Genomic DNA, 286,216 nt, shown 5'->3' with positions numbered 1-286,216 from the left:
AATAGTAAATCTTACATAACAAATTTTAAAGAATCTCATTGCATTTAAAGGGTGCAGTCGAATTTATGTTACAAATGCTTTGAACATTCTTTGATCAAGTCGTAAAATTTTTGGTTCTGATCAATCAAATGCTTCAAAGCATTTATAGCGTCAAATTGACTGTATCCATAATTGCATTAAATTAGAAAAAAAAGCGTATTTAAAATAAAACAATCGCCTTTCGTAAGACGTACGGCAAGACGCTCGCACTTACTATTTTGGCTATTTTCGTCGCTCTTGGAGTCGGATTTTCTACGACTATATCTATACATAAGTGCCGTAGGTCCTTCGACGTCCATAGCACTGTCATCTAGATCACCGAAATTATCGGTAAGATCTGACATACCTATCCAAAGGAATATTTAGTATTGTGTGTATTACTGTTTTCATAAATTAATGATGTAAAACTTGTTTTAGGATAAAATAAAAAAAAATTTACCATGTCGTTTCTTTGCTTTAGTTGGCAGATCCGCGTTATGTTCCGCGAGTTGCCTTCTTTTCTGATTTCTTACACGTTCACTGTGCGTAATTTCATCCAAAGATTTTGTCTTATCGGCTTTTTGTGTCTCCGACGTTGCGACCGGTCTTACAGGCAACAGCGTTTTAATGCCACCTTGCATCTTTTCCTCCTTCGCTTTCATATCAAATAATGTACCAGGAGACAGTGCACAGACGTTTTCCCTTTTCTTTTCAATATCATCGTCAATTTCCATACTGTGACTAGACATCGGTGACATTGTTTCAATTTTTATATCCTCCTTCTGCGAGTCATTACACTTTTCCAACTGATGCATTTCCTCCTCTTCTGGCATCGTCGGACCAGGTATTGACGGAGATGTCGGTTGCACAGTGTTCAACGTTGATTGTAATAAAGTAGACGGCGATTTTTCAGGAAGGGACTTCTTTTTTGCAGATTTATTTAGTTTCTCTAAGAATGTCGTCGACTTTTTAGGGATTATATCCTCTATGGATTCACCGATCGTTCTTGCATAAGCTAAGTCTTCAACTTTTGGAGTAGAGCCCAGAAACTTGGAATATTCTGGATGATAATGCTTGATATGCATCTGTAGCAAGTTTTCTTTTCGAAAATTTTTGTTACATCCTTCCTTAGGACATTTATAAGCACTGTCCTCCATTTCCACACGAAGGCTACCTCGAAGTCCGATAAAGACAGCTAGAAAGAATTAATTAATTATTATACGTGTAATCTGTATTGTATAATATGTATGTACATGTATTATATAATTATATCAATATATGTATTATAATAATTTAAAAAATTATTACATATAATCTTAATTTCAAAAATAAATATCAAGAATAAAAATCAATTTATTTTTAGGGAAACAATTCCTTTGCTTAAAATCTATTTAATTTTGTCAAAATACAATATCTACGAATACTTACAATAGATCATCTCTGGTGAATTAGTGGAATGTAAAAGACACATTGCAAAGATTAAAATGAGATGCGGATTAAAAAACATTGCGCATTATAAAAATCTTACCTCCATCCGTAGTAGATGTAGTAGGCGTCGAGGCGACAGGTGTTGTATCGATACCGTTTGTTACCGTGGTAAGTAATGTACTGTCAGGTGTGCAAGTTTTCGTTTTAGGTAATAAAGTCTTAATTTTCTTTGTAACTTCTGGCGTAACTTCCTGTTTCGCGCGATGCATGGAGTTTCGCTTTCTGTTTCGATGTATACAGAAGTCGAATCTTTCCGGGTCAAAGTCGTATTGTCCTTGATTCTCCATAAACACCCTGATGTCATTTCTGGATCTAAACTTCTTCCCAGTTTGCGTGCTTTTAAGAAAAATATATATGACAAAGAGTCTCCTGTTTAACAATCATTGCAAATAAAAATGTATTCTTTGTCTTACTGTATGAACAAGACGTCCCATTTTCCAGCAGACGTGCCAGCTTTTCTTTGCGTAAAGTGTTTTTGCCAATCAGGAGGTAATCTTTTGTCTTGTACTATTATAGATCGACGTGGTCCTAAAATATAAATTTCCATGTTACATTAAAATATCAAAATTGATCTACAATGCGTTCTTCCCTGTTTCTTAATTTTTGCTTCTTTCTGCAATATTTTATCAATACTATCTCTCCTAGAGTTAATTAATTTATATCTCGTCAATTTTGATAAAACAGTGCACAAAAAGGCAAAAAGACAATAAGCAAGAAACAAAGCAGAAAGTACATTATAGGTAAACTTTGTGACATGTTTATAAAACACAAAAATATTTTTATTGGAATAGCACAGTAACTCACCATCATTACCATCTACAATAAAAACTTCCTCTCCTTGTGGTTGTCCATTGATCCATTCGGGACCATAATTTTCTTCAGAATCTACAGAATCTACATTCTTGGGCACTTCCTTCTTGCTTTTCTTCGAATAAGATTTGATCTTTGCAGGAGATTCAAAACCTTTCAACAAATCTGTTCCTGGATCATAACAGGGATCGTATTGTGTACCGTCCATCTCAATCTTGTTCTCTGTAAAGCCTTCTCCACTCTCTTTGATGACAGTTTCCTCCTCCTTCTTTGGTGTTTTGTCAGCGTCTTGTTTCGTGCGTCTTCTCGAGTTAAACAGGTCTGTAACTCTGTGCTTCCGTTTCTTGTCTCTTCTTTCTTGTTTGCTACCAATATACCCGTCTACTTCATTTAATTGCTGTTCATGTAAAATAAAGAATTAATTTACAAATACTGTCAGTACAACGTTACGTAACGTAAATTTTCTACACAGTGCATACAAGAATTTCAATTAAAAAATTTCATATGTAACACTTTCCAAGTTTCTGTCACAGAATTAGTTTTTGCATTTTCATGGCTTATTGAAGGAATAATTAAAATATAATACAAGATGACACTAAATCTAATACAAAAGCACCATTTGACTCTACCATTTGGTTCAATTGAAATTTCTTTGAGTGACTTGGAAACAACAACATAACCTCAACCTGAGGATTCGTACCTTGGTTAGATTTGGGGTGATTTTGGTCATTTTTGACGATTTGACGATCTTTGCGTATCCATCATCAAACAGCACGTTATACCTGTCTGCGAAAAAAAATTTCACTTAGGACCTCTTCTGTGCTAGCAACGGGGCAGAAAAAACGTTATGTCCAACGGTCTCGTCTCAGAGAGAAACCAAACGTCAAATCTATGGGAACGCATTCTAGCCTTTTCCGTTCGTAGTTAAGAGGGTTAGGTTAGGTTAGATAGCTTACCATTTGTCAGGACAGCGCTCACTTTGGCTGGATATTTTTTGCCATCCGCCCACGTAGCGAGTATCCGCTCACCCACAGTAAATTCCCGAATCTTCGCTTCCCTGCGGGTGCGAAATCCTGGCATTATACACGCGGAACGGAGAGAATGCGAGCGAGCAAAAAATTCAATGTTCAACGAAACGAGGCAAAACTAAAGTGAAGGTTGGAGAGGGGGACAGGAAGGAAAAAATACGAATCTCGAGTCGTTGGGGTTTTTCATTTTTTTCCTCCCTCTCTTCGAGGAAAACTTCGGGATTCTATAATTTCCTAGATCTATGATGGTCAGCTCAATTGTGTGAGTATTGGTTAGATTTTCGTATGGATCCGAAAACAAACAGGCCCAAAAATTTTTTAATAAATAATTATATATATATATAAATTATAATATAAAATAATATTATAATTTATTATTATGATAGCACAATATATAAATGAATAAAAGTAACAAAATGCAACAGCAATTATACATGCTCATTCGTGTCAAGCAACAGTGTCAAGCAACAAGTGAGACACGAATGCAATGTGTAATTAATATCACATGTATTCAATAATGTAAAAAAAATTAGAAAGCTTTTTATATTAACCCATATTATCCACAATATAATTATATTATTTTTGCTTGTATAAAGTAAGGGAATCAAAGTTTATGTACATAATGAAAAGTAAACATTTTTATTTGTGTATTTTGTTGTTCAAAATGTTTGAACAATGAATTGATGTTTGCTATCATCCTTGCAAAATCTATGTAAAGTTTGCCAAGTTGGAATATTTTCTCCCAAATTAAGGTACAAAGTGTTTACTCAAATTTTATAAAAGAATTCCCTGATAATTATTCCCATAATTTCTAGAAATTTTTATTCCAAATTCCAGGTAAAATTGAGAGAATTTTTAAATGCAGTTTTGGGAGAAAGTTCTCCAACTTGACAACTCTTGAATCTATGTAATCAGGACAGGAGTTTTTGTGTTTAACTTTTGTTAATCGCAGCACATAAATGGACATGTAGAAACAATAAACTACTATCGCTAATATAAAGTTCTAAAACTACATTCGTCGAGTTTTCACTTACGGAGATAGCGGAATCCAAGCTTGTTCGCTTTAAGGAAAAAGAAAAAACAATATGGCTTAAGATCTTTAAGTCTTTAGAAAAATGTAGAATTTAAATATGAGTCCACATGAGTTATCGACACGTTATGACACTTTCAATGATTAAATTAGAGCACCAACTTACTTCTGTGGAGTTTGCAATACACGAAGCCTAGAGCTGTCCATTGGTATCCATTCGTCAAATCGCGAATTCCACTTGTCAAAGTGTATCAAAACTTCCCTCTCATCCCAATCTGCTTCTACCACTTTTGCAGAATACCTGTATTAATATTATTATAATATTAATCAATATGTATTTATTTTGTCCAAATTTTTGATAATGCAACACTTTAGAGATGTGCGATTTATTCGATTTGGTTTTGAATCTGTAGAGGTGATTGTTCCAGTTTATTGGGAAGTTTTATCTGACAAGTATCTATTATCCACCTTTATTTATTTAGAAATATAGAGATAAACACTTTTTATCTGATAGGGTAAGTTTATCAGAAGTTAGAATAACTGGATCATAATTAATATTATTTTTCTTAAAATTATTAAAATTACCTATATGTATAAATTCAATCTAACGATAATGATGTTAATTAAAAGTTGCTTCAACAATTCGATTCAATTGGATTTGAATAAAATTTTATTGGTTCTGTTCGGATTCAAACAAAGAAATAAAATGTGAAAATTTGGTGTCAGAAAACCTTGATTCACACATCTCTACTTTTTAAATCCCCATCTTGTAAGACTGGAAGCACTTTTTGTATCGCACAATAACTTGTTTTTCTCTGACATATTTTTCTTATTGAAACTAGATTCGACGATATACTTGCCACTTCTCACTAAAGTCTTTCGCTTCCAACTTGGCACCAGGATAGAATTTCAAACCGCCACGATTCAGAACCTTTGGTTTTAACTCTTCCGATTTGTCGAATTCTTTGTTCTCGGTCAATTTTAATTCTTCCTTCACTATTAAATCTTTGACGTCACACTTCATCGCATCAGCTTCAGCTGGTTCGACGATACCAAGTTGCATCGCTACTGTGTTCACTTTATTATCCGAGTTTTCGATTAATTTGTCCTTCATAGATATCTTGCCCTCTTCTTTCGGATTTATCACACTTTTGTATTCATTATCCGCTACCTCCGAGTTATCAGGGAGGTTTAAGGAGTCTGCCGAGGATTCGGGTCTGGAGTGGCATATTTCACCACAACTGTCAGACTTGGGTGTTCTCGCTTCAGATAACAATGGCGAGGTGGAGTGTTCTAAATTCAGTATTTCTGAATTGATCAGGTCCAAATCTTCTTGAGCATAAGATGTAGAAGACTTCACTGACATAATAACAGGATCTGAAAAGGCAGAAGAATAAAATGGCAATTATGTTTACCCATTCTGAATGCTATAAAACCATATAGATACAATATTCAAGTAGAATTTTTATCTACACTCTATGCATGAGTAGAAAGAAATATAAACTAAGATAGAATGAAATGTAATAAATTTATCTTGGCTTAAAATAAAGTAAAAATTAATAAATTTATTTTAAGAAGTTGTATTCTTTCTAGAAAAAGTTTATATTTTCATAAGAATAACTGAATTTGAACATAAATTGATAAGAATGCATATCTTGAAAAATCAAGTATTTCTTTTTAATATTAATTTCTTTGATAAATTAAAAAATTTTTTTTAAGTATCGAAATCAATGTTTAATTTAACCTATAAATACTCGTACAACTTTTAAAACATGTTTTTTATTTCACTTTATAAGTAATTATAAATTGACGTTTAAAAAATTAAATAATAATTTTCAAATATTATCAATAAAATTCATACTTTTAAAAATATGAATAAGTCTGTTATGTGATATATTTAATTAATAAATTTATAATTTGCACCTAGATCAATTTTTTAATGCCTAGTGAATGCTTATAGATTAAGAAATTTGCTTTTTGAGAATTAAATTTCAGATAAATCAGAAAATTGTATTCTTTAGAAAATTTCAAATTTTTAAAAAATTCTTTTTTTTTTTTAATACACACGTTTGCTTAGGAAAGATTAATTCCAAGTTTGTCAAAGAATCTATTATAAATGTGTCATGCAGTTCTTTTTTATATACTTGTACACAATCAAATTTATATGTTAACAGTAAAAGCATAAAATTCAATATTTATATATTTACTTAAAAAACACATATAAGATTTTAAGAAACAAAAAAATAAAAATAAACACATTTATCATCAGCAAGCGTGCATACTTCATAAAGCACTTTAGTAAAGGCATTTTAATTGAATTGAGTCAATATATAGTTTACTTAATTGAAATAAAAGGACACAAAAGTAAAAGTATAGGTTATATAATCTTTAACATAACACATGGCATACAAAATTAAGCAATTTTTCAATTGTAGAAAATAAACGAATATTTAACAAACGAGTATTTGTTCGTATTTAACAAAATATGCTTTTAATTTATTGTAACACAACCAGCATCTCGAAGTGACTGTCATTCATTTGAACACTTGTCGATCTACATTAAAATAGCAACTAAATACAACTTGTCTCGATAAAAATACATTCTCTTTGACATTTCTATTTTGACTTTCAATGGTAAAATTAGCACATACGTAAGCCTCCTAAAGTGGATGTATACACGTTTACTGATTTCATGTTTTTTTTTTCCCCGGTAACACAGAGATCAAAGCAAAGTGCCTCGCCACGCAGCCAAGTGCCGGCTTGACGAGTCACCGCCGGCGAACTTTCGAACGTCGCGAAACACTCAATCTCGTTCTCTCTCGCGAGCGTCCGTCAGCGTTGGCGGTCGGTGTCGAGCAACAATGACACCGTCGAAAAACTCCCGGCATGTAGTCGCGAGAAAAAACGGGAGCTCGTGGAGCTCCACACCGGCATAACGCCGGCGCGACGTAACACGTTCCTCGGCGAGCTCGAAGCCTGGCGCTCCTATACGCATCGAACACGACGCATCGACACGCGATGAGGAGGGGAGGGGAGGAGAGAAGAGGAGGAAAAGAGAGGAGAAGGGAGGAGGACACGCTGGTGTGGAAGGCGAGGCAAGGCGAGGCGAAGGAAGAGAAGAGAAGAGAAGAGAAGAGAAGAGAAGGGAAGGGAAGGGAGGGAGGGAGGAGAGTGTGTGCGCGCGCGAGAGAGACACGAAACGGATGCGCGAGACGCAACTACGTTGCGTTTTACGCCCGACGTGCATTTCGCTCTCGCGGCACCAGGCGGACGGACGTCCGCCTCTCAATGCTCGGGGCCCGGTAATCTCGTTTCCCGCGACCACGTACCAGGATGATCGTCATAGTTCGCGAAGACGGTGGGCACGCTGCCCCGCTTGAGCAGGAGCTTGTGCGAGCCGCCCCGCGTGGGCTCGTAGTCGGCGCGTTTGAAATGCCTATGGCAGACGACCTGGCCTGGCGTCGGCTTGAAACACTCGTCGAAGCCGCCGCTGGCCAACCACCTGTCCCTCAGCGCGGCGTCCTTGGGGAACTTGTGCAGCGGTAGTCCTTTAGCGCGAGCCTCCCGCACGTCCGCCTTGCAGCTACGCACGCAACATTTGCGCGCCATTCCTATCACCCCCGCTGCCTCCGTCGCCTCCTCCGTAGTCGTCGTTACCGCCGCCGCCGCCGCCGCCGCAGCCGCGGCTGCCGCGGTTACGGCGGACGGTACCCTCCCCTCGGCACGCGAGCGCGGTATACGCCGCCGCTTCATTTACAGACCGCCCGGCGCTACATAGCGGCAGCGCTGCCACTAGCGGAGACCGGGAACGCGCGGTTTCCGCGTGCGGGACACTCGTCGTCGTTCGACACACACACACACGCACACTCTGCCTGCTTCGCACCGCGTGGATCGACCTCACCGCTTCGCGCGGGATACGCGTATCCCTCTCTTTCTCTCCCTCTCGCGCTTTCTCGCTTGTACGCGAATCGCGCGCTCCACTCGGACCGCCTGCCCCGCCGATGACACGACCGCGAGACGACCGGTACAACCAAACGTTTCGGCTACACGCGCGACACTGATCAACCGATCGATACGGCAGCATCGAGCAGTGTTGGAATCCTCGCCGACGTCGTCGTAGTCGCCGCGACTCGATCCAGTGGCGCTGCCGTCGCCGACAAGCGCGCGCGAATCATCACCGCACGTCTTTCTACTGTAAAAAAAAAAATATAAAACATCTCAAGCAGCATAATCATTGATTTTTTAAGTTGAAACAAGTCCAAGTTACAAAGTCAAGAAGAAAAAGAAATAATATATACTCGTTAAAAAAACTTAATTTAAATTCCCATCACAAAAGGCTGAAAAGGTCGTTTAAATATGGTAAAGTTTATTTAATAACATCACAGATACAATTAATTATGTACATAAGAAAGCGTCAGCATTCTCGGGCTGTACGCTTCCGTCTCTATCTCACTTGTCAACACTGTAAGCACTGAAGTACTAAGTTTTGGGGAGGAAAAAAAAAGGTGCTGCATAAGGGCGGATATTTGACGATTTCGGCAGGGATTATGTCGCTCCGAGTTACGAAATCGTATAGTCTAAAAATCATCCGGTTTCGTCTTCCGGGAACGCGCTTCTTCATCTCATGCAATCGAGAAATTTAGCTAATCACCAGACGCGCGCAACATCTTTGACGGCCATTCGTTTCCCGTCTTTCTCTCTCTCCGTAGTATTATAGATTGTCCTCCGACGAGGACAATTTGTCGAATACGTAAAGTTTCAGTTGAGCATCGTGCCTCTGCGGTGGCGCGGCAGCGTCGGGCTTCGCCATTTGCGAGGCACATGGAGGATCTATGGTGCGGGGTAACAGGGTGCGGTTGAGCTCGGCCATCGAGGCAGTTGGGTCCTTCAGGGGTAGGGTAACTTCTCTTAGAGAGTCCGTAGGTGAGGGAGGAAGCACCACTTTCTCGGGAGCATTTTGAATAAATATCACCCTGAAAGGCAGATAGGATTAGTTCAAGGGAAGAGTATATTCTCCCAATAAGCGTAACATCGTTATTATGTTTAATGACATGTGAATGTCATTAAACAAACCTAAGATGTGACATTCAACACTTTCGAATGTCACATCTTAGGTTTGTTCTTGGTAGCTGTACTGCTGTACTGGTGCAATAAGTTAGAATGAGAAAAAATATATTTGTCTCATTCTAACTTATTGCACCAGTGCAGCAGTGCAGCGACGAAGAACAGGCCTCTTATGTTGTATACAACATCAAAACAAACTTTGACTACGATTTCAAGGTAAAATGTTCGTAAAACATTTAGTTTGAAAAAAAGTATTAAATAATCTTTTTTAAATATTTATAGAATATTATTTTAAAACGTTCGAGAAACAAACACGAAATCAATATTTCAGATATTACTTTAAACATTTTATGCTTAAGCATATTATTTACACGAAGCGATTTTTATTCGTTTTTGAATAAGCGTCTTAATTCATCAGCGACTTCGCTGATGAAACATTTATTTTTTATTCGCTAGTGTCTACAATTTTAAAATAGCAGTGTCTAATAATCATTGCGACAAAGTTGAATACGTCCAACTTCACTGCTCTTGTCAAACAAATAGTACCAGCATAAAAAAAAAAACAAAAAAAAAATGCAATCATTTCAAATATTTAAACAAGTTTTCAGGGTACGGTTCCAGGGTATTTTCCGTGCAACGCATACCGCGTAACCAATTATAGGCGTTACGCAACATTTAGATCCTATCGTTCACGTGGAATATAAAACGGTAGCAGCGTATTACGTTTAACCAATGATATTACCCTTCTGTTGGAACATTTTATTCTATTCTATTAAGAGAATAGAAATATCATTAGTTAAACGCGATATGCTGCTGCTATTTTATGTTGCATGTGAATGATTTAAATGACGTAAAAATATCACGTAATAATTAGATCATACCACACTTATACCACACACACACACACACGCACGCACGCACGCACGCACGCACACATATATAAATTTAAAGTTTAACCTGAAATGGATTTAGACTTGTAGATATCTATTATTACTTTACAAAAGCTTTCATGACTTCAATATTGTCTATATCGTTAAGTGCCATACTCACACGCATAAAATTCCCGTAATAGAAAAAAAGCGCAGTTTTTTAAACAGGCGCAATCGAAAAATATCTTTGATTGATTACACGGAAAATACAAAGGAAAATACCGTATTCTTTTGCTTACAAAAGTGACGTAAGAAGAATGAAAAAATTTAAGCGGACGCGCCTACCTATTAAATGCTCGCCACTTTCTGCACAATGTAATGTACGCTTTGCATTGAATATACATAAAAACTAATCCGCCGGTAGAACCGATCACGACGACTATCAGCTTGGTCCAGAAAGACCAGTCGACGAATCCGCGTCGGGCCTCCTCCACGGAACGTTCCACGAGCACGTATAAAGACCATGCCACGCAGAGCGCGGCCACGGCGTGAAAAGCGACTGCGCACCATAATTTCCGCACCTCCAGCGCGGACATCTCGAGCTTCTCCCACTGCGAAAATATTATGTCTCATACTATACTTTGATATAACTATAGTACAGGATTCTCGGAAATAGAAATTTTTATTCGTGGAAGAAATTTCCCTGTGGAAATTCGCAATTTGCGCCTACCTCGCAAAACGGTTTTGTCTTGGCGTGCATGATGAATGTAAACTTGCATAATTCGCAGGCGCGCGTGTCCGAGGCTTTTATCCATTGCTGAAGGCAAGCTTGATGCACGTAACGCAAACTGCCGCTGCAGTAGCAAGGCGCTAATAAAGGGGCGCCTTCCTCACCCTCGCAGTGGCAGATCCTGTTAAAAAAATTATGTAAAACTTTAATTTAAAAAATAACGATTGTACAGGGTATTTATAATTATGTATTACAAATATACAATGTACATTATATATGATGACGATACATACGTGACATTACTAAGTTCATTTTACCTGCAAATATCATGGTTGGTCGAGGATAACGTACTCACAGATGAGTGGCAATCATCTGGTATAATAGTAACTACTGTCCCGTAAGCAAAATTCTGAAATAAGCATGTTTCCATGAGTCATAACAGGAAGAGATCATTATCAGAGTATATTTATCTTTCTATATAATTTGTCTATGTTCAAGTATTTTTCAGATAACATGTTATCGTGGATACATTATACATTAATAATTACCAAGGTGACATAAAATTACAATGTTTAAGAGTAAGATGTTCCATTTTAATAAACTACATTTTATTATCTTTACTATTTTTAGTATTGCTTCTGTAATTTGTTAATTGATTCGTTTTATTTTTTCAGTATAATGTTTGTACAGTATTTTTCATTAACTCCTTTAAATTTAAACTGCAAATTTTTCAGTCTATCTTGAATTTTCTTGACAAAAATATTGATCGTTATTTGTTATAATTTTTTCAACATTACACATTTCTTATTTAAATCCCAAATTAGAATTTTTATCTTACAGCCACAGAAATTAACTGAAAAAATATTATTTTTATGTTTTATTTTCTTTTCAAAAAATTCTTTTATTTCCAGTCGCATAAAAAAATTGTTCCAAATTAGGATTAAGTAAAATCAATATTTCTGGAAAACTCGACACAAAGTCTCTGCAGTTGTGAAAAGAAAAGATATAATCAAAGAAGCATTCTCGTTCCATCAAAAATCTAAGATAATAAAATAAAATATTAATTCTTAATATAAGAATGCTCACCTGCGGTATCCATTCCGATAGAGCTTCTCCACCGGCGGGACTTGTATTACTGGAAGGACCAATTGATAGGGGTGGTTGCCAATCAGGCGGATTAACATTGATCTGATGCACCGGCATTACTTTCCACCCTCGCCAAATATATTAATCACACAATTAAAATTCAATTAAATGTATCTTGGATACATGGCTATTCTGATATTTGGTAGGGTCTTGAGACACTGGTCACAGTATTATATGTTCATTTATATCTTTCAGCTTTTAACATCAAAATGTATATATCCTGAAATTAGATATACAAGTGTTATATTTATAAACAGATATATTAATAGTATATATAAAGTTATTTTATATGCTATATAAAACAGCATTTTATATTTAAATTTATACATATATATAAATATATATACATATATATATAAAACACTATATATATAAGTGCTATAACAAAATATCCAAGTGTAGAATTCTTTACATAATTATGTAATATCTATAATTCACTTGCAGTGGCAACTTTTACACACATACACACACATATGTACGCATACATACACACATGTATGTTTATATATTCAATTGCCAGTATGCTGCCAACCATATTTAAGCTATTAACACGTATTTAAGAATGAATAATTAACTTTTGGATTAAAACGAAACTTCTCGGCAAACATTCGGGCGGCAGTTTAGTAAATTAAAGGATAAAATTCGATTACAATCACGACCGTGTTGACGATATATACCCAGTGACATTTCGCGCAAGGTTAAATGCGGCAGATAATGAGGTTTTTTTTTTTCTTCACGAGGAAAACTTGGGTGGAAATCGGGTGTTGTTAAAAACGAGTCGCAAGATTGAAGGAGAGGAGAAATAACAAAGGTGACACACTGACGTGCGTCGCGCTGCGTCGCAAATCGCGAGTCCTCCTTGCGTTTTGCGCGAGCGGGCGCGCACAAAACACTCGTCGATATCGCGCTCGCTGAGCGCGCGACGGATTTTTCGGAGGCACCGTGGGTGGAAGGTGGAAGAGAGGAGACGAAAGAAAACAAAGCGCACACCGATACGTCACGCACATACATACATATATACATACATGCACGCTCCTGTCCGCTCCGTGGTCGCCTGTGTGTGTTGTGTGTATGCGTCCTCAGTGGAGTCTTCCGCGAGCGACGATTGAGTGAGACCGCCGGGCGGCGAAAATTATTCGCGGACCGTTTTAATATCGCTCGGCGGCGGCACGGGGAGGAGGTAGGAGTGGCAGAAAATGGGCACGGGCTGATTTTGACGCTTCGCCCTGAGTCAATGACACCACGACGAGACGACTCCGGTGTGTGTCTCTGTCTCCCCTGCGATTCCGCGTGTGCGCCCGCGCGCGCGCGCGCGCGCGCGAGATGTGTGTGTGATGTATGCCTGAACGGCAGGCGAGCGAGCGAGCGAAACAGAGCGAAGCGAAGCGGAGTCTAATCGCGGTGACACCGTCGCGGGCGCGGAGACGCACTGACAACACTCGCCGCAGCAGCTCGCAGAAGAGCAACAGAATCGAGCCGCGCCGTCCTCATCGCAGCAGGGCGCGCGAGAGAACACCCTTCCACCCGCACTCAGGCAGGCAGGCTGTGCGCGTATTCCGTCCTGTCCGTCTGCTATGCCGCCATGACGTGACGTAGGCGCGGCCTTGGACGCGCCCGGCCAATGCCGGCTGTCGTGAGCGCTGCCGGATAACGTCATGCCAATAGTAGCGCGGAATTTCGAATCCTCCTCTTTAGCTCTTTTAATTATCATTGCTAATTTTTTAGAAGGATTAGAAGTTGAAAATCTTCGGAGGAAAAAATACAAAGATCTATGATCTAAGATTTTTATCTTTCCCCCAAAATTCCTTGTGATAATAACGATCGATAAAACCTAACTTTGCGGGGGGGAAATCTCTTCAAATCCCTGATAATTCTGCGCGGGCCACTCGTCTTTTATCACCGATAAATGAAAAGTACGCCGAAATTTCCGATTACTCCGTCCATCCGGTCGCGATAATGTCTTGCTCTGGATACAGTTTATTTCGAATTAAGGAGCCTATTCAGCAAATTTCTTTACGTTTGCTATTTAGCGTAGATTTTCGAGCGAGTCCACGCACTTCTTAGCGCGCCCGGAGATTAGGAAAGACATCGAAAACATTATCGTAATAAGTACTTACCGCAAAAGATTTTATTTACAGAGTTTATTGTATTCGTTTCACTTGTTTCGTACATAATGTTCAAAGATTTTACAGATAATTAATGTAATCTAATCTAATCTGATACTACATATAAAGATGCAAAATGTGGAGATTTAAAATCAAGCTTATGTGTAAAAATTATGTTCTTCCTTATCCAATTATTACTGTTATTAAGTAAAGATATAGATATAAAAATATACACACCGCACATATATTTTTCAGAGTACAAATTAAGTTACAAACATGAATATTTTGTGGTTGATCAATTTTTGTTTATGATATGAAATTTCACAATTAAGAAAAATTAATTGGTATAATCAATTGAGAGAAATTGATTGGACACGAAAGTGTTGTGTACATGTTTATATGGATAATACCATTTTTTGCATTGCACTATAAAAGATATATATTTTTTTTTCTCATTTAAAGCAATTTAAAAAAATTTCTGAAAATACTGAAAAGTTTTCATGAACATATTTTTCAGCAATAATAGAACTTTTAAGTAAAATTAAAACAAATATCTATTTTAGTTTGGAGAAAAATAAAATATAGCACAACTTAATTGTGAAATTTCATAAACAAAAATTGATCAACCACAAAATATCTATGTTCGTAATTTAATTTATATATATATATATATATATATATATATATATATATATATATATATATATCTGTATGTGGTGTATGTATAATTTTTGAAACATTTATATTACATATTATATTATATATTATTACACGGAAAATCTGCAGTCTTCTTGATATCTAATAATTCTGATTTTAATCAAGTCAAATCTTAAATTATTTTTATATATGTATAATGTGGCATCTTGTATCATTTTTTCTTCTATATTGGTTACAGAAAACTATTTTAGCAGATCTGTACCCTATGACAGATTTTGTCAAATTCCTTGCCTTGTTTACCTCTTGGTAGAACGCGTGAAAATTGGTATCTTATTCCTTTGTTATTGTACTCTTAATTTTTACTTCAAAATTACTTCATACTGTCGATTCAATGTTTAAAATCATGAATTTTTCCTGTTTCTAAACTGAAATTGAAATAGCAAAAATTTATATGAATTATAAATGACAATTTAATGTTGTTTTGTTGCAGAGATTTTACTCAACATTTTCATAGTGATCGAGGATTCTTACGTGCTGAACAGAATTATATAACTTAGGAAATACCTAATAAATGTATCAATAACCAAATAATTAAAATAACTTACTTGGAATATTTATATTTGAAGATAATTGCACATGTGTCTGAACAGGTAAGTGGTTAACACGAGATAAGAATTTTTTAACACACAGTAATCCTACTGTAAACGGATTTTGCATGTAATACAGAACTTGTTACGATACAATAGAAATTGAAACTGAGGCAAATCTTGTAACTTTACTTACATAAAAATCCTATAATCAATCCACTAAAAAATGATATTACTATCTTGTACACCATATGTTTATACATTTTTGTTTCTTCTTTTTCGAAATGTCGAAGAAATTCACATTCGATGGGTTTCAAAAAAAATTTTATTTTAAACAGGATTATCTTGTTGCCTACATCCATGCAGAGAATGACAAGTTATTCTTCTATAGAGCTAATGGATACCTCAAGGTTACATGTTAGTATAAACAGTTAAATACATAAATATAATCACTCCTGTGTAAATAAGATATCTAAACATACATTAGAGTTTCATTCAAATTAATCAGGATAATTAAGATATGTCAATTCTAATTTTGTTTAAATTTATTATTTTATGATATAGGTGACTTGAAGTAGATAACATATCTATTATTTATTTTTAAAATGTATAGTTATAACTGTTCAAATTTCAATATTTGAAAATTCTTTGATTGAAGATTATTTGTATTTATCTCTCTCTCTCTCTCTCTCTCCCACACTCTGTATCTCTCTGCATGTGTATATGGATATGAAAATATTTTTGATTAATAAAAATTTTATTAGAATTTATTGTATATCTATATTTCAATTTAACCTGCCATATATCTAGTCAAATAATTTTTTTTTTCAACAAAAAATTAGAAGTTTAGTAATTTTTTACCTGTGTATGTATGTGCGTGTGTGTGTGTGTGTGTGTGTGTAATATAAATGTATTATAACGTTATTATAATTATTGTTGAATTGTCATTTTGAAAATGGAAATTTGCTTAAAATTTCAATGATCAAATAAGAGGAAGCTGTTTTTTCTAAACATTACAAATTTTATATCCAGAAATAAGTTTCAAAATAAGGTATAAATATAATTAATAGAACGTATATAAGATTCATTTGTTCTTAAATGACAAACATTATAAGAATACATTTCTCTGTGGCAAAATATAATTAATAATTTCAAATTCACAATTATTTTCAATTTATATACATAAATCATAAGTTAAAATATTGTAAAAAAATATAGAACAGCGCTCTTTTATGTTTGTTAATAACTATTAAAAATATAAACGAGTACAAGATTTTAACGTTATAGTTGATTTACAAGTCGGGCATTTTTTAGATGTATGAAAATTTGTTTGGAGACATTCTGTGCAAAACACATGTCCACAACGAGTAGTAAGCGGCTTTCTATCAGAAGACAGCGACTCAAAGCATATTGGGCATGTTAAAGGTACTGGTCCTTTATCATTAAATTCAACTGTATAAGTGGTTTTATTAGCTTCTTCGCCAGTATCATCAAGAGTAAAAACTTCATTCGAACTTGTAGCATAAGGCACTCTTTTCTCCTTTCTGGGGTTTTTCCTAAAAAGATATTTTTAACAGTAGAATAAATCCACTTTCCGTTAAAAAGTAAGTAAGTAAGATGTATACAAACATGTGAGTATCTTGTCTATGTGCGCTCCCAAAAACTATAGGAGATAAGGGTCTTCTATGGCGACGATCTGAACTACTGGTTACATTATGACTAGAAGATACATCCTCAGCATTTCTTGGATGTAATCTTGAAGATTGGGTTAAAGATCTTGGTGTTTCCTTAGTTAAATCAATAACGTCTATTACGGTAGGAGGTGAAATATGCACAACTGAATCATCCAATAATGATTCATGATCGACATCCAACAAGGAATCATCTGTGTCATCCATATCCATATATTCATATATTCTTAGGTGTATCATCTAAAATTTTGATAATATATAAAATTAAGTGTTTTCAGAAATCTATCTTCTTTAGAATAATTATCATAAAAAACAACATAAATTTTATTATATTTATAATTAAATATTTGATTATAATAAATTCTTTGCAATTGATATAAGCAGTGCAGCAAAAACAATTGTAATAAAAACTTTTGAAAAGTATTTCATTGACCTTGGCTTTTGACATCTTTACAGTCAACTAATTTGTCTCCTATTTCGCCTAAGTAGAGTTATAGTCCTTATTTATTAAACGAAAATAAAGTACGAAAAAATTAGTTAAGCTGTTTTAGAAAAATCTTGCAAATCGACGCATAGACAAACGAATGAATGGATGAACACGATAAAACTACGAAATAGTTCACAATATGCTACATCTACTTAATAATTATTACTATTATGAAGACACGTCGATTAAAGCTGTCTATGCTTTATAAAAAATGTAAAATATATTTTTCACATGTAAGTGTGAAAACGTGTGCAGGTTAGGTTGCAGAGATATGACGATACAAATTGTTTTATGCGCCCGTAATTCTCCGAAATCGCGACGATTTGACAAAAAAAAAACACACGCACGTCGTCAGCGGATAGATTGCGTATCAGGCACAAGACACATACCAGTTTATGTCAAAATTTTTGAGTTTCGTCTCCTCACGTTCTTCGATCAATATTTTTCAAACACTCGCAATCAGTTGTCTCCTTGCAATCGATAACAACCGGTGGTGCTTAATCAACGGTAGTCGTCGCGATGGTCGAGCGGGAATGAGCGGGAACAAAACTCAAAAATCCTCCATCATGTCTCAAATCATCGTCAGGACCAATCGAGCTCTTGCTTTTCTGGAAGTGCGAAGCAAACGCGCTCTATGCGCAGTCGGCAAAAAACCCGTCAAATATCTGGGGATATTTCTGAAGGCAAGAAGAAGGGGGGCAAGAAAAGTCTAGGATTTTGTTTTGGTTGCGTGTGTGCGGCGTGCGCGTTTGTGTTGACGAAGTTAATAAAAAAATTTGACTGAAAGAAAAAAGAGGATACAGTAGCCCAACAGTTGACTCACACCTTTAAAAAGCAGGTACTTTGTCCCTGGAGGGACGGCAATCCATAGGGCAAAAAAAAAGAATTTGAATCGACAGAATTTCGGACGAAAATATCGTCCAATTTATTTGGATTTTTTACGAAGCAAAAGGATGTCGGATGATACGGAGAAGGACGAAGAAGAGAAGCCTATAGTGCCGAAGACACCCGTAGATCTGCAGAGGCTAAAACTAATGAAGCTAATGAAGAACGCGGTAAGTACTTAAGTGTCAAGAAACTTAGACTTATTGATCTGTATTTTCATCAATGTAGATTAACTTTAATCTCAGTTTAATTACAGGTTTTTTAAATTTTTAAACTAGGAAGAGATGACAAATAAGTTAAACTGAGATTCGAGTTAGTCTGCATCCATAGAATGCAGACACAAGTATAGATTGTTAATAAATTGTATTGATTTGTGTTTTAATTGTTTCAGGATAAACCAGTTATATTGCCAGAACGTCCAAAAGCCAAGAATACGCCCTCTGTACCAGAATTCGTTCGTAATGTTATGGGAAGTAGTGCTGGAGCAGGCAGCGGAGAGTTTCATGTGTATAGACATTTGAGACGTAAAGAATATGCGCGGCAAAAATTTATTCAGGAGAAGGCACATAAGGTGATGTTATTATATAACACACTATGTTATATCTAAGAATCAAATTTTTGTTCTGAAAATGACTTTCTAAAATTGTAGGAGCTTTTGGATGAGGAATACCACAAAAAATTGGAAGAAAATAAAAAATTAGCAGACGAGGCAACAGCAAAGAAGCGTGCTAAGAGATTGAAAAAGAAGCAACAGCGTAAGCAGAAGAAACGTGCAAAGACAAAGGAGAATAACACTATTGTTACAGATGAAAATGACAGTGAAAACGACAGTTCAGAGGATGAGGATGAGGAGAGTAAGACTGTGAAAAGTAGTGAAGTGAAAGTGAAGTCCAAAGAAAATGATAGTTGTAAGAATGTGTCTGCTGATGAGAGTGAAGTGAAGATAGTGACAAAAAAGGAATCGGCATTATCTGTGGAAGAAAATCAAGAAGATACATTAAAAACGTCATCCAAAGAATTGAGCAAAAACATTCAAAGTGAAAACGACACGTAATGCACATTAACATTCTCTTATCAAATTTGAGATTATGTATATTTAATCAATGTATAATAATTATGTATTATAATTAAACGTTTAGTTATAAGTATAACTAAATTTAGATTTGTCACTATTGAAAGAAACATTCATAAAAATATAATTTATGTATTATCAAAATCTTATATGATATATGCAATGGATGAACAATTTTCAATTTCAAAAACTTATTCATGATTATAGAATTATATATTGCCAAATTATATATCATAGTATAAGTCTTACATATTATAGGCATTTTACTATGGCCAACATTAAAATAATTATTATACATATACATGTTTAAAATTATGTTGGCAAGATTTTCCTTTTTCTGTTATCAAAAATAATTACAGTAAATAGCTTGCAGGAATATACGTGTTGGAAAATGTTATACTTTATTTTTAATAATTTTAGCTGTACAAAAATCTATATCATAGGGTTAATGGCATCTAGATTGTCGTAACGATTAGTTCTCTCAAATATATTTGCCAAAGATTGGGCGATGTGTCGCTCCTCGACAGAACATGCATTCCTCACATGTTGTTCCAATTGAGCTTTCGCCTTAATTAAATCTCCTAGTTTTTCAGGCAAAACAGTCTCCTATGACAAAGTTTTACATAAGTTATAAAGTACAATTTATATATTTAATCTAGTAATTTAAATATGTATTTTATGAAACATTGCTATACTTGAAATTGCTTCACGAAATTAGATATTTCTTCTACATGGTCGCCAATCTCGAGCCAAAGGTTTTGCAGTTCAGATTTTTCAGTACAGGCAGCGACGCGACCAAGAGTAAGGCACAACTGAAAGATTTTATATTTTAATTCTTTATTTATTAAATAATAACAATTAAAAAGTATATATATTGTGTTAATATATATGATCAACAATTCCAAGAATATTGTGCTCGAAAACATGCTTACTTGCTGAATCAGTGCATCTCGATGCGGATATTCAACGTAGCTTGGAACATGTTGAGCATTTTCAAATGCTAATACGATACTTTTCCACAACATTACGGTATACTTGCCGTAATGATTGGATGAGGACAATGCCCATGCAGCATTGGTGCGCACTTTAAAATTAGGACTATCACATATCAAAGTGGAAAGCGCTGGAAATACTTGATCCTTGAATAAAAAAATGTAGTTTTACACGTTTACGCAAGATAAACTTATTAACTTTTTTGTTGGGGGAAGGGGGATACGTACTTTCCAAGAAGGTGGCAATATCGCATCTGGATCATGGCTCAAAACCAATCCTAGAGCTCGGCAAGCGTTCCATCGTACCTGATGTAAAATACAAATTTATTACGGTAAATAAATAAATAAATAAATACTTGCTTATTGCAGTAAGATACTTTGCCATGTAGATGTCGATTAAAACATTTGAGGCACAAACAATTGAGATGATCTAAACTTATCAGATTTATCTTTCCTCTTACTTTCATATCGTTTCCTAAAATGGCACATTTGATAAGCGCGTCTAATCCTAATGTTGTATCGGAAAGTATTTGTTTCTGTGAACATAGGTATAAAATAGTTCCAATTGCTCTAACGGCGTTGCACTTCACTTTATCATTATCTTTTGCAGCCTTGACGCTTATAAGATACAATTTAGGTAATAAATCTTCTAAAGGAAGTGGTTCTACATCTTCATGCTGCCTGGAAACAATATATAGATGGAGAAAACATACTTAAACACAGTAAAAAAGACAGTGAAGGAAGGAGAAGTCTAAAAGACAAACTTTTGCCTGGAAAGACAGTCGCACAGATTCGCCAATGTCCAAGCGCTCTTCACACGAACACCGAGATTTTTATCCTCAAAAGCTGAACAAATTGTATCAGCCAAATCCATAAGAAAACCGGTATCGTATTCCAACGCTGGTAAAGTTACCAACATCCCTAACGCACGTAAACCAGCTGCTCTCACAGCACTTTCTTCATCGCGAACTGCTCCAAACAGTATTGTAATTATTAATATAACTTTTTGCCTCTGTAAATACAAAAGTAAGCAAAATATCAGAGATACATAAAAAATATTTAGCTCATTTTTTTTAACAAGTACGCTTCAAATGTGTGAATGTCTTAGGAAAAAAGTAAAATAATTCTATTATATTCTCTTTATTTTAATTACTCCTACCGATAATTGCGTGAATACGTTGCCGCTGATGCTACCTAGACAATCGCAAGCAGCTTCTCGTAGTATCGTCTGCGACGTTTGTGCGAGCGATATCATAGAATTAAATATAATGTTCCAAAATAATATACCACTGCTATGATAAGTCTCGATGTTTGCGAGACAACCGGACATAATCTCTAGAACTCGACACGTGTGTAACACCACTTGGCTCTCCGACTCCTCCATAACCGAAATTAAAGTCGTGGTCACTTTCTCCAAATAAGGAAATACGAGACTTCCCGTATTAAATGCCAACCTCCCCATAAGTTTCAAAGACTGAAGTCGTACGGGTGTATTAACCGACTAAAAATGTAGCAAACATTAATTTTTCAATGAATCGGTAGCTACTTTAATAACAAAAAACGCTTTAAATGTAAATCGTATGATACCTTATTGGATATATTCTCTAAGCAAATGTGAACAAGCAAACAAATGCTTTCATCTTTTGATATTGATGTGATGTCATTGTTACTATTTGCCGAATTTTCCATATCTTCGATATCTATCTCTTCTTCTTCCGTTTGAACATCACTGATGGAGCTAATATCAAGCTGTGACCTTTCTGACTCTGTTCCATCCACAGTTTGCTTAGCTAATATGTTTAATATTTCCTGAGTAATAGGCTCGCTTGAGGCAAATGCTTCGAAAGTGGACAACGCCGCAACTCGCACAGTCGGATCTGAAAAAGTAACTTAGCTTTAATGATGATCATAAATTAAAAATTAATAGAAATTAAAACGAGATGTACCTTTGTGAAATATGTGTGGCTTACAATTCCTAACTAACTTGGTTGCCAAACCTGGTTTCAGTCGTTCGTATGGGGTGCCCTGTACAAGAGCCGTCGTGCATTTTAACGCATGCGTTAATACAGCCACATTCTTTTCAGCGAGCAAAATTAACGATAATGTAAAATGCAGTTCCTTGATCATTAAGCATACTGTGCCAAAGAATGTGATGAAAGAGGTATGATTTGTATCTTCGGCATGTATCAGAAATGGTTTCGCACCTGTCAGCAGTTCAGTTAACGTACTCAATACATTCTGTCGTATTTTCGATACAGGCTCGACCAATATGCTTCTTGTCAACACTCGTGCGTCATTTCGCGTGCCGGTGGCTACGATTTGCGGCCAGTACCCAAAAATCTCTCTACTTTGAGTAATTTCTATAAGAGTCTGGAGTAAACGTATGGCTCCCAATCTCACTTTGGAGTCAATATGGACAGAATTGTTGATCTCTGTATCCGAAGTATCCGAATCGCTAGAATACTTGGCGATTCCAGTGTAATCTGGAAGAGTATTATTTCCTATGTCGGACGAAGCTTTCTTGATCGGTGTTTTCTTGGGTTTTACTTTGTGATTCTTGAGATTCTTGCACTTGGGAACCACATGAACACGTTCTGGGAGATTCATTGCAGCCGGACGAAGTAATTGTGGTCTTGTGACAGAATAACCTTTGATGCCATAAAATAAGAACGTTTGCACCACTCCTAATGTCTCCCCGACAAACTCAGGAGAACTAGGAATTAATTTTTCAAAAATCATGCAATGCAAAATGTGCAGACATGAATTTACGACCTGAAAATATGTAACTAAATGAAATATATATATATATATATTTAAAAAATTGTACAGAAAATAAATTTGGAAAAGAGAAGGAAACAAACCTTACTGTAATAAATCTTATCGTCATTGTGGTATGGTAAAAGTGATAGAATCTTAAAAATTATATCTTTTATTAAATATATAAATTCTTCCAATAAACAATAACTGTTACTTTTGTTCATCACAATTTCTTCTAAACATCCAAGGGCATGAAAATTGATTTCAGACCATGGATTACATAGTGGATTTAAATGCTTTATTAGCAAACCCTTATCTCTGAGTAATATACGTACATGCTGAAATATAAAACTGTTTTAATGACATAACTATTTAACTTAACAATCAATATTGAAAATTTGTGAGAAAAAATCATATACTAACATGATTGATATCATCATAGTAGCCAAAGTGTAAAAAGCTTTTGATAGCGATTAACACATCGACTTGTGCTAATGGTTCAGAAAATTCCAGTGCTTCTAAAATCCAACGTCTGCAGGTGACAAATGTCCGACCGTGGAGTTTGATATTGTTTTGAGTTAAATTATATAAAAATTTACAAACATTTTGAACTAAAGATGTTTCTGTAGGTAGAACAGCCGCGCAGAGTTGATTCACTAATAATAAAATTGCCTAGAAATAGATGTATATAATTTCAATAAATTAACACTATAATATAATTTAAGAGACGTAGCTATAACAAGTTTTGTATCAGTAATCAAAGTATTACTTACGTTATTATTTACAATATCGAGACATCGGTAATCCAGATCATTGAGATCGTTCAAATATGCATTGATCTGTTTCTTGTCGCTGAGTTTCGCATTAGTCAATGAAATCAATCTCTCGATTAACGAAAAAAACTGTGTAGTAGTGTCACTAACTATACGATTTGTATGTAACGAGGCCATCGCATTTACATGCGCATTACATAATTTTGTTAACCAGAGGACGGCACAAATAACTTAATTAATTTGTAATTCGCGTATGTATACTACATGACATTGCACGATTTTAACAAGTTATAAACCAATATACATACTTTACGGTTGTGGTAGTACTGTACAGTATTATTATTGTACAGTTACACACACACGTGGTCAATGATGGTCAATAAGCTTTATCACTTGAATTAGCCGAGTTCCATGATCATCATCGAGAGGCTATGAAAGTTCGTCAACCATCAAGTCGATCGATTGTAATGTTAATAACATTACCGACTATTGATATAATGTGATTAATAAATATTTCAATAATGCATTATTAAATTCGTATTTTTTTATCATATAAATGCTGTATACATAAGAATGTATATTTTATGTTATACATACTATTGCCAAATTACAACTTTTTTTCTATATCATCTCTATGGATAATCAAACTTAAATGATAACATTAAATCTTTTTAAATAAAAAAATTGAGTATTGACATATGTAAAACCGGTCATCGCGTTTTAAGGTGTTTTCATCTATCAGCCTCTATGTGCACAATATGTGCACATTGAACTATGTAATCAAATATCTATGAATCCCGTAGGTAATGTGCATGACTTTTTGGGTCTCTTCTATGCTATGTCCACGTTTATTTGGTTCTGTTTCATGCTATACCCGTAAATTTTACAATTATATGCATTCATATTTTAAATCTGTTTTATGCAAATGTGCATAATCATGTTCTATAAATGTGCAATACCACATATACATGATATAAATTTAAATAATTGATTTGATAAAAATTCACTCACCGATTGCTATCGCTCCTGCTGCTGATGCTGCTAGCTGCTGCTACTGCTACATTCCTTTTCCGGAATACCGAGTCGCTCCATGGATGCTGCTTTCTGCTGACATCATCCTGCTATTTCGAATCGAACCGCACATTAATAACGATCGGCCGATACTTTATTCGGCACTCCCGAGATTACGGATAATATATCACACACGAGTAAAACGTAAACCGCGCACGAAAATTTTACTTGGCGCGACCGTTACATTTGAAAAAATACGTGAAAAGGACGGCTCGTCTGATTGGCGGCGAAAATCAACGTGGCACGAAAGTGGCGTGACGTCACGTAACTTCGCCGGAAACGCAGGCCGAGGAAAATCGTTCGAATGAAAACTACGCGCCGAGACACAATGAACGGAGATAAATTCGTTTCGAAAATTTCGTATGCTCGCACGACGATTAGTAGCACTTCACAATTAGCACTCGCGATATTCTACAGAACGTACCCAGTGAGAAATAGTACATCGAATCGACATTGATTCGACATCGAAATCATTTCGATGTCGATTTGACGTCGAATTGATGTCGAATTCATTATCGTTTCTCGCTGGGTATCCTCTTTGAGCAAACACTTGGCTCGAACACACACGCGAACACTTACTCGAGATCGAAGGCAAACGCACGACGCCGCGCTTTCGATCTCACGGCTCGCGTATCGTTTGCTAGCAGCACGACGGCACTCTCACCACAACACCGTACCTGCATAATACCGCACAATTCAATTCTGAACGCGAAATACGCACGGAGTCGACAGAGCGTCCGACCGGCGCTGGAGTAGCGTACATGACTGGACTGGAGCGCGGAGCAACGGAGCAACATGGCGGCAGCGGCGCAGGCGCGGCGAGTCAACCGCCTAGCAACGCCGAGTGGCGCCGACTAGCGCCGAGTACCGCCGAGTCTGCCTGCCAGCAGTCACGTACGCCACTCCAGCGCCGGTCGGACGTTCTGTTGACTTCGTGCGTGCTCGCGTATTCATTGTGCGTAGGTACGGTGTTGAGTGGTTTGAGAATGCCGTCGCGCTAACAGACGAGCCGTCCTTTTCACGTATTTTTTCAAATGTAACGGTCGCGCCAAGTGAAATTTTCGCGCGCGGTTTACGTTTTACTCGTGTGTGATATATTATCCGTAATCTCGGGAGTGCCGAATAAAGTATCGAGCGATCGTTATTAATGTGCGGTTCAAGAATAGCAGGATGATGTCAGCAGAAAGCGGCATCCATAGAGCGACTCGGTATTCCGGAAAAAGAATGTAGCAGTAGCAGCAGCAGCAGGAACAGCATCAGCAGCAGGAGCAGCGACAGCAATCGGTGAGTGAATTTTTATCAAATCAATTATTTAAATTTATATCATGTATACGTAGTATTGCACATTTATAGAACACGATTATGCACATTTGCATAAAACAGATTTAAAATATGAATGCGCATATAATTGTAAAATTTACGGGTATCGGCATAAAATAGAAACAAATAAACGTGGACATAGCATAGAAGAGACCCAAAAAGTCATGCACATTACCTACGGGATTCATAGATTTGATTACATAGTTCAATGTGCATATTTTGTGCACATAGAGGCGCTGATAGATAAAAACACCTAGGCCGGAATTCATAGTCTAATCTTATTCAAGTTCCAGCTTAAGCACGATCTTGAGACGTCAATGCTGTTATTTCATTTCGAAGCTAGACTTAAGACAATGCTTGAGCTTAAGATCGGTCTATGAATCCCGTCCCTAAAACGACGCGATGACCGCTCTCAGGTTCCTCTCTGGTAAAACAATTTTTATATATTGGATACATATGTGCAATTATATACATATTTATAATATTCTATGCGTCAATGCCTAATTCTAACAGAAAAATCCGTTTCGACAATTAATCAAAAGAATTTCTAGTATAAATAAAGAAAATCATTGTTTACAATATTATAATATATTAATATTCTAAAGCTCAAATAAATTTAGCATTACTAATGTTGTAAATATCTTTAAAAAAATATAAGCTAAAATATAAAATTATTAAATTTGTTAAAATGTCTCCAAATATCAGCAATGGTATATTCTTAAAAATCATTATATTTATTTAGATATATATTCTCACGAATATTATTTTAAGTACATATTAAAGGATGCTGTTCATTTAACGCTACGCTATGCTAATCTTAAATATTTTCAGTTTCTTTGTTTTAATATGTATGACAGATAAAAAGAAAGATTACATCTATACAATGTATTCGAGACACTCAAATTTTGTAAACAAGACTATTAGTTTTCATAATTTTATTATAGGTGCGTTCCACCTAACACCCGCGATGCTCTGAAAATTATTTTATCCTTATTGTTAAACATTAAATAAGGACAAGTAATGAGCATTAAATGGAACGTGTCCTATATTACATTGCTCATTCAAATTTTATTTATAAATATTAATGTATATTTAGAAATTATACAGTATTTTCAGATACATATTAATATCGCTTATTCTTAGATTGCACGAAGGTTATAAATAAAACAATTTTTTAATAACAAAATTTAGATTTTTAACTTAAAAAGGTTACAGTTTAAACTTTATTTAAATACGTGTAAAAGTACATTTGTAAAAATTTGATTTAATTTAGTTGCCAAAGTTATTATTTATTCATTAATAATTTAAACTTCATTGTTTAATAACAGCTCCAAAGGAAGATATTTATTTAAAATACAAAAATACTGTACAATAATTTTAAATCACAATTCTAATTATTTTTAGAAATATATGGCAACTAATGCTGAAGTTATTCAAAGACAATAATAATATGAAATCGTCTTTTAGTAATTTTCATTGGTCAATACAGTGTCCGTGCTGACGCGGAACATCTAGAAACTATATTACATTAACAAAGAAAAAGATAATTTATTGTAAAATTATCCATTTGAATGTATATTTGTAACGTACGTAATTACTTTCATCGGCATTAATAACTGCATACGAAATGCTGTTTCTTGTCATTATCAATTGCAAGCTTTAGGTATGCGCGATATGCACGGAATGCGCGAATGAACGCTGCAATATACGTTGACAAACATATCAAAATGCTTTTTGAGATGATATTTTGATAATTATAAAAACAATAGAAAATGTTTCCTGCATGTATAAAAAAAATGAGTTATTTGATGCGCATCTCTATGCATGCATATATATGTATCACATTTGATAGCACGTTTAACAATTTGGCAGTTAAAAGGAATGGTAACATATACAAATGGATCAGACGCGAGAGTATCTTCAGCAAATTTTACGTGTATGTAAATGTTACGACATTCTGAAAACACGTTGTACTATCAAGCCTAACACATCTCAACTTTCAACGAACTTCTTAATTCTCTCTGCACTAATTGTCATCAAACTGTGCCAATTAATTAATGTACAACTGCAACAATTACAACTGTATTCTCGAACTCTAGTCTCTCTAAAAGTTTTTACCATCGTTTCGTTTAAGCTATATCACAATAATATAAAGTTATTCGTGATTATTTTCAATTGCTAAACGATATTCACATTCAATGATACAGTTGTTTGCGCCTTGCATTTACGGAAATTTACGATTGGTTTGGTTGACAAGCTGCGTATATCGGTCTCGCTTTCTCCTTTGCCAAGTCCGTGGCTTTCTTAGCGGCGTCTTTCATCTTCTCTGCTTTACCCTGCAAAGAATGCTGTAAATCCTCCGCAAGGCTCGGCGACTTTGTCGTAACGTTGTCGTCCCCAGCGCTGTGGCCAGTCTGCATGGAAAAGCTTGTCTGAGGCAGCGTTGGATTTAGAAACTGCGACGTATGGGGAAACATATTTGCGAGGACATAATTAAAGCCCTCCGACATTTTGACGCAATTCTTTTTAAATCGATCTAAGCCAAAGGCTTGAATTGCCCTGCTGAAACCAAACACTTGACTGTCAATCCACGCAGATCTTTTTGCAACCGTCCAGTCTGGATTTTCATCGGAAATCTGGTAAACCACTTTTTCGACAATAGTCTGCAGAAAATAATAATTCTATTAAAAATATGGATTATCCAACACAACTAATTATAATCACTTGTTATTTCAAGAGTATCAATCTACATATTTTTAAGCAATCAATATTAAATAAATCAAATATATAAACAAAAGTTAGGTTTCTAAGTTAAATTCTATACACATGCAAAAAAAATAGGAAACAAAACATCTCTGCTATCCTTCCATCTCTGTATTCTATTAACACCAAACCTACCATGACTTTGGTATATCCCAAATTCCTTGTGTAGGTGGTCAAAGTCTTTGCCTCAGGATCGACAATGCTCTCCTCCACGATTTTGACAATGTTTTTACTGATGAATCTTTCACCCCATTTCGGCACTCGGTTGGTCTTCGTCAGTAGTCGCTTGGAGTAGAGCATCCCATTCTTGACTTCCCTCGAGAACGTGTCCTCGCTGAGAACATGCGTACTGAAAATAATGTCGCGCATGAGACTGTTGAACGGTGTACACATGTTATGTAATATTTGTTTCAATGACAACGCGCGTGATGTAACACGCTTCCATAAAGCGTCCGGTTACCTGTGCGGATTGGGATATCTCTGAAAGAATCCCCGAACGACCTGGGTCCAATCAAACTTGAAGATCGTGGTGTTCTCATAGTACTTCACCATCGTGATCGAGGAACAATGAGTCGGTTTTTACCTTTTTATTCGGTCTTTGTATGGGAAAGAGAAGCACGCGACGTAAATAATGTGGCGCGTATCTTTGCCACAAATTATCGGTGAGATTACCGCGTGGACGTGATCGACGAAGGATCAGAGTCCGCGGCGAGTACGCCGCATGTCGAGGCGTAGCTCGCGTATTCGACGCGTGATTACGTGCAGTCGTGCACCACCACTACGGCGGAGTACAGCGATGCGTAGTGAGCGGCGCGGTAATAAAAGTGCTTACGGCCTGGAGTCATGGGAACAGAAAGAGTCGCCGCACACAACACATATTGTGCCACTAAAAATCATTGACGTGATCGACCGTACGTAAATGTTTGTGATCGAGGAATCGAAAAGTATTTGATAATTAATTATCATGATTTTTCATGTATTATTAAATTATTATTATTATTGCCAATTGGTAATAACAAAATTGCATGCGTGCCTCTTAGTTATCGTCAACGGCAATAAGCAATTGTGTCTAATATTGACGATACGCAAATTACTGACAGAGTTCTTGATCATAACTCCTGAATATATCTTTTCCAAATTTGAATATTACGAAAATATTTGTAAAAATTATTTTATTTATTTCAAAATAGTTTTTAAAAACTTAAGTAATATCAAAAAAAATATTTTCAAATATTAATTTAAGTATATTTTTTTATTAATTGTTATATAATGTGTATTAAAAATGTAAAATATATACGATGTAATGTATGTATATAATTTTTTTTATTAATATAAAGTCCTCTTCATTTTTGTGTGACTTTCGTTGTGTGTAAAAGAATTTTGTAAGGTAATTATAGATATAATTTAATTTCTATTAATTTAAAAATGTCGGTAATAGGGTTTTCTTGAATGACCAATGGCTGTCGGTATCGCCGATTAGACTGCGTCTGCGCGACGACGGCGGATGTGCCGCAGCGGATCTGTCATCTCGCGGCCCGGTGGCGCGGCAGCGTGGTCAACTTCCTTTTCGTACGGTGTGGAAAAACCGTGAGGTGCGTGATGCATATCGCTACGTAGAATAATCCACGAACATCGGGTGTTTTGCGATTCTTTACGCCGTGTTTCGCGCCACGTTTACAACCGGTGTGCAACATGGTCCCTTTTTGCGTGCGGATGTTCGATTCCGCGCGATCGCGAGGAATACTTGCTGACAGACAATCGCGGGGGTTAACTTCCCCCGACCGGTTTCTCCACGTCGCTTCCCACGATGACCGATCGTCCGGTTGTCGTCGATTTCTCACGATTTCGTTATCTCCCGTGTCCTTGCGTGGCGCGACAACCTTGATTCTCTATACTTTTTTTAGATTACAAATTTGTCCCCTCGTGCGACACCGAGAGGTTATGTGATGCTTGATGTTTTAAGATGTTTACACTGCCAGCAAGGATTTATCTCGACACGATTTGCCTCAGATGGGAAATAATAGTGTTAACGTTTCCGGTTCCGTAGAAGCTCGCTAGAATGTAGTTCACGCGTTCGAAGGTATCTTTCCGCAGTCATTTATATGTGTCTTGTATCTTTTTTTCAGTATATATCACCAAGATGGTGAAGATTATGAAAATAGGAAAAGTCGTGCTGGTCCTCAGCGGCCGGTACGCAGGTAGAAAAGCCATCGTTATGCGCAATTATGACGAGGGAACAGCGGAGAAACAGTATGGACATGCCATGGTGGCAGGCATTGACCGGTATCCCCGCAAAGTCCACAAAAGAATGGGGAAGGGCAAACTGCATAAACGTTCTAAAATCAAGCCTTTCGTCAAGGTAAATCCTTTTTTATTCTTGTAAATTTCTTTTGGAAATCGTAGATATACTTTACTCAAAGTTTTCCATTGTGCAATCTTCATCCTTAATATTTTTATTATGTTGACTTGTTTTTTTTTAAACCTTGATATTGAACTTCTTACAGTTTCTTTTTTTTTATGAGAGAAAATGGGCAAGAAGTTCAATTCTATAGTTCTGTAACTTGATAAAATAGTATTGGTATCATTGTATTGTTACATTGATATTATAAGCTGTGCAATATGTACAGTGTAACCAACACTTATTGAGTTGCAGAGTTGTGTTACTGAGGTATAAAAAAAGAATTTTTTAATACATCTCTCCAGTTATAATTATAAAATATTTTAGATCTTAAATTACAACCATTTAATGCCAACAAGATACACAGTAGATCTACAGTTGGAAAAAGTGGCCCCTAAAGATCTTAAGGATCCAATGAAGCGCAAGAAGGTTCGCTTTCAGACGCGTGTCAAATTTGAAGAGAGGTAATCCAATTTGATTATTTCTGCTGTCACTGCAAATTGCATTGCCATTGTTAATTAATGTGATTTAATTTCGCGAACGTCTTTTTTTTTCAGGTATAAAAATGGTAAAAACAAGTGGTTTTTCCAGAAATTAAGATTCTAATTGTTTCTAAATAAAAAGTCTGATATACAGATATAAAAAAAGGTGAATACAATTTTTTCCATCATATTTATCCTATGTAAAAGATATACTGAACCTTTATATATATTTTTATTATGTTTTATTTGACTTTTAGTTTAATCAACTTATACTTAAGTTATACTTAACAATTCGCGCTAAACTTTCCTGCCATTCATATCATATATAAAGTGTTCAATAAAACTTGTAAGTCTTTTTATTGAAATTCCAGTTTTCATTTTAATTTGCATGTTTTTATTATGGATTTATATTTCGCGTTTGTGCATTGTGTTTCTAAGCTGACTTTGGTAGGCTCTTGTTATTTCAACAATTATATGTAGAAATCAAATATAATTAGCAGAATGCTTAAGAATAGACATAGTATAAAGCAAAATATATAGAATTTATACATCACATTAAATAAACAATAATTTAATATGATAGAAATATAACTGTTTCAAGTAAAGTGATTTCCATATCCAGTCGAATCTAGCTGTGCTCCAGACTAGATTTAGTACCTCTACTTTAACGATTTGTTGAGTTTTTTTATACGCTCGTCGAGCAGTGCTATGTTGCCTTTTATAACTTCCATATTGGAGGCAAAACTCTCTTGCACTCCCTTCAGCAGAGATTTATTGCCTTCCAATCCCGACGAGATTTCCACTTGCAGTTCTTCTAATTTTATTAAAGATTTACTGAAGGCAGCAGCTGAAATTCAATGCATTCTTTTGGAATGTTTCTTAAAGTGAACATATACTCGTTATCGTTGAATAATCATACCTTGTTGATGAATGTCGCTCAATGCCAATAATCTTTCTACTGTCTGTGGTAATATTTGTGCTATAGTATCAGTCTTCTTCATTATTTCATACATCTCCGAAATCTGTAAGAAAGAAAGAAATTCTTTATATGAGATGTAATGCAACGCTGACTTTAACACTCGGTCGACGTTTTTACCTTTTGGTCCTGTTCCGATTCTTGTTCTGTTGTCGTTTTTTTCTGTGCAATGCTATCCATTCGGTAGATCAAAGTGCCTAATCTTGTTTCGATAGTATCTAATTGATTAACGTCTAATAACGAAGCTTTTGCTTCTAGTTGTTGCACAGCTTCCAATATGCCTTGACATTTGAGATTCTGTAGGGAAGAAAAAAGGGAAAGTTATAAATCCACTCACATCCATTGAGAAATTATACAGAGTTCTACCTGCGAGAACTTTGAAAGCTTGTCGTTGCTCGTTCCCACAATATTTTCTAGGCAGCAAAGTCTTTGTTCGAGCTGTGCGGTTCTAGCGGCTTCCTGCATTCTTGCCTTTTCTGGCAAGTACATCATCTGATACTTGAGAACACCAGGTTCAATCGACTCATCTGTCTTTTTACTCTCTGGTAACTTTGACGGAGGCACACTGGTTTGCTTAAACAATTCTATCTGTGATACCAATTGCCTGTAACATTATTATATTTCTATAATGTAATGCTATAGAGAAAAAGAGAATATATGAAATTTTCAATTCCACATACTTAAGTATGGTGCCTTGAGGATCTGACAGACTTGCAACCACATCAGGCCCTAGACATTCTTCTAATTTCAGAGAAACCAATTGTTTTTCTATCTGCCGTGCCTGAGAAATGATCTCGCTTGCAGATTTGACCTCTTCCTCGTTCTTAGATTTTTCCTACAAATATATACATATCAATATACATATTATTGTTATTATAAAGTTAAAATAAAATTTCAGCATACTTTGTTAACAATAGCTTACCTTCAATTCATTCACCTCTTCGTACAACTCTTTAACTTCACATTGTAGTCGTTGAAACTTTTGAAGAGGAGTCTCCTTCTCACCTTCACCAACAAGTTCCCAATCACCAAATCTGGAATTACTCGTGTTATACATGTCCTTCTAGGTGTTAAATACTTGTAAATAGTAGAATAGCTTACTTGTAACCTGTTCTTGGTTTGTTAGACAGACAATCTGAGAAATCGGGTGGCTTTCCAACAATCTGCTTGCCCTTGAACTTGTTGAACGCCTCTTTGGCACTGATGTGCAGCTGTTCCACACATGAGCTATCAGGTTCATCCTGAACAAAAGCAACTGATTAATAGAATGAATGTTGTACTAATCAATACATATCACGCAGACTTGCATTCCTCTTACCTCACAGTACATTCGCATTTGCTCCGATTCCGGCAAATCGCTCGTCTCATAAACATCGAGTTGGTCGTACGCCTGTTACATTACAAACACAAATAGTATACAATTTACTATATTTTACGAAAGGTGACTCACAAAAGTATGTCAAACAAGTAGTTGGTAAAGAGTACAAAAAGATTCTTACAATTCCGGGTAAATCGGCGTATTTGGGATCTGCCATTTTTCGCAATTCCGCAAATCGTTTAGAAATGATGCAGAGTGTGTTGTCAAAAGTCTCGAATTTTTATAAGATACTGTTTTTGATGGTTTTTGACGTACACTGACAGAGAGAAGGTTGGGAAGTGGGAATGGTCACGATTTAGCTGTAATTTTATTTCGGAGCGTCTCTACGTCCATAAAATGTGGACATTGAACTACGTAGCCAATGTCCAAGATCCTGTAGGTAATATACACGATTTTGTGATTCTCTTCCGTGCTAAGTTAGCCATGATATTTTTATAACTATAATAACTTTTATCACTTTATTTTTATTATGTAACTTATGTTTATCAAATATATATTGCATACTAAATAATGTAAATAAGTTTAATAAAGTTGGTAGTTAACAGTAGATGATAACATAAAGTCAAATCTTGAGACGGTGTTTTATTATTAACCACATGGTAAGACAGAAAGAAAGTGATATCGTAGTTTAATTGATAAGTTTAGTTTATCTACTTTCAATATTTAGCAGCATGAAAAAAGTGAGAATTTATAAAATCAATTTTTAGTTTTCTTTGAACTTTGTTTCAAAGTATCAAAAATATTTTATAATTGCAAGAACAATTAAAATAAGATTTTTGAAATATTATATATTATTGAACATTAATAAAATGTTTTAAAATAATCTAATATTTTGAAATATTGTGTTACTAACAAAATTATTGAAATCAGGCTAAACAGATTTTTAAATATAACTTTTATAATTTTAATTAAATAAATTTTTACATTATATCTCTTTTCTTTTAAGAATTTAAATTAAAAGGATACAATAATTTTCTTTATTACCTTCATAATATAAGATTAATTGAAGTATATATAGAGAGAAAAAGTGATATATTTGAGGACAAAATTTGAGAAAGAATAAAATCAATATCGCGTATGATCGACTTTTGCGCGCTAAGCAAAGCAAATACACATATAATGACACACAAGTTTAAAATAGAAGGAATGTAAATAAGTTTTACATTCCTTTACAACTTTATATTTCCTTTCCCTCTCTCTCCTTTTTTCTCATCGATTTTATGCATTATGCATAAAATGCCTTAAATACATTATAGTAGATATAAGTATGCAAAGTTTTGTTGTTACAATTTGATAAGTGTATATGTAATGTTAAAGTTCAAATTATACTTCACATTTTTATAAAATTGTTCTACATCATAAATCGTTATGAAGTAATAGTTCATCAATGGGGTCTGATATCTTTTTAGTGAAAATACAGTTACGAAATAAGAATCGTTTTTTACGTGTACATGCTGACATTCATTTAGATCGCACCATAAAATTAATGTACAAACGCAGAGAACATTTTAAAAGACTCTGGTTTTCGATAAGCTTCAAACAATAGTACGTTTAATCAGTTCGGAAAGATAAATACCACGTGAAAAAAAGTTCCACGTATTGTTTCTCTTGATGTTCAACTTGCACACTCTCCTTTCTTCAACCTCGTTTCCACGTAAAAGTCGCATTATTATTCTACGCTGTAGATAGAGGAGAGTAAGTCGCGAGATTTCAATTGATTCTGTGCGTATCGTTGTAATACATTTTGTCTTGTCATGGTTGGCTTTTCGATAAATTACTTTCATCAGCAAATCAAGAAAGATAATCCAATTTTATTGTTTTATTAATTTCATAGAAATTATTACTATCATAAGAGAGAAGTCACATTTATGTTTTATTAGCGAAAAAAAGATCAATCTAATGACAAACATTTTGATTATTTGTTTGAGAGTGTTATTGAAAAATGATATAATTAATATAAAGCAAAATATAAATATAAAGCAAATAAAGCTAAATTTTAAGATAATTATTTAAATGAGACGATAAATTCGATGCTTTGTTAATCTCCTATATATATATATATAAATATTAATATGGATATTGATTGCGACATTAGAAATAATATTGGAGCAACATTGAACTATTACAATTTGAGGAGAGAAACCGATTATTGATATCCGTCTTCAAATGTTCGGGAACAAACTTCTTTCCGGATAATCCACCGAAAAATCTACCGCCGAAATATCCGTTCAATTAATCTGTTTTACATTTGAATTCATTCGAGAGTTCGAGCTCCTAGAATTTTCGTTTACCGCGTAATACGGTTTTCTTATCTGTCTATCTCTCGATTACACTGGCATGCGGTTACGCGTTTTGCATGGAAATGTACTGCAAGTGAGCGTGCAAGGACGGCGTCTTTTGTAGGTGCGGACCCGTTTTCCGAGCCGCACGATGTGCTATAGGTATAAAACGAAAATAAAACGCGCGTTCGTTCGATTTTTGCTTACCGCCGCACCAGAACTAGTCCTGTGCCTTGTCATGCGTGCGTTTCTTCAGTTCTCTTTCCTTCGTCGAAGCGTCGTAAGAAAAAAAATATCTATTCCCTTTCGCTTTCGATCGGCCACTTTGGACGGTTACGTTAATAGGAGGCAATCTCTACTCTACCCAATTTGATAGTGATTTTCGATACGAACGATTTCAACTTGTTCGATTTATACTTGTTATTGTACACACGCTCGTGCTCTCAAATTGGTATCACAATTGAACGCTTTGGAATACTTTCTTCATACTTTTTGTGGAGGAGTCGACATTAACTTCTTTCCAAGAAAAATTACAAGGCGTTTATAGTTTTTGAATAATTGCTATATTGAATATAATGAATAATAGTAATTATATTAAATATATATTGATTTTAGGGGATTTTTAATCACAAATTAAGTTTCGCCACTCAAGTTTTAAGAAAGAGGAGATGGGAAGGAAAATCTCATGCCTCAGTCAACATTGGGTAGACATCACTTTGCTAGAATTCGGTAAAATTACATGGTATTTATAATTTTTGAATAATTAACTATATTGAATATAATAAATAATATTAATTATATTAAGTACATATTGATTGTAGGGAATTTTAATCACAAATTATGTTTTTCAATTCAAGTTTTAAGAAAGAAGAGATGTGAAGGAAAATCCCCTGTTTCAGTCAACGTTGAGTATAAGACACACACATCGCTTCAATAGAATAAGATAAAAACCATTATAAAAGCGGTAGCTGTATGTGAATCCGCTAGGAAACCAACAGGTGTAAGTACACAAGTGTTAAGGTATGACAGGCCAAACAAGTGACGGCGAGACAATCGGAAATCGAGAGAGGAGCCAGCGGTGGAGAAGAGCGAGCGATCGAGCGCGCGAGAGAGAACCCGGAAGGAACAGGTCCTCTCATCTGCCGCCGGCAGGATCTACGCCAGCCAGGTGAGCACAGGTGAGTATACCTGGGCCAGTGTACGGTTGGCCGTCGGCACGGCAAGAAGCGCTTGGTAGAAGCGATAGGCCGACGAGCCGGAGAGGAGAGTGCATTCAACTCTCCGGGGGGGAATCGCGTATCGTGAATCGCGAATCGCGTGCGACGAGACGAGACGAGACGACGCGAACGGCGAACGTGCTCGCAATACTTCGCTCGTACAGCGAGGGAAGGCTCGAGGAACATGCCTGGGATATATCGCACTGGTGGATACGCATTACTGGTAAGTGAAGTCGCGATTCGTCATGACTTTTGTCGTCAGGCGCGGCTATTTCGACATTAGTCCCGCTCGTGGTGAGCACGGATCCATGAAATACGAACGCGTGCCGCGTGACTTTCGCAATTCGATTTCTTAACTAAGCGTGGTCTTATACGATTATAACTTTTTGCATATGCGGAAGCACGATTGTTTATGCCTGCATAAACGTAGCTCGATGTATCCATATCCTTCTAATAAGATCTGCTTCTATAAAACGTTTTGTAATTCGCGGTAAATATCTGGATAAAATTTTATTCGTAATTTTACGTACTACTTCTTTTAATACGTGTGTGCGTAATTTATATGTGTAGTTTTATATCTTGATGTTTTAAATATTTCTTATGTTACTTTGAGTAAAATTATAAACAGAATTTTGCCCTGAATTCTAAAGTGGGTTGAGAAAAATAGCCGATCAATTTTTATTACACTTTAAATGCAAATAATTCAGAGCTTTATTGATAACTAATTTTGAAGCAAAAAGAATAATTTATTTTAAACAAAAGACCTTTGTCCAATGTCGACTAGCGCAAAGCCTAATTCTCACACTCCTCACAGATATTTTGTATATGCATGTAACCTGATTCTTTAAACGCTTTTTATATCAATCCTTTTTTAGACAACAAAATAATTTGTGTCAAATTTTAAGATAAAATTTTACTTACAACTTCATATATCGCACATTTTTGCCGTGTGTGTTTCATCTAAAACTTTTAGGCTTTAATTAAACTTTGACACAAATTATGTATTTAAAATAGACTTGATATGAAAAATCCTAATGGATGTTTTAAGTCCCATTATTTTTTTAAATTTTAACACGCGCGTAAAATTGGAGCACGTATTGCACGTTCAGATGCGCTTCATTGCATAATGCATTCATCTAAACTACAAGTAATGTTTTAATTAACGGTTACATTAAAATGCATGTAAAGCATATAATCCATAAATGTATCGAACGATATTCTGAATTTTCGCACGCGCGCGCGGTCTGCTCGAAAGCAGGTTACGGGGCTAGTGCGGTTAGAAAAGTTAAAAAAAAAAAGCGAAAAAAGATACAGGGAGGGGCGGCAGAGAGGAGAATAAGATAGGATCCTTATTCCGCGGCGATCGAGCGTAGAAGCGCCGCTTGAATTTCAACTCGACGCCGCTCTGGCATCACCGTTTACAAACAGCCGCAAGGTGGAGTGGACCGAAAGCGCGGGTCAGCGAGCGCTCCCGTTTTGCGGGAAACTTCTCGAGAAGGTGACGAGGTCAAGGTTCGCCGTCGTCAAAGAGATCTGCATCCGTGGAAGAGAGCGGCATAGAATACTTGTAAAAAGTACCGGATTAACGATGCATTTATGTCAATGGGTTTTATAGATTATTTAATAATAACCGACGTACACACAGTGGAACGGGAAAATGGGGCGAGCTAATTTTTCTTGTTGGAAGGTAAAATCCACTTGAGTTGATTTATAATTCACGTTAGATTTCTAGGTACATTTCTGGATAAAATACTATTGATTTTATTTGATTGTAATGTACGTTTCTCATACTACAGCGTATAAAGTTATATATAAAGTTTTATCCTGAATCTCAACGTAAATTACAAATTGCTTAAAGTGGATTAAAGGAAAAACAGCAAAATGTACATTTTACTTTTAATTTGAAAGCATTTTTCAAATTTAATTAAAGTGAGATTAGTAAGAGACGATTAATCGTTTTCTTGAAATTACAAATATGAGTGCCATTTTACTTTTCACAATATGCGAATGTTGAATTTAATTATAAAAACAATTGCATAAAAAATATTATGATATGCATACTGCGTTAAATTTAATAACATCGTACTGTTTAACAAAGGCACAAAATAATTTTATTTGTGCAGCACCATAGCTGTATTATAATTTCATATAAATACAGTAACTGGAAAGTATACCTTTTATCTGTGGAAAGTTAATTTTTCGATAAATATTTATCAATTTTCAAGCGTCAGTTTTAAGAATAGAGATAGACGGAAATATGTCCCAAGGAAGCTATAAAGCATAATATTACGTTTCAGTTTATCTTAAAGTAGGAAATCTGTAGCGATACGATTTGAAGTTGCAAGAAACAAAGCGATAAATTGTTATCGCCCGGTACTGTACGACTTCCTTCTGTCACACTCGTTTCTACATACAAACTTTGAATCGAGACAACGATACCACTACAACAGGTCATTTTCAAATGGCAATATGGATAGTTTATCAATCACGAAACAGAAATAGAGAATTTTATATTTTTTCTTTTTTGGCCGCGTTATTTTTCAAGTGATGTGGCCAAAAATAATTCAATTTTGTGACACTCACACGTGCAATTATCCGAAAGTAACGCAGAAACGCGACAAGTTTTTACGGTAATAAATTTTCTATAATTTTATATAAAATATCGAGAAAATAATATAACTCCGAAATGATTCTTTATGAGAGAAACAAAAATACGGAACTTTCTTCTTTGATTGCTCGACGGCGTTTCTTAAAGGAATAATTTTGTGCACGTAGCGTACCGCCGATTGATTATATGCATCGGCACCGTCTGTTTAAGACATTTAAAATAATTACGTAATATCGCCCACCGACCACAGACCGTTAACAAAACCGACGTTACATTTGGATTTGTTCGGAGTGTAACAGTCGTTGTAAGTGCTTGTTGGACTCGCGTGTTTGCCTGCGAGATTCTAACATCTTGTTAGAGAAACTTGGATGGCATATATGTTTATCTAAAGTTCTGCGGGCACACCGTAATATTATGTCTCCTCGCGAAAGGACTTATTACGTGCGCGGGTTAAACGGTACTACCGGCGCAACTAGCGGCAATTACCGAGCCACTCGGTTAACCTTCGCCGTCGAGACGTCGCAACATATACAGGCCAGCGCGATTACTTGATATCCGCATGAAAGACCGGAATTCAACATGGTTATCAGGACGCGCATCGCTAACGCGTGTTAGGAATATCGTAAGCAAGTTGTCGCAAGCGCCGAGCCGCACGGAGAGAAGCCGCAGATATTAACTTTGGACTAATCCCGGAGTGCTAATTACAATTTACGCTGACGAAACAAACTGGTGTGTGTGTATGAGGAGGGAGGAGAGACCAATATAAATTGTAATATATTACGTATGTACGTCCGAGTGCAGCGATATCGATTTGATGGTAATTGATGCCTCCGAGAATTCTTGCGGGAGTTGCGGTTAACGTTAACAATTCTGGAATGGCCGTCGACACTCTGGACCGTCGACGTAAGTACCGGCTCGAGGGCTCGCTATCGCCGACTATCGCGTGGCGTGCGCGGTTGCATTTCGATCGGAATTTTTCGTCGCTCGCACTAATTGCGTAATTCCATTGCGACCGGCCGGATCCGGGCTGCACCAGCCGCCGATGGAAATTGCGGTAGCGGTCGATCTGGGTCCCGGCCTAACTCTCCAATGCGCGTGCAGGAGCGAGCGAGTATTTCACCTCCCGTGCAGGCATTTCTCTGCGAAAGGGCACGTGGAAATTCACACGCTCGTTCGCTTCCTCACCTGTCTTTTCGTGCGAAGCCGGCGTGCTGCGGTGCCCGAAAATCATTTCAGACCCGCAGCGTTCTTAAGGATGTTCCAATTTTGCAATACTTTTCTTCTAAATTAATTTTTATATCTTCTTTTTCTCTCTTATTCTTGTAGGTATTTATAATTTTCTATTTGATAAAAATCGATACAAAATTTATTTAATAATTGTCCTTATGAGAGTATTTGATTTGATTTATTTACAAATCTTGTAGAAAAACTCGATTTAAATCTTGAATAATTGGTGTCAAGTGAAATTATGCAGGATCTTCTAGTACACTGTCGTGCAGTGTACTTTACTGCTCGCTGGAACTCGGTCATCCTAGTGCCAGTTGACCCTAGAACTCCACGCATGATGGGTTTGTGAAACTCGGCGAAAATTGCAAGTCGCTGGCAAGTCCTTGAAAATTTCGGCTTATCGAAAGGAAATTTCACATTTCATATTTTTTACAGTGAAGTTGTTGAATCTAAGAAACTAGGAGAGACGGGAAGAGACCGGGAGAGACGGAGAGAAACGGGGAGAGACCGGGAGAGACCGGGAGAGACGGGGAGAGACGGGGAGAGACCGGGAGAGACGGGGAGAGACGGGTAGAGATAGGGAGAGACGGGGAGAGACGGGGAGAGACCAGGAGAGACGGGAAGAGACGGGTAGAGTTGGGGAGAGACGGGGAGAGACCGGGAGAGACCGGGAGAGGCGAAGAATGTTTCTATTGTGTTTAAATTAAGGTAATAAGAAAAATAAAGATGGCTTTTCTTTTATTGAAAAAAAAGGAACTTATTTAAAACAATCTTTTGAATGAATTTCTAAGTCCATGGCAGCTTTTAGAAAAAAAAGTTAGAAGTACGTGAATAAATGAATATTAGATTTATTAAAGATAGATAAATGCTTATTCAAAAATAAAATAAAAAGAGCAACAGTAAAGCAAGGCTCTTGAAAGTTAACCAACGAAAGCAAAGAAAATTTGAAAAAAACGCAGCATAAGAATAGAGAGCCACAGCAACGCGTGGCAGGGCATAGCTAGTATCTTAATAGAATATAATACTTTCTACAATATTTTATTACTGCATACAATACTAATAATAATTATAATATTCACATAGTGATAACTAGAGAATTAATATATCAACAGTAATAATTAAAATGTGTACATTCTATACACATAGGTGCGTTTTTGTTAGTCGAATCTCTACTTTTTTCATGAATAATTTTCAGAATGCGCGGATTGCGTATCGTTAATTAATTAATCGTTCAGCAAACTCATCAGTCGCGTATTCAATTGATTAATAATAACGCGCGGTTTCGAGGATACGGTATCCGCGTTGTTCGCTCGTGAGATACCTACCGAATCGAGTGCATCGCTGAAGTGCGCTTCGTCCCGCTAAACCCGGCGAAATCCTTCATTAGTCCGTGCGACGATCCGCTCGAGCGTGTTCATTCGAGCGTGACGCGCGACGCTCCAGCATCCAGCGCGGTCCACTACCATGGTCCAATGGTCTTTGGTAGTTTCTTATCCCGCAGCGCGCTCATGTCTTCCTGAATAATTTCCTAAACCAGTATACGCGGAAACCAGATCGAGATCGAGATCCAAATACTAAAATCTGGCGTAGACGAATCTCGAATGACGTTTGATCGCCGCTGCAAAATTTCAAAGTTAAATGGACTAGAACATCGTATAACTCTACCAAGTAACGAAAAGATAGGGCACGTTTATATCCGCTGAAATTATTATTTAAGAACTTTAGTGATTGAAGTTTGCGTTTCCCCGTTTTATTTCTCTTCCTTGCGGCGATCGAGTTTGCATAACTCGCATCAGCGTGTCCGGCAATCGAAATGCCAGATAATAGAAAGCCAATGTAATATGGATTGTATCCGTGTATCTGCATTGTACTGTACGCACAATGACATGAAATATTATTATGATACGCGCATTATTACAGAAAATCGTCTGTCTGCCTTTCGTCTGTCTTTCTTAGTTAGAAACGTAAAACTTGAAAACTTTAATTCTATCTCGATGCAAACGTTTTCTTTACTTCTTTACGAAGGAATTTTCGCACAAATTAAAAAGAAAAAAAAAAAGGTAATTTTGGACAAAATAAGTAGCAGCAGGTGCTTTTCCCGCGTGGAAAAAAAACAAATGTCTACTTATGTCTGGCAATCTCTCGTGCGTTTATCTCACTCTCAATGAAACAGGTAACTCGCTATTTCTAGATCTAATAATTTCGCTCTCCATCGAACAGTTATGTAATTGGTGCAGGTAGCATTGCCGATCGTGCTGTGCGTGTATGCTCCTCTTAGGTAATAACAATCAATCAGGTTCCTCGAGTGTAAGGCAGAGCGGGATGGAAAGTAGTCTCTCTCTCTCTCTCTCTCTCTCTCTCTCTCTCTCTCTTTCTCTCGGTACGTTTATTTCGTCTTCCAGCGGCATGACTCGAGTTATCGTCCTTGGATACGACCGTCATTTCGGAGTAAAGTGTAATCAACCGCGACGGATAATACCTCCTTGATCCGACGCCGCCGCTACGAATGGAGAGAGCGTCCCCTTGAACTCTGAGGCGAGAGAGGAAAGTTCGCCGTCGTCGTCGTTGTCGTCGGATAAAGTGAAAAATCGACGCGGATCAGCGCGGGGGCACACTTTCCTCGGTGTGCTTTCGATTGATTTTAAAGTGCGCGAGACGTCGCCGTCCGAGAAAAAGGCGCGCCGACATTGTCCGCGGCGCGGCAGGCACCTCACGACTTATCGTAAATCGCGAGAAAGAAAAATAGCATTCCCGCTTTGCGCGCGCGGCGCGGCACGATGGCCCGCTTTTCACACACATTCCGGAGTTGCTCCGTGAGGAGTATGATATCATGAATAACGATTTCGGGCATGCAACACTGGCAAGCGTGTCCGCGCGAATAACTGCGCTGTTGTCCATAAAAAAAAATTTTAATTTGTCTCTTTCAGCGAATAAAGGTTAGTTAGAAATTAATGAAGATGAACGTGATTTTCGGATAATGATTACGGAGATACACGTAGAAAGATATTTATTCTATTACCAATAAAAACAATTACTCAATTTACTTTTTTCCTTTAAATAAATAACGGTTATCTTTAACTGTTATCAAGCATATTTTCTTGATAATAGTCTTAAAATATACTTATCACAAATTTTAGAAAAACTCATTATCATATACTTGAAAAAAGAATTTATACTTTTTCGAAGAATATTGTAAAATTGAATTGAAGGAAAGTTAAGGTAATAAATAAATCCAATTTTTATTTCAACTTAATATTCTTAATAACAGTAAGTTAATTCTCCGACCGATAAATGTTTTAAACATATGAGATAAAGTTAAGATTGCTTATTCGATCTGCAGCGGATTTTGGTGCTGAATACAATTTTTCTGTTAATTTAATGTTCTTAGCTCTCCTATAAACTGCTTATATAAGCTTAGTAATTGTGTTTCAAGACTGACGAAAATTGTCGGCGCCTAGTTTACAGCTAAGAATATTAAATTAATAGACAAATTATATTCAGTATCAAAATCCGTTGCAGACTGAATAGGCGATCTTAACTTTACTCATACGTTCAATATTCTTTATAAAAGTATTAAATTACTAGAATTTAGAATACATTTTGTTACTTGTGACGAACTTATAGATTTCCGGATATGTAAACTTATAAATTATTTAAAATAAATGATACTTTTAATCCAACTACACATTCTTCTGTGTGTACACAGAAGTTTATTTTAAGTATATCTCACTTGTTTATAAATTATGAATATATTTTAAGACTATTTATCAAGAAGATATTCTTTGTAAAGATAACCGTTACTTAAAACAAGAAAACTAAAATAACATACTGCTTTTCTTAGCATGAGAATAAATTTTTCTGCATGTATAATCGCTTCTCTTATCTAGAATTTGTCTCGCAATTTTCCTATTTCGAACATGTCAGATAATTCTGTAGCCAGCAAGTGTCATTATTCTCAGATATCGCAAATCTGTCGAAGTCAGGTCCATTTGAAATTCAATGAAGGGCAATCTTTCGCCGCGTGTGCGCTCGCACGTAATTTAACTTTCGAAGAGCGCTCTTTATTTACGGTCGATCATAACTTAGGGAACATTGGCTCCTCTCGATATTTTTGCTTTATTAAGGAAAGACTCCCAAATTGGTCTCGAAGTATTTCGCATATAGGTATATATCGATGCGAACATTGGAAACACTGGCTTGCGACCCTGCTGGCACACGAAACGAAATTCTCTTAAATACTGGCCTGTCCGCTGCAGTTTTCAGCCCGAGGCCTCCTAAGGTCGGTCGGCGCAAACCAATGCGACATCCGCGCGATCGATTATTTCGACAGCTGTAGTAAAACAATCGGCTTTCACGGCTTTCGGCCGGAGTCATTAGGAATCGCTTTATCGTGATATAAACGGGGCCAAGGCTGAGACGCAAAACGCGCGAGAATGGTATGGCGCTTTCAGGATTCGGTGAATTTGCGAATCACTCGCGGGGAAAGAGAAATGGAACATTCGACGGTATACCACAATACGCGAAATAACAGGCGTGCAATACATCACGCGGAAGGTTGCGCAAGAAAGCGGACCCGATGACAGGCTAGCCATTTATATAAATCGACGTGGAACAGTCTACGTCAATGACACAATTCATACGCGATACCTACGTAATTTTGTTACTTGACGATTGCCTTTGACGTTGGATACTTCCTTTCACTTTTACATTCTGTCAAGTTTGGACTACAGCAATATTCTCCCCCTCCACCACGCTCTTCTATCTTTCGTGTGCATATAATCGAAAGTACCAATAATCTTTCCCAAACCCAAATCGTTTGCTCCCGCCGACATCGCTCACGAAAGTCGTAAAGACGAAGGCAAGGGTCTAGAGTGCGAAGATACGGAAAAAAACAAAGTAGGAAAAGAGTCGCCTTTAGACGAGACGGCGCCGACGGTTATTATCTTTTCCCTATACGACAAACAAGTTGTGCAGCGTAACGGTCCAGAAACGCAATAAGAGGAGCGAAAACATTCGGCGAAATTCGCATTTAAGTAAGCGCAAGTGTTAATGAAGACTACCATATGATTCGCAAGCTGACCGGATTCCTGCTTGATGTGTATGTCCCCTTGGTATCGATTGTCATTAAAGTAAAATTAATCTTGTAATATGACAGACGCAAATTAGCGGCCAGAGGTGAACCGACGAACGAAAGTAGACGCCGAAGACTTTCTTGTCTCTTGGCACGCTTAATAATGTTATGCAAATGTCAATGTGATGAAACTGTACTGCCATCACTTGCGAAAAAGCTCATTATGCGAACGGATAAATTCTATGGCCCGTCACGGTGAAATCTGTGTGGTGTTATTATCTGGATTCGCGATTGCGCTATCGCGCTTGTTGTACCGGCTGATTGATCTTCTTATACTTCACTAGATATATCGTTTCGCGCTATATCCAATTGAAAGTAAAGCGACCAATTAGATTTTAAAAGCCACGATATAAAACATGTAATATCAGAATGAATAAAAAATATGATGTGAAAAAGTCACTTTCTGAATTGCTGCGTTATAATTCGATGGAATAGAAGTTGCGTGTCTGCACTCCGCTTAAAAAGATTCTATCTAGAACAACAGATTTTTAATTATTTTTGAAAGGCAATGGCAAAGCACTAAGATTATCAAGACAGCCAGATACATGGAGCTTGCATGAGCTTGCATTAAATGGAGATCACGATTGTCAATCGTGCGAACTTTGAGAAAGAATTATAGTTAAGTCATCGTTACGATTGAAAAATTAAGTTTTACAATTATTAATTGCTCTTTCCTATTCTTTAAAAATCATGAAAGATGCTTTATTTTGCTTTTAGTGTGTCTTCGTACAATTCAAAAATTTTAATCCACACTTTTGATTGATTTTCGTAGAAAACTACCTTACTGTGTTAACAAATTTTTATGCAATTATAACAAATATAATCGCTAATTTTATTCAGCTGCAAAACTCTGCTTTAACATAGAAAACTGGCTGTCCGGATAGATCTGCCGAACCAGAGAAGTTTCTTTTAGTACATTGTTTTAACAAATCTTTTTTTTTCCGCACAGTTGTAAAATGCGCACAGGTAAAATTTTTACACTGAGAAATTCGTCGTGAATTTTGAAAGGCAACGCGCCAAGATGAAATAATCTCACTGTCGGCTTTCAACGAACTCCACGAAAGGTCCATGAACTTATCGCGAATGTCATAATAGTACAGGTGCATCTTCGGCCCCTTCGAACGCCCGAGGATCTAAAGCTCAGGCCGCCGGAGCCCATTACGATGCGGTCCATCGAGGAGCAAGCGGTGCACCGAAGGGGGTCCAGAGGTGAAGGAAGTAAGGTTTCCTCGCGCTGCTACACGGCAAGCGGGGTGACGGTGGTCAGTGGCCGTGCTGAAAGCGAAAGGACGTCCGTCCGCTCCGGTCGAGAAAGGGGGGTATAAACCCAAGAGAGTAGGTACACGGCTATGTGCAGCGGACACTTAGCCATTCCTTCCTCGCGCGTTCGAGGCGCGTTCATCAGCGTAGCAGCAGCGGGGCAGGTCGGCCTGAAATCGATTCAGCCGCGAGGGGGGACGCGGACGTGTTTCAGGCCTCTCCGCAGGAGAGTCTCCCTCCTCCCTTCGCGGGGAGGGAAAACGCAGGTGCGTGTACCGAAAGTGGCGAACGCGAGCGATCAACATCCAGCGGCCAATGCCAGTCACTCGTGAAACGTGAAACGCGAAACTGGGCGAAAGTTTCGTGCCGTGCCCACCGTGGTGGACAGCGAAGGAGAAAGAGAAAGAGAGGGAGAGAGAGAGAGAGAGAGAGAGAAAGAGGGTAATACACTCGGAGGAATCCCAGAGGAGATTTCATTCGACAGACGGCCGCGTCGAGTACGTGCGCTCGCTTCCATTATCCATCGGAACGGGAGTTACGATCGAGAGTGTCGCGCGGAGTGTCCTCGGAGAGTGCACGCGAGACCTTGGGTTTCCGGTGCGACCGAAGGAACGGGCTCCTCGGAGCCGCCCCAGAGCTTCCGCCGGCGAAGGTTGACCGAGGTCAGTGAAGAATCGAGCTACCGCGATTAATCGAATTTTCGCGATTTTTGACGCGATCGAAGGGGCGAAGTGACGGACGGCGATGGATGCTGATTCGCAGGAGTCGATTCTCTTTCGTCGACGTCCGCGCGACAATCGCTCGTCGCCGTCGACCGTTCGTGCATCGACGGTGTGTACGTACCCTCGCCAGTCGACCGCGACAAATCTCTCGTTCACTCGTGAAGCGCGAACTGGAGCGAGAGTTTTTTTTTGCCATTTTGTCGTCGGCGAACGAAAAATGATATCGGGAAAAATGATATTTGGAAATCGGGGTTGCAGAAGCAAATCGTATTCTTCTATGCATGATCCGTTTTTTTTCCTCCGGTATTGCGTTAGGAGATTGTCAGGTAAACGTGTTTTTTTGTTGATTGTTTCCAAATGAAAGTTACAGATATTTTTGCCAATTTTGTTCAGATTTTTTTCGAAGTCTTAAAAAAAAAATCGGGTTACATCACTTATCGCCGCGTCGTGAGATTTTAGATTTAATTTAAAAACTTGGGACAAGAACTCGAGCAATTAGAATTCAAACTTGGATTATCTTAGCCTTTAGTGTGATTCGGGAAAGTGAAGTTAACGTTAGTATTACTCCTGCAACGTAAACGTTCCTCAAACATTTCCTTTACGACATCTGCGTGCAAAATGCATAGAAATTATCCCGTCTCACGCACGACTCCCATTCTGGTCAATGCCGTTTGTCTCCCGGTAATACGTTGTCATCTCGATAATCGCCCATTTCCTTTCTTTCCCCGTCAATAAAGATTTCCTCGTACGTAGTACGATCAAGCACGAAGTAGGTGAAACCGGCCGCCGCCGTGCGATGAACGGGGCAGGTATTGTCTATCTTTCCATCGGTCCGATGACGCCTGAAAACTTCATCCGAGCGTGACAGCCACCGTTCGCTCGCGGAACGCGAAAACACGTAATAGCGAAAGTTTTCCTGCGCGCATTCCTGCCATTACACATATGCAGGAAGTGTATTCGGTGTGTATCACACAGTGTATATCAGTATATATTGTATATACATATATATATATATCTCGCATAGAGGCCGTAAAAGAGCTCGGAGGAACCTGTTCGGGAGAAGTAAGGTGCTTTAGTATACATTCAGCGCTTTTCGCGCTGATCATTCGAACGGCCCGAGAGTGCACTTGAACCGTCATTCGCATTCAGACACTCACGCAGCGCAGCTGCCAGCCTCCTATATCAACCATCTTCACGCCTCGAACAGCTGATTTTTATTATTCGGATATACCCGGCGCGACCGCGGGTCGATAGAAGCGGCTTATAACTCTCCTCTTTTTTCCCCCGTAGTAAAGGTCGTTTATAAATGGACGGCATTACGTTTCATCGCCAATCCGAATTGTCTTCGCGCGCGAGTCGGGATCATTTTCAATTCGCGGCAAATATAGCTCGTTCGTGAAATGCGAAATCTCCGTGCTGGTAATCGCGAGCGAAAGTTCTACCCGGCTGAATCTCCCTAAAAGATGTCGCACGGCGAAGTCGTACTTTCCTTGTAAAAAGAATAACGGATGATGTCCTGAATATCCCACCGTACTCTCACTTGCTTATTTTATCTTCTTACACAGATGTAAGAAACATATTCTCGAGAATGAAATAAGTATATAAAAAGATGTGGATACACTTTCCTTTATCCGACTAATGACTAAATGTTAGTTTGATTTATGAGAAACTGTATTTATTGCGAAAATTTGTCTCACAGTATGTTCCATACAGTATGATGATGTTTATATTTCATGTCAGTAATTTTATTTATTCTATCAAGTAAAAAAAAAATGAAAATTGCGATTTATATAAACAAAAATTTAACATTTTTTTCTTGAATTTATGCAAGTGCGTCTGTCGTTAAAAACAAAAATAAAGACACATAAAATTTTTATTTAGTCCCTACTTATTTCATTACTGCGAATAGTAACAAATTTTCAAAATAAAAACTTTAAAAAATTTTTATTCCTATTAGTATATTTGCGGTATTTAGTCAAACAAAATTTTGGAACACATTCTTGTTTTCATTCTCATTTATTACTTGCTCTTTCAAATTCTTAATAAACAGATGTATCAGTTTATCTTTGTCAAGTTTTGTTTCAAAGTTTTGGTGTCGTATAATCGATAATGCGTGACACGCACATGCGACTTGTAACTGGCCAAGAGAAATGAGATCTGTTCGCGAAACACGGTGTACGAAACTGAGCGAAAGTTTCACCTTTTACCTTAACAAAGACAGATAGAATAAATGGGATGTAAGCGCGATGAAGAGAAACGTTTAAAATCGCTAATCGCAGGTTTCTCCATCCTGAATTCCGCGCGGAGGTTTCAAGAGCGATCTCGATTCAACGTTGGACAGTGTCGCTTTTTGTTTCGTCAAAAATACGGGCGGAACGATCTATCGGAGAGTATCTTCAGTAAATATTAAATTGATTGACAGGCACGAATCGTGTAACGCCAATTTGTTCGAGTTACGGTCGCTTGTTCCGTTGAAAGTGAAATCGTAGTATGCAAGAAACCTCGGCATAGATCTTCACGTCGATTTGTCGCTGTGTTTTTCGCATTTTGTGTGTGTATATACGCAAGCTCTTTTACGGCAATTCGACAGTGTCGAATTGAGTGCTATGAAATCGATATAGTATTTCAGAGGCATTATTTCTGACATATTTTATGAAATTAAATAGATCGATAATAACGCTGCATCTCAGACACTAGGAACTAATTTGCAATCATTGTAAAATTTACGTTACGAAGAAATTAACGATTATTGGATAATTGCGGTACTGACACAGCTCTCATAAAATACAAATTAAACTCTTAAAATGAGCAAGAGCTAATTTATTAAATCCGTGAGTCTATCTAAAATATTATTATTAGAACGCGTCATGGTAAATCTAAACACGTAAAACTATAATATACGGTGAAATAAACTTCGATAAATGATCGATATTAATTTTTTTGCTTCCTTTAAAATAAAATGTTTTGATCGGAGGAAATAAATTCTAAACTGATTAAAGAATATCTATTCTCAGAAAATGTAATACAGTAAAAGTGAGGCAATATGATGTGAATGACGATTGTATTTTACTAAATGACGGTAAAAAGCCTCTATCTCAGTATATATATCTTTTATCTATGCGCAGGAGAAAATCTTCCGTAGGATCATATAATCATGAGAGAATCATAACTGAATATAATGAATTTCTTCCGATATAATGAAACGGTGTGCGCAATGCAATTTCGAAACTTGCAGTGCACCGGCGGCGCGGCGCGGCGCGGCGAGACTGAATCTCGCGTGGGTCTCGATTGCAACACCGGCGCGCGTTTGCTTTCCGTACCTCACGGCTAATCTTTCGGCACAGAGAGGGAAGAGAGGTAAATAAACCTTTCCCTTCCCCGTATGCCGTATCGGAACGCAATTGTTTCCTCCCTTGATCGCGGCGGAGCGCGCGTGCAAGCGCGCGCGTCTTTTACGTAAGACGCGCGTGGCTACCTACGTAGGATGCACTTTACAATTAGTGCAACCTGCGCGAGGATGCATCGTCACGGTTCTGCGTCTGCCAGCAGGCAGGCAGGCAGGCAGGTAGGCAGGCAGGCTCGCCAGTCGTCGACTCACCGTGAATAATTTCAGGGATGTGCGAGGCTACAACGTGACTGACGCGCAGAGACCGGAAGCAGAGGAAGCCCAAAAATGTCACCGCGAAGGAGGACGTCTACCTTTCCACCGCCTCATTTCTGGCTGATCACGGTGGTTCTGCTGATCTTCCCCGGCCACGTTCAGCGTGTAACAGGTATGCGTGCGCGTGTGAATTTTTCATCTCTTAAGCGATAAAGAGATAACTTTTCTCTCAGGAGAGAAAAGTAAAATCGTGTTGATTTAAGGATGCGAAAAAAAAAAAATAAAACGTTTACAGCCTTTTTAGTCAAAAGTAAAATAAAAATGGACTTTAAAGCCATGATGATTGCAAGATCGAAAGATTTGTAAAGGAGCTTATTTCGAATTAATATATAATATTAGCTTTTTTGGAATAGCACCGACAAATGCCAATTTTTGTCATCAATTCCTTTAGTCTTTTAGATGAATATTTAAATATTTAAATTCTTATACTTTTCCAACAAAATATATAGATAAAAAGTCTATCAATAGATAAAAATAAAACCTCTGATTATTTAATGCGAAAGAAGTCAACATTTTATCTTAGACACGCGACTGTAGAAGGCAACTTGAGAGGCATTCCGGGACGATGGAAGATTTGCTCTAAAGTCTAATTAGTCCCCTATATAGAGCAGCCCGCGGCCGAGTAGCAGCGTACCCTTGTACGGGCGCTGCATTGTCGGGCGGTAACAATGCGAAGGTACATACGTGTACGTGCGCCAATTTGCACGTACACGGTGCGAGAGCGAAGCTGGCGAAGGCGGCGCCTTGCCGGAGATGGACTGTTAATTCCCATCGTTACCATTTTAGATCGTGAGATCGCGGTCGGGGTCTACATCAATTTGTAGGCGGTCCGTTAATGAATCTTCGCCGGTTCGCGACCGGCTGCGTCCCGAAACGCCAACCAGGAAAACCTAACGCAATATTTCGCCACCTCGTGCGTATAAATGTTCGATCGCCGATTTACCGTTGCGCATGGTAGATTGATTCGCGCGCGAGAATTAACGTCGACGCGCAACATTCGCGCGCGGTATTCGCCCCCCGGCGAAAATCCGAGATATGATCATCCATTAGAGCTCCTCTGTAGCTCCGATGCGCCGCGGAAGTTGATTCCGTGGAACGAAGCCCCGTAAAGAACAAATCCCGTAAAATCCCGCTTCGACATAGATTTAAAGAATTTATCAAATCGAGTGATACAAATGTCAATCACGTCGCATATTTAATAACAATAACTCTGTTGTATCACAAATAAGTGTTATATGCAAGAAAGAGGAAAATTTACAAAAAAAAAACATTAAAATAATATTTAATTATAATAATGATAGCTCTAATTAATTCAGTTAGTTAATTAATGAATATGATATGTGGATTCTCCTTGGAGCAAAATGAAAGTAGAAAACATTTTGAATTATTACTGAAATACTTGTTATCGCTCGTGTTGGTTAATTAGGGATATATGAAGCTTATAAGACATTCATATACATACATGAATAGCGTCTAAGCCGCTTTAGAGTATGGGAACGCTTGTGCTCGAGCTTCCCACATCCGTTAGTGTCCATCCTAAACTGAAGAAGCTACAAAAGCGTAGAAAAAGTGGGCTGACCTTGGCCGACTTTTTCGTCAAAGCTCTGGAGAGCAGCGGGCTTATTCCTCTAAATGCAACGACACGCGTGCGCATACATGTATATGTGGGTACGCTGTGTGTGACAGGCAAGCATATCTATTGTCGCATACGACGTATAACGCGCGTTTGCCGTTGAAGATGTGTCCGTATATATGTGTGTGTGTGTGTATGAATGTGTGTGTACATGTCGACCGCTCGCTCGCGAATTTCTTGGCCCGCTCGCCTTTCAGAAGTTCCCCTCTCGCATCGACTGAAGACCGAGGAAGTGAGAGATAGTTAGATAGATTGGGAGAAAGGAGGAAGAGAAAGAAAGAGAGAGACAGAGAGAAAGAGACGCGATTCCAGCGAAGTGATTCCTTTAAAACGTTTGCAATCCTTTTGGAAAGTGAAGCTTCGAGAGATTCAGTGCTGACCGCAAAACACGTACTAACTGACATAGTTCGAGACAAATACTTTCACGTCAATTACGCTATCGAGCATGTAGTTAAAAGGTAATTAAAAATTCAAAGTCGTTGATTACGCGAGTTAGTGAAATATTTGTTATCAATGCAACTCTAAGCATTATATATATATATAAAGTATATAATACTATATAATATTACAAACTACGTAACGCTAACAGCACTGTGGAGAAAGAGCAGATTTTAACTGACGTGTAAAAAATATTTTTTTAAATAAAAATTACATTAATATTGTTACAACGGGAGGACCTTATAGAATTATAGATTTCACGGTTGAAATCTTCGGTAGCATAATCGCTTAAGCAGCGCTCGCATTAAGTTTCTTGCCATTGCATTATTCACGCATATTACGCACGTAATCTATCAGAGCGCTTGAATCAGAAAGTGGCGAGTAGAAGCCGGGGCACGTTCGCACCTCGCAAGAAAACGCCTCGATTGACGTCGCCTGAGACGGGTTAGAAAGTGTAAAGTTATTTTTAACCGCGTCTACAATCACGTCGATGATAATTAGATGTAAGTCTCGCAATTAGTTCCGCCGCGTAAGTAAATTCCTAATTAAGGCATAATCGACCGACGCGACAACGCACTATCGTCAGCATACACGGCCGCAAAACTGTCGAGGGTGTTAGGGGCCGGAAGTAACCGCGTATAATCGAATCGTAGATCGACGTGATTAAAGTAAAGTGGATGCCTCGGCTTTTTTAATTTTTTCTTCTCTACGAAACACAAGTGAAGGTATCGGAGGTTTACTCGCCCGTGCCCGAAAAATTAAAGCTTCTACAAGGTACTTATAAAAAAAAAGAACCCGTTACGAAAGTGGACGGCCGAGGGAAAACTCAGTCAGTCGCGCGCGTTGACGAGAAAAAAAAAAACAAGGGGTACGCATGAGCGCGCGTCCACCTCGTAATAATCGCGGTACGTTACGTTCACCGTGCGATAAGGTGAAAGTCCAACGTTGATAAGTAACAAACGGTCACCTGCAGCACCGATCTGCCCGAGACGGCCGCAAAACGTCAAGGATCGGCACTTGTTCGTCCTCGTTGCCGTGAAAGACCGAGCTTTGAAGCGGGATAACTAATGACGCCGGGTTAACTCGCGTCGCGACATAAATGGGGCATAATAACAATGCATCAAGCCACCCTTCTCCCTCCCCTCCCGAACTCACCTTTCGAGTGGATTGAGATTTATGAGATCGGGATGCGATAATATTGCGCAAGAAACACCAACGCGGCTTTTCTCCCGCATCCAACGTGTCACAAGATGAGAGTAACCGCGAGGAGATGGGGAAGGGGGGGGGGGGATTGCCATAGCCATTACAAATTTTCCTCCCATCTCTTTTTCGTAGAATAAATTGCATAAATGTTCGTCGATTTTGACTTGGCACGGAACGCTCGAAAAATTCCGCAGTCTAACTAAACTCCCTCGTTCTTTCTCTCGTTCAGAATTTTTGCAATAAAAGAAACTAATGTTCGAAAATACGCACGCTGATGTCTTATTAATTATTTGCCGCGTGTAATTGGCGTTACGTAACAAAAGGAAGTTCTCGTTGCAACATAACACACGACGACGACTTTATCTCTTGATACATTCTGTATGCCTCTACGAGTTCTTTTCTGTGAGATTGCACATACAGCATACACCCAGGGAAGTGTTTACATCGCGCAATTGCCCAGCTCCGGAGTAGCCGGAGTGCCGCGGAAAAAGCTCAGGCTCGGCGAGGAGAGGAGAGGATAAAGTGGCGGTGGGATCCGCGCGTGCGGTTACGTTGGGTAGAAGCGCGATTATAGAAGATATCGTACTCTCTCGAAACGAATCGCCGGCCTGTGACGCCTTTACGAGCGACGGGGGTGGAGATAAAACGCGAATCCCGCGCCGCGTTTTCGCGAGCCAGGGTAGATGTATCTTAACGCGCGTGGGCGCGATACGAGGCACGAATCTCCGCCGAGTTGATCGGGCGGCCGACAATCCTTCCTCCGGCTTGTTGATCCGATCTATCGGCCGGACGATCGCGCGCTCAGAATAAATTGAGATAGGATCGAGACGGCGCGGGCTTCCTCCGTTGCCGGATAATGCGCGCGGGCCGCCTACCCCTTCCACCCCGGCTATCGTCTCTCGATCCGTTCCCTTTCGCAGTCGGAAGCGATGTTTCACTCTCGCGTCCAGATTATGCTGGATAATTAGTCGGTCGTTCCTGTTCTCCTCCCGTGGATTTCAGCGCGTACGCAACAGTGGCGTAAGCTAAGCTGGCGGAGCCGTTTTTATTTAACGTACGCACGCTTCGAGTTTCGAATGACGAAACGCGATCTGGTAGATCTGGAGGCGCGTCCTTATCTGAAATACAAAAATATGAAGTAACAACGCTCGAATAACGGTTCATCCCGACTCGCTTTCGTATAATGTGAGGCGCGTATACCGCGCGAGAATAACGAGGAGCCTGCACTGAAATAAAAGAACTGAAATAAAATAAATGTAGAAACTCCGTTTTTATAGTTATTGTTGTAATATTGTTGTAATATTACTAATAATATTATGTTTATAATTCTATAAAAAAAGTTCACTTCAAATTATGACAGTTTTAAATATTAATACAGTAATTAAATTAAAGTATTAAGTCTCACAAATGGTGAAAATAAACATTTTTATTTAACAAGCGCAATTACAATAGTGAACATAATTATTTTTTTAACATACATATTTTTTTTGCTTACTATTTATGTAGTAGTAACGTAGTAAAATCTGATCGGCGATTTGATAGTTTCATTATTTTCCTAACAAGAAGCTTGCATGATGTTCGCGTTACCGATCTCCCTGACATTTTACGTGCAAGAAGTACTTATCTACCTGATATACTATGCAAGCTAGAGGAGGTCCATTATTTAAGTATCACGGTGAAATTTAATCGAAAAGAAAGTTTGCACCTTTAAAGTATTTGTTTAAATATATTGCACGTAAATAATGCACAAATATGATTAGTAAAGTATTTACTCGCTAGTAAAAACTTTCACTTTTTATTCTACGATTAAAAGAGATAATGAAAAAGTGCTTTTTACTATAAATATTTATGTACGTATATGCACGTATATATTACGTATGTATCTTTCCAGACAAAAGTATTCAGTGGAGAACTTGTACGTACGTTTGCGACAGCAAGACGCAGCTCCACGGTAGAAATTTCAAAATATTTTATTTTTGACCGCATATATCGATCTTCCCTTGACGTGAACTTTGAAAGTAAATTGAGAGGCAACTTGTCTATCGGCAAGTAGGCGGAAATTGACGCAAAACTGTCGGAGGCAAACAACGCTGTTTATGTCGTCGTATTCGATATTGTATTCGACACGACGATGCCTTTCCACTTCTTATCTGATGAGAGAGAGAGAGGGAGAGAGAGAGAGAAATAAAAAGTGGAAATAAAATTAAACTCGATAACTTCCATCCTGTCCCGAGAGCGCACTCTTATTCCCGCGATGCGTAACCGCGTGTATTAGACGAAATCCCGCTCGCTGCATTTCTAGTCCGGCATCCTGCCTTTAACATCAATTTATGGCGCAAGCTTAATGTTGCGTTTTCCCTTCTCTCGTTAGGATGTCAGTTCTATCCTGTCGGGGAGTACCTGAAATTCGTGAGGGTACCGGAGAATCTCGGAACGGGGACTGAAATTCTTTCACTGGAGGCACATCCGAGAAATCGGCTCGCCATTAAGCCGGTCGACAAGGTACTTATCTAATAATCTTCGCGTCATTATCTGTATTTATATCTGAAGTGGACGCGTACAAAAAAGGAGAGGTAAATCTCGCAGGAGGAGGACGCCGGCTTCTTCGCCTACAAGGAAACGAACGAGACGCACGTTTCCCTAATTCTGGCGCAATCTCTGGAGGACCTGGTGGACGCGGAGTCGCCGAGGAACCTATTAAAATTTCGAGTCTCCTGCGACTCGGGCTCTGGTGACACGCTGGTAAGGACGCGAAATCTATACCTGTAATATCATATTCGTCGGTCGCCGATATCGCGGCATAGCTCGAGCAGTCAAATTTGAGATATACCGGTCCCCCCGGTCGGCAATTCAATCGCGCGTTCCGCGCTCATTTCGCCGCTCGTGGGTGCCGCTCGTTGCCATTTAATAAAAAGAATTGTCGCGAGCTTGTGTGAATTTTTTTTAATTCACGGTTTCAATCCGGGCGCGTGCAATTAGAGCGCGCACCAAACCGGTTCAATGCGAAAGAAAAGAATGAACGAACGAACGAACGGGGCGAATTTACCGGTTTCAGGCTCTTTTGCGCGTGGTAATAAGCGTTTATGTAACGACTCCCGCGCGCGGCGGAATACGCGAAGCGGATATAAGCGGGGCCGTTAGCGCGGCGCAGATTTCGTTTGTTTCACGATGACGAATTTTTCTGTCTTTTCTCCTTTCTTTTCGGACACACCGATAACGTTCGTTCCGGTGCGCGCGCGATTTGACGCGCGGGAGATGCAGATCCCGCGACGTTTCACTCCCGCGCGCGCGGTCCACTTTTTAATAATTCAGCGCCCGACTTACTTGCTTTCGAAGATACTCGGCCGCGACGCGACGTGCGCGACGGAACGAGCGGAAAGTGCGCACACCACGGTGATCGATGGCCGCGCGATTTTCTGCATGCCGTGCACACTATTTGCCCGACTCGATTACCGGCGATTATCGTTCGCGGCTTTCGCGCGCTAGATCCCTGCTTAACTCGAGTCCACGAAAGATCCGCGTCCACGGTATATGCACGCGCCTGGTAAACGGGTAGCTCCGTGGACCGTTTCCATCAATCTTTCCTCATCTCCCAAACGCGATAGCATCACGGATTTTATGGCCCGTGCCCGTAAAACGAGCCCTGAGACGCTGAATTGTGCCGTCGCATAATTCAGCATGGATTAGAGACGGCGACCGACCGGCAAGCGGGGAAGGGTAAAGGAAGGGAGGGAGGGGGTGAGAGAAGGCAACCGATCGGGCGCAGCCACCGAGTGTGACTTATGCTCTGCCGTTTATGCTCCCAGGTATCGTCGCATTTGTCGGTGACGATCTACGTGGAGGATATAAACGACCACGCGCCACAATTTGTCGATGCGCCTTATCACGTGACGGTGGACGAGCTCACGCCAGTCGGTGAGATATTAGACCTAGCAGCGATATCATAAATCGCGCCCGCCGCATAATTAATAGTCCCCAGCCTGTGCACACATATGTCGCGCAATGCGCGGGAATAAAATGTTACTTGATAAAATGGGTACGCCCGTGCACGGTCCGCTGAACGTGGCTTTTAAGAATTTGACATTTTAGATGTTTCCTGTAAAACTCGGTCATTTAGAATTAATATATCTGTTACTTTTAATGATACGGAAAACCGGCAAAGGTAAAAGTTGTTCGTCCCGAGATAGAATCGCGGCGTTTCTTCGTGGTTATATTATTTTACAAGATCTCGAGAGATCAAATTTTTTTTACGGGACGACGTATTTTCACTGTAACAATTTTCATAAAATACATTCAACCATATGGGATATGTCGATCTTAAGATGACCTTAAATTTATAATTCGTCGATTGAATTCGTTTTCCTAAGAGATAAACGATCGAGTTATATGAAACACTCCGTTTTCTATGTTCTCCTAATATTTTTCCGAGACCGGAACAATTATTTGTGTGCACTTTTGTTATATCAAATTTCGTTTTTCGAAATTTTGCCGAGGATCGCAGAACGATTTTTCTGTCGGGGTTCTTCTCCCTTTTGCCGTTCTTCGGAAAAGTTGACGCGCGGCATAATAAAAGAAATTTCGGAATGGAATCGCAGGTGTGACGATATTTCGCGGAATCCACGCGGTGGATGGCGACAAGCCAAACACGCCGAACAGCGACGTCTATTACGCTATCGTGAAGGGGAACGAGCAAGGGAAATTTTCCCTCGAGTCCGGGCACAGGACCGCCCTGATACTCCGAAAGCCGGTCGACTACGACAGCGGAGATCGCGAATTCACCTTGGTCATTACTGCGACCGTGAGTAGTCATGGCATACCTGAAAAATGCGCTACACAATGCAGTTTTCCTCTTTCTGTAGCATTATATTAGAATTCTCCGTTCCGTTGAATATGGAAAGTTAAATGACCGTTGCGTTTCTGCGACGCAGTCGATGTACTGCGAGAAATTGCAACTCAGCAATGAATGACAAACCGGATTGGTTTGCAATAGTAATTCCTGACGTAATACACATGATGCAATTTCTTAGGATCGCGGCGTCCCCGCCAGGAGCACGAATAGCACCGTGAAGATTACCGTGGTGGACAATGATGATCTTGATCCGAAATTCACGCGGGACATCTACAAGGCGAAAATTTACGAATTTTATCCTATGCCGGTACGATTATAAATTCGAATATTATTCTAATTCAAAAAAGAGTCTCTTATCTTTTCATATAATATAAGATTAAATTTTGAAAATAAACTTATGATTAACATAAATCCTAAATTTTTCAAATTTTTGATGGCATAGGTTTTTTAAATTTAAAACATAACTTTTTAAAATAGCATTAAGTTTTATAGAAAGAAAAATTTTTTAGTAATTTATAGCAAACACAATAAGAATTTTGAAAAATTATTTATAAGAAAGACTGGTTTAAAGAATATTTTGAAATTAAAAATTAAATTTTACAATATCATATAAAAGTTATAAGATGTTCATAATACAATTCTATTTATTATAAATATTACGTCACATTATTCAACATGTGGCTTTATGCATTTGAATTATCATCATTATGAATAATTTTTTCAATTATTTCTCCATTAATATTTTATGAATATTAAAAAGAACTTTTTAATAATAAATTATAGTTTTCATTAACTTAATTGTTAACAAGTTGAAAGTGAAATTGCTAAAACTAAAATCGATGAATGTTTGAAATATTCAAGAAAGATAGAAAAATGAGAAAGAAAAATTATAATATTTTTATATACGTAAGGACCTCATAAAATGTATCTAATAATAATATTTTTCATGCGATTTTTTTAAATTCCGGAGTGTGAATTTTCCTTCGCAGGACTATCCAATCTTCTCAGAGATCAACTTTACCAATCCGATTCACGCGGCCGATCGCGATCGCGACATAAATGTGCCAGTACGATACGACATAATATCCGGGAACGAGAGAGGTTTCTTCCAACTCGACCCGAAGAACGGTTCGCTCTTCCTGAAACGCGCGATCGATCTGGACGCAGAGCGGAGCTTGCCGGGCAATACGTTCAATCTACAGATTCACGCATCGCAGGTGGACAACCCGTTGAAGATGACCGTAACGCGGGTAGAGGTGGAAGTGCTGGACCTGAACGACAATCTGCCACAGTTTGAGGTCGATCTTTACAACATCAGCATCGTGGAAAATCTGCCGAACGGCTTCAGCGTGCTGCAGGTGATCGCGCGCGACAAGGACCAGGGCGAGAACGGGGAGTTCGATTATCGGCTGGAGGATCCGTCGGGCGCCTTCTCCGTGGACCCGGCGTCCGGCTGGCTTACTGTAAAGGATCAGACGGTTCTGGACCGCGAGAAGCGCGATCATTTGAAGATGAAGGTCTACGCTGTGGAGCACAGGCCGAGCGTCATCGTGACGAGCAACGGATCGAAGGGATCTTCCGTGGATGTTGAGATCAGTCTCCTCGACGCCAACGACAACAATCCCATCTTCGTGCCGGGCAATCTCTACGAGTTGGTGACGAGGAGTGACGTGAAGGTTGGAACGGTGTTGGGCCAGGTGCACGCGGTGGACGACGATCTAGGTCCCAACGGATTGGTCCGCTATCGATTGCAGAAGCCTGGGAACTCTACGATTCGAAAACCGCCGTTCACAGTGGACGAGGGCACGGGCCTGATCACGGTGTCGGAGAGCCCGATACTCGAGGGTAGACACGCGATTTTCGTGGAGGCGGCTGATCAGCCGGCGAATCCCAGTGAGAGAAGATTCTCCTTAGCGGTTGTCACAGTGGACGTTTTTCGAGCGGACGGTGAGTCCGAAATAAGTCGTTGATCAAGTGGTTCACAAATAGCTTATAAAAAAAAAGAAAATTTTTAGGTATCAATTACTTATTTTTCCACTGTTTAAAGACGTTACTATTTTCGTTTAAGAATAAATAGCTGATTTAAATGATCTCTGAGGGTGTTTTTGTCAATAAATCCGCCCATAGATTTTTTCGCCGAGACTTATCCAACGTATTCGTGGCTTTAGGTCCAAATTCGTGGGAGCCAGATTTCGTCGGCGCGCCCTACGAGTTCTGGGTCGGTGCGAACGTGCCCGTGGGTACCAGCGTCGGGCAGATTCGCCTAAACGACGCCGTCAAAACCAACGACCTTATCTACGATCTTCTGCACGGTTACGAGGAGGGAGGTACGTGTAATACGTAATATATACGCGACGACGCGGGGCGCGGTCCCGCGTTCGCTAATTAATCCACGTCGCTCATGGGAATTAAAAGCCGCACACGTATAACATAAGTCGCGACTTCTTAACGGTCTAATAAACCTCGGTTCGCACGCGCGCATGGGATATATATCGCCCAGGTGCGCCCTAATTTCAATACGCCGCCGCCTGCCGCCGCGGCCGGAAACACGCGATGCGCAAAATGCCTATATTACTCATGCAAATGCGTAGCACATGCTGCATACATACGCGATGGGATTTCAGTTCCATTTGCCGTGGAGGAGCGCTCGGGCACGATAACGGTCGTGGAGGAGATCGAGCGCTTCGACCGTTCCATATACGACTTCGAGGCGATCGTCACCGACGAGAGGGAGCTGACGCTGATCACGAACGTTTCGATCCACGTGGTGGATCCGAGCGACGACCGGGGTATCTTTACAAAGTGAGTGAAATCGTAGCGTCTAATTTGTACTTAATGACTATCGTGACATTTTCGACGTGCAGATGCCAATGAGGACGTAAAAATCCTCTTTTCGCGTTTCCTTTAACTATCGATTACGTTTAGGGAGTCTCTCTGATTTTTTCGATTGATTTATCGGTTATTAGACATCCGTCAAATAAATTACATTGTCAAATTACATCGACGCGTCTTTGTCGGCGAATCGTACTTCCTATCGTTCTGCGTTCGCGAATATCGTACTGTTAGGTAATATCTCTCATGGACTTGTGCGTCCCCTAACGTGTATCCCTCCCGTGAGATAGAGAGAGAGATCGATACGCCAGATTTGCCGAGTGCCTTCGCCAGACGCGTCGAAAGGTCAAAGGTCCTGCGACTTGGGTGGATATCCATTTACTTATTCAAAAGTCGATGACCGTTGATTGCAGGGGAACGACCACGGCTCCTCTGATTTTCCATGTGAGGGAGAACGTTCCTGGCGCATTGATCGGCCAAGTGCTTCCGCACAATGGTACAACGGCGTCTATGTCCGGCACTCAGTTTCTTATCGTCAATCAGCAGGATGTGCCTGACATCGCCATCATGGACGACGGTTCTCTTTACGCTCCTCAGGGTTTGGATCGCGAGACGCGGGAGAACTACAGCATCACCGTGATTGCCGAGAGTTTGCGCGGCGTGGGCGTGTTTCAGGTGAGTTTGTCATTCGCGAATCGAGCGATCGGCCCGTGCGTCGCCCGGTGTTATTTGCTCGGCCTCGCCGTTCTAATCGTTGGATTTACGATCCTGACGCTCAGGTGCGAATAATCGTGGACGACGAAAATGATCACGCACCGGAATTCACGTCGGCCGCCTACGAAGGCCGGATTATGGAGAACAGTCCTGCGGGAACGGAAGTTACTTTAACAAATCCGATTGCGGCGAGCGATAAAGACGAGGGCGAAAATCGGGACTTTACGTTTACATTGCGGGGCGACGAGAGCGATCTGTTCAGGATAGATCCGATAACGGGCCGGGTGTACTTCGTGGGTATCGACGGCAGGACCTTGGATCGCGAGACAAGGGCGAGCTATGAATTCCAAGTTATCGCCACTGACAGCGGTAAGTCCTCTGTTAATCCTCGCTGGTCCTCGTTCTATTTAACATTCACACACATCACAGTATCTAATGTGGACATTTAACGCAGATAGCGAATGTCATGGTGTCTTCATGTATGCTTTAGAATATGCCGCACCTATCGAAAACCTAATTTATCAAGTATTACTTAATACGTTTAAGATAAATGAATTATAAAAATTTATAAAATCTATTATTATACACAAAAATTAAAGATACGAAATATAAATTTTCTTATATAAAAATTTTATTGTTATAATTTAAAATTACTTACATAACCATTAAAATAGTTATGTAAAACAAGCTGGTTACTACAATGCACATTCTTTGAACATTCTTTATAATTATCATACGGCAAAAATGCAAGGGTTTTTAAAAGTTTTTTCTGTTGTTCTTTTTTTACTTTTATGATATAAATTTACACGCAGTGCGAAATACTAAAATTATTCTATAAAGGCTCATAAAGTTTAGAAATTCGAGACAGTTAAAAATAAGTTATTTGTTTGTTTCTCGCGTAGGTGGTCTACAGTCGGAAAGCACTCTGAGAATAATGGTGCTCGACGTGAATGATAACCCTCCGAAGTTCATACGGATGGTAGTCCTGCCGGATCAGGGAGTGCGGGTATCGTATAATCCGAGTGACGATACGAATTCTGCCGAGAAGGACGAGGTAGGGGATGGAGGATCCGAAAATTCGGTGGACGCTGGGCGGCGCTCGCCGTTACTGTTGGTGCCGGAAAACACGACGATTGGCGTGCCGATAATACGTCTGCTGGCGGACGACAAGGACGAAGGCGCGAACGCGGCGATAACGTACAGTCTGGGCAACGAGACCGCTTCCATCGGGGTTCGATCGCGTCGTTACGACGCGACTAGTCGCCGTTACTTCCATCTCGATTCGCGTACGGCCGAGATATCCGTCGCCCGGGGTCTCCCGCCGGAGAAGGACATCCGGCTGTTCGTCCTGGCGAGGGACTCCGACGGTCTCGCGGATAACATCACCGTCAGGATTCACGTGACAGACGTGAACGACCACGCACCCGTCTTTGACAAGTCTTGGTACACCTTCGACGTGGCCGAGGGCGTTTACTCGAATCACGTTGTCGGTACGGTGCAAGCGCTCGATGCCGACTTCGGCGAGAACTCCAATCTCAGTTACGAGCTGGTTACCAGCCACGAGGACTCGAAGCGAATTGGCAACGCGTCGCGTTTGTTCGAGGTGGATCCACACGAGGGAGCGATACGAGTGAGCGGGGCTCTCGATCGAGAAAGAGCCACGACTCATCGTCTCCTCGTGATCGCTCGCGATCAGGGTCTACCGAGTCTAAGCTCCTCCGTGGAAGTGGAGATAAACGTGTTGGACGTGAATGACAACGCGCCGATGTTCCACGGCTACGACGAGTTAGACGAGGACGGTCGATATCCGGTCTACCGGGTCTCCGTCCTGGAGAGTAGTCCAGTTGGCACGCAAATCGCCAAGGTGTACGCAAACGACAGCGATTTCGCTGGCAATGGGAACGGACTGATTCTGTTCGATCTGAACTATCAGGATCACGCAGACAAACAGTATTTCGCGGTGGACAGCAAGGAGGGTGTCATCACGACTATCGCCAAGCTCGACTACGAGACCAAGAACAATCATCGTTTGATCGTCACGGCGAGTGATCTCGGCTCACCGATCAGTTTGACCTCTTCGGCCATGGTCCTTGTTACGGTGTTGAACGTTGACGACGATGACGAGGAGACGGACAATGAGGTACTCAAGATGCCAACTTTCCGACATCGATATTACGAAGTGGAGATCGACGAGAACGCTTCCGTGCCGTTGCTGATCGCACAGCTCGAGCTCACCGATGATCGTCACAGCGAATACATAAGATATAGCGTCGTGGCTGACGGTTCTGACAGCCGGCAGCATTTCTCGGTCGATCCTAAGAACGGCTCCCTGTACCTGATGACGGAGATCGATCGGGAGGCCAGAGATCGGTACGAAGTAAAGGTCAGGGTCGACCGACTGAAGCTCGGCCGTGACATGCCGGTTATGATCTACCCGGTCGTTGGCGAGAGGCTGAATGGACTGGCGCCTAACGAAGCCAGAGTGGTCGTCAGAGTGAAGGACGTGAACGACAACGCGCCCAGATTCAAGACAAAGGACAGGCCCATCCTCGCCGCTATACCCGCCACTGCTCATTACGGTTACGAGGTCGTCAAAGTGGAGGTACGTACGGGCGCGTACGCGGGCGCGAGTCAAAGGAGCTCGTTTTAATTCATTTTAATTGGTTTTTCACGCCACTCCGGTCTTTCGCGCACCTTTCTTCTGCCTTCTCATACTCGTCCTTGATATTTTTTATCATTTCGGATTTTGTTTAATCTTTTTGAGTGGCTACTCGCATGACAAATTCCTTTTTCGTCGCCTATACATGGACCATTCCGTTAATTGCATCCTAAGCAGATCATTTAAGAAACGTTTAGCCACTACCTTCTTGTGATAAAAATGTTTAACAGTAGAAACCTCCTACGTAAAAATAGTGTTTTAAAATAGTAAAAAATAAACCGTTAAAAACGAAAGCTATCAGCTTTAAAATATCGGAATTTATTTGGACGCTCTTCCGGCGGATCGCAGGCCGAGGATCCGGACCTGGGAATAAATGGTGAGATACGCTACCAAATTCTTGGCCGGGAAGACGCTCCGCGTTTCGCCATTGACCCACTCAGCGGTCAAGTGCGATCCGTGGCGAGTTTTGGCCGCGACGCTGGCCGCGTCTTCGGTTTCGACGTCAAGGCCACTGACAGACAGGGCGCCGAGAGCGGGCGCAGCAGCATCGCCAACGTTTTCGTAAGTCTCGCACTCTCTCCTCCCATACTTCTCGCGCGGTGTATCTTAATTACTCGCCGTTAGAGATAGCGGGGCTAATTTCCCCACGGGGAAATGGAATGTTGCAAAGGGCGGAAACTCCCCCGTTCCCTCGCATTTCACTCGCCGCCGACCTTGGCAGTTTATCTCGCTATCTCCGGTGTGTATCTCGCTTTTGAACTTGTAGGTATACGTGTTAGACGATCAGAAGCAAGTTGTCATGGTCATGGGCCGGAAGCCTATCGAGATCGAGCCGGAGCTCGAGAACATCACCATGTAAGTTCTGGCCTTGGCGATATCGCGCAGCGAGCACGAAGTCACATTTACGAATTTTCGTCTTTCAGCGCGTTGCAGAATCTCACCGGGTTGGACGTGCGGGTGAGGAAGCTGGAACCTCACATCGAGAAGAACTTGATCGACGGAGCCTCGTAAGTGATCTGTTGATAGATGATGACAGGGTGATTCGAGCTGACGATCGCTCGTTATACGTTGAATTATTTTTCAGTACTGACGTTTACTTGTACGCGATTGACCCTCATCTGAACGTTATGGTAGACATGGAAACTTTGCACAGGTGATCACTCGCATTACATTGTTTTTCTTAAAATATATTTTAGATTTATTGTCTTTATTTGCACAACTTTTTTATTAATTTTCGAATTTACCAACAATTTAATCATCAAAAATTCAATTAATATTTTATATAAAATTGCAAGTCAGTCGATTTTCGATCATATTTTGTGTCGAAATGTTATATAACAAATCTGATCCTTTACACAATAATATTTATACATAACTTGACATAACGTAACTTTTCAGCGTTTTTAATAACAAGAAAACGGACATAAAACGTGAACTGGATGAATATCGTGTACTGGAAATCGCTGGTAACGCTCCACGTAGAAGCAGCCAGCGTTACTTGCTGTCCACCCTTGAAGTCGGCGTTGTGGTGCTCGGCTGCGTCGTCTTCGTAGGCGCCCTCGTGACCGCCCTATGTGTTACCTGCGTTCGTCGCAACAAACGGTACGCGGTACATGGTATTGCTCGCTCGTCATCTCGCCTAAGGTCAACGCAACATGCATCTACGTTGCCACACTAACTTCTGGATATGTTGGCTAGAGGGGTCTTATATTTCTTTCTTCTTCTCTTACTCTCTCGCACACCTCGAAAAATCGAACTATTTATCTATATTAACATATCTTTAATATACTCTCTATTATTCTACCTGAAACTATATTAATTGTACGCTGCTTAATTGTACGTAAAACATATTTCGGAAACAAAATAACGAAATAGGGAATCGAATCGCTTCGGTGTCTTGTTTTGGTACTCAATTGTCGTCGGTCAATTTGACTGCCGATTTCTTATCGTCGCCACAAAGTGCGCGCTCTGAATGGGAGTCTCGAATTCCATTCGTTAGTCGTAGACGACGTGACAAGGCCATGTTTTCGACGGTCGGCCCAGTCGGATTTGCTCTGACGGACCCCGCCGGCACTCTGCAAAAGCCGCCGCTCTTTCCCACCTTCGTCGACGGTCTCCATTACGACCCCGAACCCTTCTGCTCCGAGATGCCCAGGCGACAGAGCATATGCGAGCACGGCAACTGTGTCCGCTTTCACACGTAAGTCTGACCTGATTAAAGATTATTAGTAGCGAAGAAACTTCGTGTAGCTTTAGCAGATATTTATTGCAATCCTTTTGCGACGTAGAATTGTCGTACATAGAAATTTATATTAAATTTAATTAATAAGTGCTTTAATTTTATAAAATTATATTCTCAATTTTATATATAGTGTTTTATATTTTATTTTAAAAGTTATATAAATCTTCTTCGTTATATTTAATGAATTAGCTAATAATAGTATTTGACACATTGACGTTTTTAAATAAATTTGCAAGAATAATTTGCAAGAAACAATTTATATGCAAATAAATTCACCGACATGTGATCAATAATTATGACAGTGTCGATGTAAACTGGGTCGATCCATACTTTTATAATAAAAATTTGATTTTTCGAATATGCCGATATGCCAGTGTTAGGAACATGAAATTGGAATATATTATATAATCGGTATATCCAAAAGCTCGCATAGATTATGTAATATCGGGAAAAGCACCTTACGACATGTACGCCACTGCCACGGACTATTTTAGAATGGGCGGAGGCGGAAAACACGTAGTGAGGTCGACGGGTACCTTGAAAGGCCTCGAGGCATCTGCGACATCCTTGCATTCCAGTGGTCAGGATTCGGGTATCGTAGCGCGCGCTTCTTGTCATTGCAGTCACTCCTCCAGCCCTTCTAGTGGTGAGAGCAGCAAGTAAGTTGGGTTTCTAAATACAGGTTCTCGTCACTCGAAAATACAGTTTCCCCGATAGAAGGCTCCAGTCTGTGCTTGAATCATATCGATTTTGGCAAATGCGTTGCACTGGGATAAATTATGGAAATATATGAAATAATTACATAATTCATTATATAATAAATTATATTAATAATGTGGAAAATATGTACAATAATTATATTTCAACTGAATAGCAAATAATTAGCAAATAATTCCAATGTAGAAATCGATGTGTTCTAATGATATGACTCAGCCAGCTTAATATACCTGCAGTTTTGTCAAAGTTCCCAATGTAACGTACATTCACATAATTGCTTTATCAATTTATTTAACCTGGGCTTCATACCTCTTACTCTCCTCTCCCCGTGGCAAAATTTTCCTCTATTTTCTTTTAGCGGGTACGAAGACTCGCTCAAATCCCTTCAACGTCGGGAGAGATGCAATGACGTCTCGCGTGGCAGCCACGATATCTCCAGCGTGGTCGGTAGACGCGCAGCAGCGAAACGACGGCAACGCTTCCATTCCTTCTCGAACGCCGAATCCGTCTATACCCACGAGATGACCCTGCAGCGTGAACAACAGCAGCAACAGCACTGCTGCATCGGCACCGAGAAGAGACGGAAAGCGGAGCATCGCCGCGCTCATTCCGAAGCGGAGAACAATATCACCGAGACGGTGATACACGAGCACCCGGGCACGGAGATATCGTTAGCGGGCTCCCTACCGAACACATCGACCGTTCACGGTGAGTCAATATTGATGAATTAAAGAAGTTGTTATTGGCAAACGTGGAGAACAGATACAATTTGCATTGTCGCGCGGAAAGAAGTCGCACAGTTTCGCTCAAGTGTCTAAAATTTTAATTAGACACTTTAGATCCAAAAACAATTGTGTCGGACTATCGAAATAATTATGGACATTCAAGCTGTACGATAGAAAAATATTAATCCTTCTGGGATTATTCAATTTTTTTATTTTAATGATTGTAATAAAGAATTTTTTTTTGATAATTGTCTTAAAATATATATATAATTGTAGAAAAACATTATCATATATTAAAAAGAAGAATTTATACTCTTTCGAAGAATATTATAAAATTATATCAAAGAGAAGTCAGAATAATAAACAAACTTTTTGCAGTTTATTACGCTTGAGTGTATTACATAAGTATTTTGATTTGGTCTAACAAAATTATTTTCAACTTTAAAGTACTCATATTGTCTAACTAAATTTTTTAATTTTCAGTAAAATCGTTCGTTCTGTGTGTAAAACAAAAAAAAAGTCAAAAATCTCATTGCCACGTACTGAGTCTAACGAGTTTTAAAATTGACTCACATTGACAAAAGTGAACAGATAATAAATTTGCAGGTACATCAAGAACCAGCCACATGCTCTACTAGCGGCGTTGAATTGTAAAGAAAAGGAGGGAGTTCCAAAGAGCACATTGGGATACAACAAATATTGCGAATATTCGCCAATTTAATCCTCCTCTTTGTAAATTCGCATATAAATTGTATGTGGCGTGCTCACGACCTGTCATCTCGTTGCCAAAGTGTTCGTACGTCGTCCACAAATTCTACAAATCAGAGGATCATTCATTTTCTGTAAATACACGGCACCGTCTTTGGTATTCGATCTTCCATGTTCTTTTCGATTAAGATAGATTAGGCGATGTCGCGGCGGCAATTAATACTAAGATTATTTATCGCGCTAATGAACGTGAGATGCAAACATGTATAATATATTAATATATTGTATATTAATGTAATTGTTGTAGATCATGTACAGATATATTTTGCAAATAAGTCCTTTTTTTTTTAATAGATTGATCACCCTGATCAGCTATAGAGATCTATTTAATATATATGCAATGTTGTACGTTTGTAATATATAAAATGTAACAAAGTGTAACATACGTGTAACTTATATCCTAATCTCGCTGTTGTTTCTTATTAGGTAAATATGTCGTAAAAAGTATTTAATGTAAGTAACAAAATTTTCTTAATTTCTATTCTAACACGAATGTTAGCCATTAATTCATTAATGGTCAACATTCATGAGTCCTACCTTTTTAGGCTAAAAGTTTTATTATAAATGAAATAATTTTAAGGTAATAAATTACTTTCCTTTGACACTTCAGAGACGGAATGTGACTAAGATTTGTAAAAACCAGTTTATTTGATTTTAACATTACAAATAATTTGAGAAATTATCGTAATTTAATTAACATTTTTTTGTACTATAATTACAGCTTTTCAGTGAATTGAAATAGCTGCAGCGCATTCATGGGCGTAATCACGGTCGTCGTCAAACCTGACCTTCGAAGACTCGTCAACGCCGATATCCCGAAATTCCTCTCAAAGTCCTTTCCGACGTCTGAGGAATCTCTCTACTTAATTAAATCAGCGTGGGTGTTTTAATTACGATAAATCAAATCAGCGCGCGCAGGCGCGTTATTAATTTCTCTTCAAAGAGAAATGTCGGAAGAACATTGGTGTAAATTATTGATAATGCTGGGAGCGCGAGCAAAGTAGTTTCTGATCGCCTTTTTGTTTGCGATGATGGACGATTGTCTATCTGTATTCGTTTTTAAAACGGCGCGACAAAAACATCTTCTTTCTTTGCCTTCGACGGCAAGAACAACAACCAATACCATTTACGAAAGCGAATGTTTCCGTTGCAAGAACGTTCTTTCTTGGCAATCGCTATATCGCTAACTTTTTAATGTAATTACAATAAGTAAAATTTGATTATTTTCATGAATAATCATTAATTACCAATTTAATTTTATCGACATTAATTTTTTTTTCAATTATTCTATTGGATCCTCATACGTCATCTCGATAATAATTAATTTATTTACACGTATATCTTTATTTTAATCATAACATCGTTAGAGAACAACGGTTCGGTGACTAAACACGATTACGGGGTCTGGACGTTCTCGGGACGCCTAATACGTTCGGTAAATAAGTTTTAAGCGCCCGATCGAGCGCTCAACTGAATCAAATTACGCCGTCGATTATGGGATCAGGGTGGCGCACGGCTTTCACCGATTAACGCTAACGACGACCTCGACCTCCGGGCTAGGGAGGTGATCCAGGGACAATATTGGCGATACATACGGAAGATGTCGCGCAGATGAAAATCACGGCGGATCCCAATCCGGAAAACATCCAGGAAGGATTCCGCGACGCGCTCGGCACGGGATTGGGTATCTAATATTTCACCCAAGTATTCGAATAACGCTCCCCCGGTTGATGAAACGGCGCGGTTTCGAAGTCACTCGTCGGGCAAGGCCGTGACCTTCGATTCCGCTTCGGAGCACCTCCTCTCTTTCCTCCTCAAACTCATCTCAACCTCTTTGCTTTTCTTTCATTTAATCGCGACTTTGGAGGGAGACCTGTCACTCCACCTCCGTCGCCGCGTCTTATAGGCGTCGATTTGCTCGAACCATCTGTGTAAAGACGTTCTTTCTTTCTTAGCGATCAGAATGTCGTTAATTTTTCAACGTAGTTGCAATAAATAAAGTTTAATTACTTCTTTTCTACAAACACTCAATAAACCTTTGTTTTAACTTTATATCAATGTTTTCTTTCTAATATTTATTATGTATTATTTCGGTAATTAATTCTTATTCAGGCGTGTCGATGTAAGCAGTTACATTTAACAAAATACCAAGTAAATGAAATAATATACATGAACAAAAATCGGACATCTTAAAAAAAAAAAAAATCAAGTTGTATCTGATTTCCTTAAGTATTATCAAAGCAATCTCTCGTTAAAAATCGAGAGCTTATTAATGCGACGTTCGATTAAATTCTGACCGAAACAGAGATACAAAAAGAAGTCTCTTTGCCAGTTAATAAACGAGGAGAGCCACGTTAAGGACAGTTTGCGCGTGCAAGTTTTGCACGGCCACCGCGATGAAAATTTATCATTTCGCCCCGCTGCGGGAGGAGGAAAGCTCGACTTCTTTGTACGAGCACGTCCGCCGCATTAGTATCACCCTTTCGCGCGCAACCCGCGTCGCGTCATGAATACGGTACACTTAGGTGGGAAATGTATCTCGAGTGGCCGGCTGGCTCGCATCCGATGGACTCTCTCTCGCTCTTTAAAGTATCGACCCGCGGCGGGAAAATGAATGACTTGTTTCGTGCTCTGGGCGTCAAGGCGAGCTAATTCGCATATTCAATCGTATGCATTAGGGCCGGACGCGGCGGCTATTAGGTGCACGTGAAGCCAGCAACCATCCGGCGGCCTGCGCCGAAACTCGATCGCTCGATTATAACGCAGCGGTTCGGTTCCTCCAATATCGCGCGCGCGAAGGTTACAGGTCGCGCGTTTTCGTACGACTGGCTGACGACGGCCTTGTCCTTAAACCCTCCTTATGTACATACCGCCGCGCGGCCGTCAAGATTAAAGGACCATCGAGTTTCGCACGAGAAAAACGACGTCCGGGGGCCACCGCTTCGATCAGCCGCGGTCGACTCCCGCGGCGATTCCGACGGGGAATGCGGGGTTGAAAATTGCCCGAAATTCTTTCGCGATAGTTCGGACCACGGGCGATTAATTCGCGAATTCCCGCGGCTTCGGAAGTCGCAGGCGGAAGAATATTAAGTCGCGAGAGCGAGGCCAGAGGAGGGACGAACATTCGGGGGATGAAGTCGAGAGTAGAGAGAAACGAGGAGAGAAGGACAACGCAGAGCGAGGCACAAACGAATTTTCAAAGTGCAATTTTTCACTGATGGCTGAGAAGACGCGCTGTGCGCTTCTCGACGACGGCGACGGCGAAAAAAAGAGCTCGCCCTCTCCTCTCGTCAACGGCGCGGGTCACCTATATGCAGTTTGCACTAATGAAGGGATCGTCCTTGTCTCATTGTGTGCCGAGGGGAAAGAGAGATCGTCGCCGAGATCGCCGGCGAGATCTGAACAGTCTCTTTTGAGATTCTCGCCGGGATAATAGCGACGGAGATGAAAGTGGATTGCAGCGGGGGGGGAGGGGGAGGGAGAGGGAGGAAGAGAGGAAACGGGTGGGAGGTGCGGCAGGCGGGGAGGACAGGCGCGGGGGATATACCGATAATTCTCTCTCGCCCTCTCCGCACTGCGTCTAAGTATCCCGAAAAATACCGCAGAATTTCGGGCGCGCGTCGAATCCCCCGTATACGTACATACAATATATTCGCCCGCTCGCGCATCTAATGCACTTCGATCGAGAGGATCGCATGCACGCGAACGACGTCGTTTTAAAAGGATGCAAATCCGGGTTACCAGTCAGCCGGAGATAACCGGCGCGACGTAGCCAATAATAATTGCGACCCGGTAATCCCCGAACTCTGTGAATTTTCTCGGCTTCTACTCTCTCCCTCCCTCTCTCTCTCTCTCTTTCTCATTCTCGCTGTGAGACAATCCGGCGATAAATCGAACGACACAGCCGGATCTCCGGTTTTCCGGTTTAGCGTGACGGAGACTTATCGCCCGTCGTGGAAAAGCTCGAGGAGATTCACTCGTGGTTCGCTAGCCCGAATCCGGGGGTCTCAGCCGAGCCCGCCAATAATGCAGTTTTCCATTGCGCCACTTTAGGCAAAATCCATCTCGTGCGATTACGTTTGTACGTAATCGTCCGGACTCTCTGTCGCGCCGCCGACGAAGCGATTCCCTTCGGAAGCTCATTTAAACGAATGGGAAAAAAGTCGATACTCGGGCCTGCATCGTCATACACGGCGTGCTGCAGTCCGGACGACGACAGTTCGAGGATTTATGATCCGCTCCTCTGGCTGGCTCTTTTCCGTCATTGTCACAATCATCCTTCCGCTATCTCGCGATACGGCTCGCAATCTCAGCGTAGCGTGGTAAAGAAAGCTGATCTTGTGTGTCGTGGAACCGCAAGCACACGACAGAGCTACACGGCAAAATGTAAGGCAGCTACTTTGACAAGGGTTATGGGGCCCGATACGCGGGGGAGAATGACAGTCAGCTATGTCGACGTCGCATTGTGACTTTAGACATTGATATTCCTCTTCCTCTCGCAAAGCTTCAGTCTGCAAAGCTATTTTCTTTTACGGGATGGTTATATTAAGAATACGATAGGACAAAGTAGGTGTCTACTTTGGCGATAAGCGTGAAGCATAGAAAGGAAGGAAATTACCCGTCGCGATTTTTCACGAGTTTGCGATATGAGTTTGCGATTGAAAAGATTCTTATACTGTTAAAAAGATTTTGGGGGTTTGCAAGATATTCTTGCGCTGTTTTAGTATTTAATTATATTAAATTTTTGTAATTAAAGAAAGTATTTTAATATAAAATATTTTACTAAATTAAAATGTAAACTTTAATACAAATCAAATTAAAACTGTTACACAGAAGTATTATATTAAGAATAACAAAGAGACTAAACGGTGTCGATTAAATTCTCGCTAGAGAAAAATTTACTTCACAATATCAGAAAAAAAATTTTATAAGATCTATAAAATAGATGCAAATAAATTAATTTTTTACAGAATTACTGTTGCAAAATTATAAGCACTATTAAACATTTAACTTTTTAATATGAAATATGTGAGTAAATGATGAGAATGAGATCAGTTGTGATGAGACTTGGTAAATTATGATAGGGAAGGGAAGGGACTAATCGAGATTCTAATTGAATTGTCAGTATAACCATGTTATCATCGATAATTTTATACGATGTCGAGACGAAAGGACGAGAGAGAGAGAGAGACAGATCTTTTTAGTAAATTTTGGGTAACGAATTATTTGGTAACCACTGGTTGCATAAGAGTAATGACTAGTCGTAGGATTAGAAAGAAAATTTTATCTGGGCGATTTGTTTCGTCCTTGGAAGTACAATTCAATTAAACGCCCTAGCTGTCGCTCGTAGTAATGTCGTTGTTCTAGAAGCCGGAAATTTGGGCAATTTCGCTGGAGTCATACGATCCTACGTAATCAGCGAAAGACGACCGCGGTGGGCGTCGCGCTCGGCAAAAAAACGTAAACGAAATCAAGCTGACGAACGAAGAGACACAAGACGAATGACGCAGTATGGAAAGGAAGAGGGAAAGTAAAAGAGAATGGGGAGAATTACGATCAAGTAGAAGAGAGAAGGAGATTAATCGAGGCTGCACACACGTGCTACGTGCGACTGTATTTGTCTCGATGCGCGTCGCAACGACGCAATTGATTCGTCGCGCTGACAAGTGAACCGATATAGAGTGGATACGCTTTCGTCCTTCCGAAATTTATGTCGTAATAGTAACATTTACCCATGCATCTCAGCATGATGTCAGCTTTAGTCGCGAATGCGTTTCCACGCCGGTAAACATATGGCTATTTTTGACCTGGCGTACAATGCAGATACATACGTCCATACGTGATTAAAAATAAAATTTGAATTTAGGTAAATGTATAGCGGGCATGTAGACTCACAAGAAAGTAAAATTATTAATTATAGAAAAAATTAAGAAGAATAATTTATTAAAGATAGTCACTCGCAACACCATAAATTTTTTTTACAATCCGTAAAAGTTTGTAATATAAGTTTTTAATATAGAAAATTTTAAAAAATTAAGCAAGCAAAGTTGACATAATTTGTACATTATATCAGACAAATTTATTTCTATAATAGTAAACATTTAAACGATTTTGTAATATATTTTTAAAACACTCAATCAGATTTATACTTCACTATATCTCCAGCATTTTGCATGTGACAACTAGACACTTTCTATCAAAATCTCTATATAGTCAGTCAAGTGTCCCGCGACGTGTTTGTGAATTTATTTACAGATTACGTCTGATACTGGAGAGAAAAAAAGATGCCCTCTCCTGCACTATTCCCAGAAAGACGAACTTTGCTCGCGACGAGTTAAGCAGAATTAACAATTGAGACTCATCACGCGGTCATCTTGTTCAATGGCCCAGAAAAGCTCGTTAAAACTGGCAAGTCCCATTATTTCGGGGATAGTCATTAAGAATTAAGTATTATCGGGTCATTATTAACCAATTACATCGCTAAATCAGGAACAAGTTAGTAATGAGCAGTGATCTCTTGTTGTTCATGCAATATAGTTTAAGACCCGAGATTATAAACAGATCATTCAAATTAGAATCGAGAGTAGTTATCATTAGTATTTATGGAATAATAATATTCATAAAATCAAATAATCGTTTAAAAAATTCTTTAAGAGTATTGACAATTTTGTCACTGTAATATTATACGGGCACAGTTACTCTTAAAACTATTATGACTAAAATGTTGGCCTCATTCCAATCTCACAGAAATTTTTTTCCAATACAACACGTGTGTTATTTTTTCAATAAAAGATAAACTTTTTTTACATATAAAAAATTTCTGTGAACTTTTATGGGTTAACTTAATAATTGCAAATTAACGCACAATTTTTCCTCAATAGAATTTTTATCTAAAATACTTTAAGATAATATTAATAAAATATTTAAGATTATCTAGAAGTGTGGTAAATAATTTAACACGTCATGATGACAATAAAAATGAATTAAAGATTGCGTTATAACTTTGGTAGAACTTAGAGATGTTCATCTTGGTACAAATGTTTTGTTTAGGAAAAGAAAGCGAAACTTACCGTCATTTGAAGACAGATATCCAACACGAGAAATTCAGTCGACGAAATTCCGTCGCGAGATAAGAAACACCTGCTACAGAAATATTTCAACGCCAATGGAGCGAGCTGCGAGATTCCTTTGAAATTACGTATCTCATATTTTCTGTATGCTTTATTTGTAACAGTACCGTAAAATTAATCAAGAGACGTATATGTCTCTTGATGATCTATGATCTTTATAATCACTTTGATCAACATTATTTTTACCTTGAAAAAGACATCCAATAATCTTAAGGAAAATAACATTGTGTATATGAAAAGATAATATTAATTTGATCAAAAAATTTCTTTGTTTCTTTTAATTTAGTTTTTAGGGACAGTTATTATAAAACTAAAAAATAAATATTTCATCCAGGCACACTTATACACAACACCAATAAATAATTAAAATGAAGTATACAATATATTTACATTGAAATATAAGGTAATATTGACAATGATAGAAAATATAAAGAGATAAATAAAATTTGTATAAAGCAGAAAGATCTAGAAAGAAAGAAGTAAATCGAATATCAGAGAACAGTCAGTTATAAATATATACTTAAAAAAAAATTAAAAAATAAAAAACATTTTAGTTAAAAATATATAGATTAATCAAAATATTAAAAGATATTAAAAAAAAAAATATATATATATACACATAAAGTGTATGTATACGTGGGAGGAGAGAGTGTCGTTTTTAAAGCGCGCATTGTGCTCATCAGACTGACGTGAAACATTCATAAAACGCATCCCTTCCGAGTTGCAGCCACTTTTGGCACTGACTTCACGTCAGTACAGCAACAGAACGTGTTTGTTGACAGCGTCAAAACTACGCCCTGAAAATGTAATGCGTCCCTTTCCGGTTGCAGTTTTAGTTTTGGTTCTGACATATCACAGGAAATTTTGAGCATGTGCGTTTTTATATATGGAACATCTAGCTCTACGACGCACTGGACCCATGAAGGTCTTGAACATCTCTTATTTAAAAAAAAGGGGGGGGGGAAATATCCATCAACTTTTTAGTGTCCTTGTTCGTTTGTCGTATTTGAATAATTTGATTCATTGTAGAATTCATTATAAATTCAACATGCCTGGCATATTTTCTTTATCGCACATATACAATTTTACAAAATATTGTTTCACTGATTCTTTTGCATAAGTAATATAAAAATTGGATTACAATTTAGTTGATTATGACATTACTCTCTTTTTAAATTTTATTCATAATTTTGAGAAAAAAAGTTTTTGCCCTCCCTACATTCTAATTTTATTGCATCGTTATGCATTCAGGGTTTACAATGCCATTTAATCAGTTTACGATTAAAGCGTAGATCTCTCGGTCTCTTTACGCATTATCGTTTCATCGTCTCGCGAATCTCTTCTCTCTTCGAAGTCTAATATATTTGAACGTTGCACTTGTACAGCGCGCGAAATCGGAATCGGCGACATTTGACCGAAAGGCGAAGGGGATGGAGGAGTCCCGCCGGGGCGTCTGGCCGGCGAACGACGATGCCAAGGGGATTTATAAATTCATCGCGCGTAGAATTCGGATCGCAGAAGGGGGATGGTACACACGCGCTGCTGTCATCGTCGCCAGGCGCTCTTCCGATATTTTTCCTACAGTTTTATCCGGCGTGGCTGTGGGTAGTGCGCGAGCAGCAGCACATTCTCATGCGGGTGCACATTCGCATGTGCCGCTGGCGACGTAACGCTTGCGCAGTCGCCGAGCATCGCCAGACAGCTCGCCGCGACGGGTGCATCTCGCGGCAGTTCGCGGTCGTCCTCTAAGGCAGGCTCATTAGTCGCTCTGAACATCCCCGGCCGCGGCGGACACACGTTTTTCACACATACTTTCACCTCGCTTGCCGATCCATTTTCCCTCGATCCCCCGCCTCTTCCGCGCCCCGACTGCTTAGACGGATCGCTTAGCCCGATCGCTTAGATCCTCTCGCTATTTCAATTTTTCACCCTCGATCGAGTCAAACCCCTCTGACGATCCGGAGGGTGAGATCACTCTCGGTCGGATGGACTCTGGCACACGTGCGAGTGGCCGCGCTCGGCTGAACCGCGCGTGTTTCTCAGCGTTCGATCTACGCGCGTAGATCTCCCCCTCTCGCGATCCCCCAGAGAGAGAGAGAGAGAGAGAGAGAGAGAGAGATTGATGCCGGTTTCGACAGCACCTTGTCACCATTGTCATCTGCCGTCCCGTTGATATCCGATCGCGCCGGAAGTTAGCTGTCCCCAATATCGCGTTATTTCCGGGATCGTTCGCGCGAGTCCAAGTGCGGGGAGGCCCGTAGAAGAAGCTGAACCGAGTGAAACGAGGCGACGTCGTCCGCGACGCGCGACCCGGACGGGAAGGTCGTGTAGGCGTCGAGGTTGGCCGGGGTTGTCGACACGACGACGGCGGCGGCGACGGCGGTGGCGGCGGCGGCGGCGGCGGCGGCAGCAGCGGCGGCACGTTGCGTTCGCGTTTCGGCTGCTAATGGTCGAAACGTCAATCCGTCACCTCACGCTCAAGTTCCCGATGCTGCAGCCGCCGTCTCCCCTCCTGGAGATGGCGTCCCTGCGACTACCAGACTCGGAGGAGTTCGACGTTGATACGCGCCGCAGGAGTAACAACGTGCCGGCGAGCACGACAGTCGTCGCGCCGCCGGGTACCGGCACCCTCCTGCAGATGCGGAACGATCTCGGCGATTATCTCAGCAACCTGATCACGGAGGCGATCGCGACGACGACGAGCCCGCGTGCCACGATGGAGGATCACCATCACCAGCACCAGGTCCACGCCGGCCTGTTCAACGCCAGCAAGAACCTATCGGCGCTCGAGTACGCCCCCGATCGGCTCTACAGACACAGCATGGCCATGTCGGCGGTCTACTGCGTGGCCTACGTGGTGGTCTTCGTGGTCGGCCTGATCGGCAACAGTTGCGTGATCGCCGTGGTGTACCGGTCGCCCCGCATGCGGACCGTCACCAATTTCTTCATCGTCAACCTCGCGGTGGCCGACGTCCTCGTCATCGTCTTCTGCCTGCCGGCCACGTTAGTCAGCAACATCTTTGTCCGTGAGTACATCGAGATACTTCGACTCCCGGCGCTTTGATTGACTTTGGTTGCTTCTACTACTCGAGGTTTATAGAAATTTGTAGCGAGACAGAGGTTTCTAATCATTTTTCTCAATTTAATCCTTAAAAATTAACACAATAACAAATTATTATTTCTTTATATTCCATTATTATTTGGTAAATTAATTCTAGTAGAATTAATTTCTATAAAATTTGTTTCTCTCTTTCCAAAAGAATTATTAGAAACCTCTAAAAAAAAAAGTAACTAAAAGCTGCAACAATGTTTTTCAGATATCGTTTTTCAATCATCGATATTCCGTATCGAATTTTTGGTTAAATTGCATGCTACCTAATTATCACATTACTCTTTTCCGCGTTCGTCGGTAGATTTAATCACCGTCTCTCGCGGGTTTATCGTAACTTGTAAATCACTTCTCCTATCTCTACGTAAAGCGGGAGGAATGCTTCTTCGAGCATAACGAAAATATTTATGAACGTCGGATGCGCTTCGTTTGGTAGAAAAGAGGAGGAGTCTCAAGGGCAATTAAATAGCCACCACAATTTGTACATCCCCCATTCAATGTTGCGGAATCTTCGTTTTCAATCCCCTTTTCGGATTCGAGCGAGGGGGGGTGCTGGTCCAGAGGGGGAGAGTGGTGCATTCCCTTCGTATTATCGAATCGATCGCGCCTCTCTTTCCCTCCGCCGTAGTTCGCACTCGAGGCGAATCCCACGAATCTCGCTCGCCGTCCAATTCTAAACGATTCGACATGCCGGATCGCGAGTAATCGCCTCGCTTTTGGATAATAGCGCCCGGAGAGAGAGAGAGAGAGAGAGAGAATTAACGACGGCGATGAGTTATGAGACGGCGCGGCGAAAAGCGATGGACCGTGTGCAAAATTTAGACGTTACGCAAAGTGTAGCTGTCCAATTCGAGATAAAGCAAACAGTATCGCGGACTTGCCAGCACCGATCGCAATTTTAGCAAACATACGGCGTATTTGCATTTCCACGAAGAGCATCACGCGGCTGGCGCGGCTCGAGAAGGGGGAGAGAAACGGTAGAAAAAGGAAAACACGTGCCTCTTTAGAAAATCAGCGGATCGTAACCGGCGGGCGGCGTGACTCTGTTGTAATTGTCGGTTAATACGCGCGTGCGAGTCACTCGTCGCCGTGTCCGTCCGTTTGCGAATCGAATACGACGAGTTTCCAATTAACGCGCGTTTTTCGCGCGCTTTGACCGCGCGGTAAACTAAAGGTTCGGGACACCAATTCTGTAATATCCGAATAAATATTAAGTCCAATTACTTAAATTATTAGCAACGTAATTCCAATAACTTTTAATAATACATACGATGGGTTCCTCATATAAGGGGTTACTTCAGATAATCTTTTTTAGAATTGAAATAAATCCGAAAATAATGGGAAATATAATATAAAGATATTTGGAGAAATTAAGAGGGCGGACCGTAAATGATAAATTTTACATTAATTTGCAGTTAACTAGCTGATTTTCGTTGCCATTTCTTTGACGCTTCAAATTTTTCCGGAGCTTCCTTATTGTCGATTGTATCGAGATATCGCTGCGTAACGCCGTTTTATCTTCAGTTTATATAAGTGCGTATTTAAAACTGGAGGCATTTGCAATTTTAATTTATACACAATGCGTGTCGCGTAAAGTGAATGCGGCATATGTATGGCCAACCATGCGGAGAACGTCCTTGCCAGGCTCATCTGTACAGCGCGCGTTTCGCCAGTTGCGTGAAAATATTATACACACGCGTATTTATATAATAATGTATATATAATATTTATAATTACATACGTATATATATACTATATATTTTTATATTATTGTTTAAATGCAGATGCATATCTTATATCGCCCATTAGAAATTTGCAATGTACTCCCGGAAACGCGAAACGGCGTTATAGGTTTCGTGCTCGTTCTAGGTAAAAACGTAAAAGCAGCCGCGTGTCTGGGTTGCGCGGGCACGCGTAGTACATTTGCATAATTACGGTAGCGAGACGCACGATCTTAAGCGCAATCGTAAACGGGAACGTAAAGCGCATTTTTACGATACTATTTCGTTTCCTATCGACGACATGTCGTTTTATCGGCAGTTACCGGGAATGCGCTATTAGGCCTGTCAGATTCTCTCTCTCTCTCTCTCTCTCTCTCTCTGTCGTTTATCCCGAGTTAGGCACCACAATGTATACTCGCTATCGCGTCCATTCGATTAATCCGCGATCAAACCTGACCATCTTGTGCATCACGAGGCAACGATTCTCTGTCTCTGATAGAGGATCGACTTGACAAAGACCGTTGCTCTTGCGCACCAAATATTTTTGCTTGCTTTGGTTGCTCCCGACGAAAGAAGAAAACCTCTGCGATCTTCAATTTTCCACCGAACCGTCTTCTGGCGGTCCACATCAGCTACGACTCGATTCTATTTTTCCCAATATACTGAAAGCCTACTGAAATAAAGTTGTATGACCGCACAATGGAAAATTTAATCAGCCAAATGTAAGAAAGATACCATATTGTCGATTCGCGTTTGATTGCATAATGTGGCTTATGCAGGAGTCTACCTAGATAAATCTCGAAAGCTTGAGCATAACGTTTCAAAATAAATATAAAGCGCTCGGTGGAATTTTTAAAAGCTATGCACGCCGAAAGGTAAAATAATCTTCTTGCCGAGCGCCTTGTCTATCATGCAATCGTACGTATGTCCGACGGTATCGCTGAGAGTGACCTGCTGTTTCTCATCAGAGTATTCATGTCGGTCGTCGAATTAGGAAAAGGATCGTCACGAGAAGACTCGTTAAGCGTTATTACGCGCGCATTTTGCACCGAACGGTTTCGTTTTCGTTCGCAAAATACGCAACGCGAATTTCGCGCTATTGATCCCCCGGCATAGTCGCCGCTATTACCGCACAGCCCGGTCGATCATTTACAAAACGAAAAGTAGAATGTAATTGTGCGCGCCGGAGGTGTGAGCGACCGTGCTCCTCGATAATGGGTCGTTATCGATAAACCCGATGGGTCACTTCGGCGAGAGTCGTTCCGTTCGTTCTCTTCCGGACGAGAGGGACTCCTGGCTGGCTGCGGGAGCTTTCTCTCGAGGAACAATCTCGTTTCTATGAGAGCCACGTTTAATTTTCGCTCCTCCCCCGCTCCCCCGGCGCGGCGCTATATCGAGCCGTGCGATTTACAGGGCGCGGACGCGAAAGATCCGTACAGACGTTCGCCCGCAAAGATATCTTTGCGGAAATTACATTTCTCAGGGGGCCACTTGAGCGAACAATTAATAATAAGAGGCGTGGCTTTCTCTTGTAAAGAGAGAGTGCATTGAAACTTCGTAAATGTCTTGACTCACCTGACTAATAATTGCTAAACCAACGCGTTTATTTACACGCTATATATATTATCGTATTATAAAAAAATGTACAAGCCTAATCGTTAACACTTGACAGACGATATGAAAATATGATAAATCAGAGTTGTCTGTAACACCTTGAATAGTAGTTAATGCTCGTTCGTAGTTTACGCGAATATTTAAGTGTTTTCTTGTCGGGAATGTCTATGGGACATCTTATAACGCGAAATATTAACGCGTTTATGGCCTGTTTACGATGCTCTCGTAAAACCATACGTTAATGTGCGCACGCGCGCGTTCTCACGCGACGAGAAGAGCCGCTTCCCGCTGCGCTTTGACATGGAAATTGGCAGCGATCTCGGGGATTCTCGACTAACGACACGGTAAATCGAATTACCTGCTTTCGGAGCCGATTACCAGACCGCGAGCTCAACGTAAATAAAATCACATTTGCCAAATGCCGCGAATTGAACGAATTATTAAGTTTGCTCTCTCTCGGAAAAGCTACAGTTTTGTTATTTAACGCGGTCCCGTTTAACACCATCTCGATTAAAAAGTGGTTACTAAACCTCAGAGATCTAACTGATATTTACAGTATAATTACATAAACATACATGTTAAATGTATAGAAAATATGTACATTTTGTACAATAATTTTATTAATAATCATTATTTTTCCATATTTTTTATTGAAAACTTAACGCTTACATTCGTCAATGTGCTGTTTAAAATTAATTAATTAATTCCACAGGCAATCTATTAATTGTATTATTATCCGTGTAATTATATATTAAATATACGTGTATTTAAAACCATTTTCTTAAAAAGACCTGTTTACTTGATGCATTTCCAATTTCTTATGCACACAATATTATTGGATAATACGATCTTAAATAATTCGCTTAAGTAGCGTCCCACTTTCGCGAAACGTTTGTTAACGTTAAAGCTTGGGATATTTTTGTCCGCGTGTTCTCACGGTTATAGGTATATTATTACCTATAGGTACAGAAAAGAAAGACCGATCGACTGCTCTTGTTGATTGGTCATCGCGAGGGAGGTTTTCATCTCTCTTCCCCCTCCCTTCGCCGCGAATCGCGCTTCCACGGCCTTGGATGGCCACATAAGTAAATCGGTTGCCTCAACATTAATTCTATAACGGGAGTATCATTAATTATGCTACGGGTCATGGTGAGGAGGCGAAACGGAGCCGCGAAAGTCTTAGTCCGGGCTACTCGAACCGGGCCGTTTTTCCGAAGTGACCGCAAAGTGGCAAGTGCCTCTCCTCCCACAAAGTCCCGAGTTACAAATAGTTCTAATAAAGCGGGCGATACACAAAACCGCGCTATCGTTAATCAATGCCCGCGTCTTCTGCTTGCGGCTATCTTGTTGCGGACGAAACGTTGTTTTTCGGGCCAAACGAGCCAGCCACTGGATCGCGCGACTAGATTCAACGTCTCTCTCACACTCTCTCTCTCTCTCTCTCTCTCTCTCGCCGGTGTGCCCCGGTAAATTACGGCCGCAGAAATCCGTCTGGCATAAATTTCGCCCCGAGTTGTTTTTTGTTTGTATTGGAGTGGAGATGCGTCAATACCGCGACACGGTGATGTAGCCGAGGATCAATGGCCGCCTTTTTGCGCTCCCTGCTCGCTACTCCTTTTAATTTGCCCGCTGTATCGATTCTCAACCATCGGTACGGAATACCGGTGCGAATACGCCGTTCGAGATATTTGAAATTTTCATAAAATTTAAATAGCTCGGATAGCTCGTATCGTAAACACTCGCTCGGTTCGGACGCGCGCGCTTTATGCGCGGCCACTAAACTCTTTATCCCCCTGTACAAGACTATCATAAAGCACGTCGAGTCCGGCTTGATGTGGCGGCCACAAAGGATGGAGGCATTTCGCGAATGTTGTCGAAGCATGACGTTCCAGATAGTTGTGTTGTGCTCTACATCTACACATACACACACATACACCTACGTAGTCCACACAGAGGCGCGAAACGGCTGTATCGAGTGCGCTAGCTGCGAGCGTGTGCGTGTGTACGGCGCAGGGTGAACGCCCCGAAGTGACCGCCTCCCGCACCCTTCGTTGTACGGGGCTTCTCTCTCTCTCTCTCTCTCTCTCTCTCTCTCTCTCTCTCTCTCTCTCTCTCTCTTTCTTTCTGTTTTACCCTGTCGGAAACTAGAGCTTGCCGACTTGCCGCGGCTGTTCCGGTTCGATTCTTTCCTTCATTCCGTGCCCGAATCCTTTCCCAGACACCCCTTTTCGCGCCCTCCGTGCGTAGCGTCTATTAGCAACTTTTAATGTTCATCGACATCATTTACTGAAAATCCGTGATATGGTTCCCCTCTGCGCCTTTCGCTTTTAACTTGTTAGAATCCTTGTTCGCGAAATGTTAAATGCTCGACAGGTCGTTCAGCATTAAAAATAGAATTACTTCAATTATAAGGGGATGGATTTATAAGGGGAAATGAGGTTACTTTAATTATGGATTTGCAGAAAAAGAGAGAAAACGGATAGACTAGTTATTACCTAACTGTTAAAAAAGTGCGGAAAAATAGGTTATTCAATTATACATTAGCAAGCAAAAGAAAAGAGATAGCTAGGTTCCTTGAACTCGTCATGACCTAACGTCTCGTTTCTTCTATCTATTTTTACTTCAACCTTTAATAAAAATGTTTTATTTTATTATCTAAATATACAGTCAGTATATGATACAAAACAGCATCTCAAGCATATTGTAAGTGAGATTTATAGAGAGTCATTATCAATCAAGTCAAGTATCAGTTAATGTGAATAAATAAAAACAATTTAATATAATTACAGTTTTAAATAAAAAATAAATATAATTTTAATCAAATCTATAAGAAAATTAGACATTAGATTAGATATCAATACAAAATATCAATTCGCAATTTATTATTTTAAAGTCTTATTATTTTAATTTCTTTTTTGGACAGTCATTTATTGGTGATTGTTCAATAATTTTAAGTAAGAAAATTGTACAATACATTTTTATTTCAATTCAGCGTTATTTTGAACGCAATAAGTTATTTCAATTATTTGTCTGTCGACAATTCTGTAGTCGGAAATCACAATATTTATCGTAAAAATAAAAAATTCACTTCAAAGTATCCGTAACAGAAAAATTCGATATAGAAACATTTCAGACAGAAGTCGAGCGTTATCTTAGATGTTCCGTCACCAATACTATTTGTCCTATTGACAATTCAATCGACGCAGAGTGCTGCAATAACGTCATCGATTTACAATTGAGTGTAGTGCATCGAAGGTTCCTTGATCAACTTTGTTTGCTTATTTACCGGCTGTTTTCCCTGTTGTTTGTTAGTTTTGTTGTCTACCGCGATTGTCTACCTCCTCAGCCTATGATGTAATCGGTATACTTGTGTAGCTACGTATTTGTCGATAACACAGAAACTTTTCTATATACGATATATAGAAGTGTATCAAACTGCATAAATACTTGCACTTTTGTGGCGCGCGGAATAAAATAAAATTAGCTTCTCGTAAACTGTACTAATAATAAATCGAGGTTTCGCTCGAAACGTAAGGCTGAATGAAAAAGGAAACTGTAAAAAACTGTGTCGCCGCGTTCAATTATCGACTCGTCTGCTTTTATGCAAAACTAAAATTAATTTTCGCTAATTAATGTTGTTAATAAATCCAGCTTCGTCTAAAGTTAGCTCGAGGTATTTATTGTATAAACATTTTATCGGCATTTTTCATTGTGCTCTTTCTAAACAAGTTAAAATTATATACAGCTTATATCGTACAAAGTAACACTGTGAATTAATCGTAGTTTGTAAAACTCATATGTCAGAGTGACGTAAAAGGAAAAAAGCTTTTAGTGATCTATAAAAATGTCGTCATTCTCATTCGATGTCTCTGTTTGCCTATTGTCGATTAACAGCGAGAATGTGACGAGGTTACGAGAAGCAATGTTGTTCTGAACGATGTTTATCGGCAACGGGAACAGCTGCACTGCATCACGAATGGAAATGCACGTGGAAAACAAAAGTTGATTTATATACTGCTTCTTGTCTATTTTCTCCTTTTGCGCGAAGCGCAGAATTGGTCGCGGCCTCGGCGGGATTTCTGGCCGAACGAACGCGACAAATGTAAGAAAATGAGAAACAACGTCACGATGTTTCCTCAACTGGAACCGCGCAGCACGGTGTACACAATTGCTACCATCTTGTGATCGAACGTGAGCGCGAACGTCGCCATCAGGGCGCCGTATAATTACAGGCGCGCTTATTAAGCGGACAATGCGCGATCGTCGTGAAACATCTGAAGTTAATGCGGTGTATCCGTATGAGTCAACGTGCGTTCTTTCTCGAAAGAACGAGGAAAACGTTACAGATGTGAGACGAAAAGTTCTTTAGTCAACTTTATTCGATAGCAAGGTAAATTAACGTTCGATATTATTGTAACAATGGATTTTTCGTGAACACGAACAAAATCTGTTCACGTATTCGATACATCAAGGATTTTCGTTTATAAAACTCGATTAAGAATTTAAGCACGTGCCTAAACTTTGTTCTTCCTTCCACAAAAAGTATAAACTCGCCATAGAATACAGTTTAATAAAATATTCTTTTGAATATTGAATTCTGGAAGTAACCTCGATTTTCCCTTAATTGAAATGTCCAAAATATAATCTGTAAGCGATTACATAAACGAGAGACTATCCGCGAAATGAGATTTAGGCCAGGTGAATTTCAATGAATATCAAGTAAGTTTTACCTCAGCAGAGCTTTAATTCGAAGCTTTGTTACTAATAGCGAATAATTGCACATAGATGGATTAATTAAACTTTATTTTTAAAAGCTTATCACCAAAAAAAAGATTACGTTTATTTTGTTTGTACATTGAGAAAAAATGTTAATTTGATTAAATTTTTTAACTTCATTCAATTTCTTCTTTATTCAACTAAAATACATAAAATACTTGAACTTTAATTCATGAATCCCTGGAATACTTGAATACTTGAATTAAAGAAATTTAAACAAGTTGAAAAATTTAGTCAAATTAACAACTTTTTTCCTAGTGTATATAAAATGTTAGCAAATAAAATTCCACGAATTTTTCTGCAAGGAAAAAGATTGAAATCGCGGGATTCAGTGGCGAATTTGACTTTGAAATTAAGATTAGAATTTCTTCGAGATATGTACTTTCCGCATATATCATATGTATTGCTTTGTGCACATCGAGTTATATAAATTGAGTCGATAATCTCATGTGTACATAATAGTGTGAAATGAGCTGCGATCACCTTGACTGTACGTAAGGGAGCCTGTCTGTATAACTTATGGATCTATATGCATCATTCTGTGCGCGTGCACGCAAGTTCGCAAGTTTTGCGCATCGACGTTTAGAAATTGTAGGAGGAGAGTCGTACCTCGCCGATCTCCGCGCAGTCGGCGTGAACCAAAGTTGTGCCAAAAGCATGAGACGCGGAATCGAAGATTATAGAAGTGAATATAAAAGCTTCGCTCGTGGAGTTCTAGAGAACAGTTGCTTGTTAATCTTCTACTGCTAATTCCACGGCGCGGTATAAATTTGCAGCTTTCCAATAATCTTCCCTAATCCTCCGTCGTCGGGAATCCGTAGATCCGAGGAAATTAATTCGAGAAACCGGGATATAAGACGGGGACTCGGAGGCAAGATCTTCGGGGGTGGATTGAAAACCGCAGCAGGAGAGGATTCCTCCGCTCGGATTCGGCGGTTATATGAATAACTGTCGCGCGCGTTAAGGATTCTCGTCTCTCTCTCTCTCTCTCTCTATCTCTATCTCTCTGAAGAAAGGATCGTAACGATTTTCTCCATGCATATACTACGAATTATGACTGGCTCGATTGTCTCCGCCTTTTGAATTCTTGCACATACACACGTAACACCCCCGTCCGCTTCGTAGAATTTGAAAAGTGCAGCACACCGATAAGCTGACCCAAACCGAGATCCATACAACCTGTATTCGTGTCAAGGCAAGAGGGGCCAACACTCTCGCCTGGCCTACATCGGCCGATCGCACTCCAACCCCCCGACTTCGACCCCGTTCGCGACCCATCGTCTCCCTCGACCCGCGCGCATCTATTCTTCGTCTTGCGTACCGTACGTCGCGGTGCATCCAATGAATATGATTTTAGATTTTTGCAGAGAAGGAGAGAAAGAGAGAGAGATCCCTTGGAGACGCGACTTCGCATCAGAGGTGGCGGTTAGTTCGTTGGATTAATATCGGTTCATTCGCGTTCGATTAACTCGGCACGATTAATCTTGGATTACTTCTATCATTCTTCGGTAATGACGTAATGAGACCTCACGTGTGACAAGGAAAAGAGAGAGAGAGAGAGAGAAAGAGAGAGTGAACCCCATTTGTCCGATTTCCATCGAGCGTTACTGCAAAGCGTGACCCCAAAGAAGAAACGTAATCGACCTTCGTGTATACACGAGAATGTATATCAACGGCGCTGGCTATGCTGGCCGCGATAAGGAAGAGTTTGCGACGTTTTATTACCGGAGGATTCGCGTGTTGCGTGTCTCAGAATTGCACGAAATGAAATTGCGTGTAGATCTATACGGCGCGGCGTGGTATGCTGCTACACCGCGCCGGCAGACCTGCATCTGGCGATACGGCACCGTGTGTCGGCACCGTGTCTACAGGTGAACTAACTAGGTCGGCGTCCCACTTGATGGGGGTTGGTGAGCGGTGGCGAGGGTTGGAACCGGCGCTCGCTGGCGGGGGAGTTTACCTGAGGGCGATTAGCCGAGGCGGCGCGTGCCTTCTTTTCGTTCTCGGTGAAATGCAAGCTGCAGACTGATAATTCGTAGTACTTTTTTTTTCTCTTCTCTCTCCCAATGCGCGTTCTCCACTGGAGGAATAAATTCTCTATGTTTCTCTTCCGGACGTTTCTGTCTTCAGCTCGATTACTCTGCATCTTCGTGTTAAAGACTCACTTTCATTTTTGCGGGGGTTTTTTGATCGATTTGGATCGGAAACTCCAAGTCCCACTTGCATCCCGATGTTCTCTAAGTTTCTTGAACCGTCGATGCAAAAAGTCGCGCGGATGACCGAGCAGATGACTCGCTGGAAGCGAATCTGGTAGACAGAGACATGGCCCAGTTTAGATTTGGCCCGTTCAAGGTCGTGCCACGCGAAAAGATAATTACGTATTTAGGTCAGACGAGCGGATATCTGCACAGTTTGGTCTTGATGCAGACAGACAGGTCTGTCTGTGTGTTCGTATACACTTATACGGCGGCACATTAATTTTTATTGTCTTTAACGTATCCATGCATTGTGTCAAACATCTTCGCCTTCATTTCGACTTCCCAGGGCCGTCTGGCTGCGCTTTCACGTATTGAACGCGTTATATGCTACCACCGGCGTGTTTGATGGGGAGCTCGGCATTGTAGCTGTGGTATTTCATGCAAACGCGCGGTAATCATCATCACGGTGAAAAATTTATTCAACTCGTGTCATAGCCGGTGGAATCCGCGGTAGATTCTTCAAGGAGTAACGCGTTCAGAGGGAACACGAGAAAAATATGCGCAATTTGCATGATGCCCCTTTGTAATTCTCCCGGAGACGGACAGCCGGCGTACATCACGCGCGGCGTGCCGTAACACGGGCTCGCAGCGCAGGCTGAAAGGAGCGCCTCGGACGACCGAGCATTTAAGAAACTGCGCGACTTTAACGACTTCCTACATTCATTTAAAAGCTATTCCACTGAGGACGGAGAACTTTTACGGAGTTGTTACAACGATACATCTCCCCGGGCTCGGATTATCGCGTAGTCGATGTAGCCGGTGTCTTCTGCTTTGATACTCTCTCTTTCTATCGGCGCTTTGGAGTTGAAGATCTCGATAAGCGATTTTGCCACTGCAAAGCCCGCAAAAGCGGCTTCGTGTCTCGTCGGGGTTTCACTCGGCCGTGCTCCGTTTCACTCGTATCTCGGTTGCGGATTGCACTAATTCACCGTTTCCGTGGACGTTTACAAGAACACGAAGATGTACGTGGTTATATCCGACTGTAGGGCGGACAGTTCTACGCTCTCAGACAAGCGCCGGGACAACAAGCGCCCGACAATTCGCCCAACTTGCGACATTGACTTTGCGGCAGCTATTGTCCGGAAATTCCGGTAAGGAGACGCGAGCGAGCTGCTTGCCAAGGACGAATATAAATCTAGCCAATGTAACTGGGATGTGGTGGCGCCGATAGACTGCGTTAGTAGAGATATACGGATGCAACACGTCACGTTGCGTATCGTGAAGCTCATGGTGATCTACGTGGACATTATATCCCGAAATCTCGCGGAACGCCATTACTCTCAATTGAAAACGGAAAAATACCTGTTGGAAAATTTCAAGATGATCTTTTTCTTCGTTTCCGTCTCCGAAAGGAGCAGATCGTAATTCTCCGACATTAACGTGACACACACACACACACACACACACACATACACACGGGGCGTTTAGTAACAGTAACAAAGAGATCGAGTGACTCTTGTACATTCTAAGTATATCGATGTCACGATCAGATCTACACGTCCACGTACTATTACTTTCAGATTATAACCAGCTCTTACAATCTTGAATTACTTTAGTTATGTAATAGGCTGTACATACATACACCCTCGGTATAGAGGTCGGTGTCAGCTCTGATCATCGAGGGGGTTGACCTTATCAATGGACATATCTATACCCAATTCCCGCAGTAGAATCTTAAATGTCACGCGCAAGAGAGTGAAAAAAGGGGAGGGAAAGGCAAGGGGAGGCTCGATGGACGTTTTCCTCTTCGCGCATCCCTCGGGACTTCGTGCCTCTTTCCGCGACCTCGCGACGACGGTGTGTTTGAAACCACTTTGTACGCTCCCGAGGAGGGTAGAGGCCAGTGGGACACACCGCCGGCGCACACCTGTACCGCGCCGGTATTCGGGTCATGCATCTCGGCCACTTGTATTAGGTCACTACCTTCCTCGTTCGTTCCGTTGCGTACTTCCCTCGCGCGCAAACTTTTCACTCGACTCGTGCACATACGAGCAGAGCGACTCGATGGGATTCATCGCGGCATCAATTCGCAATCAATTCTCATTCGTTCCATTCTGGATCGGGAAAGAAGACCACGATGTCGTGCATCGATAAGGGTCGTACGAGCATGCAAGGTCTGATTGTACAGACATTTCTTCATCGGCTTTCTCGATCGGCTCCGGGCTCGACCCGCGTCTATTCGCATCGCGAATAATGAACGTGTAGGAATTGGTGACCCGGCGATAAACCGAGGCTGCGGGCGGTGGAGTGGATAGGGGGTGGAGTGATGCGGCGTTGTAATCGGGGATGCTCGCGTTTTAGGCGAAGGCCAAATCGCGACTGGCTCGCGGCGTATACGAGATGTCGATACGAGGGAGCCGTACAACGATGCGCATCGTTTATTTTCTTTTTTAACAGGAACTTTCTCAGATAAGAAAAACTTTCGAGAATTATTCAGAATTTTACCCTCCTCGAGTTCAATTACTTAGGGATGCTCAGGACAGACCGTTCAGAGGATACGAACGGGTGAAGGGTTCGATCAAATTTACACTGATTAAATTCCAAGTTGTTCGGAGAATATGTAAATGAAAAGAGGAGAACGGAGGAACGTGACATCGCTTGAACGTCAAGCGATGTTCAGAGAAACGGAGAAAGAGAGAGAGAGAGAGAGAGAGAGAGAGAGAGAGAGGATGCGCCCACGTCTATATAATAATGCCATCGTTATAGTTACAATTAAATTCGATATAGTCGCAATTAAATTACATTGTTGACTGTTCAGTTGGCCCAGTTCACGTTCTCGCGACGCGGAGGGCTGGCGGCGCGCGGCGCGGCGGTTTCGCCATCAATCATGCGTAAATGTTTTTTTCATTCGACGTCGGGCCGTGCGACGTCCGCGCGCGGACGTGTGTTCGACGCTTCGTCGCTCGTGTCACGTCGGAAAAATACATCGTCGAGAAACGGCGGCACGAGGACTCGATTAACCCAAAGTACGGGGTAGGAGAGCGATGCTACCGCTTTCAGTGCGTCCGAGCACCTGGCTCCCCCGCGACAGGCCGCGCGCGGGAGGGATGGTGTCGCGTTGCCGCGCCAGCGGGACCTTGAAGGTATTCGAAACCGGGGCAGTGTCCCGAAGAGAGGTCTCACGCAGTCGCAGTCGGCGCGGACGGTTCTCCAACACACCGAGCTGCCCTACATAGAGAGGAGCCTAGGCTGCTCTCCACCAACACCGAAACGCTCGCGCCCCGGCGAATCTAGATCAGAACACCCTACCGTTCGAATCCCCCGAGAGAGCGTGCCTTTATCCGTTATTCATGCATTTTTCTACAAATATATATCGTCCCATCAGGTTAACGCGCAGTTATTAATGCGATAACCGGTGCTCTTATCGCTTTAAAAAGCCGCATCGCCGATCGATATCTCAAATTTCTGAGGGATAGAAAAATCGAGGGCAGCAGTGGCCAAAACACAAGGAGCCTACGAATACGAATGGAAAAAGAAAAGAGGATATTCTTTTATAATTGAAAAAAAGAACAGGTTTCAAAAGAATTGGTTTTATCTAAATTTCTTCTTATAAGTCATTAATAGTCGGTTGTCAATGCAATGGTTTCAGTAATGTAGCGCGAATCAGCGTTTTTGAATGATTATATAATAATTTATAACTTGTGAATTTAAGAAATTTAATTATTATTTGTTTCTGCCGTTTAATCTTCTATTTAATTACCGATCATTATCATTAGCTCATTTATGATTAATGTGTTCTCGTCGACATCAATAGTTTCTCTAGCAATTTGCAGAAATTGCTGATGAAGGAGCTTTGTACGATATCATAATGGAATTCGCCAGCTGCATATAATGGCGGCGAATGTCTGAATCGGACAATCTTACAGTCCGATGATATTTATTCGTTTCTTTCGCTTCCTTCTTTCTGCCGTCCTTCGTTTTCTGTTTGCAATTTTATCTCTCTCGCTGTGATCTTCCGTTTAAAGCGTCAAATTGTCAAACGCTGCAACATTTCAATATAAATCGCTATAAATGAAGACCCTTTGTGTCACGTCAAGCTGCATTTGCAACTTTCTGATTCCGGTTTAAAGATAATTTTCAGAGAAATACAAAGAAAATATTCAGACATTAGCAATATCTGAATAAAATTAATTAAGAGTATGTTTTACTTGTTATTTATTGATATTTATGCTTTGTATGATTAATCATACTTATAATTCATTGAGTACCTATAAGCGCCGCAACCCGATCATCACCTTGTACTGTCGGATAACAGTTTTGCGGCGCAAGTTTCTTGCGAGAAAAACTTTCCAATGTAATGCTTAAATGCTTTAGAACGCTTCGATTTTTTTCTTAGTGAGAATATAAAGATATAAATAATTTTCTATTTTATAAGCGATCAAAAAAAAACTTTACAAAATTTTGAAAAGCCGAATAGATGATTAAATAATATTTTTGATTTATTTTAAGATACAGTTAATAAGACGTACAATTTTCCTTCGTAAAATAAAATTAAAATATGGTAAAGATACTAGTAATAAAATATTCTTAACTAAACTGGAAATGGATATAATTTTGCAATAGAATATTAACTAGCTACGAATGTAATGTTAAAGAAAATTTTGTTAAATAAAATTTCTCTCGCCATTTCCATAGAGGAAAAAGTAGAAGAAAATGTTACTTAAATTTGTCAAAGAATCTACTATTAAGTATTACGTGTGACAGGGATTACATCATGAGTGTGGACGGAGAAAAAAACTAAAAAAAAAGAGACGTAAATCCGTGTTTCATTAAGAGGAGCCTTCATTAGAAGAAAGCTCACGGTGCTTTTAGGAATGAAATATATTAGACCTTGGATTTATTTGTGTTTTATTTGCCTGTTAGTCATGATTTTCGACTCTTTCCCTTTTTCTCTCCTAACATTCTACTTAATAAAATTTGGAAGACATGGACAAACGCTACTTCCTTGCTCCACTCATTACGTATTTATTTCCGCATCTGATCTTTATATTTTTCTTTCTAGTAAAACTTTGTTACGTGAAAAAAGCTGATAAGTAAGTTGCAGTGAAATAAATGGTTGTTTAATCCTTTCGCGTCTGATTTCTCTTGAGAAAAGGAACATCCAGCTTAACTGTATTTAAAGACTTTCGGATGGCTAAAAATATCAAGATAAAAAAAATTTTTAATAACAAATTCAATGCAGCGAGTGTACAGAATAAAATATCTTCAAATTCCAGCAAAATTTCTGTAAGTTTGCGGGATTTTTCTAAGATTGCTGAATGCAAAAATGATGTTAGAACATAAAGTTTATGGTGGCTTCAATCTAGCAATTGTGAAGTAATATAATAAATATAGCTTCTCGTTAAAAGTAAAATTTTATTATCTTTTATTTTTGCAATTTCGATAATAGCCATCGTTCTATGTCCACACGTGATTCAAACCAATAATATAACGGCACGGTCCCCGCGTCTTGGAGCACGGCGATATTATCACGATACATGAAAACAAAGTCGCGTGTGCGCGCGCATGTTCAGTTAAGCTTCCCATCGACCTGAAAATTCGCAATTGTCACGCGACGCGCTAATTTACCCTTGTTTCCTTACAGCCCCTCCCTCCTTCCTTATGTCCGGTTGTCCAAGCAGAGCGCTTTAGTGATAGATCTGCTTTAAAATTAAAAAAAAAAAAAAGTATATGTACGTGTGTATGTGTATGTAAGCAAATCACATCGATGGCCGAAAGTCCATACTGCGCGATCAATCTCGATGAATTTCCTGGTTCGAAAAAGGCAATCCTCGAAGAGTTGGGGGTGATATCCCGATATCGTTTGGTTACGGGGTCACGGCTTTTCGATTGAAATTCCTTCTACTTCGCTGACGTTACGAAGATCGACTACCATCGTAACCAGCATGGTAGCCCGGATGCACAAGATACATCAGAAATTTCTCTCGGAAGTACATACTTACGTAATTTAGAACGAGAAGAATATAGATGTAATTACAGGAAATGTTCGTTCAAATATTATAATAATTTTTTATGTAACGTATGTACAACAACGTTTTGCTTTAAATTATTAAAATAAATTTCACGTAAAATTCTAAGTAAAAGTATGATTCAATTATTTATCTATTTGACTTCTCGTAGTTTTGTGAAAAGTTCTTTTTTCTGAACGTTTATAAAGCACACGAAATTCTGGAATACAATAAAGTCTTGGATTAATTGTCTTTTTCGTAACCTCGTGTAAAAAAATAATACCTGGTTTTCAAGCTTGTGATATAACGTGCCCTCAAACTAGTTTCAGAGTTTCCGAGTTTCACAATTTTAGAGTTTCAGACACACTACATCTGTTACTTATTATTTTTCTCTTAGTCTATATGAATAATCATGAGGCTCAGCAATATGATAAAACCTCTATGATTATTCATGAGGAAAAGAAAAGAAACGGAAACAGCTGTAACGTCCCGTCGCTTGACAACATTTTCTTAAAAATTCCAGAAAAATTCCTTTATTGCTCATACAGCGTAAAAGAAAAGTTCAATAACATACTCCATTATTGTTATATAAAAGTCACCAATTCAGTATTCTTTCTCTTTGTCTCTCTCTCTCTTTTTTCCTTAAATTAAAAAATTCTGATACTTTAACTGAAGGAATATGCAACGTTCATGTCATATCACTCCACCGCTGCAGCCCCAAATTTCTGCGATCGTAATTCGAATAGCGCGACCCTTTGCGCCGCAAGATGCATCGAATCTCACTTGGGTCTCGCCGGAACAGAAACGCGCGGAATTAATAGCACGGTCGGGACATTATACCTTTAACAATAACAATCTCTTTATAGCCGCGTGCGTAGCCTTTACAGAGCCCCGAGAATAATCGCCGGGGGCGCGCTCGCGGATGATGGGGATGTTGCATGTAGGTGCGCGTCTACGAATCTCCGCGACGGCGGAACTTTTTACAAGCGACTGAAATGTCCCTCGCGAGGGACGGTAAAATCCAAAATGTTATCCGCACCCGGTCTCGTTCTCGGGTCTTATTGCGATGCACTTCCGCCGTAGAGATCCCGACTTATGTATATTTGACGACGACGACGGACGCGAAAGGGGGTATCTGCCGCCGCCGAGCTACGAAGGATTTCAATCCTTCCATCGCGCTCTGTCTTTCCTCCCCCGCCGGCGCAACCGATGCCTCCCATCACGTACCCCACGCCGTCACGAGGCGCGCGATAAGTTTTCCCCACGCTCCTTCATCCGGGGCGTTCCCTTCCGTCGGGGGTCCGGATATTAAAAAGAATCGAAGCGCCGCGTTTCCATAACTCCGTCGACTCTCGGCTCGACACTCTACGAATTATAGGCGCCGTATATCGACGGGCCGAGGTTGAATTTAACAGCATGCAAAACATCATAAATTTGAAATTCATGGTACACATTTCGCGTTACAAGACAGATGAGTTTCGAAGGGGAGCGCGTGTGTGCTCGGTGCATTGACATTGTCTCGAGTATCATGGAGAATTTTAAGAGTACGAGAGACACAGACAAATAAAACAAGAGTAGCTTATGACAGCAAAATCCCTATATCGATATTATTAAATCCTTTGACAATCTACATTTTTATTTATTACTTTCAATTATTATCACCAATTAAAAATGGGAAATGGAGATAAATCCGGATTTGTTATAAACGAGGATCGCAACTAATGAGTTACTTTCTCTCTCGCATGGCCAATAATTGTATTACTCCAAAATGGCAATCAGGTATGTTTTGTATCTTAAAGTATCTCAAAATAATGAGCGATTCTCTTTAAATTCTTGGTAGCACGTTTCTGCCCGATTTCACCACGAATGATCTCATCGTTGAATTATTAAAATCGTCTGGCGACGCCGTGATATCGCGCGTGTCGGAGAAGTCGTTATGTGTTTCGAGTAACGTTCTCGGGCCGTTTCGACATTGGAAACGGAATGCGAAAGACAAATAGCCGACATTTGAGGGCGACGTCGCGGAAGCGAAACTGCGAAATTCGCACAATGGGGCCGACCGGAGTGCGGACGTCAACGTTGACTCACCGCACGCGACGTCGCGCCCACTGTACTCTTCTCTCACTCTCCTCCCCTCCTACCCCTCGACAGGAAGGGTCCCGATCTGTCCGAGAACATGCTGCGGTCCACGGCACTGTCAGCGCGTGTCCGAGCCGGTGCGACGCGCTCTCGTCTTCGGCGCTCTTTGGCAGCATCACGGGCTTCACGATTACTTCTTCGTGCAGTCCCGCGACCAACGAGGTACCATAACAGCCTCTTGTAACATGGATGTGTAGTCGGCATCAACATTGGAGTGACATGTTAAAATGCTGTAGCATCCCTGCCAGAGCAATCTGTGATATAGCAAATTTTTCCTAGCTGTATATTTATTATTATCATTCTTTTTACTAAAACATTAAATTTGTAGATTGCTCAAATAACGCACCAATTATTTTGACGTATCTTAGAAGTCCTTTGCCATAAGTAAATTAATTAAAATCTAATTAAAATATTTGACTGAATGTTTTCATAAATGAGATACAGCTCTTTGTATTGTAACCAACTTGTGCGATTTAAAAGAAGATATTTTTGCGAGATGTTTCATTTATATATTTTTAAAAAGGAACGTTGTTAACGGGTTTTTTAAAAAGAGAATCGTAGAAGATTTTTAAGAATTCCAAGGCTGATTCAGGTTTAGATATCAATGATGTAAAAACTACTTAAAAAGACAATCTTATTATATTGGTTATAAGAAATAGCATTACATACACCGAAATACTGCTGAACTTTTGTAAACCAATTTTTAGGAAGCCACTTTCAATAAATCCGAAATTTAACAACTTCTTCCCGACAATGAAGAAAGATTTCGAAAGACTTTCAGACGACCGTGGTCTTAACTTAATCTACGATCTGGCCCTTAACCTAAGTTGGCCCGGCTCCAATCTAAAAACCGTGAAGTAAAATCCACCGGCAAGTTGGTAAAAAGTATTAACTTGACATTTTCATTCACAGTCGTGATTTATATCTTCAATATGGTTCCCTCAGACATTTTAGAGCGCGCTCTAAAAAAAAAAAAAATCAAGGTAGGAAAATTTATAAGTATATCTTAATAAAGATGTTTTCTTCCGTTTCTGCCCCGGAAATGCTCTCACGACACATGTCCGTCGTGAGATCAAAAAATTGAATCAACGAGACATGAAAGACACGTATGTTCGGGAAGCGTCTGAAAGAACTGTAATTAATTTTTCGTTGATCGATACTCAGCGCGGCTGCCTGCCATTTAATCCGTCCCGTCCCTGTAACTAGATATTGCGTTTACGGTAACGCTACACTTCTGGGTCCGCTAAAAAGCTGCAAAAACCTAATAGGCTACTCTTCCCGCTCCCGCTAAGTCACCAGCACACCGGTGTAGTGTGTGCGGTGTGAGTCGTGCGACTCACAACCACGTCGTGTCGGTGCGTAGATTATACCTCGCCAGTGGCTTATCCAATCGAGCGTAGACAGTGAAAGTAATATGCAGAGACGGCATTGGGCCCGTATACATGCCGTGTCTACATACGTTCGCGCCTCGTAAGCGAGGTGATTGTAAAAATTTGACATTTAAAATCGCGAACGTGACTTTGCGATAATTCGCCGTCGTCGATCGATCAATTGGACCTTGTTTCCACGGCGGACAATTAAAAACGGTGATTTTCTCTCTCTTTCTCCTTGTAAACCGACGGCGAAGGCCACCGGTGGAAAAAAAAACGCGTCGTTAATGCACGACATTGCGCGTTTCGAGATTAACTCGACTTCCATCACTTCAGAATGCGATCGTTTTTCGTACCGAGCAATAGACTTCAATTGAAACGACAGCCATAAAAAGGGCTCACTTGCAAGGGATCGTGTGTACTAAAAAAGGACTGATAGAAGACATTCCGTTAAGTTATGAATTTGATGGGCAAACTTGATAGAAGTTGTTCGGAATTATGAGTTCGATAAAGTTACGAATGTAATTGCCCTTATTTTATGAGAATAGTTATGCTGCCTTAGTGCCAAATGCGTTTACATTCACCTTCAGAACGTTTCCGCTTGCTATTTCAAGCGGTGTTACTGATATTGTAAAGGTATGAATTTTGTATTAAAAAAAAAAGAAAACTTTGACGAGTAATTTCAAAACAATGCGAATGAAACGTTTTGGCGCAACGAACAGGCAAAAATCCGGTGAAAATGGGCCAAGGCCATTTTCCAGATTCTGCATCAATTTTCACTCTGATATAATGTCCATGACTATTAACCACTAACTACTGTAAAATAGAAATGACAGCTTTGATTAGAAAATTACATATTATTATTGATGGTTAGACGAACACAAAAAAAGTAAACGAGCGGCTCTAACGAGGCTCGTGATTGACCGATAATTAAGTCGCGCGTATTTTCAAGTTCGCACGAGTATTAATTTAAATCACGAAAAGCGGCAAACAAGCGATTACCGGTAAGTCTTATCAGCGCCCGTGTCTCTCCGTCGAGAAATACATATCGTCGGTGGAAGAATATAAATAAAAAGTGATACACGTGCTCGGACCGACGTGCGCTTTCCACGAAGTTGGCCGAACGTTTATCATCATTATCAATCGTTATTGCACGTTGCATTAGAGTTATGAAACTGGTTCTACGTGCGTTAGCCTTTGTAAAGTGGCGCAATCGACATTTCTTTCGCCGCGGAGCACAGAAGGGAAAAGCGCTAAGCCGCGGGACGATTATGTAATTATATACCTACGGACGAGCAATAAATGGCTGTATGTAGTACGAGGCTACTATTTTTTCTCTCCCTCTCGTCATGAGTTATTCACGCCGACCTATCGGCCACCCTACAAGTGAACTGTTCCGACGTCCCCGAAATATACGTTATCAACTGCCATACTAACTTCACGCCCGGGCGCGCGATTTTTCCCGACGCACGGTCGGAAAGACTGAAAAGCGATAAGTTCCAAAGCGAAGAAACAAAGACATTGATTTCATCTGGGAGTCGGCAGCGTAGCGCGGTCTGCACGTTTATCCCGAAACGGTCCGGAAACTTACGTGTCCCCGGCGCAAGTCACGTATACGATCTCGCGCTTTATTCAGCGAAAAACTTTCTGAATGCCCCTCCATCGGAAGTCCCGCCGGTCGGAGTGTCCAAGGGTGCAAAGGGGCTCCTACTGGCAAAAGTTTTCCCCGCGACCCGAAAATGCAACTTCCGTCATTCGTGCCGCGCGTACGTATTAGCACGACAATGACCGTGATATTTTCGTCGGTGAGTTCCGGTGAAGGTCCTCGCGGAAATTATATAACCGGAAGTTACAACTCGAGTTGAGAATAGACAGAATCAAACGGAACTGGCATTTCGAAAAGCGAATTTCTGAGCTTTGGAGGCCGTGGATCGAATTGGATCTGAACTTTTCGAGGTCTCTTTAATTTCATTCCGTATTTCGCCAACCTTCCCGTCGTCTTTTTCGACGCAGATATAGACTCGTGATAATTTTATTTAAGCTCTCATATGTATCCTTCGCGAGTCTTCACCGCGATATCACATTTGATTCAACGTTATTAAAAAAAAAAAAAAGAATCGCTTTATGTGTTCGAGAGTTTAATTACTTCTGTGGAATAGAGAATGTAGAACCTTTATCAAATGGTACGTATGGAGAGGAAAATTCACTTTAATATACATGGATAATATACATGCTCTTTTGTAATTTTATAAAAGTTTACGTTTAGCATCTTAGGCATCGAATGAAAATCTTACGAATAAATCTAAGTTTACTCAATATTAATTGAATGATAATTATCTCTACACGTTTATATTCTTGAGGTTTTACAGAATTTATCCGTCAATCCCGTACGCAGAAGAGTATTACTTCTACTGCTAAGAAAAGCAATTACTTAATATATTTTTTTCTTTTAGCAAGTGTGAGAGAGAGAGAGAGAATTTTAATAAAGAATATTTTTTTCTGTCTCTCATAATAATTGTCTTAAAATATACTTTTCACAAATTTTAGAAAAACTATATATTCAAGGAAGGGAATTATAATCTTTCGAAGAATATTATAATTATTAAAAAAAATCGATTACTTAGTTTTTTTAAGTAATATTTACAGTATGTATTTTTTGTGCACACATAAAATCTAATTTATAAGCAAATATTACCAGTTTGAAATAAATAATGAGTGCACTTGAGGATTATCAAGAAAATACTCTTTGTAAAGATATCTGATTACTTAAAAGAGGAGAACTGAAATGTTGAGTAATCGTTTTTCTTAGCACGAGAATGACATTTTTCTGCGTGCGTTTCCCGCCGCGCGAGCATTGACGTTATATCCCCCTCCGACCCCTCTCCAGTGTGATTTCTCATTGTTCATTATCTCTCGCGAGTAGGTGCATTAATGCAAATGGCGATAGTCGGACTCGCTTTATCGAGAAATTATGTATTCGACGGAATAAATAATTATCGGCTTAACGGCCGCGATCTGCGGCGCGGCACGGGAGGTTCCCTTCTACGCGACCTCGTGCGTGCACCATTCACTTCGCGCATACAATACTCCACGGCACGAGAACCGTATATCCGTCGCTCCGCCTGACTCGTGTCGTCGTCGCGCGATTAAGGCAAGCGGAACATCGATCGAATTCGATAAACAGGCGTTCCGACGCGTCCCCAACACCTCGGCTCTCCAAACACTGCACCGCTGCTGCAACTTGCCCCCGACGATCGCACGTAGCTATTCATTATCGGCGTCGTGCGCTATCAGCTGAAAGCGCGAACTATCGTTCTATTCCGCTCTATTCCATAATTGTTAGAATTGCCGCTCTTCGAAACCGCAGAGGATTCTTTTGCTCGTGGAAAAGACGACTTATTTATTTTTTTTTTTTTTACTAAAGTATCTAAAAGTTTAGCTGAATACAGATCTAACAATAATTTTGCTAAGCTGGTGGTTAGAAAGTCACAATTTTTTGCATCATCGCTCGCCATACTTGAGCACAATTATTTTGATGGCTCAACAAAATTATTGCTAGATTTATATTTAGCTAACTTTTTAAACACTTTAGCAAAAGGCTGTTCTTCCCGGGGAAACTCCGCACCGCTCCGATCGGCGACAATCACAGAACGAGAGAGACCGGATGGGAGTCGCGGAAATCGAGAGATTAACTTAATCCTCGTTTGTGTCTCGACGTGATGTTGCACGGTGGAGTAGGCGCTCGATATTTATGAGCGACCTTCCTTTGATGGACCTATCTAAGCCTCCCCTCCGCCACGCGCTCTCATGTAGTCCTATTATTTTGAGAATCCGATAAACTTTTCCATCGATCATATTATACTATCAAATGCTTTCAATATTGTATTATATGAGATAATTATTTACCGTGCCATCAATCGCGGACAATGATGGATGGCTCTAGTTGAAAATCCCCTTGTTTTAAAGCCCCCCTCCCTCCCCCGCCTTTCCCACATCATTTTCGGGCGCGGGATTAATTACTTTCTTCTTGAAAACGAATATAATAGTTGTTGCGCGCGTATAGGAAAGTGACGGGCAATAAAATTGATACGTTACGCTTACGCTGCCTGCTTTTTTTTTCTCGAAAATAGGTCACTCGGACTCATAATGTTGTAACTACCTACGCGATGCCACCGCTCAGATGTTATTCCGCACGAAAATAACGAGAGAAATAATTTTATTTTGCGTTACAACACGAATAAATAAAGCAAGCGTGAATTTTTCTCGCGTTGACGTAAAACCGAGACACGCTGACTCACGCAATCAAGCATGTGCTAATTAATTTCTAGTATAAATAATATCTTTCTTCTGCGCTCTATTATTCGTATCGTCAGGACAATCTAGATTGTCCTCAGATAATCCGTTTTAATGCATTTCCAACCATATTATAGGAACGCTCAGTGAGCCGTAAACTCCCGCGGCCCGTTAATTAGTTCGTGTAATTACAATTGAAATTTGCGAGTAGAATTCTCGCTTCTTGGGACGTCTAATTTTTTCGAATGCTTGCTACGTGCTACGTAAGACTATAGGGTAGTTGAGGAAATATGCCGTGTAGAGTAAGGTGCCATTTTTTGTAAAAGTTTATTATTTTCCTCTTAATTAATAAAGAAAATTTATTTTGTAAGAAATAACTGTTTTCTATTATTATATATTTTAACGTTATAAATTGTATATTATTTGCTACTTAAGATGTTGGAGAGCACTTACTATAATAAGTGGCAGTTTACTTAACTTTTGAAGACCTTTTTTTACTTACTGCTCAAAGAGTGTAACAGATACGCTTTTGTGTTTAAAATCAAAATAAATATGTTGATCAACTTTTAATTAATATTATTGCCTTTTGTGTGTCAATAACGATTGAAAAGATGTTGGGATCAAAAGTTATCTATGGCATTTTTCCCCGACTTACCCTTATATTATACAGAAGAACTGGCAAACCACTTGAATAAACTCGCGATTTTTCACAAGCATTCTTTTTAGTTTGTTTTCGTAATGCGGTACAATTAGTATCCTCGCCGAGTGCCCTTAGACTTAGCGTTCGTTCCTCGCTGTTACGCCGAGCAAGTTCGGCCCTCGTAAGTCGACCGCTACCGCAGTAGTCCCTAAAAAGCCCTTCGACCGCCACTCGGCCCATGGCGGCCGCCGCCCAAAGTTCCACGAGTGATACTCGAAACGATAAATTACGGACTTGTGTTTCAGCGTGGATCCTGGGATGGTTCATGTGCAAAGCGGTCGCTTATATACAGGGCGTCTCCGTGGTAGCCTCCATCTACAGCCTGGTCGCGGTCTCCCTTGACAGGTACGTGCAACTCGTCCACCTTTTTTTTTTATATTTACACGGGGACGACGCGTGGATGTGGCGCAACGTGGGAAGGTTTTCAACAGCATACGCATATCTGCTCTACGAGATACATGCGCGTAGATCGAGTAGCGTATGTGTATGCTAATTTAATAGCGGTTTTCTTTCTAAAATAACATTGAAAATGAGATTTTAAGGTTGCCTGGAAAACTTGTTAAACGAATGACCGTACGCGTGCCCGGTGTAACGACATTACCGGAACGAGCTATTACAAATCTCGAGTTTTTACAGGCGGACCTGTTAAACCGCGAACCGGATAAATTAAATGCCGGAAAATTATGTGCAATTATCTCGAGACAGCCCGTAAGATATTGACGAATGCTTGCACCATTTTTACATAGGCTCATAGTAAGGTTACTGAAAATATAATGTATGTGTATATATACACAAATCTGTCATTTATGTCTGATGTAATCTAACGCTTTTCTTGCGGCAGCCCCGTAACGGGTTCCACCGTGACATATTTATTTCTCATCAGCAATGCAATGCGCTCATGTACAATAATTATAGACCGCGGTGTAACGCACACATTATCGACGTGTTTCCATTATGGTATATCGATCGTGGTAATGGGCACACATTATACCCACACTCGAAATTTATCATGTAATATATAATGCAATATTAATAGGGGGAGAATTAACAATGCGTTTCACGTGATACACCGTAGCACGTACCGCATTATTGGCATCGTCGTTATTACGCGCTTTATTAACTGTCGTCAGCGGATAGTTTTCACATCGAATTCATTCCGCATGAAAATCACGGGCGTCCGCATAAATTGACTTTTATATGCAAACGATACGCGCACGGCTCCTTACGTGACACTTCCGTTTTATGCGAGAATAAAATGTCGCATTCGTATCTCATTCATGGCACAAATTATTACTGTATCTATTCGCACGATGTGTCGTAAAGATGCACCTGCTCGACTGAATGGCTCTCGGCTACGAAAGGCCGGAGTTTAAAGGTTCTCACACGATATAAAAAGTTACTTCTAATCAAATAACTGAGAAAGCCGGACAGAATCATCTAAAAAGTTGTATATATTCTTAACTCGAGAAAAAAAATTTTAAATAAGCACAAAGAGAATTTTTTTAACTTCAGCGAAAATTCTCCTGAAGGAATAAATCAGTAGTAGATATTTTTAATTTATGTAAAGACATATAAGTAAGAAATTGTTATAGGATTTAAAGCTGGTTTTGCATAAATACAAAAAAATGTAATTTTAAAATACTGAACCTTCTTGGAACAAAAGGTTTTCTGTTGATTATAATGGTAGAGAAAATAAACCAATAAAAATTATAAATATTGATCTTTAAAACACGCTTGTTTATCCGAGACGATTAGCTCTTCAAGCCACTTTTAATTACCGTCTCATCCATTATTTAAATATCGATATTTAAAATTTTGAGTATCAAACATTACACTGCATTGGATATGTTAAATCATAACAATATAATTTTTTGCAAACAAATGGCTTGCATTAAATATCATTGTCCAAAAGTTTGTTTTACAAAGAATTCTTAGTTAAAGGATCTAGAAAAAAAATTCTTATTCATATTAAGAATAAGAGAAGACATTAAAATGGATCCTCTTACTTCGAGAATAGGAGATTTTTTTTCGACGATTCGTTGGAGAAGTGGAACCTAGGATATATTTGACTCTTTTAGAGAAGGATAACCTGCTATCAATTTCACATTAGAAGACAAGGAGTAAGACTTCCATCGCGAGTCCGGAGAATGGATTTTATAGGATCTTCTAGGGAAGCGATCGATCTTCCGCGAATTACTCGGCGAGAGGAGAGGAGGGACCGTGCCAAACTTGGGGAATTGTCTTTTCGCCTATCACGTGCGCAAATGTATCTTCCCGCTCCTGTCACGCGATCGACGCAATGCAGCCAGGAAGGATGAAAATATATCTTCCACCTGTCTCGCCTGTACTCCTTGCGACGAGATACGGCAGGGAAACCTGTGCAAACCCTGCACCTGACAGAAATCCGAAAGGGTCTGGACTAGACCTCGCATCAAACTTGCAGTGTCATTGCTGCAATTCTCCTCCCGCTAGCAACAATGCGAAATCCTAAATTACACGAGCGCGTTTGTCCGGCGAAATAAATTTCGCGGATGAGAGGAAACGTTCCATTTGCGAGAGAAGCGTTATTCTCACTGGCCCCTTATTGAAACTCTCAATAAGTCGAATAAATGCGGAGCTTCGACGCCGTGTAAAATTTAGCGGGATCTTATTTTCGTTACAATCTCTCGTAGGAATTCGTATTGTGCATTCGCATTGTGAGATATTGCCGCATCTAAGGGACACACACACACAAGCGGGCGTACGAGATTTTCTCGCTACGGATGATTAACTTCACCTCCAGCTCTAACTGCTGCTCGAAATCGATGGGAGATTGAGGAGGACGATTTCGACGCTACCCGTGATTTATCTGGGATATTAACCGCCGATGTTTGATAACTAAGCGTGCGTGTCGGGCTTTGTGTGTATCGTTTCGCGCCCACACGCACACCTACTTGAGGAGACACAACGAAGACCGCGAGTGGCTCGACTTGACCCGCGATATTTGATCGCGCTTGTTATACCGTTTCACGACGACTTCGTAATCCGAGTCACGATATCGTGCCGCGTTATCCAATCCGGTGTTAATTTACGCAATACCTTTCATTGATAAAAATTTGATTTCGTTCCTCCCGAGGAACCTTCGGAAACTCTCAGTGCAGCCAAAATCCACCTCTCTGCCGGATGTGTGTGTGTGTGCATATGGGTGTGAGATGTCACGCGGATTAAATTGCTCTTTCGCTAATTTCAGGCTCTCGCCTCGCGAATGACAGGAACTATTCTAATCTCCGTGATTGCCCTCGATTGTCGCGTCGAACTTCCAACCGTACGTTTTGCGAAGGGAATAAATAACTTAATTCGAAAAGAGTAATGCGACTGTGGATTGCGAAATTCGATCAAAGTCCGCGTCACGTCCGCTCGATCAAAATTTCGAGGACGATTAAATATCGCGAGTAATCCCGATATTTATTCGCGGCAATCGATTGATGCACGAGCATATGTGCGTTTGTATTTACATACAATCGAGCAAATTGGTGCGAATCAAATATTAGCTAAGTGTCCTAGAAAGGATGATATTTTGAGTTACCGAAGGGACACTTCGAGTTTGTAACAAGGTATATTAATCTTGCGTCAGGAGTGCTTTATATGACTTCTAAAGCGTAATTATCTAGGAAGATGCATCACGCAAATATTTCATATAATTACTTAGCAAAGCACTGGCACGCGGCCATCCTATTAATGCCTCAGTTTTGCTGCGCGATCGCCTTGCGAAATGTTTCCACGAGGGAAAGAAAATTGAAAATACGACACTCGGCTGACATCTGACTGCGATCCTCCAATTAATATCCGCGGGAATCGCATCGCGGCTTCAATTGCCGCGAAGTTTTTTGCGAATAGATTTCCTCGGCTCCTCATAAAAATGCCCGGAGGACACGGGGAAAACTGATCTGTTAAGCTCCATTTCTGGATCCTTCACTTACAAACGCCCTCGTAGACGTAAACTGACGTTTGAAAAAGTCGACGAAGAAGGTCGCGGGTTCAGACCTTGGCTGCTTCTTTATGAAACGAATTTGCATTCGGTGGCGGACACCAGTCGCGATTTTTCTCCCGTACGCATAAGTATCCCGCACTTACCCCGCGACACTTATACATACACACGTACTCCGTGGTACGTCGCCCGTGTCAGGTATCGGCCGTGTACCGGTTACCTTAGACAGCACGGAGTGTCTTAACCCAATTCTCGCCGATCGACGCGAGGGGTTGAAAGCGCATTATTGGCGAACCGGTGGAACGATCAGACCGGCGATCGCGGAGACGATTGGTCTATTCAGCCACCCCACCATCGTCGCCCGGCTGACTCAACTGACCGGCACATATCGTCATACAACACACCGCGGGGTCACGTGAGCAAATTTATGGCGATTTTTTTTTAATCCCGTGCAGTATATAAGACTCCCCGAGTCGCCGAAACAGACATAAGCTGACTTACTTCCGAGAAGTACCAAGCAATCCACAACCAATCAACATGTTCAAGCTGGTAAGCTGAAACAATTCATCTAGTTATAATCTTACAATCTTATTTTCTTTCTCTATTTCTATACCTTTCTTAAATATATTTTCTTCAACTACAACAAGACGCTCAAACGAAACGGGCAACGACAGTTTCCGCTTGTACGCCGACAGTTTCTGTCGCGTTTCTGTCGGCTCGACCAGCACTGACTAACTGTACGACGACTGATCGATGAAAACGCAAATACCCGTGCACCGCCATCCGTCGCGAATACAATGGAACACCGATCGATTTTCCGTAAACGTAAATTTTCCGCAAACAGAGTCGGCAATATTTCCGCCGGCTGGCTTTTACGGAGACGTCATTGCGAGAGAGAGAGAGAGAGAGAGATTACTGTTCCTCTGGTTTACTCGTCGCAAATGCGATTTCCACTCGATTCAGCCCGCCCGTCGATCCGCAAAATCGGGATCGTTATCGACGCCGAGAATTCGCCGGAGAGATATAACGCGCCGCGCTAAAAGATGTTACCGCTTTGGCGCGAGAGACGCGCGCTATTATCTTCCAGCTCCGGGAGTCGAGAGATTTCCTTTTCGCCTCGGCTCTCTTTATCTGCACCTCCCGAGTAAACAGTGCCTCTAATACACCGTCGCGAGGACTCCTCTCGTCGTCGCTCTCGCGCCTCCCGTGATCGATAAAGAGACGGGCGGCTGTGTCCCACGGTGTGCACACACGAGAACGTATGAGAGGAAAAAAAAAAAGATTTCCCGGCCTCTCCTCGCGCGCCTATAGGCTTTCGCGTTTGCTGTGACCTTTCCGCTTTGGCATGCGAGTGCATAATACACGCCGCCGCCGCCGCCGCCGCCGACGACGACGACGACGACGACGACGACGAGGACGAACCCGCCCTTACGCCGTTCACCGGTACCCGACCTCTCCGGTCAGCGGAAATCCAACGCGAGCGAAATCACTGAAGCATGCACATTGTTAGTCAGCAGCTGCAGCGGCGTCAAAGCGGGAATGCAGCTCGCGCGTTGCATTTTTTTTTTTTAACGCAGTCCCACCGATCGATCTCGTGCGCTCTCGCGATCTCTTGCGAAACAATTGTAGAAATAATTTTCCCGCACGTTCGAATATTCGCTGTATAGAGCGGCCACGAGTCGGCGTGATCATCAGTGATTGTCGTCAATTGTTCGTTTCCTCGCGGTAAACTCTTGACGGAATACGCACAGATACCGGGACGCAAGGACTCGTCGTAGAACGACTTTCGGATGGACTGAAAATTAACTGTTTAGGAGAGAGTACGGACTTCTCTCTAAAGTACCTCTCGAACGTACCTCACAATCTTCTTCTCACAGGCTATCTTCGCTGCCATCCTGGCTGTCGCCGTCGCCTTCCCCGGTGGTCTCACCGGCGTTGCCATTGACGCCGGCCTCGGCCCGATCCACGCTCCGCGAGTCGCGATTGCCGCCGCCCCGCTGGCCCATGCCGCTGTGATTGCCCAGCCGATTGCCCCAGTTGTCCATACCCCCGCTGTCGTCACCAAGACCGTCCTGGCCGGACATGGTCTTGGTCTCGCCCTCCACGGTTAGATCTAGGAAACTCACCACCACCACCAACACCAACACCGACGACGCGGCCTTAGAAGAAACAAAAAGTACACCATCCCTTACTTCCTCGTAATGCGAAGGAAAGACCTCGAAGAAAGACAAAATTCTGCACGCAGTCGTTCACCGATTTTCGACTCTTCACCTTGTCGCCGTTTCTCCGTCGCGCGAATCATCAGGCCCACCACCATCGAGCGCGGGAGAGCGGCATCCAAAAAGGACCAATGAGGACCCCCCACCCCCCCAACACTCCAAGCTGGATCGGACAAATCCCTTCGTTCCACGTTTGTCTTTTCTTTGTACTTCATCGACCAAATTTTCGGACTCTCACCCGGATCATTCCGCCATCATTCCGGATTCCTACCCTCGTTCACATGAAATTTTAATAAAATTTTAATTTTAAACCCAACGACAGAGTCTTATTTGCTCGCGCAACTCCAAACCCCCGAGGTACAGCTCGCTCTATAAAAAAAGAAAAGAAAGAAAAATAATGTTGCTATAAAGATAATAGCCTTGCTCGTCCTGCGAAAAGATTTTTATGCCTTCCGTACGCCGTTCTGCGTCTGTCGACGTTAGCCGGCCTTATCCACAATATTTCCATGCTAATAGCAATTTTATTGAACGCACATTACTAAGGGCGCAATAAACCGGAGCGCGCATAAACGTACTTTTTTGTATTTTTTTCCGCCAATACGGATAGATACTATAGATATATCAAGGTGGAATCTTGCATAACTACATCTTGTTCATGTATAAATGTACACGTGCAGTTGTACGATTTGCAACTAACATAGTGTTCTACATTACGAGCGTTTCTGCGAATCATTCTCGGAATAATTCTTCCTTTATCCTTCGTCCTTCGAAAAGCATTTTTATTCGAAATGCTTTCCCATTGCAGTCGCTTTATCTCATCAACCGTCATGTTGAATATTGTTTTAAAACGGGTCATATAGGCACTCGGCAGGAAGAGCGATGAGTGTCATTTTACAGCTCGTATAAAAATGATATTAAGATTTATTCAGAATTAATGGACAGAAGTAACGTAAAGTCCTTGTTTGCAATCCCTTTTTTTTGTCCAAAATTATATAAATCCTGACGATTATATATAGCACATTAATACATTTATTTCTCATTTGTTTAATTGGTAACGTGTTTTTATTTAATTTTCATATATTAAAAAAATAAATTATTTCTATTTGTCTGAAAAAGAAATAAAAGAAATTGTTTATATTTATTATTCATAACTATGGAACATAAGTTTTCTACTTAAAATGTCGAAAAAATGCATAATAATATAAAATAAAGGGTGCATTATTATAATGTAGCAAATAATTATATCATGTGAAATACAATTAATCACGTTAATTTGTCTTCTCCAAAATGAAACTAAGGAATGGTACAAGGGTCTTATGATAAGGTGTTATGCGTTGTCGTCATAATATCCCTTATCAGAACAGTGTGTGTTATATACGATAGTGTACATTAGTATGCTGATGTGTTCCTTACACGTATCTTACATAGTACGTAAGATAAATTTTCTCGACTTCTTGCGAATTTGTATGCGCAACAAAGTTATATGTTTAACCCGTTACGAGTTGCAACTAATAAGGGAGTATAAATGTGTGATACGCATTTCTTGTTTAAACTTATAAGTATAAGTTTGTTGCCAAGCTTTAGATACTATGTCACAAAAATATTGTAAGATTTCCAAAATCGTACAATATTTATTTTATTTTATTAAATTTATTTTATGTATTATGGAATTAATTGACAGAATAATTGAAATTCTTCTCAACAAATAAAACAATATAATAACCTAATAATAAAATTATATTTTAATAATTTTATGATTAGTCCTTAAAAATATGTAGGGATTGTTTTTTAACAGCTTTATGTAAAAATCATATTATTTTGTCTAACAATTTGTAATATTTCACATAATATGTAAAATTACTTATAAATTTATAACATATTATGTTTCCAAACTCTTTTCCTTTATGTTTTTATTAAAAGGATTTGTCTCTTCATTAGATTTTTAGATTTTGTAATGACAAAAGTTATGTAGCTTAAGCTTATTAAGATTAAAAGTGACGCGAAATAAATTCCGCGAGAAGAGAAACGTTATTCGGGTATTCAAATCTTGTTGCTTTACGCTTTTATCCACATCTGTTTCACATTTGCTTCGCATTATTTGTGCGGAATTGTTTATTGCGGTATGGGACGTACCGCAGAGAATGCGGGACCAAAATTTAACGTACTATCCCGAAAATGTATCGCCGGCGGATAACGGTTTGAAACGGAATTACTTGTCCGCGAACAGAACGATTATGCGGTATAATGCGTGTTGTTTCATAAATTTCACCGGCGGACAAATGGCGGGAATTGATGGGCCGCTCGATAGCGCGGCGTCTGCCAAAAGCTCGAAAACGAGATAGAGAGAAAGAGAGAGAGAGAGAGAGAGGGGGGGGGGGAGGGAGAGAGAGAGAAAGATCCTCTTCCGCGGAGCAGAATTAACGGAGGCAGGGCAGGGGTGAATGGAGGAGGCACGAGGGGGTGATAATCGTCACACTGCGGCGTTTGCGACAATAGAATATTTTATTTCCACGGAGACGTTCCACGATACAGAATCATTTGGCGCGTTGCGGTGATCGTCGCGTCATATCCCGGGTATATGGGACCCGGGACAGCCGAAATCGATGTTAGAAAGTGTACGCTGAGCCCGGGATCCACTTGTAGCTGTTGTAGTACGCCAAGGGAATCGGGTGATACGGGTAGACCTTCACGTAGGGCGCCGTGTAGACCACCGGGTAAGGAGCGATCAGCGGCGGCGGCAGGGGCCCGGGTGCCGGCGTCGGCGCCGGTTCCGGTTCCGGCATCGGTGCGCCCGTGACCGCCGCCACCACCAAGGCGATAGCCATCAGGATCTGCGAAGCATTTAACGATGATTATACGCTTTCGAAGGCGGAACACGTCGCTTAAACCGCACGCCCGGTCTGACTTTCTCCCCCGTTTCTCTACCCCTCTTCCCACGGGTTTTTACGGACACTATGAAAAATGTCGGGAGTGTGCTCGAGCGGGCAAGCGAGGCGCATTTAGCGTCTAGTCGCCGGTGACTTCGACGACGCCTGATCGGCCCGCTTTTTGCCCAGCTCGATATCACCTCGTTCCAATTAATCACCGGGACGATCGCACGTGCCAAAAACGACCGTCGATCTTTCTCCTCCTCCTCCTCCTCCTCCTTCTCCCCTCCCTCGCCTCCCGTTTTCCCTCGATCCCCGCTTCCGACGATAGCGCTCCGTTCTTTTCCTTTTTTTTTTTCATGGTAATTCAATTATCCGATCGACACAGACGTTTCTCTTGCGAAAGTTTCGCGCGCGGTTTCCCCGTTTTCGCTGTAATTTCGCAGGAACGCTTCTCTCACTCCGGGAAGTGTTTTCCCGCTTCGAGAAGGATTACACGGATTGATCGATCGCGAGCGCTTTTATGCACGCGGATCGGAGTGTCTGAGCTCGTTCTCTCGATTTGGACGAACTCGACTCGATTTATGAAGCGCTCTGCCGACGCGTTTATTAGAGAAATTGAGCGGTAGTATCGTAGAACTTTGTAGCCGTATAACGTACGTTAGTGCTGGCGCAGGATGCGTATCCAGCACTAACACACGTACGGATTTTATTCTGAATTTTATTCGACGCGATGAACAAAACTTTATGTCGAGCATCAAAGAGTCGTGATCCTCGATGACAATTTTGCAGCAATGGTGTCCGAATTTTACGAAAATTTCACGTGATACGACGCGTCAACAATTCGCATGCTTGATGCTTGTCGCAGCATCCGATTAACCTACTGTTTCTGATAAAAACGGAGAAGACGATTACGTTGAATTATTAAAATCATTATTATAGTAAATATAACTATTTTTTAAACATTCGTTTACATTTATATTTATATAATAATAATAATTAACAATAGTTTGCATAATTAAAACAACTATAAATATATAGTCGACACCGAAACTGACTACGTGAATTACCCAAGTGAAATTATCCAAGAATTTTTTTCCTCTCGTAAAAACATTCTTTTTTCGCGCATCTCTAGAATATGCTACCTCTGAATGAGTCTTTAGAGCTTATCGTCTCCGTTTTTACAAAAGTGAATTAGCCCGCCGCGCCGCCGTTGCAGCAAGCCCTTCAAATACAAATCGCGGAACAATCGCGGGATCGAGCGCACTACAGACAGACGATGGACGAACAATGCACAAGCACAGATAGATACTTGCCAGTTTAAACATGTTAAGCGTTTTAGCAGCTTTATCCGTTAGCGAACGACACACAGGATGACACCGATCGGGACTGCAATTGTAGCTACGGGGAAATCGATCCATTTATATAGATACGTGTCTCCGGGATCATCGCCGCGAACGTCTCATTGTGTTCGCCCCCACCGCCCGATCACAGACAGCCTTGGACGAGCTAGATTTCCGCGTTTGCGATTTTTTTTTCCCTCTTCAACACTTTTCCCGCTGCTGACGCGACAGAAGACTCGGGAGGGATTCGTTGTTTATACGTGATACATATCGCGATAAGTGCGGCGTAAACGCGCGCCGCCGACGCCGCCGTTAGCCGGAAGTGAGAAACGCTTGCATGTCGCTATTCGGCCGCATTGATTTATGGAAGGTCACGACGGGAATATTTAAAGTTTATTCATTGAATCCGAAGGTTACGACGGCGCGGAGGAGGCAACACAATCGCCGATAAGGATGAAGGAGAGAAGGGTGGCGCGCGCGCGCGCGCTCGCGCTCGCACAATCGCAAGCGAAGGCGGAAAATTCGCGAGGCTGACTGCCAAAATGGCGACTTAATGAATCCAGAAGCTGCCCGGGCGTCGCCGCCCGAGAGAAGCGTTCGTTAAGGATGGCATTCGACGTTTCCCCGACGTGGGCGGGAATCATTTAATTAATGAGGAAAAAAGAAGGGTCTTCCTCCTTTCGCGCGTCTCGACGAGTGCTCCCCGCTTTTACGGCTTCTTTGCATCACAAAGACTCCGCGCGGCCTTCCTTATCCGCGCGGATCTCCCTCGAATCTGAACTGCGCCTCATCGCCGTTAATATGAGATTCCGAAACGAAAGGATCGTCATTTGCGCTCACCCCGTTACGTTGCGACGTCGTCGTCGTCGTCGTTGTGATCGATGCTCCGCCCGTTGCTCCCAATTGCTTCGACGACAATTTATGCGATCTTTGCTCCACGTTGTTACCGTTAGATACGGACAAATTATATAATTATGGAATTTGGAGAATATTTCCTTGCTTTTCCACAATATTCATACTTTTTCTTCTTCAGCACATTTCATAAACTCACCAATCTTTCTCTCTCAGCAAATTTAGTTTCTGGTTGTCTCGAGAATAATTTCTACAATTATTATACACAGAAAAAAGTCGAATTATTGGCAGACGAATGCTACGTGTGATGTTTTTTTCGATACTCGTTGGTTTTAAAAGGACGTGATGATAAAACTGATATACACATTCCTGTAAAAAATATATATATCTCTCATTTTTCTTAACTAATTATTTTATTTGCTAGGAATAAAATTTTATTTCGTATTTAGAAAATAAAGATTTATTTCAGCAAATAGATTTGTATTATCACAAATAAATTCTTAAGTATTTTTTCTTTCAGCGCATAATAACAAAATTAATGCCTATTTTTTTACGTATTATATTTTTTTCACATTTTCAAATTATATGTTATATATCTTATATAAGTATTAGCCTTGTAAAGAAACAATTTTAAACAACTGTAATTACTATTATCATTCGTCTTAGAAGACTTGCCTTAGAATGTGTTAATAAATGGTTTGTTCGCGCTCGAAGGTGATCAACTCAATTGATACCAAACGAAAACGCCCCGGCGATTTTTTCCTCGAAATAATACGGCTTGTCCTAAATAATCCGGACGGCAAACGCGATTTATTCTCGAGTCATATAAAAGGTGTTCCCCGTGTCTATTATCATACACACGGCTTGTGCGGCGTGCCCGTCGAGGCGTGACGGGTGCGAGGTGTCTTTCGAAACAGCGACTGGAATATTTGTCGGCAATTCCGTAATGTAAGACCTAAAAATGGCGACGACCGCACGCGACGGGATCGCGATTTCCTACCGCGTGCGTAGGCGCCAGGCTTAGCCCGAACCTGCCCTGGCGCACATAAAATGTCTATTCTGCATTCTTCGAACGGTACAATAAATCAGATCGGTTATCTGGCCCGTTTATTCTCTAGGTGCAGCGGGCTAGGTACAAGTTTATCACTGATAAAAAAATCGAGGCCTAACAACTAGAGAGACCTTCATTGTCCGATTAAGAGAGAGATTTCGCCCTCTTCTTTACATCTTTTCGCACTAAGTCCTGTTTTTTCGCGACAGCTGGTTGATGTATTCGATAGATTATTCAAAATCATTACTTAATTCTAATAATAGTTATTATATATATTTCTCTTGATATTTTATCACATTAAATTATATAGAAGATATAACTGTATGCATATCAAGTCATTTTCATCTATCTCAATAAAAAATCAAACTAAGTCAAAGTATCGAATCAAAAATTTTTTGGCCAGATAAATTTTGTTGAAACGTTAAAACATAAAAGCAAATTATGTAATTTTTAAATTTAAGTTTCTTTATGTAATAAAATTGATAAATGATTAACGTTAATTGATAATGATTAACAACTTTTACGATTGATATTTTTCAGGTTCTTGGCGATTTGGTGGCCGCTAAAATGTCAAATCACGAAACGGCGAGCTCGCATGATGATCGTCGTGATCTGGTTCATCGCCCTGACCATGACGTCGCCCTGGTTGCTGTTCTTCGACTTGGTTTCCATCTACGACGACGATCCGGACTTGCGTCTCTGCATAGAAACGTGGCCGCATCCCAAAGATGACACGCTGTTCTTCGTGATTGGCAATCTAACTCTTTGCTACGTGCTGCCGATGATACTCATATCCCTTTGCTACATTCTCATTTGGATCAAGGTGTGGCGCAGGCATATACCCACCGATACCAAGGACGCCCAGATGGAGAGGATACAGCAGAAGTCGAAGGTGAAGGTGGTCAAGATGTTGGTCGTCGTCGTGATACTCTTCGTGCTCTCATGGTTGCCTCTTTACGTAATCTTCGCCGTGATCAAGCTGGGCGACGTGGCGGAAACGGAGGACGAGATCCTGCCGATCGCCACGCCGATCGCCCAGTGGCTCGGCGCCAGCAACTCTTGCATAAATCCGATCCTCTACGCTTTCTTCAACAAGAAGTACCGTCGCGGCTTCGTCGCTATCCTGAAGAGCGGCCGATGCTGCGGCAAGCTCAGGTACTACGAGACCGTTGCGATGATGTCCTCCTCGACGAGCATGAGGAAGTCCTCCTACTACGTCAACAATAACAACAACAACTCGTCGACGAGGCGTGCCTGGCACGGACCGCCGGTCCACCAAGACAGCAATGTTTCCTACATATTTAATCACACCGGCGTGTAATTGTAGTCGCGTGAGAGTAGCCCTGAGATTAGCCTCGCTTTATTGCGCAGATTTAATATTGATCCGATCGATAAACTGAAGTAGAACGCGGTGGCCTTTGTATCTCGATCGACCGTCCTTACGGTCGAATCCGAAATCTGGCCGAAGTCAGAGCCAGTCCGAGAATTACGGATCATCTTGCGGATGATCGACATGATTGTTACTCGGGCCGGAAGTCGCTGACGGAAAGACGGGACGGAAACAGAAGAAGAGACTCCCTTTCCTAGCAGACCATGAAATCACATTGTGAACGTCGCCCTGCCATATTGTCCTCTTAAGACATTGTTATTTGGATTTTTGTCACAATGTTAGCCACTGCGTACACACAATAAGCCCTAGTTGTTAAGACGAGTTCGCCGCTGCGAGCGCGCGGTTGTGCATTTGTTCGCCTAACGACACGACGAGGAGGTAGCTTTCTAGGTGATGCAGGAGGACGGGATTTACGCTTCAATGAACCTTAGAACTTATTCTATATCGTTCGGGATACTATTTGTACGATACGTTCGCAAGCGGGGAGCATAAGTTAAGTCTACCAATTAATAATGTAGAGCGGGAGATGTGGAGGAGTTTGTTACGATTGCGGCGGTGCATGCACCCTTGTGTGTCGAGTACGTAATTAGCGCGAGAGCGGGTGAGCGTGGAGATGACGTCGGGGATGATGACTCGCGCGAGCGCACGGATATACGCGCCGAGTCGAGTCGTTGTCTCTCGTCACCCGGCAGGCACTTCCGTCATGAGAACAAACAATTAAGCCGATCCTCGTCGGCGGGATACCTTGCGTAATTAAGGATGACGGAAGTGGAGGCGTGCGCGCCAATTAACACGGTGGCGCTTTATCAAATGCGGCGCAGCGTGGTGTAAAGGCCTCGATTTCGATCCGATTCCGATTGGTTCACGCGAGTTGGGGCGGACTGAACAGGACGTTTGGTGAAATAAATCGCGTAAGGCTCTGGTATTATCTACACCACGTATCCACGGGTATCGCATGTCGCAGGTTCATTCGTATACGTTGAGACCACCACCAGTTGCACCAAACTTGAGATTAGATAACACGAAGCCGTAGTGAGACGAAAGAGCACGCAGCAATTTGCAGAATTGTCATTAGGACAGTTTGATATTCTACTTACGAGGGAGGGAATTTGTTTATATTTTACGGGAGAAAACACACTGATCGGTAGGTTGTGGCTGGTTTCCTTGTAAGACAATGACTCACGCCATTCTCTATTGTGCATCTCTAATGTTGATTAAACAATTTTAATTCTACGATATATTCATTCTTATACAGAGCAGAATAAAAAAAAAAAAGATTGGATTAATAATAAATTAATCGAATTTTTGTAAACACTACCAGCACACGTAACTTGTCATGTACCTAAGGTATAATTGTTATAATTGTATAAAATACGTATATTTTCTTACCGAGATGCTAATCGGCGATATTTGTTTGTGGTCCGTGCGACGTCGTTGTTTTCTACATTTGCGACTTGTGCCAAAGATCTGGAAAAAAAAAAAAAAAAATTATGGCAATGCAAACGTGTGAGATAAAGACGTCTCTGAAAGACCGATCTCCTTTTGTCCGATTTCGTCCTTAGGACGATTTTTTAAAAGAATTTCTTACATTCTTGTATCTCATCACGGGAAAAGTCACGCGATCGAATGGCGATCTGATTCGCAGTAGAGTGCATCATTGTTTATTATGCGTTCGTCCTCGTTTTCTTGCTGGATTAATTGACAGGGTTTTTTCGAGCTTGATTCGAGCTTCGCGTTTACACGTCGAGATTTGTGCGGATTGTTCCGAGGGTTGTACAATTCGCGTAGCCTTCTGAAGTTCACGACGTTTGTCGCAGCTTGTCACCTTGTCGCGATCATCTGTTGACGATAAAAGGGAAAAGGCGTACTTTGTTCCATTGGTATCGCGCGATCGATCAGATCGCGGATTTCCGCGCGATAGAGCAATCGTGTTTGATCGCGAATTACTCGTTACATTTTTAAGAGCCGAGAGATGATCGGCTCTTGCGTTTTTTCCCCTCCCAAAGGGCAGCGGGACTTTACCTTGAATCCTCGTAGCTGATAAGATGGTAACCGCCGGATTTTATGATAGAGCAGAGATTATTTTCGTAAGGTTTTTATACGAGAGAGACAAGGCGAACTGTAGATTTAACTGCAGAATTATTACGTAGCCATCGAGTCTACTCCAATTCATATCCGCCGGTGGCGATTAAGTGTAACAATGATAATAAAATAGGATAGAAAAGAATGAAGAAGGGACGCGCCGTGAGGACAACGCGTTCGATAGTGGCAGCAATCGACTGGACAGACGTAGGAAACGATAAGGACTTGAAATTGATACGATTTCTCGCTGTAGGTTCAAATTTCGATGCTACAGGCGCTCACACTTGTGCACATACATGCGCGCGCATGAGCGGAAACGATCTCCGAATAATACACGTGAGTTGACGCGTCCTGTAGCATTGGCAACACCCGCGCCGGAATTACGTCGGCTGTAACACCCGGCGATAATCTCGAGCCGCAGCTATACAACAACGTGTATGAAATGGCGAATACGTGTAACGAGTAATCAAGTGTACGGGCATGAATATAACTCACTGTAGTATGCATGTAAGGATCAAACGTAAGTTCTATCCGCTCTGTCTGCATGTACGTGCTATATATGTATACCTACTGTTGCTACGTTGTTATTAAATACACACCGACACTCACACGTTTACAGCAGACACGTTCCCAGATTCATCGGTTCCGTCGAGGATCCGTTTTTCGTATACTGCAGATTATTAATTACTGTTATTGATTGGTCAGTCCTTGCCGCAGAATATTTTCAACGCGCACACACTTTAACGAACGTTTCATAACTTTTTGGAGCTTTTGTTTACAAAACTACAAGGCAATTAATGAAACGCAAATCCGTTGCGAGAATTATCCTCCCTTCCGCGTTCAATTTTTTTTTTCACGATAACTGCATCGCGTAGTTATTCTTACGTTAAATTGTTTATTAAGAGAAATATTTTAATTAGCGGGGAGATTATATTCGTTGCATTTATAAATTAGATACACACGAAAAGATATTGTAATAAATAAATGTGAAGAAAGCGTTCAGAGAGAGCTATTGTTGTAAAGTAAATTTGATATTCTGGTAGGTTTGAATATTCAAATATTTAGATGTCACTGCAATTCGATTTTAAGATTCAAATAATTCAATTTAAGATAAAATAAATAGTCAAATAATTCGAGTGCTCTGAATATCGTGCATATTTTCTGATTGAATAATTGCCGTATTTTTGTACTGGTACCATGTTACAATATACTATTTCCACACTTATTAGACTTGTGATACTTTTGACCAATTTAACACACAGATTATCTGTACATATTCAGATAAATGCAGATTACATCTTGATATTCAGTACTTGAAAGGTTCAGCTATTTTGTATCGGAAATTTCCTGTTCAAGTTTCATCGAGTTATCCAAATAATAGAATTGCTCGAACATCTACAGCCTATTCAGCTTAAGTTCTGTCACCAGGACTTACGAGGTGCAATAAAAAAAGGATAAAAAAGTTTACGGACCTACCGCTATAAAAAAATAATTGACTAATCCTGTTCACGGTTATCCCCTTCTAAGTAATACCCTTCAGAGTAATCCCCTTTGACATTAACTCTTAACTGGTGATATGAAAAAAATTAAGAAAGTTCAGTATTATAATTAATTTGATGAGTTTCTTTCCTCAGTTTCCCTCAGTTTCTTTACTTTTTTTAGACTTTTTCATATGGTTTTTTATTTGGTACATATATAATGTTCAAGAAGAGAAATATTTATTAAAATCAATTATCATTTGATTATCTATAAATTTACACAAGAATCAGAAGATAAAATTTAAGCTTTGGAGTTTGAAAAATCAAGTATCTTTTCCAAATTTTCAAGCAACGATTGTCCAAAAATCGATTTTTGTACCTCGTACGGTTGACATCAAAATGGTCGAGACATCTTTTTAGTGATTCTTGAAATACCTTCGATATCCAATGGAAGAATCTGTCTTATCCATTTTGACACTAATACGTTTCATGATGTTATATAGTAGTAATACGTGTTCGAGAAATTCATAATCACGCCTTAATCGCGACAAGTGTCCTGTTGTTAATAACGCTTTCCCTTAAATGGATTTAATAATAATTTAAAAATTCCCGATAACATGAAATGGATAACATTTTACATAGAACAAAATACATTGCTAGCGTCTGCCAGGTATTTTATCAAACCTAACTAGGTTATAACATATTGCAAATACTTATAACAACGTATTGTACGAGCGCGTGTACATTGCACATTTCTACTTATTGTTATCGTTGATATAGTATCATTTTATGAGATTGTTACGATAACTCAGAAACCTGAATCACTCACTTAAAATCGAATTACGTCGATAAACATTTCAAAACTAATATATACAATTCAATAATTAATGTTTCATTAACATTAGCCATTCAAAACAGAAAATATTTTATAAATTTGGTCAATGATAAAAGCGTGTTCAACGGATCGCATTAACGATAATTTTCAAGAAAGATATTGCTTTAATGGCAGAAGATATATACTTATTCAAAGTTTTATTAGAGCGTTTCATCGAAAAAATGCTTTTATCATGAAATCTTTTATATAATTTACCGATCTCGTAAATCGTTTACGGGATATTTTAAGATGAAGTTGAAGATTACCGTTTAAAATTAATTCCCAGAGACACGGCGGCGGGAAAATTGCGTAGAGTATCTGAAGCCGACGCTTAAAGGTTAATCCATCGTCGTGAGCCTATTTTTTCTGATAGCGCGTGAGATATGCGAGCGAAGGCATGAAACACTAGCATTTCTCTTGATAGACATAAGCATTCTGTTATACAATTTTTTATAATCGTCTACGAGACGCTCCCTGTTATATTCTTAGGCAATAGTAATCTCGTGTCTAAGCGGGACATGAGATACGATAATTAAGCGTTTAATTGATAGGACGTATCTACGGTCATTGGTATAAGTGTCGGTTACGCGCGCGAAGCGGCCAAGCGTGTTTAATGACATATGTTGGCAGAGCCTTGGTGCAAGCGAGATTTCCACATCGAGATATCGAAAATGCACATCTGTTTGTAACTGCAAAGAAATGCTTTTGTACATTTAAAACGCCTTCTTTGCTCTTTGTATAAAAATGCTATAAAGATTCGTGCGAAAGAGACACATCATTTACTCGGTCGTGTTCATAAATTATTAGGTTCATGCAAAAGGAAACGGGAAGAGATGTCGTCGAATAAAATTGAGAATTAAATTCAAGTTTCATTAATTGCTTCAATTTTTCTTCACATAAAAAAGTTTAACTTTTTTTCTAATGTAATTAAAAAAAAAACTGAATTTATTTTAAGTGGAATTTAATGAAAGAATTTTTTGCATTAACCTGGTAATTACATTGTGCCATTTGAACACATACACACACACATGCACGTAAAGTAGAATGTCGCTTTTGAAAACTTGCACGCGTATCAGTGTCACGGACAAATTGACACTTTCGTTGCACGCGTTACCGAATAAAAATCAAATACTGGCGATTCGATTTGAGCTCACATTTTATGAGACGGCCATAATATTAAACCTTCTAAGCTACATAACATCGAACGATATGCCATCCTTTTTCCTTTCCGTTACCTTATTTTACTGACGGTTACGCGTTATATGGATAAGCGCAGCTTTATCTGTATAACAATGAAATAATAGAAACATACTAGAAGGTAAGAAGACAATTTGCAAAGTGAAGTCGATAAGTGTTTTAGCGTCCTATCAGACTATGTATGTAATGTACCAACCAAAAAAAAAAAATGTTACCAATGTCGATGACTCTTACCCATAACTTATTGATAAAAAGTAATAACGAAAATACATACCGTTAAGACGAATACGTAAATACCACGAGAGATAGTCATCGTTTGTTGTATGTTTTGAACATATGTATATGCATATACATATATAAATAATATGTAAACAGCCGGTGATTTAGCGTTATCACGCCTGTCGGCCAAGGGCGCAGATTCCTCTGTTCACACTGTACGATTTAGCAATAAATTTTAATTTTCCCAACTCTGCCCGTCACATTTTATAGGGGATGCCGTGGTAACGCCGAATCACAACACACGTAGCTAAAGTGTATCAAGTTGCGAGTATAAGTATACTTATTTTCTCAGAAAGGAACACATTAAAATATTAAATATTACATAATATATACATAATAAAATATCTCCATTGTGTATATGCTTTCATATGCTTTCTTCCAATTCCCACCCCGGTTATTAATTTCGTTAACACATCCAGTAGCATTTTAAAATAATGTTGATAAAAAATAAAATAATCTGTTCAGTTAAAAAAATAAAACTAAGTTTATGCAATCTTTATATACTATTTTTTTTGCAGAATAATGTTTGATTATTTCAATTTGTTCATTCTTCTTTTGTTAAAAAATAATAATTAAGAGCCGATTGTTCCAACTTCTTGGTAAACTTACCTACCAGATAAGCATATGTCTATCTTCATTTCTTTTCTTAAATAAATAAAGATAAACATATATTTATCTGATAGGTAAATTTACTCCAAGAAGTTGGAACAATCGACCCTAAATGTTTTAACAATATATATATATATATTTACATTTTTCCTTTTATTACTAAAAATATTGTAAAATATAAAATTAAATTCAAAATGCATACATATAAATGCAATCGACTTTCTTAATGAGTTCCTGTTTTTTACCTTGAGTCGCTGAAAACTGTAAAATGAAACGGAGCTGCTTTACACATTTATAGATAGTTTGCATTTTTCTCAACTTTTTGAGGTAGCATAAAATCCAAATCAATCATTTGATTCTTTAATTTATTCACTAATAAGATCTATATTAAATTAAAACTTAGGCATTTGCGGTTTTACAAACACTTATCGGATAATATCGAATACTCGAAAGTGGACACATAACTCGATAATGAACACATTCAATATTGTCACATAGTAAGACGTTATGCCAAAATTTAATACTAAACACGCACGAGATGTGATCTCTAGTAACTACAATCGTCGATTGACACTCTTCCGCTTTTGCAGGGTAAGAATTCTGTTATTGCGTGATATCTTGCCACGTTCCTAATCTCTATTTCTTCGAAAAATTCTCTTTAGATCTTGCGAATGTAACATCTGTTGTAAAAATTGAAGAGTGTGCACGTATCTTTTTTTTTCACTTCTCTGTATCGGTTCCGCGCGCACAGACGGTTTTTCATCTAAATGTACTTACGTGTGAACGGACGTTCATCGACGGCACGGCCCATTAACATTGCATGTTCTTCTCCACGAGAAAATAGGAGGGTGTGTACTCCGTAATAATGCAAACCCTCCCATTCCGCGATACGACTAGCATGATAATAGGCTGAAGTAATAGAAGAGAGAATAACTCGATCAAAGAGATTGTGCCACGATTGCCGTGGCGTGTACTTGTTATTACGTATCTCCTATACGTATCATTGCAGCGTGCGATACCACGAATCTATAATAGTTAATACGCCATAACCACTGAAGTGGCAGTCGGGACATAATGACGCTGAAGAAGAGGGATTTTTTATCGATACGAATGGTGAGGGTTCTTATGAAGGTTGTCGGTTTCTGGCCTGCTAAATCAAAAATCGAGAAACGATTGTTAAATGGACTCGTGGGTTATACAATATTGGTGTGTGTCATAGGCGTGTGGATTGAAGGGACCGAATTATACCTAGGTAAAGGTGACTTTTATGTAAGTATCAAAATTTGTACAATAATAATAATAATTATAAACGTATAGGAAAAAATAGTTTTCACATTGGTTATTGCATACTGTTACTTATGTAATTATAATTAAAATATAATTGGAATTTTATTATATATGTAAGTAATTTTTAATAACAAGCTTAACAATCATTTCATAATTTTATAATTTTTATATGTAAATTTATCTTTTAAGATAATGTCACTTTGTTGTACACTGAGAAATCCGTTTAGTTGAAGCAACTAAACTCTTGTCTGGATGTGGGCAAACAAATACATTTGTTGACGCAAAAATACATTGATTGATGCAATAAAACAATGCAGTTGTCCGCCCATATCCAAATAAAAATTTAGTTAATTCAACCATATAGAATTGTTAGTGTAGTATTACAAAATATTTAAACTATATTTTTTTGTTGCGTTAACCAATGTATTTGTTTGCCTATATCTAAACAAGAATTTAATTAATTCAACCATATGGATTTCTCAGTGTATCAATGCTTTGAAATTTCTTTCACATTTAAGAGCTTTAATAAGTAATTTATCGATAAAATTCATTGCCATTATCATAATTTTTCTATATTTTGGGGGGAAAATAGAAAAACCGGATTTTTTTCTACAATTTTATTTTTCCAGAAAATCAAGAACATACCAAATAATATTATTCTTATTAAGTGCAAAAAATTAATAACAAAAACTAAACTACATTTTAGGCTATCACATACACTGCATGCAGTGTTATGCCGCTAATTATAATCTTGCTGAAGACATTCCTTTTCTATCACCATCGAAAAGAATTGTTAAACATGTTAAAATATACGGAAGATAATTTTTGGTACATCGAGTATGACGCATACGGAAGCAAGCTTTTGGAAAAGATCAATGAAAGGGCGCTGCTATTAATGTGCATGTTTACGTTCTTCGCTCAAGGAACCGTTTGCACCTACATGCTGACTCCTATAATCGGTATCCTGAATCTAAATTTACATCGCCTACTTAGTAGAGAATAGAACACGAACGATACAAATCTTAGTTCAGGTACTAAGCACTTTTGTTCGTAATATTGTTGCGCAGACAGGGATATCACATTTCTTTTCTACGTTAAATTTTTATATAGAAAATATAGGGAAAAACGAATCTGACAGAATACTCCCCTTTAATGTCTGGGCCGGAGTACCGACAACTGTCTCGCCTTATTTTGAAATAATATTTACTATCGAGGTAATAGTCCTTTATAATTGTTATAATAAGACTATTTGATTCTGTATTGATTTTCTAAAAAATTTTGAGACATTCATGTTGTCATATTAATTAGGTTTTTAAAAAAGTTATTGAGAATTAGTAACATTAGTAGCTACTTGAGATAGACAAAATAATGTAAGCACTTACAAAATACATACTACCTTTTTTTTATTAATGTTTTATTAATAAGATATTAATTTCCTATTTTTCTTTCATACAGATTTTATTCTTGTTGGAATAAAATCATATTATACATTACTTGAATAGTCATCAATGAAATGTTGTACTTTATTAATAAAACATTTTTCAAATAATTGTAACAGTACTGAAAGAAAAAAATTGCTTCTCATTATTTTCCAAAATTGTTCTTCAAAACTCAACACAGCATGACTGTCTGACTTAAAATAGATTTTCTCCTTCAATATCTCTTAAGCATCTAATACTTTTTAAAAGGTGCTATCGCATTGCATTGATGACTATTTAATTTTATATGACTGTATTCAAACAAGGATAAAGTATTGACAAATGGCCAATTTCTTATTAATAAAATAAATAATGTATTTCTCAGATATTCCAATTATTTTGTTTATCTTCTGTCCGTCACCGATTTGCATTCACTTGTGATTTTGTAGATTATAGCGCTCATTCACTGTGGCATAATTTTCTGTTGTTTCGATAATCTCTTGTGCCTACTAAACCTACACAGTGCCGGTCAGTTTAAAATTCTCCGCCACCAGATGGGAGCGATTCTCGATAAAATCGAACGAGTCGGTACCGTAAATTTGTTCGACGAGAAACGAAGACAGATGGTATACGAAAAGCTGAGAAAATGCGTTAGGTTTCACCAGGAGCTGATCTGGTACAACGAAAAGATGGAACAAATTTTCACGTACACGACTCTTTGTCAGTTGTTGGTGTCCGGCATCATGCTTTGTGTCGCGGGTTTTCAAATGTTTCTGGTAAGTATATCTATGCGTAGTTGTGCCGAGGAAAAAGAAAAATGAGGGAGGGAAACGTATGTCTCGGAACCATTTACTCACATAACGATGTTAGATAAGCATGAGAGAGAGAGAGAGAGAGAGAGATGAGCGTAGATGTAGCTTACTGCGTTATTCGCTATCTTCATCGCGTCTTTGTTGAAAAAGGCCCGAGGTACTCTCATCAGACGAATGATATTCATCGCTCATACCAACGGCTGCTTCAACCAACTGTTTGTAATCACGTTGACGTCGAATGACTTAATGCTTGGGAGTCGCGCGGTTGGAGACGCGGCGTACAATACCAACTGGCAGATTTTATCCCACGAGGAGAACAGGGCGGTCAGAAAAACCATTCTGCTAATCATAATGCGATCCGCGCGTGCCTGTTCCATATCCGCTGGCGGTTTCTTCCCGGTGTCTCTCGAGACATTTATGACGGTAAATCTAGCGTAAAAATATACAATTACGGACGGACATTTCCGCGATACGCGGTAATATTTTTGCTCTTTTTCAGGTGTTGAGCAGCTCGGCATCCTACTTCACTTTGCTTCGCAAATTCGTGGAGTGAGAAAGCAGAAAATTTTAAATTGCATAATAAATAAATTGAGAAAAGAGTTCAGAAATATTTGGAACATAACAATATCAATAATTTTTGAAAAACTGAGAATCTCATACAGCGTTGCATGTAATCGTAGATTTCCAGAAAATGTACGATAACATGTTTATATAATATATGAAATGTATCTATGTACTATTATAATACTCTATAGAATATCGAAGATTATTTAATTCTATTTTTAATGGCATTTTTTGACAGTAAACATTTTAATGCGAATAAAATTGATAATTCTTTTGATGGAAACACTTTGTGGGAAACATTTTTCTTCCTTCGCAAATAATCGTTTATATGTACTGTATGTATTTATATTTACTTACATTTAGAGGCGAAAAGTTTTATTACGCGACGATTAACCAAGAAAAGCTCGTCTGCAAATTCTAATATAACTCAATATGCCGTTCTTGCACGTTGCAAGTAAAGACGTTCGTTTGCGATGAGATTTGACAGCTCGCAGTCGGGCTACTGACGGAAGCGGCGAAGAGAAAAGGCCACCGACCACATTGTCCACCGGAAAGATCGAACTTAATATATACGCCAATTGATCGCCCTCAGCAAAGGAGACGCGTACGATTATAGCCTGTCGCCAAAAGCGCGACGGTAAGTGCGCGCCAATTTTCCCGCTTGTTAGCTATAATGGGCTTCCACTTATGCCAAAATGGCTCGGCCATTTCGGATGCACTTAAGACCGTGGCGCGGTGTAAGAAAATCACGAGGTACGACATGACGCGAAGTGAGGCGTACCGATCGGTGAATATTACCCGTCTCTTTATGAAGGTGGTCGGGCTATGGTACGTCGAAACGCCGAGGGAACGGCTGCTCTTGCGCGCCGCGTTCGGCTATGCCGTTTGGGCGATTGTCTTCGCCATTCTTGTCGAGGGCATTGATCTGTATCACTGCATAGGTGACTTTTACGTGAGTAACGTAATGTGGCCGCACAGTTCACCTTTGACGGACATAGGAGCAGCATGGTTACGTCCTTAAATTTATTTTGTTGCTAAAGTGCAATTTTATTTAGTTTAACAGTGCATTGTTTTAGATTATTAAACGTACGAGATCAATTTATATTTAACATGTCTCGATTTAGTTTCGAGAAGAGAAATCTAGATAATTCAATCTGAATATGTAGTTTCAATAGAAGGGTAAATTTTACTTCTTTATTTTTATTCTTCTTTTATTCTCCGGTGGATTAAAACTCTGCTATAGGTAATTGGAAAAGTGTAATTGGACAGTTTCTAGTACTACGTGTGTATATGTGAAAGTATGCCTGGACAAAGTGTGCTTTACTTTGCCTGTCAACTGAAAATTTTACATAACAACTTTCAGTTTATATACTCGTAAATAAAAGAGATTGTATGTTGTCACACCTTTTTCATAGTTTTATTTTATCATAAAAAATACTTTGTCGTTTTACTTGTCGCTAAAGGTAATGATATCATGGTAAGAGAATTTGATACTATTTTTAGGGAAATATTTATAATATAAATTATCACTCGTGTAAAAGATTTTTTCTAAATAAATAAACATTAAGCATATAAAAGAATGAAATCTGCAAAAATTTTTCTCTTTTTCATAGAGCTTTAACAATTAAAATTTTGTTAATACCATTAATAAATTAAGTCATTTTTATGATAACATTTTGTAATACCTATTATATGTCTACAAAAGTATATATTATTTTTAATATTTGTTCGTTTATAAAAATTTTCAATTTCTCAGCACCATCAGGAAGTTCAGATACGATTTATTTTAACAGTTCTATTACTCATAGGCTGTTACGTCCAACTTATGTGCAACGTTACTGTTAATAATGATACTAGTAAAGCTAGGTAGCTTTATGTTCTACCGCGACTTTATAATGGATATGATTCATTTCGCCGAGAGGAATTTCTGGAGTGTCACTTACGACGAGACTGGCGCTCAAATTCTGGGAGGATACGACAAATTAGGGATGACTATGATCTACACTTTTACATTCATAGTTTTAATCGCGACTTTCAATTACATCTTCGCACCTTTCTTTGGTATAACTTTCGTTTTCACTTACATTGTATTGGCAAATGTTATTTTTCAAATTATCACATAAAGCGACGCTAGGCCGCGTCAAATATTTTTGTTGTTTGTAATAGAACCGCAAGAAAAGAACGAAACGGAAAAAATTCTACCCTTCAAGCTGTGGGTCGATTTTCCATATCATTCTCCATATTACGAAATCACATATGTCATACAGGTAATAGAAAAATATATAAAATAGTGAGTTTTACTTAAATAAAGATGATCTATATCAATAATGTTATTAAAATTATTTTATTGTTGTTATGTAATTTTATTTTTATTTTTTAAATAGTTTTTTGTGGTTAAAACAAATTTGTCTCGCTTCATAAACACTTTAAACTTCAATTACGTGTATTAATTCTTGTTCTTAATTCTCTATGTCAAAATTTAAATCACGTTACTACTTTTACAGTCGCTTTCGACAATGCATTCGGGTATCTGCACTTTTTGCTTTGACAATTTTGTGAGCACGTTTAACATCCACGCAGCCGCACAGCTGAAAATCTTGGCTCACAAAGTGGAAGTCGTTGCCGAAAATTGTATCGAGGATACAATAGACCAGAAACTTCCGTTAGAAACAGATGCCACGATTCGGACATTCAAGAAATTGCGAGACTGTTTGCAGCAGCATCTCACGCTCATATGTTACGTGCGTAACATGCAACGCGTGTTCGCCACTATATTGCTCGGCCAGTTGCTGCTCTCCAGCGTAGTCATCTGCTTCGGTGGATTTCAGTTTCTCGTGAGCTTTCGAATTTTGCCACCTCTTCTTTATTTCACGTCACTCTGTGCTTATTCACCAGTTAATTTTATCGTTTTTCCACTTTACAGCGAGACATGCGAGAAATGCAATTAGATTTGATAAATTTAAAAAAAAGATTCTGCATTTATAAATTAAATTTAATTCAGCTCTTCAATCCTTATATTCATTTATTTAAAACTTGTATAATTTCCAAGCATAAATAATAACATTTTAATTATAACATGCGTCTAAGAAATTGAGCAAAAGTTTCTATTATAAAATTTGTAATTATGTCAAAATAATATGCGGAATAATCAAATCTTTCTTTTCAATAGTTACAAGCTCCGCGCTGAAAAAATTAATATTTTGCCACCTTTTAAAATTCTTAAGAACTCTAAAAACACTTTTGTTTGCAGGCAACGGATGTGACCATCAGAAAGTGCATTTTTGCCTTCCACTTTGTAGGCGGTCTTATCCAGCTGCTTATTTATACGTGGACGTGTAACGATATAATTGTGCAGAGCACGGCTATCTGCGACGCCGCTTACAATTCTAAGTGGTATCTTTTACCCGACACCGGTCTGGGGAGGGCGGTGAAGAAAGGGCTAATTATGATGATGATCAGAGCACGTCGGCCGTGCATATTAACCGCTGGGCATTTCGCTGTTATGTCCTTGGACACTTTCATGGGGGTAAGTGCGACTCGCTGAGTAACATGGTCCTATAAAACTTCCCCCCAAAAATTCATTCACCGAAAATTGTAAAAATCGTTGTTATCGAAGTCAGTTTTTTCGTACAATACTACAGCCACACGAGGTGCACTTTATTTTTTTTCTCCGATTGTAAAATATGTCGATAAGTATACGTCTCCCGTTTCTGACACTTTCCTGACTTAAAGTTTTCAGATTATCCCCTCACGTCAATATATGCGATATCCCTATATAGCACCTTTCATTAAAGTTTTTTTTTTAATTCTTAACAAAAGTCCAAAATTTTGGATCCTCACTTTTTCAGTTTATAGATTAACATATTTAGGTTTACATTTAAAACATTTAAATACGAGAATTTTGATAACATATAAAGAAAAAAAATTTTAATAATTTGATACTACTATAAAAAATATTAAGTTTAAATAAAAATTTATTCATTATTGATTTCTTTATTTTTTGGTGAAATATTCTTCAAAAGAATATAAATTCTTTTTTCAAATACATAATAATAAGCTTTTTTAAAATTTGTGACGGGCACATTTTAAGGCTGTTATCAAGAAAGTGTTTTTGTTAATAATAACTGTTACTTAAAAGAAGAAAAATAAATTGAGTAAATGCTTTTCTTAGAAATAAACTTGGTAATTTTCTGCGTGTATGCATAAATATGTTGTTTTTTCATAATAATCTAATACTATTTATATTTGCAACAGATATTGAGCACAGCGATGTCATACTTTACGTTATTACGACAAATGAGTGAAGATAATATATAGTGTAGAATATAGACCTATAGAAGAGATTTCTAGCACTACAGTTGGCAAAATTCCTGATATACATATATACATACATACATACATACATACATACATATATGTATATATGTCATAGTTTAAATAAGTATTTTAATTTAATGAGGTATATGCTTAAATAAATTCCAATGTCAAGAGGACAAACCTTTTCGCTGGAATATTTTCTGTCGGTAAGTGAACAATCGTATTAGACAATTAGACATATCTTTTTATAACATATTAAAAAAATATTTTTACTCTAAATTCAATTACATTTTTCTAAATAATAGTTCTCTCCATGACTATTATAAATTGTAACTTATGTTTCGTAGATTCAAAAACAATTGAAGAGTCAAGAGATTACTATAAATAAATTTGATATTTCAAGAATTAAATACACTTATGTCACTATTATGTTACAATTTACCAAGTAAAATATGTAAATAATTAAATAGAATAACAAAATGTTATTAATAAAAAAGATTTCAATTTTCCATACTAATTTTTGATATTGTAATCTTCAGTAGACCATTATCCGACATATGATACAGGTTAGATATCATACGTATGTTAAATGCGAATTTACAAGTCTTATAAAAATCACATTGCCATCAGTTGGCACGTAATCATCTTCGTTGCTCAAGTTTTCAACAGATAAGAATAATGTTAACTTGAAAATTAATAAGAACTTACAGAAATTAAGTGTGTATAATTTGAAACTAATCAAATAATGTGATTTTTGTATATAATTCTTTCTCTCTCAAATCAATATATGAAACTAAAATTTATTTTTATTAAAGTAATTTCGTTATGAAATCTTCAGAGAAACATAGCACGCGCCACTCCTAATTCACACATAACTTACAGCGCTCATTCATTAACTTTAAATTGTTCTCATTTAAAATCTACTATTCGGACGATGTTTTATTACAAGTAAAAATTGTTTCTGATACAAAACATCACATTGTATATTTCATGTGATTGAATTCTGGGAAATCTTACATACACATAAAAACACACATATTATGTGTCTAAATGTGTAAAATTTAAAATATATAAATCCTTTTCACAAATAACAAATAGCAAATTATAATGGATTTAATAATGTTAAGAAAAAAAGTTATTAAATTAACTATTGATTTATTAAAATACGTTAATAAATTTTAATTATAATAATTTATGAATAATTTTAATATTAATTCTTAATTAGTTTTACGTAGCTTTCAAGATCCTTTACACAGATATAACTTCGCAACGGTCAATAAGATGGAATTTACCTGTTAACAAGATTTCAAGTGGAAAGAGGAAGATTTGGTCTGGCCGTGGAAACTTTTTGTTCGCGACAAAGCCAGGCTGCGAGCTAGGTCAAGATTCTCTACAAAGGTAGAGCGTTCATGGAAACTATGCTAAAAGTTTTCCCGTGGTTAAGTGACCAATAGAGGTGAGAATTTCTAACTTTATGCCCGTGAAATTTTCGAAGAAAATATATTATCTCGTAATATATTTTAATAATAACTTTCCTTAAAAATCATAAAGTGATGAGTGATAGAATAGCTTAACTAATCTTATACTTAGAATATATCATCTAAAATATAGCTTTTGTGCTATAATTAAATATTTATTTTCATCACATAATTATTTTCTGCTATACTAATACTATGTGTGTATTAAAAAATATTCATAATAATAATAATGCTGAATTGTATTCTTTAATTTTTATAGTTGTGTCTCATAGTATAGTTCTAATTATTGATTTATTTATGTGTTAAACCTAATTATTAATAATAAAATAGAACCTTTTCATCTTTTTCCAAAATTTCAAATTTGTTTTCTTTAATTTTTATTATTTTCGTTATGTGAATGCATATACATACTTTTAAATTAACACTCTCTTAATTCATAATAATCATAATTTATTTGCTAATTGCAAAGTTGAATTGTACGACATACAAAAATATTGCAAGACAAATGAATGTGACAATATTAAAACAATGCATACAATTGTTAAATCTATGCTACAAAATTACTTCTTCTTTTTAGCGTTGTCAATAAAAATTTTAAATTCCTTCATACCGTTTTCAATTTCAATTTCATTATATTTAGGAGCTTCGGCTTGGATCCTGGCAAACCACCTATTAATGTTGCTATATTTACTTAAATCATGGTCCAAAATCTATAAAAAGAGAAATATTAACGTTTAATTCAATATTATTTTCATTGTGATGGTTAAACTAAATTTCCGACATATTTATGTCTTTTATTTTATTTTATTTTATTTATTTGTAATCTATAAAAATGTATAAAGTACAGCAAAGTTTCATATATTCAACAAATTTATTTAAATTTAAATAATATTTAATTAAAAAAAAGTTTTTAAAGAATAGCGCTTTTTTAACTGAACCTGTAGAAACATTTTTTCTCTTGTACTATTACTGATTTAATAATTATTTTAATAAATTAATAATTTGTATTTGCATAAGATTATTTTTTTACCTTGTAGCTAGAAATGGTGACAACTATGGCAAGATCAGCAACAGTTAGAGTTTTTCCTGCCACATAATTTTCCCCTTCTAGGAATTTGTCCAAGATAGACAAGATATTGTTTAATTTATCATATTTTGCTTGCTCCGGAATGACATTGGTAAAGATCAATCGACACTGCAATTAACGTTTACATATATGTATGGCTATTAAGTTTATCAATCAATACGTACATTAAGTATAATTTACGAAGTATTATACAAGCCAAGGATAACTTACGTAATAATCAGAAAACGCTTGAAATAGAGATCCCATGTCGAAGTATAGTCTCTGATCAACCACGGCTCGTTTTTTGGGGTCTTTTGGATAGAGAGAATCATTTTTGCCATATTGATTAACCAGGTAAGTCATAATTGCGCGGCTGTTAATCGATACAAATGCGCATAAATTTTTTTTAGTTTTAAGCATAAATGACATAAATTTTATTAAAAAATTTATAAAATACATACAATATCTAATATATAAATTAAAAATTATCTCATGTTGCGTAAATATAAATTTAGCAATAAATTAAATTTTTTAATTAAAAAACATAAAATTGATAATTATATTTAAAAAATATTTGTTTTATATGTGTAAAAATCAGACTTGCGACACTCATTAAATGTAAGAAATAATTACCTTTCCCACAGATATAGGCCGTTATCATCAAGAGTAGGTACTGTGTGTTGTGGATTCATCTATGTTTAAAAAACCAAAAATATGTATATAATTATTTTAAATTATCTTCAAATTTAGACTTTTATTCAATAGATTAATTATAAAAATATACAAACACAAAAAATATACTTACATTTTTTCAATATTTAAATTTTCTAAAACAACACAAGTTTCTAAAGATTTCTGATTTTGACTATAAATTACCGTACACATCTGTTCCGATTCACATTAACATCAATGTTATTATAAAATAACAATTAATGTATAAGAATTAATAATCAAGAGAAAATTAAAAGAGTGTTTGAGTTTCCATTACGTCAAACATTTTGTATTTACATAAATGTTTTTTTATTCTTAATAAATAACCTAGTAATAAAGTTTCTATAATAATGATAAAAAACATAGACATCTCAAATAACAAAATGTTATATTTTATCTTACAAAGTAGTCCTTTATGATAATATACACTTCTATTTCTATTATATAGATAATATATTTTTTAAATCCCAAATTGTACAAAGCACTTATCATTTCTGGGAATGTGTTTGACTTGATATCATAAAAATGTTTACCTTTATAAAATTTTTTAATTTTAAGAACAGCAAAATTCCAGAGATTTAAATCCGAATAAAGTAAAAGGTGGATTAATCTCAATAATCCTTTTCTTTCAAAAATCATTTTACAATAATTTTTTAAAGTGTATTGATATCATGAAGAATTACTTTCAAAGATAAAATATAACATTTTATTAATGTTTGTAATTTTTTATTACATATCGCAAACTTTATTATCAAACAATGTATTTTCAATAACGGAAATATTAAAAACAGTAGAACGTCAATAAATATGTTGCGTAAATATCGTTATTTATCCTAAAAATGTTTAAACAAATGTGTAATTAAAACTTTCGAAAGATCTTCTCAAAAATATTTATCGAAAGAAAATAAATGTTTATGTAAATTACTTTTAGAAATAAAATTTTTTTTATGGTTTGCTCTCTTTAAATTAAGAATAATCTTTAAAAACATATTTATAGCGTACTTCTAAAGTATCGATCTTGTACTTAAAAAATCTTTCTAAAAATATATTTCAAGACTGTTCAAAGTTAAGTATTAGATCATTCAATTAGCCAATGTAAAATATTTGATTAATTCCTAACTGCATTTATTTTGTAAGAAATTCCATTGCGAATTACTTTAATAAATTCGGGTTTTAGTTGTTCGCCGGTCGTGAGGTCAACATGCTTCAGGTTTATATCCACTCCCACGGCTGCCGCTACTAAGCGCACGGCCCGACATGGCGCACTTTGGGAAACTTGGTAAAGATCGATGGGCATCTTGAAATCTGCGAAAACGTGGGACGCGCTATTAATGAAGTGGCCAGTGTGATCAATCGCGCGTCAGATATTCGCGGGCACTTGAGCACCATGGAACTATTTTTCGACGACTTTTCGCGTTTCAAGGGAGCAACCGATTATACGCGGCACGTGACTGAAAGACAGAGGAAAGAAACGAAAAAAAGTCATCGACGTGTCAGGCGACGTTATCTCGAAGGAATCTTATTAAAAGCACATGAATTGGCGTTTCATCAATTAGTCAATGAGCAAAACTTGTCAATTATAGACTGCAAGTTTATACCAAGCCGCAATTATAAAACCCGCGTAACACGGGACAGCCTCTGCATCGCACGCAAAAGTGAGATCGATTATGTGCGTCGGGGGTTCTCAATGCTCACTGGCTATCGTGTTGTCCGAGGCAGTTTCTGCTTCGTCACGAATTTCTCACAAACGCTTATTTACCTAATGGACAAGTAATAAACGGTCCAATAAATACGTCATACCTCAATGTATCGTTACGAGATTGGGAGCCAGTGGCGAACGACAAAACTCTATGCGATCTTGCTGAGGGTCTAACTACCGCTTTAAGACAGTACGCTTGTCTCATTTTGCAAAACTTTTATAGTTAACAAAATTTGCATAAATACATTATTCAATGCTTCGGTATCGAATAATTAGGTTCGCAACACTGCACAGGACTGACAAATAAATAGCGTTACTGATAAGATTGGGTTCTGATAAGTTTCACGCAAGTTCGGATACTCGGTGAACTTGATCAGCCCGCGAGTTTTTCATTCGCAATTCAATTCTTATCAGTATTTTTTTATGTATTTTTTATCGGCAAACCGAAATGTTTAGTGCCGATGATTCGTCGAAAATACAAAACATTTGCTAATCATGCTGTTTATGTATAATGAGGTAACTTCAATGTTTCAGTGTTGACGTTGTATGACTGATTCAGCAAAATTTATATTGTATGCACAACGAGGAAAAAATGACGTTGATTTCCAAGCCACTGTTCAGTGTTATACAATACATTAGCTTCTTTTTCAATACATTAGATCTTATTTTTCGCGTAGACTATTGTTTTATTAAAAATAAAATAACTAATTATGATGATGATCAGAGCACGTGCATATTAACCGCTGGGCATTTCGCTGTTATGTCCTTGGGGGTAAGTGCGACTCGCTGAGTAACGTGGTCCTTTAAAACTTCCCCCCAAAAATTCATTCACCGAAAATTGTAAAAACCGTTGTCATCGGAGTCAGTTTTTTCCGTACAATACTACAGTCACACGAGGTGCACTTTATTTTTTTTCTCCGGTTATAAAATATGTCGATAAGTATACGTCTCCCGTTGCTGACACTTTCCTGACTTAAAGTTTTCAGATTATCCCCTCACGTCAATATATGCGATATCTCTATGTAGCACCTTTCATTAAAGTTTTTTTTTTAGTTCTTAACAAAAGTCCAAAATTTTGGATTCTTACTTTTTCAGTTTATAGATTAACATATTTATGTTTACATTTAAAACATTTAAATATGAGAATTTTGATAACATATATAGAGAAAAGAATTCTAATAATTTGATACTGTTATAAAAAATATTAAGTTTAAATAAAAATTTATTCATTATTGATTTCTTTATTTTTTTGTAAAATATTCTTCAAAAGAATATAAATTCTTTTTTCGAATACACAATAATAAGCTTTTCTAAAATTTGTGATGGCACATTTTAAGGCTGTTATCAAGAAAGTGTTTTTGTTAATAATAACTGTCACTTAGAAGAAAAATAAATTGAGTAAATGCTTTTCTTAGCAATAGACTTGGTAATTTTCTGTGTATATGCATAAATATGTTGTTTTTTCATAATAATCTAATACTATTTATATTTGCAACAGATATTGAGCACAGCGATGTCATACTTTACGTTATTACGACAAATGAGTGAAAATAATATATAGTATAGAATATAGACCTATAGAAGAGATTTCTAGCACTACAGTTGGCAAAATTCCTGATATACATATGCATACATACATACATACATACATATATGTATATATGTCATGGTTTAAATAAGTACTTTAATTTAATGAGGTATATGCTTAAATAAATTCCAATGTCAAGAGGACAACCTTTTCGCTGGAATATTTTCTGTCGGTAAGTGAACAATCGTATTAGACAATTAGACATATCTTTTTATAACATATTAAAAAAATATTTTTACTCTAAATTCACTTACATTTTTCTAAATAATAATTCTCTCCATGATTATTATAAATTGTAACTTATGTTTCGTAGTCAAAAACAATTGAAGAGTCAAGAGATTAGTATAAATAAATTTAATATTTCAAGAATTAAATACATTTATGTCACTATTATGTCACAATTTACCAAGTAAAATATGTAAATAATTAAATAAAATAACAAAATGTTATTAAGAAAAAAAATTTCAATTTTCCATACTAATTTTTGATATTGTAATCTTCAGTAGATCATCATCCGACATATGATACAGGTTAGATATCATACGTATGTTAAATGCGAATTTATAAGTCTTATAAAAATCACGTTGCCATCAGTCGGCACGTAATCATCTTCGTCGCTCAAGTTTCCAACAGATGAGAATAATGTTAACTTGAAAATTAATAAAAACTTACAGAAATTAAGTGTGTATAATTTGAAACTAATCAAATAATGTGATTTTTGTATATAATTTTTTCAAATCAATATATGAGACTAAAATTTATTTTTATTATAGTAATTATTTTTACATACTGTGGTTACAAACATCGCTTGTTTATATAAACATTATTTGTTTATATTTAAAATTTCGTGTTTATAAACTATAATACCCAGAAAAAATACAGAAATATATAAAATATTAAAAACATTTAAAAAGCAACAATAATTATTTTTTATACAAATTTTTAAACAAAAACTTATAATAGACCAATTTGTCTACATAATTATTTATATGATTGAGATTTTATTAATAGCATAACAAGAAAACATTTAATCTATTTAATATGTACCAGCTTGAAAACTGAATATAATTCATATGACATTATTCATTTTCTTCTTCTCCTCCTTGTTCTTCCTCTCCTTGTTCTTCTCCTCCTTCTTCTTCACCTTCTTGTTCTTCTTCTCCGTTTTCTTCTGCGTCGTTTTCCGAAGCCTGAACAAATTGTTTAAACATCTCGAGAGGTTCGCCATTAGCTTTCTCGTATCCAGGTGCAGTCGTTTGTATTCTTTCTAACCAGTTTGAAACGTTTTGGTATTCTTCCAAATCGAATCCAAACGCCTAACAAAAAAATCGATTACATTTGCAGATCTTAAAAATACTTTCTGGATATGTCAACATGAAAATTAACAATAAAGCAGAACATTATACAAAATAATTAATGTAAAAAAGTATATTTCAAAAATGTCTACAAAAAACAAAAAAAATATATATCTTATTCTACAAACGTATTACATAATCGAAGTTACCAATGCTGTAGTTATGGACGCCACTAAGGCAAGATCGGCGATCGTTAAATTATCTCCTGTCACATAATCTTGTCCTTCAAGAAAATTATTCATTATTTTGAAGGAGTCTTTGAGTTTTGCATATTCCACTGGATCATACGTATCGGCTTCCTTTCTGAGCACGGTTAACTACGATAAAATGCGTAATAATCATGATCACACACAGGCAGAAATAAACGCAACGGTTTAGTTAGAAATAACAAAATGTATATGTACGTAGTAAGAAAATACGCCCGAAAAAAGATAGCCAAAATCAAAGTATAATCGTTGATCAACTAAAGCACGTGCTTCTGGATTCCGCGGATATAGTGTATCATCCGGGCCGTACTGATCGACCAAATATGTCATGATGGCTCGACTAAAATATGTTATTTAAATATTTTGAGTAATTTAATATATCTTAAGATGAATTACATAGCATTATTAAAATGTTTTTGCAAACCTTTCTGATAGCTTAAGATCGTCGTCGATTAGGAAAGGAATTGTCTTTTGCGGATTTAACTAGAAAGTGAAAATTGTGCTTTTTCTAATATTAAGAATTACATTTTCATTATTTTATATTCAAACTATAATAAAATATTATTTAAAGCAAAATACAAATGTATTTCTACCTAATTTTATAATATATTAACATTAATAAATTTTCATACCTCCTCGTATTCCGGCGTTAAATGTTCACCAGCCATTGTGTTCAGTACTATCAACTCCACTTCAAGCCCAATTGCCTCAATCGTGAGCATAACAGCTCGGCAAGGTGGACTCGGAGGAAAGTAATATAGTACAGGCATTATTTGACTTTAAACAGCTCAATTCGCTATTATTTATTGATGTATTTGTTATTCACGTAATTTGCAATGCGATCGCAAAAATTATCTCTTCGTCGATTCTAAATTAACAAGTTAAATATTTTGTTTCGTGAGGACAAATGTACGTGTAGTTCCAGGTTTACATGAAGACTGAAGCAGTTGTGGACTGCTACTTCTCATCGAATCGATATATCGACATGAATTTAAATACGTCTACCATAGCTTTAGCCTTTATTAGAGTGTCATTAGATAGACCCGGATAGATATTACAGATACTTTTATTTATATCTTTTCTTAAGGATTATAAGTGCTATAATTGTGAAATACAGTTTATATATAAAATAAAAAAATTTTACATATTTAATATACAGTATTATATATAATTTCAAAAATATCATATAATATAAGGCAATAAGATTAATTCAAATTATAATGTAACATTAATAAAGTTTCAATATCTTATTCATATTACTTGAATATTCTGAACTAAAGCTTTTACATAGTCTAGTCTGATAATAAATGTCGTATTTTTGTGATTAAATGCAACGGATGCGAGAGCTTGCGCTGTAATTATTGCTATCGTTAAACACTATTTAAAGAGTACGGCCAAATGAACATCGAATTTAACGCAAGTCGACTACCGATGGCAAATTACGCGCGTAATGAGAACAAATGAGTTCACAGTTCGAAAGACTCGTTAACATCGAATCTTCGGGTCAAAGATTATCATTATAAAAGACGCGACACGGGAATAAGAATTCATTTTAGTCGTTAGAAAAATTGCTAATTTTATGTTTTAATAAATTTTTAAAAAAGCTTATATTTGAAGGATTACGAAATTTTTATTTCAGAAATTGTAACATCTTTACTGTTGTCTTAAAGTTCATTAAGAAATTTTCTTTTAATGCATTCAAAATAGACCTCGTGAATAGTCGTTATGAAATCTTCAGAGAAACATAGCACGCGCCACTCCTAATTCACGCATAACTTACAACGCTCATTCATTAACTTTAAATTGTTCTCATTTAAAATCTACTATTCGGACGACGTTTTATTACAAGTAAAAATTGTTTCTGATACAAAACATCACATTGTATATTTCATGTGATTGAATTCTGGGAAATCTTACATACACATAAAAACACACATATTATGTGTCTAAATGTGTAAAATATATAAATCCTTTTCACAAATAACAAATAGCAAATTATAATGGATTTAATAATGTTAAGAAAAAAAAAGTTATTAAATTACTTATAAATTTATTAAAATACATTAATAAATTTTAATTATAATAATTTATGAATAATTTTAATATTAATTCTTAATTAGTTTTACGTAGCTTTCAAAATCCTTTACACAGATATAACTTCGCAACGGTCAATAAGATGGAATTTACCTGTTAACAAGATTTCAAGTGGAAAGAGGAAGATTTGGTCTGGCCGTGGAAACTTTTTGTTCGCGACAAAGCCAGGCTGCGAGCTAGGTCAAGATTTTCTACAAAGGTAGAGCGTTCATGGAAACTATGCTAAAAGTTTTCCCGTGGTTAAGTGACCAACAGAGGTGAGAATTTCTAACTTTATGCCCGTGAAATTTTCGAAGAAAATATATTATCTCGTAATATATTTTAATAATAACTTTCCTTGAAAATCATAAAGTGATGAGTGACAGAATAGCTTAACTAATCTTATATTTAGACTATATCATCTAAAATATAGCTTTTGTGCTATAATTAAATATTTATTTTCATCACATAATTATTTTCTGCTATACTAATACTACTATGTGTGTATTAAAAAATATATAATAATAATAATAATAATGCTGAATTGTATTCTTTAATTTTTATAGTTGTGTCTCATAGTATAGTTCTAATTATTAATTTATTTATGTGTTAAACCTAATTATTATTAATAAAATAGAAACTTTTCATCTTTTTCCAAAATTTCAAATTTGTTTTCTTTAATTTTTATTATTTTCGTTATGTAAATGCATATACATATTTTTAAATTAACACTCTCTTAATTCATAATAATCATAATTTATTTGCTAATTGCAAAGTTGAATTATACGACATACAAAAATATTGCAAGACAAATGAATGTAAAAATATTAAAATAATGCATACAACTGTTAAATCTATGCTACAAAATTACTTCTTTTTAATGTTGTCAATAAAATTTTTAAATTCCTTCATACCGCTTTCAATTTCAATTTCATTATATTTAGGAGCTTCGGCTTGGATCCTGGCAAACCACCTATTAATGTTGCTATATTTACTTAAATCATGGTCCATAAGCTATAAAAAGAGAAATATTAACGTTTAATTCAATATTATTTTCATTATAATGGATAAACTACATTTCCGACATATTTATGTCTTTTATTTTATTTATTTGTAATCTATAAAAATGTATAAAGTACAGCAAAGTTTCATAAATTCAACAAATTTATTTAAATTAAAATAATATTTAATTAAAAAAAAAAAAGCTTTTAAAGAATAGCGCTTTTTTAACTGAACCTGTAGAAATATTTTTTTTCTTGTACTATTACTGATTTAATAATTATTTTAATAAATTAATAATTTGTATTTGCATAAGATTTTTTTTTACCTTGTAGTTAGAAATGGTGACAACTATGGTAAGATCAGCAAGAGTTAGAGTTTTTCCTGCCACATAATTTTCCCCTTCTAGGAATTTGTCCAAGATAGACAAGGTATTGTTTATTTTATCATATTTTGCTTGCTCCGGAGTGACATTGGTAAAGATCATTGGATACTGCAATTAACGTTTACATATATGTATGGCTATTAAGTTTATCAGTCAATACGTACATTAAGTATAATTTACGAAGTATTATACAATCCAAGGATAACTTACGTAATAATCAGCAAACGCTTGATACAGAGATCCCATGTCGAAGAATAGTCTCTGATCAACCACGGCTCGTTTTTTGGGGTCTTTTGGATAGAGAGAATCATTTTTGCCATATTGATTAACCAGGTAAGTCATAATTGCGCGGCTGTTAATCGATACAAATGCGCATAAATTTTTTTTAGTTTTAAGCATAAATGACATAAATTTTATTAAAAAATTTATAAAATACATACAATATCTAATATATAAATTAAAAATTATCTCATGTTGCGTAAATATAAATTTAGCAATAAATTAAATTTTTTATTAAAAAACATAAAATCGATAATTATAAAAAATATTTGTTTTATATGTGTAAAAATCAGACTTGCGACACTCATTGAATGTAAGAAATAATTACCTTTCCCACAGATATAGGCCGTTATCATCAAGAGTAGGTACTGTGTGTTGTGGATTCATCTATATTTAAAAAACCAAAAAAATGTATATAATCATTTTAAATTATCTTCAAATTTAGACTTTTATTCAATAGATTAATTATAAAAATATACAAACACAAAAGATATACTTACATTTTTTTAATATTTAAATTTTCTAAAACAACACTAGTTTCTAAAAAAATTTCTGATTTTGATTACAAATTATCGTACACATGTGTTTCGATTCACATTAACATCAATGTTATTGTAAAATAACAATTTATGTATAAGAATTAATAATCAAGAGAAAATTAAAAGAGTGTTTGAGTTTCCATTATGTCAAACATTTTGTATTTACATAAATGTTTTTTTATTTATAATAAATAACCTAGTAATAAAGTTTGTATAATAATAATAAAAAACAGACATGTCAGATAATAAAATGTTATATTTTATCTTATAAAGTAGTCCTTTATGACAATATACACTTCTATTTCTCTTAAATAAAATATTTTTTAAATCCAAAATTGTACAAAGCACTTATCATTTCTGGGAATGTGTTTGACTTGATATCATACAAATGTTTACCTTTATAAAATTTTTTAATTTTAAGAATAGCAAAATTCCAGGGATTCGAATCCGAATAAAGTAGAAGGTGGTTAATCTCAATAATCCTTTTCTTTATTTTACAATAATTTTTTAAAGTGTATTGATGTTATGAAGAATTACTTTCAAAGATAAAATATAACATTTTATTAATGTTTGTAATTTTTTATTACATATCGCAAACTTTATTATCAAACAATGTATTTTCAATAACGGAAATATTAAAAACAGTAGAACGTCAATAAATATGTTGCGTAAATATCGTTATTTATCCTAAAAATGTTTAAACAATGTGTAATTAAAACTTTCGAAAGATTTTCTCAAAAATATTTATCGAAAGAAAATAAATGTTTATGTAAATTACTTTGAAAAATAAAATTTTTTTTGTGGTTTGCTCTCTTTAATTTAAGAATAATCTTTAAAAAAATATTTATAGCGTACTTATAAAGTATCGATCTTGTACTTAAAAAATCTTTCTAAAAATATATTTCAAGACTGTTCAAAGTTAAGTATTAGATCATTCAATTAGTCAATGTAAAATATTTGATTAATTTCTAACTGCATTTATTTTGTAAGAAATTCCATTGCAAATTACTTTAATAAATTCGGGTTTTAGGTGTTCGCCGCCCATGAGGTCAACATGCTTCAGGTTTATATCCACTCCCACGGCTGCCGCCGCTAAGCGCACGGACCGACATGGCGCACTTCCGGTAACTTGGTAAAGATCGATGGGCATCTTGAAATCTGCGAAAACGTGGGACGCGCTATTAATGAAGTGGCCAGTGTGATCGATCGCGCGTCAGATATTCGCGGGCGCTTGAGCACCGTGGAACTATTTTTGACGACTTTTCGCGTTTCAAGGGAGCAACCGATTATACGCGGCACGTGACTGAAAGACAGAGGAAAGAAACGAAAAAAAGTCACCGACGTGTCAGGCGAGACTGGCGACGTTATCTCGAAGGAATCTTATTAAAAGCATATGAATTGGCGTTTCATCAATTAGTTAATGAGCAAAACTTGTCAATTATAGGCTGCAAGTTTATACCGAGCCGCAAGTGGCTTTACACTTTCAAACTGTGCACTCGAGCGGAAAACGTGGAAAATGATTCCGTGAGTTTCCCACGTTCATGAATTATTGCGTAACGAGGTAACGATTCAAGCACTCGCCGAATTACAAAGTCGATCTCGCGCACCGCGGAGTCACAAATATTCGCAATCGTCGGGGCAGCCTTATCACTTTAGCAGTTTTGACGAATTACACGCGTCGGGCGGTGAGAAATGGCCGAGGAGAGGAAAGCCGCAATGGAACCGAACCTGCAGTTCGTATTCTCCGGAGGCGCGTGTAGCGAGCGTACTGTCTAGGCAACTCGCTTGTTCGGACTATTTATAAGGCCCGCGTAACACGGGACAGCCTCTGCATCGCACGCACGCAAGAGTGAGATCGATTATGTGCGTCGGGGGGTTCTCAATGCTCACTGACTATCGTGTTGTCCGAGGCAGTTTCTGCTTCGTCACGAATTTCTCACAAACGCTTATTTACCTAATGGCGACAAGTAATAAACGATCCATTAAATACGTCATACATAATGTATCGTTACGAGATTGGGCAGCCAGTGGCGAACGACAAAACTCTATGCGATCTTGCTGAGGGTCTAACTATCGCTTTAAGACAGTACGCTTGTCTCATTTTGCAAAACTTTTATAGTTAGCGAAATTTGCATAAATACATTATTCAATGCTTCGGTATCGAATAATTAGGTTCGCAACACTGCACAGGACTGAAAAATAAATAGCATTACTGATAAGATTGGGTTCTGATAAGTTTCACGCAAGTTCGGATACTCCGTGAACTTGATCAGCCCGCGAGTTTTTCATTTGCGATTCAATCCTTATCAGTGTTTTTTTAATGAATTTTTTATCGGCAAACCGAAATGTTTAGTGCCGATAATTCGTCGCCGTACAAAACATTTGCTAATCATGCTGTTTATGTATCATGAGGTAACTTCAATGTTTCAGTGTTGACGTTGTTAGATGACTGATTCAGCAAGATTTATATTGTATGCACAACGAGGAAAAAATGACGTTGATTTCCAAGCCTACTATTCAGTGTTATACAATACATTAGCTTCTTTTTCAATACATTAGATCTTATTTTTCGCGTAGACTATTATTTTATTAAAAATAAAACAACTTCAATTTTTAATTTAATAAAATAATAACATACACGCAACGCATACACTCAAGCAATTCTTCTTAAAAACTTAACTGTTTCTTTAAAGCTTTCAGAAAATGGAAATAATTATAGAGTTGAACAAAAATTTTGTATATCAAAATTAAAGCCTGCAACAAATTTACGAAAAAATAGCGCAGAACAATGCTGCACATACATACTTATTTTCGTTTCTTCTAAAGGTTACATAAGTTTCACAATCATCTGTTTGTACAGAATTCCATCTTCCGGAGAAGTCGATGGTAGACAACCACTTAACAGCGAGTGAAAGTCTTGGTTCGAGTGTCTATGCGGCCTTCAGCCTCAAGGTTTCATACACTGACGCATACATTCAATGTGTTGGACACAACATCATGCGAATACAACGAACGAAGTAATCAAAGAGTTAGTATCAAACGCAAACGCGAAACTACGAAGACAAAATAAATCACAAAAAAATTCTGTTTTAGCGACCAGTAGAATTCTTTAAAGAAATAAGCAATTAAAAATATCAATTTTTCAAAGTTGCAGCAGAGGAAAACTCTTCTCCCCTCTGATATTTTGTTTAATCTTGACAAACTTTACATGCTTCTTAAATGATGTTTATCTGAGAATACTGAGATCGGTTTGTGTATTAAAAAGATAGGTCCTTCCCAATTTAATATTTACTGAAGGAAAATCTTGCAAATAATCTGCAGTAAACTGACTCGAAGCTACTCTGAAGTATTTTGTGTATGTGGGCGCAAAAGTGTGTGCTAACTTCATTTTTCCGATTACATAATGTTTTAACCTTTATGTTTGTAGACTGCGCACTGTGTGCATATTTTTATTTTGTATGTTACATATTTTATATGTAACTAAAAATACACATTTAATAATTGATTCTAAAATTTTACTAAGCATCAAGATTCACTTCGGTTAACAAATGGCATTTTCGTTTTTATACTTTTTTATGTTTAATGATTTTTACAAATTAATAATTGTTAAAACACTAATGTCTAACTTTCTTTAATTTATAATCAAATTTTTTATTTCTCTCTAAAGAATAAAATACATTTTATTTAAAATATATAAAATGTAATAACAGTATATTTTTACAGTTTTCGTTGTATTGTAATAATTTTATGGAATTTCTAGATAAATTGGAAATAACATTAGCAGAATAATATAATTTTAACGTATGTATCAATAGAAAATATAGAGTTTTAACATTTGTAAATATCATCTTCGGAAATTGTACGCAAATTAGGTGTAATTCCGTGTAATTTGCAAAACAAGTTTCAATTATTTTAATGCTGACTAAGTATAGTTGCAAATGTGACAAACGAATTGTAACGCGATCAATTGCTACGTAAGTAAACGCCATGAAACCGTGACACACTTTTTTCTAGAACTACGCAAAGTTAATGTTGCGTTTCCACGCAAACAATGTGGCAGCACACATGACGTTAAAATCGCAATAAGTACAAACTAACTTCGAAATGACATGGCATGCTCCGAATCCAAGAGACTCTGATCAAAACCGGACGAGCGATTTCAATCGCGGTTGACCGTCCGGCAACTCCTCCGGAAGAACGCGAGAAGCATTATCGTAAAAGTAGCTCTATCGAATTATTAGCCAGTTGCGGTTCAGCCGCATGTTTAAAACTTTTAACGCAATTATACTTGGAAATTTTCTACAAAGCAAATTAATTCACCGCGAACCTAACTAGCATAAAGCGATTAAGTAATAACGTCGATAGATTATCGTATAAACGATTACATCGGATTCATTCGTTAAAAAGTTTTCCTACACATAGCGGCATTAAAATGAAGTCTCACTATATAATTTTACCGCGATAATTTTCTAATAAAATGATGTGAGAATAATTGAGAAGTATCAGAAGTATAATCTTATTTTATAAAGATTTACATTTTGCAAATGCATTGATGTATGTCATTTGAAAAAAAAATGTAATCATAAAAGAACAGAATTTCTAAGAATCTTACTTTTCCTTCTACTTTTTTCTGTTCTTTAATAAGAAACTCTGTTACCAGAATCACCTTGATAGGAATTTCTCCTAAGCACCAGTTAAAGTTAAGTGGATTTTAACCGGTTCTCGTAACAGAAAATATGTGTGCATGTTCTTAAGTATGCTGTTGCAAGTCAAGTTGAAAAATATTGATTTTAAAAACTTGTTTTTATAGCTAATTATTAATTAATATGTAATTAAACAATATAATGTTTACATACATTTAACATAATACATAATGTTGTGTACAAAATTTGAAATTAATATAATAATTAAAAGATTATATGTACAAAATGTACCTCATATATTGAATATTATACAAAAAATATTTTTATCCTCTGTACGAAATTGTAATAAATCTACAGATTATTAGATAAAAATATATTCGTTTTATAGATTTTATAAATTATAAAAATATCTGAAAAGTTATCAGTAAGAAAAGGCTAAATCATCTGACAGCATGAACCGACAAATGCGATAGCAATTTCTTGCCGTCTTAAAACTGGCTGTGAAACGCATTTACGCTTCGTCATCGTCATACACTGGTTGCTCACGTTAGTTGCGTAATTGCTCGTAATAATCAGCAGCAGGGTCAACCAGTACATGCATACACTCAACGTTAGAGTATCAGCGGAGATAAACGATTACATGATACATACAAGATACATCAGTGTGAGGATGTCCAGAGCTGGGAGCATAAAAGTCAAGTAAAACATGTATGAAGTGCAAATATATATAATACAATATTAAAACATAATACAATATTAAAAACGTAATACAATATTTAAAAACATTTTACAATATAAAATATTTATTTAAAAATTTTATGTATTATCGTGTTTATAATCATTTTATGTAACAATATTATAAAAATAATATCGCATAAAATACTGTTTTTTATTATTGTTATTTTTCCTTTTAAGTGCAATAATATGTTTTATAAATTTTCTTGTTTAAACATGGGATATTTATATTACAGAAAAGTAATCAAAATCGCTTGATCAATAAAAAAAAAAAAATTATAACAACGATTTACTTATCAACTTTTTTTAAAATCAGAGTCGTCGAAGTATTGTACAACAATATTATCTCTTCTCTCGTTTCGTCGACTCCGACATGTTAAGTATAAGATAAAAAACAAAAATTACTATTCACGATAAGATGTTGAAATTTTTGATAACATTGCTCGTTTTGTTGCTATTACGACAATGTTGTAATTATGTTGTCGAGGTCAAAAAGATAATTTTGATAGTAAACATATTTACCTAGTTTCACGATATTTTAAATAATTCTTGCTACATTTTTTATTATGTTAAAACAAATAAATAAAATATTGGTAATACAATCTTTTAATGTAATAATTACATACATTATAAATATATTTCTGATATAAACATCAATGCTATATTTTTTATTTTTACATTTAAAATTTATAAATGATATAAAACTTTTTTTCCAATGGTTTATAAAAATATCATTAATACATTGCTGAAATAACCAGTTTCGAATTAATCAAAATATAAGTTATTTAATTTTTTAGCTGTATATTTATATCTCTCTTATTTTTAATTGATTTAAAATAAAACATTTAGCTACGTATTTTGCATAATAAAAAATATTTAGTTAAAGGTTTTATTCTAATTTATTATTTTTCATTTTTAAATATTTTACATTTTCCAAAAACAAAATTTAAACAAAATTTAACTATTTTCATTTTTAAAAGTATGAGTAAATTACAGATTTACACAATTTAAAATTTAAATTGTTAGTATCGCGTGCCGTAAGCCTGTAAGCGTCTGTTCTATTTTGTTTTTCCTTTGCCTCGTTTTCATGAAAAGACGATAGAAAAAGAAACGTTTGGACAGGCTTATTCCTTTTTTCTTTCTTTCTCGTCTTTTCTAATGTTCGTTCTTTTGTCGTCTATAGTTCGCTTTTACAATGCGCTACAAAAATAATGTTCAGCTATCAATCTTTAACAGATTTAAAATTAATGAAGTAATGTGTTTCTCGCTCTAAGGTTTCTCCCTGTTAGAAATCAATAACGATCGCTTTGTGCTTCTGTCGTGTCTCAATGATTGTTATCTGTCCTTCGCTACCTGAACGCACTCTTGAAAAGAATAATACTTTTCGTGCACCTCAAAACTTTCATGCTTTGCATGACTAGACGTCACGCTGTAATTACAAAAATGAAGTGTAATGATGACAGGGCAAAGTATATGTAGCGGTGCCGTTAACTTCATATAATTCGCGGCTCGACGTTCTTTCAACGTTTGCTGGATGAATATTGATTCTTGTTAGCTTTATAAATTTCATCGTGAACACCATCTATACAGGAACAAGCGTGGCTGCAAAATTAATGAGAGTTGAAGTGTTAAGCAGGATAAAAGATATTTAAGTCATCTTTATCGTGAAAGCAATTATAAATTAATTTCTACAAGCGCATACTTTTATTACGTTTAATTTCAAACATATTTTAATAATTTTATTCACATCTCTTTTGCATTGTCTCATGTACCTATAAAGAAGAAACTAAAGATATCACAAAGATAATGGCGTGTAGTTTCTAGGCAAAGGATTCGCTAGGTAAGTTAAGTATGCAATAATAACAACGCTTTGAGAGCAGTTATATTACCAGGTTTATTATAACAGAGCTGTTGAAACGCTGGGTAACGCGGGAGGGGGGGGGGAAGGGGTAAAAAGTGAATTTTAAATTCTATAAGGTATAATAATGAGATTCCATGTCTAATCTCGATCTCGGGTAAACGAGTTACTATCGATCCTCCGCGCTTTAGGCGTGCACAAATATCCATATCCACGTTAACTAGATTCTTGCAGGTTCGCGTGGTACATCTCGGTAAACGCTCTAACACCTATAGCGTGCACCTCCTCGAACCCGAATTTTTCCAGGCTTTCCTTGCAACGATCGTAATACGCGGCAACGTTATCGTAACGGCTGATGTCGAAGTCAAAACACTGGAACGGAGAAATCGATCTCATCCAATCGTATTTGCGTACGATTTCATCCGATATAAAGTTATCATACCTTCGTAGAGAGACAGACTTACCAGTATCATACAGATAGTTGTACTGATAGTAAAGTCGGCGATAGTCAGGTTATCGCCGACCGCGAATTCCTTGCCGTCAAGGAAAACGTTGAGCACCTCGAACGATTTTTCCACCCGAGCCAGATCTGCCTCGTTAACGGAACTGGCTAGACCTCGCACCACCGGTATCTAAACGATGACGATTTTACCCGTTGTATCCCATGTCAACAAATAATGTTAAAAAACAGTGCAAAAGAAATTATAATATTATATTGTGCTGTAATATAATATCAAATATTCTAGAGACAGAGGATTTGAATCATGAACGAATCATCGAGGGAAAGAAGAATCAATGCAGCCGAATGGAAATTAGCAAGGAAATATCAATTTTAAGGATATGGGATAATCGCAGATATAGTTGTAATATTGATTTCAGGACGAGGATCAATACGTACGTAACATTTCAAAAGATTGGCAAAGAGACCAGCATCGAAATACATTCTTTGATCGACAATTGCCCTTTCTTTCGGATCTTTCGGATAAAGGGAATCATTTCTTGCGTATTTACTGACCAAATAAGCCATAATAGGACGACTGTAACGACACAAATTGCGGACTCAGTGCTAAGTGCTTGATTATAGATTAGAATGTGAGAACCTCTCCTCACACGTACCTCTCGCACAAAATAAAGCCGTTGTCGTCGATGGTCGGTACTGTATGTTGCGGATTAATCTAGAATAAAGTAACATTAAAGTAGCTTTTTGAAAGTTCGGAACGGAATTTTCTGTTTAAGAAATTCCAACTGCATATAGATTGACTTGTAGTTACACGCTTAAGAGCGCCATTAAATTCACGCGAAAAGGAGAAAATGTAAACTAAAGAACCTGTAAAAATTCCGGTCTCAAGTGCTCCCCCTTCATGACGTTTACGAGCTTGAAGTTGAAGTGAATGCCTAGGGCTTTCCCGAGTAGTATAACGGTGCGACAGGGTGGACTTGGCGGGAAGTAATAATAATCAATCGGCATCTCGCTGCTTTTCCCCTCGCTTCCCTCTTGTGTACCTTGTATCTTTACGTGTCTCTTTCTCTCTTTCTTCGCTCGCCCGTTTTAAAGATTTTTACACTGCAACTTTAGCCAAAGAAAAACTTTTCAAATTTGTAGACCCTAGATCTACATCCGCGTGCACACCGTCGCGCGCTGCGAGTTTCCATCCCGTCTAGTTTTCAAGCAAGCCGAGATACTTTTTACAGGCAACTTTTCCGATCGTTCCCGCACGAGAAACGCGTACGCGTAATTTTCTGCAAACGCAACTCACAGAGGACATTATAAGTAAGAAATAGATAAGTTTATAATGGTTAAAATGGCCAGAAAATGAGATTGTTAAGGCATTGAAATAACGATGAAGTTCGCCGGGTGCGAAGTAAGACATCGAGAAATCTCGAAGGTACGGAGAATGAAATTTTCTGCCGTAAAAGAGCAAGTTTGTTATAAACGTTCTTTAACTAATTTTGGACATTAAATTAAGCGTTAATAGGAGGTAAGGGAGTATTTGCGGTGCGCAAATAAAATAACGTGAATAGTTACAATCTAACGCGGGGAGCGCGGCAATCGCTCCGTTCCAATTACCGTTAATGCAGTAATTCCGCTAATTAATGCGTCGTTTAAATGGCTTTCAAATGTGACCCTTACCTGTAAGCCCGCTCAAACTCGATCAATTGATACGAATCGATGATACTTGCGACCGTCAGGCATTGGCTTAATTAATTGGCTTATCGTCCATTGGGTGGTGATGTACATGTACTGGAAATGTGTCTATCACTCATCGCCTCTTTAAGGTAACATGTTTCATTGTTAAAGAGACGACGTGTGCAGAAGTGTCGAAAGTGCGCGCGCACGATTCGCAAAGTTACCATAGCAATACCGTACCGCCAAACAAAACCGCGAAACTCCAACGTTGACATTATCCGTTACGATCGAAAGTTCCCGGTAAGGTCGATCGATCGGTTAATAAAAACGGGAAGAAATGCGCCCGGTTAAATGGAACACATTACATACTGGCGTAACACATGTAAATGGGGCAACACGTAGAGAAATAAGTTCTTTTTATTCGAGTTTTACTTGATATTTTATTCAGAAGTGCAGCGATTGGTTAGACTGTTTTATTTCGGAAGGTGTTAAAATTTCATGCATCGTACATGCGCGATACGTTTGACACATGTGACGCATGTAACTTTATTCTTGTTCTTAGTAATTAAATAGTAACTAGTTAAACAGTTAAAAATTTGATAACATTAAAACGTTAACTTTAAACGAACAGTTAATTATAAACGTTAATTTTTAATTTCAGGTAGTTGTTTTTAAAACAAAGTTTAGTTTATTGACTTTTTTCTTAATTAAAAATGTATCCACATGTAAAAGAAACATAAACTCCTATATAATTTTTTTTTATATTTCACACGTATTACTTAATTTTCACACACAAAAACAAAGTTAAATTTATTTGATTTAGAATAACTCAATTTTAAACAATTACGATATTCTCGAATTACAAAATACAAATTTAATCTAAATAATGCTTTTCACAATTAATTTTTAATTTAATTTAATCTTAACGTCACTTTTAATATAAATTATTAAATTAATTATGTAAATCATTAGTTTTGACTTTATTTAATTTTCAACAAATATCAAATTACCTTGTTTATTTTATATGAATTTCACAGAGGATATGTTTCATAATTAAATCATAAATCATAAATTAATTAAATCACCGTTTCTAGCTCACATGCGAGACATGTGCGAGTGTGTATATTTTTTATCTATTCTCCAGATTAAGAAATTCTCACCGACGAAATGTATTTCTACGATAATCACACGGTCGCTGCCGTCACGATCAATTTCGGCCACTGTAGATCGTACTCGGGTCACGGCGAGTCGTTACGTTGATCGTCAATTCTGTCGGTCGCGCGTTACGTTTTCGCCATCAGGCGGGTTTCCTTAATTCCCCGGCACGAAAGTGGTGATTTCGGTGCAACGTGGCGGTGAAACGGCGGCGCTTTTACGACGCCGCCGCATTAACGACGCGATCCCCGCGATTCTCGCGGTTTTGCTTGCGCCACTCGAATTTCGATAAATCTCTCTCTCGTTATCGTCGTCGGTCGCCGATCCCGACTTCGGCGAAACGTTATAGCTTCCGTTATTTAATTCTACTTAGATTCGCGGGAATGCAAGATAAATGGGAAGATCAGGAGGGTGTCGCTGCCCGCCACGCGAGCGCGTGCTAATTCAATAACATGTGTACGCAGACGTGGCTAATTGCCGCATGGTTCAGTTCCGGCGGCAATTTGCGGCGGACACGGACGCTCTATTGACCGACACGAAAGAAAGCGAAGGGTGGATTCGATCGGGGGCGGTATATTACACGGACGGCACGCGATCAACTGTATTCCCAGCAACCGGATGTAACCAGCCGACGGTAGCAGCCCGAAGCGATTTCCGCAGTCGATAGCACGCGGGCGCGTGGTCGACGGAACTTGGACAAATCAATATCGCGGGAAATTTATGTTTAACGATGCGTGAAAAAAAAAACGTAAGCCACGTGCTCGCGAACGGTCGTGGCAAATCAAATCTCTTTCAAATTTAAATTGATTAATAAAAAAATTAATTTAGCAATAAATGTAAATTGAAGAAGAAATTAATCAACAGTGAAACGAGTTTTAACGGAGAGGAGGGAGGGAGGGAGGGAGGGAGAGTTAAATCAACGTGCGCTGTCGATGAATTGCCAGATAGCGGAAGAGATAAAAAGAAGTGCTTTTTTTTTTGTACGCCTTGTTCTACGGATGACTCGGCGCGGAAGTCGCGTTAAATTCGCGCGGCGCATCGGACGCGAAAATCGAGGAAAACCATACGAGGCTGCCGACCGATGATAACTTTCGCTGGCGAATGGCGACGCGACGGGCGGCGCAGTTGGTTCCCCGTTCGCTTGGCTGTTATCGCAGCGAGCGTCGGGCGTGTCTGTGCGATTATCGATTAGCCCCGGCAAATCCACTGAGATGGAAAATGAAATAGCCGCGCGCGCGCGCGCGCTCATCCCTCCCCCCGTGCCTGGCTCATCGACGGAACGTCAGGGAAATGCGTGATCTATCAACCCTATCGGCGTTACGCTCGCGGGTGCATCCCCGGGTGCATGCCTCTCGTCGGGCGCTGCCCGCGCGTAATATGTTTTAATAATGGGCGCATAATACGCGTAAAATGCGCCGCGGCGCGTCGATACGTTACACTCTCGCACGCGGCAGATCTCGCACGCATATTTGGATACTCCCTGCTGTGTATGTTTTATTGGGGGATTATCAACGGCGCGAGAGAGCCCCGCGATCTCAATGTCGGGCCGCTCGTTTCGCGTTCGGTCAATATGGTCCCCCCTCGACCGGCCCACCCCCTCGCCCTTCCTTCCCGCTTGCCGCCACCGCCAACGCCGCATCCGGGGAAATCCGATACACTTTTGTGTTTACGCCACGCCTGAAATATTAAATGAGCGGACGGAGAAACGCGCGCGATAATTATCGCCGCGCGACGCTAAAGCGCTTGTAACATTGATGCCACGCGGACGCCCCCTGCGTGTATGTTTATCGGAATTATCCCCTTCTGAACGAATAATGGGAAGTTGGCGCGCGCGCCAATCGGCCTCGCCGCCGCTGCCGATGTTATCCGCGCCCATAAATATCAAATTTCGAGTTCAGGGAAGATGATCGAGCAATTAGGCCAAAAATTATTGCCGCCGATGGATTAACAGGCGCCTCGACACTGATACGTCGATATTATATTGATCGATCGAGCGAGCGAGCGAGCGAGCATGGCTCGTTCGCGTCCGACAAAGGCTCGACGGGGGATGAAATTCCCCGTTCACCGATTCAACGCCGTCGCGGCGAGCGCGATTTAATTTGCTCTCGACGAGGTTTACAACGGCGAATAATTATGACGCCGCTCGACGCTACGCCGGGACGACGTCGAACGTGTAAGAGCCGGCACCTCTCGAAAATTTGATTTCACGAGCGAAGAAATACGATTCCTTTTATATGACGAGCGATGCCATCCTTTCGTCCTCTCGACATCGTGGCCTCTCCTCTCTTCCCCGCTCGACGAAGTCAAAGACCCCGGCGTATCGAGAGGGAGAGAGAAAGAGAGAGAGAGAGAGAGAAGACGTTCGAACGTCCATTCGTTCGAAAGGAAAGGGAGCGCGTCCCACGATACACCGTCGCGGTAGGTAAAAGATCAAAGCGAAGAAGTCGTGGACACCCTACGAGACGAGGACGTGCAGCGCGTCGTGTCGCAACGGGAACCTCCTCACTTTATGCCTTTCCGTCCCAACCCGTTCCGCCGTTGTCACTCGAGAAGTAGCAAAGATGTTACCAGTTCCAACGAGTTCCAAGGAGTTACGAACTGCTCCAAGACCCCTTCTTCCCCTTCCCCCGTTCCTACCTCCCTCTGTCCCTTTCACTCCACTGCTACCTTCAAGTGTTAGCTTCCCGTTCGCTTTCTCGCTACAGTGCTTGGGGAATCGGTTGTTACGGGACGCGACTGCCCGTGCTGGAATCTTGGAAGAGGTGACGCGTTACGTCAAACCAAAAATACCAGAAACGGTAAATATATAGGTGCCTGCCGGAAAAAATGTCTTTAATTTAACTATATTTTTTAACTTGGTTTTCTTTCATATTCAGTTAAATAGTCGAAATGGGAAGTTGAAGTATTTTATATTTAAGTTAAGTGCATAAATATTTAAACTGCAAAAATTTAGTTCAAGTTGAAAAATTTAGCCAATTCAATCAATATTTGATTAAATACGTTATTGTGGGTCGAAAAAGAATTATTTGGTTTCATAAAACTTTTTTTGCTATTTTTTTCAACATAAATTTTTAAAATGTCAGGGGAGAGAGAGAGAGAGAGAGAGAGAGAGAGAGAGAGAGAGAGAGAGAGAGAGAGAGAGAGAGAGGGGGGGGGGGACACATACACACACAGTCTCGCGCTAAATCTCATTACGTCGAGTCAAGTGGTGTCCGCTTTACCTTTGATAGAAATAAACTTTATATTTGTTATATGAGAGAAGCGTTTAATATTAGTTTTATCCTCTTCATCATTTCCTAAAGTTTATTAATGTAATTTTTCCGCATTTTAGAGGTAAAGAGGAAAGAGGGAGAGTGAAAGAGAGAGAGAGAATACTGTGTACAAATCAATCCTCGTAATTGAAGAATTATCCCTCGACATGAAAATGCAACCGTCATAGTTAGCCGCCGGACATTACTTTAAGAAACTTGAGCTCTTGGAAATCATTTTCGACCGGATGGGAAACGAGAACTTCACGGACTCGCGAAAGTTATTTCATACTACTTTGATGCAGCGTGCTCCAGGTCGACGAGGCTCCTGGCTTGGCTATACAAAGACACTCGAGTTTCGAAGTTGGTGGATTACAACCAACTTCGTCCGCAATATGTAACTTATAGAATTTACAGATACTTTGGCGGAAACGGTCGAGAGCCATTAACCGCTCTTGACATGTTTCCTAGATCCGGAGAAACATACTACACATAAGCCTAATTTAGACTAGTGTCAAGTCTCTATCTACTACGTCGCTCGTGTTCGTGATTTGCTACACTAACTTAAGTTAATAATTAGTCTACCGTCTATAGTCACTGTAGAAAAATCTCTTCAATTTTATTGGGTTTCAAGACACGATCTCCAAAAAAAAAGGAACATATACAATTTCTACTTGCATTTACTCGACAGTTCTGAAAAGTGTATGCTTTGTGTATTTTATTAAAAAAAATTGTATCAGAAGACAAAAATTGTAACTCTACTATTTTTGCTACCATTACTTTCTTCTTTTTATATCTTTATCAAAATTGCATTAAATTTTTAATGGATTAAGTTTGCAAAGGTCGTAAAATGGCCCGGAGTTGGACTTGGCATTCTGGTACAGTCAAATCTGTGTTTGCCCGGTGTTTATTTGCTTTGTTGCCGGTTAGTTCCAGAACTAAGCTCCACAGTCCAACATTATATACGTACGGCCGGAAATCGGTCATCCTTCGAGATACGTATGTGCGCGCGAATATTAACACAACGGCACGGTGGCGCGGGGGAGGGGGGGAAGGGTCCAATGGACCAGCTAACTCTTCGTAACGACGCGTGTAGTGGAAACGCATGTAAGCAAATGGACAAGTACAAAATACACCGGCGGAGCACAAACGACCACTCTCTCCTGCCCCGCGCGCGCGTTTCGCTGGGAGCTATAACACGCGCGCGCAGGGCAGACAGGTTGCACACACCGGGGCTGCACTGATCTAAAAGCCGAATAAGCACCCGCCGGCTAATGAGAAACAGCTAATCATACGTGCACCGTGTATTGTGTGTTCCATTACGCGGGTATACACAATATATATGTATACACGCGGACGTCCGTCCGCGGTATATCTTGGGAAATACTAAACGTATCAAAAACAGCTTCGCGCCTTCCCATTAAACACATTCATCCCGTCCCGTAAATCACCGCGTCCGATATTTCGCGCGTTAACTTCCGCGTCCCGCGTCCCGGAATATGTGTATATATATATATATATATATATATATATATATATATATATATATAATCCCGCGTTATCCCACAGTCGGAGAGAGAGTGCTTCGCAGCCGGCAACAGCCCGGGCTGTTATTCCCACTTCGTCATATCGCGCGCGTGTTCCGGAGGAAACTCTCCGCCGCCGATGCCGGAGTTGCGTGCGGAAAACGCGAACGAAAATAATTTGCATAATATTAGTATCGCGTTATATACAAAAGCGCGTACAATGCCCTTTTTCGCGTTCGCGCATTATAATTAGCATATATACTCTCTCGCCCCTCCTTTCGAGAGCACGACTCTTCGCCGACAAGCGGCGACATTATCGTATATAGCTCGTCGTCGTCGGTCGTCGTCGCGCTTATCTCCATCCGGTTATCTCGGAATTTTGTCGTCGCGGTTACAATCGTTGCAAAATGCCAGGCGCGCGCATGCGCAGTCGTGCAACATGTATAATAATTCCCGGACTATTTCGGAGAACCGAAGGACTGTTGTTGAAGCGCGACTGATTACCGACGGAATATTCACGATTCCGCAGCTGTGTGTACATCGTCGCTCGCGCATGCACACACACGTGTGTGTGTGGTGCGTGTGTGCGTATATATATATGCACACATTGTATATTTCACGAGATTTGCGCACGACCGCCGATGCCGCCGTTTGGTTTCCTCTAATCAAACAATTGGTACAACGTCGCCGGGAAGAGAGAAAGAGAGAGAGAGAGAGAGAGAGAGTGCGCTTCGCGCGCTAACGTTCTTAGCACTGTGTCGCATCGAATATTCTTTGTACTCGCGCCGTAAAGTCGAGATATCCCCCGTATACTCGCATCGATACTCGCGCGAAACGCAATTTCTGTCACGCGGCCGCACGGCAGAGAAAACGCGTGCTCACACAATCCGCCGGAGTAAATTCCGCTGATCCTAGTTCAATCCACTCTTGCTCGCTCTCTTTCTCTCTCTCTTTTCTTCCTCTTTCTCTCGATCCAGTCTTTCTGTCTCGGAGTCCTTCTTTCGCATGAGCAACACGCGGAAGGAGCAGATGTGCCCGCCGCGCGTTCGGCAAATCCAAAGGGAAAGAGGCCAAAGTAGCGAGAGATACAGAGAGAGAGAGAGAGAGAGACCGAAGGGGTTCAAACTTTGCGTCTGCTTTTCCTCTTCCTCCTCCCCCCCCCCTCCTCTCCCTTTTCTCCGCCCCTTTCTCACCCCTCGAAGATTCGCCTTATCTGTGTAACCATTCGGCACAGTATTCTACTTTACTCCTGCCGCGCGTATGTACGTATGTACTACTCTCTCTCCCCCGTTTTGACAGCGCGAGAAGCGAATCTCAGCCACGCCGCGCCGGGGAAATCCCCCGCGTTTCGTCATAGTCACCCAATTCCGCGGCGTGTGCGCGAATGCGCGCGAGTGCGCGGAATGAAATATGCTCGACTAACCCGCGCTTACGTACGTTATCCGCGCGCGAGGGGGTGTTACCGCGATATTTACGATATTTCGAGATTGCGGAGTATCGGCTTTTTTCCAGGGAAGGAAGGATAGAAAAATACCTAACGTATAACGCGTCTTACTCTCCGCGAGAGGGAAATATCGGGAAACACCGATAGATTCTTTTGGAGAAATTATCGGGCGGCTGGGGCGCCGCGCGGGCGTCTTGCTGACGGGTTGAAATCGTATTACGCGCGGCGATATTTACGACGCACTCGCGTATTCAATGAATAAAAATACCGATGGCCGCTTATTAAATTTTGAGCGTCTCCCGAGGAAATATTTCACAGATATGGTATTTTGATATCGGGGGCATTAATATTTCGATTCGGAACGCTAAATGTATTACAGCACGTGGGGATATTACGGTATCGCTCGCGATCACCGCGGCGTATCGATTCATTTTTGCAGGAATTGGTATCAATTTATTTATGACATTTTGCGCGAGGAACAAGAGAGTGGGAATTATCCGTTAAATTTTAAGCATTTCTGCGGGTACACGCGCGCGGGCCTCGCGTCACTTCCGTCTTCGTAGACACGAAAGCCGGAAGCGGGTATATGCCGCCGCTACCCTCGCGTACGCCGCTTACTAAATTAGTGCCGTTTCCACCCCTGGGCTCTACGATGCGACCTGTTCCTTATCTGTAACCACCATGCCGCCACGGACCGGTATCCACTATATCATCCGACTGGCACCCTCCACGGACTTTGTGCCTATCTTCTCCCCCCCTTCCATCCCCCCCGCTGCCACCGCATTCCCCCGCTCGCACGCATACCGGCGTGCACACAAACTGCCGTGGATTTAGTTAGTACGCGCCGCTGCGCGCCGGTTAGGCGGGTCTGTTCCGAACATGTGCTCTGGTATTAATTTGCCTATAGTCTGCCGATATGCACGTTTACACGTAGCGTACTCAACGTCGCGAGCAATCCCCCCTCCGAGCGAGTACAGGCATATATTTAACCTTTCGAAATGCGCTTCTTTGTTGCGCTTGTACAATTATAATTAATAAGGTTTTCCTAGTGCCATATCGAACGCTCTTCGGTTATAAATTATTCAGTCAGCACATGGCAATATTTCGCTAGCAAAACTGTCGATTATCGTTTTCAACATTGCGGTATCTTTTATAATTAAAAGCTTTAAATAAATTCGATTAATATACATAAAGAGGAGTTATCGACTTATCACATTTCACCTTATTATACTTATATAATTCGATACGCTGGGAATTTAAAACGTGTTGTAACGTTAACGTAGTAATCGTGGTTTGATTAAGTTAAGTCAGACTTTTGATATTTTATGTGCAGACAAGGATAAGATAATACGGAAAATATTACATGAAGAATGCTATAAAGGAAGACGGTAAAAACAGTTTCCACAGCGAGATGCAATCATTAATAAGGCCCTTATAAAAGTTTACAACCATCGTTAAATTTTAGCGTCGATTGTAGAACATAAAAGGTAATGCTTCTTCTTCAAACAATCAGAATACACTATTACGAGCGAACGGAAGTTGTGCCTTGTGTTGTTGAACAAGTACTTACTTACGGGCTTACAGAACATATCGAAAGCGGCACATTTTCTCCTCGTTACAAATTCCTTGTAGAAGACTTAAAGTTTAAGAATGTAATCAATGATTTAGTCGAGAATCGTCTATTTTGCTTAGAGTTTTGTAATTTTTAACGGGTAATAATTGCAAATATATAGAAAATATAATCATTTATGATTTAAAAGTAATAATACTTAAAGTATATCATTCTTTAAGTGCGAAAGAATTCGATCTTCATGATATAAATATTAATTTTTCTTTTAAAGATTTATTCAACGATTTACTTTCAAATTATTAATTTTGTTTGCAGTTTTTGAGTTTTTAATGGGTACTGGTCGAATATATATAAATTTAGAAAAAAAGTGTTTCTTGCATATGCAATGTGCAATTTTCAAAATGCGAAAAAATTCGATTTTTACGATTAGTGCTTCTTATGTCACATTGCTAACCATAAAGTTTTTCCAATAATCGAATTTCTGCTCTCAAATTTTCCTGAAAAAATTGTAGAAATAATAAAATATAACGCATCGTAAATGTGCATCTGCGATCGAGAGTAAGAATCGGAGAAACCCCCTTTTACATCTGGTTTAGGGAAATCTGTGCGCAACGTTACTATTTTTATGAAGACACGATTTGACGTATGCGTCGATGTAAAGCCAAAGAAATGTCATTTTGCGGCAATGTGGAAAATTGAACGAACAAGAAAAGAACGGATGAAAGAACGAAGACACGTAGGGACGCGGCACACGTGTGTGACACGCATATCGAGGACATCAGCAGCTGAAAGCAGCGAGCATGACAGTTAATATTCTAAGGGAGACAATGAGATTCGCGACGTGGAAATCACCAGAAGCGGCTGTTGCCGCTAATCGACATTAGCGGTCAAAGAAATGGCACAGTCGTCGAGAGAGCGCGTCAATAAACAAAGACCAGGCACACGGGCAACGGGGAATATAACGTGGGGACGAGCGCGGCCGGGGAAACCGTGGATCGAAGGGAGTGCACTTGATTTCTGGTTAATAAAACGTTATGCCAGACATAAAGTGATACGGCGACGTATCGCGAGTTATAGCACAATCGAGGCAGGGCGAGGAGACGGGCAGAGATGGTAGAGAAAGCCACTGCTGAGGCTACGTGTTGCGGCGGCGACGAGAGGCTCGGTTCGGGGCTGCAGGTAGACGAGCAGGGGCCTTAGGAGTGTACAGCAGTGACAGAGAGAAAGACCGAGAGAGAGAGAGAGAGAGAGAGAGAGAGGGAGACCGGGCCTCCTCTCACACGTACGCGATACGTAGGCGGCTGGTGTACGCGTAAAGAGCGTGTTGTCTCACGGTCACGCGTGTGCGAGATACGTAATGGGTTGAAGAGAGGAGATAGAGAGCGCAGTCGCGAAGCTGGAGCCACCCTCGCGACCCCCGGCAGGCAGCGCCGGCGTCGGCGGCGGCGGCATCAACCCCACCGGAACACCGTCCCGAGGAGGCCAGCGAGTTCGACTCGTGCCGGGCTACGAACCGCACACGGTTCGTCGATCGTTCACCTCGCGAAAGTGAGGGGGTGTTTTCGCTTGAAGGGAGACAGCGTCGCGACGCGACGCAACGCAACGCGACGCGACGCGACACGGGAGCGCGGCAATTTTCGTCGCCGTCTCTCGCCTTCCTCGCTTTTTCTTTTTTTTTCCTCCCCCTTCCGTCGACGGAGGAATATCGCGCGGAAAACGCGCTACAATCGCGTTGCAAATTCCGCGGGACGAGCAAGGGAAATCGCTGTCGCCGAATAAACAATACGATTTGTCTCGTCGCGAGTGCGTGCAGAGAGGACAACGTTGGAAGCGGGGAGGTGGAAGAGAGGAGGTTGAGCACGGACGAGTTAAATTCAGCGGTCGTTCGTCGACGGCGAAGAATGATCCGAGTGAGGAAGGAGCGCTGAGGACTCTATCTTCGGGGGAGGGAACGATATATAAGCCGCGCCGGTGTTGGAATCTCTCTCTCTCCCTGGTTCTCCCTGTGATTTATATAAGCCGCGATCGTAAATCCGCCCGCGATCGGCAGAAGAAGAAAGGAAGGAAGGAAGGAAGCAAGGAGTACCGTGTGTGCAGGTGTACCGTGTGTGTACGTGTGTACGTTCGTTCTTGACAGTATGACCAGTCACGAGTGAGGTCCTCCCTCCCCCCGGTACCCGGATCCATCCATTCCTGCGGAATCACACGAACACGTAAGTGCTGATTGCCTTCCTTTCGTCCGTGCAGTTGTACACGACGACGCGCGCGGGTCTTCATTACTTTCGGGTAAAACGCGCGTCGCCGCTTCGAGAGGCGCAAAGCGGAAATGAGAGAGCGTCGGTCGTTCGCGCCCATCGTACTCCCGGAGCACCGTGTGTACGATTGTTCAAGTCTCGGGGTGAGACTCATCCGCGCGTTTGCCGACGGAAAGGGACGGGTAATTGCATCAGCTGTGGGAAGCCTGTTCTCGGCGTCTTACCGCTTTTCCGTTTGGGAAGTCCCGAGGAATTCCGGAACGTATTAATATACACTGCGACAATAATTCCCTCGCCATCGAGATGGGTATTTGCAGGCTGAAAAATGGAAACCGAGTATCGACAGACTGCTAAAGTACGATATTCCGGAATCGCGCGGTAGGAGAGAGAAACCTGTGATATTACTAGTACCAGAGGAAATACTCATTAATTATTTTGAAGTTCTGAACAAAAAACACTTTAGAACGCTAAAATAGCAAGTTTTGGAAGTTTATTCCTGTTGTCATAAAAATGCCGTTCGCTCGACATTTAGTTGATATTTGAAATTTTGAAGTCCATTCTTCGATCACACACGTTTCGGACAGCTTTGGCGTCGATTGTAATAATTTCGATCGAGTTCCAAACTACTCGCCGCAAAACCGCGTTGCGATAAAAGAACAACGTGGCTATTCATTCAGTATTTATTATAAACAGCTTGTTTGAGCTTCCCCTACACTTTCTCTTCCCTTCCCTTTCTGCGTATAAATTCTTTATCCGTGTAAAGACGTTCGGCAAAATGATTTGACTTAAAGTCGCAAGGGATTTCTTCCCTCTTCCTGTGACGCCTAAGAGTCTGTATTGGATTAGAGAATTCAAGAATTACTTTAATTCAAGGACCGAAACTTTAATTTAATTCTTGAAAAATCGTATTCTTTCTTTCCTCCCCGATAAGGAAATAAGCCTTGACTTTTTCGTTCCTTCTTTCTCGATATTCGATTGTATGCATTTTTTCACCGCCCAGAGTAAAAAAACTCAGTGACCTCGACAACTTACCGATTTTCAGAAAGACAGTAAAGAGATTCTCAAGCTATCTCTCCAGTTTGCCTCACCGAAATATAAATTTATTGATTTTCTGATTTCGAGTGTCTCGCGAGATGTTAGAATTGCCATCCTTTATAATTGAGTTCAAGCTTCTCTACTCCTAATTCACTGCTTTCCTTAAACGCTGCATCCAATTTACTGCTGCTGCTCAGTGAAATCAGAATTCCGTGGAAGAACTTACTTCGGAATCTTATCCGTCGCAAATAGATTATGAGTCTCTTTCAAAATTTATTCATTAAAACGATCATTAAAATACACGGAAGCATGATTATTGCATGTGTATCGGAGCACCGGGAGGGGGAGGGGAGGGGGCTAACTAACCGCACCGTATAAAATTACCCATCGATTTTCTAATGAATTATCGAACATCGAGAAGCGAGAGGAATACATGAATGCGCAACGTGCGGGGCGCTTTATTTAAAGACACACTCGGGCACTCTTCATATTTTTTTCATCAGCTGTGGAGTAATGTGGCGTAATCGTCGCACCCTCCCGTGAGTGTAACTTCCCTCCTGCAGGCCGAGAACACGGAAATTGATCAAGCCGTCTAATTGGCAGCCAGACGCGGCTTTGATCTGGAAATTGCAGTTTCTGTTGTCTCGGGACCGAGCGCGGCTGAATCGCTCTCCTTGGCGGCGCCGTCTGTTTGCGCGGCGCGTTATCGCTAAACGAAACAACAATCGGCCCTCCGTCGCCGAGAGTGAGGGAACTTTAAACTTTACTTTAGAACGTCCTGGCGGAAGATAAATTATTACGAATCCCGCGTTAAACTCACGTGGCGGCAGCTACGGAGGAGGGACGGGGGAGGGACGAATGCACAAGGAATACATTAATGCGAGATGCATCGCGCGCGGAGCGAGCGCAAAACTAACATCTGCGTTATCCCCGAGAAACGCAAAATCGCTTAAGCGCGTCTTAAGCGCGGGGAGGCGAAACTTTCGCTATATCCGTCTGACAGTTATCCGATACATTACACGGCGGGATACCCGATATATTATGCGCGCGGGCTAGTGCACGTATATACAGAGTACAGACGCGAGTGTGCGAGCGGATAATTTTATTCCAGCACGCGAATTCCGCCGTCGCACGCGCGCTAATATTACGCTTTTTCCTCCTCGGGCGGGCCATATAGCTCGCCGCGCGAATCCCGCGGCGCGAATAGAATCGCGGGCGATTCGGCGTAATGATATTACATGCCATAAATTTTGCGCTCTAAAGAGAAAGGGGGCGAGGGAGTGGAGAAAGAGAAAGAGAGAGAGAGAGACGACAGAGGGAGAAAGGTATAGAGATGCAGTAACTTTTGAACATCGACCGATGTGCCTGCCAGACGGTGTGCGTTGGCCTCGCTTTCATCTCGTTACGAGCTCCTAATGTGCGAGCGTTGGCGGGTGCATCTGCCAGGTTTCTCCGTCGTAACGCCGCCGAATTCGCGATTACCCATTCCGCACCGCGCGGCTTTGTGCTATTAATCGACGTTTCCGTCAACGGCATCTTTCCCCAGCCCCTTAGGCTAGGTGGTGCACGACGATCTCCCCCCCCCTCCCCTCCTCCCTCTTTCCGTCGCGCCGATGATAACTCGCACGTCGAATTAAATGAAGTAATCATCCGCGTGCATGCGGATTATAGGACGGGAATGAGAATTGTGTACTACTACCGTGAGCGGTAGTAGTTTGAAAGTCCCGTGAACTTGGTGCATTTCGTCGTCGCTCCAAACCACCAGCGGGGCTTTCCGCGCGTTCGTTCTCCGCGCGCAAGCGAGAACGAAAAGTTTGAAAAGCATTAGCGCCAGCGCCAGTTAAATGAGGGACAATCGAAGCGTATTTTCGCTTTCATTATATTTCTCTTTTATTTCGTCTCCCGTTGTTTTGCCATTACGCTCTCGTGCACACGCACACAATTTCAAAGAAGCTCTCACCCCCGGAAGTACCAGCATGAAAATTACGCGCTCCCGTTGATTCTTCGCTACAATGTCGTGAAACTGAATTATTAAACGTTATATTTTACAGGTTTTTGCATTATATAACTTATGTAAGCGACCCTTGTTAAAAATAGCTGTTGCAATGTTCGTCGGATGTGTAAACTCGGCGATGTGACCGTCATGTCATCGAACAAATGTTTCAAGAGACAAATTTCGCGACAAAACACAATAGGTCGAGTCGATTAAACTCGGAAGCGACGTCACGCTAATAATGATTATATTAGTAATATTTATCGATACCTTAATTATCAAGAAACGTCGTACGAAACAGCAATAGAAGTAAATTGCTATTGTTCCGTGTTCGAAATATATTGGAGCGCGTTAACTTACTGCTGTAGTTATCGCAAACGATATTTTTCAATAATTTAAAGCCCCTGTTTTCTTCACTGTGCAGCCGTGTTGAATTATGATGTCAGGAGCGAAAAATTACGTAAACTTTTTCCCCCGCACTATTCGAGATAAGGGAATTCTTTTCGCACGCTATCACGTCTACACATGGTACAGTGTTATGAAAATATACCGATCTCTCTTTTCAATTTGTGGATTAATAAACAGCTATAAATTTTGCCGAAAGATGTTTATTTTGGTTAGAAACGTAGAACGCGTGTAGATTAAATTATATTTTATACATTCTTTTACTGAGACAAAATAGCAAAGAAGAAGTACTTTTAGACTCTTACTATTTATAATATTGAATGTATATGATAAACGCGATTAATTTACGTTAATGCATAATGCAAGGAAGAACATGATTCCTCACTTCTGACGTCATAATTCAATAAAGCCGCAGATTGAAAACAAGTCGCTTAAGTGCTACTGATAGATACACACATACACACACACATATCTGTAGTTATATGTATAATAAATTATACTATATAAATGTATTATATTTTATATGTGTGTGTGTGTATATTTATATAAAATACTGTTACGAATATGTAAAATCAGAAGAGAAGAGTGCAGCTCTAATTCAGCAGCGTTCGCTTTTCGGAAAAGGAAGGGCCACGATACTATAGTCTTTCACAAGCATCGCTTTTGCCATCATCAAGGGACTCATGTGGTGGCAGGTTGACGTGCCTGCAGGTTCTGTGGAAAACTGCGATACAAATGGATTAAAAGAATTTAGCGAGATTTCACTTTGTAAAACTAAATTCCTAGAGCACAAAAGTAATAGGAGGAATTAGCAAAAAGAAATTTGAAAGTTTTATTTTATTTTTCTATTTCCGATAGATTTTTTCCACAGGTATTAATTTATACCTCTTATACTCTACGCGATCGGGTAAATGTACGATCTAATTTCTACGGAATAAAAAGTGTAATTGAATGTTCATTATAAAATTTCTACGTAGTACAAATTTGCTACAAGATATTTTAATCCTGAAGAATAAACGCTATACGATCTCGTTAGAGAAATTAAAATGTTAATCAAAAAATGATTTAAAATTAGTTAAACTGACCTTAAAAAGTCTTATTAATTTCTTCTGAAACTAAATTTATTCTTGCTGGCATTATTACGTGTCAGGGCTGCAATAAATACAGAATTATGTGCTGTAATATCATCGTATCGTGACTTTAGTAAGTCTTTTACGAACGATACTTATCACTCGTGAACTCGGTGTTCTCTCTGGTAATCCGTTTGCGCTTGTCAGCGCAACAGACGTCGCTTTTGTTTCTAGAGAGACATTTAGAGATTATTTCATCTCGCGCGGCAAAGTAACGTCGAGAGAGAGAGAGAGAGCTAAAGAACGTTTTTCGAATTATTATATTATTCTGCATTACATCAGCATCTGGGTTCGACGAGAGAAGATTCTCGAGGTGGAAATTCGATTCTTTATGATTAATTTGAGTTTCGTATTAACGACGGATACACGGCACTCTCAATCTCGTTAATATTTGACGCAAAAATGACAAGAAAGAAAGAGAGAGAGAGGGAGAGAAAGAGGAAGGAGACAATGCGATGAGAAAGCTGCGCACGATGATAGATGGAATGCGACGTAAATCTTATTTGCCTCTATCTACGTCCATACCGTAGCACCTCCCTGCCAATATTGTCCGTTTTCGTATGCAACTTTTAACAGCCGAGATGTGTCGCTGTCATGCAAGCTTTCGTTTCTTTCGTGTGCGCGCTCACGTATATCTACGTATACATACCTACCAATGCGCCGATGCCGAACAAATCCGCGCGGAGACGACGCGTACGGACTTATATAAGTGATAAGCGTAACTCTCCTCGGAGTACCTGAAAATATCGAAATAGTCGAATGCGCGCATTCAGTCTAGTCGCGTTTCTCGAGCGCGCCCGTGATATTTCGCCTAACGTCAAGGCGAAAGCTGTCAGATGTCGTCCTCTTTTCATAAAGGCTCAATACGATGCGCGTCGGAACCTTTTTTGACGTTAATGCAAGATAATAAAGTCCTTCTCTCTCTCTCTCTCTCTCTCTCTCTCTCTCTCTCTCTGTCACACTGCTCGTTAAAGAGTTCGCGGAAAATCTTGCATTTTTAATTCTTTGTAACTCGAAGTAAAGTAGCGGCGCGACATTTTAGTTAATGAAAAATCGACCGCTACTTGATTAAAGACTCTACTATTAAAATTAAGGTCAGCGGTGTTCCGGAACCCTCTGTGTGGAATATTGATGGAACAGACGCTTTTTGATGGATAACCGATTTAGGATAGACAGCGAGCTTACCTCGTGAAATTGGAATGCTACTGTGTTATTACAAATGTTTATTAATAAACTACTTCAATTATAATTACATATTTTTGTGAAAAATCGATAAAAGAGCAAAATTACACATGACGTACGTCACATTATTCGTGAACAGGAAACTCTGAATTTTCGCAAATTTAATTAGGTAGATTCTCAATTATTGCTTTAATTAATAATTTATCTTTCAATAACCGTTGTGTCTGGATGAGAGAATTTGAGACGTATCAACATATAATAAAAATTAATCATATTTATTCGACAAATAGACGGAAAATATTACTCTTATCTTTTCCTCGGTACGTTTGTTTTCTCCAAAAACTAGAACGGCGTATTGATTCGTTTTGTTAAGAAAGATCATTTCCTCCGCCCGACAGTCAATCCGTCCATCGATATAGAAACGTAACGTTCTCACAATCGATCGATTATTTATTGCAGAGCGAGACAACTGCATTCTCGCTACGACGTCCGAGAAAATAAGAGGAAGGTTTGGTTTTTTGTTTCCGAACTCCGAACCGCGTTTTTACCGTCGATCTCGAGCCCGGTCGAGGGGCCGCGCCGGCGAGCCTCATGAGGGAGGATAACGTCGCCGGTCACACGGAAAGCGTTAAGAGCTATCATCTCGGGAGACTCGTTTCGCGCGTCGTAAATCACGGCGGAAAGTCTCGTCGGCTCTTTGACGCGTTTTATAACGCCTTAAAAGTGACCATTAATTATCGCGGGGCGCGCACGGTCGAATGCGTTCCGCGTACATTGTCGCCTACATTGTGTATCTTGCGCGCGCGCGCGCGCGCGTATGTGTGTGTGTGTGCGGATGCGTCTGTGTCGGAAACACATAAATTTCGAGCATACAGCTGTCGCTATGTCGGCTACGTTCGCGGAATAAATTCGCCGAGAGAAAGAATCGCGCGGCGCGGCGCGGCGCGGCGTACGTGTTCGAGTTTGGAAGTGACGCTCGATCAAGGGCGCCTCCCTCTCGACTCGAAAGCAGCCTCCCCCCTAGCCTCATTACAGCATAATATCGTTGTCGTAATAATAATAATCGGTCTCTAATTGAATTCGCATTCCGAGCCCGTGTTGTCTTCCCTCTCTCTCGCGCGCGCGCCCAGCGTCTCTCCCGCTTCCTCTCTCCTCCCCCTCGCCCTCTGTCATTTGTACTTTATGAATTTCGCGTTTGCTACCGTAAATAATTCAATGTGAATTCTCTCCCTCGGTTTAAACCAATTACCAATATATAATAAAACGATCGCCGTATGTAAAAACGGAGGACACGTCTCTCTCTTTCTCTCTCTCTCGCCGCTGCATGCACGCATGTTGTAATATAACGGATACAACGAATCGTCGATGAGCGTACGCATCAAAGAGAAATTCGCAGAACAAATGCGCGATTCGTTCCGAAGTGGCGCGCAGGCCGCGGCCGCAAAAGTGTTAATGGCTCGCGGGCCATGGTATTTCTGCACCATGAATATGCATCGCTCTTGATATATATCGAACAATAGTGCATTACGACCGGGAAGGCACTGGCAAAGTGAGTCCCGGCCAAAAAGAGAGGGCGGGAGAGCGGGGGTGCGGGGATAAGAGAAAGAAGGTGAGTCACAGGCTGGGAAATAAATCTTCCGCGGCCCTCAAATTAAGACGACTGGCGCGCTCGCGCGCCCGTGAAAGAGAGAGAGAGAGAGAGAGAGAAAGAAAAAGTGAGGGAGATCGAGGGGAGGACATTTACTCCTTAATGCGTCGACATGATTTCACGAATGCTAATGCGTTTCTTTTTCCCTCCTCGTTCTCCACGGGCCAATGTATGATAACGATCTGCCCGGCGGCGCGCCGTGCACGCGCCTTCTTTTTTTTTTTTCTTTCTCTCACTCCTACCGACGCGGGCTTATTGCACCGTCACTAATCGATTCATATTATCAACATTCCGTAGATTTTACGCACCATTTTCCACACGACCGCGCAATTTCCTACGGCGTAAAGAGACCCCGACGGGGAGAGGAGGGGAGAGCTCACTCGGTATGCCGTTTATTATATTTAAATCGTTCTCCTTCCCGCTCGCGATAAACTTTCCGTTTAGGTGACGATTACGCGGCGAATGCGAACGCGATAGGAACGAAACGATCGCCCTCTGCGTAAGTTGCACCCGGATATTTCTCGCGTGCTGTGAAAAAAAAAAAAAGAGTAACGAATTGCGAGGATATTTTATTCAAGAGTTTCGCAAAAATAAAAACGTAAAATACATACGGCGGAAAATATGTATATATGTGCACATAATGTATAGGTACGCTTCGCCAGGTCTGTTCTATGTACACCCGAAAAATTCATGCAGCTATCTGACACTTGTCACCTGGCGCACACGACACGTTAACGGGCATAACGAGATTCCGGTGCCAGTCGACAAAGCTGGCGTTGATCAAATTATTTCCTATTATCCGTGCCGCGCCGCGCTAGTTACCGTAATATCTAAAACAGCTGAAACACCCGGTGGCGCAGCCCGACGACCGCTAAACAGCACAATCAGCAATAGCTTCTCCGATGCCCGGTGGCGTTAAACGTGCGGAATTTTCGGCGAGAAAGAGAGAGAGAGAGAGAGAGAGAGAGAGAGAGAGAGAGAGAGAGAGAGAGAGAGAGAGAGAGAGACATTCGCAACTCGCTTATACCGCTTAATGAAACGCGGCATTTATTTTTTCCCCCCCTCCTCACTCGCACGCGCGGGTGACGACTGCGACGTTTGACGCGCGCGCGACCCGTTGCAACCCCTTAACATGCATCGGCCGTTTTTTCCCCGACTTGGAACTTCGCACGGTATCAATCACGTTTTATTGGCCCCGGCGCGCACTGTCTATACATTTTTTTACGACGCGCCAACACAGGTAGTAGTTATACCCGTCGATATAAATGCACGCGCGGGTATGACGCGCGTCCTACCCGCGCGCGTCCCAAACCTCCCAATTCATCGGCGGGGTAACAATAGACATAAAAATCCGAATGAATCTCGTTTTCGCTCGACTAAATCTCCTTTATTCTATCGAGATAGAAGGGTAGGTAATGGTATACCGCACGGAGTTTACATCGCAGTTCTTTAATTTAATCCGATCGCGAATACTTGGTCAATAAAAAAAAAAAAAAAATCGCCGTGTGTACACACGCTTCTGCATGTCGAGTCCAGATGAGGAGAGTGGTCCAACTCGATAACGTAAGAGCTTGCATAATATCTAAAAGGTGTACGAAGAATTTTTGCTGGCTGGCTGGCTCTCCTCGGAGTTTTCACAGCGTTCGCAAAATAAGAAGAGCGCGTTTTAATCGACGTGCGAAATAAAGCGCTTTTTCCTGCACTTTTTTTTCCACGTCAATTCGTCAAACGTAAAAATTTACCTTTTCCTCGAAAACATTCGCATCCCCGCGCAAAGAGATCGTTCGTTCCGTACGTATAACAAGATCACATTTAAGAGGGGGGAGTCATCTGTGTGCAGTGGAATTGACGGTGTTTTCGCAAGGCACCGCCGAGGATGAAAGGGGTTTAACGCGAGGCGGTAACGAACGAGTGTGTCAGGATTCAGACCGAGAAATTCTTTGTCCCGGCTATTGCTCAACGCTATCCCGCACAACAGAACTCCGTAATCATATAACGATTGCTTCATAGCGTGTACGATTCCACGCGCTGACTTTCTTCCCCGGCCTGTCCGCGGATTTACTGCGCGTTTGCCAGCCCACCTGCTATCGATACCGTAGATTATCCGCACGCACCCGGTTCCTTTTGTTCCCGAAAGGACTTCCTTCCGCGAGCTCCGCGTTTTCAACTTTCCGCTTTAAAAAGCGCGTGAAATAAACAACCAATTCGTGCGACGCACTTAATTCGAATAATGAATGTAACAACAATTGGCATTGTACGGAAAATTCGTGTAATGCTGATTATTAATAAAACATAAAATACGAATCGGATACAAAAAAAGGAGAATGTATTACAAGATATACATAAACGATTCCTAATTTTCGAGAGTAATTCAATTTTTCGAGATGAATTACATTTAATCGGTATGAATTCGTTTACTTTTTGCCCGTTGTACATTATTCACATACATCGTTTTTCCCCCCCTCTCCCGCCATTCGTAATGAATGCAATTATTGTGCACGATGCGCATTATTCGATTTCCAATTAGTCGGATTGTCCGCCTTTTATAATTCAACGATGGTTATATATTTTATGGATGTTTCACAAAAATAGGAAGATGAAATGCCTAGTTGATTATTTTCTGACACGAATTATACTCATCGTGATCGAACTGAAATTTTCAGTTCTCTTTTATCTGCCTAAACGAATTGCGATCGTTATAACTGCAGGATTTGCAGCAACGGTGAGTTTAACGCACATTTTGCAAAAAAACAGAGAAAATGAATTCTAAAATTAAAGTGATTAATGAGTTTTGCGGCAACGGTAAGCTAAACTCACCACAGTTGTCAATTCCATATACATTTCTCGCTCCGTCTAAATTTGTTTTATTTCTCCCGTCTACTCTAAAACCTATAAAGTTTACTTTTCAATATTCCAGTCCCAAATTTTTTTTGTAAAAGACTTTTAATCTCTTCGGAGTCGCGGGTCGTTCGTAAATATGTGTCTGGACGTTTAAAATATTTCTCACTGCTTAGCTGTTTCAAAAACTGCGAAATTGAGTAATTTCCCCGGGGAGAGGAGAAAGATTCTTATACGTATCGAGAATTTCCGCGAGAGTGCTAAAGACACGGCGGGACCTTGCGAAAGAAATGACGCGTAAATCGGAGATTCTTGCGAGGGATTCGTGAGGACGGTTGCGCCACCTTCTCAGGAATGCGCCGTAATTTAACTTAATTAAAGCAGCACGAGGAGGATCCGGCGGGCGAGAACGTACGCGCGCGTACGTTCGTTCGCGTTCGCTCAACCTGTACACGCCGATCGATATCGAGGAATTTTCTGCGGTGCTGCTGCTACTTGCTCGTGCATCCTCGTCGCGAGGATGCACAACATGCAACGAGCGAGCGAGAGAGAGAGAGAGAGAGAGAGAGCGGCGCAGTTTCTTGTCACGCGCGCGTTTCGTGCTTTCGCGTACCACATTTCCGGTCCCCTGCCCGCCGTCGAACGTATTTCCCGACACGGCCGCTTAGAGACCGCATTTACCTGCAAAACGTTTCAGGAGCGCATCTCGCGCCGCGCCCACGCCGCACCGCACCGCAGTGGACCTATATATGCGGTGGGTAATTGCGCCCGAGATATTTCGTCGCTCAGGGCCAACTAAAACTTCCCAACGACTTCCATTCGATGGCGGCAAGCTCCGCCGCCACCAGTGCGGGGGTAGAATTTTTTTTCCAAGAGATTTATAAAAAACTTTGCCTCCCTCGCTTATTTTCAAGGGGTATAATTGCGTTTAATTCAACGTGCGTCGAGCTATCAAAGGTTTTATAAAGGAAGCTGAATATCGTCTTTCCTGTTAATATCGTTCCGGTAATGCTGACTCCCTCATACCCGATAATCTCGTAAAGGTATTTGATTTTTTTATATTCCGCTTCGTCTTGTAAAGCGTCAGCACAGGTATAAAAGGAAAAAAAACAAAAAAACAAACGGTTTTAATTGATAGTAAGTTATACGAAATACACGAGGCGATATGACGGGTATCAATTTCCTATAAATCTTTTAATACTATTGAATGTTTTTATACGGACTCATTTAGACCGCATGCCCATTAAAAACTTAACAAGATTTATGGATCCGCGGTCAAGGTTAATGATCCGTGAACTAGACCGCATGGCGTCACCGTGCAGCACAAATTATTATAGTTTTTAATCACGACTGAAAATGTAGGAGAGAAGCACAGGATAACATTTTTTTTTCTAATAAAGATGAGAAAAATTTGTTGCTGCTGGATATTTTTTTTTTAAATTTCTTGCCAGGTTTATTTTTAAATCGCACGAAAGGTTGTTAGTCGACAGTGAATTATATAAAGCATACAAAGCGATGTGATCAATTTCTTATAAATTATTTTTTAATTCTACTCAATTTTTTATATGGATTTATTTATAGACTGCATGCCCATTAAAAACTTAACATTAATTAGAAAAAATCTTACATATTGCAGAAGTAAATTAAACTTTAAAAAACATGAATTATTTATATATAACCTTTGTATATCTTATTCGTTTCTTTTAGAACTCTTCTAATTTTCTTTTATGGTTTAGTGTATATTTATATTTTATTGTCAATATTAGATTCGCATCAACATCTTATTCGCCAGTATCTTGGTCCTATCCGTTCGTCGCGTCAATATTGGATCGTTTTATTTAATATTTCTTTTTCGAGAAGCTCGTTTGTGTGAGCATCTCCCCAGCGTTATCCCGAAAAATTCAAAGAAACGGCATACCGCCTTGCATCCACAGCCACAGATCCGTTTACGCTACACGCGTTACGTACATACACCCGTGATTGGGCGACACGCCAACTTAACGAGCACGTATCTCGCGCAAAAAAACAAACCACGCCCTCGCTCCCGATGCAAGAATTCGGCGGAAGAATGTATAAACAGCGAGGGCGGGTCGACGAGATCGCTGATTAAAAGGGGTTGCGAGCGCGAGCCGGCACGACCGACGGAGGGTTGCGCCCGGATTAGATAGTAGCCCAGGCGTGCGGTTATTACGACTCGGTACGATTTCTTGTAAGGGCGGAAAATGAGCGAGAACTTTAGCCTATTAAGCGCAGAGTACAATTCGCCGGCGGTAAAGACTACACGCGATCGCTCATTTACATTTTTTTTTTCCACTGTCAAGCGGCCATCAATTTTATTTTGCTTGCCTCCATTTCGAATGCGCCACTGATTCGCGAGGAGAGTACAGTCTATTTCGAAATAATCAATTTAAGCTTTAGTGACAGGTCTATATTTATCAAATTGGATTCAATATCTTTTTAATGAAGATTGAGACGAAACTCGCAATTTTTCAATATCAAAATTCTATTAAAGTAAATTCACCCTGATCAATTTTGCATAAAGACTAAAGCTTCCTTACTTATTCGCACTTTATAACTTGCGAACGGTTATTCATATTTATTCAATAATAATTAAGAGATCGTTGAGAATTTTATTAATAGAATAAGTAATTATAAAGAATTTACAGAATGAAGCATTTACAAGATAGACATACTCAGAATTTGTACAGTGAGAAAAATAAGTTAATTTAACTAAATTTTTCAACTTCATTGAATTTCTTTAATTCAAATACTTATGTTCTTTAGTCAAATATATAAAGATTTAATTTAAAATTCAAATATTTTATGTATTCAAGTTAATAAATAAATACTGGAACTAAAGAAATTTAATTGAGTTAAAAAATTTAGTCAAAGTAACAACATTTTTTTTCTCAGTGTAGAATCTAAGAAAAACGTTCCAATAATTGAATATACATATATATTCGGATTCTTATAAAAACATTCATTATTATTAATCTCAAGTGTTTATAATATTAGATATATATTGTGATATAATAGATTAGATTTTAAGAATTAAATGTTTACATATCTATAAAAATATATTTAAACTCTTTAAAAAATACACAATCTCTTTACATAAATTGAGATAATCTTAAATTTGAGATAATACGTATATTTGAGATAATACGTATATGGATTATTAAATTCTTAAAATTAAATCCATTAGCTTAAATCTATATTTTTAATACTGAAACGCTAATTTTACTTTTTAGTGATCTAAAATGGTTCGATATTATGTAAGTTCTTCAATTATAGACTTTACTTCAATTATAGTCTTTGAAACCCTCAATTATTCAAAGAAATTTGTTTAAACTTTAATCGTTTATTTTGGAACACCTCACAAGAACGACGCAAGAAAAGGGCAAGAAAAAAAAATAATGATATTATTGGACTCCCGCGAGTCGAATAATGAGTAGCAAGCGATCAAAGAAAAACGCGCGAGGGAATCATGCAGCCCGGCACAAAAGATACAACGAGTTAGGTGAGAAAGAGCGGGATGGGACCGATAGTCGCGAGTATCCATTACGAGTCGAGGGCTCCCTCCCTCCCTCTTTCTCCTTCCGCGAGGGCCGCCGGTAAGGAAAATAAACGAGAGTTCCAGCTCGTTAGCCGTCGAACGGGCTCCGTGCTAATAAATGCAACACGCGATGTTCTATTTGCATCTACCTCCGTAACGACGGCCGAATCGGACCTTTGCGTGCACTTGGAGAAAAGTTTTCAGGGCGAGACGACGGGCGACGGTCGGTGGCGGCGGCGAGCGCTGCTGAAGCTGCGAATTAGCCGCGATTGGACCCTCGGTCGCACGTTAATCGCGACCGGAGATGCGCGACGTGCGCACGCATGTTAAACAGCCGCGCGTGTGCCTCGCTGTGTGCAGCGTTATCGAAAAACAAAACTCGGCTGCACGGTCGTGGTGCACGATGAATGTACATACGCCCGCTCCAGAGCGAGCGGTCGCTCTCGACGAATTAAAGAATTCAAAGCCGAATTAAATGGAGTGAAACTGTACGTTTTCAAAGAGGAATGCTACGGTGCACGCGAATTAAATATGCAGGCAAATATTTTGCAAAAGTCGCGGAATAAAGGTGCACAGATCCCCCCCCCCTCTCTTTTTCTCTCTCTCTTTCTCTCTCTGCAATTGAAAAGAATATATGAATATGTATGCGTTTAAAAGGGGCGCTCTCAAACTGCGACGTATTACGTATCTGAAAAATGCAGCCCGAAGGGCTAGTTAAACTAAAAACTCGCGTTAAAGCCCTGCGCTCCGAGTTCTCGAGATGAGAAGGATACGGGATACACGGGAAGCGTGCAGGGAGAAACGGAGAGGAAGCGATACATCGTTCACCATATACAACGTTCGCTGATTTAATTTCGGCGCATCACGCACGAGTGGCAGCTGACGTTCGCTGTCACTTGGTCGGAAACTGCTATCGTTTCAAGCTTATCGAGCAGTATGCTCGTACAAATAAGGCTACTCGTGCGTTATCTCTCTCTCTCTCTCTCTCTCTCTCTCTCTCTCTCTCTCTCGTATAGCCAGTTCAATAACAATTAATGCAATTGTTGCATCAAAACTAACTAAAACAAAGAGATTTTCTTCTAAATTTAAAAACACTCTAAATAAGATATTTATTTAAACGGTCCATATGCTCCTACTTTCTTAACATTTGTGGAATAGAAAATTATTTTGATATTGTGACGTGCAACAATATTGACTAGCTTGTACACGTATATGTAAGTTACAATATTATTATTACTATATATCTGTGACAAGTTAGAATCAATATTAAGAAATAAATGTATTTTTTCCGGTAAATAAATAATTTTTATAAATTTGCAAGAATTCTTTTTATCGCGTTGATAATATATCGGGAATAAATCAGAACTTTTTTTAATAGAAATTTCAACAGTTCCCTGCGGACTTTTTCCTATCAAAATTTGTGTCGAAGTATAGTAAGTTGAGAATTCAGAACTAGTTAAAGAGTAATTGCGAAACATTTCTCTAAATGAGAAAAATATTGAAGCTAATTAAGCTAATTGTTGATTAACCGAAAGAAGTTACTTAATGACAGTCTTTTTGAAACAGGTGTCACACTCTTTCCAACTGAATTTAATACCAACGATTTCGCATTAGTTTGGTAATGGGAAAAAAGGCACCGTGCATATATCTTACCGTAAACCATGGCAATTTTGTCCTTTGCGTCCTTGAGCACGCACGGACGTTCTTCAAGGTATATCCAATTTCGCGGGGCGACTTTACGTACACCACCCTTTGTGGTTTCTGCTCTCTTTTTACCGCCACCGAATCTCTCGCCGAGAGAGAGAGAGAGAGAGAGAGAGAGAGAGAGGGAGTCCACCCGCAGCTACCACTAAACACTATCCCCAAAGGTCAATTACCGATAAACTCACGGCGGGGAGCACATAAGCTCGCGGTATATAAAGAAAGACGACGCGGGTGGGCGGCCGCGGAGGAGGGTAAGACGAGAAGGAGGGTGGTTAAAGCACCGCTCGTAAACGCGCGATGGGAAAGATACGGCCCGGTGCGGTATTCGATGTAAAGCTGAGCGCGCGGGCGCGTGTACGTGGCTGCGGGTTAAGAAGTTGTCACGTGAGCGTCCGGATGGGGGGCGAAGCCACCCCCAGGCGCCCTGGGGTATATAATGCCGAAGAACCGCCGAGAGCTCCGAGAGAGGTCCGTTGATTTCCCTGAGATTTATAGCGCAGCGGCAGTTTCGGGCGCGTATCTGACATCGTGCCGTCGCTTCACGTACTCTTTCTCTCTCTCTATCTCGTGACGCGTCGCGCTTAAATAAGAGCGCGGCCCGCCAGCACCCGACAGCCATTCTCGCGGAACACGCGAGCTCGTCGTAAACGTCGCGTGGAAGTTTTTGACACGCTCGACGAGTCACGCCGAGCGGCGCGCGGCGTCACGGCTCGTGTCTGCGGGGCGCGTGGCGTTTGCATATCGAGAGCTTATAATACAAACAGGCGAAATGTAATGTCATGCGCGATATGACATCCGGTGTTAGCGAGATTATTTACCGAAGATTAATGATCGATAAGGGACAAATGTTTGACCGGCAAACGGCAAATCTTCCGATTAGCGCAATCGGAACGTTTCTATTTGACTGTGATAAGAATGCCAATATTTTCGAGTTTTATAATTGACGATACAGCGAAATAATTGCATAGGGACAAATATTTTTTGTTTAACGCGTTTTTCGAACTTTAACTTTTTTTCAAAAGAAAGTTTCTTTCTCCTCGAGGTGAAACATTTTTCTCGCGTCCTTAATGCCAGCGTAGATATACACACCTCGAGACCTCGCGGTGATGATACACCCCTGTCGTCGCGTCGCATCGCGCGCGACAGAGACGGCCGTAAGCGGATGGCGCGATAAGCGTCGTAATTTATAACCGGTCGCGGATATTTCCGCGGGTGCGGCTCTTAAACGGCGGGCGCAATCTGCGCCCGCGCGCGTATGTTACACGTTGACACGTTGAAAAACGTATTACCGCCGCCGGTAAACGTGCGCGGGCGCTCGCGCACAGGGCGCGATAACGCTCGCCCCGCGAGCGAGCCGCTCCGTGTAATGACATTTCCGGGACAATTTTGATTTGCATTAACGAGGCGAACGGGCGCGATTTACGTCGCAATCGTGTACGCGCGGCGGTACGATTAACGCGCAACGTGAACCCCGCGTATCGCGACCCCCGCGGGCGAAAGCCGAGCGAACGGGGTCGAACACGCTCCGTGAGGAGGCGGAAAAACCGGGGGGAGGGGGGAGAGGGTATATCGGTTAATGCACAAATTCATCACTGCAGAGAACAAGATCGACGTGTAATAACACTACTATACCGATGCAAGCGTAATAAAACATCATGTGCATTATATATAAACAGTAATTACGTAGCAACGATAAATTAGTTTTCAATTTTGAAGTAATTTGCGCGCGCTAATTTGCTGTCATCGCGCGTGTGTCATTTTGCGTTCTTGTTTGAAAGAGGAAAGGGAGCGGGCGGGGGAGGGGGGAGGCGAGGAGGAGATTGTGCCTCGCTGAGATACACAAGCGCGATTCAACCTCTCTTCCAATTCGGAGGTTGTTAACCGGCAATGAGCTCGCTCTAATGTGACTCGAGGCATTATACGAAAACTGGGCTTCGTGGCCGGGGGTTCTTTCAAGACGGTAAATATTGAGATATGCCTTTCCGCATGCGATGCTCTTCGGCAAGACAGCAAATATTGGAACATGCCATTTTGTTATGCAACGCGATGACGCAATTTGGCGTCCTGATTGCAGGTTCGTTTGTCGCTGAGAGTTGAATTTCTGTTATTTGGCAAATATTTATAAATAACATTTTCAGAAAATCTACATCCCGCGGAGCGTCGTTGGTTTGCAGCGTCGGTGTGCTGGGTGATATTATAGGTCCTGACTTTAATGCTAACACCGAGAAGAGATGTGCCTTCTTACGTTTTCTGTATTTGGAATAAAGCAATGAGAAAGAGAGGGAGAGAGAGAGAGAGAGAAAGGTAAAAGCAAACAAACAATCGCGAAAGGCGTATGCATAGTATAAGAGAAACGGGCGTATTGGCGTTAATATGAATGCCTGAGCATTGAAATAAAATCCAAAAGCGGCGATGTGCAATTTATTTTGAAACGTGATAAAATTGGGTCTTGAATTCTACAGAAGGGAACCAATCAACAATCGAAAAAAATTGCTGGTTGGCTACCCCCTGCAAAATATAATCCGATTGAGGCGCAGCTTCGAAAAATCAATCAATACACTTATTGTATTCGCGTATATCTCCTTTCGAGCAGACATTCTATCCTAATATTTCTTTGTACACAATAATGGGTAACGTTAGCACGAATTTCGTGTCGGCTTTACCTTTCTCACGCTGATAAATGACGCTATAAATTAACGGAAAGCTTTAATCGATAATTTAAAAGTTTCAATTCACTTTTACCGCAAATGGTCTCAATTCTCGACGAACACGTATTATACATTTGCGTGTCGCAATCGTGGGATTAGAACATTCAAAAAGTTTTGATAAAAAGGAAACATCCTTGTTACTTCACGTCGCTATTTTTAGATACAATTTCCAACTCAAATCGAAAGGAAGAGGGGGAGGGGGCAGGGGACCTAATCGAAAATGCGCCACTGGCCTTTGCGGATATCGCGAAAGAATGGCAGCTACGTGCTTCCACTTTATCGCGATCCCCTGCTGATTCCCTGCTGATTGCCGATGGCTGCGATAGAAAGATTACATATATAGCGAAAGAGAGAAATGTTCGCCGATAAAGGCGATAGTCGATGCGATCGAGAAAACGGATTTCCGTGACGCCTGCACGATAGACAGTTCGTTAGTCACCGACCTAAGAGCGCCGATAATTACTCCGCCATCCGTGTATCACGAGGTCACTCGGGTGACGCGGTATCGAGGTCAACTGCGCGTTTTCCAGTACAGAGGACCTACGGATCCGAAGGACGGAATACATCGCTCTAATATAGACGAGACACGTCGAGTAATGGCGCGGCAGGGGGTTTATAGTCAGACAACATCCTCAGCAGCAACTCTGTTCGACGATGCTAGCGATGTTATCTGGTTGACAACGCGCCACTATAACCAGATATAATCTTAGTTTATCGGAGCGCTGAAGCGGCGTATCTGCGATTTAATGCGCCTACGTTCGCTAGAGCACGTCAAAAGCACAAACAGTGCAAACGGTTCTTGAGGAAAGTGCCGTGCAATGTACTATTTCTAAGAAATTTGTGGAAAACGTGAAAATTCACGCTTCTATATGTATAAAATTTCACATTTGTTCTTAATTTATATATGCAGAGACACGTGCAATTATATTTGACATTTTCAAGAACAGTCCAGCTGTCCTTAAATGTGAATAATAAATTAGAGAAATTATTTTTGAATTTTAAGGAAGACTTTTGCGAGCGAATTAAATTATCCATAGCGTACCGTTGTGTGCAAAAGATCTTTGAAAAGTATCGGAACAATCCTCTCTCACACATATACGAAATTTATTATACAAAATTCAATATATTAAATGAATATATATAAAAATATACGGCATATATAAAATTAGAAATAAAATTTTATCCTAAAATGTATGATGCGGGTTACAGATCGTATAAAGTTGATTCAACATTTAAGGTCAGATCAAGTTATATAAGTTATAAGAGCTCAGTGGTTCAACCTTCGTTTCTTAAATGAAAATTTCGTTCGCCGCGTCATCGAAAGGAATAAAGAGACCTCGTGAAATCTCGACATTTCTGTAGTGATAGAAATTGAGATTTCAGACGTTTTTATCACGATACGCACATATGACGAGCTATTTATCCGAAAACATATACGTGCGCGCGCGCGCGCGACGTAACAGCATTTATGCACTTGTTATTCTCGCTCGTGGAGGCAGCTATCGCGTTAACACATTACGTGGAATTCTTATGGCGGCCTGACCTAGCCATTTGTGCGATGTGACACGCGATTACAAGTAATTACACCTCGCGCGTGTCATGAATATTTACGAGCGCAGTTTTTAAAGTTTCGTGTTTAGTTTAGTGTGTCGCGCCGACGATATACGTATCGGGAAAAATGATTTCTCGTTTACGAGCTTGACGTTGGAACGAGTTTTCAAATACGACGCACGTATAATACGTGAAATAAATACGTAAAATATAATACGTAAAAGTGCGTTGTGCTGCCAATGATGTTTCGATTAGTAAAAATTATTTGGAAACATGACGATACTGTTTGCTTTCAATCTCATTTGACAAAATGATTTTTTGGTATCATTTACTTAGCATTTAGTTTTTTTTTTATAAAGTCTGATGAGGCTTATAAAACAATTCTATACTTTAAACAAAGATACTTAATTATATATCTACATGTTCTTATAAATTAAGAGTGGTACTCCAAAGCGTCATTAATAAAAAAATTAAAACTGCTACAACATGAGTTTTAGCTGAGCAAAATAAATTACAAAGTCTTACTTGATTTTAATCTCTACTCATTTTAGAATGCACGTATTACATTTTAAAAGCATTGTCAAAAATATAAAAATTTCATAGATTGTTCTATTATTATGTTTGATCATCCATGTAAAATTTGAGGACAATTCTCTGTTTGATTATAAAGTTTTTTTTTGTTTACTCTTAATTTTTATGTAAAATCGCATTTTGTATCGGATATTTATTTGCAAGTTTGATGAGAATATAACATAATTAAATTAAATTTTCACAGTTTTATTAGTAAAAAGTCTAATAAATATTCATGCGAAGAGTTAATTTGGATTTACTTACTCGTTCAAATATTATTTACACAAAACTGCAGCAAAATATGGTCATTTTCACTGTCATTATAAACCAAATTTTTCGTTTTATTCTTTGCGATTGGTTTCAAAGTCAAAATTCAGATACTCATGACAAAAATTTGTCAATGATTAGAACAAAAAAAAAAAAACCTAATAAGCCCGCAATTTTTAAGCCCAAATATTCTTAATTGCATTTGACATTGCCGATAAAACTTTCAAGGAAACAAAAAAAGTGCCCGAAACAATTATTTCTATTTTAATCTGTTCTAATTAAAGATGGAGAATAGAACACGTTATATCTAGGTATTAAGTTTGGTCATCGTTTGTCAGAAATGTCACGAGAAGAGGAGAATGTTTCCCAGGCGAGTTAATCAATTCCGTTGGGAAACAATCGACCTCTCGAGTCTGGAATCGTTAGCGCAATTACTTCTTCGCAATTACGTTCCACGAAATGTTGCGATACCCGTGTCGTATCGACGTTTTGACACTCGGCGTCGCCGCGAATTATTCATGCCGCGACACAGTGGTTAGTGTCACCCGTGTGGCAGACGGGACCGCGTATCGACACGCCGGCCGTTATTTTGCATTAAGTCGTTAGCGCCCGGTCGCGCACGCGGCCCGAAACGAACAAGAAAATCGCGTGTCCCATCGTAAACTTCCGCCCCGCGGCTATACAAAGAGCCGCCCATGATAGACCGATTGCCCGTAATGGTTTCGCTTCGTCCTCGTAATTCTGCTTGTCGTCCCTGTCGTGCCGCTAGTCGCAAATTGAAATTCACGGTGGCCGCCGGGCCAAATGTGCCCGCCCTCCTCCACTCATCCGCTTTTCAGCGCTCGCAGCAGGCTCGTAGCAATACGTTAAGCAAGGTAAGCGTGAATGAACGTCGTCGAAATACCCGCAGAAATTCTGACGAGATGGAAAACTCGGCGGATGAGAAATCTGCGCAGCATTAAATTTATTACGAAAGATCGACGATCGCGGACTGAAAGATTTTTTCGCCACGAAATGAAGTACGTAAAATGAAATGTGTACGAAAAGCAATAACGTTGTCGTGGCAAAAGAGATTAAAGTTTCAACGAAACTTGCGAAATAAAGCTGCACACAGCCGTAAGGATGTACGATCAAAAGAAAAATTACATAATATATCGTTTAAAGCAAAATTAGTGTTATTAAAATTTCAAAATAATTGACCGTGTAGTTTTTAAGAAAATAAAAGTTTATGTTAGAATTTTATACATATCATCTTATGATAAGTACATTGAACAACTGATATCTCACGTTACTTTGTAAAATGCCTCGATATATATATGATACTTAAAAATTAAATGAACATTCAGAGCAAACCTTTTGTATGCTTTTCCAAAAATTCAACTCTGTTCATCATGTAACTTTTAAATTAAATAACTTTTATTACGGTAAATTTAGCAACACTGCTAAAAAATGATTTAAAAAATTCTTACAATGAATTTAATTAAAAACTAGGGTTTCGTAAAGTTCTAGATATACATTGAAATAGGCGATGATATAAAATGTACATACAGTACATAACAGCCTTATTAATGATTACCAGAAATATTTCATTAATTTAATTTTATAGTTAAAACTAATAGTGATCCTATGAAATCCAAATGTATGTAAAATTTTAAAAACTGTTCTCATTAATATAAGTCAATTGTTTTGCTAAAATTATATCGTTTATCGGTCCGAACTCCGGCTAAGGTATTATTTTTCGTAATAAATTAATTTACAGTTTTTCAAGGAAGAGGAAATTTTAAGATGCTCTTGAGCATCGATATTTAGCTTAGTAACTATGCTGCAAGTTTGACGAAATCTGTCGGCGCGCAGTTTAAATGAGCTAAAAAAATTTAAATTAATAGAAATATTATATTCATCGTTAAGATCTGATGCAGATCTTAGTGATGAATATAATACAGATCGTTAAGCGATCTACTTAATCCATTGATATGTTTAAACATATACCTGTCAGAAGAGTTAATGTATTAATATTGTTATACGTTATATCGATTATATTATACATTCTTATATCGATTTTCACTTAATGTAAATAAAATTTGAATTTGATTTAGCTTTTTATCTGTTTTCAATTCTTAGAATTACGTACAAAGAAGATAAAGAAATAGCTAAATCGATATGAAAGTTAATCTACATTGGTGGAAATAAGCATTAATCAGTTTACATATTTCGTTAACGTTGAAGATCACACCATTGCGTGTGCTAGAAACCGTAATGCTCGTGACGAGTGCTCGTCACATTTGTTTAACCATACTAGGGGAATATTCATGCAAGACGGTAACGAGTCGCTTCACTATTCGCGAGGCGGGCAATTGTCGCCAAATTAAATCCGAAATTAGCGCTTGTTTATCACTTCCCGCGGTGTCATTTATCTTGAATATTTACGTTTCGCCGGGAACAAAATGCCAGAACGCGATGCACTACATTATTTATACACCGCGGTAGTTTGTCACATATTTTTCCGAAAATAATGAATTTCATATATACGGCCGGGACGTAAATGAAATTTGATTTTTCGCGTCCGGTTCTGTCAATTTTACGAGAGTCTCGGAAAGCTATGGGCCGATACATAACCGTTTGATAGTTTGATTTGTAACAAGAGGAACATATGCGGGAGCGTTTTTTTTTGTGCGCGCGCGCGTAAAACGTCAAAAAACCAACAAATTTGTTGATATTTGTCCGCAACGCTCTTTGCGACGTCAAATATATAGATCAACAAATCTTTCTCTATTGGCCGAATCTAAAAAAAAGTACCGCACATGATTGAAATTATTGAGCGCTAGGGTAAATAAAGCCTCTGAATAACCTGGCATCGCTGCGATTGCAAATTTCCACGCGAAACGTGGAATTGATTTTTCCCACCTCTAAACCCCCTTCTCCTCTCCCGTGTGTGTTCTTGGGAATAGAAGCCGGAGAAAAATCCGGATCAGGATCCAAATTCGGTGTGTTCACGGGTGAGCGCGCGTTCAAAATTATCCATAGCCGCGCTATCCGACATTAATGGCCGACCTATTTGCATATCACGTTTAAACTGCGCGAAACGTTATTCCGCTTTAATGCCGCGCCAAAGGGGCTTATATGTGTGTATATATATAGATGATAAGTATATATATATATACTTATCATCTTTTATGACTTCAAGAATATCCGGTTTGCCGGGAAATACTCCGTCTCACGGTCGAGAGTTCTTAGCCGCAATCTCGGGCTCGCGCACGAGTCGAGAAGTGGACTCGATGCAATCGCGCAAACCGACGACGATGCCCGACAATTGTCGTTTATATTCGGTTTCTGTAGCTCAAACGCGGCTCTGTAATTACAGGTGCGATTCCGGAAAGATGATACGCGACTATCTGATACTGCTCTCATGGCTCTGCGCGGTGCAAGGGAAAATAGGTAAGTACCGCATGTTCAGTGATTTTGCGCTATTATCTGAATTCGGAGTAATCTCGTAGTGATGGTGGTGATGATGATACTGTAATACCTCGAACCACTAGCACACGTGAGACGCGCTCACACGTCTTCCTCGACGTGCACCGGTAAACGCAATTTTTTTACGTATAAGGAGAAATTATGTGGCGTATAGTTTCATCCGATTGCCTTCGGGCGCAATCTGGCTATCGTTTACGCGCCGCCTGAAAATCCACCCCGCGGCGCAAGCTTTCTCAAGAGAAAAACTTCCCAGCGTTATATAATAAGTCGAGCATATAACGGCAGATTCGCAGCGTTGCTGCTACAGGTTAGAGCCTCTCGATACAAAAGATGCTCTTCAACTCTATGACCGTCATATTCGATTTATAAAGATACAACTTTTTCGTTAACATAACCATTTTGTTAAAGCACCGAAATAATGTAGCCAATCTTTTAAATATAAATATTACAAAATAAAACCCTTTTGCTTTTTCATCTAAATTTATTTTCAAATATATATTTTGCATAAAGTCACAGGAAATAAAATAGCTAGAAAAAAAAAAAAACAATTTACGAGATATTTTATACTTCACCCTGACATATTTTGACATAAAATGTAAAACATATTTTTAAATATTAATTCTTTTTGTTTTAATACATTTATGCAAAATAAAATTAATAAGATGAATTAATTAGTTATTATTTCTATTAAGAAAAGCTGTTGTGCATTGCAAATTATAATTGTATTCGGTCGTTGCATCAACAAAAAACATTCATATAACAAAAAAGTACTTAACAGATTATTCAAACTTTTTTACACTTTTATTTTATAATTTACATTTTTATTTTTCTACCTTTACATCACGCACAACAGAATAAGAGATGAGAATATGAGATCAATTGTTACAGTTCTGTGATTCATCCTGCAATTTCTTGTTTACGCGTAGAATAATAACATTACAAATATTTTAAGATTAAAAATTTTCTAAGACTTCTAAGATTAAAAATTTTTTTAAATATAAAAAAAGTCTAGTACTTTTTACAATTAAAAACCACTATGTTTGTTAGCGCATTAAGAAAGAAGCGTAAAGTTCCTTTTAAAGTAAAAGTTGCAATATTACAAGCAATAATATTTATACAATATTCGTAAACACAATAGTAACATAAAAAGTAACGTTCTTTAGAATATCATAATGTTCTTTAATGTTGCGTTATGACATTTTTCTATTATTGTTTCAAAAGATGTAATCGGTCTAAATTTTGCGAGATTGTATGAGTTTACTGCCGAAAAAGTAACATTCCATCTGCCAAACGAATTCGCTATGTGCACCGCAGCATTTTTTACTATGTAGATACGCAAATATGGTCTCTATGTTTATTTGTGACAATGGAAGCGCAGCAATTGGTGTGAGATGTATTTTTCCATATCTACAGCAACGAAAATTGGACTCACCGATATGATCCTGGTTTTAATCCCTGGGATATTTCGACAAGGTTATACGTACTGGTAGTCAAATTTTACGGGAGGAAAGCAAAAATCTGTTTATTTAAAAGAACATAAAAATAACGAGCTTTTCGAACGTATAAATTAAGCCTCTTAATAAACAGTGATAGTATTTGAAATTTTTCACTGTTTCGCACTGACAAATAGATTATTTTTATTTCGTGCCGTTCGTTTTACTTTTTTGAAATGTGCAATTCGACAGAAGCCAGAAAGTGTTCAACCGTTAAACGCCAAAAAACATATTAATATAATATTTGCAAATTTTGTAATTGTTTGAAGACGCTTTTTATGCTCCGACGTCTCACATAATAAACTTTTCTGTTTTGCAGGATATTTCTGGCATATCACCGATATTCATTACGATCCGAAATACACTGCGCAAGGAAACGCCGGTCCCAGTAAGTGAAATGTGTTTGATCCTTACAGTTTTTTTTTTGCAAAGCGAAAAAGTCGGAGGGAAATAAAATAATAGGAGATAAATTGGAATGTTTTTAGGATTTTTTTCTTAAATTGTGTGGTAGCGTAATTTTCAAGAAAAGCAATTTTGCATGTGCCCGACGACGATGATTCTTACTCAATATGGCAAGAGTTACGCGCCATAGTCGAGGGATCGATCGCGTAATTGTTAGCGAGCTTTTTCTTTTATCTCATCCAGTTTTTCGTATCTCGTTCGATCACTCACGCGAATCTCATCAAATTTCATCGTTTCGCCTCGGAAGCTTACGTGACCACGATTTTGCGAAATTCGTGTGAAAATTTTCACTTTTCACTTTTTTCCTCGGTCTCCTGGAGAAAATGCACGTGATCGACCTCCCGTTGCGGAAATCTGACCCTTGGTGTTAGCCAATCTGGTATCGGTGTTGCCAGATGCCCCGGGGTATAAACTTTCCCGAGCGTTTCACGAAAATTTCCCTCAAAACTTATTAGTAATTCGTAAAAATTTTCGCGAAACTTCAGAATTTCCGAAACTTTTCCGTTGGATAGGATGTTTTTTCTTTTAATAAGTTTTGCATGGGATTTTTTCCAATTGTTTTTCCGACGACGCCTGGCACCAAGCCGAACTGTAATATACACACGCCCTCCGAGTTGTTATACATTTCATTTTTCGGCAATCGCATGAGTGAATTATTATCATTTCTCTAATAGGACGATAAAACTGTTATTTACCGGTCTACTTGCGCGCACGCAGGTATTTACCGATCATTCTAAGGAACCTAGCGTGCTCGGCTGGCACGAGACCCGCACGAAATAACGGTGGTTTGAATTATCCCTGACCTACCCTCACGTTTATCCGCCCCACCTTCAGGTCTTGGGCCTCGTGTCGTACGAACGTTAGCGAGGCACAAAAGCGCGATCCTGGTCGTTCACCGTCACGTGGATGCGCATTTTTATTTCGCAAGTTCCCACGATCATCACCGTTTCTTTTTTTCTCTCCGCAACCCCCCCGTAATTCCCCTATTTGTCGCTTCCCCAAAATGGTTTCCCGTGCGCGAATCCCATTTACGCTCCGTGTTTCAGCGTGTTGGAACACGAGAAACATCCTCGATGGCGGACGTATGAGGCTCGACAGAAAACTGGCGGGCAAGTTTGGCGACTACAGCTGCGATTCGCCCTGGGCTCTGATCGAATCGGCGGCACGGGCGATGAGATCGATGCACGGCGATATCGAGTTCGTCCTGTGGACGGGGTACGTCGAACTCTGTGTTGTATAATCGTCGCTTAATGTGGTTCGAATACGTGTTTCGATACACGTATCATTGTCCGAATAGAATTTCATGGAACGTTAATCTGCTATTTTTTAAGTTCTTTTTTCATAAATACGCATAATCGCATATTATGATTAAAATATGACGTAATAGGCTATTTATTAACCAATAATTCGTATTAATATCTATTCTGCTACGGTTTCCATATCGAAATACAATGTTTTATTATTTTATCATTATTGTTATTTACGAGATTCCTTTTTTACCTAATTATTTTTGGTAATATTATTGTTACCGTTTCCATTGCAAATCATTATCGTTATTGTCATTATTACTAATTTGTATGTTACATATTTGAAATTTATGAAAATTTTCAGCGCTTTTATAATAGTCAAACGATGTATGACCTGCTACCGTTAATAACGATTGTTATTGTTAAATGAATCATTAACGTATTGTAATTTATTCATGAGATCTCATTTATTATCAATAAAATTATAAACAAGATCCAGTTTGGGAAACGGCAACTTGTTAATTCAGTTAATAACGCGATTATTATGTGTTGAATATATTAACGTTAAATAAATTTACTTTACGAACGATTTACTAGTTGGAGGCGCACGACTTCTCCAATTAATTACCGGAAGCGAGGAGAGCACGGTGCCGGTGACCAGCATAAATATTACGTCCACGACCGATGACTTTTTCCACTTAATAATCGCAACATTGCGATTATTAATTATTATCGCGAGTAATAGGAATGTAACCGAATGCAAACAGTAAACGTTAAAATATTGATATAATGTGAAATGTCTATTTCCGAAAAGTTTTGAAATATCATGAATTTCGAATTCGTCGCGCATTAATGTTAATAACTTTCGACATATTGCGCCCGCACGCTCCGATTTCAAACTAAATTCCGTTCATATTAATCCTGTATACGTAATCATTCTATTTGGAGGTAAATGTGAATTACCTCGAGCTTTCCGCTTTTTCAATTAGTAAATGATGCAGTATCTCGGAGCGGATAAAGATACAAATTTGTAAAATTACACTTTTTGAGAAAAAAAAAATAATTTAAAAACTTTGTTTTTTTCTCTCGCAAATTCTATATTTATAAACTTCCTCCTTTTCAAAACCTACACGCCGCTTACGTTTTGTTGCTTCGGTTTTCTCTCCCTATTATCGGGACGTCGGTGCTTAATCAGTTATCGTTGACGTAACAATTATCAGCGTTCCGCTCGAGTGACAACTTCACACGTCTGATTTCGTCGCCGTGTCGCATTGCGCCTCATCTCTCGCGCGTCGAGACGGGGCGCGGCGCGGCGCGACGCGGCGCGACGCGACGCGATGCGTCGCGATGAGACGCGTCCTTATCCGGCAACATTTCCTCTTCCTCGCTGTATTTATCGGCGATAATCACCGGCGCTCGCGCGCCGTAATCCCCGAGCGTTCTATGTAACTAGGACTAACGAGGCTGTAACTACTTGTTGCAGTGATGCGCTGACGCGCAACACCGGCATGAACGCCGAACTGCGTTTGCACTGTTTGCGGAATTTGACCGAGCTGTTGCACCGCACGTTCAAAGGACACTTTGTGTTCCCCGCGCTCGGACACGAAGACATAGGCCTGAATTACACGCAGCTCGCTTCCGTCTGGCAGAATTGGCTACCGCCGGAAGCGGTGGACACTTTTGTAAAGGGTAAGCAAACAAATGACGTCATTCTCAAACGTAAACGATACGAAATATAAAATAAACGGACAAAAAAAGAATATTCTTGTTTCGAGAGTATCTTATTTTTGAAACGTTAAATATTGTTTGAATAAAATTATATTATTTTCATTGAAAAAGATGTGCTTATTATTCAATATTAATTTTCACGATTTGAGAGAAATAAATATAAAATAACGATATCTTCGAGAATTAGAATTTTTTTAATTTTTATCATTATCCAAACAATCATATCGTGTTCTTGACTATCACAATATTGAAATATAAAAAGTATAAATAATATTTTGTTAATATTAAGATTATTAAATTCTTTAAAGGAAATTCAATCACACGAAGATCAAAAATAAAATATACTAATTTCGAGACCTAATTCAATACTGTTTTTTTTTTTGCGAATGAAAAAGGTGGTAATTATTGTATATCATGCCTGTCTCAAAGTAACGATATACCATGCAATCGGTTAACCTTTCGGCCAACCTTTGCACTATATTGTGCACTTATCGTTGTACCGTAACGTATTAAAATTCAGAAAGAGGCATCTTACGGTCCCGGGAGAGCGCATAAATGATCGGCGAACGAGGTTTTGCGTCGCTCTTTGATTCGAAACGCGCAACGGGTCGATGCAACATTTATGGATGCCCTCTCCTTCTGAAAATGTTACGGCACAAAGTAAGCTTATTGGCGGGCATAAATTCGCCTGGGCTTTACCGCGCCACGGCACTATTCAAAATTTGTTGCAGCCGGCTACTACACGATCGAGCAGCGCTCGAAAAAATATCGGATCGTCTTCCTTAATACGAATTTGTGGCTGAACCCGGTCGACAGCCGTATGCTGCATCGCGTCGGGAGCAGCACGGTCGATAACACGCAGGATCCCTTCGGCCAATGGGCCTGGTTCCAGTCGGTCCTCGAGAATGCGCGGAAGAAGAAGGAAACGGTAAGTCTCCGTTACTCTATGTACGATATATATATATATATATATATATATATACGATATTATTGGCGAGCTTTGCTATTACACTGCGCGCGTCGGACTCGCGCATTACTTTCTTTCTTGTTGCGCCGCGCTCTCTTTCGTCGCCGATAATATACGACGACGGATAATAAATAATTCCCGGCGTCGCGCCGTATCGGTAAACGATTTTATGGATTTTTGTCGAGTAAGGAAGTGCCGCGGAAATGATAGAGGCAGGCAGGTAGGTCTGACGCGCCAGCATAGACAGCGAGATCTGACGTCGATGATGAGGGCGACAGCGAGCGAAAATCGAGGACTAATTCAACCCGGATCGATTCCTACTCGGACAGTCTGTCCCTGGGATAATGGAATTTTCATTTTTTAACGTAAGTGTCGCGTTATTTTATCAACCGATGTATCGATTTTCGGCGCCGTTGAACTCTTCAATGCAGAACTAAATTAAGCGGAACAAAAATATTCTGTGAAACTGTCTTTGTATGTAATTTGATTTCAAAACGAGAATATCGGGCTTGCCGGCGGCCGGGCGGCATAAAGGACGCGTTAAAATTTTTCATGCCCGTTGAACCGCGCGTATGTGTACGTGCGAGCCCGTGTCCCATGCAGATTGCATATAAAAACATGATATAGGGGGGTAAAAAAATTTTTACGTCCCATCAATTTTCTTGGATCGATGAAAATGAACGATCACGCGGGTCTCAGAACGACGTCTCGGGCATCGAGTCGCCCGCCATTATGACGCGCGCAAGTAAATTAAGCTCTTTCTAATGAAGTCGGTCACCGATAAACCTGTGGACACGAGTTTTAACATGAAAATTGATTGAATAAACGAGCGTTTAATCGTGGAAAATGCGCCGTACGTTCGATGTCGGGTATAGTGTACGCTCTAACATATAAAATTACGCATTTTGAAGCGCATGTGGTATTCGTGCACTTATAAATATCCATACGTCACGAGTTGTTGACTAGAATTATGTTTGGCAATTTGGCTTTTGTTTGAAAAGTATTTGACACGTATTTGAAAGATAAAATAGATCAAAAAATAAGCACTTTACAATATTGAATTGATTAATAAAAATTACATTTTACATTTTTCAACGATTGTGACGTGCGAATAAATATAAAGCACAGTTTGTATCTTTTTCCAAATGTTGTAAAATGATGTACAGTATTATTATTTCTTCGTATAATTATAAACTTTTCTTCATGGAGCGATTGACAAGTTAATATCGATCAAATTCGTCCTATACAAAGACCACCATAATTAAGTGAGTTAACAAAAAATCACCGTAGAGAAAACATCGTTAAAATTAAATATATAATGCTAATAGAGTTGAGATATTTTTTTCTCGGGAATGTATAATATTATTCGCACGAAGAAACTCGCATCGAACAAGCGGTGCAAATAATACGGAAAAGGGGATGTGGAGAAGAGAGAGAGAGAGAGAGCGGTAGTTGTTCTTTGTGCGTTCAATAAATTACCAAATAGATTTTTAATCAGCGCCGCGGCATCGGCTTGTTTTACACGGAACTTCGTTCGGCATACGAATATTCGATACGAACTTCCATCCGATCTGGAAAAAACGGCGTCTCGTCAGATCGCTCTCGCACGCGATCGCGCTTATTGGAAAATACGTTTCGCAAACTTTCCCCCGGATTAATATCGAAAGTCACGAGTCTCCCTCGCGCCATTAGATATCTTACTTTTCGCGAAATATCCCACTGTCCAATAACGTTACACCGTTAAAAATGAAAACCGAGCTCTTCCCACCTCCCCTCCCCGTGCACGCGCACAGTTTAAGCCCTCGGATGCCCCTCTGATTGATAAATTGACAGACTGACTTAGCGGTGTCGCGTCGTGTACAACATCAGCAGTTTACACCTACAGCTGTAATATCGCGCTACATCGGGTATACACGGGGAGAGAATTTTCGCGACTACCGCCCTGCAGCCGTCGAGCTCGCCAGACATCGTAGAATTATGGCAAGTGTATCACCGGGTAAATATGCACACATAAAACATCCTCCGCGTATCTCGCGCGTCACGCGACAAGTTGAGTAATTGAAGGGTGTACCCATGTAAAGGGTATTACTCAGTCTCGCGCAGTTTATTGTTTGGCAAAAAAGCGCGGAAAACTCGGGGAGAAGCTGGCGGGAAGAATTTAAAGCGACGGCATTTTGCCCTCGTCTCCACTCACCGCCGCGCGCGACGCGAGAGATATGTGTGCCTCGCCCCTCTCCCCGCTTTTCTCGCTCTTCTTTTTTTTTTATCTCGCAAGAATAAGATATACGATATACGTCGACAATTGCGCGAGCAATGAAAAGATCGCGCATAAAACGCATTTTGCGCTGCTCGGCTGTGTCGTATTAAAGCGACGGACGCGAGCCGGGGGATGTGATCGTCGGGAAGATAAATTTTAATGAAATAAATTCCCATAGAGCGCACGAGGCGAATAAAATCCCGCTGATCGGGCTTCAATGGGATGTATGATTTATCGGGCGGGCCTGTTTTGTCGTCATCATTCTCGTACCTCGTCGTTCGCACGCTTATAAATTATACCGCGCGCGACTAGACACGTTCGCCGGACTGACAGCTGACACATCGCGATTTTCGATTCTCTTGATCACGTTTCGCTTCATTATTCGCGCCGGCTTATCAGCCGGCGCTCGCGCGACGGCGCACATCGGCGAATTCAGCTTTAGGAGACTCTAAAGCGGAAATTTATAATGGTAGCTAACCGGATATCCCCGCGGAAGACGGGGCAAATTGTATAATTTCCATCGAAGATTCGAATGCAAATCGCGCGAGAGTGAGTGCGATCCTCCCTCTCTCCTCCGCCCTTCTATTCCCGACGAATACAATTTCTCCGGGATTTCCGTTTTCGACGTATTGCACCGTATCTCTCCCTACTCTCTCTCCCTCATTCGATCCGCACCATAAAGCGCGATGACAAATCGTAGGTAATGCCCATTACGCCCGGGGTATCGGAGATCGTTGCGAGATCCAACGAGCCGAGGGGTGTGAGGAGGAGGGGGAGGGGGGGTAGGGGAGGAGCAAGAGGAGGCCGATCGCAAATTTATCCTCTTCGATCAGCGAGGCAATTAATTCGGCGCGCCCGCTCCGCGAAAGCCATGGTCGCGCGATGGTGGCTCCGGTATCGGCGCGAGCGAGCGAGCGAGCGAGCGAGCGAGCGAACGGAAATCTTCCGAGCCGGGACCTATCGAATATCGCGGTTCCCGGGGTTATCGGTTATCGATTACGCCGCGGGGCGTGTAGTAGAACGAGTTCGACATACGCGAGGGAGATCCTTCACGCGACCGAGATGGCACGACCGACGATAAATTATGGAGGGACTTGGTATTCCATACATGGGCCCGCGAGAGGAGACCCCCGTCCGTATACGTAAACCGTTGCACGCCACCGCCATTGATCCCGATAGTATTAACCGGCGAATGCAACCAACAGAGAGAGAGAGAGAGAGAGAGAGAGAGAGCGCTGGACCGCGCCGCGCCGTCGCGTTCATCCACGACACTATCGGCGCATTCACCTACGTGGCACGTTCGAAAAGGCAACCCTGTTATCCCGCGATGCATAACCACCCACCGCCGGCTGGCTCGCGTATGAAGAGTGACATTATTTTTCAGTGTACCTTCGAACTACGTGCGCAATAAAACCCCGCGTAAATTTTTTATTCCCTATGGCCAAAAGTCAGAAATTATTCGTCGGGTTTCGCTATGGGCGAGCGGAATCCCCATTGTGCATTTCGACCGGCTGAATGTGACGGGTCCGGTATATCTGGTGGTCTCTCATACCGTATTGATGTAAAAGAATGCTACTTTTAATTTGTCGTTACTCCCGCGTTATTCACGCGTTTCCAAAGTTGCGTCAGTTTGCCAGAGTAGCAATTTGTCCAAGCAATCTCCGACCGATTGGCGGAGTTTCGAGTAATCTTTCTGAAAGTTTCTGAACGTTTCCAGAAGTTGTTAGGTGAGAATAAAGTCGAAACATTAGAAGACCGTTCGCAATCGGGTAATAACGTATCGTGTGACGGGCTTCAATAAACCAGCCGATATTCTTTGTCCGATAGCCATGCACGATATTCCACGAGCTCTCAGGAGACTCTTAAAACTCTCTCTCTCTCTCTCTTTCTCTCTCTTTCACTTCTCTATCCTTTCTTCTCGGAAAGCTCTTAATGCGGATCAACGAGCGTAGAAGCAAAATAGCCGTCCTCTTCAAAGCGATGAAATGACCAGTAGGGTAATAACAATCGGAAAATGTAGCAAGCACGGCTCGTTGGTCGCGACTCTGATAACCAGCAATAATTTTCTTCGATCCTCCCGTCGCCCCTTTGTCCCCCGCTTTCCACCATCCCCTGTTCTCGATGCTCGCTCGATCGCACCGCGGACGCGCTCCCCGGGGATTTCCGGAGAAGAATTCTCGGAAAATCTTGTACGTCCTTATGTGTGCCCGGATAAAAAGAGCGCGTGGAGATACGAAGGGGCACGGGAAGGGCGACGCGGAGGAGGGGGAGGATTGCCCAGGTTCCGAGATAGAAATCCGATTTTCCGTGGACAGATATAATCCCGGTGCCGGTGCCGTTTCGCAAACGGTCCGAGTGGGCTTCTCGATCCCGGGCATTCCCACAGAGACGGGACGATGTCGCGGCAAACGGTAAACGGACGGGCATCCGAGGAGGAGGAGGAGGAGGAGAGGGAGGGTAAAGGGCGGCGAGAGACGGGACGGGAAGGAGCGAGACGCGGGGAAGAGGAGGAAATGGATCGATCGATCGTTCCCGATGTCGGACGGATAATGCGATTACAAATTACGAGTCGTTTAAGAGCGTCAGCGGCAAAACTGACCAATCAGCGATCCATTGTAGCTCCGGTCCAATTCGTTCGTGCCTCCCTTGAATGGCAGCCGTGATTCCTGCACCTTCGGCAAAAGGCCCTCGGCAGCAATTTAAAATCGACGTCTGTGCGCTTTTCACGCGATATTTTTCAATCTCCGCGGCACCGACGATTCGGTTGTTTGCGGAGAGCGCGCTTTTTTGCGAACTCCTCGCCTCGTCCGCCTCGCGCGCGCGCGCGCGCGAGAGCGTTTTTACGTTTATTCCGCGGACCGCAACGCGCGACGGCGGCGCGACGATTCGCCACATAATTCCGAAAGCGTCACTCTCATTCAACCGCGTCCGCTACCATTTACCTTTCAAAGGAGGCAGGCAGCCTCCCCCCCCCCTCCCATGCTGCGATTCGACGAGAAAGGATCTATCCTGCGAATGGAAAATGTATCTCTCCTCCGCCGTTATCGACTTAACGAGTTTTGCTTTGTCCATCGAGTATGTTCGAATATTTTTAGAATGATTCTACGGGTGATATCACACCATGATTGTGACTCGATCTGAACACTTTCCAATCTGCTTCATTAGAGATACGTGTCAGTTGTCATGTCAGATTTCCATTGTTAATTATTATTGATCAATATTTTTATTATTGTTGAGTGTAGTCTCGTTGATCGTTTAAAAGATTGTCGGTTGCACACACGACATGTTTCTAAACAACTAAAAAATATATATATTCATACTTATAGCGAATTAAATTCGACTATACTTAGAGTAAAAAAACGTAAATATCTGATAAATCTGTAATATAAAGATCTGAATGATAAAATATATATTTGACAAATCTATATTTGCTAAACAGCTCAGTGAAGTTTATTGAGAATTTCGTAGATTAATTCGCTTATCACATAAGAAGCAAAAAGTATTATTTTTTCGGTCAAAGTATATTAGAGACAGAAAGAGAGAGATTTTGATTCTTAATATTTTCAATATTATCAATTATCAAATATATTTTTCAGTTCTATAAACTGATATTTATTGGACGCAAACGTAGGTTAAAGCTGGAAATAATATCTCAATTTAATTTGATTGTTAAATTTAATAATGATACTGCATTTTAAAAGAGTGTAAAGAACTTATTACAAAAATAACATTCAAGTAGAGATACGAACCGTTAATTCGTTTATACATTTATATTAAGCATACACCTTATGTCAATTTGTGTTACGACGACTTTAATGTGCGTCATCAATAAATGCATTATCAGCAAAAAGAATCGATATAAAAAATTGGTCACGTTTAAAATAAAAATTCATATAAATGAAACCTATCAATAAAATATCAATGAAATGACACAGTTTCGAGGTAATTTTGGTTGGTTAAGAAAATTAGTCGTCATTGACTTTAATACGATTTCCGATTGTTCTTCGAAGAATATCTCCTCGACAACCACAAGGACAGCTCTGACTACTTTTTCAATCAGAGGCCCCGACGTTCGGCACCAACTTCTGCGCCAATTTGCGTCTCGAACCGGTGGGACTAATTTCACGTACGTGTCCGATTAGATATCAAGTCCTTCGTATCTCCCAATCCTCCGTCGTCGCGACAGACACTATGACCACGTGTGTGTGTGTGTGTGTGTGTGTGTGTGTGTGTGTGTGTGTGTGTGTGTGTTGTATGTGTATGTGTGGTGTGTACAGTAGCGTTGCCGTCCGCGAGTGACTGGCCGGTTTGCCAATGCTAACGAGACTTCCTGCGTCCCGGGAGACACATTGCGTAGCCACCACGTACGTGATTCACCGTAGAGCGTCTGTTTAAGCGGGATGCAGTCACGCGACGTAACTAAGGATATCTCTGTTGAATGAGAATGCCTCCGCTCTTCGGTACCAAAGATATCGGACGCGACTCGTCGATATTCAGCATTCGAGTATTGACCGTGGCGGTTCTCGGCGTAGCTTTTTTCCGCCGTCAATAAGCTATTTTATCATGGATTTATGATATCGTTATTACTAGGTTTTTCCTGCCGACATTGTGGCACGAGTTTACTTTAACAAAGTTACTGCTGCATTTCCAATTTTATGTAAAAGCATATTTATGTGTAAGCACATACTACGTGTACATATGTTTTACCATGATAAAAATAAACTTGGTAGAGTTCGCAACACAATACAACAGAAAACAAATATCCTCATTTAGGTACAAACCTCTGAGAGCTGCAAATATTTGTTTTTTTTATATATTTCAATCCCATTTGTGCAGCAAGGCACACCTTGCCGAATGCAAATTCCAATCATGAATTGGTAATTCGATTGGCGTACATTGTTTAGATTAATTTTAATTCGGCAGATTTTATAATCGGAATACCGCATATCCATATTTGTACTTTTCAACCTTAAAGGTATAAATATCTTTGTCTTTAATTAGCAGTAATTTATTAAGTTAGAATATGTTTCTACTTTCGTTCAATGCATTTCAATGTAACGCTATTTAGAACGCGAAGCAACATCTAAAAGTAAATTTAGAAATTTGTATTCAATACAAATTTTTGAGAAAAGCAAGTAAATATATATAATTGATATTTATACACTGAAAAAAAGTAATATATCCAATAAGATATGTAGTTGCGGGCTGCCAACTCAGATATACTCAATACAACAATATATGCTATTGCAGTATCAACATTGTACTTGCATTAACAGCAAATATTATATTGAGTATTTTATGTAGTTGGCAGTCCGCAATTACATATGTTATTGGCTACATTACTTTTTTTCCTATGTATAATATACAAAGAATTAAATATTATTGATTATATTTATATCGAATAGTGGAATTAAAACACTCCTTACGAATCAATTGGCTAGTATTTATTTCGAACCGCCGGATCTTGATATGTGTACATCACAATATGCATGTACGTATAATATAAAGTCAATAAAAAGTTTAAAAAAAAACTTTTTATCGTGATGTAAAAGTGTGTATTACGCTAAATGGTAGTATCCCAGTGTTGTAATAACGCGGCTCGTCAAAGGTTAATCTACGCGGAAACATCGGACAGTATCGGAAGGAACATCGAGTTTTCATGATTTCATGAATAGATATTAAGGTTGAACACAGATAACGAAACGTCGGGCCGGCCTAGCTATGGAGATTCCCCCGAAATATCGATATCCGATGATCATTCCTATTCCGTTCTGTAACGGTACAGGTGTACATAGTCGGCCACACGCCGCCGGGAGTGGACGACCACGAAAACAGCGCCGCGACGCTCAACGAGATGCACAACACGAAGTATCTGCAGGTGGTGCGGCTCTACGCAGACATCATCCGGGGACAGTTCTTTGGCCACTGGCATTCGGATACATTTCGCGTGATATACAGCGACACAGGTACGTTACGTACAGTAAATTGTCGAGGCTTATTTACAAACGGTAGTAGTGAATCGCGTGATATCCCGCATACGTCTCCGTTGCCAGTAGAGTTAAATAATGCGCGAAAAGAGACAATTTTGTTACGGTTAGTTAAAAATGCAGCTGTGTGGATGCAGATCTGAAAATAATCTTATTGGACCATTAAAATAATTATTTAGGACGCTTCAAGCTGGTTGCCGAAATATTACTGTTAAACTTTACGTTCATTACGTTTAAAATTACGTTTTCAAATCTGTATCCAGCCAAATTTTGAGACACTTGAGCAAACTTCGCTCTTTTTATGTGTTTTCGTATTTTTCTCGAATATGACAATTTTCCAATACAAATCGTGACTATTTACCTCACTTCCATATTTTTTTGTACATATCAGTCTAGAATAAAGCAACTTCGACTCCCGATATCGATTTACCCTTTCAAAAGTGTTTGTCGGAACTGCCCCTTTTTTCTTTCGATAGTCACAAAAAGAGGGTGAGCTGGATCAATTCCTCAGCCAGAGAAATTATTTATCCGTACTCCTGTCGTCGTCCCTTTACTACTCCACTGGTCTACGGAGACACGGAGCGTGGCCGTTATCGCGTTTATCAGCTGCCGCTTCGACCTTAATTTTATTAATACTCGCAGCGCGCGATTAATTATTCGGTGAAACGATACTCGTATTGAACAGGTATGCCCGTATCGTGGATAATGATGGCTCCTAGCGTAACGCCGAGCACCGTCGGAGGGCCCAACAACCCGGGCTTGAGACTTTACAAGTTCGAAACTAACACCGGACAGGTACGTACGTGTTGGGGTATGGGACCGGGGCCGCGGCGCGTTTATACATCCCCGTATAACATCGTGGCGTTCCCGGTTAACGGGAACGCTCCATTTGCGTACCGATTTCAAAAGGGACTCAGGAATGCAGGACCCGTGTGTACATGTATGTGTGTTGCACGCTGCGCAGATTCTGGATTACACGCAGTACTATCTTAATCTGCCCAACGCGAATTCAAATGGCAAAGCGAACTGGGAGTTCGAGTACTCGCTGCTCGAGTATTATGGGCTGCAGGAGATATCGGCGATCACTCTTCACGATCTGGCGGACCGGTTTACGCAGTCGAACGATAATGCCTTCGTCAGGTATGTATATGTGCGATGAAGCGGACCGATCGATTCACTTGCCCGCGTAATTTATCCCTAAAATCATAATAGCGTATAATCCCCTCCATCCCCTTACCCGCTAATTACTGGCCTCGATTACGTCTTAAGTCGCGTGTCTCGTGCCGACGCACATTTTTTTTCGCCCTCCCTTAAGTAATCAACGTGAATACGACCTGGAACGTGGAGCAAATAGCGACCGTCTGAAAATACCGTTCGTATCGCGATCCTTATACAAAGAGAATCGACCACCGGGATCATATTTGCCTTGCGCGATCGTTTATTATAGTTACATAGCACGTTTCACATAAATGCCGGTCGAAATGGGTATTTCCCAATGGGTGTTTAATGCCGTCGCCTGGGGACGCCGGCTAAGCGTCGACGGTCGCGTGAGATATCGATGCCGAGGATTAATAATTCCCGTATTTCTGCATGAGCCGGCAATTATATCTCACGTATATTCCTCCTGATCCTGGCCCGCCTGACATCGTGATAACTGTCTTCCACCCCTTTTCGAACGAGACGCGCGCGCCATTACGATGCTAATAACGGTCCTGATGCCCGACCACTTTCCCGCATTTCTCCTAATGCACAAGCTCGGTCTCGGTCTGTGTATATTATCCTACCTCACGTACCCCGTGTGCGCGCGCGCGCTTCCCGCGGCGTGCACGTGTATGTTCTATGTCCCGCAGGTATTACGCGGCCAACACGGTCATGCTGTCGCGCGACGTGGAGCAAATCTGGGGCTGCGGCGGTCCTCTCAACGGGGTGTGTGCGCTGCATCATTACTGCACTGTGACGAGGCTGAATCCCGTGTCCTATAAGTATGCTATCGAGCTTTTCAAGTAAAAACGACTCGCGAAAATGATCGGGTGTTTCGGAAAATTTCACGTCGAGTCGCATAAAAGCTTGTCGTTTTTTTTTTTAGAAATATATTATTTCGCTGGCAAATTTGTACTTTTCTTCTAGCAATGACATATCAGCATGAGATAAACGAACTTGATAATATTTTACGAAAATTTTTTTTGTAAAATGTTTGAAACGCACATCTGATCAATTTCGCGAGTAATTACAACGCATTGCGCGCACTTTGTGAGCATGGGGCTGCGAGCGTATTTACAATCTACCGTTTAGATGTAAATAAAACTCAAACCTGGATCGATCTCGCGCAGTATATGCAGGAGGAAATTGCATTATCACGAAAATATATTCGTACTATCGACAAGCTTATTTCACGAGGAAAGATTAAATTTCTCTCGCTAAACAAAATCGAAAGTTTTAGCGATTCCACTTTCGACGAGAACATTTCACTTCCAAGAGAACCAAAAATAAAAATTTCCACTCCGTTTCTTATTTAACGTTTTGGTTTTATAACAGCTAATTAAATTCAATATTTTGATGATCAAGTATGGTAAATCTTTGCGTAAGAAAATATAATTTGATTGCTTTCTCTGTTATTCTGAAAACGTAGCAAAGGCAATCATCCAGATGACGCCTACGCTCGTGAAACTTGGAATCCATTGAGAGTATAGTAGGCTCTCGATGTTCGTCGTTAATTGGTTACGTATACGTGAAGCGAATACCAATTAGAACAGAGTACTCTATATAGCAAACACATCGCGCGTATTATACACGTTATCTAAAATGTAATAAGATTATTATAAGAAGAAAGTTTAGAAAAGATTTTGGCAACGAGAAAGCTCTTCACTTCGAATTAATTATACAATATTTACGTTATTTAAATTTACTTTTTCAATAATTATAAACTTAAACAAAGAAAACTGACGATGATTTATATACTGACAATTCATTATTTATTAGAATATTTAAATAATCCTGTTGATACGAAATTACGTAGACGTATCGAGCCAAATTATATAAACTTTTCTTACACGAAAGTCACAGTCGATATGCTTTTCCGTTCCCCAAAGTATGTTAAAAGCGTCTAAATTAAAACATAACGGAGGAGATAAAGGTTCGACCCCAAAAGAGTTGTCTCAAAGTGAAACAGAAGTCAGTAATACACGTAACGGACTAGATAAATGTCGGCGCGAAGATGGATAAATGGAAAGACGGATAGAGAGGGATTACTGTACTTTTCAATATTCGCAAAGCGGCGCGAGACGTTTTCGTAAATTAAGCACCGTGAAAGCTCCCCGTAGCTTTGAAAGCGTCATGTAATCTTACAAAGTCTTGGAAGAGTCTCAAAGAATCCGAACCTCTCGGAGAAATTCTAGGCGAGGTGGCTTTGAGCGCGGTAATGTTTCGAAGTTGGGAGCAATTTAGTATTAGCCAGTAATGTCATAACACCTTACGACTGACTGCGCCTGCAAAAATAATGGGAACACACGCGCCAGACGGATTTTTAAAGGAACTTCGCGCGAATCTTCTCTAACGTACACTCGAAGCGAGGCCCATGCATTATGCATCGGGCAAAACGGCGACGGAGAAATATATTATTGATGGAATAAGAGATGCCCTTTTTTTTTTCTCTTTCGATACGACCTCGATTTGACGTATCGCGCGAGAAGATAACAGGAATGTAAACGTCGAGTGATTGATGTATGTTGGGCGTCGCAAGCCAGTTTGTCCCGGAATTTTCGGAGGTCGCGCAAACTACTGGAACTTCGCAAGATTCGTTGGAGAAGCTTGAAACTTGGACTCTATCGACTGTGTTAATGTATGCACTTATCAAAAAAGCAAAAACAACTTTATCGAAAGAATCGCGACAGAGATAGGAAAAATAACTTTGGTTAATATTAATGTTGTTTATCGTATCCCCTTTTATCGCAACCTTTATTTTAAGTTAATTTAGAAGAGAATTTTAGAATACCGAAACAATGGACAAGCTCGAGTGATAATTATAAATGTGAGGAAAGAATGTGGGGTATTATATTTTTCATTTTTATACTAATTTTCGTAAAAAAAATCTCAACGGTTTAAAAACGTATTTTTTTCTCCCCCCCCATACAAAGTAACCTCGACAAAGTATCAAAACTTTTTACATTGTTCGTCACAAAAACGGTCTTGTACATGCACGTATGTGTTATTACTCACAGAGAGTGCTACTCGTCCTACGCCTACGCCCTGGCGTCCGCAGGACACTCCACCGTACGTCTCTACTTTGCGCTACATCTGCTAGTCCTGTTGATTTCCTGCGCCGAGGTTCTGAACGACCGGTAGGATGAGCGAGACGAGTGGACTCCCGATAGCGCGGGCCACGCCCCGCGTCGGCCCTCCACAACGACGGTCCGCGTCTCTTCTCTGGCAGAATCCGATCGAGACGCACCATCGATCGGCCACCACGGATCGGATCGGATCTAGGAGCGGTCCACGAGTTAAGGCGAACGCGTCTAGCGATACGGCGTTACGCCGCCCGGTGTGTCATCTACTTTGTCTATGTCTCTGTCGTGTCTCCGTCTTCTCCTTGTCGCGCCACCGAAATTTGTTCAGGCGCGCTCTCGTTCCGTCGTGTTTGGTGTTGCGTGTGTTCGCCCGTACGCGTTTTCAGGTGAGGCTGTAAAATCCGATTTCCGGGGGATGGGATATTCAACAGATATCCAGAATGCTCGGACGCCGTCGCAATTCAGCTTTGAAATTGAGATGTCCGAATGATTCGGGTATAATACGATTATTCGAATAATTCCGGTAATTTCGACCATTCGGATAAGTCGGATAATTTGAGTAATTTGAATAATTCGTGTTTATCTGACAGAATTGAAATAATGTTGAATATGGTAAATAATAATTCATGGTTTCCCCTCCCTTCCCTCTCTCTCTCTCTCTCTCTCTCTCTCTCTCTCTCTCTCTCTCTCTCTCTCTCTCTCTCTCTCCCCCTCTCTCTGTCTTTTTAAGGCAAATATAGAGTCCAAGAAATTATTACTAAAATTAATTAAGAGTTTTTGGAACGATTGAAAATTTGATAAATTCTTATGTAATTGTATGTAATTGATATAAATTTTCATAAAGCTTTTCAAATATTCAGATACTTTAAATCAGAAATCTCGTGTTTATCCGAAATATCCGAATAATAAAGGGAAGATTGGATTTACTTGGCTTATATAGTCGGCAAACTTGCTAATAATTCTTCCTTAGAGATCAATCATCAATTGGATACAAGTATAGAAATAATCTCGGAGAAGATTAGTTTCCAATTATCTGATAAATTGATTGTTGGGTTCAAGTTAGCTTAACAGTAAAGATTTTCCTTACTGGTTTTATATGTTATGATACAGATTTACAAATTATTAGTATATTTGAGTACGTTTTCCTCTATGGTTACATTCTCAGATAATTTTATATCAAAACAGCACACATAATCGTACACACGTAATAAAATTTTGCGCACAGAATGCAGAAAAAGTTTCATCCAACATAAAATTGAATAGCTTTTAAATTTATTATAGGTCTCACATCACATTTTTTACAATCTGCGTGTATTTATCTACCTACACGCTTTTGCAAGGAAACACCGAGAATTATGAGCAACGTGTCAATGTAACCAATTCGAGATGCAGTCTTCCTTAAAATACCTGAACAATTATCCAAAATATTTACAGTTTAAGTTGCAAGTTGCTCGCGTGGAAGTAACTTGTCGCGTTTCTTCGGCGCGGCTGCGGCTGCCGTTGTCAAAAAAAAAAAAAAAAAAGAAGAAAAAGAAAAGGAAAGCAAAGAAAATAGGGATCACGTCGAAACCATTCCTTTCGTCTTCGTCCGTAAGTTTCAGCGAGCTCTCGAGCGTAAACCACCGATCGACGTAGCGTCCCGCCCCAGCGCGGCGATCCGAACGGTTTCGCGGTCGCGAACGATACGGGGAAGGGTTGCAACGGCTGACGTACCACCGCGTGAGCACGGTGCGAGGGGGGATTGAGTTAGAATAGATCGAAAGGGTCGAAGGCCGGTCCCCTTAGCCGCATTCTCGGATAAGTACCCGGCGTCCTCGTCGTGCGCTTATATTCAAATGTAATTAAAGTTTTACACGGAGGGGTACTTTTACGCCGCTTCGTAATCCAATGTCAAAACTCCGGAACACCGCCCTGGAAAACGCTCCGAGCAAAGTCGACGACTCGAGAAGGAGGCTGCGTCGAAGCTCTTCATAGCTTGAAGATTATATTCGTACTACCATTTCGCGATTGTCGGAACGATGCAGTATTTCTTAATAAAGGACTCATGGATTTGTAACGGGCGTTCTCTCATTTATATCCACCACATCGTCCGATTTTTCCACCCTGCCCCCTCCCTACTCCCATTATCTCGACCTAGTTTTCCATTATGTTATAAGTTTGTCGTGATTTTTACGTCGCGATACGTAAAAACAGTGTATCTTTATTTATTATTAAATAACGAGGCAACTACAATCCTATTGGAGAGTTTTTCTGATGCGAAAAATCGTGACATATGTTTCTCCTGCAGGTTGAAGAATCACCTTTTTTTTTACGATACGAAAAAAAACCCCGATAGAAAAACGTCGAAACATAACATTTTTCTACGCACACCAATAACCGCGTTAGGCTCGGATTAGTTCATTTTTCCTTTCCAAGCCATGGATATTTCCGCGTTGCGAATATGATCGCGTTAAAAGATTATTACCGTGGCTGGCGAGAGGTTTTACGGGTCGATTTGAAAACAGCATTTCTCCGCCATTAAAAAAGTCATTAACAATTACGAGGACACAGAATCCACGGAACGAGCGCGGGCTTTTAAAAAGCAATTACGCTTCCAGATATTATTTCTCATGGATACGGCTGAACGCAGCAGACTGCTGCGAGTCTCTCTCTCTCTCTCTCTCTCTCTGTCTCTGTCTCTCCTCGTCCCGGCTCGTTTTCAGACTCCGATGAGCAGTTACCAGAATTCAGAATTTACTCGTATAACGAGATATAGCGGGGGAGAGGTCTCAATTAATTCCGCGGCCGCTACAGTTAGCAGGCTAACCCAACTTCTCTCTAAACGAGCTCCGGGGCTCGCGCACGTGGTGACAGCAAATATGAAGATAAGTCGTTCATTAACACGAAGGGAACATTTAGCGGAAAATGTGAGAATTTTGTTGGCGTAATGAGAGCCCGGTTTTCCCGGCGACAAGCCGTTCGCCGCCGCGCCGCGCCGCGCCGCGCCGCGCGCCGGTGAGCTGAAGGAGCAGAAGAACGGGACGGCGCGCGGAGCAGACGAAGATATTCCGGATATTCTAGCTAGCCGCGGCGGCAGGCAGGCACCAGGCCGCCCTCTCGTCGATTATACCTTCGCGGTAAGTACGCCCGAGCTATGCGCGAACATATATGTACGTGCATTGCGTTAATTGCGCGAGTTAACAAACGTGTAGCGCGTGCAGCGGTTATGTAACAGCTCGCTCACACTTTCCCGCGTATGGGAAAGCGCGCGCCCGGGTAAAGGGGGTGGAAAGAGTAAGTCGCATATTCTCGAAGGTATTCATCGCTCATAGCTGCGGCTCTCTCATCACCCGTTCGTTCGTGCGCTTACCCGCCGCATCACGTATAATACATACGCGTGCTGTGGGTTTTGCACACGCACACACGGCGGCTTGTGTGTGTATGTGTACACCGCGAGGCGCCTCGAAGCCTGGCAAACACGGTTATAATGTGTGTTTGTATTGACATAAATCTTTCGCCCACTTTCCGCGCACGAGCACCGAACACGCTGGAAATTACCGAGCGCATCTGGAGCTGCAGCGGTCCAGCTATACCGTCGATACGTCGATCCTACCGATGTCGAAATGTACACGGCGTCCAAAAAAACGCTCCCTTTAAATTTATATGACCTCGTGTCGTACACGTTATCGAATTTACCGCGACAGCTACTAATACGTAGATAAAAACGTACATTCCCTTTGTGTTTAATATATAATAACTTTGAATGATTCAAATTGTTCTGAGAAAGTAATATGAAACATCCAGATTACTCTTATTTCTTAATAGGATATAATATGATATGATGGAATATGTAATATTTAAAAACAATTCAATACGCTATTAATTTTTCTACTTTCAAAGTCCTTTTTTTCAATAAAAAAAATCGAATAAAAAAAATGTTACTTAACTCCAACCGTTTGTTTCAAATAGCTTATGAATCTGAATTACAAAGGATTTACATTTTGTAAAATTCTTTTTAGATCACAGCAGAAAAAAAGTTATTTTTTTTATATATTCACTAGTCTTACAATGTTATTAGAAATGTATATCACGTTGTTATTTCACATTGATCTTTTTCTAAGTATAAAATAATGAAATATACCTTTTTCGATAGCTCCACTTTAAATCGCCCGAAATCGTCGGTCGGCATCAATCACAATATCCCCCGCGTCGTAAACAATACTGTTGACACGTAAAAAGTTACGTCATCAGTTATCCCTGATCGCGACGCATCGCGGTTCAGGTCACGCGAGTCGTTCGCTCTCACGATTCCATTCGACAGCGAAATCCTTTTATAAGGGAGAGAGAGTTTGACTCTTTACTTAATTCTTCTAATTCGGAGGCTGGGGAGCCTGTGACCCATCCTTGATTCCCGGCCATTTCCATATTTCTTCCGTCCCGCTGCTCCCTTTGGGGGTAGCACAGGGGAGGTTACGCCGCGCCGGGGGCGGAAAAGTATTGTCGTAGTTAAGGCAGCCGCTCGCGGCATACAAATAACGTAGTTTTCATAGCGCCGCGGCGTTCCAGCGTCGCTAACAATGAATGAAATGCCGACGTCGTTATCATCCGCGCTCGGCCGGATAAATAAATACGACGGCGGAGCGAAAGAGCGCGAGGGAAAGAAAAAGAGAGAAAGACAGAGAGAGAAAGAGAGAGAGAGAGACAGAGAGAGAGAGAGAGAGAAATGGAAAAGACGAGGGACGGAGGAGGAGAAACAGGAGGAGGAGGAGGAAGAGGAGGAGGAGGAGAAGGAAGAGCGATTTTTATTAGAGATACTCGTTCCACGAGCAAAACGGCGGCGCGCACGTGCGCACCGATATCGTCGAGATTATGACCCAGATTTATCGCGCGCCTATAAATTGCAAAGTATATCCGACCCCTCAATGAAAAAACTATAATTTCGCGGTGGGCAATGCGAAATTGCCCCGATTGAATCGGACGGAATTCTTTATCACTTGCAGATATGCACGCGCGCGCGATCGTGATTGATTCATGGATATTCAGAGCCGGCGCGCGGCGCGCGGCGGTGTCGACGAAGCCGCGAGATTAATCGGCCACGGGAGAGAGTATCCGGCGTTAAATATTGGATTAGCGCGCCATTCATTCCCTCGTCCAATCATTAATTATTGAACAAAAGCAAAAGATTCTCGCGGTAATTAATGCCCACAATGGAGGTGTAGCTACGTTAAAATGGCAACGATGACCAATCGACACGGGATATAACGAGCGTCGGCACACGGCTCGACGTTTAAATGTCACGGCAAACCCTCCCCCCCCTCCCCGTTGCACCGATTCCACGCGCACGCAACACGTGTGCGATCTCTGTGTGTATCTGTGTGTACGCGCGTTACGGTCGGACTGGGCTGGCACAAACGAGGATATTTCCACTCGTCGAAGAGACAGAGAGAGAGAGAGAGAGAGAGAGAGAGAGACGTGCTGTGCGCGTTGCGCTACACACAACGGCATTTCCGGTGTGCGACGCGGGTGGAGTGCACGAGCGAGCAATCATTCGGCCAGCGAACGTCATTGAACCTTGTCAGCGGAGGCACGGGGCTATCAAAGCTACGCAAAACAGGGAAACATGGCGACGACGTTGTACCGTGTACAACGCCGCTCTCCGCGGCTTTTAAACCTAAACTGTCACGCGCCCGGAATCCATTTAATCACGAACGAGCACGCTGGTTGTCCCTTTTTCCAAATAAGATAAACCCATGTATCCCGCCCTCCCGTGTAACAAGATGAGTTTTAAATAAAAACCCAAAGTTAGCCGAGATTAACCGAAGAATATACGACGATCCATTCTTTTTATTCTGCGACCTGATTCACCACAAATTTCCAATTCCCGCTTATTAATTGTTCAAAAATTGCAGGTTGATCCTAAAGTGTTTTTTTTCTTTTCACGTTTGATGCACTCAGCATAGCAATGAGAATTTTATATTTTGAAAGAAAATAATTTTGTACGTAGCTTTGGTGTAAATTCGAACCATCTTATGTATATATATATACACGTGAATTTGTATGTTAATCCTGCGTTTATTTATGTTAACTAAGTTTACTTCAACATTGGGACTTATGGTAATCGTGACTGTTTACGTTAAACAGGTTTATCTCGACACATTGAGAGGTTGTATTTTTAAAATAATACCAAAACGTTCCACCCGCACCATATACGATTGCTTGCCCGAGTCTCAAAATGCTAATGACTTATCAAATACTAATAATGAGTGGTAATTCGTTCGGAAACGCGTTCGGAACGTTTCGCGTTAAATAAGACCTTCGTTCCCGCCCTCCCCCCCGAAGGAAAATTGAAAACCGCAGGTCTGTCCCTCTTGCGCCCGCTCGTTTGCGTGCGCGATACGCACGCAATCGCCTTATCAACGCGATTAAGCGTCGATAACGACAACGGGAGCGAGGGACAACGGCGGCAGGAAGGACGGTGGACCAAATTTAATTTAAAACTTGAATTCCGCCCGTAAGATTACAGAGGCCGGGGGAGTAAGACCGGTAATTAATTTGCGAGGATTACTTACCGGTAACTTGGCAAAAGTTCGCGGACCGCACCGCGGTATCCCCCGGTCACCCGGGGGGGACGGCCTGTCTATACGCAAACTCATTATAACGGAATCTCCAATAATCTCGGGGACGTCATTCGACGTCGGGGTGCTGGCCGGCAACAAGGCGAGTTATCGTGTTAACGCCCGGTATATGCGAGCTATCGACCGTCCGTCGCTTGGTTGTAGGGTATAAAGTAGCATCTAGTACGTATCTCGGCGAAGCCGTGTATTACACACGCACGTACAGAGAGGCGTACCACGTACTCGCCCTCCCGCCTTCTCAACCCCTCCTCCCTTTACCGTAGCGCGCGCCCGCCGTCGAACCCGATGCGTGCGCGCGTATACGTCGAGCGACGAGCTACCCTCACCGCGTCGGCCGAGATCGTTCTTCCTCTTTTGGAGTAGACAGCTTTATGATCGGCTTTTGTTATCCCTGTCGCATTTTATGGAAGCGCGAAGAATGATATCGAGGGGAAGGATGTAGCGCGCGGGTATATGTAACGGCTGTAATTGCCATCTCGCCCGCGCGCCGCCCGAAGTCGGGAACAGGGATCTCGCATTTACATTTCGATGGATACGAGACGATGGGGTTGTAACCTGGGAAGAATTATTTTCATACGCTCCCCTACGGAGGGGCATGCCGGGCCCCTTTGTTAGCGAAACGAAGTTACGTGTCAAATATTGAATAATAAGCACTCCCGGCTGTATTGAATTATTCTTGACAGCAACAAGGTACTTTTTATGACTGTAAATACGGAAGATGGAAGACAATAACATTCTCTCTACGAAACTACGTCTCGCGATATTTAAAAAAAAAAAAATAATGTTTACTAGCTACTGATTAAAAAATTTTTTCTACCCTCGCGACGATTGCTTTATCAATTATATTACCTTCTTTCCCTCCAACTTTGTTCATTTTAAAATCATTCGATTGCAAAACATTCGGTTGCAAAACTCGCCGGGTGTAATTAATAGCTCAGTGATTAATTATCATACAAGTTTTTCTTGGTGTCTCAAGGCGTTCTACCAACACGAGCGCACGTTTTACCACGGTCTGCAAAAAAGCTGCGCACCGGCTTACCGGAATATCCGCTATAATGCGTTAATTAACTCGGCTTAAAGTCCGCCTTGTGCCTTTACGTTATCCTATAAAAGCCAATGTGCACGGTTCATTCTTGATGACCGTCCCGGATGAATCGTCCGAAGCAAAAGAGGCGTGAATTACTTTAACTTAGTATACCCAAAGATAACGTTGAATCAAAAAAGGATAAGTCTTCTCTATTTTCGTTCACGCCGCAAATAGTCGTCCGCTACAGTATTGCGCGCTACCGTAAAGCTTTGCAAAAATATTTATTTCACACACACACACACATACAATAAATAACGTTATAAATATACGCGATGGACAATGCATATGTGGGTGAGAATAAGCTCAAGCCGACTGACGGTCCTCGTCGAAACGTTTCTCGTCACTCGAAGAAAACGAATTTATCAGTCCTCGTCACTCGGCCTGTCGCACTTTACCGAGCCATAAAGAACAATATACATATATGCGACCGTGTGCGAATATACGCGTCGCAATTATAATGTAGTAACGCGGTTGCGCGGTTACAAACAAGACTCTCGCATTTGTGTCTCGCGAATTTACGAGCCCGCGGCGAGCGGCGCGGCGGTTTACTTTTTGCAGACAGGCTCGGATGGCCATACTGGGAACCGCTCCGGTTACCAATGATGACCAAAAAGTATTACGTTCGATCGATCCTGGAGTAAGAAACGCGTCGTCGTGGTTGTAGTCGTTGCCGTCGTCGTCGTCGTCGTCGTCAACGTAGTCGTTGTCGTCGTCATCGTCGTCTTGCAACGAGAATCCGAGGCTTCAGCGTTTTCAATATCTTCGATAGGTTCCTTCGTACAAAGTAACTCTACACCGTCTCCGTTGCGCCTTTAGTATGGAGATGGATATCGGAAGACGCGCGTCGCCGAAGTCTTTATGCGGCGCTCGCAATATGGCTTCAGATTCCTGCAAAATTTTCGTCACAATACGCCCTTGATAGGAGACAACACGGTAGATGCGCTCGCGCGCGGGCATGCCGCATCAGCTTTTAAGTATCATTTTCATAAGGCTCAATATCGTTATATTCTGTGCTTGGTAAATAGGAAGACGTGCAATCGTAGCGTATTCTGAAACGATGCCTCGACGTTGCATATTGCATAAGAAATTTCTATCTCTCCTCTCTTCAACATTATTAATCTTCATTATATATATAATTTATGAGGTTAAATTATTCGTAAGATATTGGTATATAAAAAGAACCAGGAAATTGTACACTTTTGATAATCGATAATTTCACTACAATTAGAGCATTACATTTTTTGCAAAAATTATTTTCAAAAGTTAATAATTTTAATTTTTCATATAAAACATCATATAAAAATAATTCACACTTCAAATTTTTAATATTAAAACACAAAAAATGTTCGCTCTTCTTTTAGAAATAAAAAATTCTAAATTTAATTTATTTTTTGATTCGTTACAGTAAATTCTAAAAAATAATTTGGACTTATTTAAATTGTTGAAAGAAAGACCCCAAGCAATTTCCAAGTCAATATTTAGTTTATATTTTGAAATTCTATCATTTAAGGTATTTTCCTAATTGATTTTAACTCACGCTCTTGGAGAAGATGCACGTGTATCAATAACATTTCTAGCGAAAGATCGGCTCGCGTTTTAAATTAGTTTCGTCTGTCTCCCGAGCTTTCTCATTTCAAAGAGGGTCAACGATGCGGAGCAGTACGACGTAACGATTCCGTCAGTATCGTTTCTTATTTTAATCACGATAATGGCAATTGCCTCCAACCATCCACGTGAATGCCTCGCAGAATTCTGACGTAGATTGTCAAAACTTTTCTGGCGGACGTATAAATTCTGCGTCGTCGCCATTCATACAAATACAAACGATTATAAAAATGCTGATTACAAAAAGATATTAATTACTAATTAGATATTATTAAAGTGGCATGTTTGTCGTTATAAAATGATTTATTAAAAATTTCTGTAATTAAATAATGAATTTATGATTTTATGAAAAAGAAATAAATTATTTATTAAACATTTTTCAACCATTGATTTTAACTTACAATTAAAGGTTTTTCTAGTTACTAAGTACTCATATAAAAACTGAAATTTAAGATAACAAAATTAATTAGAGAATATTACAATTAAAAATATATTTAAAAGATTATTATTTATCAATGGCAAATTTTTAAATTATAAATTCATAATTTTTAATTTCTAATTTAAATTTATAAGAAATTTTTCAGATTATTTTCCTGATTATGATTTTGATACTAAAAATAGATGTTATAGATCCAATAGACGATTTGATAGATTGTCTGATATCCTTATAATAGCTTAACTTATAATCTTCTTGTGGAACAATATTTATCATAAAAATATTATTAACCCTCCCTATAAATTCCATTTAAAAGTTAAAATTGTTCTATTATATTCAGTGACGAATAAAATAAATATTATAATTATATTATAATAATATACAATTATAGAAATTAATTTTTATAAATTTTAATTCATCAAGTTCCATTTTTTACACAAATGTTTAAATAATGTAGCATTTTTGAGATTAAAATTGTATTAATCGTAAAAAATTATACAGTCCGATAAATTAAAACCTTTTTTAGCTCATAAACCAAATAAGATAATACCAAGGGTAATTCTTATAGATCTTTTGTCATTGCAAAGAAATTATGTCACGTTTTTTAATAAATTAAATAAAAATGCCAAAAATAGTATTTTTAAATACTTTTAAGTTGTTCAAAAATTCGTGTTAGATTGTCTATTCTTTTTGTTTGAATTTTTGTAAAACTGTAATAACTGTAGAATATTGCATAGCTCGATGAAAAAAGCGCAGTGCATTTGAATCACAAAAAAATAAAAACCGAGTATTAATATTAAATATATAAAGCTTTCGACAGAGCTTTTCTGAAAAACTAAATATGAGCATAATATTTTAGTACATTGCTAAATTGCAGTAGGTAAATTTTATCAAGAATTTTGATAATCGCAATCTGTGTTAAAATAATCGTGCTCGACAATGCGCCAATGCAATAAATTATTATATAAACATATTGTACGTTATTAATCAGTAATCTTAAATTATTTATCACAGCATATGATGATATTACCTATCGCATTTGTGCGATATCACGATAGTGATTTCAAGCGATTTGTAATTGTCGTATTATACGACATGCTCGCCTAAAGGGATTTTCAATAATTTCAACCTGCAATGGACTTACACAAACCATCGCGTATGCAGCCAAACTACTATTTAAACTTTTAAAGACTTTAATGGAAGTACACAATTCATCTATTGAACTAATTCAACAGAAATCGATTGAAAAAAAATGTGTCAAAGATCATATCATTTCTATAACTCTTAAATCAAACACGAAGAAATAAAAAATTAAAGTCTAAACAATAAATAATTAAGTTTATATTTTTATATACGTAAATAACTATTTAAAAATTATTTTAATCTTGATTAAAGATTATTTTAATCTTGATATATTACAGATAATAAAAGCTTGAATCACACACAACTATTACAACAATAATATAACTTTAAATCTTTAAAACACGTGGAGTGCTTTTGTGATATAGCAAATTTCAAAATGTTAATTTAACCAATTTTTTTTAACAGAAAGACGAAAAAAAATCTCTTATAATTTTAATACATGAAGAGAATTTTCTCTTAAAATCCCTTAAAATCGTGATAATTGTGAGACAACGTGAACCTCGAAGAATTTTACTATACTTTTAACAAAATTAACTAAAATTTGAATAAAATTTGGCAAAGTTTTAGTAAATTTTGTTAAAAAATTCTTCGAGGTTCACGTTGTCTCACAATTACCACAATTTTAAAGGTAATTTTTAAGAAAAAAATTCTCTCTGTGTATAAAATTATATACAATTCTTTCTAAAAATAGATTGCTAGAAATCGAGTATCGATGATTTACTTGTTAATTCGAATATTCTTCTTTAATATCTTGATTAATGAACACAATTACATAAACGTCCTATTTTATAATACTTTACTTTTCATATTTGATTAAAAAATTATAAATTTAGAATTTTAAACATACACACACGTCAAATATATATATATATCGAGCGTAATAAATTATAAAAAATATTATACCAAGTATAATTAACAATTTAATTTGAGATGAAAGATACTCAAGCACCGAATATTCACATTTAGCGGGCTACATTATCGCGCACGAATCGGTCTTTGACTTTGTTACAGAAACCGTACGATACGCGCCACGAAGCAAATCCTTACGCGCCCGTTCCACCCCGCGCGGTGCTGGGTTTTTGTTTCTCGCGAAATGGAGAGCGATTTCGGTCGAACGAGTGGAGCGGCGTCGTGTCGCCGCGTAATGGAGTTAATATTTTAGCGGCAGCGGGAAAGAGAGAGAGAAAGAGAGAAGAGGTATTTCGCGTTATGCCGAGCGCGTATCCCTCCCGGAACAAGAGAGAGCTGGGGAAGGGCTGGAGGAGAGGAAGCTGGGCCCCTCTCTACACGCCGACCGGGAGAAATGACTAAGAAACTCCGTCGTGGTACTGTCGCCCGTTGAATGGGGGCGCATACATTTCACGGCTGTTTTCGTGACAAACGTTACGCGGGGCGCACCGACACGCGGGAGAACGAGCCGCGAGAAGAACAAAGTACCTCTCCCGGCAGCATCGTTCTTCAGCTTCACGCTAACCCGTTCGCGTCGCCGACTGCAAACGACGACGACGACGACGACGACGACGACGACGACGATGAGTCGCACCCTCTTCCGATTGCGCGGGCGCTACTTACGAACGCCACCACGGTACTGCAATTCCGACAGTATGTCGCTATATTATCGAGACTTTATTTAGCCGAGGTGGCAGATTGTTAGATTGTTTCTATATGTGCAATATATGCTTTACTTACAAAAAGAATATGAAATGTATAATGAAGTTTTTTTTTGTATTAATCTATTTGAATATATTTCCTGGTCATTTTATTTTAAAAAACTTACGTTTCAAATAACAGTTTCATGATTTCCTAAGAACATCGACAATTATCAATTTTATAAATATAAGTATTTTTTTGTATAATTCGGTTTTTTTTAAATCAATCTATAACATATTAAAATAAATCAACATAGGTAAATTTGCGCACTGAAACAAGTATAACAAGAAGTACATACATATATTAGTCATATCAATGAGAATTTCTGATTCTGTCGCGACATTAATTAAAATGTTCGATAAATTTGACAATAAGTATGTCTGACTTTTTTATCTTTTTAATTGAATTGGAAATATACCAAAATTCCATAACTTATGCAGCCAGATACGTATAAATGAATAAATCAATAATTCCGCAATTTTATTATGATTAAAAAATGTACATCTCTTCGACGATCTCACTTTAATAATTTTATGCACAGAATAATAACATAACTGTTGTAAAAAAAAAAGCAAATTAAATAATCGCATTTGAGAAAAAAGTGCGCCAAGTTTTCTGTAATAAGAGGCAGCTGAAAAAAAAATTAGTATGATACAGCGCCGTACAAATGAAAGCCTTCAAACCGTGAAGCATTACAGAAGTTCCACTTCTGCCGTTGAAAGTGGCCCGTATAAAAAAGTAATCGCACTTAATGTAGCCGGGGCCGCGTACTTAAGCAGGCATCCGTAGTCGAACGCGAGTCGGATGTTCGCACAAGCTCGCGCTAGATCAACCCGGCGGCGGCGCTCCCGCGAAGCGCGGGATGTGAATAAATACGCGACAGTTTGTTGCGATAAGTTGTCTCGGGGCGCGCGCTCGCTTTTACTATTTCAGCGATCCGTTTTATCACGTCGCGACCTTACGGCGTACGCCCTCGGCAAACGTGCAACCCCGATTCGTCTACGTCGTCCGTCGAAGCGTGATAAGTCAGCGTCGGCGGATATCGCCGCAAACAGACGATTGCCGCGCTTCTCCTCCGCCTGCACGCTCACGTTCCGCGGTTCCGACGCCGGTGGGCGAACAGACGCGGAATTATTCTCTGAAACATTTTTCGTGTCGGAGACGTTACTCGAATCGCCCTCCCCCTTCGCCGGCACTCTATATCGCGCCTCGTGGCTCGTCGAGCCAATATTCCCCTTCCCGTTTCTCCCTCGTAATGAAACCATGATTTCACAACTCCGGGAAACGTGCGTATCCGCGACGTGAGTTCCCTCGCTCCACTTCTCCGTGATAAAATAGGGTGAAGTCGATCGGGATGATTAAAGGTGATCGCGCCTCTTCCATCTTAGTTAATCCTTATCCCGATAAGGGGAAACTAACGGTCTCGTTTTACACTTCTTGAACAATAGAGTGTGCGTTTACTGCAATACGATCTCTTAAATCTCCTATATATATATATATATTAATTGAGCGCCAATTACAAACATTAATATATGACATAATATTAAAGGATATCCGTAGATCGGTTATTGATTCCGCTTCTGTAATTGCCTGTAAAATGACATATTTTTGTATTTTTCATCTGGACTCTTCTTCGAAAACCGTATTCGTGTGTGATGTACGTTTTGTAATAATAATTTCGATGGGGTATATATAACATTACAAACGAGAATAAAAATAAAATATATGGTTTTCTCTCTATGCAATTTAGTTGTTATTTAAGTCGATGCAAAGTTTAATGTATCACTGTATGTTTTTATTAAAATAAGCAAAATGAATAATAAAAGATTAATAATTACGTGCGAGCTATGATACGGGAGTTAATCAAATACTTTACAAAAATATAAATTTTCTCAGTGGTTGGTACTGGTGTGTGTATGTGTACGCATCAATTCAATCTGGTTTTTAATTCAAATATCGCCAATTGAAAGTTAACTGTGGTAACCATCATGATGAAACAAAAGCGTACGTCAGGTTGCTTTTATCCATCATACATTATTAATATACAAAATACAAAATAAATTCTTTCCCCTTCATGGACATCGTGTGCATTATTTATAAAGATTTGTTTCCGCACGCTATTATTAAAAATGTAATTTATTCTTAAATTTAACGATATCAAATTAAAAATTTGCCGGATCACGTAAACCACAATTCTTTATGCTACCAAAAGACAAATTAATTTTACACAATAATAAGATTAAAATTAATTTCACATTTATACACATCTGGCTCTCTAAAACTCCGCTTCGTTTTTCGCACGTCAGTTCCCTTGAAACGGATTTTTACAGAAGGTGAGTGATATTTTGCCTTATACCGCTGCCCTGCGAAGGCAATCTTTTTTCGCACGTTAAAGGAGTGTGTGTGTTTGTGTGTTATAACCCTCTGAAAAATTTATCGCTGATGGACTTACGATAGATCCACGTCACAACGAGCGATGTTGCCGATACGAGGCGAGGCCGCGGGCCTTGGACGGAATTTATCCGTTAACCGCTTACGGTTGGTCGGCCGCACAAATGAGCAGCGAGCGCAGATAACGCGGCCGGGTGCCTGCCACCTACAATCGACAATTTCGACAATGCGCTTTGCGCTGTCGCGACCTCGACGATGTATAAGCCCGATACGTCCACGTCCGCGCCGAAGTGCAATAAGTCAATGCGGTCGAGTATCGTCACCGACCGGCCAGGATAACGCCGTCGATATTTTATTCGGTATCGAGGCGCAGCGGCAATCGTGTCAAGAAAGCAAAGGCAAGAGGCGCAAGTTAATTCGAGTATATACGAAAAATATGGCCGCTTCAATTATGAAACATTGATATTTTATATTTTCAATTATTGTATTTTATTACAGATAAAAATATGTAATTATTATATATTATTATTATTATTATATGAATATATTATAATATCAATAATAATTGATAGTTTTTATTTAATCATAAAATACCACTACACTGAATATATTTGGATTATTATTCTTATGACTTACTTTCTCTAGTGAACAGAAAAGTATTGTGAAAGAATATTTATTGATACTAAATGATGACTTTTTTTGTAATTATAAAAAATTAACAAAATAAATCAAAATGTTGTAACATTTTGTATAAAAATGTTTGGATTTTGAATTTAAAGTTGTTGTAATTGAATTTCGAAATGAATCCAAACATATCTGTCTATTATTTATGTCTACTTGTGTAAATTTTGTAAACACAATGATAGCACGCGTGGAAATAATTTCCGACGGATTATTTGTCCTTTATTATATTGCTGATACGATTAAAAATTACCTATTCAGTTAATGTTTGTTCCACTTTTTGCATCGTTCGTTTATTCAAATGATTGGAAAGCAGTTTTCTGCAGCATCTACTTATGAAAGTATTGCGAACTCCATATGCAAACGGTATCTCTATTTTTTTTCTTTTTAATTTGATATTGCGATTACTAAACACTAGTGAAAATTAACTTTTCACGTGAGTTAAGTGAAAACCAAATTCAGTATTACTGTCGATATTTGCAAATATAATACAAGAATGTTGTGGGAATAATAAGTGTAAAATAGAAACGTTAATCAAATCAACCTAAATCATATTTGTATGCCCAATGAATTTTTCGTAGAGTTCAATTTTTTTTTTTAGAATCAATGGTTGATAAAATACACTATCATCGCCACTCCAAACAATTTTTTTTTTATATGCATAATGTTATTCCATTTCTCGCATGTATCTATTTTTTTACTTTTGAAATGCAGCAGAGCGCGAGGAGCAAAAATATTCTAATGAAATAGTCTTTCTTCTTGCGTTCGTAGTTAATTACTTTCCTCGAGCAAGTCAGTACGCGAAGGAGAAACGCACCCGACGAGGGTGGAAAACTCGGCGGGCAGTTAATACAGAGCGAGACCAGGAAATAAATTGCTCGGCGCGCGCTTGCGGCCGGCGCGTGTTCGCTCGCTCGCTCGTTCGCTCGCTCTCTATATATAGTTATGCATTTATTTATTAACCAAGTTTTATTTGTCTCCCGGGGAAAATAACGCGACGGAGAAAGAGAGGAGAAAAGAGAGCATAAACAACGCGGTGGCGGTGTGTGCGGTCGCGCGACAACTCACGAACTGCCACCGCCAATTGCCGGCGATCCGTTTTATCCCGGAGCGTCCTCGATCCGTCTACGTCGTACGTCGAGGCATGATAAATCAGCGTCGCGCCGCGTCGCATCGCGTCGCGTTTCCCTCGCTCGCTCGTATGGCCCCGAGTATCACGTTGACGATAGGCGAGCTCGGCCGCAACATGGCTGGCTGGTTGGTGCGCGCCGTGCGTCCTGAGCGCGCCGTTTTGTTTTTACTTTTTCTATCTCTCTCTCTCTCTCTCTCCCCTCTCCTCCAACGGTCCCAAGTTGTTTATCGCGGCGGGATTAATGTCCACTTTTTGCGCGTGCGGGCATGAAAAATTCCACGGCCCGTACGTACGCCCGGATTCGGGAGCATTTTTAACGATCAGCTTTCTTCGGTCTCCCGGCGCTAATCCGATCAGCGGGGATGGGAATGGGAGTGAAAATGCGGCAACTTTATTCGCGGCTTCGTCCCGCTTTGACGTTGTAGACCGTGACGTGACGTGGTCGCAAACGATGGCGACGATAAGAATCGACCGCGCAATCAAAAATACAATATGACGGCCGATACGTATAAGCGCGACTGCGCCGCGAGAAAATTAACGCTATTATTCGTGCAGTCGACTTACGTAATGTCGAGCGTCTACACGCGGTTAAATCTTTAATGACCGTTCATCTGGAACATGGAAACAGCCGAAACAGGCTGCGGCGAGTGGCGGCGGCCACGTGGCGGCGCGCGAGTTTCTCTTTAGACGCATTTATGCAAATGGATTAACGAACCCGAGCCAATCGAGTTATGCGAAAATTTGTAATTTATCAACTCCAGGAGGCACGTGCTTTCTGTACAATTACCTCCGCGCTCGCGCGCGATGTACGGAGGCGCGTCCGGTTATCTTCGATGTTTTTTCCCCATTTCCGGACGCATCCGGGAGATGAGGATTGCATCCTGCATTCGCGCTCACGCTCGCGGAAAATGTAACGGGCGAATATTTACGAAGCATTTTGAGATATCAAAAAATCCTTTTCAACCTTCACGTTCCACGGAAGGATCTATCTAAAACCATGTGCGCGCGCGTATGTATGTAAATCCCACGTAGCGACTAGATAGCTAAACCGATTACAACCATTTACGAAATATTGTACGACTGCCGGGAAGCGGGCGTGCGTAGATGTGTGTCGCCTCTTGCAAAGTTTACAATCAATTTTTATATAGAAAAGAGGAAAAAAAGCGTCACCGGTTTTTTTTTTTTTATTACTCTTCATATCGTAACTTTCGAAATCGTCGAGATCTCCGTGAAACTATCGTCGGGCGATAAAAAGTCATAACGTCGTAGGCTTTTAAACTCGAACACATAGAATGCTTTTATAAGTTTAAAAGCTTTACATTCATCGAATATATATATAATATATACATACGTAATAATACTGAAATCCCGTTCTGATTTGCGCGTGAGTGCAAACATTTATCCCCTTAGTGACAGGGTTAATAAAGAGCGCAGTTCACTCCGAAACTGAAAATGCATTCCCTAAATACCTTGTCGGGACTCTTGCTGGGAAGAAAGAGAAAGAGAGAGAGAAAGAGAGAGAGAGAGAGAGAGAGAGAGAGAGAGAGAAAGAGAGAAGACGGAATGACGGAAGAACATCACGAGAGCGACGATCGCCGATCTCCGTCGGTCACGAGCCGATCGGTACCGCCCGCGATTCGGACCGACTTCTCCGCGCATCGGCTTATGTTGGCATTGCGCGAATAGTTCGGCGACTCTTCGGTATCCGCCGACCACTGTTTATTGCATACCGATGCCAAACACCGGGAACCATCTCGGACGAGGCATGACGGCGGCCGGAGGATCGTTTCCAAGTCTCGATCATCCGTTTCACCCCCCCCCCCTCTCCCTGCCCCGGTAGGGCCGGAGGAAAGATATCGGAATGCTAGAACGCCCGATGTGAGTCCTGGGCTCTAAACTGGGTTCGCGAATGTCGGAATCCGAGGACGGACATGACGCTCCCCCCCCGGAATCTTAAAGCGTGTTTGTGGAGTTTTTAGCGTTCGAGAATCACACGTGATGAGGGGAGATAAATCGACGCTTCGACCTCGATGATCCTCTCGGTGACTTTATATCCGAAAGGAGAACGCCCTTCCTCTCTCGCGGCAGTTTTAATTTATATAATTGAACCATTTCCAGTTTTCACCGCCCGCTTTTTCCCCGTTTTCCCGCATCCGCGCCGAAGCTTCTTGCCTCTTGCGCGCGTTTTGTATCGACCCGCAAGTAGTAAGGGCGGCGTTATAACCCTCGGACGCGACGGGTTACGATGAGCGTAATATATCCGAGTGAAGCGTTCGTTTGTGGAGTTAGGGAAGAATGAAGAAAGAAGCGAGCGCGCGGAATATCACGAGCGTCGTCAAATGACCGGGGAGGATAAAAAGCCGAGTCGCAACGGCGCGACAAATGTCCCGAGGACGACCGATGGCCGTGCTGACTCGGCGACGTACGTGTAACACACGCGATTTTTGTTTGTTTCCAATGTATAAATAATTTTCCGCGCGACTCTAAAGGGCATAAGAACCGTCCGCGAGGCGGTTCGCGAAAAGGCCTCTTCTGCAAAAGCTGAAACGCGGCTGATGTTTTTGGATTGGACTGTTTAATGTTACGTTTGAGCTTCGGTTCGCGCGTTGATAAAAACCTCGGGGAGGATTTGCGTCCCTTTGAGGTCCGTCCTGCGCGCGGATCGGCCGAAAGTATATCGCGCGCTTCTCCATAAATAAAAACGCGCGGCTTTTACGAATGCGTTCGCACAAGCATCCGGAAAATAAACACACACAAGCGCACGACTCGTGTTATGTGATATATAATAAAATGCTTTAAATTCGTCCCACGAATGCATTCCTTAACATTTCAGATTTGCCCTTTCCATATTCACGAGTGCAGGTCACGAGTGCTTCCCCCCCTCTCACTATCTCTCTCTCTCTCTCTTTTTTTATTGCCTTCTCAATTTGCATATTCCGCATCTCTCAAAGTATCCGTGTCGCGGAATTTGGTTTTCTTCGAAAGAAGTGAGCGAACGCCGCTCTATGGCAAGTAGCTCCCTGATGCGTTAGTAACGACCGTTACAACATTAACGTCGCGAATGTTCGTAGAAAATACAACCCTCCGCTCTCAGAGATATGTAAACATTAGGCCGATTTATTCATTAGATACAATAAATGTAGCGCTTGAGGACTTCCCGAGTCTCCTGGATTTCTAAATAGGAATTTATAAAGAAATATACGAAATCAAAATTGGTGAAATTAATTTGCAAATCTAATTCACGTACTTGTTTCCTGCAATTTCCATCGGTGCTCGGGGGAAGAAAGAAATACCTAACGCTAAGTTGCTAAGATTTCATTAAAATAAAAAAAAATAACGACTTGACAAAAAAAACCCTGTTTTGCAAAAGGTTGAATGTTTAAATAACAACAATAATAATTCGTGCTCGCATCGCGCCATGGAGAATGCGCAGAGTAAAAGGACACGTGCTTGATAAAACGCGAGAAAGGAAAGATTTAAAACGTTCCTGCGTAACTGTAGCTCTCGCGGTAGCCGCTGTTAACGAGTGGCATCACTCAGGTGGGGCTTAAAGCCTCATTAGAAGGCTAACAACCGGCCATGTGTCTTGCGAATCGCCGATTCGGAACAACGTAGGTAAGTAGATAGGTGGGTGGATAGGTAGATATCTCCTAGGATTGTCCCTCGGGCGCTGGAATCTACAAATTTATACGACCGTCGAACAGGAGCCTCTCTCTACCAGGACCTGTCTTGCCGTGACATTTGTCACCGCGGATTATTTTGTATCGGCGAACTTACCCCGGTATTAACTCGCTCCCTCCCCTGCTTCTCTCTCTCTCTCTCTCTCTCTCTCTCTCTCCATATCTCTCGCGCGTGGAATAATCGATTACCAGAGTTCGTACGCCACACCGCGTAGACGGAACGTGCGCCGTTTTTCGTTGCCCGATAACGCTGTACTCGTATCTCGCGACGTACGAGAACGGTCTCGTAATCTCATTTGTCGCCGACACCTTTTCATCGAATAACAAAACTCACCGCGAGGGGAAATTGCGTATATCGGCCATGCGTGAATGACCTGTGTGTGCTGGATTTCCGAGCTGATGTTTCGTCTTTCTGTCATCGATTATTCAATGATTCCGGATAACTGTACGGCGGCATTTATTTGTCATCCGAGAGGATATTGTAGTTTCGATACTTCCAATCGTTTAGAAAAATGAATAAAGCTTCCAAGCTATCGAATTTTTGTTATTCGAAATCTCTTTATGTAAGTCAAAATCATCGAGAGGCCACGCGCGCTCAACTTGTCCTCAATGAAGTAAATCGAAATATTGGAAATATTGGATACTCGTGTAAGCGGTTTTTTTTTCTGCTACGTCTGTCGCGAAAAAAGAAATCACATTAATGTATTTTACATGATTTTCGAGGATCAGCAGAAAAGAGAGAATTTGATAAAAAGTTTGATAAAAAACTCGAATCATATTAACAGAAATATCTGCTAAATAGGGCAGTTTGAATGATCTAAAATATTTAGATATATAGTGTGTGTATATATATAAGTCTGATACTCTTTTATAGACTTAGATAATTGTTACATCAAACACTGATAAAACTGTGTATATTCTGCGATTTTTAATGTTAGAAAAAAGATAACCAGAATAAAATCTTATCTTCAATAGATGATTACGAAAATAATTAGAGCTTTCAATTGTTGTCGTAAAAAAATATTGGATTATGTAGCACAACCGAGAAAAAAAATATATAATCTTGGCTAATCTTGGAAATCGATGTGGAGAAGGGAGAGAAAAAAAAGAGAGAGAGATATATATACAAGTAAATAAATTTATCTTGGGGGTTAACATAACGCCTCTAGGCATATAGAACTCGTGCCGAAGTAACGAAGAAAATGTTTGCGATGGGGTGACGACAGTAAAGTGTTTAATCGATAAAATTAGAAACTAAATCGGGAAAATAATGAAACTTGAATTGAATTAACAAAAAGAGAGAAAGGGAGGACGAAAATGTGAGTGTGTAATAGCAGAACATTCCGAATTGGTTTAACAGAAATTACCAGTAAATGACACAGCAAAACGACGTGTTCTAGAATATTTAGGTATATGGTGCAATATCGAGACTCGATTCTCGATATATATTGTTAAAACAGAGGGCACGTAATCGTTCGCGCTTTCTGCGCCGAACGAAAGCTCAGCATCTTTTCGGATGGAATCCGCAACGACGTCGGGGAAACGAAATTTCATTCCACGGACGTACACGTATCCTATAATATGAGACAGAAAATCGAAATAAGTAAAATTGCAGCAACGTCGGAGGAATATCATAAAAATATGTATTTCGAGAGAACATCACTGGAAAATTGTCGCAAATCGTATTTATGAAATTGTATGGATATCAGATAGATAATGTCAAGTGGGCATTCTCAATCTAAGCGAGATATCGGAGGACAGTTGAACGAACCGTTTAAACGGAGTAATCATGAAGATATATATTATATAAATAAATATATTGTATATTGATATATTATGTTGCGCCTTGTTTTCAAAAGTGACGTACAAAACATTGAGTTTTCTAGAAATAACGGAAAACTATATTTCAATTTAACAGGAAAAGATTATTAGTTTAACTTGATACTTTGAATTGTGTCACTATTGACAAGATGCAATCTATTAGATTATTCTTTCTCGATATTAATATTAGTAAATAATTTCCTGTCAAGTTGAAAAATGGTTTTTCTGGTAAACTCAATATTTTGAAATGCAATTTTACAGACAAGTTGCAGATATATTAGATAAAACAAGTACAAGGTCTAGTTTCAGATATGCGAACTTGATTTAATTTTACCTTTACATTAAAAATTAAACAACATCCTATGCTTAAGTGTAAATATGAATGAATAGCGAATTTACGTTACAAAAAAAAAATTGATCGTGCGTCTTCTTTTGCGGAACATCGTTGTTAGAATTTGAGCAGGCAGACGTGACGGGGCAGCAGCCCGTCTGCGAGCATCGGGAGACGTATTCGGAGACACCCCGAAGGCATCCTTTCAGTAGCGCGGTGCAGCAACGGTCCGACGGGAATAGACTCATCGTGAAGGGAGGATCCCGGAACGATTCCAGTTAAGACGGGAACGGGATGGTATCCCGCTAAACAACGGTGTCCAATCATCGGCGCGATCGCTCGTGTAAAACGAGACGAGCGACGGTAGTGGCCGTCGAGGCTCGCCAAAGTTTAACGGCACCCTCACCCCCCTTCTCTCCCGCTTTTCCTCTTTCTCTCCTTCCCCATTTCTCACACAGTCTCTTCTCTCTCTCTCTCTCTCTCTCTCTCTCTCTCTCTCTCTCTCTCTCTCTCTCTCGCGTCGTCCGTTACGTGACTCGCTACGGATCGACGGATCGCGTGACACCGGACGAAGGAGTAATTAAAAGACCTTTAGAACCTGCGAGGCAGTCGCCCGCCCTTTCCCTCCGCACGCAATTCGTATTTGAGGTCGTATTTGTCCTGCGGCTCGTAAGTCGCGGCGCGAAACGTCGCGCTCGTTCAACGCCCGCGATCGCTTAAAATCATGCTAGGCTAATGGCCTCGTCGAGGACGAAAAGCTCGCTGAGAGCTCGATATTGCCCCCGAAAGCTATATGGACGACCGTTATATAAAACCAGCCCAACGTGGCCACATCGAAACTTGGAAATAGGCTTCTAAAGCTTTTCCCGCGAGAAACGACTTCATTATTCGCGCCGCAAGAATGTGATTTAAATACACCTTTCAATATTATAGTTTATAGTTATTTTATATTATCAGATTAATTTACAGCTCGCGATATTCTTACAGTTCCATTGAGGAGAGCGTCAGCAATTAATCTACAAATTAATCTATAAATTAAAATCGATTTTCTCCCATCGGGAAATCCATCGTACATTTAACAAGATAGTTTTTCAAGGTATCCTTAAAAAAATATAAGATTGATAAAAGCTTAAAGACTAAAAGCTGAGATAGAAGCTGCTTGTCTCGGTCTTTCATCTTATTGGTGACGGTAATGCTGTGATCGATAATAATATCAATTATTATAATTGTCAGCGAAAGAACTGAAAATCATTCTTGCATTCAAATAAAATAATCATATTCGCATTAAACTGAAATTACGTAAATTAGCAATCGGCAATTTTGGGCTCGGAGAGCCCGCGATTTGAATCCAGGCTCGTTAAATTCGTCGATACTGCGTTCGTCTGTGCGAGCTCGGGCGCTGGATTTCGTTAAGCTATGCCCAATATGCCCTTTCATACCGCAGCCGTTCCCGCGCGTTGGTCTTTCTACGTTACAGTGTTACCGGGGATTACCACTCAATCGCGAACACGGCCGGCAATTTTCCGAAGATTAAAATCGGCGCTCGCGCAACGTGTGATCCGACTTTTATATGCGGAAACTGGTGACGGGCGCCGGCGGCGATTGTAGTTTTTCCTCTCCTAGTCTCAAATTTTGATACATTTAGCCGCGCGCAGTTTTTCGCGTTAGCGCGAGAGGGTATACATCGGCGCGTATCGGATTTTCTGGTTCAGAGGTGCAAAGCGCTTGTCCCGATTCGAGTTCTCGCGCGCGTCAACGACGGGTGGAAAGAGGGGAAAGGGGAGGAGAAGAGGACGAGAGGGGAGGAGGGGACTCCATCAGCGAAATATTTTTTCATCGTCGTCGTCGTCGTCGTTTACGAAGATATAGCGACGTGCGAATCCCCCGATTCCCCTCGTGCTGTCTCTCGCCTACGGATCAATGAGCTCGTCGACAGCGAATCACGTGTACGCCGTGATTCCCCGTGTGTGTGGTTCAGGAAACGCTGATTAGTCATCTTTACCTGCGTATCGTCCACGCGATCTCTATTTGACTTGTGTGTACGTCGAACTTTGCACTACAGCATAGAACATTATGGATTTTTCAATAAAAACCTTGATAGCGAGGTGACAAATGCTCATTCGATTGTTAGTTTGCGATATCTCGTTTATCATCGTGCTTTAATTTGTCGATAAACCATTGTTAATCAGGATTTGAATCTGTAAATGTTCACGCCGGATTATTTCGATTTAAATGACTTTTTCTTCCGTTTACATTTCTCTCGTTGGAAAGAAAGATTGGCTAATCTCATATAAAGTCATCCTTTGGTAAATTTGGTCTTGGAATGGAGTACATTGTAAAATTGCTGATTGTCAGTAATTCAGTTTAATGCGAATATGATATGATTATTTTATTTGAATATGAAATTGCATGTAAGTTCTAAAATTATCAAATTCTAACTTCATATAAATTATCAAATAATTAGATAAATATTTAAATTTAAGCCTATTTTCTCTCACATTTTATAATTTTTTATTTCTAATTCCGCGGAAATTAACAATCAGTATTTCCATGAAACGGATTTTTCTTGCTCAGATATATTAACTTTATTCGAGCTGCCTTCAGTATCGGTGTGACTTTTCGTGTTCACATATTAACGCAAGGTTCTTTTAAAGTAAAAATAATTGTAAGTAAAGAGTAGAAGCAAAATTTTGTGATACATAAATATTACATTTTAAATTCTTGATAATTATTTGTATTGTTGTTAAATACTTGATTTTCCCGCAGAAAACAAATATAAAAGCAGGATACATGAATCACTTGCTGAAAAATTCTCATTTCTGTATTTTTATAAAAAGAATCGTTTTTCTTTAACAAATGCATTTATACATAAAAATATCAGTTGATGTGTAACATATAGCATCGCATATTTATACTTCTTTTTTTATACGATAAAATAAATATAACATTTTAAAGATATGTCATGACATATATGTATTTTCAAGCTCTTTCATATGTAATAATTCCCAGAATTATTTTCTTCATTTTTGAATTGAAAAACCACGTTATTTTATTCAGAATCGATCTCTGCATAATTATTTCCTCTTCTTTATTAGTTGCAAAATTTTTTCTACATTTTTCTATATATTAGCAGTTTTTAATATGATCCATATGTATAGTTTTATACATATTAGATAGCAAAGAATAAGACAATATTAGATAAATTATTCACTTGGGAATTTTTCAAAATTTTAAGATAATAAGCTTCCGTGCGCTTCGTGTGAGATTTATGTTACAGAAAAAGTGTACGGAGAAGAATTCATAATGTTCATTTAACAGTACAGATTAATTTAAATTAATCTTAAGTCAGAATTAAATATCTTCAACAAACTCGATTTTAACAAAATAGTTAAACTTGGAATCTAATTTAAAAAATCATAAAGTAATTAGACATGTAATGTACATGTGCGCGCGTGTGTGTGTGTGTGTGTGTGTGTGTGTGTGTGTAAACGTCATGTCAGAAAATTGTGGTAAGTTTCTACACGAATCAAACTTAATCCTTCACACAATATGCACCAAGCGATCCGTCACGACCAGACACAAAATGGCTGACACCACCAACTGCTAGTGTCACAATTTAGATCGGCCAATGTGCATTTTGTTACTTCGAACATCGGCGGCCGTAAATCTGACGTAAAGTTGTAGATACAAAGATAGAGGAGATCACAGATAGGGGGAAAAAAAACAGGAATATTCAGAGAGAAACGCGCGACAATCGATCGATCGGTCGCTGATAATACTCGTCTGTGGAAGGTTTGCATAGTTATTCGTTGCACAGGTTTTCGGGCGGTCGACATTTTTCGTAGCATATGGAGCGGAAATTTAAACGCGCAATTTGAAATCCGATCGGCCACGCAGGCAGCCGTGCTGTACCGCGGGAAGAGGAAAGAGAGGGTGGAGGGAGAGAAAATGAGAGAGAGAAAGAGAGAAGAAAAGAATGATAAAAATGAAAAAAACATCCGGGAACTCGCGAAACTTGACGATGCTAATCGCCGAGTGAACACAATGGAATTCTGTGACGTATTGGACGCTCTCGCTTAAATACACGCATAACTCTCGCATAATCGTATCGGTAGCCGTCCGACGCATCCGATGGGACAAACGTTTCGAAACTTCGTAATTCTGCTGCTGATGCTGCGCGCAGTGTGGATTTGGCACGCCGATACGCACGTGCATGAGGATGAGAATAGTGCTTTTACGCTTACATTATGTTCCGCCCGTTCCGCCGCTAATTAACAGCCGTGCGTTAAGCGGGCCATTCGCGTCTCGGCGACATGTATGTAAGACGGCGCGTATAATACACCGTCGTGTAAAGGGCTTCTTGCGAAGTGTTACGAGGGCGGTTGCGCTACTGAATGGCTTTTTCGTGCTCCCCCCACCCTCCTCCGCTGTTCGGCGTGTCGCAACACGCGCGTGCACCTTGTCCTCGTTAATTAACGAGCTTCGAACCGTCGTGCGCTGAGAATTATGTCGAAGATGCAAGATTATTTTATATAGCTTTAAAAAATATATTCTATCAACGGTCACAGGTGCTGCGGCACATAGAGTAAAAATTTATCTTGCGCGTCAAGTAAATAAACAAATTCTATAGACACGTTGAAAGTTAAGGGCTGCAAAAAAAAAATTGATTGCCAAAACAAATAGCCTCGTATAAAAGCGTTATACAAAAATTCTCCAAATTCATAGCGTTTTTTTAAAACTTGCAATCTCTGAAACGGATATGTAATGTGAACGCATTTCACGTATGTTCCCGCACGTACCAGGTCATATAATCAGTGTATTCATTGTCCACGTTGTACTCCGGCTAATGAATTGTGTGAAAAAATTGCACCGGCGACCTTTCATATTTAACTTTATATTTGCATTTCTGCGTTATAGTCGCCCATTCCTCAACCTGCAATAATGCGTGACGTAAACGTGAATATACTGATGGGCAACATCGCCTCTAGTTAAAATAATGCTTTATACTCGATGTGAGTATGTAATAGCCCTTATGATAATCAAAATTGTGCGCAAGCTGCTTTAATTAAGTTTTTATCTTATACAATGGCGCCCTCCCGTGTACAGCGCCTCATTATATCTTCATATTATTATGTCCGCACATAATAAAGCGTTACGTTCGTTACGCGTCCGCATTATTACTATTTCATAGAATTATATATCAACGCTAACTTTTTGCTTTTCATCATCTTGACATTTTTATTTCCGTCCAATTCATCATGTTCACGAGGGGCGTATAGAAGCAAACATATATTTTGGCAACATGTATTATTTTTAGAATTTATCAAATTAAATATGACTGACAATGCCAATTAAATTTTTTTAAATAAAATCGACCTTCTTAAACGTTTAAATCGACATATTTCAATCTTGCGATTAAGTTGCGTCAAGAGTTGCATGTAACTTTTAGTATCTAATTTCAAAACTCGCGTGTGTAAAGAGGACTTTTATAAAAAGGTTTTAATTTAATTTCAATCTTCCATCTTTAACTTATTTTATCCCGATACATTTCTCCATTCGGATTATATTTCATTCAATTTTCGATAATTCAAATAATCAATTTAAAACAGTGTTATATACATATAAAGACATCAAGTGATATACGCAATTATTAATTAATCGATTTAATTAATTAGTTGATTATTACGTTTTCATAAATAGCACATTACTTCGATATCGTGTTATTCATAACGAACGCAATTACAAAGTAGAACCGCTTAATAAAATGCTAAAGTGTCTTGGTGACGCAGAAATAATAATTTGACGATCAATAAAACGGTGCATAAAAGTGACATTGAAAATTTATCGATGGTATACGTTTATCAATAGCGGTTGCTAAAGAATAATGCATCTTTTTGGCGGCATAAAAGCGGCATGAAGCGGATGATGAATTAAATATGCAATTATCTTTTCATCAGTAGACGGGCGTTGTAAGTGCGTGCATTCATACGATCACGGGGGTAGCCGTCAACTGACACAGATCGCGATGCACACGCACCCCACGGGTGACGAGGGCCCGGTCTGTAAATAGACGATCCATTCCGTCACTTTTGTTACACGCGATCCGAAGAATAAAAGAAAATGAAAGGTGGTGGACTCTCATAATGTTTACCATCTAAGTGCTAACGAACAAAATTTTTTAAGAACTAAAGCTTAAGAATAACGTCTCTCTTAATTCTTTTATTCAACAAAATTAATGTTTCAGTAGATGGTTTATTCTGTAATATTGTATACTCTTAATACTTATAATTAACTAAAAATTAGCTAAAAAATAATGGAAGATGGCAGATCAGAATTTTCAAAGTATTAAGAACAATAAAGTTCTTAAAACAAAAGAAAAACTTTTTTATATTTTTATTTTTTAGTTAAATAAGTAAATAAATAAAATACGTTTGCCTTTAAAGTTATATTAAATTTTAAAAAACTTTAAAAATATAGAATGTTTAATTGAAAAATAATTTATAATTAAAGTGATTTTATAAAATAGCGATAGATTTTATTACAAGTATATATTATTTGCACGTGCATATTTTATTTATTTATTATAAATATATTAGAGCTGTATTATGGGACTTTTCAAAGTGAATTTCGATCGAAATTATTCAATTATTTTCTATTGTGCTTTCTACGGGAAAATGGAATTCCAATCAGAATCCATTTCAAACAATTCCATAATACGTGCCCTGAATATTAAAAAATGTTTTAATAGACAAATTCTTATAATAATATATTAATATCACGTTCTACTTTTTAAATTTCATAGAATAAAAATACTGCCACTACAATTTTCCGAGTGATTTTTCATTCTAATAAAAGTTAAAATTCACTCTATATGAGTGAGCAAAACTCTTATACAATATTTTCACTGTATTAAATTTATAATATTAATATTAAATTTATAATATTATTATATAAAGTTTTTTGTTAAAACACTTGAAAGAAATATCTGGATTATATGATCGCGCGCACGTATAATTATAAATGAAAATTTTTTATTCGCGTAACTTTAAATACAGCCCTGCCATAAATTCAAGTCTGGCCACTAGTGAAACATCTTATATGTTAATAAATAAACAAAATCCACCTTCATAGAGCATTTTTCCTCAATATGAGCTTCCTTACATAGCTTGTCAAGCTTTACGACGGAGTGATAGATCGCCGCCCTGCATCTTGCTCTATTGCAACAGTTTCTCAACAGTTGCCATCATTTTAACCCGTTTAGTGCGCACAAATCGAAAATACTCTCATCATCGATACACGTGTATAAACATAAATTGTTAATTACATAAAATAAATTCGATTACATTATAACTAAATCCGAGGCATTATTAAGTTAATTTCTTAAATTCGAGTTTAAGAATTTATTTTAGATCTAAAAAAGTTTAGAAAAATGGCACAATAATTATATACATCCAAGTTTTATTTCCTTATCGAGCTGTAATATTTAATTCCAGTCACAAATGTCGAGTTTTACGTAGAGAAAAAAAATAGCATTTTACATTAATTTCGAGAAAGGAATCCGGATATTAAATATTTTACATCCAAGTGCTGTCATATAATAAATTTGCTAGACATATTCATACGCCTCAAAATTTATGTGAGTTACATGAATTTCATTATATTTCCGTGTATAATAAAACTTTTACACGATAGTTAGAGAGTAAGAGTATTAGTTCTTTATCCTTTCTACTATAAACATATAATTTTAAATGGACTTTTTCTCTCTTCAATTTATATTGTTTTGACGTTAATGTTTGCAATGGGAGTCAGACGATAATACGCGACACGAACGAAAGAGAGAGAGAGAAAGAGAGAGCGAGATCAAGCGTTCTCGCTGTGTCATCGTCGCCTAAAATGGGTCTTCCATTTAATTATTGTAACATCCAACCCGTGATATCGAAGCAGCGTATTATCTCTCTTCCTCCCGCCCTCTTCCCTCCTTCCTCTACCACCCTCTTTCACACGGGCACGAGGATGCGACGTTGAACGAAGAAACTCACCCAGTGGTAGTGGCTCGGTAATGCAAATTCCAGGAACACCTGCACAGAAACTAGAGTAATGCGCGCCCAACGAACACAGCAGCCGGTCGTTGTATTTATCTTCCACGTCCGGAACGATAGGCGTGAGATATTCCTGGATTATGAGCTATACGGAAGTTACGCGAGACAAATGTTCGGAAGAGACACATACGTGCGCCGGTACACGTAGAATATCAAAGTATTACGAGGATATCGCAGATGATTTTCGGATATTAAGGAAGCCTAAATTCGTAATTAAAAAATTTGACATTTAATTTTTTTTTTTTTTTTAACTTTTACATTCTACGTTCTACTGGAGAACGAGGTCGCTGTATTTAAAACACGCTTCAGCGTGTGTTATTAAATACCTCCATGTTTTAAAATAATATATCTCATTAAAAAAAAAAATATTAGAATACATATTACGCCTACATTTTTTATTGACTATAATAAATTATTTATCTAAACGCAGTATTATTCAAAACAAAGTTAAATGGAAAGCCGATTGGCTTGAAATTAATCAGTGGAACTGCAAATAGAATTACAGTACTTATAGATGACTGGTTTATAAATTATACGGTTGCTATTAATAGGGGGAATGAAACCAAATCGAAAGGATGCGAGACAAGTGGGAGCGATCCGTAGTAATGCCCGGACTCGGGGCCGTTATTTAGTTAGCGCACGCTCGTCGAGCCAACAGTAAAATATTCCTGAATTATACAGCACGCGCGAATTACCAGCTTTATGATTATAAATGAGTTACATCGTCGTGACAATATATATGTCGCGAAGAGGACGCTATGCATTAAGATGTGAAAAGTTGTTTCCTCCGCTAGTCGCTAAACGAAGGCAGCTAGAATCATTTGCAATGCGACGCAGGTAATTCCACGAGCGACGAAAGAGAGAGAGAGAGAGAGAGAGAGAGAGAGAGAGAGAGAGAAGCAAGGGGAAGATTATGACAGTGCAAATTCTACAAATACACACCAAGCTACGAGCAGTCTCGGATATTGCAATCTATCCGTGTCATTTGTTCCTGTGCAACTAATCGCGATTGAGAAAGTTCCCGCTGGCGAAACAATACGGAAATTTCAGCTAAAAACTTGGTTGCAGGCAATTAGTGTGATTAAAACTTGAAGCGCGCGGGTCTACAGACTAGTTTACAGACATAAAATTGGCCAATGGAATTCTTTTGCGACGCGGCGTCCTTTAAGAGCTGAAACGAAAGTTACAAAGTTATGCTCTGCCATCCCCCGTTTTACACGGGAATGAAGCTTTTTTCTATATTCCCCTCCATTCTTTTTTTTTTTTAATTTCTTTCAATTTCTTCTGTTTGGTCATGCTCGCTGCATAATTTTATTTTGATAACAAAAGAAAACGTTGTTTGCGCTTTAGGAAGCAAACTAGCCGGTGCGCCGCTGACATGCGAGTGCTCGTAGCGGAAATGATTCGCGTATCTGCATTACTGCGTCTGCTTTTGCGCGACGCAAGCCGCGCGGAAGTCAACGTATGTAAACGTCAAGAAGAATAATACTTCAGGATTTTCGCCGAGAGACGTACGTGACACAATATATATTGCGCGAACGATTATAATCTCCATTCGAGTAAATGCGAGTTGCGTGCTGTGATGCTTCGCCCAGGAGCTTTGTCGGCGACTTGGTTACTCTCTATATGTAACATTCACCGCGTGTTTTTCTCAGCCAGTATTTTTTTCTAGCCTAGATCATCCAAGTGTGCGATTGTTCTTACGGGATAAATCCAAAATGAAAGAGGGAACCCTCGATAATTACGACTAAGCGACATAAAGACGCGGGCTCGTTTGCAAAAGATTGAATCGTCTGTTTTTCTTGCCGTAACAACTTCTGCGCCCTGGAAACATCATTACCGAACTAATTGACCGCCCAAGTTTAAAACTCTGGAAGAGACCGCAGGATAATGGGGGACGACGTGGTACCTCCGTTGAAAAGACACAATGTCAAACGTATTTAATTATTTAATAAAGTCTCGCGCAATAAACGAAGGAAGATAAACAATCTGCCTCTACAATAATATTGGCAGCCATTGTGGCCTTACGCTGTAATTATTACTAAATTGCCATCGGGAAAACGGTTATCAAAGCGCTAATTGCATTGTAATACCAGCTTTAATATTAATTACCATAATTGATAGTGATTATAGGCATAATTGCGAATAATTGTTATGTTATCATTATTATTATTATTGTTATTTTAACTATTTTACGCCAAGCGTAATGGCAATATTGACTAAGTTTCTCTGACGCGTAATGTACACATATATGCAAATCTGATGCTAACCGATTAAAAATCGTCTAAATATATATTTTAGATTAAAAAATTAGGTAAATTTACAACTAATCGGTACAATATGAAAAAGGGTATTTTATTAGCTTAATTGTGGATGTATTGTACGCCTGATTACTTTTTCACCTATTTAAATTTTTAAAGTAATTTAAAAAACTTCTAAAATAAATTTTTAAAAACTTTTAAAAAATAGACACACACACACACACATACTTTCTATATGTACAAGTTTACATAAAAACACAAATATCTATTTCTTTTTAATAAAATGTATAATTTAATTACCTTTAAAATTTCGAAAAACTATCATGGATAGAAATCAGCCAAACAAAGATCCACGGCTGAGCTTAAGGCTTAAAAAATATCAAATTATAGCTATACAAAAAAATTTTTTTAATTTATTGATAACTCTAATAACAAGAAATTTTTAGCGCCATAAAATTTAAATATCACAAGATGTAAACTGTACAACAAAAATTAATATAATTTGATATTTGATACAATATTTTGCAGCTTGAAATTGAGAAAAATTGCATTGTTCCATGAAAAATAAAATTAACTAAAAAATTGATATGTCACTCAAATACTTTGTCATATATTCTAAAATTAATCAAACAAAGTGATGCAATACACAAGTTTATTTGATTTAATTCTGCTAATGCATATACATTCGTATTTCATTACTATTAATGTATATATATATATGTGTGTGTGTAATATATATATTTATATTTCATTTTGTGTACATATGATACGTTTTAAATTAATTGTATTCTCTACAAAAGAAAAAATTTAGTTTTCAATTTTCCATTTCTATTTTACAAATACATGTGAAAAAATAGAAAATTAAGTCAAAAAAAGTTAAGGATATATAATTACACGTATTATAATCAATATCTAGAAAGCTGCCGCGATTTAAAATTAAAATAAACCTTAATAAAACGACAAAATTAACAATCAAAATAATATAGGACAAAGTAATCAAATAATTCTATTAAATCTCTCTGTTGCTCCCTTTGTGTATATTTGTACGAATCACGTTATAAAATTCGCTTCCCTCGAGCGAGTCATAACTTTACATCATTACATTTGCAAGACAACCATTTTCCAGAAACGATTATCTTTGCTTGGGGAAACGTGCTCGTTAGGTCGGTGTGCTGCACCTAAAGGTCGCGATTATCCCGGTGGTCGTAAATGAATAATACAGAAGTAATTTTTTTCCGCACCTCCAGCGAGCTGGAAACGGCCACGCAGGATCCTGCCGACCTCCCTCTATTTCTGAAAATGGCAGTTATCTCAGCGGCCAATCATCGGGTTCCTATATCTGTGTATATATGCGTGTGTTGTGTGTGTGTGTGTGTGTGTGTGTGTGTGTATACATATATATACATATATGTTATGCGTTAATACGTGTGATAGAGAGGGTTATACTTATTAATTAACCGTTCGGTTTGGCGGCCGAATTTAGAGCACAACGCATGGATAATGCAACCGTAGCCAACTACATTTGCATATTTGAATGTTGTATACACCATGATGCGGTGATTACGGACCGAATCGTGTTGGCTACTGATGATGCGAGGTGCAACATTTTCTTCGATTATATATTTATATACCCACGGGAAAGCATGAAATGGAATATGGAGATACAGATTCGCCCAATACGCTATTGATGTACATATCAGATGTATCAAATTATTCCAGAAATATGCAATGTTCTTTAATTGATAGATAAAAATAGAAAAAAACCTATTAAATTGATTTTACTCAATTGTATATTTGCTCTCATTTTATATACAATTAACCGCTTTTTTTTATCTTCCAACTAAATTTGGTATTTCTCCGCTTCTTTCGTTGAAACGTAGACATAAGTTTTGTTCTCTCTATTATTTCAGAGCATCTAAATTTTTCGTATTAGTTATAGAACAGCTTGGACAACATTCTGCGGAAATTTGAGATTTTATTTATTTTTCTCGCGTATCACACATGAGTGTATTTTCCCTTTTTTAAAATCATTTTTTACTATTTTTCTTTTGCCCTCCCCTCTTTCGGGAATTTCGAGCGTCTATTCTATTCATCCATCCACATTTGGATGGGAAAAGACCTGGATTTCTCGCGGAAACTTGAAGCGCGCGTGACTCGTCGGCGACGTGTCGTAGCACCCACCGTCGGATGCGTCGCCAGCATCCGACGCTATTAGCTAGATGCTTCCTAAGATACCAGGAAAGGAGCGGCAAGCAGGAAGGAGTGGAGCAAGGGGAATACGAGAGGCGGGAGGAGGGTTAAAATGGAGTTACATACTAATTTCCGTTCCAGCGCGAACGAGTTTGTATGCTTTATGACGGTACCGCGCGGTGATAGATAGTAAATGTCAACGCTGCGAGAGAGCGAGCAAGCGAGCGGAGCAGGCGACTCCTGCTGCGTACCCGCCACCCTAACCTAACCCCCGTGTGCGCGTCGTGCATCAAGTCGTGCTGCCGGGAGCCAGACATTACGCCGACGTTCGCTCTCTTTCTCTCTCTCTCTCTCTCTCTCCTCTCTGTCTCTCCTTGCACGCTTGCGACCACCGTGTTTATAATTTATGAGTATTTCTTTTCATAAATCTTCAGGACAACGGTGGTCCGTGCACGCTCGTGTGGCGTCCGGCATGAGCTGAGCCCCTGTCACCTGGATCTCTCAGATTTCCGCAGGTTCGAGTTCGGAACTCGTGCACGCGATGACGTTGAATCGCCAAGGGAATCGCTTCTTAGGTAACGTCTCAACTTGCATCAACTTGCATCACCTACGTCAATCATTAACATCGGAAGAAATAGACGGAGCATTAGTTAGCGATTTTAGACGAGAGAGGATCATGTTATCAGTAAGGAAGCGAGTACATACATCTGGTTAAGTCGAATTCGATTGTGTTCGGTAATTCGTTCAATTGTTCCATTGGCCCATTCAGCCATGTGCAGCCTATGGTTGAATGTAGTCGATTAACGAAATCAATTGAAGGTTTCAATGCATGATAGTTGTACATGACTGACAGGCCAATGAAACGACTAAACATTACCAAATATTACAGAGTTTAATCGAATCAGAGAGCTTAAAGACCACTGCAGAATGCGAGACAACAGGCAATAGAAACAGAAGATAGAAATTATGAATAAGAAATTATTGTCTCCGATGAACTTCCGGTACACAGTAACGTAATAGCGGCAAGAACCAATGTTGACTTTTATTGCTCGCGTTATTGTACATCGGTGGCACATCGAAAGCGATAATCTTATTCATAACTTCTGTTTCCCGTTCCTATTGCCTGTTACCCGACATTGTGCAAAGACCTTCACTGTGAATCTGACACCCCCCCCCCCTATTCTCCTTCGGGAAAAGTACCTCTAATCTCTTCCGATGTCAATAATGTCGACGAATATCATCCCGAAATCAATAACTGAAAGCGACTGATTAATCTTTTCAGTACAAAAGTATTAGTGATTGGTGAAATGTTCCATCAGAGGACTTTGCATCTTTGCACGGGAGAAAAACGATTATGCTAAAGCAACCAAAGATGCAACCAAAGATGCAACCAGATATAGATAGAGATCTAAAAATAATTGATGGACTAATAAAATAATTATGGAGGACGCTCAAATTTTATAATTGCCACACAATTTTTTTGTAGCACTGCTCATTATCCTTAAGCGTTCTCAAAATCACTCTCTTTCCGTATGACAACAAAGATCCACGTGATGCTACAAATGCTTCGTAAGTGGTACTTATTGACCCTCGGAACAAATAATTTTATGACCAATCAAAGAATGCTTTGCAGCGTCTAGTTCTTAGTCAGTCAATTGCGATAATGTACTTTGCCGAGGATTTATATTCGCTTCTTTATTAGTTTATCGCCTTTATACGAGTTATTTAAATCGACGAAGAAATTAATTGCATTCAAAATTTAATTACCTCTTTAACAAAAATGAGAAACGATTCATACTTTATTTTCAATTATATATTCCTTATATAAAATCAATAACGAACGGACAGAATAAAAAGTCTCTACAAATAAAAATAAAACTATTTGTTACTTCTAACTTTAACTTTTTAAATGTGCAGAAAGGGAACAAAATATATATAATTAGATTCAAAATTTACAAAATGCAATGCGCAACAAATATTAAAAAAACAAATACAAAAATACAAAATTAATATACGGTATAATGTATTTTAAACGAGCGCATAAACAATTACATATTACACAACAATATCGTGATCTGCGATCATTTTACAAACAACCCAGCCGTGCAATGGATTATTTGCTTTTGTATTATCGTTTCGAAGTGGGTCGGCTGTTCGTTGCGATTCAGTTAAAAGCGCTACCGTTCGCTACACGAGAAGAGTTTTGCGAGCGGCCACTATAGCAGCAAAAGAGTTAACAGAAATCTAGTTGCAGCGGCCGATGGTCGACACGATCGGCCGCAATAAGTGATTGGGTTGTTGGGCGGTTTTTTTTTTATCTAATGAAAAACGAGGAACACGTCGATACGATACACTTACGCTCCTCGTAAAAGTGCGCGCGACAACTGAGCACGAAGTGATTTATGTTCCGACGGTTTCCTAGTTCGCGAGCGAAACACCGTCTAACTGGGAAAAGCGCGTGAGAAAATCCGGAAGGTAGGAGAAGGACAAACGAACTAACGGCGTCGGGAGCGAGGAGAGGGAGAGAAACCAAGGGGGTTCAGGAGAGAGGAGAAGGAGTCGAGGGGACGAAACACTCGGTGTACCGATAGCAAGCCCGCAATGGTGCTGCCGTGTCCTCGCCTTCATTTTGATTCCCTGGCGGCATTACGGACCCGCGGGGAACATACACCGGGCGCATTATGAAATGTAGCGCGTGGTCTCCGGGGCAAATAAGTTTTCGAGCTCGGAATACATCAGGCAACACGTGTCCTGCAAAAAGCCGAGTTTCGCGCCTCTCGACAATAAGTTCATGGAAATATAGTGCGCCGCAGGGAGTCAAGGTGGTATTAAAACTTTTTCGCACCCCCTCCCCCCTCCCCCCTCCCCCCCCTCCTGTGTTAACGTATGAACGCGATGTAATTGTGGTTGCTGGTGACGTCTTCCCGCCGCCCACTCTCCGCGCGAAGGCGATATCGCTGAGGGGGATCGAACAACTACGTTTGCGCTCTCACTTACGTTCACAGTCGGAGGAACCGTCTTCATCATCCTGGCGGATGTTAAAAATACAGCGAGGTGATAGCGGCGCTGACAGGAAAGCGCAAACATACGAGGCTTCTAATCCATACTTGCCAGGAAAAAGGGCACACTTTACATTAAAATGGCCGGTTAATAATTAGGTTTTACCTTACGTACGCTGAAATATTGTAAATAAGCGCGGATGAAATTATTTAAAGAAGATAATTTGTATGAAAAACGAGATAAGAGAAAACTTTTCCGCATAAGAGGATAATGATTTTTCCCCCGAGCACGCGCTCACGAGGTTTCGGTGAATTAAACTCGAGAGATGCGATCGGGTGGCAAAACCTTACTTTTTAATTAATTTCGCCGAGACTTCATTTTAACAGAATTCAATTTTCAACGTGTCAAATGCAGAGATAGTTAAATGCGTATTAAGAAGTTGAAAAAGTATAGATTCCATGCACAATTGTAGCTTCCAGTTATAATTGCAATTACTTGCTTGGAATCTTTCCTTACCGAATTTAAAAAATATCAATTTATTGATAATGCTGTCTGACAGGGAACTGTCGATACCCGAAGCATTTTACAGATGTAAATAATTACAATAATTTACAAAAGAGACGGCTATGCTTTAGGAACATTACAAAATATAATACAGTTTTAACAGAGAAGCCCGATTAGGCTATTTGCCGTAGCAATTATACATCTTTAATGATGATTCTTTTATAATTGTCATTAATAATTTGTCCCATCATTATCCCGTGTTGGGCAAACCATCATAATGCATCCTACTGCCATTTGTTAAACATGGTTAAAGCCATTCGGTACGAATCTTATCTTCAATAATAGAGCTTAATTAATTTTAATGGTGCAGCAATGGTGTCGGTTGTGCAGCTGCAAATTGCTCGAATAACTCGCTTGTAGCCTTCTCTTAGCTAACTGAAATTCTCGTGGTGCCTTTCCTATATTATATAAACCGCTGAGAATAATGTAGATCTAAGCTGCTACAAAGAGGTAAAATTTTAGAGAATTGCAAAAAGTATATCTTTATCCTGCAATGCATGCATGTAACCTGCGGTAATCTGCTTGCAACGTTATAAAGTTAAAAATATGTTCCCTTTCAATTTATATTTTCGTGCGAACTAGGGGGAGAAATTTAATTCGAGAGCTTCACCTGTCAAAAGAATTTAATAACAAATTCAAAAATTATGGAAACAGTATTATGATAAAGTGGGGATATTTCATATATCCCGTTTCATCCCTACGACTTGAAATAACATAAATTTGCAATAATCCACGACAGCCATCCATTCAGATGTTTTACAAATGCTTCAGCAAATTGTCGCAATTTCGATAATAATTGAAATATTGTCGGGCGCACATCGTCAGACTAGGTGTTATGACGTCGAGTAACATCGCAATCAGCGAGAATCGTTAAAACTTTTGCAAAATTAATCGCGCGCTGGCGCTGATATAATCCTATTAAATCGTTGTATAAACGCTTTTAGTAAAGCTCCAGTAATTCCGCTTTCGTATCGCGCGATTTAGCTGTACCGGCGCGGTCGTGCGAAGAGCTGCCACGACGAATCGTTAAAACGATCAAGATGCAATCGCTCGAAGTAACTTCAACCAAGGACGACCCCAAACGAGAAATTACGACGTCGCGTGAAGGTTGATCTTAACATCCCTAATCCAGGAGTGGTAACGTTATAATATAAGTGGTAGCAGAGGGTGTTTTCTCTCCGGAGCCCCTATCTATATTAAATCCTTTTATATAAAAAGATGAAATGCCGAAGGGTCCCTATAAGGTTTACACGCAGAATGCGTAATAAGACCAGTGATTGGAATTTAAGAGTGTTTAATTTTGTAAATATTTTTACTCAAAATGTTTTTTTCAACAAAAATCATTGTTATATTTAATACTATTTGGGAGTTAACAAGCATAAAAAAATATATAAATGAAATCTAAAAAATTATTTCTCAAGTTAACTTTTGTATTATTTTTGTTCTTTTGTGCAATTATAAAATAAAAAATATAGCAATATGTGTTTTGAACTTTTTAATATCGGGTTTATTTTAATCCTGTAAACATGGTCAATGTACATACATAAAATAAACACGTTTGGAAGGTTAAATAAAGATCCAGATTTTTTTATAAACAGAGATTACAATTTTTAAAAAATAACTGTTAAAACAAATGGCTTGACTTTTCAATAATAAAAATGTTATCAAACGTTCTTTTTTTCTTTGGTTTCTAGGTAAACTTTAGTATAATTTAAATTTACAATTTTATTGATATTTAATATTAAATATTAAAAAAATATAGAAAAAGAGAGAAAGAGAGAGCGAGAGAGAATATTATTTAAAATAATTAAAAAAAAGAATTTTTTAATGAGTCTAAAAATTGTATAACATATAATATACATGTATATTTTTGATACATTAGAGTGATTAGAGTATTTATAAATGAGATTGCATTTTTCTGTACGAGTGTTATGCAACATAAAAGTAGATAATACATAAAAAAAATACATTACGTTTTGTTTTCATTTTTGCTTCTATTTTTATTTTTTATTTATTATTTGCTCTGAAATCAACCATTTTTCAAACTGTCAATACAGATGTCACCATTAACCGAAATTTAAGCTTATAATTGGCAACAAATAACGACAATAATCAATATTTTTAGAATATAAATGACAATAATAATAAATTAAAAAGGCTTATAAAATACTAAAAAAACAATTAAAATTTGTTACAGCATTAACGTTAAAAAAATTGTTTGCTTTATTTGCACAAGCTATATCATTTGATTGAATAATATTATATTTTTTTCTAATTGTTATTTATATTGAATTTTTATTGTATACTAATTAATTTGTGTATCAAATAGTGTATATATCGAGTTAGTGCGAAAATGTCGCTTATAGTATTTCTATCATATTTTGTATTAAATTTTTTTCTAATCGTGTTTGAACCTTTTTCGATCTAAACATTTTTTTTATATTCGTGACATATAATATTAAAATATCATCAGTATAATTCAACTTTAGCTGACATTCATAAGTTCTTATATTATTACAAAATTTTGTATTATTTTTTTATTCTTTTGTGCAATAAAATAAAGAATATGATAAAATATGTACGTGTTTTAAAATAAATTCTTAATATCGAATTAATACTTTAATCCTGTGAACACGGCTGATATATCATGAAATAAACACAGTTAAAAGAATACAGTCTAATGTCCCTATTTTTCTTTCCTAATAAATGGATATTTCAAATAATGTTTTCTTTAAATAGCCGTTAAAATAACCTGATTATTTCTAATAATAAAAATGTTATTTCGTTATTTTCAATTTTACAAACTTGACAAGTTTTATAGTAATCTATTAAGTTGCATTTCAGCAGCTTCTGAAATGTAACAATTAACTGTAATCGATCTTAAAACGAGTTGATTTATATAATTGTAGAAAATGTAAACATGTTCAATATCTTCAATAATCGGAACAAACGTGTAACTACATGATGCTGAGATAATGATAGCCTGGAGTGAAACTCCGTGTTATTCAATTCATGGATTAACAATGGATTAACAATGGACGGAATAATTATAATCAGAGATTGTCAAGGTAATGAACATGTAACGTTAACAATGGTTAGTATTAGAATTACTATCCTCACTCTGCGTGTAGAATAATATGTAAATTACCTGTTTAGAATTAATTTATATTTAGAAAGTAAATTAATTTATACATACACGCGAAAAATAATTTTCATGCAAAAAAAATGCATTGACAATACATACATTTGTTTCACGATACAGCTCAGTACAATGTGTATAAGTATGTATGTATAGAAGTGAGAAGATATTTCTTACCCAATGCTTTCAGAACTGAGTGTTCGTACTGTGACATATGTATTTTCTCAATGTTACATGAAACAACGTGCTACATTCTCGCTACACAGAGCACCGTTCGCAAAACTTCGTTGATAGAATTGCCGAAGCAAAAGCGTGTGATATCGCAAAGGATTTATTGTCGACCGACTCAAGCTTAATCGGTATTCCCCGTATAAGAAAACATTAAAAGCAAAAACGAGAGCGAAGGAGAGAGAGAACGAGAGAGAGAATAAGAAAGACAGAGAGAGAGAGAGAGAGAGTATATCTTCTTGCACATCCACTCTATTCATAACAACAGCTTCTCGAACGTCGTACGTCGAGTAATGAATAACGATATTGTGCGAGATAGAACGATGGTATGGGGATGAAAACAGGCAGAAGAGGAAACATAAGAGGTTTAAGAAGGATCGCTAAGGTTTTACGGAGAGAGAATGCTACAGGGGTGGTGTCACGCTCAGGGGATGGGCCGTGGAGAAACGGGCGCGACTTAAGTTCAAGAGGGTATTGCTCAGCGGGAGTGGAATAATCTGCTGCTACTTTCAGATACGCATTTGGTTAAATCGTTGAGGAACTACTTAGCGAAATTACCGAAACACTTGTGGTATCGCGAGCATTGTTTCCCAGCAAAACAAGCGTATTGCCGAGGCGTCATGCTCGTACTGCTAAGTACAAGCGACTCTTCTTTTTCCACCGGGCGACTAAGACCGTAGCTCGTAAATAGCGAGTGGATGTAGGAAAAAAAAAGTGTGCTTATATAGAACAAATTATACAACAGAACAATGTCACATGGAACAAAATCGCAGAAATGTATGTGTTAAAGAATACATCCAAACGCGTGTCTTACACATGAACATTGCGCTGATGGATAAAATACGCCTCGATGGCTCGCTTAGCGAGCGAAGCGCGCGCGTGCGAGAAAATGACAAAAAATTGTCGTTTCTGTCACGAAAGATCTCGAAATGTTGGAATTGTTGCAGCACAAATTTTATTCGCGCTGTTCGTCCAACAAAAAAAAAACTTGCATCGACGTTCCGCCGGGAAAAGTGGCACCGCGCTTTTTCGTTACGGCGATAGTTTTTATCTTAATCGAGGTCGCGTACGTAAAATGTTCAGCTAAACGGCAGCAACGGTGTTCGATATCTATGCAATATAATCGCATTGGACTACTTGATTGCTATATCGCTACGTCGTCGAGACGTTATTGCGTGCGGATCGATACATAAACGTTTGTTTCACAACCTGGCCAAATGCATCGAGGATTAAATTACTTGCCCGACATAAAATTGAAACTATATGTGAGCGGTGTAGCCGGACTAAATAAATTTTTTGAAATTTCTCTTAGTGTAGTCACGTGCTCAGCAGATAAATTCTCAGCCGCGGAAGAACGGCTGCGCTCTTTAAACGACCAAAGATATTTTTCAGCTACGCCCTTTGTTTCGTGTTCGGAATTAATCTTCGTAAAATCGCTGGAATCTAATTGATCTCGTTGTGGTAACTTCCGACCGATAAGAGCGGCTGTTAAATTACTAATGTAGAGAGAGAAAAAGAGGAATGAAAGTCGATTGCGCGGGAAAGCTGGTAAATATTTAATTCAATCTATCTTTCCCTCCTCCGTTCTTAACCGACCGTTCTTAATCTTTTATATAAAAAAAAAAGAAAAAAAATTTAACGAAAATGTATGATGGCATTTTTTTATTCTCTACCTCATTCTACCGGCCTAATTAAGTTGGACGTGGTGTTACGAGAGCAGGCGGTATCGTGAGACAAAGATATTCGATGGCGAAAGGGTCGAAGTGAGAGGATGAGAGGTGCGCACGTTGCCATAGCCACTCCCGTGTCCCTACGGTCAACTTTAACTCGTAAGACATTGACTTTACCGTTTCAACCGCGGACCAGTCGGCGATCTTAAGTGCGGAACGCGCCCTTATACCACTATCTATATATTGCCCGGAGAACCTCTCAAACCATCCACGGCGCAGGAAATTAATTTCTCAACGACGGCCCGTCGATATACCCGGTGACCTGCTGGTCTAGATGGTCGAAGGAGCACGTGTTATGGCACATTAAATCTCTCTCCAATTTTAATTTTTATATACAATGTATGTGAAACATATACACACACATACGCATATTTATATATTTATATATATGTATAAAACGTGCGTTTCTAAGTTTGATATTCATTTTGTGTGTCTCTGTATATCTATTATATAATATATATGTTTATAATATGACGTATCTTTTTATGAGATAATTCCGAGACGACGTGTTATAAGGCTCCTATAACAAGAAGGTTCTATGATATGAAGCCCGGCAGCAAGTTAGCAAGCTACTCAAGCTACGGTCTAGCTTGGCAACACCAAGACCGGGCGTTGTTGCCAATATAATAGGATTAAAAACCCCACCTGATCTTTCCTTAGACTTAGACTCGCAGAGAGTGAATGACTTCTGAGATTTGAGTGAATATAAATTTCAATATCAAAATTGAATTAGAATAATAACGAATAAAGAAAATCCCCGGAATATCCAATGTGATATTCATTATGTAGTAAATGTGGTGAAAGAATGAAGCGTACATGCATTATATAATTTTACATCCTAACGAGAACAATGGGGAGATTTCAGTTCTGTGTTAATCTGATGGAAATGTGACAAATCTCAGTACAATTTTAATCAACCAAGCGATACGTGTAAATGTATATTAATTAAACACATTTATTTTGATACCGATTCACATACTCTCTATATAATAATCATAATAATGTGCTTGTTCTGCTCTATCGTTTAATTATGTTATCTGTCACTTCGGAAAATTTGGATATGCTTCAAGAAAAAAGAGAGACTGAAGTAAATAAATAAGACATGGTGAGAGAAGGGAGAGGAGAGCAAGAGAAAGGGTGAAAAAGAGACGAGCGATATCGCATAGTTAATTTACTCCGGCAATAATGCCCGGAATCATAAGCCCCAGGTGTTACGCCGCGAATCTTCGACCCTCATAAACACCGAGCACAAGAGCACAAGACTGAGGAAGGGAGGTGTATGGGGGCGAAAGAGGATGGAAGGAGCGTGGAAAGCGCGGGGGAGGAGAGAGAGCGAGGAGCGAGAGTGGGTACCAACGGCTTTGCTCGACGTTACAATATCAGTAGCTATAGTTGGATGGAAACTGGTTGCCGTGGTGGACGGGAGAAAGGAGCCCGGGGTGGAGAGAAGGCTGCGGAGGAGACGAGAGGGGAAGCGGCGGCGGCGACGGCGTTGAGGAGATAGAGGGGTAGGGAAGGGAGGAGTGGGACGGGGGGTAACGTAAGGGCGGGCAAGGTAGACAAGTGGAGGTAAAACCGTGTATACTTAGCTGTATAGCAATTTCCCTGCGCGCCTCCCTCAATTCCCAAGACTAGTTTCCATCCAACTCCGTGTAGCGCGCCAGTAATTTGTACCTGGCCGGCGCGCGAGAAGCGCCGCTGGTCCCATTTTCCCTTATCATTTTTTATAACCGACCGATGTGACGGTGCGATGCTGCGAAGCGTAACAGCGCGGGCAAATGGACGCGGGGATAGTCTCTCCCTATCGGCATCCTCTCCTCCCCCTTCCCCTCACCTCCGGTTAAACGCGTGGCTCAAGAAATTGCTTGGACCTTTCTCGATCGAAGGACGAGGCACTAATAACGAGAGAATTTTTCGCCTGCACTGTCCTCTTCCAGAAAAACGACCGGGAAACTTTTCTCTATCATATTTTAACCTATTTCGGAAAGTCTCACACGTGCCATGTATTTATACTGCTACTCTTTTAGGGATTAAGATATTAATACCGATTACTGTTATCAATGTTATTAATCGATTTTATTGACGTCATTAACGGTATTAATTAATATGAATCTAATATGTTTGATTTAATATTACCAAAGCTATAAATTATATTAAAAATACATTACGTAAAAGTTTAATTGTACGAAGAATACATTGTGACAGTACATTTACAATTTAGATCCAGAGTGCCCAAAGGAATCCAAACTTTGATTCTAAACAATTGCGAATGCTAATTTTCGATTCTCAAACACAACACAAACTCCATTTTCAATTTTTACAACTGTACAACAACAGCCCGTACGAAGAGACACAAGTTATGAAAACCGAGCGAATTGCCAATATTATCTTGCCAGTGGCGCTGCATAAATCTTTATGCGCAAATAAAACAAACGCGACATTTTAGTCGGATTAAAAATAAAGGTAAAACACGTGGAAGGTAAAAAAAAAAGGAAGAAAAGAAGTCGATCGATAATAAGAAGCATCTCGACGGAAGGACGCGCTCCCGGTGTATTTATGTCTCTCTTTGGAGAAGGGGTAATTAATCCATCGCGTACGTACATCACGCGGTAACGGTCTCTCTTCTCCTCTATTTCTCTCTCTCTCTCTCTCTCTCTCTGAAGCGCGCCTTTGTAAGTCACGCGGGAATATGAGCGCCGCGGTCGATAAGTTTACGGCTGCATACGCCTGAACGAGTTTACGTTCGGAACTGCAATGAGTTACGTCGCTATTGAAATATCGGCGGGTGTGCAAATATATATGTACATAATATATATATACGTGTGTATATATATATATATATATATATATATATATATATATATATATATAATGTATGTATACATATATATTGTGTGTGTAACATGTGTATGTGTACACACACCACAAACACACACACTTATATACATATATATATATATATCGTGACCAAGTTACGATGCCGGAATCAGATTCGCGTCTTTGAGAAGCGAGATCTTCGTTAGTTACGAGAGTAAATCGAATCCGTCCGGATACGTCAGACAAATATTTTATAGCACGCCGGCTTTCTATCTCGCGATATGTATTCCACAATGCACTTTAACGGTGTAAAAACCGATACGCCGCGTACAGTTTCCTCATACGCATGTAATTTTAGAAGTATCGATTCGCGGAGATTTTTATGGGGCTCGCGGGCGATAAGGAAATGCATTCGATACCGCGGAAAAATAGAACCACGACCGACACCTGCGGAAACCAGCCGGAATACTAAGGTGCTCCCTTCGATTTTCATATTTCTCACAATTCCAGCGGCATTCTATATAAATGTCGATAACGAGCCGTAACGAATTCTAAGGTAACTTTTGCCCCGCATCCGATATTATGCCATTATCGCGATAATGAAAAGTATAATTATCAACTATCGACCGGTGAATGCAAATGCGCTTGGCCCGAAAGCTTTCGCGATAAAGTTTTCGTCATTCGCGACGACCTCATTTCTTCCGCAGTTGCAGCAAGCGCAACAAGATTTAAATAAGAGTCGTATCTCAGCAGGATGTACTTATCTCGAACGTACTTAACTCTTGCGCGATTTCGAGTTTACCTTCCCGTACAAGAATTTGACCGCGTTACCCTTCTATCAGGTATTCCTTCTTCGAGCCTGAGCTTCGCCGTGATGGAGAAACGATTGAAAATGTCATTGACAATAAAAAAAAAGCACGTGGAAAATATCTGGAGCCTCTCGACGTAACAACATTCTTCTTTCTTTTCCAAGCAAGCCTAGTAATCTCAAAAACAAAGTCAGTAAACTTCCCGGGACTGTAAACTTAAGTTAGATGTTAGCATTTCACTTGCCGTGTGTAACGTGGTATAAATATACACCAACCTTGCATTGCGGCACTTATAAATTAGCAGAAAAAAAATTAAAAAATGTATACATTATATATATATATATATACTTTTACTATATACACGCGTATATAAAACTTCAACAAGAATTATTGAATAGGTATTCTCATTGAAAGGCGACAATGACGCGCCCTCGACAAAAAAAAAAAAAACTGAGCATGCAGTGCAGCCTCGAATTTCACGTTTTAAAATTCTTACCTCGGCTGTACGTGCATACTGTCGGAACTGAAATGCACGTGGAAACCGAAAGAAAGGTAACGCGTTCCAAATGTGTTATGCGATACATTCCGAAATAAATAGAATCGATAACGCGCTGCGAGTGCGCTGGCAACTGCGCTACACGGAATAACTTTCACCGATATTCGCGTCCATAATGTCCAATATCGCAATCGCAAATCGAAATGACAACGGGCGGCGTGTGCTGTTTTGCACTGGAACGTGAGGGAGGGGAAATCCGTGACTGTTACTGCCGGTAAAATCCGCGCCGTTACTACTACGAAGTAAAACTGCTTGGCTGGCGCGGAGAGTATGCGGCACGCAAAATTACGTCAAGGAGTACGAATCGAGTTTTCGCCGACAGTATGGGCGAAGTTGGACAAACTCCTCGCGCGTTCGGAACTGCTGTAGTACTTTCGGGCGCGCGCAAATCGTGTCTGGTTTTAGTATCAAATTATTGTACATATTCACCATAATTGATTATCATTGAACATGATGTTTTGTGCGGAATTACCCGCCGGGAAATACGAGCTAATGAAGTCAAAGATAATAGCTGCATGACGTTATTTAACCCAAATGAAGCATGTATACAGGGTGACAATCGAGAAACCAACTGTTATTTTGTAATAAGAGAGAGTCAGTAAAATGGTATATAAATAATAATAGAACATTGACCGATATGTGAAAACACAAATAATTAAAAATGTATCTTATTTAATTATAGCTGAATTTAATAATTGCTATTTCTTGCATAATTTAATGTTTCGTACTTCAAGTCAGTTTATTATTGCGCACTAAATAAATTTTTAATCTTGAAACACAGTTATAAGTTGAACAAGAATGATAATATTACAACATTAATCACAATATTATTAAATAATTAATTTAATAATGATGATAACAGAAGCTAACAAGCCTTACTCAAAAATAAATTATATACTATATTGTAGAAAAAATATATTATATATATATATATATATATATATATATATATATATATATATATAGAGAGAGAGAGAGAGAGAGAGAGAGAGAGAGAGAGAGAGAGAGAGAGTATAAAAGGAATACAAACTTATACAAATAAATATTACAAACAAATTCGATAATTCGATCAGTTACAATGGCCTGATAATGTTTTCAAAATAATAATTACTTGCATAATAATCGAGACGCTTTTGAAAATTAACAAATACATTTTATTGTAATATAAAAAATTGCTAATTAACAGAATAATTAAAATTGTATAATTGTAAAAAATTTCAAATTAAATTTTTTTCAAGGAGATAACTGTCCAAAATTTTTCGAATATACCTACATATTATTGAACAAACGATTCTATAACTACTAGAATTCTTTAAAAACAGATAGTATAAGTAATCATATATAATTTTTTGCCACCTTCTCCTCCAATATTTATTTTACAGTTTTATATATATTCCTTTTATATTAGATGCTAACAAAAATACCAGCTTTATTCTATAAAGTTGTATTTTACTAAGTATTTACTAATTTTAATTCTGTTCATTCATTGCAAAATGATAGCTATTTAAGTTTCCGCAACTTCTCCATTTTTGCTTTGTATTTCACCACACAATAATGTCATAAAAATTCGTAACATCCCGGCGCACAATAATTATAAAAATAATTATAAAAAAATTTTAACTTCTCTAAAAAGATTTGAAATTTATTGCAGGATTACCTTCGTAATTTGTCGTATTCATATTTATTCATATATATCGGGAGGAAAAAATGGGAAGCACACGCACACGGGAACTGAAATTTAGTACGCTCTGCATCATCATTAAATCATCACGAATAAATAAATAATTAATCACGCAAACGTAATAAATGAATTTACTGAGCAATTGGTGTATCCGTTCGTTGCCTTCTCAGCTGTTTGATTGCTCCAAGTCGCTCATTCGCATAAACACAAATCGATTAGGAAAACTCGGCTAATTACAATCTAATATCATACTAATCGAGACGCATGATACGACCATCGTGAAATTGATTCGTAAGCTACACTCAAGGGCTTGTTTACCTGCGAAGTATGAGATAACGTGAAATATAATGATCAGCTTAATTGTGCAATATTAATTAAATGCGATATGAATCCATACATACATTTAACATATTATTACGAAAAAGTTCAATAAAAAGCTACAAATATCAAATTTTACTTATAACCATTTCACTAGCATTGTTATTATTTTTAAAATAAAAGTAAAGAAATTAAGACATTCTAGAAATCGCATATTATACAATATATTATAAAATCATATTTCGAATTATATTTCCAATGTAAATTCAATTTCAAATACTTTAATCTTTAATTAAGAATAATTTAATCTGTCGTAATATTTAATCTTAAAAATTTAATGTTGAAAGCTAAGAGGAGTTATTAAAAATAGTATTTAATAAAATAATTCTTATTAACGAAAAGTTCACAGAAATTGATCAATAGTATGTAAAATATGTAACTATTTAAGTAAAAACAAAATATTTTAATTTAATAATAATTTCCTTCTAACTGTTTAAAGTTTTAAAAAATTATATATCCTTTGCTTAACTATTTGATCTAAGTACACTCATAAAATGTCGTGTTGCTATTGATATTGCATCTACATCAAATTGTGTTTGTAAATAGTACGATTTGCCCTTTATTAGCATGTCATGCGATTGTAATTAGTCGGGTTTTTTCGATTGCATCGTACGCACGAGTGCACCCCGCGAGCAATGAAGCAGCTGACGCCACCGTAATTAGCTGATGCACCTCGCATGTTGTGGTTCGAATATCAGTGTAGAGCTGCCTCCGTGTCTTACGACAAATTTGCCATATGTGCGAAAATGCATCCCAGTTTACAGTAATAACACAAGTTCAGCACAAAAAAAAGAGCATTCTTTTTAAAACCCGAGAAAGGCAGTAAACATTTGCCGGAGTTCTTTTGACGTTGAAAACAACTGCCTGCACCAAAATGCTTTGTCGTGTCACAATTCTGAAGAGAACATAAAGTCAAAGAGCCGTAAAAAGAAACAACATTGTTTTAACATGGCTTTTTATTATCATACTATATAAAAAATGTTTAACGAATTCATTATTGTTGCAACTACATTATTGTGACATTATTGTAACAAATTATAAGTATTGTTAAAACTTCCAGATTATATTATCAAGCATATTTGAGCGTATTAAACATAAAAAACAAGGAGTTGTTTTATACTTTTAGATTTTTTACATTATGTAATATTTTATTTTCACCAATAAAAATTTCATAAATATACTCTTACAGTTGCATCGTGATAGGTTCTTCTCGCCATATCCTGTATAACTGTCACAAGAGTCGACAACGCGGAAGTAAAATGATAGCAGACTGTTACATTCCGCATTATCTACTCTCTCTCCGCGTGTACCGTGCAAAATCAATAAGCGTAGGAAATGCTGTATGGAGCAACCGGCGATCGTTGAATTTGCGTGTAAATTGGCGTGCTACGTGATCGTAATTAGCTGCATTTTTTTTCACGCGATCGATCTGTATTCGTGTGAGTGAACATCGACGAGAATGGAAAGCGATGAAATCCCAATGCGAAAGCACAATTGCGGTTGGTAAGCACATCCATTTTTCACAGACTAATGATACCGCTAGTCAAGGAAGATTTTACAAAAACGATAAGAAATATTGATTTCTGCAGTTGTTTGCGATACCGATTTTCTGGACAACTAGACAATTAGATAATTTCCAATATTTTATGATAACTTTTGAAAATAGATAGATTTCGTAAGTGCGAGAAGAAATATTGATTTTTGTGATCATTGTGTACAATACTAATATTTCAAATAAATAGATAATTTTTATATTTGTAATAGCTTTGAAAATTACTTGTTACATCTGTGACATATGTTGTTTGTAAAGTATTAAAAAACCTGGGACGTTTTTAAAGAGTGAAAATACCTTTTATATGAGGGATGGAAGTGGGTTTGCGACGTAATATATAACTTAAACTGAAATACTGCAAGTAAAACGAGTAAAACGTTATTTTTTAAATTATATTCCCGCTTTAAAATATGTAAAATATATTGCGTTGAATGTATCATAATGTATTCGTAAATGGCTAAAAGTCACCAAAAGTTTTTACAAAAACTTCATAAATATTTGAAATTGCATTTTTTAAATTTAATTCCGTTATTACATTTATTTATATGCTTCACATTTAAAACATGCGTTTCCGTAATTGTTCATTTATTCACGATGTGGTATCATTACGTTATCGTAATTACGTTGTAACGAACGCTCCGTCGTGCTAGCTGCATTTTCGTGAATTCATTAACGAGAGATACTATTTTAAATAATAAAAAATGCTATTTCGTTTCTCATCGATTCGACATTTAATAGACACTACATCTATATTATTCTCTGTGAATCACTGATGCAATCATTTACTATAATATTTAATGACAGAATCGCAAATGTCTTCCTCTCTCTCTCTCTCTCCGCCGTCTCTCCGCTATCTTTTTATCTTTAAAAAAAAATTTAGTTAAAAACTTACATATAAATAATTACTTTACGTAAATATTATATATAAATATATACATATTTATATATAAAATTACCTACATATAAAAAATAATTATTTATGCATGTTTTTCTTTTATTATAGTGTCGTCTAGTTTATCTTGTTCCTCAGAAGGTTTCTGCAAATATTACTTACGTTACGAGTGTCTCTTTAACGATTTTGCTTACTTACCAGTAATTTCTCCCGGTGCTCCGCTTCACCGTTGCGCACCACGATGTTTCCTCGTTACGTTAAAATTTCCCTCAAACTAGTTAACGGAATAAAATTGCATGACGTATCGCAAAACTGTTGGTAAAGTAGCGGGGGAACTTTTCTACTCGTTGTCGAAACAGATTTTACGATCTACATCGCGCGCAAGCGAAATGAAAGCAAATTTGGCCTTTGCGTTCCGAATATGCCGTCGTGTCAACGAAATCAAAAATGTGGCAGAAACGACACAACTTTTACGCCACTTTCTCCCTTTCTCTCTATTCTATCACGGACACTGATAATTATTTGTCGAGGATGAATATAACCTCATCGATTATTTAATGGGATACCGAGCGAAATACCATGGTCAAATTAATTATTCTCCTGCGGCTTCAACACGAAGACGTACGTACACCGATAAATGTACATGCACGCGTTAAACAATAACGTATAGTTAATCAATATGTATTAGAGCTTCAAATATTTGCCTTTGTCCCGGATGATCGTCGAAAGCGAGCCGTGTAAACGGTGTAAATTCACTTTTACGCTTACACGTCTCCACTTAGACCCCCGTACATTTACCGTACCCTATTGGGTGGCTACCCGATCCGATGCTCCTTACAAATATTCGATGTCACGCGGGGACGGAGAGTCCCGTCTCATTTTCTCTGAAAATTCTTTCTGCCCTTTGTCTACGGTCTCCACGCGGGGGTGGCGAGTGCCGCTACGAAGGAAAACCGATAGGCGACCGTCAAGTTCCTCCCTGCCTTCCATCCCTGCCGCCGGAACAGCGATAAGTCAGATCGCGGAAACGGGCAGCGCTTCTAACACATATCGCCCGTACTCCCTTCACGACCTCGTCATCGCGTTGTTGTTTCTGTATCGCAGCACAGTCGGTTGACTGTGCTGTTGAGCGAGGAGGGAGGGGGGGAGGGGGAGGGAGAGGAAGGCGGCAAAACGAGCGAATCCGCGGCGAGGAAAGTTAACCGTGCGGAAGCGGAATTTCTCTTTCTCCCTTTTCCCTTCCTCGCGAGCTATTTCAGAACGAGAGGAGATAATCACGTGTATTCGCTCGACAAATATTCGCTGTTCCCGGGCCGTTCGATGCGAAAACACGAAGGCGAGTTCTGCGTGAAGTCGACGGCACAAAGTTTCTCGCCCATTGTCGGCGGAATTTGGTGAGGAAGAATCGTGAGAAGACACCCGGCGAAAGGTGGTAGAAGCGAACCGCAACTACGATCCAACTGAACCAAATATCTTGCGCTATTTTCTCACAAGTCTTTGCACGTATATCCAGGGACTTTTTAGTTAATTTTTAATGAAAAAGTTAAATAAAAAATGGGATGTCAGTTTATTCTTAAAACTTTCAAGCAACTGAATATTTTTACTTATAATTCTGATAAAAATGCATAATTCTCAATAAACTTTTCTTTTAGATGAATACTAAATGTACTCGTATTAGACTGTGCATTAGAAATTGAAGTTAAGAAAGAAGATTACCAAATGAAGATTATAAGAATCCGAATAATTAAATAATCTTAATCTTAATCTATGCGATTCTAATTGATTCTAATCTCTAAATTTGCAATCTTTAATCTTTAATGCTATATTAATAAGAAAACATGAAATCCAAATTATAGTCTACTTGCTAAATTGTGACATAAATATTTGAACAAATAAATCATTTTATTTGAATTAATGTAATTTTGATACTAATTTATGAAATTAGTTATTTTCTTCTTTTAAATTAAAATTACTCATAAACTGAAAAAAGTTTTATTTTTCAATATTATAAAAAAGAAAGCTAAACGTGTCGAAATCATGTTTTAGCAATATAAATATTATGTGGCAATGTAATTTTATTTTTTTATAATTTTTTCTGTGTAATTTCCGGTAAAACATAAAATGTAAAAAAATCTAATAATTTTTAACTTTTATTATAAATTTATACTTTAATTACGAAATTATAACTCGTGTACAAAATATTTTGTATTATTAAATGTAGTTTTTTTGAATAATTAAATGTACTAATATATTTTAATTATATAAAAACTTTTTAAATATTTTATAATTAATTTTCTGTATAATTTATGCATCTGATTCACTTATGTTAATTGCCATATTATAAATTTTAATTACAACTTTTCTTACCTATCCAAGTCGCCACTGAATTTTGTCAATTTCATGTTTTTTTATGTTTTGTATACATTTACATGTAATTTTATTTGCATTATATTTTCATGATTTATTGAAAAATAATGCAAAACAAAATATTACACATTAAATTAATAAACTTTGTGACATATGCTACGTAATGTAAATCATATATTTAAATCTGAAAAATTTAATTGAAAAGTAATAATGTAAAATAAAGGTCGCACAAACAGTTAATAAACTTTCTAATTTATAACGTACAGTTAATAATTATTACTATAATTTTATTATTAAAATTTTTCTCGTTATACAACATGCTTCCAGGATGAGCCTTCTGGAGTTACAGTGCATCACATGTGTACGTCGAATTGGTATATTCGTAGTTTGCTTATGTTTACAAACCCCATTCGGTGCTACACGAACATTATGGATTTAGACGGTATTCGGGAATAGATATATTGTCAAAATGGCCGAAAGCGTATAGTGCCATTAGGATATATAGTAGGTATATGGGACTTGGGGATAGTTTAGTAATAAGAGTTATTATTTGGAAATCGAATAGGCTCGAAACCCTTCGTCTGTTCAATCCTGATTCAATAACGCATTTAATATATGTTTTCTACTTATACGCTTATTGCTCATATACCTAATATATTATTAATATTACTAATTAATTATAAGATATTATACATATTATGCAAATGTCGTGAATTCACATATAATTTGCAAAAATAAAAAAAATATTTAAAAAAGTTTAATTCTCTAGAGATGTAACATAAAGACAATTCTCCACATTCACGTATATTTCTTCATCTACTGCTCTTCGCGCTTCCTTTTCCGGCCTCTTTTCCTCTATCGATCTATCCATCTGTCTCGCAATTAACAGCGTCACACGGTCCAGGATCGTCGACGAACCGGGAGTTCCGAAACTCACCTAAAATTCCAATTTAAGATGACGGGTGCCCGATAGAGCTCGCTCGTTTGCTCCTACGAATATCACCCTTGTGCTGATCCGGAGCCCGACGAATCGTCGGGGCTTAATAGCAGCGCTCGTTGCTTAATCCGTCGGACTCGTCGAATTACCGAGCGCACAGCGGGACACCCGAACACCGCGAACACGCTCGTGTGCGCGATCGATGTGAGAGTTGAACAAAAAAAAAAATTATCCGTCCGTCTCCCCCTAACCTCCCCTCCTGCCGACTAATTCCGTACTTGAGTCGCAGTAGTAATCCGACCAGCCGTCATTACGAGTTAACGCAAAAGATAATGAGCGGCAAAAGAGAAAGCCGTTGGCAGGGCAGGGGTGTGTTCGGCCCTGTCGGCGAAACGACATCCATCTATCGCGCGCGGCTTCCACGGCGTGTAATAGCGGCGGACAATGGCGCGCGGACGTTCAGTTTAATTAAGTTTAGTAATTTTAATTAAATGCGTGGAGCGCGCGCGCGCGCGAAGTGACTCGCGGAAAACGGGTCGGTCTGAATTTATGTTCGATGGATCGCGTTCTGCGGCTGATCGCGCGCGTTACATACCCTTGAGAGTTTTCGACCGCGCTTTCTGCGCGCGGAAGCGCGTGGTAACGCGCGTAATAGAATTTAATTGCGGAATAAATTAATGTCGTTCTTTGAATGGGCAACGAAACAGGCAGCCGTGTGCACGCGGAGAAGAGGTAAATGCAGGGCGATACGGCGAAGTCGTGTGACGTGTCTTCGCGGTAGGTAAAGTGACGTGAAAGCTTACGCAAGCAGTTTTGGAAATACGCGGTAATAGATTGATTTATGAACCTCCACTATATGCAGAACGCTTTCCCAATATGCCCACATAGGAATTGGCGTTTGGGATAATTAATTATCTACAGCCATTATCAATTATTCATAGATTCTAATAACATTGTCGCATCGTATATTTATAACAATTATTCCCGAAATACTTTTCTATAGAAGAATAACGTAGGATTGTCATCTGATTTGTGCGATCTTATGCGAATTATTATTATAATTCTATAAAACACTTTTGGACCCTACGAACAAATTTGGATCGTAAAGAACGAACACCTGGAATACACCGTACAGACATCGCGCGCGCTATGTGGGTCAATCAATGAGCGCGCGCTGTTGTAATCGCAACGACGTGTATCCCTATTGGAAAATCATAATCGAGAATGTCGCAAAAATCTCAATCGTGCCAGATATCGCGCGCGAATGGGATGCAAGTACGGTCGGGCATTGCGAAATATCCTGGCGCGCGTATACGTATAACCCAGGCCATCTCTCTAATAACGGTTTCCTTCGAGACCGAAATCGCCAAGGTAGAGTCCCCTGGCCATTTCGCTTTTGCAAGGATCCCGTCAGAGAGAAACCATTAACGAGATACCGCGAGAGTACACACAAGATCGACCGGAAGATCGAGTCCGTCTTCGAGCTTCCGCGCCGCGCCGGCGAAAGATGCACGTATCGCGCGCTAACAATACACGGTCGTTACGTAATATCGTTATGCCATCTCGTATATACCGCGGCAGTTACCGGCTAGTGTCCGATTTCGAAAGCGAGCGAGAACGGGTGGTCCCCGGGCGAACAAAAGGGTTCGAGAGACAAAGAGCGGCGGGGGATGAAGCGCGTGACTTGCGCGCGGGTCATCTGGAATCGAGCTAATTTTGATGCACGGTGCCAAATGCGCTGTGGAGCCGCGAGCGAGAAAAAAAGGCGCGCCGCGCCTCCCGGGCGCATACCTGCTAAATGCAAACGTTTTCGTTGTATTTGAACGACGACGAAGGCATTTCTGCGCGACCGTGCATCGATTCAGCGCGCGCGAGCGTATTTTCACGATGCTGAGCCCCGAGGAACCGCTTTGTGGCCGAGGCTCTGTTGCTCCGTCGAATCATAGAGAACCGGCAAAGCATTTAACGGTTTCGAGGACCGACTTGCGCTCAAATATGTGTTTTATAACGGAAATTCAAAGCTGAGCGATTGCATTCAACTGTTGAATACCGTGACTCATGAAAGATTCTTGTTTATATACGTTTTTGTTGGTTTAACACTTTTTTTCCGCTGCAAATTTATTTTCAGCATTGCAGTAAAATAATATGAACTAATCAAGTTTTACAAGTTCTGCCAGTAGATGCTACGTAAGTGACAAATAAAACATCACTTTAAGTTTTAAGATTTTTTTCTTCACTTTAAGATTTATTACATTATAACGGCATTATTGAGTATTCTCTGTATTATAAATTTTTAAAAAATGTTTAAAATTTATTTTGTCTCCGTAAAAAGGTTTGAATATTAATAATTTTCTAACAATTTTAATAATTAAATATATTATATATAAGAATGTAACATCTAGCAAATTAAATTTGAATGAAATAAAATGTTTATAATTTTTGCGAAATATCAATAAAAAATAATCTTTAAATGAGACAAATTACATATAAGAACCAATATAAAACTTAGGTTTGCATGCAACTGTAAGTGGCAAATACTTAATTGCAATTGCGGATGACAACTATGCGAACAAGAGGCAGCAGGTGTTGTCTTAAATTTGTAAAAGTAACTATGCTTACCGCTAAGCATGAATGAGCAATTAAAAAAGAACCACAAGCCTTAAAAAAAAGCTCTTTGTGAGCTCAATTACCGAAGGGATTTACGTGCCGCTTATATCTACATCCCTCACATCTTACTACCCGCAGAAAAAAAAGTTTGTTTCATCAGTTAATACGGCATTCAGTATTTAAATTAAAACAAGTTAATCAGAAAGTAAAAGAAATGATAATTAATGATATAATATAATAAAACTTAAATAAACGAAGGCTAATTGTGAACCTAATAATTTTAATTATACCCACATTCGTAATTATGTAAAATTTAAAAAACCTTGCTTGAACATTTTTATAGAGGTTTGAATTCCTCGCGTCTAATAATGAACCGTATATTCTGATTGATAGAAAAATAAGAGTCTGAATATTTTTGATATCAGGTGCTGAAAAAAAGGCGGTAAAATCAGCAAATCAAATAAAAAAATATCATTCAGTATATTTTTATAAATGTTTCAAAGAATATATTTTACACAACAGCCTTTTAACTTACATAAAATAAGTATTATATAAGTAAAATAAGTATTATTGATAAAATTTTTCATAGATATCCCTAAAGCCGACGTTGTTCAAATATATACGCTTCAAAATCGAGTAAAAAAAATTACTTGGTACACATTGTAAAAATATACCGCAAGAGTTTTGTTCGCTTTGCTGATTTTGACGAATTTTTTCAGTACCAGATATTAACACATTCCAAATTGTACTTGAATAGAATGACAGATTCTTTATATATTCTTTCAATATTTCTTTTTTTCATTCACAGTTATATTTGCAACTCGGCTTAAAACATTGCAGATAAAGTCTAACGATAATGGATCATTGAAAATGATTATCTGGAGCATACGTGTAATATTAAAACAAGTTTAAGAGAATTGTGTAATTGGAAACTACTTCGCAGAATACAATTTATTCAGAGCTAACGGGATAAACGTATCTATTCGATGCGGCGCGGTAGCCGAGGAGAGACTTTGGCGAGCGAGCGTTTGCCATTGGCGCGGCGGCGGCGCTCTCATGTGCTGCGATAATGAATTTACGTCACGCGCTCGTCTGAAAATACCCGGCGCAGCGAAGCTGCGTCTGTAATCGCAACAAAACCGAAGCTCGGGAAGGTGCCGCGTAATTCGCCTGTATTAGTCGCCGTGCTCGGCAAGGTCCGCGACTACAATGGGTAGTCCTTAGCGCGAGCTATCGTCAACTCCGTGCAGGTCTCGCGACGTGAGCAACAAAGGCTTTTGCGGAGGTGCAATGTCGCATAGGCGGCTCATTTAGCTTCTCTTTGCGTGTTCTTCCCCCGACAATTGAGAGAGAGAGAGAGAGAGAGAGAGAGAGAGAGAGAGAGAGAGAGAGAAAGAGACGCGCGGAAACTATTTTGCTTTATCTTCACATCGATTCCCTAGGACCCTAGGACATGTCTTTTTACCCAATCCATTTGACTAATCATGTGCGCCAAAGAAACAGCTCTTTTTTACTTTTTTTGACTACTTTTATGTTTCCGCGTCTTCACGCGAGGTACATTTATTACATTTCCCTTCTTTCTCTTTTCGCTTGCGCTCTCTCTCTCTCTCTCTCTCTCTCTCTCTCTCTCTCTCTCTCTCTCTCTCTGCTGATAGCAACGAACATTGAATAAAGTTTATTGATATAAATATTGCAATTTTAACTGTGACCATTATTCATTGAATATGATAGCGGATGATACCTATTACGTTTCAACTTTTACATAAAATGAAACAGAACTTTTAATGTGATAAAAGCATGTTTTGAGATTATAAATAATAGCCCATTCAATTTAATGGCATATTACAAACTGACTCGCATTTCCATGATGCAATTTGCGTATTGATTAATGGTCGGTTACCAAGTAACGATTAATAAAATATATTTATCGCACATTTAGAGCCAGTTGTACCATAATAATATAATTTACAACGAATTTTCAAAGATTTCTTACCAAATGTGTAAAGAAATGATCATCTAAATTATCATGTTTTTACCGCAAAACCGCTATATAATTCGTAATAATCATATTAAAATAAATTGATACCTTTACCCTTAAAAAGAAATTTTTTTTTACGTAATCATAAAAAATAATATTTAAAAGCAAATTAAAAACAATATCAAGATAGATAAACAAATCACTGTTTACTTTAAACATTATCAAAAAGCTCTCGACACTCGGCAATTCTGCAAATCGAAGAGACGTGGAGCAAAACTAGTAGTCTACGTAAAACCGGTTGCACAGTAAAAAGGAAACACGAAAACGACCAACTTCGCTCGACAATTTAATACAAGAAAGGGAAAGCTGGAATATAAGAACATCGCGCAACAGAGCGATTATTTCTACGGATATCCGAGATGTCGACACATGTGAGACTTCCCTCGTGCCCCTCTCTCTCTCTCTCTCTTCCTCTCACTTTCTTCGTATTTCGCGCAACGACCCCTTCCGCGTTTTTAGTTCTTTCTCGCCGGGTGGCATTCATTCGGCACACCTCCATTTTTCACGTCCCTTCCGCATCCCGCCCTTGCCATCCGCCTTCCTCCCTCCCCCGTCGTGTCATCTGCCACTGCGATCTTTCGTCGACTTCTTCGCCGACACCCCCGGGGACTAGCCCGCTCGCTCTCTCAGTCTCCCTCTTTTCTCCCTTAGTCGTGTCTCTCACTTTCTTCTCGTCCCCCTTCCCTCCCCTTAACAGGGGTCTCACGCGGCCCTAGGCTCTTATAAAAATACTCTAACGTGCCGGGACTGGTAGACGACCGAGGCGACGGCGACGACGGCGCAGGGGCGATGCAAGAATCGCCGTCAAATAAATCCCGTGCGCATGATCCTTTTTACAAACGCGGCATTTGCATAATTGGTGTAATAACCCGATACTTCTCCGAGAAATCTCGCACAGGGAGCCGGAATAAGAATCGACCCTGCCGTAATGACCATATCTACATACGTCGTTGACAATCAGCATCAAGATCGCTGAAATACTCTTTTGCTTCGCGAGTGATATATGTATGCTATTATTATCCTTGTACGTATACGTATATAACTTAAAGATTAAGGTAGCGAAGATATATGCGAATATCCTCCTTCATTTTTAATAATATGAATATCATTCACGTTTTAAATAATATATTCAATAAAAATGTTAGACATACATATTATATAATACAAAAAGACAAATTTTTTTCTAAGTCTTCATATCTCTATTACACTTGGAAAAACTTACCTTCAAATATCATATGCTGTTAAAATAAAAGATATGAAAAATATTTTAAATAAATAGATTTTATAATTTTAACGATTTTAATTTTAAAGACACGTGTACACATTTTTTAAATATCATTATATTTTTCATAATTCTGACTCATCTACTATTAATCTACTATTAATTTTTAAAAGTTGAACAATTTTTCTGATAAGATTACATTTCGTTTAAAAATAAACGCAATTACATAAGTAGAAAAATGTTTTGAAAATAACATTTTTTTAAATATTAAGTAAACTTCAAAATAAAACTTTTAAATAAAATATTTTTCATATTGATCTTTACCGTTTCAACAAATACGCTTTGCGAAATCAAACAGAAATAAAACATTATTTAATGGATATTTTATCCTCTTATGTATAAGAACATTTAGACAAAAAATACGTGTCTTATTTTTGTCTATGCTGACTGTATTTTCTTAGAGAAAATAAAAAATAAATCTAAAAAATTTTAGGACTTTGTTCCCAGTTTATACTATGTTTTCAAATTAATTTGTGAATGTCAGAAGCTCGTGCATTATGAAACTTTACGAAAATAAATTATATTGCATAATACTAAATTTTGGGCAAATAATCGGTTATTTCGGTAAAAATTCCCTCGTTAGTATGACATTAGACATTGGAAATGTTATTAAATACAAAAGAATTTCTCGCATTATTGTTAGAATAAAAGACAAAATTGAAAAAAAGAAATATATCTAAAGGACAAGCTACACATGAAATAGAAGACGACTATCCTTTGTCATAAAGGACAAAGGTCTAGTCATTATATATATAATGATCTGTCCACAATACAGAACTTTAACTCAAAAGAAATATAAAAATTGAAAATGTTTTATTTTTTTAGAACGATGTCTTCCACTGTCACAATTTTTTTTAAATAAGAAACGCAAGTCACGAGAAAATGTATGTGGATGAATAGAATTTAAGATATTTATTGCAAAAAAAGATAGGTCAAAGAAAGCAGTTTTGTGTCGAAAAAAAAAAGACAAAGTCTCCCGAAAATTTCTCCGTGTACCAATAATGAAACCCTATGAAACAGTCCACGATATTCACGGACTAAAAATAAATTATAGGATGAGAGGAAAATTCCCAGGCTCTCCCCGGGTTTTTTCCCCGGGCGTGGTAAAAACACCCTGCGTTATCTACGCTTGATCGAATTACCGTCATTGTCGAAAGCTGGCGTAGCGATAAGCGCAATAAAACAAGTAAATAAGTAATTCACTCACCGACCGATGCGTCGCCGTTCCCTAGCTCGTTCCTCTCCGCTTCCGGGTATCCCTGTCCTTCCTTCCTTCTGCCGCAGCGTGTTGTTATCCTTCCATAAGGTAGTATTCCATAATATGGCACTATCACCGGACACTCGCACGTTACCGCGGACACTCGCGCAGCGTATATCGCAACGACGCGAGATCAGGTTAGGATTATCGCGACGCCGTTTACGAATTTCACAAGACGATCGCCCGGCTGTTCGATCGATCCGATTCACTTCCGACACTTGTTTTCGCACGCGATGTCCACTAGGGAACGTGAAGTCATAACACGACGGACGCGGAACTCCCGATTTCGCGCCCTTCCGCGTCTCCGGGACGGGAGACCGAGGTGCTTGCTGAAGTTCGAGAGCAGGAAGCAGGAAGGTCACCTCGGAGAGATAGGAGTCCCTTCTCGATGAGAGACCGATCGCGAACAAGGCTCGAGCACCGCTTCCGAGATCTCAATCGACATACCGACGAGACGAGGAACGCGGAGTAGTTAGGTCAAGCGACAAGTGACGCTGCGAATTGTGTCGAACGCGACGCACTTCACGATACTCGAGATCCCGGGTATACCACACGCGACGTCGCACTATTCTTTCGTACCCTCGCGCGCGAGTAACGAACATATCAAGGTCGTCGCCGTTGCCCACGACGTTCGCGACATTCCGACGGCCAAAAAGATCGCTCGATCGCGCGCCAAACGATACTTGGCTCTGCCTGCCCGCCATTGTGCTCCGCGACTGAAGAGTGCGAGGGGGAAAGCGGTTCGCCACCTAGATGCGAGTGACCGTGACGTAAACGCGGGGGGGCTCCAGCACCGCTTTTGAGAATCGACGAGGGAAAGAGTGCGGAATCACGTCTTCGGGCGACGCGAGACGCGGTCGGACGCGACGCACCTCACGATACTCGGGATCCCGCGTACTTCACGTCCGACAACGCGACACGACGAGAAACACGGAGCCGGTGGGTCAAGCCTCGTCGACAGTAATCATAAGTAGCTAGTTGCAACTCGCGACAGCCAATGACTGTCGAGCTTGTACTAGAAACCAGACGCTCATTGGCTGTCGCAAGTCGCGACTGGCTGCTTGCGACTTTTGTAGACGAGGCGTCGAGCGACTCGAGATCCCGCGTATACCACACGCGACGTAGCGCTATTCTTTCGTACCTTTCGTACCCTCGCGCGCGAGTAACGAACATATCAAGGTCGTCGCCGTTGTCCACGACGTTCGCGACATTCCGACGGCCAAAAAGATCGCTCGATCGCGCGCCAAACGATACTTGGCTCTGCCTGCCCGCCATTGTACTCCGCGATCGGACTGAAGAGTGCGAGGGGGGAAGCGATTCGCCACCTAGATGCGAGTGACCGTGACGTAAACGCGAGGGGGGGGGGAGGGCTCCAGCACCGCTTTTGAGAATCGACGAGGGAAAGAGTGCGGAATCACTTCTTCGGGCGACGCGAGACGCGGTCGGACGCGACGCACCTCACGATACTCAGGATCCCGCGTATCTCACGCCCGACAACGCGACACGACGAGAAACACGGAGCCGGTGGGTCAAGCCTCGTCGACAGCAGTCGTAAGCAGCTAGTTGCGACTCGCGACAGCCAATGACTGTCGAGCTTGTACTAGAAACCAGACGCTCATTGGCTGTCGCAAATCGCAACTGGCTGCTTGTGACTTTTGTAGACGAGGCGTCGAGCGATAAGTGACTCGAGATCCCGCGTATACCACACGCGACGTCGCGCTATTCTTTCGTACCCTCGCGCGCGAGTAACGAACACGGGGGGAGGAGGGGGGGGAGTGGCTCCAGCACCGCTTTTGAGTAATCGGCGAGGGAAAGAGTGCGGAATCACGTCTTCGGGCGACGCGTGCCGTGTGAACTGTGACGCGGGACGCGGTCGGACTTCACGAGGGTTAAGATCCCACGCATTTCACGCCCGACAACGCGATGCAACGCGACGAGGAACGCGGAGCCGTGGTCAGGTCAAGCGACGAGTGACTCTGCGAATTGTGTCGAACGCGACGTACTTCACGATACTCGAAACCCCGCGAACACATCAAGGTTCGTTGTCGTTGTCCGCGACATTCCGACGGCCAAGGAGATCGCTCGATCGCGCGCGCGCCAAACGATACTTGGCCTTGCGTGCCCGACGTTGTGTTTCGCGACAGGAGTAATTGTGAGATATCGAGAACCGAAGAGAGCAAAACGGGGGAAGTAGTTCGCCACCTAGGTACGAGTGGTCACGACGTAAACACTGATCGGAGCTCCAGCACCGACGAAACGAAGAGCATCGGGATCCATGTTTCCGGACGACGTGTGCTGTGTGAAGTGTAACGCGACGCACGTTTGTCGAGCGCGACGCACTTCACGATACTCAAGCTCCCGCGTATTTCACGCCCGACGACACGGACGTTGCTCGCGGAGTCATTTCTTGTACCTCGATCGGCCCCGACGGACACACCGGGGCTCATTGCCGTCGCTCGCCGACGATTCGCGTCCTACGGAGGAAAGATCTCGCGATCGCGACGAAGTGTGTGAATTGGTGTAAATGTCCTCGCGACGGCATCGGCACGAGTCGCAGCGTCGAAGCGTCGACTATGGCAGGAGGGACCCCTCTCCCCCCTCCCGGGGGGATAGTGAACGAGAGAAGCCAGCTGCTGATTGACCACTTCAAGAATCCGACATTTCTAGAAAGAGAAAAAAAAGTCGAGCCGCGTCGTCGTCCGCGCCGTTCGTGCCCTTGGAATGCGAGCTCGCACTTGTTGTTATCTTCGCGATGACCAGGAAAAGGGACTCTCTTCGGACAAGCGTCGACGCTCGAAGTCCCGATTGTAAATCCGTCACTGTCACTTCGCGATTTACCGTAGATTGAAAAACAATGGGACCATCTCGACTCGCGGCCACTCCGTCCGAGAAGAGGTCGGCCGCGAAAACACGGAAAGGCTCTCGATATCTTAATCTTAATGACGTCAAAAGATACTTTACAAGCGGGTAAGCGATGAACGCGAGGTCACGTAGGTGACCCGCTGGTCGTCAACGTGGACTCGACAGCTGTAGTGTGTCAGTGGTGAGCTACACGATCGTAAAACTTTTAAAGCGATATCTCGCTTGTATGTATTTTGGCGACGTTCCGGCTAACCTCTTTTTTTTTTCAGAGGTCGCGCAGAGGATAGCCAGCAAACCTTTCAATCTTCTCAAATTTTCTACGAATCTTTTAAACCTCCTGTCTAAGACAGCAACGGATTTATAATTGGTTCTTCGGGATTGTGTTCGACCGCTTTTTAAGAACCGGATGATCGCCAACCACTTCGGTAACACCATTGGTAAATAAACACCATGTAATCAGCTGCACGATCGTAAAACTTTTAAAGCGATATCTCGCTTGTATGCATTTTGGGGACGTTCTGGCTAACTTCTTTTTTTTTTTCAGAGGTCGCGCAGAGGATAGCCAACAAACCTTTCAATCTTTTCAAATTTTCTACGAATCTCTTAAACTTCCTGTCTAAGACAGCAACGGATTTATAATTGGTTCTTCGGGATTGTGTTCGACCGCTTTTTAAGAACCGGATGATCGCCAACCACTTCGGTAACACCATTGGTAAATAAACACCATGTAATCAGCTGCACGATCGTAAAACTTTTAAAGCGATATCTCGCTTGTATGCATTTTGGGGACGTTCTGGCTAACTTCTTTTTTTTTTCAGAGGTCGCGCAGAGGATAGCCAACAAACCTTTCAATCTTTTCAAATTTTCTACGAATCTCTTAAACTTCCTGTCTAAGACAGCAACGGATTTATAATTGGTTCTTCGGGATTGTGTCCGACCGCTTTTTAAAACCCGGATGATCGCCAACCACTTCGGTAACACCATTGGTAAGTACACACCATGTTATCCACCAGATTTATCGACCAAAATATCGAATTTAAGAAACTGTGTTTGCAGACCGAGAGTAACGACGCACAGTTCGAAAAGAGTAGGAAATGCACGTAAAAAAATCACGTAGAAAATATTATTGAGCACTTTTCGTTCGCCTTCTCTTGATTTTAATCAGTGTCTATTCGACGTAAAATTTTATCTCTACTTTCGACCTCAATTAAACCTTTCATGTCTTTTGATAATTTAAACGCTCAAATAGATTTTTTTTAAATCTTTTCTAAATATACTATGATTATATATTACGATCATATTTTCTTAGAAAAAAATAAAAGACAAAAGTTTTATAACTTTATTCCTATTTCTTCCGAATCAGTTTGTGGCTATCAAGAGTTGGCATCACAAAATGTTCGTGCAGTATATCAAAATGAGATTATTGCAATTTTTTCATAGTTTGAAACTAGCTCGATTGTATTAAAGCCTGTGGTTTAAATCTGAAGTAAATAGGTTCAAAATAGTGAAAAATTAAAACAGATCTAAATTGAATAATGTTAATCTAAATAATTGAAAGCTATAATTGACAATAGACAAAACAAATATTGCATGAATTATATTGCATGAAACTGAATTTGTCGATTCGCAAAAATTCACTCATTAACACGAGAGCTAGACTTTGAAATGCTAATTAAAAAAATTCTTTTTACTATTTAAATAAAGGACAAAGTTTTGAAAAAAAAAAAAGAAATTAAAATCTGCAAGACAAAATTATACCTGAGCGAATTGTTTTTTACATTAAAGAACATGAATCTGTACTATTAAAAATTCAAAGCTGAATCAGAGCGGAGAGGGGAAGGAAGGAGAACATTAGCATTTGTTTTCTTTTTCGTGAAAACACGAAACGTATTAAGTGCGTTAATGCCCTTGGCCGAAACATAATTATTACATTAACTTATATTTTTCTTCGACAGAGATAAATCCGTGGAAGTTATTTACGGTACAAACAAGTGTCCACCTATTCGATAGTAACTATACACGTCTTTACTTTACGCTCTTCCGTGTTCTCAATGCCCCGTCGCCATCGAAGAATCCACAGCTGGAGCCCAGTCTTCCAGAAACTAGACGCTCGATCGGATACGAGAACGAAAGACATCGTTGCGGTAAAAGTACACGCGGATACGTATATACACACTCGGAATGTGTCTCTCTATAAAATTGTCAGGTATCGTTTTCTCTGGTATGTAACGGTGCATAAAGCTCGCCGTCCGTCCAAGGAGGCTACACCGTTGTTTCCCATGGGCGTATCCAGGGGGGAGATTTGAGGGGGTTTAAAACTTCCTTTAAAAATTTTTTTTTATTTTCCTCAATTCTTTATCGTAACATGTAACTTTACTTTTGATTCTGAGTAAATTTTTTACTATTACATGAAATATCTTCTTCCCGTTACGACCATATAATAAATAATTTCTAGAATTCCCATTATTTAGGAGCTTTGATAGCGTTCGATGCACAAGGAACATTTTTGCGAGGTTTGTGAATTGAAAAATAGAATATGCGCTTTCAACCTTTAAAAAATGAAAGGATCCTTAAGATTTTTACTTACAGAACACAAATATAGTAGAATTTTTTGTGTCTCTAACCTAATATTTTTCTCATTCAAAATTGGGAACTGATTTTCATTCTAACTCATTCTAAGCTCAAAACTTTTCAGAAATAGCAATTTATTAAAACTTGTTTATTTGTTAACAGAAAATTGAATATCTCCACTCTCTCTTCTCTCGAAAAAAAAGTCCTGAATATGTCCTGAATATTGCTTCAAGCGTACCCAAATATAATGGACGCACGCAATCAGAGAGGGTTACAGTGCACGCATCGGTTGTTCTACCATTAGGCAAAGATATGGCCGGCGGGCAGAAAAGACCGGATGTCGTGCACGATCGAATCCAGAGCTTGTGTCTCTGCATCGCGTTTGATTCTGTGCATCGGCGCAGTTTACGCTGCGTAACGCGAAACCTTTGAACGTTCCGGGCGGATGTGCCACGCGCGTGGTCTGCTTACACGCATACATTATGACGGGGGCTAAAATTTAACAGTAATAACCACAAACAGTAGTTACGTATGCATGGTTTACCCGCATAACGAATCGATACTCCGAGTCCCGGAGAACCGCGCGCCTCGCACCCGCGAAACTCCTCGCGTGAAAGTGGAGAGCACAGAGCATACAGAGAAAGAGAGAGAGAGTGAGAGAGAGGAAGAGATGGCTGAAGCGCGCGGTTGACGCGAAAGTTTCAGCACAGGTGATTATTTGCGCGGGATGAAAGTAATCGAATATTAATTACTTTCGGACGGCTACGTTGCCGTTGGTGCGATCGGGGCATCGGAGATAAAGCAGCGACCTTGCTTTGATATTTACATGATTCTCGATACACAAACAACATAGGAATTTCAATGTACACAGTCTGACGCGCGGCCACCTCCTATTTTCCGTAGTGGCCGTTATTAAATTTTACTCTAGATAGCCCGAAATGCAAAACTATTTTGGTGTATGGAAGCAATATGGAAGTTTAAAAAAAAAGGAGGGTAAAAAAAAAGAGTATACGCGCGGCAGTCGAAGCCGGTCTACAATATTAATTCTTTACTGTAGAATTTTTCACTTTTCCTTTTTGCAAACCCTTTATATTCGGATTCGTTTATGAATAGCGATGTCTAACGAATACGTCCTTTATTCTAGCGCGCGCAAGAAAGGATAGCGAAATGCAATTCAAATATCGGTGCGATATGTAATTTTTAAACCGCTGGCGTTGATTGCCTCTCTTTCGCGTACGTTTTTTCTCCCGATCCCTCGCGATTTTTCCTTGACCCGGCCAGAAATTGCATAAACTTGCGAATAAAAGCGGAACGCGCACAATTTTTCGCGGTGCACAAACGACGCAGCGCGAGTTGCGTCGTAACAAATAGCATTCATAGGACTACGCGCCCGGAGCGCGTATGTGCCGGCATTTTTGCGTTTTCCTCTTTTTTTTTTCGCAAGTGTACACGTGACGTTCTGTAAGAATAATCAACGATAGAATAGCATTAAAAGTCTAATGATTACAAAATGAGGACGGCCAAGAGAGTGGAATTATTTTCTCTATTTCTAAACTAAAAATTACTGACCTGTTGATAAAAAATGATCATATACGATTGAATAACAAACGACTTCTAAAATACAAATGCTTACTTATGTGCATTTTCCGAATATGTGTCAATACTACGCTGTTTCGTCGACCGTAAGATAATTAATTACGTTGTATCGACGACAGTCGATTACATTATCTCTTGATTATTTATTTATTTATTGTGTACTTATAAAAGGCAACATACAAAATGTATTAATGTAAAATTTAATGTAAATGTTTTCTAGAAAAGTAAAATCTAGAAAACGGTTCTTCTGTTTTTTCCCCAAAGAAGGAAACGATTATGATAATAAAATATTAATCCTTTTAATTTTCCGGAAAATAAAATTTAGAAAAACACCTTTTTTTTACTTTTTCAAAAAATATAGAAAAATGCGGTTATAATTATAACAGTCAACTTTTTTAAATAAAATATTTATTAGGATTTTTAAATATGAAAGAAGCCTTAAAATTCATTCATGCAAAGAACAATGAAGATGACATTATCTTAAAAGAAAATGTTCAAAAAATACGAAATGAAAAAACTTTTTCATAAAATTTTCAAGAATTCCAAGTTAAAAACATTAATCATATTTAAAAAAACTATTATACGCGATATCATAAAAGTCAACATATTTTACAAGTAAGAAATTAATTAATTTATATGTATATATATAATAATTAAATTATTTTGATTATCTGAAATGTAGAAATTACATTCGAAAACGTAACTCGGGCGAGAATTCTCAAACCAAGCGAGCGAGCCGCGTCACAGTTTCATGCTTCTGTGACTGACTGACGCTATTTGACGATGCTATTTAACTAGTTTAGATAGGGCTGGTTCGACTTGCCTCGGCAAGAACGTAACAACGCGAGAAATTATTTAATACTCCCGGGGATGAAACGCTACTCTCTTCGCTAAAAGTGACTTTTAAAAGAGAAGAGGGGGAGACTTAACGCTTCTTGGTTTTATCATGTAAAGGAAAATCTATTATGCTGGAATCATTTCAAGCTATCAATGAAAAGCTCGTTTAAAATATATCCATTTAACTTAAAGGTGTAATATTTCTCACAATTTAATGGATACGTTTTTATAATGTAATTTTAAAATATTTCAAATTAAATTATTTTATTCACTCTTTTCAGCTTCTATTCGATTTAGATATAATTTTGCGAAAATTTTAATTCAAGTCTCAATGATTTTGTATTTTAAATAATTATTAGCGAGTGAATTTTGCAAACAAAAATGATTTTTGCAAACTGCATATCAATATATGATTTTATATTTTATCAAAATCAATATCAAAAATATTTAAATATAACTATCTAAATTAAAAAGAGATATATGTAATTATTATATCATAAAAAAATTATATATATATATATATATATATATATATACACAACAATATAAAAATATTAAATGATGATTGAAATAGATCACATGGTCATGAGACAAACTCTATGCATTTTTTTATTCGAAAGGGAATGATTAACTTACATTGGAATAAAATTTGCGTACTCAATCTGCGAAAGACATCGCTCACGTTTCGGACTGTCAATTATTCAGCGCAGGTATTCTAGTATCACATCGGTTACGGAATTGCCAGCTACGGTCGGCTGAAAGTGTCGAATGTGTTGTGCGCGATGAACACGACGTAGGGAGAGGGACTGGATAGATAAAAGTTTTATTACCTCGGATCGCTCGTCGCACAGTACTAAACTTAACCGGCTGCGGTGAGTTCCGGAACCCATGTCAAAGATTTTCACTCGCGTGCACTTTTCCATCTGCGTACTGTTTTGTTTACCGCTGCTGCATCACATTCGACACACAGAGATACCGAATAGTACCATTACGACGAATGTACCTGCGCACACCTGCGGGCCTCTTGAATTTTTATATGTTTACTCTAAGCATAAATTCCATCTCTGTGCATATGATACTCTTGTGCATATCTCCTCGCGGCGATAAAACCTAATTACTCTGTCATTTTTTCTGTTGTATTAATTAATCACAGTGGTAAGCCGTAGAATTTTGTTTTTGAAAATGCAAGAAAAATATGTCAGAAGAAGTGAAATATTTATGTGACAAAATTTAATCTAAATGTCTTTGTCAATTGAAAAACTATATAGGAATAGATAAAATTTAATAACGTGTAAAGGAAGTTGAATATTTATGTAAAAATATAACAATAGTGTCAACCTGCAATGTTTGAAAACATTTATTCTGCAAATGTATAAAAAGTATACCATTATCTTTTTCAAAGAAATCAATTTAATAGAAGTTCCTAACGTTGGAAAATAATGAGTTCTGTCTTTAATAGAAGTATTTCGAACTAATGTTTAGAAGCAATTCGAGCGAATAAGATAGGCAAAATAGCTTCTTAAATTATAATGACATTTAGCCGTGACATTATTGCGCTCTTCGCAATGAATATCCGTGGAAGTAGCTTATTCTTCAGCTAGCTGTTTCAGCACTATTAAGTTGACGACACGAATCCGGTTAGCTCTTCCGTTGTACATGAAAGGAATTCAAACCAGTATCAGTACCAAGGACTTTATATATAAGTATTTATATATAATTCATATAATTAAGACAGATCTCCCTTCACAGAAGATAAATTCTTGTGATGAAGTGCGTCTCGTAAATAATTATAAATTTGGCTGGCAAAACTATCAGCGTAAATTAAAATTAAGTCAACATCAGACGATTTGTAATTTTAGCATCAAATTTCAGGATCGAATTCTGTATGTTTATGATTCTATTTTGAAGTTAAATGCAAATTACAGTCTAAAATATAATCGTAATTTGAATCTATTCCACATAGATGTGTGTGTATGTGTGTGTGTAATATATAAATCTGCAAAATTATTGCCTACGAAAAAGATATAAAAGTAAAAATCAGAAAAATAATCAAATGTAGACATTAAATATTAAATTTTGCAATATATTAATTTTTATTAAGAAAAAAGAATGGACGGAATATAAGAAAAGACAAACCACCCAAAGCGGATTTCAAAATATTGTTGATTTTTTATTATTTAATTTAGCAAAAAATTTTCATTAAAAAATTACAGAGATTTATTTTTAATAAAAGTAATTCTCTAGCGTTAAGTTCAAAAGCAGGTAATTTATGTTAGCTTCGCACCAGGAAATAAAAAAAAGAACTTTTCTATATAAAAGGATGATGGATAATATTGGATTAATAAATTATATTCAACCTATATACATTTTGCCGCATAGCGCATCTGCAACGAGTTTCTTTTTCGGTTCGGGATGCAATATTTACCTGAAAGAAAGAATTGGATTTCACCGAATGAGCAACATGAATACGGAAGTTAAGTCGTCACAGTTGTAAATATGTTATGTTACATTTGCCAGACGTCGATCGAAAGAAAAGGATTAATGAGGCACAGTGATTTCAGAGAGGCAAATATTTGCACAACTCTAGCATAGGTAAATATGACTTCGTCCGACACTGCGGGGAACGTTCATTCTCTTTCATTGTTCCTGTTAAGTGATACAACTAAATATGTATAAGCGCACACGTAAGTACGCACGATATGTGTATTTGGAGAGCGTCGTAGCTACCATCCGTGCCAGAAGTACCGCCCGCACATGGATCTCGCTTTGCGTGTATTACCTCTTTACGGAACAGTATTTGTCGCGCGTTTCTAGAATTTCACAGAAGGAAAGAGAGAAGGATCTTGCCAAGAGGAGGGAGGCGGGGGAGCGCGTTCTACCGCAGGCGAATAAACGACGTTCTCTCGGCGTTGGTCTAACTTTAGTATATCCTACGGATGATTCCTGCGCTATGTATGTTTGTACGTGAAAAGCAGAACAATGTAAGCGCAAAAACTCATTTTTTCGGAAGGAACCCGCAGAGAGAGAAATAACGAAAGAGAGAAGGAAAGGTGGAGGGGTGTAAAATCGCGAATGTCTTAAGAGATAAATTTCATCCTCGAGATAAATGAAAGTACAGCTAGTGGTCGAGTCTAAAAACTTTAGAAAACTAATTTTGAGATTGCAAAAATTACCTCCGCTGAAGCTACGGAGAGGTGAATGCATAATTTTCTGCTAGTAATACGGGTTTACAATTTAGAAATGACGACAGAAGTATTATTAATAATTTTTAATGAAAATGTGCTCATCTCTGCGCAGCATCCACATTTTCTACGAATGGCTCCACATTCGAGCCTCACTCCCGTTCATTGCGAATGGGAAATCGTTTTGCGCGAGCGTGCATTTCGCCGCGTCTAACTAAACCGGCAAATACGAAAGCTGGAAACTCATACGAGGAGGGTTGAAATCTCGACAATAATGGCCGTAGAGCACAAGTGGTCGCACACGTATTTGGACGCCATTATTGTCGAGTTCTGTACACAACTGCGACTTAGATGGCGCATTCTCGTATGGCGGTTGCCTCGTTCCACGCTCGTCCCGACTACGCAGGGGGATTTTCGACATTAGACGGAACGATCTGAGCGACGAGGGGACGGCGGAAGAAGAGAGCGGAAGAACAAACGCAAGCCTCGGGCGGAGGCTTACCAGTCGCATATGTATATATTTGCGAGCGACGTATCATCCCTTTGAGAATCATAACGAATACTCTCGAGTATCTATATCACGAGAACGGGAATCTCGAAACGGGAATGCCTCCCGTGGTTAATTATATGTCAAAGTCCGGACGAGATGTCGTTATACGTACGGACACGGTAAAGAGAGATCGAACGACGATTTTCTCGAAGAACTTCCTCGGAGATATTTTCCCTGAGATCTTCTCTCCGCTTTTCCTAGCCGTATTGCTCCTGTCTTTCCTCTACTCTCCCGATATACGTAAAAGATAGGCCAAGTTGACGCACACTAAAGCAAACGTTTACTACGCTCGTATAAGTCGACGTACACAGGTTCGACGTACTCGATGATCGTCGCTTAAACGGAGTATCCAAAATACCCATCCTGTTTCGCCACGAACGGCCGTCGTATTTGCACGACTATATTTGCTCAGCGGACAGTGGCGATCCGTACAGGCTGATGAAATTACTAGCGGAGAAGGAGTTTATTCCTTCCGGACTCAAATTAGCTCGGAAGTGAGTAATTGCAAAGCTTATTTTTAAGATGTCTTAGATTTACTTAAGAAGGAAGAAAAAGAAACGTTTAAGATATAGTGGATTAAAATTATCTGACGATGTAGATGTATCACTAAAGAGTATCGTTAAAGGAGACGAGCTATACCATTTGCATTGAAATAATCGCATTTAGGAAATCCAATTGTAACTTATTTCTCATTAGGGAAACTTTTATAGCTCCTTTTTTTAACTGTAGTATAAGAATATATTAAAATCCATAATTTTACTTTATTTATTCTTGCTGAACACAGACGAGCAAAAGTATATAGAAGACACATAATACTCATTTACTCATAATAATAAAATAAAAAGTAACCTTTTTTAAATATGTCCATTAAGAAAATCTTTAGAATTTTTTTTGTTAAAATTAAACTTCTAAAATTAAAATAGAAAAAAAATTTACATATTAAAAATGTCATGAGTAAAAAAAAAGATTGCTTTAAGAATTTATTTTTACAATGGATGAGAATTCAACCATTAAATAGGTATAAATGACAGCTTTATTCTTTATTTAGATATTACGCCAAAATTGCATTCAATAATGTTATAACTTTAATGTGTATGTGTGTGAAAGAGATTCG

At 39.3% G+C, this 286,216-nt stretch overlaps 18 protein-coding genes and 5 long non-coding RNA genes across 37 annotated transcripts; 12 read left to right on the top strand and 11 right to left on the bottom strand.

The window, feature by feature from the left end:
• Window positions 1-253: 253 nt before the first annotated feature.
• Window positions 254-8,589, bottom strand: LOC105829284 (PHD finger protein 20; the record flags this gene model as incomplete). Of its 4 annotated transcripts, none has more annotated exon segments than XM_036286750.1 (12): window positions 254-385; window positions 479-1,213; window positions 1,447-1,458; window positions 1,547-1,842; window positions 1,920-2,034; window positions 2,311-2,713; window positions 3,017-3,102; window positions 3,273-3,373; window positions 4,379-4,405; window positions 4,541-4,675; window positions 5,235-5,751; window positions 7,704-8,589. In XM_036286750.1, coding segments are annotated over 12 exon segments (2,983 nt in total), but the record flags the coding sequence as incomplete, so codon positions are not given.
• LOC114254586 lies at window positions 3,380-16,179 on the top strand. Of its 3 annotated transcripts, none has more exons than XR_004963224.1 (2): window positions 3,380-3,606; window positions 15,436-16,179. It is a non-coding gene; the product is annotated as an uncharacterized LOC114254586 (long non-coding RNA). The 3 variants fall into 3 exon arrangements; XR_004963222.1 differs by lacking the exon at window positions 3,380-3,606 and adding an exon at window positions 13,972-14,096; XR_004963223.1 differs by lacking the exon at window positions 3,380-3,606 and adding an exon at window positions 14,104-14,292.
• LOC105829172 (E3 ubiquitin-protein ligase MARCHF8) lies at window positions 8,729-13,728 on the bottom strand. Its single transcript, XM_012667842.3, has 6 exons — window positions 13,209-13,728; window positions 12,124-12,403; window positions 11,355-11,446; window positions 11,038-11,218; window positions 10,653-10,918; window positions 8,729-9,347 (listed from the first exon to the last, which is right to left on the bottom strand). The coding sequence occupies exons 2-6, from the start codon at window positions 12,238-12,240 to the stop codon at window positions 9,086-9,088; spliced, it is 918 nt and encodes a 305-aa protein (XP_012523296.1). The 5' UTR covers window positions 12,241-12,403; window positions 13,209-13,728; the 3' UTR covers window positions 8,729-9,085.
• On the bottom strand, window positions 15,840-18,258 carry LOC105830398 (E3 ubiquitin-protein ligase RNF4). Of its 2 annotated transcripts, none has more exons than XM_036286754.1 (3): window positions 17,657-18,009; window positions 17,162-17,463; window positions 15,840-17,088 (listed from the first exon to the last, which is right to left on the bottom strand). In XM_036286754.1, the coding sequence occupies exons 1-3, from the start codon at window positions 17,669-17,671 to the stop codon at window positions 16,782-16,784; spliced, it is 624 nt and encodes a 207-aa protein (XP_036142647.1). In that variant the 5' UTR covers window positions 17,672-18,009; the 3' UTR covers window positions 15,840-16,781. The 2 variants fall into 2 exon arrangements, with proteins under 2 accessions (XP_036142647.1, XP_012525149.1); XM_012669695.3 differs by lacking the exon at window positions 17,657-18,009 and adding an exon at window positions 18,100-18,258 and having other exon boundaries at window positions 15,843-17,088.
• A 148-nt stretch (window positions 18,259-18,406) lies between these two features.
• On the top strand, window positions 18,407-19,816 carry LOC105830397 (PRKR-interacting protein 1 homolog). The gene is made up of 3 exons (XM_012669694.3): window positions 18,407-18,765; window positions 18,987-19,166; window positions 19,245-19,816. The coding sequence occupies exons 1-3, from the start codon at window positions 18,664-18,666 to the stop codon at window positions 19,647-19,649; spliced, it is 687 nt and encodes a 228-aa protein (XP_012525148.1). The 5' UTR covers window positions 18,407-18,663; the 3' UTR covers window positions 19,650-19,816.
• Window positions 19,817-20,045: 229 nt separating this feature from the next.
• Window positions 20,046-24,697, bottom strand: LOC105830396 (HEAT repeat-containing protein 6). The gene is made up of 12 exons (XM_012669693.3): window positions 24,190-24,697; window positions 23,840-24,088; window positions 23,521-23,754; window positions 22,606-23,431; window positions 22,247-22,536; window positions 21,819-22,160; window positions 21,424-21,671; window positions 21,121-21,340; window positions 20,888-20,965; window positions 20,600-20,806; window positions 20,363-20,479; window positions 20,046-20,273 (listed from the first exon to the last, which is right to left on the bottom strand). Exons 1-12 carry the CDS (start codon window positions 24,364-24,366, stop codon window positions 20,100-20,102), a joined length of 3,162 nt encoding a protein of 1,053 aa, XP_012525147.1. The 5' UTR covers window positions 24,367-24,697; the 3' UTR covers window positions 20,046-20,099.
• Window positions 24,698-27,293: 2,596 nt separating this feature from the next.
• LOC105835421 (PRELI domain-containing protein 1, mitochondrial) lies at window positions 27,294-30,315 on the bottom strand. The gene is made up of 3 exons (XM_012678703.3): window positions 29,804-30,315; window positions 29,479-29,692; window positions 27,294-29,243 (listed from the first exon to the last, which is right to left on the bottom strand). Exons 1-3 carry the CDS (start codon window positions 29,893-29,895, stop codon window positions 28,815-28,817), a joined length of 735 nt encoding a protein of 244 aa, XP_012534157.1. The 5' UTR covers window positions 29,896-30,315; the 3' UTR covers window positions 27,294-28,814.
• Window positions 30,316-30,782: 467 nt separating this feature from the next.
• On the top strand, window positions 30,783-32,388 carry LOC105835428 (60S ribosomal protein L27). The gene is made up of 4 exons (XM_012678717.3): window positions 30,783-30,935; window positions 31,470-31,702; window positions 32,069-32,205; window positions 32,299-32,388. The coding sequence occupies exons 2-4, from the start codon at window positions 31,484-31,486 to the stop codon at window positions 32,345-32,347; spliced, it is 405 nt and encodes a 134-aa protein (XP_012534171.1). The 5' UTR covers window positions 30,783-30,935; window positions 31,470-31,483; the 3' UTR covers window positions 32,348-32,388.
• A 188-nt stretch (window positions 32,389-32,576) lies between these two features.
• Window positions 32,577-34,734, bottom strand: LOC105835415 (dynactin subunit 2). Its single transcript, XM_012678691.3, has 9 exons — window positions 34,699-34,734; window positions 34,518-34,589; window positions 34,301-34,440; window positions 34,122-34,233; window positions 33,880-34,034; window positions 33,566-33,803; window positions 33,320-33,496; window positions 33,143-33,245; window positions 32,577-33,070 (listed from the first exon to the last, which is right to left on the bottom strand). Exons 1-9 carry the CDS (start codon window positions 34,732-34,734, stop codon window positions 32,883-32,885), a joined length of 1,221 nt encoding a protein of 406 aa, XP_012534145.2. The 3' UTR covers window positions 32,577-32,882.
• Window positions 34,735-42,926: 8,192 nt separating this feature from the next.
• LOC105835439 (cadherin-89D) lies at window positions 42,927-72,070 on the top strand. Of its 3 annotated transcripts, XM_012678738.3 has the most exons (22): window positions 42,927-48,961; window positions 52,635-52,794; window positions 58,328-58,458; window positions 58,543-58,698; window positions 59,763-59,871; window positions 60,552-60,754; window positions 60,984-61,112; window positions 61,795-62,752; window positions 62,974-63,132; window positions 63,430-63,607; window positions 64,051-64,312; window positions 64,417-64,720; window positions 65,254-66,953; window positions 67,359-67,571; window positions 67,777-67,865; window positions 67,934-68,017; window positions 68,095-68,163; window positions 68,409-68,612; window positions 69,010-69,210; window positions 69,747-69,911; window positions 70,328-70,677; window positions 71,311-72,070. In XM_012678738.3, the coding sequence occupies exons 2-22, from the start codon at window positions 52,695-52,697 to the stop codon at window positions 71,346-71,348; spliced, it is 5,802 nt and encodes a 1,933-aa protein (XP_012534192.2). In that variant the 5' UTR covers window positions 42,927-48,961; window positions 52,635-52,694; the 3' UTR covers window positions 71,349-72,070. The 3 variants fall into 3 exon arrangements, with proteins under 3 accessions (XP_012534192.2, XP_028048416.2, XP_028048417.2); XM_028192615.2 differs by lacking the exon at window positions 42,927-48,961 and having other exon boundaries at window positions 50,902-52,794; XM_028192616.2 differs by lacking the exon at window positions 42,927-48,961 and having other exon boundaries at window positions 52,695-52,794; window positions 71,301-72,070.
• On the bottom strand, window positions 69,139-70,407 carry LOC118645627. Its single transcript, XR_004963318.1, has 3 exons — window positions 70,279-70,407; window positions 69,789-69,924; window positions 69,139-69,221 (listed from the first exon to the last, which is right to left on the bottom strand). It is a non-coding gene; the product is annotated as an uncharacterized LOC118645627 (long non-coding RNA).
• Window positions 72,071-80,297: 8,227 nt separating the features above from the next.
• On the top strand, window positions 80,298-126,476 carry LOC105832930 (neuropeptide SIFamide receptor). Its single transcript, XM_012674267.3, has 3 exons — window positions 80,298-81,618; window positions 106,766-106,865; window positions 119,360-126,476. The coding sequence occupies exons 1-3, from the start codon at window positions 81,039-81,041 to the stop codon at window positions 120,138-120,140; spliced, it is 1,461 nt and encodes a 486-aa protein (XP_012529721.2). The 5' UTR covers window positions 80,298-81,038; the 3' UTR covers window positions 120,141-126,476.
• On the top strand, window positions 110,943-113,022 carry LOC105832933. The gene is made up of 2 exons (XM_012674271.3): window positions 110,943-111,036; window positions 112,365-113,022. The coding sequence occupies exons 1-2, from the start codon at window positions 111,025-111,027 to the stop codon at window positions 112,596-112,598; spliced, it is 246 nt and encodes an 81-aa protein (XP_012529725.1). The 5' UTR covers window positions 110,943-111,024; the 3' UTR covers window positions 112,599-113,022.
• On the bottom strand, window positions 115,190-118,179 carry LOC105832932. The gene is made up of 2 exons (XM_012674269.2): window positions 116,890-118,179; window positions 115,190-115,537 (listed from the first exon to the last, which is right to left on the bottom strand). Exons 1-2 carry the CDS (start codon window positions 116,992-116,994, stop codon window positions 115,313-115,315), a joined length of 330 nt encoding a protein of 109 aa, XP_012529723.2. The 5' UTR covers window positions 116,995-118,179; the 3' UTR covers window positions 115,190-115,312.
• Window positions 126,477-128,670: 2,194 nt separating the features above from the next.
• On the top strand, window positions 128,671-131,054 carry LOC105832931 (odorant receptor 49b). The gene is made up of 5 exons (XM_036287435.1): window positions 128,671-128,974; window positions 129,126-129,229; window positions 129,883-130,209; window positions 130,396-130,668; window positions 130,745-131,054. Exons 1-5 carry the CDS (start codon window positions 128,749-128,751, stop codon window positions 130,796-130,798), a joined length of 984 nt encoding a protein of 327 aa, XP_036143328.1. The 5' UTR covers window positions 128,671-128,748; the 3' UTR covers window positions 130,799-131,054.
• A 411-nt stretch (window positions 131,055-131,465) lies between these two features.
• On the top strand, window positions 131,466-136,797 carry LOC105832928 (odorant receptor 49b). Of its 2 annotated transcripts, XR_004963411.1 has the most exons (7): window positions 131,466-131,761; window positions 132,618-132,870; window positions 132,976-133,076; window positions 133,314-133,643; window positions 134,060-134,335; window positions 135,064-135,332; window positions 135,474-136,797. XR_004963411.1 is itself a non-coding variant. In XM_028192680.2 (6 exons), the coding sequence occupies exons 1-6, from the start codon at window positions 131,483-131,485 to the stop codon at window positions 135,124-135,126; spliced, it is 1,302 nt and encodes a 433-aa protein (XP_028048481.2). In that variant the 5' UTR covers window positions 131,466-131,482; the 3' UTR covers window positions 135,127-135,460. The 2 variants fall into 2 exon arrangements, 1 of the variants encoding a protein (XP_028048481.2); XM_028192680.2 differs by lacking the exon at window positions 135,474-136,797 and having other exon boundaries at window positions 135,064-135,460.
• Window positions 136,798-137,037: 240 nt separating this feature from the next.
• LOC118645731 (glutathione S-transferase 1-like) lies at window positions 137,038-140,254 on the bottom strand. The gene is made up of 6 exons (XM_036287434.1): window positions 140,182-140,254; window positions 139,538-139,686; window positions 138,304-138,362; window positions 137,902-138,043; window positions 137,635-137,799; window positions 137,038-137,314 (listed from the first exon to the last, which is right to left on the bottom strand). The coding sequence occupies exons 2-6, from the start codon at window positions 139,676-139,678 to the stop codon at window positions 137,165-137,167; spliced, it is 657 nt and encodes a 218-aa protein (XP_036143327.1). The 5' UTR covers window positions 139,679-139,686; window positions 140,182-140,254; the 3' UTR covers window positions 137,038-137,164.
• A 1,076-nt stretch (window positions 140,255-141,330) lies between these two features.
• LOC118645732 lies at window positions 141,331-142,345 on the top strand. The gene is made up of 2 exons (XR_004963414.1): window positions 141,331-141,840; window positions 142,172-142,345. It is a non-coding gene; the product is annotated as an uncharacterized LOC118645732 (long non-coding RNA).
• Window positions 142,346-142,414: 69 nt separating this feature from the next.
• LOC118645730 (glutathione S-transferase 1-1-like) lies at window positions 142,415-145,848 on the bottom strand. Its single transcript, XM_036287428.1, has 5 exons — window positions 143,862-145,848; window positions 143,654-143,712; window positions 143,428-143,569; window positions 143,173-143,340; window positions 142,415-142,984 (listed from the first exon to the last, which is right to left on the bottom strand). Exons 1-5 carry the CDS (start codon window positions 143,997-143,999, stop codon window positions 142,748-142,750), a joined length of 744 nt encoding a protein of 247 aa, XP_036143321.1. The 5' UTR covers window positions 144,000-145,848; the 3' UTR covers window positions 142,415-142,747.
• A 137-nt stretch (window positions 145,849-145,985) lies between these two features.
• Window positions 145,986-158,302, bottom strand: LOC105832929 (glutathione S-transferase 1). 5 transcript variants are annotated; one of them, XM_036287433.1, is made up of 10 exons: window positions 156,872-156,984; window positions 156,068-156,310; window positions 155,857-155,915; window positions 155,639-155,777; window positions 155,201-155,372; window positions 148,514-148,662; window positions 147,294-147,352; window positions 146,897-147,038; window positions 146,630-146,794; window positions 145,986-146,316 (listed from the first exon to the last, which is right to left on the bottom strand). In XM_036287433.1, the coding sequence occupies exons 2-10, from the start codon at window positions 156,206-156,208 to the stop codon at window positions 146,170-146,172; spliced, it is 1,173 nt and encodes a 390-aa protein (XP_036143326.1). In that variant the 5' UTR covers window positions 156,209-156,310; window positions 156,872-156,984; the 3' UTR covers window positions 145,986-146,169. The 5 variants fall into 5 exon arrangements, with proteins under 5 accessions (XP_036143326.1, XP_036143325.1, XP_036143322.1 ...); XM_036287429.1 differs by lacking the exons at window positions 145,986-146,316; window positions 146,630-146,794; window positions 146,897-147,038; window positions 147,294-147,352; window positions 148,514-148,662 and adding exons at window positions 154,564-155,112; window positions 158,029-158,298 and having other exon boundaries at window positions 155,205-155,372; window positions 156,872-157,010; XM_036287430.1 differs by lacking the exons at window positions 145,986-146,316; window positions 146,630-146,794; window positions 146,897-147,038; window positions 147,294-147,352; window positions 148,514-148,662 and adding exons at window positions 154,564-155,112; window positions 158,029-158,298 and having other exon boundaries at window positions 155,205-155,372; window positions 156,872-156,982.
• Window positions 158,303-167,277: 8,975 nt separating this feature from the next.
• Window positions 167,278-212,604, top strand: LOC105832128 (acid sphingomyelinase-like phosphodiesterase 3b). Its single transcript, XM_012672793.3, has 11 exons — window positions 167,278-168,024; window positions 192,015-192,088; window positions 193,937-194,005; window positions 195,126-195,294; window positions 196,810-197,015; window positions 197,786-197,982; window positions 206,064-206,244; window positions 206,951-207,060; window positions 207,230-207,405; window positions 208,116-208,247; window positions 210,483-212,604. Exons 2-11 carry the CDS (start codon window positions 192,031-192,033, stop codon window positions 210,604-210,606), a joined length of 1,422 nt encoding a protein of 473 aa, XP_012528247.1. The 5' UTR covers window positions 167,278-168,024; window positions 192,015-192,030; the 3' UTR covers window positions 210,607-212,604.
• Window positions 212,605-244,027: 31,423 nt separating this feature from the next.
• On the top strand, window positions 244,028-247,524 carry LOC114254764. Its single transcript, XR_003626080.2, has 2 exons — window positions 244,028-246,244; window positions 246,952-247,524. It is a non-coding gene; the product is annotated as an uncharacterized LOC114254764 (long non-coding RNA).
• Window positions 247,525-273,453: 25,929 nt separating this feature from the next.
• LOC114254973 lies at window positions 273,454-280,848 on the top strand. 2 transcript variants are annotated; one of them, XR_004963413.1, is made up of 5 exons: window positions 273,454-276,547; window positions 276,636-276,803; window positions 276,911-277,078; window positions 277,185-277,352; window positions 278,322-280,848. It is a non-coding gene; the product is annotated as an uncharacterized LOC114254973 (long non-coding RNA). The 2 variants fall into 2 exon arrangements; XR_004963412.1 differs by lacking the exon at window positions 278,322-280,848 and having other exon boundaries at window positions 277,185-278,291.
• The last annotated feature ends 5,368 nt before the right edge of the window (window positions 280,849-286,216 follow it).

Source organism: Monomorium pharaonis, chromosome 5, assembly GCF_013373865.1.
Source record: "Monomorium pharaonis isolate MP-MQ-018 chromosome 5, ASM1337386v2, whole genome shotgun sequence".
NCBI classification, from domain to species: domain Eukaryota; kingdom Metazoa; phylum Arthropoda; class Insecta; order Hymenoptera; family Formicidae; genus Monomorium; species Monomorium pharaonis.
This window is presented reverse-complemented; position numbering and strand designations above follow the sequence as displayed.

Excerpts from the sequence above, each read along its gene's own strand:
- LOC105829172 (XM_012667842.3), bottom strand. The coding sequence starts at position 12,240 with ATGCCGGTGCATCAGATCAATGTTAATCCGCCTGATTGGCAACCACCC. Across the intron at positions 10,919-11,037 it reads AGACAAAACCGTTTTGCGAG|TGGGAGAAGCTCGAGATGTC; the intron begins GTAGGCGCAAAT and ends ATATTTTCGCAG. Across the intron at positions 9,348-10,652 it reads AAGTGGCGAGCATTTAATAG|GGTGATATTTATTCAAAATG; the intron begins GTAGGCGCGTCC and ends TCTGCCTTTCAG.
- LOC105830398 (XM_036286754.1), bottom strand. Across the intron at positions 17,089-17,161 it reads CATAGACAAGATACTCACAT|GAAAAACCCCAGAAAGGAGA; the intron begins GTTTGTATACAT and ends ATATCTTTTTAG.
- LOC105830397 (XM_012669694.3), top strand. The coding sequence starts at position 18,664 with ATGTCGGATGATACGGAGAAGGACGAAGAAGAGAAGCCTATAGTGCCG. Across the intron at positions 18,766-18,986 it reads TGAAGCTAATGAAGAACGCG|GATAAACCAGTTATATTGCC; the intron begins GTAAGTACTTAA and ends TAATTGTTTCAG. Across the intron at positions 19,167-19,244 it reads TTCAGGAGAAGGCACATAAG|GAGCTTTTGGATGAGGAATA; the intron begins GTGATGTTATTA and ends CTAAAATTGTAG.
- LOC105830396 (XM_012669693.3), bottom strand. The coding sequence starts at position 24,366 with ATGGCCTCGTTACATACAAATCGTATAGTTAGTGACACTACTACACAG. Across the intron at positions 20,966-21,120 it reads TTTTAGGAAACGATATGAAA|GTACGATGGAACGCTTGCCG; the intron begins GTAAGAGGAAAG and ends ATTTTACATCAG. Across the intron at positions 20,480-20,599 it reads GAGATGCACTGATTCAGCAA|TTGTGCCTTACTCTTGGTCG; the intron begins GTAAGCATGTTT and ends AAAATCTTTCAG.
- LOC105835421 (XM_012678703.3), bottom strand. The coding sequence starts at position 29,895 with ATGGTGAAGTACTATGAGAACACCACGATCTTCAAGTTTGATTGGACC. Across the intron at positions 29,693-29,803 it reads AGATATCCCAATCCGCACAG|TACGCATGTTCTCAGCGAGG; the intron begins GTAACCGGACGC and ends CATTATTTTCAG. Across the intron at positions 29,244-29,478 it reads TGGGATATACCAAAGTCATG|ACTATTGTCGAAAAAGTGGT; the intron begins GTAGGTTTGGTG and ends TATTTTCTGCAG.
- LOC105835428 (XM_012678717.3), top strand. The coding sequence starts at position 31,484 with ATGGTGAAGATTATGAAAATAGGAAAAGTCGTGCTGGTCCTCAGCGGC. Across the intron at positions 31,703-32,068 it reads AAATCAAGCCTTTCGTCAAG|ATCTTAAATTACAACCATTT; the intron begins GTAAATCCTTTT and ends AAAATATTTTAG. Across the intron at positions 32,206-32,298 it reads CGTGTCAAATTTGAAGAGAG|GTATAAAAATGGTAAAAACA; the intron begins GTAATCCAATTT and ends TTTTTTTTTCAG.
- LOC105835415 (XM_012678691.3), bottom strand. The coding sequence starts at position 34,734 with ATGGCAGATCCCAAATACGCCGATTTACCCGGAATT. Across the intron at positions 34,590-34,698 it reads ACGCCGATTTACCCGGAATT|GCGTACGACCAACTCGATGT; the intron begins GTAAGAATCTTT and ends GTAATGTAACAG. Across the intron at positions 33,071-33,142 it reads GAGCGACATTCATCAACAAG|CTGCTGCCTTCAGTAAATCT; the intron begins GTATGATTATTC and ends ATTGAATTTCAG.
- LOC105835439 (XM_012678738.3), top strand. The coding sequence starts at position 52,695 with ATGTCACCGCGAAGGAGGACGTCTACCTTTCCACCGCCTCATTTCTGG. Across the intron at positions 62,753-62,973 it reads GGACGTTTTTCGAGCGGACG|GTCCAAATTCGTGGGAGCCA; the intron begins GTGAGTCCGAAA and ends TCGTGGCTTTAG. Across the intron at positions 69,912-70,327 it reads TCTAGTGGTGAGAGCAGCAA|CGGGTACGAAGACTCGCTCA; the intron begins GTAAGTTGGGTT and ends ATTTTCTTTTAG.
- LOC105832930 (XM_012674267.3), top strand. The coding sequence starts at position 81,039 with ATGGTCGAAACGTCAATCCGTCACCTCACGCTCAAGTTCCCGATGCTG. Across the intron at positions 81,619-106,765 it reads AGTCAGCAACATCTTTGTCC|CGTGGATCCTGGGATGGTTC; the intron begins GTGAGTACATCG and ends CTTGTGTTTCAG. Across the intron at positions 106,866-119,359 it reads GTCGCGGTCTCCCTTGACAG|GTTCTTGGCGATTTGGTGGC; the intron begins GTACGTGCAACT and ends GATATTTTTCAG.
- LOC105832932 (XM_012674269.2), bottom strand. The coding sequence starts at position 116,994 with ATGGATCGATTTCCCCGTAGCTACAATTGCAGTCCCGATCGGTGTCAT. Across the intron at positions 115,538-116,889 it reads CGCTTAACATGTTTAAACTG|ATCCTGATGGCTATCGCCTT; the intron begins GCAAGTATCTAT and ends AATGCTTCGCAG.
- LOC105832931 (XM_036287435.1), top strand. The coding sequence starts at position 128,749 with ATGCCGCTAATTATAATCTTGCTGAAGACATTCCTTTTCTATCACCAT. Across the intron at positions 128,975-129,125 it reads CATGCTGACTCCTATAATCG|AAAATATAGGGAAAAACGAA; the intron begins GTATCCTGAATC and ends ATTTTTATATAG. Across the intron at positions 130,210-130,395 it reads CGGGTTTTCAAATGTTTCTG|GCCCGAGGTACTCTCATCAG; the intron begins GTAAGTATATCT and ends TTGTTGAAAAAG.
- LOC105832928 (XM_028192680.2), top strand. The coding sequence starts at position 131,483 with ATGGGCTTCCACTTATGCCAAAATGGCTCGGCCATTTCGGATGCACTT. Across the intron at positions 132,871-132,975 it reads CATCTTCGCACCTTTCTTTG|AACCGCAAGAAAAGAACGAA; the intron begins GTATAACTTTCG and ends TGTTTGTAATAG. Across the intron at positions 134,336-135,063 it reads CCTTGGACACTTTCATGGGG|ATATTGAGCACAGCGATGTC; the intron begins GTAAGTGCGACT and ends TATTTGCAACAG.
- LOC118645731 (XM_036287434.1), bottom strand. The coding sequence starts at position 139,678 with ATGCCCATCGATCTTTACCAAGTTTCCCAAAGTGCGCCATGTCGGGCC. Across the intron at positions 138,363-139,537 it reads TAAAACCCGAATTTATTAAA|ATGAATCCACAACACACAGT; the intron begins GTAATTCGCAAT and ends TTTTAAACATAG. Across the intron at positions 137,315-137,634 it reads TCACCATTTCTAGCTACAAG|ATTTTGGACCATGATTTAAG; the intron begins GTAAAAAAATAA and ends CTCTTTTTATAG.
- LOC118645730 (XM_036287428.1), bottom strand. The coding sequence starts at position 143,999 with ATGCCTGTACTATATTACTTTCCTCCGAGTCCACCTTGCCGAGCTGTT. Across the intron at positions 143,713-143,861 it reads TAACGCCGGAATACGAGGAG|TTAAATCCGCAAAAGACAAT; the intron begins GTATGAAAATTT and ends TTCACTTTCTAG. Across the intron at positions 143,570-143,653 it reads GATCTTAAGCTATCAGAAAG|TCGAGCCATCATGACATATT; the intron begins GTTTGCAAAAAC and ends AACATATTTTAG.
- LOC105832929 (XM_036287433.1), bottom strand. The coding sequence starts at position 156,208 with ATGCCGATTGATTATTATTACTTCCCGCCAAGTCCACCCTGTCGCACC. Across the intron at positions 155,778-155,856 it reads GGCTTTATTTTGTGCGAGAG|TCGTCCTATTATGGCTTATT; the intron begins GTACGTGTGAGG and ends GTGTCGTTACAG. Across the intron at positions 155,373-155,638 it reads CCAATCTTTTGAAATGTTAC|ATACCGGTGGTGCGAGGTCT; the intron begins GTACGTATTGAT and ends GTCATCGTTTAG.
- LOC105832128 (XM_012672793.3), top strand. The coding sequence starts at position 192,031 with ATGATACGCGACTATCTGATACTGCTCTCATGGCTCTGCGCGGTGCAA. Across the intron at positions 194,006-195,125 it reads GCAAGGAAACGCCGGTCCCA|CGTGTTGGAACACGAGAAAC; the intron begins GTAAGTGAAATG and ends TCCGTGTTTCAG. Across the intron at positions 206,245-206,950 it reads CGTGATATACAGCGACACAG|GTATGCCCGTATCGTGGATA; the intron begins GTACGTTACGTA and ends CGTATTGAACAG.